The sequence below is a fragment of the Ranitomeya imitator genome, chromosome 2 (assembly GCF_032444005.1).
Source record: "Ranitomeya imitator isolate aRanImi1 chromosome 2, aRanImi1.pri, whole genome shotgun sequence".
NCBI lineage: Eukaryota > Metazoa > Chordata > Amphibia > Anura > Dendrobatidae > Ranitomeya > Ranitomeya imitator.
The window spans coordinates 828493941-828782298 of record NC_091283.1 but is presented as its reverse complement, the minus strand read 5'-3'; the positions used below and the strand labels follow the sequence as shown (position 1 = coordinate 828782298).

Below are 288358 nucleotides of genomic sequence, written 5' to 3'. Positions count from 1 at the left end.
TGCATGATGTGGTCGTGTTGGGGTTGCCATGGCTACAAACCCATAATCCAGTATTGGATTGGAATTCCATGTCGGTATCCAGCTGGGGTTGTCAGGGGGTACATGGTGATGTTCCATTTTTGTCGATTTCGTCATCCACCCCTTCTGAGGTCCCAGAGTTCTTGTCTGATTATCAGGATGTATTTGAAGAGCCCAAGTCAGATGCTCTACCTCCGCATAGGGATTGTGATTGTGCTATCAATTTGATTCCTGGTAGTAAATTCCCTAAAGGTCGATTATTTAATTTATCCGTGCCCGAACACGCCGCTATGCGCAGTTATGTGAAGGAATCCCTGGAGAAGGGACATATTCGCCCATCGTCATCACCACTGGGAGCAGGGTTCTTCTTTGTAGCCAAGAAGGATGGTTCGCTGAGACCGTGTATTGATTACCGCCTTCTTAATAAGATCACTGTTAAATTTCAGTATCCCTTGCCATTGTTATCTGACTTGTTTGCTCGGATTAAGGGGGCTAGTTGGTTCACTAAGATAGATCTTCGTGGTGCATATAATCTGGTGAGAATCAGGCAAGGAGATGAATGGAAAACTGCATTCAATACGCCCGAGGGTCATTTTGAGTATCTAGTGACGCCGTTCGGACTTGCCAATGCTCCATCTGTGTTTCAGTCTTTAATGCATGACATCTTCCGTGAGTATCTGGATAAATTCCTGATTGTTTACTTGGATGACATTTTGATCTTCTCAGATGATTGGGAGTCTCATGTGAAGCAGGTCAGAATGGTTTTTCAGGTCCTGCGTGCTAACTCTTTGTTTGTGAAGGGATCAAAGTGTCTCTTCGGTGTGCAGAAAGTTTCATTTTTGGGGTTCATCTTTACCCCTTCTACTATCGAGATGGATCCAGTTAAGGTCCAAGCCATCCAGGATTGGATTCAGCCGACATCTCTGAAAAGTCTGCAAAAGTTCCTGGGCTTTGCTAATTTTTATCGTCGCTTCATCTGTAATTTTTCTAGCATTGCCAAACCATTGACCGATTTGACCAAGAAGGGTGCTGATTTGGTTAATTGGTCTTCTGCTGCTGTGGAAGCTTTTCAGGAGTTGAAGCGTCGTTTTTGTTCTGCCCCTGTGTTGTGTCAGCCAGATGTTTCTCTTCCGTTCCAGGTCGAGGTTGATGCTTCTGAGATTGGAGCAGGGGCGGTTTTGTCACAGAGAGGTTCTGATTGCTCAGTGATGAAACCATGTGCTTTCTTTTCCAGGAAGTTTTCGCCCGCTGAGCGTAATTATGATGTGGGCAATCGAGAGTTGCTGGCCATGAAGTGGGCATTCGAGGAGTGGCGTCATTGGCTTGAAGGAGCTAAGCATCGCGTGGTGGTATTGACTGATCATAAGAACTTGACTTATCTCGAGTCTGCCAAGCGCTTGAATCCTAGACAGGCCCGTTGGTCGTTATTTTTTGCCCGCTTCGACTTTGTGATTTCGTACCTTCCGGGCTCTAAAAATGTGAAGGCGGATGCTCTGTCTAGGAGTTTTGTGCCCGACTCTCCGGGTTTATCTGAGCCAGCGGGTATCCTCAAGGAAGGAGTCATTGTGTCTGCCATCTCCCCTGATTTGCGGCGGGTGCTGCAAAAATTTCAGGCGAATAAACCTGATCGTTGTCCAGCAGAGAAACTGTTCGTCCCTGATAGGTGGACTAATAAACTTATCTCTGAACTTCATTGTTCGGTGTTGGCTGGTCATCCTGGAATCTTTGGTACCAGAGAGTTAGTGGCTAGATCCTTCTGGTGGCCATCTCTGTCACGGGATGTACGTACTTTTGTGCAGTCCTGTGGGATTTGTGCTAGGGCTAAGCCCTGCTGTTCTCGTGCCAGTGGGTTGCTTTTGCCCTTGCCGGTCCCAAAGAGGCCTTGGACACATATTTCGATGGATTTCATTTCTGACCTTCCCGTTTCTCAAAAGATGTCAGTCATTTGGGTGGTCTGTGATCGCTTTTCTAAAATGGTCCATCTGGTGCCCTTGGCTAAATTGCCTTCCTCCTCTGATTTGGTACCTTTGTTCTTTCAGCATGTGGTTCGGTTGCATGGCATTCCTGAGAATATTGTTTCTGACAGAGGTTCCCAGTTTGTTTCAAGGTTTTGGCGAGCCTTTTGTGGTAGGATGGGCATTGACCTATCCTTTTCCTCGGCTTTCCATCCTCAGACTAATGGCCAGACCGAACGAACCAATCAGACCTTGGAAACATATCTGAGATGTTTTGTTTCTGCAGACCAGGATGATTGGGTGTCCTTTTTGCCGTTGGCTGAGTTCGCCCTTAATAATTGGGCCAGCTCGGCTACCTTGGTTTCTCCATTTTTTTGCAATTCTGGGTTCCATCCTCGTTTCTCTTCAGGACAGGTTGAGTCTTCGGACTGTCCTGGTGTGGATTCTGTGGTGGATAGGTTGCAGCAGATCTGGACTCAGGTAGTGGACAATTTGATCTTGTCCCAGGAGAAAGCTCAACTTTTCGCTAATCGCAGACGCCGTGTGGGTCCCCGACTTCGTGTTGGGGATCTGGTTTGGTTATCTTCTCGTCATATTCCTATGAAGGTTTCCTCTCCTAAATTTAAACCTCGTTTTATTGGTCCGTATAGGATTTCTGAGGTTCTCAATCCTGTGTCTTTTCGTTTGACCCTCCCAGACTCCTTTTCCATACATAATGTATTCCATAGGTCGTTGTTGCGGAGATACGTGGCACCTATGGTTCCATCTGTTGAGCCTCCTGCCCCGGTTTTGGTGGAGGGGGAATTGGAGTATATTGTGGAGAAGATTTTGGATTCTCGTGTTTCTAGACGGAAACTCCAGTATCTGGTTAAATGGAAGGGTTATGCTCAGGAAGATAATTCCTGGGTTTTTGCCTCTGATGTTCATGCTTCCGATCTTGTTCGTGCCTTTCATGCGGCTCATCCTGGTCGGCCTGTGGGCTCTGGTGAGGGTTCGGTGACCCCTCCTCAAGGGGGGGGGTACTGTTGTGAATTCTGTGGCTGAATTCACTCCTGTGGTCACAAGTGGTACTGCAGCTTCTGAGCTTCCTCCCTCAGGTGTTCTGGTGAGCTCGTTAACTGCTTCATTACTTAACTCCGCCTGATGCTGCTATCCTTGCTCCTTGTCAATGTTTCAGTGTTGGATCTGAGCTTCTCCTGATTGTTCCTGTGACCTGCTGCTCTGTATAGCTAAGTGCTTTTGCTTTTTTGTTGCTTTTTTTCTGTCCAGCTTGTCTTTTGTTTTGCTGGAAGCTCTGAGACGCAAAGGGTGTACCGCCGTGCCGTTAGTTCGGCACGGTGGGTTTTTTTTGCCCCCTTTGCGTGGTTTTGCTTTAGGGTTTTTTGTAGACTGCAAAGTTCGCTTTACTGTCCTCGCTCTGTCCTAGAATATCGGGCCCCACTTTGCTGAATCTATTTCATCCCTACGTTTTGTCTTTTCATCTTACTCACAGTCATTATATGTGGGGGGCTGCCTTTTCCTTTGGGGAATTTCTCTGGGGCAAGTCAGGCCTATATTTCTATCTTCAGGCTAGCTAGTTTCTTAGGCTGTGGAGAGTTGCCTAGGTAGTTGTTAGGCGCAATCCACAGCCGCTTTTAGTTGTGTTTAGGATAGGATCAGGTTTGCAGTCTACAGAGTTTGCACGTCTCAGAGCTCGTTCTTGTATTTTTGGGTATTTGTCAGATCACTGTGTGCGCTCTGATCGCTAAGCACACTGTGTTTCTGGATTGCCTTCATAACACCTGTCATTAGCAAACATAACAGCCTCCCCTCCACTCCCTATCGGCCTAGGTGTCTTCTGAAGTGGAACAGGTAGCAGTGGTCCTGGAAACCGCACACAGACAGGAGACCGGGAACAGGAAGTAGAGGTAAAGGAGACTGCAGGTGGACAGAAGATCAGGAACAGGTAGCAAGAGATCTGGAGACTGCAGGTGGACAGAAGACTGGGAACAAATAGCAGAAGTCCTGGAAACCGCAAGCAGACAGGAGACTGAGAATAGGAAGTAGAGGTCCTGGAGACCGCAGGTGGACAGGAGACTGGGAACAGGTAGAAGAGGTCCTAGAAACCGCAGGCGGACAGGAGACTGGGAACAGGTAACAGAGGTCCTGGAGACTGCAGGCGGACAGAAGGCTGAGAAGAGGTAGCAGAGGGGAGACTGCAGGCGGACAGGTGACTGGGAACAGGTAGCAGAGGTCCTGGAGACTGCAGGCGGACAGGAAACTGAGAAGAGGTAGCAGAGGGGAGACTGTAGGCGGGCAGGAGACTGGGAACAGGTAGCAGAGGTCCTGGAGACTGCAGGCGGACAGGAGACTGAGAAGAGGTAGCAGAGGGGAGACTGCAGGCGGACAAGAGACTGGGAACAGGCAGCAGAGGTCCTAGAAACCGCAGGCGGACAGTAGACTGGGAACAGGTAGCAGAGGGAGACTGCAGGCGGACAGGAGACTGGGAACTTGTAGCAGAGGTCCTGGAAACCGCAGGTGGACAGGAAACTGAGAAGAGGTAGCAGAGGGGAGACTGTAGGCGGGCAGGAGACTGAGAACAGGTAGCAGAGGTCCTGGAGACTGCAGGCAGACAGGAGACTGAGAACAGGTAGCAGAGGTCCTATAGACTGCAGGCAGACAGGACAGAAGACCTGGAAAAGGTAGGAGAAGTCCTGGAGACTGCAGGCAGACAGGAGACCAGGAACAGGTAGCAGAGGTCTTAGCCCAGACAAACAGGACTGCAGTACACTAACAGTCTTAATACCAATATACAGGTGGATACCTTGGCAGGCCTTATTTATATAAGCCTGGGAAGATGATCAAATGGGAGCATGCTTGACGATCTGCAAAGTCTGACATGGAGGATGCCAGAGTTCAGTGGACCAGGGTGAGGAGAGCAAAGCCAGGAAAGGTGCTTATTAGATTGTTAATTGATCTTTGATGAACAGGACCTTTTTGTCTCTGCTGATCAGTCCAAGGCCGTTCCCTGCGCAACCAGTGTCTGATTCATGTTGCCTGTGGTTTGGGCAGCATACATTTTATGACAGGTTATCCTTAAAGAAAACATTTGGAATCCAGTCACAACTTTACTCATAAAGTCTCATTTTCTTATCAGGAGCCATTCTTACATGGATTTTAAAAGTACACCAGTCTCATCAGGTCTAAGAAATGTCATCAATAATGCATGCACTTTGTATTGTGGCATTTTTTTTTTTACAGATCCCCCTGTCTTGTAGCTGGGAAGAGTTGGTGAAAAACTGGCTAATGGAGTTATTGGTTGGTAGATAAATACTCTTTGGCACCCCAACAATTAAGCCTATGAGATATATGTAGGTGTGTGGGGTCCCAGGTGTAGCTTTTGCGCAGGGGCATGGGAGCTTAGGATTGGCTCTACAATACATAGTATTACAAGAAATATTACAGGATACCCGTCTATGTTAATAGAAGTATGCTCGGGAGAAATGTCAAAAGTTGTCCAATCAGCTGAGGTTGAGAGTGAGGTTCGGCATTTGCAGAATAATTTTAATTTGCACGTTCACATAATCTCATCCAGATAGATGGAGGATTGCTTGTCCCTGCGGAAATCCCACCTCCGACGCTTGCCCTGTATTAAGGAGATAGCCCTAGCATCTTCTTCCTCCCCTCTCTATATTGCGCCTCTAGCAAGTAAAATTAACAGCTGCGTTTTTTGTGATTTGTCAGATGAAATCTGACCCCGGGTTCCTCACCACCTCCAAATTGTGGTATAGTTAGAGCAAATCTGTGTCACATGTGAATGTGACGTGATGGTAGAAGGCAGCATGATTAGCTTTCTTTACGTCCTCCTATGGCGACATCCCCCAGCTCTAATGAAATATTAGATTTGATTAACACCTAAATATTCAACTTATTTTATTGTTGTTTTTTTTTTTGTTTTATACAGTGGGGCAAAAAAGTATTTAGTCAGTCAGCAATAGTGCAAGTTCCACCACTTAAAAAGATGAGAGGCGTCTGTAATTTACATCATAGGTAGACCTCAACTATGGGAGACAAACTGAGAAAAAAAAATCCAGAAAATCACATTGTCTGTTTTTTTAACATTTTATTTGCATATTATGGTGGAAAATAAGTATTTGGTCAGAAACAAAATTTCATCTCAATACTTTGTAATATATCCTTTGTTGGCAATGACAGAGGTCAAACGTTTTCTGTAAGTCTTCACAAGGTTGCCACACACTATTGTTGGTATGTTGGCCCATTCCTCCATGCAGATCTCCTCTAGAGCAGTGATGTTTTTGGCTTTTCGCTTGGCAACACGGACTTTCAACTCCCTCCAAAGGTTTTCTATAGGGTTGAGATCTGGAGACTGGCTAGGCTACTCCAGGATCTTGAAATGCTTCTTACGAAGCCACTCCTTCGTTGCCCTGGCGGTGTGCTTTGGATCATTGTCATGTTGAAAGACCCAGCCACGTTTCATCTTCATTGCCCTTGCTGATGGAAGGAGGTTTGCACTCAAAATCTCACGATACATGGCCCCATTCATTCTTTCATGTACCCGGATCAGTCGTCCTGACCCCTTTGCAGAGAAACAGCCCCAAAGCATGATGTTTCCACCACCATGCTTTACAGTAGGTATGGTGTTTGATGGATGCAACTCAGTATTCTTTTTCCTCCAAACACGACAAGATGTGTTTCTACCAAACAATTCCAGTTTGGTTTCATCAGACCATAGGACATTCTCCCAAAACTCCTCTGGATCATCCAAATGCTCTCTAGCAAACTTCAGATGGGCCCGGACATGTACTGGCTTAAGCAGTGGGACACGTCTGGCACTGCAGGATCTGAGTCCATGGTGGCGTAGTGTGTTACTTATGGTAGGCCTTGTTAAATTGGTCCCAGCTCTCTGCAGTTCATTCACTAGGTCCCCCCGCGTGTTTCTGGGATTTTTGCTCACCGTTCTTGTGATCATTCTGACCCCACGGGGTGGGATTTTGCGTGGAGCCCCAGATCGAGGGAGATTATCAGTGGTCTTGTATGTCTTCCATTTTCTAATTATTGCTCCCACTGTTGATTTCTTCACTCCAAGCTGGTTGGCTATTGCAGATTCAGTCTTCCCAGCCTGGTGCAGGGCTACAATTTTGTTTCTGGTGTCCTTTGACAGCTCTTTGGTCTTCACCATAGTGGAGTTTGGAGTCAGACTGTTTGAGGGTGTGCACAGGTGTCTTTTTGTACTGATAACAAGTTTAAACAGGTGCCATTACTACAGGTAATGAGTGGAGGAAAGAGGAGACTCTTAAAGAAGTTACAGGTCTGTGAGAGCCAGAAATCTTGATTGTTTGTTTCTGACCAAATACTTATTTTCCACCATAATATGCAAATAAAATGTTAAAAAAACAGACAATGTGATTTTCTGGATTTTTTTTTCTCAGTTTGTCTCCCATAGTTGAGGTCTACCTATGATGTAAATTACAGACGCCTCTCATCTTTTTAAGTGGTGGAACTTGCACTATTGCTGACTGACTAAATACTTTTTTGCCCCACTGTATCTATACGTTCGGTTATCTTTTTTTCAGCCTGCTGTATAATAGATAGAGATATTCTTATCAGGTCCCCTTAAGAAAAAGAAGAAAAATGCTTGACAGCTTAAATGATGGCTGCAAATTGTCCAGTCCATTACATATATTACAACTATTAGCGTTCCCTGCGAGCCCAGAAAGGTATATATTAGCCATACTTTCTTGTTAACAGTTTACAGCTCTGTGACAAAGCCATTACAAATCGACATGAAATCGGCATCTAAGGGAAGATACAACAAAACTATTCCAGGCAAAAAGAAAGGCAGAGAAAGGGAGAAGAGAGAAGGGAGCAGGAGAAGGGAAAAGAGAAAGGGAGCAGGGGAAGGGAAGAGAGAAAGGGAGCAGGGAAAGGGAAGAGAGAAAGGGAGCAGGGAAAGGGAAGAGAGAAAGGGAGCAGGGAAAGGGAAGAGAGAAAGGGAGCAGAGAAAGGGAGCAGGGAAAGGGAAGAGAGAGAAAGGGAGCAGAGAAAGGGAACAAGGAAAGGGAAGAGAGAGAAAGGGAGCAGGGAAAGGGAAGAGAGAAAGGGAACAAGGAAAGGGAAGAGAGAAAGGGAGCAGGGAAAGGGAAGAGAGAAAGGGAGCAGGGGAAGGGAAGTGTTATGACCTGGTGGTTAAGAGCACACGGAATGACCTGATAGTTACTGATAATAAAGGACGAGCTCTGGGACGTGGGAACTTTGCTGACCGCAATCCCTAATCCTATCAGACACACTAGAAATAGCCGTGGATTGCTCCTAACGCTCCCTATGCAACTCAGCACAGCCTAAGGAACTAGCTAGCCCTGAAGATAGAAAAATAAAGCCTACCTTGCCTCAGAGAAATTCCCCAAAGAAAAAGGCAGCCCCCCACATATAATGACTGTGAGTAAAGATGAAAATACAAACACAGAGATGAAATAGATTTAGCAAAGTGAGGCCCGACTTACTGAACAGACTGAGGATAGGAAAGGTTGCTTTGCGGTCAGCACAAAAACCTACAAAAAGTCCACGCAGAGGGCGCAAAAAGACCCTCCGCACGACTCACGGTGCGGAGGCGCTCCCTCTGCGTCCCAGAGCTTCCAGCAAGCAAGACAACAATAAAAATAGCAAGCTGGACAGAAAAATAGCAAACCAAAGAAAATACAAGCAGGAACTTAGCTTCTGCTGGGAGGACAGGTCACAAGAACGATCCAGGAGTGAACAAGACCAATACTGGAACATTGACAGGTGGCATGGAGCAAAGATCTAAGTGGAGTTAAATAGAGCAGCCAGCTAACGAATTAACCTCGTCACCTGTGGAAGGAAATTCAGAAACACCCACCAGAGGAAGTCCATGGACAGAACCAGCCGAAGTACCATTCATGACCACAGGAGGGAGCCCGACAACAGAATTCACAACAGGGAAGAGAGAAAGGGAACAGGGAAATGGAGCAGAGAAAGGGAGCAGAGAAAGGGCGCAAGGAAAGGGAAGAGAGAAAGGAAGCAGGGAAAGGGAAGAGAGAACGGGAGCAGGGAAAGGGAAGAGAGAACGGGAGCAGGGAAAGGGAAGAGAGAAAGGGAGCAGGGGAAGGGAAGAGAGAAAGGGAACAGGAAAATGGAGCAGAGAAAGGGCGCAAGGAAAGGGAAGAGAGAAAGGAAGCAGGGAAAGGGAAGAGAGAAAGGGAACAGGGAAAGGGAAGAGAGAAAGGGAGCAGGGAAAGGGAAGAGAGAAAGGGAGCAGGGGAAGGGAAGAGAGAAAGGGAACAGGAAAATGGAGCAGAGAAAGGGTGCAAGGAAAGGGAAGAGAGAAAGGGAGCAGAGAAAGGGAGCAAGGAAAGGGAAGAGAGAAAGGGAACAGGGAAAAGGAAGAGAGAAAGGGAGCAGGGAAAGGGAAGAGAGAAAGGGAGCAGGGGAAGGGAAGAGAGAAAGGGAACAGGAAAATGGAGCAGAGAAAGGGAGCAGAGAAAGGGCGCAAGGAAAGGGAAGAGAGAAAGGGAGCAGGGAAAGGGAAGAGAGAACGGGAGCAGGGAAAGGGAGCAGAGAAAGGGAGCAAGGAAAGGGAAGAGAGAAAGGGAACAGGGAAAGGGAAGAGAGAAAGGGAGCAGGGAAAGGGAGCAGGGGAAGGGAAGAGAGAAAGGGAACAGGAAAATGGAGCAGAGAAAGGGAGCAGAGAAAGGGCGCAAGGAAAGGGAACAGAGAAAGGGAAGAGAGAAAGGGAGCATGGAAAGGGAGCAGGGAAAGGGAAGAGAGAAAGGGAGCAGGGGAAGGGAAGAGAGAAAGGGAGCAGGGGAAGGAAAGAGAAAAAGGGAGCAGGGAAAGGGAGCAGAGGAAGGAAGCAAGGAAAAGGAAGAGAGAAAGGGAGCAGAGAAAGGGAGCAGGGGAAGGGAAGAAAGAAAGGGAGCAGGGGAAGGGAAGAGAGAAAGGGAGCAGGGAAAGGGAGCAATGAAATGAAAGAGAGAAAGGGAGCAGAGAAAGGGAAGAGAGAAAGGGCGCAGAGAAATGGAGCAGGGAAAGGGAGCAGAGAAAGGGAAGAGAGAAAGGGAGCAGAGTAAGGGAGCAGAGAAAGGGAGCAGAGAAAGGGAGCAGAGAAAGAGAGCAAGGAAAGGGAAGAGAGAAGGAGCAGAGTAAGGGAGCAGGGAAAGGGAAGAGAGAAAGGGAGCAGAGTAAGGGGGCAGGGAAAGGGAGCAGGGAAAGGGAGCAGAGAAAGGGAGCAAGGAAAGGGAAGAGAGAAAGGGAGCAGAGTAAGGGAGCAGGGAAAGGGAGCAGAGAAAGGGAGCAGAGAAAGAGAGCAAGGATAGGGAAGAGAGAAAGGGAGCAGAGAAAGGGAGCAGGGAAAGGGAAGAGAGTAAGGGAACAGGGAAAGGGAGCAGAGAAAGGGAGCAGGGAAAGGGAGCAGGGAAAGGGAGCAGGGAATTGGGGCAAAGAAAGGGAGCAGGGAAAGGGAGCAGAGAAAGGGAAGAGAGAAGGGGAGCAGAGAAAGAGAGCAGAGAAATGGGGCAGAGAAAGGAAGCAGGGAAAGGGAGCAGGGAAAGGGAAGAGAGAAAGAGCAGAGAAATGGGGCAGAGAAAGGAAGCAGGGAAAGGGAGCAGAGAACGAGGGCAGAGAAAGGGGGAAGAGAAAGGGAGAAGAAAAAGGGGGCAGAGAAAGGGAGAGGAGAAGGGGCAAAGAAAGGGAGTTGAGAAAGGGAGCAGGTAAAGGGGCAGAGAAAGGGGAAAAGAAAGGGAGCAGGGAAAGGGAAGAGAGAAAGGGAGCAGGGAAAGGGAGCAGGAAAAGGGAGGAGAGAAAGGGAGCAGAGAAAAAGAGCAGAGAAATGGGCCAGAGAAAAGAAGCAGGGAAAGGGAGCAGAGAAAGGGAACAGAGAAAGAGGGCAGAGAAAAGAGCAGAGAAATGGGGCAGAGAAAGGGAGCAAAGAAAGGAGGATTGCTAACACAAAGTGCTCCCTTTGTGAATGAGGCCCTAGTGTCTATACCATAGAAGTGAATGGAGCGTGGTCACCATGTGCATCTCCATTCTATTCTCCCAATGGACCCCTGTTTTCGGGAGACAAAACTATCAGACCCCCCCAGTGATCATACATATATTATATATACTATCGAATAGATAGATCATAAATGTACTAAGTGACAGAACGCCTATAAAATGCAAATCCAGTCCAGGATAGTAGAAGTCTGCTGTAAAGTGATTGTTCAGGATTAGAAAAATGGTATCCTTCTTATTCCTGTGCTTTAATATTTCAGCGAGTGATCGGGGCTGAAATGATATACCAGATGCACCCTCCAGATACAAGTGGTGCCGTCTATAGGGAAATAAGCAGATCCTTTCTTTTTCTCCTGTTGCAAATCTGCGCCACATATTTAAACATTGTGCTACAAGAATTCAGGCATATTTCCATCCAAACTACTGTTCCGATTAGTTTTAGGAACACATGAGGTTTTTGTATGTTGCACCCAAGTTTCCCATAGTTACTGTTTATTTCAGGCAGGCAATGCATGCTTTTATAACGCTCATGCGACCTCTCCATGGTGACTCGGGGCAACAATCTTAAAAATTTTGTGTGGGAAATTCTTAAAATTTTTGTTCTTTCTTTGTGAAACTGAAGTCATGTGATGGCTGTTAGGTTTCTACAAGATCTTGTAACTGTCACAATTGTTGTTTCTTTTGTCTGTTACCTTTGATTTCTTTGTGTCGTTCTCTGCAGCTCTGTGTTTTTTGCTGTACTCCAAAGCATTGAAATAAATTATCATAAACGGCATTTTTGTGGCATTTTTGTTTTTACATTTTTTTAACACAATATCCTCTGGGGTTATCTCACTCCAAAATTGCTTTGGAAAACAGTATGAAATTCATGGCTTAAAATGCACATAGTGAAGGCTTAAACGGGATGTCCTGCTTGAAAAAAATATTTGCAAAATGCCAGTTTATTCATTATTTATTTGTCATATATGCCTGTAATAAAGGTTTTTATTACTTTTAGTCTTATTTATGTCTCCAAAATATCTGCAGTGTTTTGCTCTTTCCCTTGTGTCAAGACATTAAATTAGGTGACTAAAAGGATGATGAGACATAAGCCACTGCATCAGTAGAGGATTCCTCAGGTGAGGTGTATTCTCTAAGCCGTAGGTCAGGGTGAGCAACACGGACTGAAGGTGATGGCACACCCGAGAGGCACATGGATCAGCGAGGACGCGGACTGCAAGGCATGTAGGACAGCAGGCAGACAAGCAGAGGATATACTAGAAGACACTAAGCCAAGATTGTGAATATACTTGTACACAGGGACTGTAGATCTATAGTCAGCCCATATCTTGCAGCAATCAAATAGTTAATAGCAAGGTTGTATGCTATCACCAGACTAATGTTCAATGTCAGATGCACATGCAATCAGCCAACAAATGGCTAACTGCAGGTAGTAGTGATGAATAGGCAAACTGGATGTTTGTTTTCATAAACGTCTACACACTGTTGCAGCAGTATAAGGCTGCCGTCACACGATCAGTATTTGGTCAGTATTTTACATCAGTATTTGTAGCCAAAACCAGGAGTGGGTGATAAATGCAGAAGTGGTGCATATGTTTCTATTATACTTTTCCTCTAATTGTTCCACTCCTGGTTTTGGCTACAAATACTGATGTAAAATACTGAACAAATACGGCTAGTGTGACGGCAGCCTAATAGTGTGAACAGCACCAATATTATTAGAGAAGAGTCTGTTATGCTAACAGCAGGCAAATGGTTAACCACATACTGTATCTGAGCCAAGAGGTAAATAAAGATCGATAATAAGCAAGAAAGAGAGAAATGGATGGCGAAGAAAACCTCCTGAAGATGCAAAGCTATTGAAAGCTCATATAGTACATAGCTGGCTGAGTCAGCTTCCCCAAACTGGTGTCTACCGATTGGGACCCGGTCCTTTTGTCTTCCCTTATTCACACACGGAGATCAACTCTGACACATGGTAAGGTTTTTAATATTAGACCGCTTACGACGCCCCGATCAGGGCACATTGACGATGGCGGGATGGCTTTTATGCTATTTTTGATCAAAAACAGTATTACAAAGAACCCTAAGTTATTTAAATGCACTTGCCTTTTACTTATTTAGTTACAGCAGGGTTTTTTGCTCATTTTGTTTCTTGTAGGTTTTGTGCACTTTATGGCCAATGTGAACATGCGTTTATGTGCTGCATGTATACCAACTTAATCCAAGCTCAATTTTTGTGTTTTACATTGTTGCAGCAGTGTAATAGTGTGAACAGCACCAATATTATTAGAGAAGAGTGTGTTATTCCAACAGCAGGCAAATGGTTAACCACAGATCTGAGCCAAGAGGTAAATAAAGATCGATAATAAACAAGAAGGAGAGAAATGGATGGTGAAGAAAACCTCCTAAAGATGCAAAGCTATTGAAAGCTCATATAGTACATAGCTGGCTGAGTCAGCCTTCAATGGTCTAAGATGATTTAGGTCAAAGGAGTTTGCCGGGTCACATGAAAAACCCTGTAAGGACTACAGTGAAGAGAGGAGGCCATAGGAAATGGAGCAGGGTCCAGCGCTGGTGCCACCACAGCTGATCTACCAAAACCTCAACACAAGACTGAGATAAAGCGGGTTTCTCCATTTCAAGTAGTATGGAACTTCTGGGACACAAAGTGGAGGCCTAAAAATGATGAAAACATTAGAAATTTGTAATAAAGGTATATAATACAAATGTAAATATCGGTAGGATAATTTTTTTCAAGCTTATGATTTTTTTCTTAGTATGAGTGTGTTGACCTATCCTTAGTATAAGTCATCAATGTCAGATCGGTGGGGGTCCAACACTTGACACGTTCATTGCTCAACTGTTCTGAGCCATGATGTAAATAGTAATGGAGTCAGAACAACACAGATCAACTCCCATTCATGTGAATGTGATCTGAGCTGTAGCAAATGAGAACAACCACTACATGGTACATGAGGCAGCCTGTGCACCTGATAACAGCTGGTCGATGGAGTGCCAGATGTTGTACCCCCGCCCATCTTACTTTGAAGACCAACGATGAGCGTAGTTCACTTGAATTTGGGAAAGTAATTCAATTCATCAACTTTAATCAATTATACCCTGGGATTAAAAAAAAAAAATTAAAAAAAATTGAATACTCACTGTCTCGTCACCGCAGCTCCTCGCTTGGTCCTCTCACTCCAGCTCTATTCTCTTCTGCTCTTACGTCTGTGTAATGGCACTGTCTGCAGTGAGCAGGCTATAACATCAGGATGTCATAGCGTTCCCCGAAGCGCTGGCTAGTCCTGGGGCAACACAAGTTGTGATGTCCTACAGTTATGACGTCACACCATGCACTGCCCGAGGCGTCCCTAGCAAAAAGTAAAGGGTGATGAAAAGAAGATGTCATCTAACATGAAAGCCAGAGTTAACCAACAGAAGAACTGATGGAGAGATGCAGCTGCAGAACAGGTGAGTATATTATTTCTTTAACCCACTTCCTAGCCCTCTTAAGGGTAACATTTCTCCTTCTGGAGAGTGACAAGCCAAGCCTGGTATGTCAGAATGAGGAGACTTATAAGCCATGCAATGGTCTCTTAAAACAGTCAAAATGGCGACTGGCAGATTTGCACAAAGTAAGTAACAAAAAATGTATATTTGGGCCAAATTTGTGTAACACAAGGCAAATTCAATTTGTTTCTAACATTTCACTCGTTTTTCTTGATGTCCTGTATTGAGGATAAATCATCAGTACCTTAGTCTCTGTAGTGACTGTAACATTGCAGCATTTCCTCAGCCCTAATGCACGCTATACTGCTCACCTCGCTCCCAAAATGTGAATAACATTTTTTGGAACCGGACTGAACTAGACCACAATAATCCCATATACTGTTCCCCTTCCCCCGCATTGCTCGGCTTCTTTCAATCAACAGAAACTTGCTGGTTCCAAACTTTAGAAATTACTTCAGAGGTCAAATGCCTTTCCAAGTCTAGGAGATGAAAACTTTTGCTAAAATGCTGAAGTCTGAGTCTTGAAGAGCACGAAGATTGGAAAGCACTCAAGTTATGCACGGACCAGCAGTAAAATCCTTAATTGCACCAGGAATAAACAAATGCCCAGTAAAATCCAGTTTACCCCAAGTGCAAGGTGGTTACTATTAAAGAGCTACAACGTATTGGGGAAATATCAACCAGTAGCAAGTTGTTAGCATACCATAGATATATTTTATGAGTAAGATATATGCGTGAAGTCAGCTCCTCACTTATCTGTTTAATACCGAACTTAACTGACTTTAGCATTTCCTATGAAATACCAATTTTTCATCACTCTGCATTTTGTCATTCCTCAGTATCTCATTCTGGAAATTTTCAAAGGAGTTTGTCCCTCCACATCATGGACAGAGTCATGTTTGTTTGGACAGTGGAAAACTGTGTAGAGAAACATCCCCAATTGGTAAAACACAGTTGTAAAACTTTTTGAGAGGTAGCAGCAGGGGAAAAAAGTATTGAACACATCATCAATTTTCTAAGTAAATATATTTCTAAATGTGCTGTAGGAATTTAGATTGTGGGTAGTTGGCATTGTTCACACAGGCACGCAGCTTCTTGTCCAAACAGGAAAGTTTATTGACTCCATAAACTTCCAGCGGAAAGTAATAGCATAACAAAGCGTCCATACAGAAGTATGAGAAACAGAGCGGTTCAGCTGCTCAGTATTAACAGTTCAATATTCTGCCTCTTGGAAGAGTCTAAGCAACTTAGGCCAGTCTCACACGTCCAGAAAAATCGGTACCGGAATTATCCGTGTCCGTGTGCTTACCGTGAACATCAGTGTGGCACACGTGCGGCAGCCGTGTGCCGCCCGTGTGCCAACTGGGTACCACATGGACCGTGCAGGAGACAGCGCTACAAGTAAGCGCTGTCCCCTGCATCTGGTGCTGAAGCTGCCATTCATATCTTCTCTCCAGCAGCGTTCGCTAGAGAGAAGATATGAAAAATCCTTTTTTTTTTTTTTCCTTGTTTAAAATAAAGATCCCTGTCCCCTCCCCCCTCCCACCCCCTGTGTGCCCGGCCGCTGTTACTAAAATACTCACCCGGCTCCCTCGAAGCGTCCTCTCCGCGCCGCACCTTCTCCTGTATGAGCGGTCACGTGGTGCCGCCCATTACAGTCATGAATATGTGGCTCCACCCCTATGGGAGGTGGAGCCGCAAATTCATGACTGTAATCGGCGGCACCACGTGACCGCTCATACAGGAGAAGCTGCGGGAGGACAGGACGCTGCGAGGGAGCTGGGTGAGTATTTTAGTAACAGCGGCCGGGTGCACAGGGGGCGGGAGAGGGGTGGGGACAGGGATCTTTATTTTAAACAAGAAAAAAAAAAAAAGGATTTTTCATATCTTCTCTCTAGCGAACGCTGCTGGAGAGAAGATATAAATGGCGGCTTCAGCACCATGCTGGGGGGACAGTGCTTACTGTAGCGCTGTCTCCTGCACGGCACACGGACTGCACCCGGACATTGACTTTAATGGGTCCGTGTAATCCGTGCACTCCCACGAACACTGACATGTCTCCGTGTTTTGCACACGGACACACGGTCCGTGAAAACACGCTGACATGTGCAGAGACACATTGATTTCAATGTGTCTACGTGTATTGTTGGGGGGACTATCATACTACATAGGAGACTGTTTGGAGCACCATCATACTATATGGAGACTGTGAGATGGATCATAAAACTATATAGGGTGCTGTGGGGTGGACCATCATACTGTATAGGGGGCTATGAGGTGAAACATCATACTATATGGGGGGTCGTTGGGGGTACCATCATACTATGTAGGGGCTGTGAGGTGTTCCATAATACTATAAGGGGGTATTGGGGGACCATCATAATATATAGGGGGCTGTTGGAGGGACCATCATACTATATGGGGGGCTGTGATGTGGACCATCATACATGTGAGGGGCCCGCCATACAGTTTTGGGGCTATGGGAGATCTTCGTAGTATGAGGGATCTATCATACTGTGTGCGGTGTCTATGGGGGGACAATCTTACTGTGTAGGGAGGTTGTGGTGGCACATCATAGTATGTGAGTGGCTTTGGTGGACATTATACTGTCTGGAGCTCTATGGGGTACATAATACTTTGTTGGGACTGTGGTGACTATCACACTGTATGGCATGGTTATTGGGGACATCACACTTTATATAGGGGCCTGTATGCACGCTCACCATTCAAGACTCCATTGCTGAAAAAAAAGCATGTTCAAGCATCTTTAAAGTTTGTTCAACAACATTTAGACAAGTCTGTGAAATACTGGGAGAATATTATCTGGTCAGATGACACCAAAATTGAACTCTTTGGATGCCATAGTAAACACCGTGTTTGGAGGCCAAAACACAGTGCATATCACCCCCAAAACACAACATTATCAGTGAAGTTTGCAGTTCATATAATTGAAGGAAGGATGAATGGACAAATGTATTGAGACATTTTTTCAAGAATCTGCTGCCATCTACCAGGATGATGAGGGTGGACATTTCGGCAAGACAATAATCCCAAACACACAACCAACGAAACTCTCTATTAGTTTCAGAGAAAGAAAATAAAACTGCTTAAATGGCCGAGCCAATCACCGGTCCTGACTCCAATAGAAAACGTATGGAAGGAAATAAAGCTCAGAATTCATAGAAGAAGCCAACAGAAGCTTCAGAATGTGAAGCTTGTCTGTGGGGTAGAATGAGCCAAAATCACACCCGAGCAATGCCTGTGACTAGTTTCTCCATACCGGAGGCGTCCTGAAGCTTCATCACCAACAAAGGCTTTTGTACAAAGTATTAATAATAATTAAATTTCAATAAGCATGTTCAACACTTTCTCCCTGTGTGATTTCTCGTTATTACACATAACTTAATTAAATGGACATCTTTGGTGATTTATTTATCTGTGTGGATTGGATGGGTTGTTACTGACATCTGGTGAGAATTTCATGTCAATAGCACCTTCAGAAATATATTTACTTAGAAAATTGGTGACTTGTTCAATACTTATTTCACTTGCTGTAACAGAATAAATTGTAAGAAAACATACTCTAAAATTATTTCATGAAGAATACAAGTATGTAATCACAAGAGTGAACAGATATTCTTTAAAGGGAACCTGTCACCTGAATTTGGCGGGACCAGTTTTGGGTCATATGGGCGGAGTTTTCAGGTGTTTGATTCACCCTTTCCTTACCCGCTGGCTGCATGCTGGCCGCAATATTGGATTGAAGTTCATTCTCTGTCCTCCGTAGTACACGCCTGTGCAAGGTAATCTTGCTTTGCGCAGGCGTGTACTACGGAGGACAGAGAATGAACTTCAATCCAATATTCCGGCCAGCATGCAGCCAGCGGGTAAGGAAAGGGTGAATCAAACACCTGAAAACTCCGCCCATATGACCCAAAACTGGTCCCGCCAAATTCAGGTGACAGGTTCCCTTTAAAGTCTGTGGGTCCCATTCATTAATCAGTTTTAAGCAGAATTCACTGTTTGAAATGTCTCAAACATTTTTTTTTTGCACAACTCGAAGATGCACAAGAATTTTGCAACTAGGATTTTTACATCAAACCGGCATGTTAATGAATTTGAGATATCTTATTCCAGCACTCCTTTCATTAAGGCTGGCATAGAAAACACCAATCTCAAAGAAATGGGGCAAGAGTCCACCTTTGTAACCGTTTATTCGGCTCGATTAGGTCTAAAATGAAAAAACAACTTTGCAAACAGACTTCTTAAAAATGTCCTAGTGTGTTGTGGGTACAGCTTCTATGCATCTCCTTGGTAAGAGAGAACAAGGAAAACCAATGTAATGTGATCCTGCAGTCATACATACTACTGTGGGGTCGTTATAGAATAAAATCTCCATATACCTTTATATTAGATTGGACCTATAGGAAGGTACTGTACGTAGAAGTCTATGACTGCACAATTAGGAGCCCCGTTAAACTTACTGAACGCACACATTTGTCCATGAATTCAAGTTCTGAATAAAAGTCCATGGATAACTCTATCTGCAAAAAAAAAAAATCTCTGACAAGGCAAAGAATTTCAACTCTACCCTAATCTTCAATGTCCAAAGGCAACAGTTTATCAATATCGTCTCAATTCGCTGATATGTGGGCTGACAACGTTATGGAGGCAACGTATTCCTATTGCTTTCCCTGCAATGTAGTCAAATCTAAAACATCCAGATTTTATGCAGCTTTTACTGCACGCTTGTGAGCTTTTGTGCATTTAGTCAGCAGCTTTTTGTTCTTTGTTACGGAAACAGAATAAAGTATATCTCAGCGCTGAAATCTCATCTCTCGAGATCTTGGTCCCTGCGCATGCGCCGCCCCCTGGCGGCGGCCATATTCCCGGAGTCCACCGCACACGCACAGGGAACAGTGGAATTACCGGGGCTCTGGCCTGTCGCAAAATGTCGGCAGTGCCCCTGGCAGCACCGGACACCGACGCAGCACCGCTGGGCACTGGAGACACCTGCAGCACCAGCCAGCAACCGCCGGGCACCCGGAGACACCCGGCAGCAGCACCGGACATGCACCAGCACTGGACCCCCGCACCAGCACGCCACACATCCTAGCCTGCGGCCTGTAGCATCACCCCACTCCTGCCTCCTCCAGCAGCGACCCTGGGACCCCGCTTCACCGCACCCACCACCCCCGGTAAGCAATAAGATGCATGGATTATAAGAAGCACCACCATTTTATTAAACAATATTTCTTTCTTATTTTTTTCCTCAAAATTTGGGGTGCGTCTTATAATCCGGAGCGACTTAAAATACGAAAAATACGGTACGTCTCGTGATGCAAAAAAAGTCAAGAAAATGCAAAGAAAGCAGCAAATAAATGGCGCTGCACAACACAAAGTGTGATATTACTTTTCCATGACCCTATTTGATAACTTTTTATTTCTTTATAATAAAATCATTTGCTTGCGATCCAACCCCAGTGTACACTGGTGACGACACGTGCCTGGGCCGCAACATTGCGACTCCTCAGAGCGGCTAATAGAGACCTGGCCTGTGCGGAGTGACGGGAAGGTTTTGGTTGGGTCTGGTACTTGCCAACACTTTCCTGATGTGCTGCTGCAAGGATTTGGGGGAAATGTGGTTTGGAGTTCAGACTGGCAGCTCCTTGGAGACTAAATGCAGCGCAGTGCACATGTGATGGGTGATGACCACCCTAGGTGGCACAAGATCCCCCATGCTGGGAACCTCAGTGATCTCACTCTATTTTCAGAATGGGGACAACTTGCTGCTCCTGGAATACACCTTTCATTTGATGTTTACTTTGGAGACAGTAGGCGCACCCTTTTATTTCCACATAGACTCTGCCTTAGGCCGGTTTCACACGTCAGTGGCTCCGGTACGTGAGGTGACAGTTTCCTCACGTACCAGAGACGCTGACTCACGTAGACACATTGAAATCAATGTGTCTCTGCACATATCAGCGTGTTTTCACGGACCGTGTGTCCTTGTGCAAAACACGGAGACATGTCAGTGTTCGTGGGAGTGCACAGATTACACGGACCCATTAAAGTCAATGGGTTCATGTAAAACACGTACCGCACACGGACGCTGTCCGTGTGCAGTCCGTGTGCCGTGCAGGAGACAGCGCTACAGTAAGCGCTGTCCCCCCAGCGTGGTGCTGAAGCCGCCATTCATATCTTCTTTCCAGCAGCGTTGGCTGGAGAGAAGATATGAAAAATCCTTTTTTTTTTTTTCGTGTTTAACCCCTTCATGACCTTGGGATTTTTCGTTTTTCCGTGTTCGTTTTTCACTCCCCTCCTTCCCAGAGCCATAACTTTTTTATTTTTCCGTCAATTTGGCCATGTGAGGGCTTATTTTTTGCGGGACGAGTTGTACTTTTGAACGACATCATTGGTTTTAGCATGTCGTGTACTAGAAAACGGGAAAAAAATTCCAAGTGCGGTGAAATTGCAAAAAAAGTGCAATCCCACACTTGTTTTTTGTTTGGCTTTTTGCTAGGTTCACTAAATGCTAAAACTGACCTGCCATAATGATTCTCCAGGTCATTACGAGTTCATAGACACCTAACATGACTAGGTTATTTTTTATCTAAGTGGTGAAAAAAAATTCCAAACTTTGCTAAAAAAAAAATAAATAAAAAATTGCGCCATTTTCCGATACCCGTAGCGTCTCCATTTTTCATGATCTGGGGTTGGTTGAGGGCTTATTTTTTGCGTGCCGAGATGACATTTTTAATGATAGCATTATGGTGCTGATACGTTCTTTTGATCGCCCGTTATTGCATTTTAATGCAATGTCGCGGCGACCAAAAAAACGTAATTCTGGCATTTCGCATTTTTTTCTCGCTACGCCGTTTAGTGATCAGGTTAATGCTTTTTTTTAATTGATAGATCGGGCGATTCTGAGCGCGGCGATACCAAATATGTGTAGATTTGATTTTTTTTTATTCATTTATTTTGATTGGGGCGAAAGGGGGGTGATTTAAACTTTTATATTTTTTTTATTTTTTTCACATTTTTTTTAACTTTTTTTTTTTACTTTTGCCATGCTTCAATAGCCTCCATGGGAGGATAGAAGCAGGCACAACGCGATCGGCTCTGCTACATTGCAGAATTGCAGGTGTGCTGTGAGCGCCGACCACAAGGTGGCGCTCACAGCTGCCGAGGATCAGTAACCATAGAGGTCTCAAGGACCTCTATGGTTACCATTCTGAAGCATCGCCGACTCCCGATCATGTGACGGGGGTCGGCGATGACGTCATTTCCGGCCGCCCGGCCGGAAATGGTAGTTAAATGCCGCTGTCTGCGATTGACAGCGGCATTTAACTAGTTAATAGGTGCGGGCAGATCGCGATTCTGCCCGCGCCTATTACGGGCACATGTCAGCTGTTCAAAACAGCTGACATGTCCCGGCTTTGATGCGGGCTCACCGCGGAGCCCTGCATCAAAGCAGGGGATCTGACCTCAGACGTACTATCCCGTCCGAGGTCAGAAAGGGGTTAAAATAAAGATCCCTGTCCCCTCCCACTCCATGTGCGCCCGCCCGCTGTTAATAAAATACTCACCCGGCTTCCTCGCAGCGTCCTCTCAGCGCCAGCTTCTCCTGTATGAGCGGTCACGTGGGGCCGCCGATTACAGTCATGAATATGTGGCTCCACCTCCCATAGGGGTGGAGCCGCATATTCATGACTGTAATGGGCGGCACCACGTGACCGCTCATACAGGAGAAGGTGCGGCGCGGAGAGGACGCTTCGAGGGAGCCGGGTGAGTATTTTAGTAACAGCGGGCGGGCGCACAGGGAGTGGGAGGGGGGAGGGGACAGGGATCTTTATTTAAACACGAAAAAAAAAAAAGGATTTTTCATATCTTCTCTCTAGCGAACGCTGCTGGAGAGAAGATATGAATGGCGGCTTCAGCACCAGATGCAGGGGACAGCGCTTACTTGTAGCGCTGTCTCCTGCACTGTCCGTGTGGTACCCAGTTGGCACACGGGCGGCACACGGCTGCCGCAAGTGTGCCACACTGATGTTCACGGTAAGCACACGGACACGGATAATTCCGGTACCGATTTTTCTGGTATCGGAATTATCTGGACGTGTGAGACTGGCCTAAGTATGATAAGAAGAGGTGCCTTGCGAAATTACCCAGGGACAACCAAGGTACCACCATGACAGTAATAGCAGGAGGATATCTCGAGAGATGCTGGTGGAAATATACAAAAATACTACTATTTCTAAGGTCTGGTGGACAAAGGCAAGAAAAAAGAAACAGTCAGTGGAGGCAGAATTTTCCCTTTTTTCACGACTTCCCTCAATGTGACTACTGCAATAGGCAAGCCATGGAAGGAGATGGAGCATCACACAGCAGTTTTGTTGCTCTAGACCAGGGGTGGGGAATCTTTTTTCTGCCAAGGGCCATTTGGATATTTATACCATCCTTCGGGGGGCCGAACAAACTCGGCCCACAAATTACATCCTGACTTTGGCACTGGTTTCAGGACGTAATCTTTCATTGCATGCCCTTCAGTGACCAGTAGTGAACGCTGTATGTGTGTGCTAGCAGAGCAAGAAGAAATTAAGGAGCTGGTGGCAAATCAAAATACACCTCCCTGCCCAAGAATGCGGTCCCTGAGAATCTGCTTGGGGGGGGGACCTGATAAAAGGTCATCAAGGGCCGTAAATGGCCCTGGAGCCTGAGGTTTTTTTTCATTGCAGGTCATCTGACTTGTCATGTAATTACATATAAATTGCAAAATATAACTCTTAAAAATGCATCAAAAACACAAGTCTTATTAACACGTCTTTTTTTTCTTTATCCCGTAAGGAAAAAAAAAATCAATGGAGATCTAGAAGTCTATGGGGGGAAAAAATGTCCCAAATTCGCATAAACACCACTGTACAAACTGGAAAAACAGTGACAATTAAAATAAAAACAAAACACTTAAACCTCCCCCCCCCAAAAAAAAAAAAATAGGAATAGCGGCAGAAATGTTAGAATAAATCGTGTGTTTTGTGACCTCACATGTATCCAGAACCCCTCTATTATTTTACAATCCTCTCTTTCGTGTTTCTACATTTCCTTTGCATGAAATATTATTTCCCATATACAGCGAAATCTTGATGAGGACGCGATGTTCAGCCTCTGCCGGTATAATGCGGAGCTGAGAAATATAAGAAAGTAGCAAAAAATGTTAACACGTGAAATGTGATGGAATTATTAAAAGTAACTGTAGCTGTTACATCTCTAAACTCAAAATGTTATTTTGACACCATTCGCCATTTTCTTACACGTGTACTGCTGACACAACACGGATCCTAGCACAAAGAAACAAATGTTTCTTCACAGGAACCCCTCCCCCCATCGCAATCTGCTAAAATTTGCAAATGCAGCCGCACTCATCCCACCTCCTTCCAAAGGTCTACGGAAATAACCTCGTTTTAAAATTTAATAAGATTTGACTTTTAACTCGCAGGCGGCAGGGAGGGGGTGGTGGCGGCAGGCGGGGTAGGAGAGCTGTTAATAAGTAATTAGGCACATTCAGTAAAATAAAGTAAATGAAGCCGATAAGAAGAACAGCAATTGTAGAAAAGTTATCTATAATGTTTGACAAAAACATATTTATGCCTGTCATATGTTCCAAAGTCTACATTTAGCAGCAAAGTACGGAATTTTGGTTCAGAGATTCACCTTAACCTCTTACTGGCTGCCTGCAATTGCGTGTTTGGTTTTGTTTTTTTACCTTTTTTGTTTACCTTTATTTTTTTGCTTTTAGGTTCTTTCTCTTTTTCTGTTTTGCCATTAGGTTTGTTTTCTTTTTGTTCATTTTTCTTGTTTGTTTGTTTTTTTACTTTTCATTGTTTTGCTTTTAAGTTTGATTGTTTTCTTTTTGTTTCAATTTTCTTGTTTTGTTTTTTTTAACCTTTTTTGTTTTGCTTTTAAGTTTGATTTTCTTTTTGTTTCAATTTTCTTGTTTTGTTTCTTTTTACCTTTTTTGTTTTGCTTTTTAAATGTGATTGTTTCATTTTTATTTGTATTTGTTATACCTTTTTTTGCTTTACTTGTAAGTTTCAGGCTATGTTCACACTTTGCGGATTTTGCTGCGGATCCGCAGCTGATTTGACCGCTGCGGATCCGCAGCAGTTTCCCATGAGTTTACAGTACAATGTAAACCTATGGGAAACAAAAAACGCTGTGCACATGCTGCGGAAAAAAACGTGCGGAAACGCTGCGGATTACATTCCGCAGCATGTCACTTCTTTTCTGCGGATTTTCACCTGCTCCAATAGGAAACTGCAGATGAAAATCTGCAGAAGAAACCGCAGTAAAAACCGCGATAAATCCGCAGTAAAAACCGCAACGGGTTTTCACTGCGGATTTTGGAATTCTGCTGCGGAAAAATCCGCAGTGGAATCCGCAAAGTGTGAACATAGCCTCATTGTTTTCTTTTCATTTAGTTTTTTAGTTTGCCTGTTTCTCTACCATTATTAAGGCAGGGGCAAATGGCCATATATTCGCTCATCTGACAGAATCAGGTCAATTCTGAAAATTACACTGATCAGAGTGTGATCAGAGTGTGATCAGATGTCATTCGAGTGCAGGCCGATGTTTTCCACAAACTCATTGAATTGCATGGCTGAATGCAGAATGAATTTCCGAATAGCTGTGATTTTTTTTTTTTATCTCTGGACAGAACCAGTCCGAGGGAAAAATCGGATATGTGCACAGCCGCATTAGTCCAAGTGCGATCTGATGTTTTGTTGGATCACACTTGGACACAAAATATGGCCGTCTGCATGAGCCCTGAGGTACGAATAATTCTTGCCTGTCGGAATTTAATTTCTTACCATTCCACATTTTTACTGTAAAATAAAAGTACCTATTACCTTCTGGTTGGCAAAGAATAATTCATCACGTCTTCATGACCAGAACTGGAAACCCATCTGGATTATCATTAACGGGAAGGGGGGGGGGACGTTGTCCGTGTGCAGTCCATGTGCTGTGCAGGAGACAGCGCTACATTAAGCGCTGTCCCCCCCACTGGTGCTGAAGCCGCGATTCATATCTTCCCTGCAGCAGCGTTTGCTGTAGAGAGGATATGAATATTAGTGTGTAAAATCAATATCCAGGTCGCCACCCCCATCCCACCCCCTGTGCGCCCCTCCCCCCCCCCGCTGTAATTAAAATACTCACCTAGGTTCCGGATCCCTCGCAGCATCCTGTTCTGGCCGCACCTTGTACTGTATGAGCGGTCATGTGGGGCCGCCGATTACAATCATGAATATGCGGCTCCACCTCCCATAGGGGTGGAGCCGCATATTCATTACTGTAAATGAGCAGCCCCACCGTGACGTCATGGCAGGTCCTTCTCCCATACCATCTTTGCCACCGGAACCTGCAACGGAAGATGGCGGCCGGCGCGAGCGACTACGGAGGGTGAGTATAGCAGGTTTTTTTTAAATTATTTTTAACATTACATTTTTTACTATTGATGTCGCATAGGCAGCGTCAATAGTAAAAAGTTGGGGACACACAGGGTTAATAGCGGCGGTAACGGAGTGCGTTTCCTGCGGCATAACGCGGTCCGTTACCGCCGGCATTAACCCTGTGTTAGCGGTGACCGGAGGGGAGTATGCGGGCGACAGGCACTGACTGCGGGGAGTAAGGAGCGGCCATTTTCTTCTGGACTGTGCCCATCGCTGATTGGTCGCGGCAGCCATGACAGGCAGCTGGCGAGACCAATCAGCGGATGAATAACCGTGACAGACAGACAGACGGAAGTGACCCTTAGACAATTATATAGTAGATAACGAACAAACTAACAAGGACAGTCAGATTCAGAGCGGAGAGGGCCCTGCCCTTGTGAGCTTACAGTTCACTGGATAATGGTGAAGGAGACAGTAGGTTGGGGGTCTGCAGCAGCTCCGATGGTGGTGAGGTGGCAGCAGGGTTATTGCAGGCTGTAACTTTCCTGTAGTGATGGGTTTTCAGGTTCCATCTGAAAGTTCCGAATGTGGTGGATAATCGGATGTGTTAAAGCACAAAATTCCAGAGGATGGGGAACACTCTGGAAGTGATTGGGTGAGGATCTTAGAAGTGTGGAGGAGATAAGGGGTCTTGCGAGGATCGGACATTATGTGTGGGAAGATATTGGGAGATTAGTTCTTAAGGTACCGTCACACTCAGCGACGCTGCAGCGATATAGACAACGAGCCGATCGCTGGAGCATCGCTGTTTAGGTCGCTGTAGAGACGTCAAACACAGCAACTCCAGAACGATGCAGGAGCGATCCAGTGACGTAACGGCGACTCACTTCTCGTTCTCGCTGGTTGTTAGCTCCATGTAAAACATTGCAGGCATCGTTGCTTTTGATGTCAAACATGACGATACACGCCGACCTGACGATGAAATAAAGTTCTGGACTTCTAGCTCCGACCAGCGATGTCACAGCGGGATCCAGATCGCTGCTGCGTGTCAAACACAACGAGATCGCTATCCAGGACGCTGCAACGTCACGGATTGTTGTCGTTCTCGCTGTAAAGTTGCTGAGTCTGAAGGTACCTTTAGATGCATGAAGGAGACAGATTATGGATGGCTTTGAAGGTCAGTGATAGTAGTTTAAACAGTATCCATTGGGAAATTATGATTCAAAGAAGAGATTTGTAGAGCAGAGAAGCAGAGGCGAAGCGAAGAGATAGCTGGATTAGTTGGGTAGCAGGATTAAGGACGGATTGGAGAGGTGCGAGAGTGGTAGCAGGGAGGCCACACAGGAGGATATTGCATTAGTCTAGGCGGGAGATGATGAGGGCATGCACAAGCATTTCAGCAGATTCAAAGTAGAGAAAGGGAAAGATTTTGGAAATATTTAAGTAGGAGACGGCAGGAGGTGCCTTGGATGTGCGGTTTGAAGGACAGGACAGAGTCTAGGGTAACTGCGAGGCAGTGGACCTCCGGTACTGCGGAAAGCATGATATCATTAATTGTAATAGATAGATAATAGATAAATAATAGATAGATGATAAATAATGGATAATAGATAGATGATAGATAGATGATAGATAATAGATGATAGATAATAGATATAGATGATAGATATTAATAGATAGATGATAGATAGATAAATAATAGACAGATAATAGATAGATAATAGATGATAGGTAGATAATAGATGATAGATAGATAGATAGATAGATAGATAGATAGATAGATAGATAGATAGATAGATAGATAGATCGGGTAGAGAGAGTTAATTGAGATGGAGGAAAGATGATGAGTTCAGATTTGTCCACATTGAGCTTTCTGAAGTGAGAGGAGAAGAAGGAGGGTATGATTGATGGACACTCAGGGATCCTGGACAGCAGAGAGGTGATGTCTGAGCCAAAGAGGTAGATCTGGGTATCACCAGTGTATGGCTGGTAGTGGAAGCCATGGGACTTTATGAGCTGTCCCAGGCTACAGGTATAGATTGAGAAGAGTAGGGGTCCCATGACAGAGCCTTGAGGGTCACCTATTTCCCCAGTCTCCATGCATGAAATACAATAACAGAGGGCAGGCTCAGATGACACCGAAAGAGGGTTTAAATTAGTTACATTGCAGTCAGAGACCTACTGAAGTCTTTTGTGTCTGCCATACTGGTACTCCCCTGACACCCAGCTTGTAGGTGGCTTCTTTGACAATTGGTAATTTCACCATATATATTGTGATGTCGGGTCCACATATCCTAAGTTTAGCCGTAATAGTGCTGACCTGCAGAATTATGTTGCCAGGGTTTTATTTCACGGAATTGTGTTTTGTTTTTTTTACTTTTCACCATTTGACTGCACTTGGAATATTTTTCACATATTCCAGTACATTATCTGGTAAAAATGCATAGTGTCATTTAAACTTGTCCAGCAGAAAAGAAAAACCCTCACATGGCCATGTCGATGGAAAAATAGTTTTGGCTCTTGGGGAAAAAAAAAGGAGAAAAAAAATGTCTCTGACGAGAAAGGGGGTTAAAGGGAACCTGTCAGTTTCAGAAACGCTATGTACCTGCAGATAAAGTGGTAAAGAGCGTTTAAACCATGCCTGGATAATTTTCTCGGGCAGCGGCTACAGGAAAGAAATTAACTTATTTCCTCCCTGCAGCCGCTCACTTCCAGTCATAGTGGTGGTGCAGGGAGAGGTTACAGTCACGACACACTAAACAGTGAGGGTCGGCTTTATTTACTCCCTGACACACTGATTGACAGCTGTCAATCAAAGTGCTGGGGGAGTGATCATGGTGCTTTCACAGTATAGTGATCGGTGTCTGGTTGCAAGCGAGATTAAAACAGATTTAATGGCGAATAGTCTGCATGTGGACATACCCTAAGGCTATGTTCAGGCTAATGTTGCAATTCCCACCTGTCACATTTACAAAGTGCAGATAAAATACGTCCATGTGCAGATCCGTGCACTTAGTGGCACCGAGGACGGGCGCATAAGCTACGTGCCGTGCTGTACACCTGAAACTCGTACTGTCTGACCAAAATGGACAACATTTGCGCACATTACGTCTTTTTTTCCCGCATGTACCATCACAGTGGTCTGTTGTGCACCCTGACCGAGATCATGTTCTTCTGAACATAGCCTGAAGATGATAGAAAACAAATGTCAAAATGCAACCGAAGCGGAGATCCACAATAAAGTCCCTAATATTCTGCGCTCTTTGTGCTCACTCAACATAAAGCTCAATATCATGTGTTGGACGGCTCTATCATTAAGCCTTCCATCCAGAATACGCTCCCCTCCCCCTACCTGCACATACATAAAATTCCTGCTTGCTTTTATGGCATCTACTCACCAATAGCAGCCGGAGCTCTAAGAAACATATCTTTAATCACTGCTCTGAGAACCTGCACAAGTAAATTATTTATTTTATGTCCCGTCACGCCTTTCTGTATATATTTGTACAGATCATTATGTTATTTTTTCTGTTTATGGTTAATACGCCTTAAACGAGACAATGTTCAGCTTTATGTGAAACACGATATTTCTCCCCAAAAACGCGGCGATAAAACCCCAGCGAGTGCACAGAATGTGATGAGGATGTTACCGGCAGTACAAAGGCGCTCAGGTTTGACATGAACAAGAAGCCATTTAGCATGGTATATAATATAACACGCTGCGGCCCCCCGTCTAATGCAGTCATTTCATAGCACTTTTGTGACAGTTATCATATACTCACAGCTGTGATCAATCATGTTAAGGTAATGGAGCATACGCAGACGCTGCCGTTCATGTAACCTATAGAGCAGGGCTACGCAAGTGGCTTCACCAGGTAGTGGCGGCACTAGATTAGGTTAGATTATAGAGTCTCCCCTATCAAAAATGTAATCTGAACATTAAAGAAAAACGGAAAATATGCAACGTAATGAATCTCATAGAAAGCAACGTATTGAACCTCAAGGAAAGCAACGCAATGAACCTCAAGGAAAGCAACGTAATAAACCTCAAGGAAAGCAACGCAATAAACCTCAAGGAAAGCAACGTTATCAATCTCACAGAAAGCAACGAAATGAATCTCACAGAAAGCAACGAAATGAATCTCACAGAAAGCAATGTAATAAACCTCAAGGAAAGCAACGTAATAAACCTCAAGGAAAGCAACGCAATGAACCTCAAGGAAAGCAACGCAATGGTCCTCAAGGAAAGCAACGTAATAAACCTCAAGGAAAGCAACGTAATGAATCTCACAGAAAGCAACGAAATGAATCTCACAGAAAGCAACGTATTGAACCTCACAGAAAGCAATGTAATAAACCTCAAGGAAAGCAATGCAATGGACCTCAGGAAATGCAATGTAGTGAACCTCAAGGAAAGCAATGTAGTGAACCTCAAGGAAAGAAGCGTAGTGAACCTCAAGGAAAGCAATGTAATGAACCTCAAGGAAAGCAACATAATGAACCTCAAGGAAAGCAACGTAACGAACCCCATGGAAAGCACCGTAATGGACCTCAAGGAAAGCAACGTAGTGAACCTCAAGGAAAGCAGCATTGTGAACCTCAAGGAAAGCAACACAATGAACCTCAAGGAAAGCAATGTAATGAACCTCAAGGAAAGCAACGTAATGAACCCCATGGAAAGCACCGTAATGGACCTCAAGGAAAAGAAACGTAGTGAACCTCAAGGAAAGCAATGTAATGGACCTCAAGGAAATCAATGTAATGGATCTCAAGGAAAGCAACATAGTAAACCTCCAGAAAAGCAACGTAATGAACCCCAAGGAAAGCAATGTAGTGAACCTCAAGGAAAGCAAAGTAATGAAACTCAAGGAAAGCAAAGTAATGAAACTCAAGGAAAGCAACGTAGTGAACCTCAAGGAAAGCAATGTAATGGACCTCAAGGAAAGCAACGTAATGAACCTCAAGGAAAACAACATAATAAACCTCAAGGAAAGCAAAGTAATGAACCTCAAGGAAAGCAACGTAGAGAACCTCACGGAAAGAAATGTAATGGACCTCAAGGAAACCGGTTTTTACGTACCGGTAATAGGATTTTACGGAGCCACGACAGCACCCCTACGAGAGAGGGGATCCGCCCACCTTCCGGACAGGAACCTACAGGATTTAAAGGGGCGGTCCCCCTCACCACTCCAGTTTGTGTTTCAGAGTATAAGGGACACCGCCATTGAGTTAGTACATAAACATATATACTTAAACATTACTAAATACCATCACCTTCTAAAGAGTGATTTTTAACAAGCACACTTTCCCCAAAGGGTGCAGAAACCAGTGAATAACTACGGGGGGGAATGTGCGGGTGCTGTCGTGGCTCCGTAAAATCCTATTACCGGTACGTAAAAAACGGTTTTCCTATCGCCGCGACAGCACCCCTACGAGAGATTTTCAAAGATCAATCACCTGGGAGGGATTACAGCACTAAGTACTGTACGGCCAAAAACTAAATTGGCCTCTGAAGATAAATCAAGACGATAATGTCTATAAAAGGTGGAAGGAGATGACCAAGTTGCCGCCTTACATATTACGTCTATGGAGACGTCCGCTCTTTCCGCCCAGGATGAGGCCATGGCTCGAGTGGAGTGGGCCCTGATGCCATCTGGTGGTGTCTGGCCTTTAGCAGTATAAGCAAGATATATGGCATCTCTTATCCATCTGGCGATAGACGCTTTAGTTACACTCGCCCCTTTCCTTGGATTCTGAAAGGAAATAAACAGAGCCCTACTCTGCCTCCATGGTTCTGTTTTGTGTAGGTACTCTAATAGAGTTCTTCTGACATCTAACATGTGATATTTCTGCTCGTCAGCTGAATTCGGATTGTTACAGAAAGATGGTAAAATTATTTCTTGACTTCTATGAAATTTGGAAGCTACTTTTGGTAGGTATGCTGGATCAGGTTTTAACACTACCCTATCCTGAAAGACCATTAAATAAGGAGGGTCTATCGACAAAGCTTGTAAGTCACTCACTCTCCTAGCAGAGGTCAGGGCTACTAGGAAGGCTGTTTTTTAAGGTTAAATTTTTTATGGAGACAGAATCTAATGGCTCAAAGGGGGGTTCTGTTAAGGCGTCTAAGACCAAATTTAGATCCCATGGTGGTAATCTAGGAATATATACTGGGTTACTACGTTCAGTGGCCCTGATAAATCGGGAAACCCATCTATTTCCCGCCACATCACTGTTATATAACGCTCCAAAAGCTGATACTTGGACTCTAAGGGTATTTACCGCCAAGCCCAATTCTCGGCCCCTCTGTAAAAACTCCAGAATAGCCGGAATTGGGACCTTGCCAGAAAATGGATTTTGGTAGAAGGCAAGGAACTTTTTCCAAGTTTTAGCATAGATTTTAGTGGTAACTTCTTTCCGGCTATTTAAAAGGGTAGATATGAGAGCTTCTGAAAACCCTCTTCTCCTCAATAACTCCCTCTCAAATTCCACGCCGTCAGATGCAGGGATTCCACATTGGGGTAAAGGAATGGACCCTGAGAAAGAAGCTCCGGGCTGGTCGGCAGTACCCAGGGGTCGGACACAGACATTGCCCTGAGTAACGAGAACCATGCCCTCCTGGGCCAAAAGGGGGCAATCAGGATCACTCTCGCCCTGTCCTCCCTGATCTTCCTGAGGACTAACGGGATCAGACACATTGGAGGGAACGCGTAAGCTAGAGGAAAATTCCAGTGTATTTGAAGGGAGTCTATTATACAGGGCCTGTCCGCCACCCGAAGAGAAGCGAACTTCCTGGTCTGCCTGTTCTCTCTCGTTGCGAATAGATCGATAACGGGCAATCCCCACAGGTCCACTATCTGTCTGAACACCCGTCGATCTAGAACCCATTCTCCCTGACGTAGAGAATGACGGCTGAGGTAATCTGCCTCTGTGTTGAGCTCTCCCCGAATATGCACAGCTGATAGAGAGCGAAAGTGGGCTTCGGCTATTTCGAGTATGTCTGTGGCGGTGTTCATTAGGGATCTTGACCTTGTACCCCCTTGATGGTTGAGATACGCCACTACTGTTGTGTTGTCTGTCTGGACTCTTACATGTGAATCCTGCAGAGATGGAAGCAACCTGAGTAAGGCCTTCTTTACTGCTGTGAGCTCTTTCCAATTTGAGGACTCTTGAGCCTCTAAGAGAGACCATTGCCCTTGAGTCCAAACATCTCCTATGTGAGCTCCCTAACCTATTGGACTGGCATCGGTTGTGACCGTGTTGTCTGGTACTACACTCCAGCGTACTCCTTTCCCTAAATGTCTTCTGTTTAACCACCATCTCAGACTGTGTAGAGTGGCGTTGGACAGCCTGAGTCTTCCGCCTAATTGCCCTTGAAGACTTCTCTCTGTATCCAAGACTTGGGCCTGTAACACGCGAGTGTGGAATTGAGCCCACTGGACGGCTGGTATGCAGGACGTTAGAGATCCCAGAAGGGACATAGCGTCTCTTAAAGTCAGATCTGGCTTCCTTGTTACCGTACTGACTTTGTGCACAACCCTCTGCTTTTTCTCCTCCGGAAGGAAACATTGTTGCACTTCCGAATCCAGCAGAATACCTAGGAAAGTCTGAGTTGTTGATGGGTCGAGTCTTGACTTCTCCATATTGACTATCCAACCCAAGTCCTGTAAGGAAGATATGACATGATTTAGGCGAGTACTACACTGGCCAAAGGAATTTCCTACTACCAGGAAGTCATCCAAGTAGGGTATAATTAACGTATCCTGTTCTCTGACATAGGCCATTACTTCTGCCATGACTTTAGTAAACACCCTCGGTGCCATAGATAGACCAAAGGGCATTGCAGCAAACTGAAAGTGTCTGACCTGGTCGTTTAAGCGCACCGCCATTCTGAGGAATTGTTGATGATCCTGGTGAATGGGCAGATGGTAATACGCATCTTTTAAATCCAGGACTGTCATATAACATCTGGGAAAGAGAAGATTAGTTGCCGTTTTAATAGATTCCATCTTAAAGGCATGATACTCTAGATGTTTGTTTAATCTCCGTAAGTTTATGATGGTTCTAAAGGATCCATCTGGCTTGGAGATTAAAAATAAAGGGGAATAGAACCCTTTCCCCTGCTGATGTTTTGGAACCTCCACTATTACTTTCTTCCGTCTTAGCATTTGGACCTCTTTTTCAAGGGCCTTTTGTTGGTCTAAGGAATCAGGGGCAGTTAAGATATAAAATTCAGAAGGTCTTTCCCAGAACTCTAATTTTAACCCTGAATTGATTATACCTAGAACCCAATTGCTCGAAGTTATTTTGGCCCATTGAGCATGGAAGTATTTTAACCTGCCCCCTACTGGAAGATCTCGATTAACGATAGTTTCTTCTTCTTCTTGAGGAAGATGACGAAGCGTTAAAGTCCGAACCTTTCTATTTGTGTCTGATGGTTCCCAGTCTCGGTTGTGGTAAGGTCTTCGGTATTGGAAGCGTCTCCTGAAGGTATTCCTAAAGGTAGGATTGAAAGCTTTAGGAAAACCTTTCTTCCTATCCTCAGCCTTAGCTAGGATATCATCCAATACCGGGCCAAACAGGTACTCACCCCTACACGGTATTGTACACAGTTTAGCTTTCGCCTGGGCATCCCCTTTCCAGGTCTTAAGCCATAGGGCTCGGCGAGCAGCATTTGAGAGACCTGCTGATCTTGCCGCCAATTTTAAAGAATCCACTGACGCGTCCGCTAAATACGCCACCCCTTCACGTATTTGCGAAAGTGAGTTCAACATCTTGTCTCTGGGCACCTTGGACTTCAGCTGTTCTTCCAGTTGGGATATCCACACCATGACGGATCTAGCCGTACACATGCTAGAGATAGCAGGTTTGAACGCCCCTGCCGTTGATTTCCATACTTTCCTCAAAAACATGTCCGCCTTCCTATCTGATGGGTCTTTCAGAAGGCCCACGTCCTCCAGTGGCAAGGTACCGGCTTTAGATGTAGAAGCCACCGCTGCATCCACTTTCGGGACTTTCATCCACTCTGCCAGCTCATTATCTTCAAAGGGATACCTTCTTTTAGCTGATGATGGAAGGAAACCCTTATCCTGCTTATCCCATTCTCTTTTTATAAGAGTCTTAACCGTATCCACCACCGGGAACGCCTTACGACTCCTCTGGCACAAGCCCGCAAACATTATGTCCTGTGCGGACCTTGGTTCATTGCTCTCTGCAACACCCATGGTAGCTCGGACTCCTTTAACTAACATGTCCATGTTGTCCACCGAGAAACAAGGCCTTCCCTCTTCATCTGAGGAGGATGGAGATGAGGAGCGGGAACATTCCCCTTCTTGCAAGGACAGGCTAGATCCTGGCGATATGTCCCTGCCCGACCTTTCCTGGCGGCTGCCTCTAAGGGAATAGCTAATTTCTTCCCTGATGACCGCTCTAAGGTCTGATGACCGAAGGGGAGCATCGTCTTCTAAGGTCTGAGATATGCAAGCTTGACACAGCCTTTTGGTATAACTGTCAGGCATTGGTGTCATGCATAGAGCACATTGCTTGTGCTTAGATTTTGTGGTCTTTTTTCCCTAAAACAAAGCACAAATAACAGACCATATCAGCACCAGGTGTTTGATTTAACACTCACCATAAGGCTGATCCTGTGAATACCGGTTCTGGAGGAGTAGGATCCAAATGTGACGCTGGGGCGCTCGGACGCTGCTGCCCCCGTACCACGCTGCTGCTGCTTCTCCTTGACCGGCCGCTACCGCTCTTACTGTGCTGTTCCGTTCCCTCTCCATGAGGGTGCTCGGCGTCCCCTACTGAGGACATGGTTGCGCGCCTCCTATCCTAGGCGTCGCTCTTTTACAGCGCTGCAGCGCTCCTCCCCCGGCTTACCCCGGAAGCATACCAACTACTTCCGGGTTCACCAGCGCCGGTGTGGACGCTGCACACCGCGCTCAACCGCGGACCAGGACGGCACTGCCCGACTCCTGGGACGCGCTCCTCATGGCCAGACGAGGGGGGGTCTGCACGCAGGACACCCCCGACGCTGCTTCCGAGCCCCCGATTCCGCCGTTCCTAAAAGACACCGCGCGGAGGCATGGAGGCCCGGGTAAGAATGCTGATCCTGCAGGCTCCCGCCGTCCGGACAGGAACCCAAACTGGAGTGGTGAGTGGGACCGCCCCTTTAAATCCTGTAGGTTCCTGTCCGGAAGGTGGGCGGATCCCCTCTCTCGTAGGGGTGCTGTCGTGGCGATAGGAAAAGCAACGTAATGAACCTTAAGGAAAGCAACATAATAAACCTCAATGAAAGCAACGTAATGAACCTCAAGGAAAGCAACATAATAAACCTTAATGAAAGCAACGTAATAAACCTCAATGAAAGCAACGTAATGAACCTCACGGAAAGCAACATAACAAGCCTCAAGGAAGCAACATAATAAACCTCAAGGAAAGCAACGTAAAGGACCCCAAGGAAAGCAACGTAATGAACCTCAAGGAAAGCAACGTAATAAACATCACAGAGAGCCAATTGCGAGTACAAGAAGGGATTTTGAAAAGAGAACAGCGACATTCATCAGGCATTCAATAATCCAGAAAATCTAATAATCCATTCCATGACTGAAGTGGTATACAGAGAGGGAGGCCCCACAGCAAAGATAAAAAAAGGTCACCATTTATGGTGTTGGTGTCTAGGACAGAAGGGCATTCGACTAGCTTGACTGTTGGGCCCACTAAATGCCCTCTTGTTTGCAAAGGCTGGGTTTTCATATGGTACTTGCGGGGTAGTAGTGTCCTTTAAAATATAGGCTGATCGGTCCGATATCGGACTGCTAATGCACAGACTGGCTGCTGGTCTCCCTACCAGAGCATTTATTTCTATGAGGCTGTCCTGCCCAAGTCAGGAAAGCGACGACCAGAGGCTAAAAGAAATGACCGGTCCATTCTTCAGGCGGCTTCTGCTTACAAACCACCTCTATCTTATATATGGAATTAAAAAAAATGCAGGTGACAAAGCCCCGCAAAAAGCATCCAAAGAGCTGTAAGAAAAGACTCTTGAGGGAAAATGATGCAAATACGCCGGCGTCTAAAAGAAGCCATGTGCACATACCCGAAAAACTGATTTTCTATGACTTCACAGTGAGACATAAATTACCTGGAACTGCTGCAAAACGGCAACAAATCATTCTTCGTCTTGCTGCGTGGTTCTCAGACGCAATGCACACTACCGCAGATGGCTTGTCAGCACCCGGATTAATAATGCAGTTGTTCAACTTTTAATAATAGGGCTCCTTCTCACTTGCGAGAAATACGTCCGGGTCTCGCAGGTTAAAACCCTGCTCTGGTGCCGGCACTCCGGAGCGGAGCATGCGGCCGCACAGCAATACATGGAGCTGCACGCTCCGCTCCGGAGTGCCGGCGCCAGAGCTGGGTTTTAACCTGCGAGACTCGGACGTATTTCTCGCAAGTGAGAAGGAGCCCTAATGTGAAATTACAGAAGGGTGGAAGCAGAAGACTTGTATGAACTCATCCTCACAACTACAGATGAATGAAACTGGAAAATCTTCTTTGGCACTGTTTCAGTGATAGAAGTGATACAGGTCTGACCTGGCACAGCCGGCTGGCAGCGTTTGAGGGCAGATAATGACACATGTGCCTTAAAGCTTTCACAAGAAAATGTTGATAGTGCAAAACTCTCTGCAGTACAATTATTTGTCTAAATCACTTTTTTTTTAGCAGTTTCTGCCAATAACCCTCAGTACGGACCACCCGAAGTCTGTGCTGTGTGGCTACATGGAAATGTGCAGGGTCCTGCCTTTCACTCTTACCTACCGCGCTTTTATGCTCACCTAAAAAGATGGACGCCGCCGGATCACAGGTCCTATGGTGCCCACAGTGCCTCCATCTGCCTCATTATAGGGAATCTTCCGCTGGAGTTTCAATCTGAATCACGTATTTTAAAGATTTACTCTGAAACTTCGGAGTAAGAGCTCAACGCAGTGCGTAGGATAAATGCGCACTGAGCCTTATTACGATCTTTGGGAGACAGAATGAACAAATCAACAGCAGTTGAAGAATTGGTTTCATTTATCTATTACTCCGTTCCTCGTGCGGTATAAGTGATTAGACGACTTCATCCTTTGGGTCGTAAATTGGTGAAACTTTTGTCACATTTTGACACAACTTTTTGTAGCTAGTTTTAAACTTATTTATAAATAGTAAAAAAAAAAAAAAAAAAAAACTAACTCAGAAAGGTATGTGGCTTCTCAAGATGCACCCTCAAAAATAAATCTGTCCCATAATATTCCTTCTCACTGCTCTTTTCCGCCTTTTGGCGCATGCCGTCTTCTATTCCCTGTCACCTGAACGACCGGTGTGCTCACATATCGAAAAGTTGTACAATTACAGTAGAACCTTATGTGACCGCTTTATATCCAAGTAACTAAATGTATTCAAACGGAGGTCACCGGCACGGAAAGTAAAATGGTTGCTAGGCAACATGTAGTACCATAACCGACAGTTTAGAAAGAGCAGAAGCTGGAAGAGCAGAATTAGATAAATATGACAAAGAGATAAAAACTGACAAACTGTGTTTAAAGTGTACATTCGACATGTGTAAAGTCCATTCAACAGTCATAAAAAGTTTTTTTTATTTTTTTACAACTTTGATACTTTACCAGAATGGGTAAGTGTTTTACATATTGGTCAGATATCGTCAAGCCTCCATTAGATCCACTGTCCAAGGGAAAAAAAAAGGAAGAAAAGAGAAAAGGAGAAACATAATAGGAAAAATATAATAACAATAAAATATAATTTTTCTATTTGCTTCTGTTATATTGGAGCTATTCTTGCTCTAACATTGTGCTGCAGGCTTAGGGCTCAGTGGGTTTTCCCTGGAAGGCTACTTTCACACTAGCGTTTTTTTCAATACGTCGCAATGCGTCGTTTATGGGAAAAAATGCATCCTGCAAAGTTATCTGCAGAATGCGTTTTTGCCCCATAGACTAACATTAGCGACGCATTGCGACGCATTGACACACGACGCATTGCGACGCATTGACACACGTCGAAACCGTCGTGCGACGGTTGCACCGTGTTGTGGCCGATCGCCGGGAGCAAAAAACGTTACATGTAACTTTTTTGCTGCCGACGGTCCGCCATTTCCGACCGCGCATGCGCGGCCGGAACTCCGCCCCCACCTCCCCGCACCTCACAATGGGGCAGCGGATGCGCTGGAAAAATGCATCCGCTGCCCCCGTTGTGCGGCGCATTCACTGCTAGCGTCGGTACGTTGGCCCGACGCACTGCGACGGGCCGAGTCCGACGCCAGTGTGAAAGTAGCCTAACGCTGCTCAAACTTCTCCACCTGTTTTCTGTACATACTATAGATCAGCGATCACCAGTCATTAGATTAGAAACACAATATGACTCTTAAAGGGGTTGTCCACTTTTTATAGACAATTTTCTTTTTTTTACCTAACTGCATGTAATCGTGCCTAAAAAAAATATTTTTGCAATTGGATTTCATAAAAAAAATTTGCACTGTTCGCCTTGTATAGCTCGCGTTCATATGAGGACAACCAGCAGAGGGCGCCTCACCGCGAATGAAGGTAACTACAGGTCATTGACCTAGTTTCCATTCATTCGCTGGGGTTTTACAGTCAGGAGCATAGCTGCATTATAGTAGAGCTCCTGGCTGTAAAAAAAATTAACCCCTTCAGATAGATTTACATCGTGGGACGTCACAGATCCTCGGAAGGTATGGATATTGTTGGTTTATTATTTTTTCTTTGTCACAGAGCGAGGGTCTTCAGGTGGATTACCAGAATAATAAAATATTCAAACAACCTGTGTTTTTATTCCATTAAAAGACTTTTTAATAATGTGTTTGTGTTTTTTTTAACCATTTCAGACAATTGGATTAATAATGGATAGGTGTCATAATTGACGCCTCTCCGTTATTAATCTGGCTTAATGTCACCTTACAATAGCAAGGTGACATTAACCCTTCATTACCCCATATCCCACCACTACACGGGAATGGGAAGAGAGTGGCCAAGTGCCAGAATAGACGCATCTTCCAGATGTGCCTTTTCTGGGCTTGCTGGGGGCAGGTGTTTTTAGCCAGGGGGGGCCCCCCCAATAACCATGGACCCTCTCTAGGCTATTAATATCTGCCCTCAGTCACTGGCTTTACTACTCTGGCGGAGAAAATTGCACGGGAGCCCACGCCAATTTTTTCCGCCATTTAACCCTTTAATTTAATAGCTAGAATGCCCAAATTTTTCACATACACACTACTAACATTAGTAGTGTGGAATATGCAAAAAAATGGGAATATGAGATGGTTTACTGTATGTAAACTAGGTCTCATATGTCGGGTTTAGGAAGGAGATAGCAAAAGCCGGTAATTGAATTACCGGCTTTTAAGCTATCTCGCGCTGGATGAAATATTAATTAATCTATAATATAACGCTGGGAGCGTCACTCTGTCCGAAGCCTCTATAGACTGCGCAAGCGCAAGCGCCGGCGCAGTCTGGGCCTCACAGAGCGACGCTCCCGGGAGATCGCGGTATGCGTAAGCACTGAACGCATACCGCGATCTCCACCGGAGAGTCAGGGACCGCCAGGAGGGAGGGTAAGTATACTCACCTTTCCCGGTTCCAGCGCTGCTTGCGGCTCCGTCTCCCGGCTCCTCTGCTCCCGGCTCCGGAGGGCGCGGACTGCGCAGGCGCCGATTCCTGCTGCCGGAATCGGCGCCTGCGCAGTCCGCGCTTTCCGGCGCCATTTTCTTGAAGACACACTCCGGCTCCACTGCAGGTGTGTCTTCAAGAAAATGGCGCCGGAAAGCGCGGACTGCGCAGGCGCCGATTCCTGCTGCCGGAATCGGCGCCTGCGCAGTCCCCGCTTTTTGGCGCCATTTTCTTGAAGACATACCTGCAGTGGAGCCGGACGATAGGTGAGTATGGTATTTTTTTTTTTTTATATGGCAGCAGCATTCGGGGGCATACACACTGGAGCGGGGGGCATATAATACAATGGTGGCGCAGGATGGGAGCAGCACATGACAGAACGGGCGCAGGATGGCAGCAGCACATGACAGAACGGGCGCAGGATGGCCGCAGCACATGACAGAACGGGCGCAGGATGGCCGCAGCACATGACAGAACGGGCGCAGGATGGCAGCAGCACATGACAGAACGGGCGCAGGATGGCCGCAGCACATGACAGAACGGGCGCAGGATGGCAGCAGCACATGTCAGAACGGGCGCAGGATGGCAGCAGCACATGACAGAACGGGCGCAGGATGGGAGCAGCACATGACAGAACGGGCGCAGGATGGGAGCAGCACATGTCAGAACGGGCGCAGGATGGGAGCAGCACATGACAGAACGGGCGCAGGATGGGAGCAGCACATGACAGAACGGGCTCAGGATGGCCGCAGCACATGACAGAACGGGCGCAGGATGGCAGCAGCACATGACAGAACGGGCTCAGGATGGCCGCAGCACATGACAGAACGGCCGCAGGATGGCCGCAGCACATGACAGAACGGGCGCAGGATGGCCGCAGCACATGACAGAACGAGCGCAGGATGGCCGCAGCACAAGACAGAACGGGCGCAGGATGGCCGCAGCACATGACAGAACGGGCGCAGGATGGCAGCAGCACATGACAGAACGGGCGCAGGATGGCAGCAGCACATGACAGAACGGGCGCAGGATGGCCGCAGCACATGACAGAACGGGCGCAGGATGGCAGCAGCACATGACAGAACGGGCGCAGGATGGCAGCAGCACATGTCAGTACGGGCGCAGGATGGCCGCAGCACATGACAGAACGGGCGCAGGATGGCAGCAGCACATGACAGAACGGGCGCAGGATGGCAGCAGCACATGTCAGAACGGGCGCAGGATGGCCGCAGCACATGACAGAACGGGCGCAGGATGGCCGCAACACATGACAGAACGGGCACAGGATGGCCGCAACACATGACAGAACGGGCGCAGGATGGCAGCAGCACATGTCAGAACGGGCGCAGGATGGCCGCAGCACATGACAGAACGGGCGCAGGATGGCAGCAGCACATGACAGAACGGGCGCAGGATGGCCGCAGCACATGACAGAACGGGCGCAGGATGGCAGCAGCACATGACAGAACGGGCGAAGGATGGCAGCAGCACATGACAGAACGGGCGAAGGATGGCAGCAGCACATGACAGAACGGGCGCAGGATGGCAGCAGCACATGACAGAACGGGCGCAGGATGGCAGCAGCACATGACAGAACGGGCGCAGGATGGGAGCAGCACATGACAGAACGGGCGCAGGATGGCAGCAGCACATGACAGAACGGGCGCAGGATGGCAGCAGCACATGACAGAACGGGCGCAGGATGGCAGCAGCACATGACAGAACGGGCGCAGGATGGCAGCAGCACATGACAGAACGGGCGCAGGATGGCAGCAGCACATGACAGAAAGGGCGCAGGATGGCAGCAGCACATGACAGAACGGGCGCAGGATGGCAGCAGCACATGACAGAACGGGCGCAGGATGGCAGCAGCACATGACAGAACGGGCGCAGGATGGCAGCAGCAAATGACAGAACGGGGACGCAGGATGGGAGCAGCAAATGACAGAACGGGCGCAGGATGGGAGCAGCAAATGACAGGATGGGAGCAGCAAATGACAGAATGGAGGCGCAGGATGGGAGCAGCACATGACAGAACGGGGGCGCAGGATGGGAGCAGCAAATGACAGGATGGCAGCAGCACATGACAGAACGGGCGCAGGATGGGAGCAGCACATGACAGAACGGGGGCGCAGGATGGGAGCAGCAAATGACAGGATGGCAGCAGCACATGACAGAACGGGCGCAGGATGGGAGCAGCACATGACAGAACGGGCGCAGGATGGCAGCAGCACATGACAGAACGGGCGCAGGATGGCAGCAGCACATGACAGAACGGGCGCAGGATGGCAGCAGCACATGACAGAACGGGCGCAGGATGGCAGCAGCACATGACAGAACAGGCGCAGGATGGCAGCAGCACATGACAGAACGGGCGCAGGATGGCAGCAGCAAATGACAGAACGGGGACGCAGGATGGGAGCAGCAAATGACAGAACGGGCGCAGGATGGGAGCAGCAAATGACAGGATGGGAGCAGCAAATGACAGAATGGAGGCGCAGGATGGGAGCAGCACATGACAGAATGGGGGCGCAGGATGGGAGCAGCACATGACAGGATGGGGGCGCAGGATGGAGCAGCACATACCAGGATGGAGACCATATACCAATATAAATGCTCGCCACCCGGGCGTAGAACGGGTTCAATAGCTAGTATATATATATATATATATATATATATATATATATATATATATATATATATATATGTGTGTCTCACTAACATATATATATATATATATATATATATATATATATATATATACAGAACATATGTTTTTATTATTTTTTGAGCACATGGATCCCTTGTATATCCGTATGTCGGTTTTGCAAGCCTACGAGAAAATCTCGCAGTACGGCTGCCATACGGATTACATACGGAGGATGCCATGCGCAAAATACGCTGACACACCCTGCCTACGGAGGAGATACGGACCACTATTTTGGGGACTTTTTAGCGTATTACGGACGTAAATTACGGACCGTATTTTTATACGCTGAGTGTGACGCCGGCCTAACTGTCGGCTCTTCTGACCTGAGTGTGACAGCTGCATAGAAATACATCACGCTATCACGATCAGGAGAGGTGCCGGCCAGTCCGTGCAGTGCGATGCGATCCGTCTGTCTGCACCTTTATACTGTACATTGCTGGCTGCAGAATGAGTTAACTGAGAATCAATCAGTGAGCTTGTTCTGACAGCCTAACAATAAAACTTGTGTCTCTTTTATCCGTCTTTTTCTGACCTGCACTCAGCTGATTTATGATCACAGACCACATCAAAGTTAAATGTGCAAGGAAACAAAGAGCCTGTTAAAGCCAAACGGTGCAATATTTTTACTGAAACCAAACTGCAAAAATTATTTTTAGCCTAAAATACATGTATTTAAATAAATGATAAAGTTCCCAGAAGTGGACAACTCCTTTATGCTCAGAGCATGTGGATTCCCAGGCATTAATTACTGCATATTCTAGCAAACACCGGACATTACACGCTGCTAGCAATAAGGTAGATATAGCATGTAGGGTTGAGCGATTTTTTTCTTTTTTAGGGTCGAGTTGGGTTTCGCGAAACCCGACTATCTCAAAAGTCGAGTTGAGTGAAATCGGCCGATTATCGCAAAAAGTCGGGATCGACCGAAACATGAAACCCAATGCAAAGTCAATGGGGAAAATCTCTCTCTCACGCGCCAAACGCGTCATACGAAACGCGACTTTGGCGCGAAGATCGCCAACCGCATGGCTGATCCCACACTAGGATCGGGTCGGGTTTTATGAAACCCGACTTTGCCAAAAGTCGGCGACTTTTGAATTTGTCCAATCCGTTTCGCTCAAGCCTAGACTCGACTTTTGAGATAGTCGGGTTTCGCGAAACCCGACTCGACCCTAAAAAACTAAAAGTCGCTCAACCCTAGTTACCACGGAACAGACAGACCAACTGTTGAGGGGGATTTATTAACAGGAGTAAAGGTACCATCACATTTAGCGACGCTGCAGCGATATAGACAACGATGCTGATCGCTGCAGCATCGCTGTTTAGGTCGCTAGGAGACGTCAAACACAGGAACTTCAGAACAATGCAGGAGTGATCCAGTGACGTACTTATTGTTCTCGCTGGTTGTTCACTCCATGAAGAAACATTGCAGGCATCCTTGCTGATTTGATTAAGGACTGTTGGGAGGATGACCCCAGAACTACTGGAGTCTCGGTGGTTGAATATGTACTGCGGGTCAGAGAGAGAATGCAAAAACTGAGCAACCTGGCCCATGAGAATGTGACCCAGGCCCAAACCAACCAGAAGGTCTGGTACGACCGTAATGCCAGACTGAGGGCCTACGAGGAAGGGCAGAAGGTTTGGGTGTTGGTCCCTATGTTACAGAATAAATTGCAGGTCGCATGGGAGGGACCATATACTGAACATAAGAGGCTAAATGATGTAAATTATGTGGTGACACTAGATGAGCATGCAAAGCGTCAGAAAGTATTTCATGTGAATATGTTGAAGGCACATCATGCCAGGGAGGCCTGTGTCTTACCTGTCTGCAGCCTGCCTGAAGAGGGGGAGGCTGATCTGTTACTAGATGTGGGGGCCGGGTCTCAGTACATGGAGTCCCTGGAGTCAGCAGAGTTTAACCCTGAGCTATCCCACAGTCAGCGGTCTGAGCTGATGGGGGCGCTCAGCGAGTTCACCGAAGTCTTCACAGGGGAGCCTGGGAGGACACAATTAGCAGCTCACCATGTGGACACTGGTACTAATCCCCCAGTATGGCAGTCTGCATACCGTGTGTCAGCAGAGGTGAAGGCACACATGAGGGAACAGGTAGAGGAGATGCTGATCTTCAAGGTGATACAAAAATCCCAGAGTGCCTGGGCCTCGCCTGTGGTTCTTGTCCTAAAAAAGGACCGTACTACCCGGTTCTGTGTAGACTACAGGAAATTAAATGTATTGACTACATGTGAGGTCTACCCCATGCCGAGGATAGATGAGTTGTTAGAGCAGCTATCTAAAGCATCGTACTTCACCATCATGGACCTAAGTAGGGGATATTGGCAGGTACCCCTGACCAGAGAAGTGGCTCATGCCACCATTGAAAAGGAATGTTTGGCAATTGTGTGGGCTCTGCAGAAGCTGCAACCATACCTCTATGGGCGCAACTTCACCGTGATCACAGATCATAACCCATTGAGCTGGCTCAACAGAGTAGTTGGGGACAACGGGAAATTGCTTAGATGGAGTCTGATATTACAGCAATATGATTTCACAATTCAGCATAAGAAGGGAGTCAATCATGGCAATGCTGATGGCCTATCTCGCCAAGGTGGGGCAGAAACAGATACGTGCTCGGGAGCTGACCTATAAGTCAACCCTTATGCACGTTCATAAGGAGGGTGGTGTGGTGAAATATGTGTGTATATATATATATATATATATATATATATATATATGTGGTGTGCAGTGACCTATGTATAGGTATTGTGTGACTAGTAACATCTGTCCTGAAGGCTGCAAGTCTCACCCAGGTGTTAATATGTATTTTCCTGAGACAAGCAGACTTCTGCCTCCAAATCTCTCCAGGGGGTCTAGCTAGGACCAAGAAGAAAGGGAACATTTGACACCTCCGGGCTCTTGGAAGAGAGATGTCATTTGCTGCCTGATAGTATCTCTGTGAGAACTTTTACACAAAGGATCTCAAGAGAAAATAATATATTCATTGGTAGCGTGGCCGTGGTCCAATCAAAAACAAGCAATTATGATATTAACCTGAAGGGCTAGTCTAGAAATCTGACTTCCAGATCAAAGCTAGACCTTTATACCTAGAATCGTGTTCACATGTGAGGGCAGCCTGAGAAGCTGATGTGTTCCATCAACTCCATATTCACCCCCCTCAGGGAGCAGAAAGCAGACTACCAAGTTATATGATTTCTGTAAGTTTTCTCCTGTTTATTTTTATACTGTTTTGCATAAGTAGTATGTCTTTTTATTATCATATTTTTATACCTTTTTCTTACTGTAAGCACTGAACCTTTTTGTATTTAAGTATGAAACTTTAACAAGTTGAACCTTGAATGTTCTAATAAATCCATAGCCAAAGGTGTGTGAGCCTTATGAGTGGTAGACAATATTATTATTAATATTGCAAGGACTCATCGCCCATGTGTTCGATGAATGGTGGCAGCGTGTATGAGCGGGTGTGTGTGTAAGGAGGTTGCTTTCCCTGCTCCTTGCCTGGAACTACTTAGTCAGACAGCTGGGTTGTTGGGGGGAAGACTTTCTGCCCTGGACAGGGCGGACCAGGTGACTGCTGGGAAAAGAGAGGGGTGTGGTCAGAAAAAGTGTGGGAGAGCAGAGAGAGGGCAGCGCGCCAAAGAGAGGGCAGGCTGCAGCGCCCTGCTCCCCTAAAAGTAGTGCTCCCCGTGAGGGCACTGAGGCTGAGATACCCACCAGAGTGAAGGCTGGATGTGAGGGTGTAGACTCGGAAGCCTCCTGAATCAGAGAAGACTCTTCCCCTGACAGCGCAGAGACAGTGACTTTGGTGCAGCCCTGGTGACCACAGTGACAAGCAAAGATCCCTGAGTGTGATAAGTAACTGCCCAGTGTGTGTGTGATATCGTTACTACAGAGAAATTGCCAGGCTTACATACAGAGACTTCTGCAGCAGTGACCGAGACTGTGCTACTTCCTGATTTCAGTTTCACTTTGAAGAGAAAAGACTGCACAGGTTTAACCCCAGAGTTTCCAGTTCTCAGAAGACAGGAAAGACTTCAGACTCTTCAAGCGCTGCTGGTGACTGTACCCACATTGGAATAAGGACCCTCCAGTCAGGATCTCTGTGGACTGATGAGTTACAAGAACACTCGTTTTTTCCATTTCTATTCTGCTTACCTGTTTCATAGCTTCAGTTAACTTGTTGTGTACTGTTATACTGCTTGCTTTATCTCCATTAACCCCCTGTTTAATCCCTGCGAGGAGAATCTTACTCCTGTTAATAAATTCCCCTCAACAGTTGGTCTGTCTGTTCCGTGGTGACATACTAAACCCTGCATTCTATTACATGTGGCCTGGGTCGGTGTGTGATTCACGCCCCCAGAAGAAGCCAGGGCGAAACGTGCGTTGGGGTGAGGAGGGTCTCCGTGGCAGTCCTGGGTTGTCCCGCAGACATCGGCACATTATCACAGCGCTCCTGACAGGTAATTGAACCTTGAACTTATGTGATTGGATTGACACTGAGGACATTGTTAGTTTTCAGCACATCGGTCTATGTTTTCGGGCCCTTTGTGTGGATAGGAATTATCCCTTGATCTAGTTAAGTGTCATTCATTGACTGGGAGTGCAGTGCTGTGTTGTGCTTTGTGCCTGCGTTCTTACCCCCTTCCTTAAGGCTCTAGGTTCCTGCTTGTTAATTTTTATTCCTGAGAATGTCTCATATGCACATATTATAGCTAAGGGAGTACTATAGCATATGATTTTTGGAGCTATATATTTACTATCTATAATATAAGGTTTGGTTTACTGTCCGGAGCCCCTCCTGTTGAATATCTTGGATTATGTTTTTTGTCTGTCATTTTTATATACTTAATGTGTCTTCAATAAATATGGTTATTTTTTTTTTATTTGGTTCGCTTCATTTTGACTACTTTATTGTAGGTCTCTTTTGTGGTTATATACTCTATTACATGTGGCCTGGGTCGGTGTGTGATTTATGCTCCCATTACAGCATAGGACAGAGGTTGAATGCTGGACTGAGAGTGGGGAGATAGATTAACCCTTGCAGGCACAACCTCAAGTCACGTGCTGAGAGTGGATACGTGACAAATTAGTGGCAGCACGGAGAGGGATCCGTGACAAAACCAATAGGGTGTGGATGTGCAGTACCCGGCAGTGGGCACTATAGAGTAGATGGTGCTGTGCAGCTTTGCAACTGAGGAGTTCCAGCAGCCCCTGACATCGAGAACAGCTGATCGGCAGGGGTGCAGGATGTCGGACCACCACCGATCAGAGATTGATTACCTATCCTATGTTAAAGTAGTAGACAACCTCTTTAAACTCTCAACTACAACTTTAAGACTGAATGCAAACTATAATTTCAGTGTGCCCAAGGAGCTTGCAAATATTTGGTAATTCATGCATGAAAAGGAGTTCTTTCATCCTCCTACAGTATATAGGTAAAATTGTATATTTGCAGTCTACCTCTTATTAAAAATCCTCTCTGATCTCGAGAATGGTGGAATTGTCATCCCTGCAGTCTCTCGAAGACAGCCAGTCTAATAGGCAATGAGCTCAGCGCTTACAAGCTTTTTTCTATTGAGCTTGCAAGCGCTGCTCCGAAGTTGGCTGGATCAGCCAATTTTAGGGCTACAAAGGAGAGCACAATTCCCCGAGACCTGTGCAGGAGGCTGGGAGGCAGGGGAGCGCTGCGCTTCTGAAGAAGATGCTACAACCCCTTTGATTTATATTTATTTTTACAGTTTTAGTATAGTTTTTGTTGTCAGTATATTAATGAACCAATTAGCTTTAGTAAAACCAGAAAGTGGGAGGTAAAATGTAATAAAAAAATAATAATGATAAAAAATAGAGATTGCTTATTAATTGAGTCCTTTGCTGGTGAGAAAGCAGCAGAATACCAATACTGAACGATAGATTCAAAACGGAAGACAAATTGAGACATTGGTTTTTTCCCCCCAAAACAGAAACAAGAGAAAGCAGCTCGTTGGGCTCGTAGCCGGAGGAATAACATCTAGGTATTGCAATCTGCAATCTCAAGAAGCCTGATTATCATGTGGATGCAGCAATAATGCCATACAAAACAATTACCCACTCAGGATGAGGTGCTTAAAGTGTATTATTCATTGCTCTATCCCCGGAGATCGGTCTCCGAGAGTCATCCTAAACCAAATGTGATCTCAGGCAGGTCCCTGGTTAATTGGTTAGGAGGAGCGAGCAGCTTCCTTTTTCTTTGTCAACATGAACTAAAAAGAAACTATTAGAGGTTCCTCTGATATTCCATCAAAGTGCCCGCTCGCTTGTGAAGTATAACTGTGAGCCATGTAGAGGAACGTCTGATAACACGGTGTTATGGATTCATTCACCACAGGGCCCTCGGAAATAGAACCAGAAGGATACACAAAGCATGGGAGCCCGAGACATAAGTAGAGGAATGCACAAAGAATGGGAATGAGGAGTAGGAAGGGTGGTGTTAGTTTCTTTTTTTTCTAGAAAGGTACTTTACTACATCTCCAGGAGATGGAAATAACATCTCCCCGCTGACTCGAAAGCACATGCACGTTGCAAGAGAATATAAAATATGTCTAAACATATTGATTAGAGTTTTATGCTGTGGATTCGTGCAGCGGTTTTAGACAGCAGATACAGCCGGAGGGAGGGAGGAAAGGGGGCAAAGAATTCCTAAAGCAGTGCTGTTTTGTCAAGGAAAGGTTATTTATGCATCGCTTTTTAGAGAACATTCATGCGGCACATTATTAGCATCAAATGTAGAAAACAGAGATACTAAAAGCTAAAATGTCTTTTATGTTTGTTTGTATATATTACATCATATAAAAAGCCAAAATGTAGGGCAAACATCCATTGTATGTAGGTGTATTGGCGAATGGAAGAAGAATTGGACATTTTATTTAACATTTGTTCTTAATTTTCAAATTAAAAGGTTGTGTTTTTAATGTGAGCGGAAATTGCAGCAGTGCATACGTATCAAGGATGAGCAAGTAATAATGAAATGTGTGCATGTAATATTGGATATGGATGTATAACACCAGCAGTGACACGTCTGTGAATAATGGAGGTTATCCCTTTCTACAGACACAGTCTCTCATAGATTGTTTATGCAGGATGTCTAATTTTTTTCCTGTTTATTATATTCCCGCACTCTTTAAAGGGAATTTGTCACCCCAAAATTCGCCTATAAGCTTCGGCCACCGGCATCAGGGGCTTATCCACAGCATTCTGTAATGCATTCTGTAATGCTGTAGATAAGCCCCCGATGTATCCTGAAAGATAAGAAAAACAAGTTAGATTATACTCACCCGGGGGCGGTCCCGATGCGGTCCGGTCCGATGGGCGTTGCAGTCTAGGTCCAGCGCCTCTTCTTTTCTTCCTGCTGCGGCTCCGGCACAGGCGTACTTTACTGCAAAGTACTGCAGTGCGCAGGCACTGGGCCTCTCTGACCTTTCCCGGCGTCTGCGCACTGCAGTACTTTGCTCTGCCCTCAACAGGACAAAGTACGCCTGCGCTGGAGTCGCGGCAGGAAGAAAAGAAGAGGACGTCATCGTAAGAAGATGGGAGGCCCCGGACCGGACCGCGACGCCCATCGGATCAGACCGCACCGGACCGCCCCTGGGTGAGTATAATCTAACCTCTTTTTCTCATCTTTCAGGTTACATCGGGGGGCTTATCTACAGCATTACAGAATGATGTAGATAAGCCTCTGATGCCGGTGGCCGCAGCTTATATGCGAATTTTGGGGTGACAGATTCCCTTTAAAATAAGGTTCTTCAGAAGCTGTGATATGTATCATATAGCACTAAGTCGTAGCTGCTGCAGAACTTCATAAAGCACAATTTAGCTGTTGCAAAACATCCTAATATACTCCGCACCTGCTGCAGAACCTCATAAAACACAATTTAGCTGCTGCAGAACATTTACAATTCTCACCTCAGCTGCTGCAAAACCTCATACTATAAACCTCAGCTGTGGCAAAAGCTCATAACATACATCTCAGCTGCTGCAGAACATCCCAATACGCACATCAGCTGCTGCAGAACCTCATAATACACCTCAGTTGCTGCAGAACATCATAATTCACACTTTACAAACAATACATCAACTGTTGCAGAATCTCATACGACACATCTCAGCTGCTGTAGAACCTCATAATACACACCTCAACTACTGCAGAACCTTATATGATACACACCTCTGCTGCTGCAGAACCTCATAATACATCTCAGATTCTGCCTGCTGCAGAACCTAATAATACACACCTCAGCTGCTGCAGAATCTCTTAATACAGCTCAGCTTCTGCAGAACCTCATAATACACACCTCAGCTGCTGCAGAACCTCATAAAACACAACTTAGCTGCTGCAGAATATTTACAATTCTCACCTCAGCTGCTGCAGAATATCATACTATAAACCTCAGCTGCTGCAGAACCTCATAAAACACACCTTATCTGCTGCAGAACATGTATAATTCACACCTCAGCTGCTGCAGCACCTCACACTATAAACCTAAGCTGTTGCAGAATCTCCTAAGATACATCTCAGCTCCTGCAGAACATCCCAATACACACCTCAGGTGAGAACCTCATAATACACACCCCAGCTGCTGCAGAACATCATAATAAACACTTTGCAAACAATAGATCAACTGCTGCAGAACCTCATACTATAAGCCCTAGCTATTGCAGAACATCCTAATGCACACTTCAGCTGCTGTAGAACATCCTGATACACACCTCTGCTGCAGAACCTAATAATACACACCTCAGCTTCTGCAGAACCGCATAATACATCTCAGCTACTGCAAAACCTCATAATACACCTCAGTTGCTTCAGAACCTCACAATATACACCTCAGCTGCTGCTGAACCTCATAATACACATCTCAGCTTCTGCAGAACCTCATAATACATCTCAGCTTCTGCAAACATTCACCAGAACTTGTTTCGCCCCATGAAGTCCTTCTTGATACTTTGTTGCACAGCTTTTGTCCTTAGTTTGCACTTATGTTATTGTCGCCCCATTGATTGCATTCCTATATAGCTGCAGTAGCAAATGCTGCATTACAAAAAGCGTGAGTGTAACCGCAGCCTCACAGAGCGAGCGGCGATAAAGCTGCACATTCTGCATTACCTGCACATATCTGATCAAAAGTAAATTGTGCCTGGAAATAGGGAAAACTCATCAAATGTCCTTTAAGTATTTGACGGTTCTATATTCACAGCTGAGAGGAGAGATACCGAGTGCAGGAATTTCTGCCGTCTCAGTCACTGTCTTTGTGCATCATTTGAAGGGGTTGTCCAGAGGATACAAAATATTTTCAAATATGGTCAGACTCATTTAAAAAGTAAGAAATAATAGTCAGTCACCTGCACTAATTCCCTACAGCTCCCGTTACGACTACTTTGCTTCGACGCGTCTCTACTTCCTGGTCCTGTTTTGATCACTCAGACATTGGAACAGATGCTTCGAGGGATCAATGAAGGTGATTACAATTTCTTTCATTTTTTTCACGTAAGTTGTAACCCTTAAAAAAAATACCTACGGAACAACTCTTTAAAGCATTTGTGACAAGTATGACCAACTTTGTACTATTGATGCTGCCTATGCAGCATCAATAGTAAAAAATAGAATTAATTAAAAAAATTAAAAATATGGTTATTCTCACCTTCCGACGGCCCCTGATCTCCTCAGCGGCGCTCCCGCTACGTTCCGTTCCCAGAGATGCTTTGCGCAAAGGACCTTTGTGATGTCATGGTCGCGTAACCGCGACGTCATCTAAGGTGATTAGCGCAATGCATCCCTGAGTACGGAAGCCGCCGCGTGCACCACTGAAAGGCGGGAGGACTCCGGGGGCCATCAGAAGGTAAATATAGCCCTATTGTTTATTTTCTTTTTTTTAGATGAATATTGTACCCAGGGCCTGAAGGAAAGTCTCCTCTCCTCCAGATCCTGGGCACCATCCGCACATGAAGCGCTCACTTTACGCTTGGTGGGCATAGCTACATGCGTAAAGTGAGCGTTTTAATGCAATCCTATGGCTGCGGAATCACCGTGATTCCGCAGAAATAATGAACATGCTGCGGGTTTTACCGCTATGCGATTCCGCTGCGGGTAAAAAAACACAGCTTGGACACAGCACTGCGGAATCCCATAGGATTGCATGGGAATGCGTTTTTTAAGCGTTTTTATGCATTTCCATTGCGACAAAAAATGCGGCAGAAACGCATAAAAAAACGCAACGTGGGCATACAGCCTTAATGTAGATAAATGTAAAGTAATGCACCTAGGACGGAGTAATCCTATTGCTGCATATACATTATATGTGAGTGTACACAGGCCTACAGAACAGGAGAAGGACGGGGGATTCTGGTTACAAGTAAGCTGAGCAGCAGCACTCAATGTCAAGCAGCAGCCGCAAAAGCAAACAAGACTTTAGGATGTATAAAAACAGAGATAAAATCACACAATCCCAAAGTATTACCCCTTTATAAATCATTGATGAGGCCAGATCTTAAATATGGGATCCAGTTTTGGGCTCCACATTTTAAAAAAGATATTCAGAAGTTAGAGTCAGTTCACAGGCGGGAAACTAGATTAATACAAGGGATGGAGGCCTCTAACATGAGGAAAGGTTGGAAAAGTTGGGCTCGTTTAGCGTATAAAAATGACGTCTCAGAGGAGATCTCATTTACATGTATAAATATATGTGTGGCCAGTACAAGGGACGGAACAGGACTTATTCCTTCCAAAGACTATACTGAGGACCAGGGGGCATTCATTATGGGTGGAAGAAAGACGATTCCGGCAACTAAATAGGAAAGGGTTCTTTACTGTTACAGCAGTCAGGCTGTGCAATGCCGACCACAAGAGGTAGTAATGGCCGACACTATAACAGCTTTTAAAAAAAAGGGCTGGATGATTTCCTTGATACACATAACATTGCAGGTTACAGTTATATTAGTGATGAAATGTACAATTGGTGCAGAAGGTTGAACTTGATGGACCAAGGTCTTTTTTCAACCTACGTAACAATGTAATTAATAAAGAAACCCCCTGGGATTAGAAAGTTATCTTGCAAACCCTTTAAAGAGAACCCGTCAGCATGATTTTTTTAAATGTAAAGACATGGCTGTAATACTGATTATATTGATACTCGCAAGAAATCCGCTTTGTGGTTGTTTTGTAATCAGCATTTGAAGTTTTCTGTTATTTAGATTTTGGTGCACAAGGTCTCCCCACTATCTGTAATTCCCCAACGCCTCTGCTGCTTCCTGAGGTCTGTGATTCCCCAGCCCCTCTTCTGCTTCCGGTATGTGATTCCCCAACCCCTCTGCTACCTCCGGTCTGTGATTCCCCAACCCCTCTGCTACCTCCAGTCTGTGATTCCCCAACCCCTCTGCTGCCTCCACTCTGTGATTCCCCAGCCCCTCTGCTGCCTCCGCTCTGTGATTCCCCAACCTCTCTGCTGCCTCCGCTCTGTGATTCCCCAACCCCTCTGCTGCCTCCGGTCTGTGATTCCCCAACCCCTCTGCTACCTCTGCTGTGTGATTCCCCAGCCCCTCTGCTGCCTCCGCTCTGTGATTCCCCAGCCCCTCTGCTACCTCTGCTCTGTGATTCCCCAGCCCCTCTGCTGCCTCCGCTCTGTGATTCCCCAGCCCCTCTGCTACCTCTGCTCTGTGATTCCCCAGCCCCTCTGCTGCCTCCGCTCTGTGATTCCCCAGCCCCTCTGCTACCTCCGCTCTGTAATTCCCCAGCCCCTCTTCTGCCTCCGGTATGTGATTCCCCAGCCCCTCTGCTTCTTGTGGTCTGTGATTCCCCGACCCCTCTGCTTCCTGTGGTCTGTGATTCCCCGACCCCTCTGCTACCTCCGGTCTGTGATTCCCCGACCCCTCTGCTTCCTGTGGTCTGTGATTCCCCGACCCCTCTGCTTCCTGTGGTCTGTGATTCCCCGACCCCTCTGCTTCCTGTGGTCTGTGATTCCCCGACCCCTCTGCTTCCTGTGGTCTGTGATTCCCCGACCCCTCTGCTTCCTGTGGTCTGTGATTCCCCGACCCCTCTGCTTCCTGTGGTCTGTGATCCCCCGACCCCTCTGCTTCCTGTGGTCTGTGATTCCCCGACCCCTCTGCTTCCTGTGGTCTGTGATTCCCCAACCCCTCTGCTTCCTGTGTTCTGTGATTCCCCGACACCTCTGCTTCTTGTGGTCTGTGATTCCCCGGCCCCTCTGCTTCCTGTGATTCCCCAACCCCTCTGCTGCCTCCGCTCTGTGATTCCCCTGCCCCTCTGCTGCCTCCGCTCTGTGATTCCCCAACCTCTCTGCTGCCTCCGCTCTGTGATTCCCCAACCCCTCTGCTGCCTCCGGTCTGTGATTCCCCAACCCCTCTGCTACCTCTGCTCTGTGATTCCCCAGCCCCTCTGCTGCCTCCGCTCTGTGATTCCCCAGCCCCTCTGCTACCTCTGCTCTGTGATTCCCCAGCCCCTCTGCTGCCTCCGCTCTGTGATTCCCCAGCCCCTCTGCTACCTCTGCTCTGTGATTCCCCAGCCCCTCTGCTGCCTCCGCTCTGTGATTCCCCAGCCCCTCTGCTACCTCCGCTCTGTAATTCCCCAGCCCCTCTTCTGCCTCCGGTATGTGATTCCCCAGCCCCTCTGCTTCTTGTGGTCTGTGATTCCCCGACCCCTCTGCTTCCTGTGGTCTGTGATTCCCCGACCCCTCTGCTACCTCTGGTCTGTGATTCCCCGACCCCTCTGCTTCCTGTGGTCTGTGATTCCCCGACCCCTCTGCTTCCTGTGGTCTGTGATTCCCCGACCCCTCTGCTTCCTGTGGTCTGTGATTCCCCGACCCCTCTGCTTCCTGTGGTCTGTGATTCCCCGACCCTCTGCTTCCTGTGGTCTGTGATTCCCCGACCCCTCTGCTTCCTGTGGTCTGTGATCCCCCGACCCCTCTGCTTCCTGTGGTCTGTGATTCCCCGACCCCTCTGCTTCTTGTGGTCTGTGATTCCCCGACCCCTCTGCTTCCTGTGGTCTGTGATTCCCCGACCCCTCTGCTTCCTGTGGTCTGTGATTCCCCGACCCCTCTGCTTCTTGTGGTCTGTGATTCCCCGACCCCTCTGCTTCCTGTGGTCTGTGATTCCCTGACACCTCTGCTTCTTGTGGTCTGTGATTCCTCGGCCCCTCTGCTTCCTGTGATTTCCCAGCCCCTCTGCTACCTCCAGTCTGTGATTCTCTGGCCCTCTGCTTCTTGTGGTCTGTGATTCCCCGACCCCTCTGCTTCCTGTGGTCTGTGATTCCCTGGCCCCTCTGCTACCTCCGGTCTGTGAATCCCCAGCCCCTCTGTTTTCTGTGGTCTGTGATTTCCCAGCCCCTCTGCTACCTCCGGTCTGTGATTCCTTGACCCCTCTGCTGCCTCAGGTTCGTAATTCTGCGGCCCCTATGCTGCCTGCAATCTGTAATTTCTTGGCCCCTCCGCCTACCTCAGGTCTGTGATTTCACAACCCCTCTGCTGCCTGCGGTCTGTGATTGCCCAGCTCCTCTACTGCGTGTTGTCCGTGATTCCCTGGACCCTCTGCTGCCTCTGGCCTCTGATGCCTTGCTCTTCTGCTGCCTCCAGTCTGTGATTCCCCAGTTTCTCTGCTGCTTCTGGTCTGTGATTCCCCAACCTCTCTGCTGCCTCCGCTCTGTGATTCCCCAACCCCTCTGCTGCCTCCGGTCTGTGATTCCCCAACCCCTCTGCTACCTCTGCTCTGTGATTCCCCAGCCCCTCTGCTGCCTCCGCTCTGTGATTCCCCAGCCCCTCTGCTACCTCTGCTCTGTGATTCCCCAGCCCCTCTGCTGCCTCCGCTCTGTGATTCCCCAGCCCCTCTGCTACCTCTGCTCTGTGATTCCCCAGCCCCTCTGCTGCCTCCGCTCTGTGATTCCCCAGCCCCTCTGCTACCTCCGCTCTGTAATTCCCCAGCCCCTCTTCTGCCTCCGGTATGTGATTCCCCAGCCCCTCTGCTTCTTGTGGTCTGTGATTCCCCGACCCCTCTGCTTCCTGTGGTCTGTGATTCCCCGACCCCTCTGCTACCTCCGGTCTGTGATTCCCCGACCCCTCTGCTTCCTGTGGTCTGTGATTCCCCGACCCCTCTGCTTCCTGTGGTCTGTGATCCCCCGACCCCTCTGCTTCCTGTGGTCTGTGATTCCCCAACCCCTCTGCTTCCTGTGGTCTGTGATTCCCCGACCCCTCTGCTTCCTGTGGTCTGTGATTCCCCGACCCCTCTGCTTCCTGTGGTCTGTGATTCCCCAACCCCTCTGCTTCCTGTGGTCTGTGATCCCCCGACCCCTCTGCTTCCTGTGGTCTGTGATTCCCCGACCCCTCTGCTTCCTGTGGTCTGTGATCCCCCGACCCCTCTGCTTCCTGTGGTCTGTGATCCCCCGACCCCTCTGCTTCTTGTGGTCTGTGATTCCCCGACCCCTCTGCTTCCTGTGGTCTGTGATCCCCCGACCCCTCTGCTTCCTGTGGTCTGTGATTCCCCGACCCCTCTGCTTCTTGTGGTCTGTGATTCCCCGACCCCTCTGCTTCCTGTGGTCTGTGATTCCCCGACCCCTCTGCTTCCTGTGGTCTGTGATTCCCCGACCCCTCTGCTTCTTGTGGTCTGTGATTCCCCGACCCCTCTGCTTCCTGTGGTCTGTGATTCCCTGACACCTCTGCTTCTTGTGGTCTGTGATTCCTCGGCCCCTCTGCTTCCTGTGATTTCCCAGCCCCTCTGCTACCTCCAGTCTGTGATTCTCTGGCCCTCTGCTTCTTGTGGTCTGTGATTCCCCGACCCCTCTGCTTCCTGTGGTCTGTGATTCCCTGGCCCCTCTGCTACCTCCGGTCTGTGAATCCCCAGCCCCTCTGTTTTCTGTGGTCTGTGATTTCCCAGCCCCTCTGCTACCTCCGGTCTGTGATTCCTTGACCCCTCTGCTGCCTCAGGTTCGTAATTCTGCGGCCCCTATGCTGCCTGCAATCTGTAATTTCTTGGCCCCTCCGCCTACCTCAGGTCTGTGATTTCACAACCCCTCTGCTGCCTGCGGTCTGTGATTGCCCAGCTCCTCTACTGCGTGTTGTCCGTGATTCCCTGGACCCTCTGCTGCCTCTGGCCTCTGATGCCTTGCTCTTCTGCTGCCTCCAGTCTGTGATTCCCCAGTTTCTCTGCTGCTTCTGGTCTGTGATTCCCCAACCTCTCTGCTGCCTCCGCTCTGTGATTCCCCAACCCCTCTGCTGCCTCCGGTCTGTGATTCCCCAACCCCTCTGCTACCTCTGCTCTGTGATTCCCCAGCCCCTCTGCTGCCTCCGCTCTGTGATTCCCCAGCCCCTCTGCTACCTCTGCTCTGTGATTCCCCAGCCCCTCTGCTGCCTCCGCTCTGTGATTCCCCAGCCCCTCTGCTACCTCCGCTCTGTAATTCCCCAGCCCCTCTTCTGCCTCCGGTATGTGATTCCCCAGCCCCTCTGCTTCTTGTGGTCTGTGATTCCCCGACCCCTCTGCTTCCTGTGGTCTGTGATTCCCCGACCCCTCTGCTACCTCCGGTCTGTGATTCCCCGACCCCTCTGCTTCCTGTGGTCTGTGATTCCCCGACCCCTCTGCTTCCTGTGGTCTGTGATTCCCCGACCCCTCTGCTTCCTGTGGTCTGTGATTCCCCGACCCTCTGCTTCCTGTGGTCTGTGATCCCCCGACCCCTCTGCTTCCTGTGGTCTGTGATTCCCCGACCCTCTGCTTCCTGTGGTCTGTGATCCCCCGACCCTCTGCTTCCTGTGGTCTGTGATTCCCCGACCCTCTGCTTCCTGTGGTCTGTGATTCCCCGACCCCTCTGCTTCCTGTGGTCTGTGATTCCCCGACCCCTCTGCTTCCTGTGGTCTGTGATCCCCCGACCCCTCTGCTTCCTGTGGTCTGTGATCCCCCGACCCCTCTGCTTCCTGTGGTCTGTGATTCCCCAACCCCTCTGCTTCCTGTGGTCTGTGATTCCCCGACCCCTCTGCTTCCTGTGGTCTGTGATTCCCCGACCCCTCTGCTTCCTGTGGTCTGTGATTCCCCAACCCCTCTGCTTCCTGTGGTCTGTGATCCCCCGACCCCTCTGCTTCCTGTGGTCTGTGATTCCCCGACCCCTCTGCTTCCTGTGGTCTGTGATCCCCCGACCCCTCTGCTTCCTGTGGTCTGTGATCCCCCGACCCCTCTGCTTCTTGTGGTCTGTGATTCCCCGACCCCTCTGCTTCCTGTGGTCTGTGATCCCCCGACCCCTCTGCTTCTTGTGGTCTGTGATTCCCCGACCCCTCTGCTTCCTGTGGTCTGTGATTCCCCGACCCCTCTGCTTCCTGTGGTCTGTGATTCCCCGACCCCTCTGCTTCTTGTGGTCTGTGATTCCCCGACCCCTCTGCTTCCTGTGGTCTGTGATTCCCCAACCCCTCTGCTTCCTGTGTTCTGTGATTCCCCGACACCTCTGCTTCTTGTGGTCTGTGATTCCTCGGCCCCTCTGCTTCCTGTGATTTCCCAGCCCCTCTGCTACCTCCAGTCTGTGATTCTCTGGCCCTCTGCTTCTTGTGGTCTGTGATTCCCCGACCCCTCTGCTTCCTGTGGTCTGTGATTCCCTGGCCCCTCTGCTACCTCCGGTCTGTGAATCCCCAGCCCCTCTGTTTTCTGTGGTCTGTGATTTCCCAGCCCCTCTGCTACCTCCGGTCTGTGATTCCTTGACCCCTCTGCTGCCTCAGGTTCGTAATTCTGCGGCCCCTATGCTGCCTGCAATCTGTAATTTCTTGGCCCCTCCGCCTACCTCAGGTCTGTGATTTCACAACCCCTCTGCTGCCTGCGGTCTGTGATTGCCCAGCTCCTCTACTGCGTGTTGTCCGTGATTCCCTGGACCCTCTGCTGCCTCTGGCCTCTGATGCCTTGCTCTTCTGCTGCCTCCAGTCTGTGATTCCCCAGTTTCTCTGCTGCTTCTGGTCTGTGATTCCCCAGCCCCTCTGCTGCCTCCGATCTGTGATTCTCCGGCCCCTCTGCTGCCTCCTATTTGTGACTCTTTGTGCCCTCTGCTGCCTCCGATCTGTGATTCCCCGGCCCCTCTGCTGCCTCCGATCTGTGATTCCCCGGCCCCTCTGCTGCCTCCGATCTGTGATTCCCAGCCCATGTCACCTTCTGTAATTAAAGTGTGGAAGAATGGAGACAGGTGAGAGACCTGGGCAGTGCTAGATTCTGGCTCCTTCTAGCCACTACTAGAGTGAGTATTACTATGTCATAATGCTACAAGAAGTTAAAGGGGTTGTCCAGGCTTAGGGCTCAAGTCTGCAGTCACTCATAGCACATAGTGCAGTTATTTGCATACTTCCGGTCACATTCCGACTAAACCTGTCAATTCACTTGCATTGTGCATGTGCACATCTAGTTGGCATGTGACTAATTGTATACAATATCATACTTGTGGTCATGCACCCACTCCCACTATCCTCCTGCTAGTGCGCTGTGAGGATCGCTGATAGATGTTACTGCGCTGGTGCGGCTGGCAGCATTTTGAGAGAAATTTTTTTTTCTGAATATATGTATATCACCAAACAAAATAATTACATGGACATTATATATGCGATCATGTTACAGCGCTGAATGAGAATTTTATTTTTCAAAACATATTATATTCAGTATGTAAAATAGGGGTCAGGTCAGTGAGGGATCAGTAAAATGTCATAAGCCATCAGTATGAAAATCAAAGCAGAGCACCACATAAATCCCCATCCACCGCCCCGCCCACAACAACATTTTTTCTGATATAAAGCTCAGAGAAAAGTAAAATAAAGAATAATATATTATTCGAGTGACATTCACTTTTACAGTAAGATATATATATGTGGCAGTAGGGAGTGGTCGCCCCCGGGCTTTCCCTGCTCTGCCACTCGGCCTCTATAGGGCCACCTGAGCAGGGAGGGGGGCTCTAGTGCCAGCAGTGCCCCCCCGCCCGTCATCGCATGTTCAACTGTATCGGCTGGATGCCAATACAGCTGACCGCATTGATGAGAGAGGGAGCGCTACACTCCTTCTCCCATCATCCCCCTGTCAGCATCTGACGTCACTGCCACAGACACTGACAGGGGTCACGATGATGTCACTACTCAGCGCTCACTGTCTGGAAATGTGCGGGTGCTCGGGGCTGCGGTGGAATGAGATGAGTATTGGATTTATTTTTCTCTAGGAGTGCATTATACTAAAGAGTCTGCCTATGGAGGGTGCATTATACTATAGAGTCTGATATGGGGGGCATTATACAATATAGAGTCTGCCTATGAGGGGTCCATTATACTATATAGAGTCTGCCTATGGGGAGGTGAATTATACTATAGAGTCTGTCTATAGGGATGCATTATACTATAGAGTCTGCTATGGGGGATTATACAATATAGTGTCTGCCTATGAGGGGTCCATTATACTATATAGAGTCTGCCTATGGGGGTGCATTATACTATATAGAGTCTGCATTATACTATAGAGTCTGCCTATGGGGAATGCATTGTACTATATAGAGTCTGCTTATGGGCGGTGCATTATACAATATAGAGTCTGCATTATACTATAGAGTCTGTCTATGGGGAGTGCATTGTACTATAGGGTCTGCCCATGGGGGTTGCATTATACTATAGAATCTGCATATGGGGGGGGGGTGCATTAGATCATATAGAGTCTGCCTATGGGGGTACATTACACAATATAGAGTCTGTCTATTTGCGGCGCATTATACAATATAGAGTCTGCTTATGGGGGTGTATTATATGGAGCCTGCCTATGGGAAGTGCATTATACTATATGGAGCCTATGGAGAGTGCATTATACTATATTGAGTGTCACGGCACCTCTACGCACCGCCGCATCTGCCGCCGCTCCTGCTGCAGCGCCTGCCACTCACCTTTCTGTTCACCGACATATTAACCCGACCCGGCGCGCTCCTGCGGTGTGCGCGCGCCTTCCGGTCTCTACTCCTCCAGTCTCGCCTCCAGTCCCTGACTCCCATCTGGTGCGCATGCGCACTCCTCTCTCCAACTCCTTCTGCGCACGCGCACTTCTTTCCTCTGCTCTGCAGACGCTCCGTTCCTCCTCTCTATGACTCTGGAGGATCTCGACCCAGAAGTTCTGCAGCACTCGGTCTATTTAAGGTATCTCTTTCCTCTGCTCCTTGCCTGATTGTCATTTGTCCTCACTTGACCCAGGTCCCTCTGTGCTTTGTTCTCTCCAGTGCGATACTCTGTCCGTCTTGTGTCTACGCCTTATCCTGTAAGTCCTGGTCATCTGCCATATCCTGCTTGATCATTGTCTCCGCCATATCCAGTCTGTCCGCCATACCCTGTCCGTCCTGTGTCTTAGCCATATCTTGTATGTCCTGGGCGTTCGCCATATCCTGCTTGTCCAGTGTCTCCACCATATCCTGCTTGTCTTGTGTTTCCGCCATATCCAGTCTGTTTGCCATATCCTGCCCATCCTGTGTCTCCGCCATACTCTGTCTGTCCTGTGTCTTCGCCATATCTTGTATGTCCTGGGCGTCCGCCATATCCAATCCACTCTATGTTTCAGTCACTGTCACTCTGTCCTGTGTCTTTGCCTTAGCCACTTCCGCATCTTTCCTCTCCTACTTCCTGTTCCCGGTATCAGCTTCTGCGGCAATAGTCTCCCTTGGGCCTGCCCCTGACGCTCCCTGTATTGGGGGTGGTCCACCAGGCTAGGTCACCCTTGGGAGGTTCGTTGTTGTGGTTCTGCGGGTTCACTTTTAGGAGATCCTAAAGATCTGACATTGAGGACTATGGGGAGTGCATTATACTATATTGAGGACTATGAGGAGTGCATTATACTATATTGAGGACTATCTGGTGCAATATACTATATGGAGGTTATATAGGGAGCCATCATACAGTGTGGAGATTACCGTGAGGGGGCTACTAAGGGGTCATTATTCTGTTTGTGGGGTACTATACAGTGTGGGGGCAGTATACTGTGTATAAGAGAGCATCATACTGTGTATAGAGGAGCTGTACGGGGGAGACTCAAGACATTATTAAATGTAAAGTGGGAACTTATTGTTATAGGGGAACTCAGGTTACTGTGACTATTAAAGGGGCACACAGGGCATTATTACTTTCTAGGGGGCAAAATGTGGGCACTGTTATCTTGGGCACTTGCACGCGGCATTACTGTATTATAGAGGGGTGCTTTAGAATTTAGAGGGTACAGAGAACCACACAGCACGTGCAGTAATAGCGGCACATACGGCAGCAGCGGCTCAGTATTGGGATATCAGGTGCAGTAATAGGGACACATACGGCAGCAGCGGCTCAGTATTGGGGTATCAGGTGCAGTAATAGGGACACATACGGCAGCAGAGGCTCAGTATTGGGGTATCAGGTGCAGTAATAGGGACACATACGGCAGCAGCGGCTCAGTATTGGGATATCAGGTGCAGTAATAGGGACACATACGGCAGCAGCGGGTCAGTATTGGGATATCAGGTGCAGTAATAGGGACACATACGGCAGCAGCGGCTCAGTATTGGGATATCAGGTGCAGTAATAGGGACACATACGGCAGCAGCGGCTCAGTATTGGGATATCAGGTGCAGTAATAGGGACACATACGGCAGCAGCGGCTCAGTATTGGGATATCAGGTGCAGTAATAGGGACACATACGGCAGCAGCGGCTCAGTATTGGGATATCAGGGCAGTAATAGGGATACATACGGCAGCAGCGGCTCAGTATTGGGGTATCAGGTGCAGTAATAGGGACACATACGGCAGCAGCGGCTCAGTATTGGGGTATCAGGTGCAGTAATAGGGACACATACGGCAGCAGCGGCTCAGTATTGGGGTATCAGGTGCAGTAATAGGGACACATACGGCAGCAGTGGCTCAGTATTGGGGTATCAGGTGCAGTAATAGGGACACATACGGCAGCAGCGGCTCAGTATTGGGATATCAGGTGCAGTAATAGGGGCACATACGGCAGCAGCGGCTCAGTATTGGGGTATCAGGTGCAGTAATAAGGACACATACGGCAGCAGCGGCTCAGTATTGGGGTATCAGGTGTAGTAATAGGGTCACATACGGCAACAGCGGCTCAGTATTGGGGTATCACAGGCTGTAATAGGGACACATACAGCAGCAGAGGCTCAGTATTGGGGTATCAGGTGCAGTAATAGGGTCACATACGGCAGCAGCGGCTCTGTATTGGGGTATCACAGGCTGTAATAGGGACACATACAGCAGCAGAGGCTCAGTATTGGGGTATCAGGTGCAGTAATAGGGTCACATACGGCAGCAGCGGCTCAGTATTGGGGTATCAGGTGTAGTAATAGGGACACATACGGCAGCAGCGGCTCAGTATTGGGGTATCAGGGGCAGTAATAGGGACATATACGGCAGCAGCGGCTCAGTATTGGGATATCAGGTGCAGTAATAGGGTCACATACGGCAGCAGCGGCTCTGTATTTGGGTATCACAGGCTGTAATAGGGACACATACGGCAGCAGCGGCTCAGTATTGGGGTATCAGGGGCAGTAATAGGGACACATACGGCAGCAGCGGCTCAGTATTGGGATATCAGGTGCAGTAATAGGGTCACATACGGCAGCTGCGGCTCAGTATTGGGGTATCAGGTGGAGTAATAGGGACACATACGGCTGCAGCGGCTCAGTATTGGGGTATCAGGGCAGTAATATGGACACATACGGCAGCAGAGGCTCAGTATTGGGGTATCAGGTGCAGTAATAGGGACACATACGGCAGCAGCGGCTCAGTATTGGGATATCAGGTGCAGTAATAGGGGCACATACGGCAGCAGCGGCTCAGTATTGGGATATCAGGTGCAGTAATAGGGACACATACGGCAGCAGCGGCTCAGTATTGGGATATCAGGTGCAGTAATAGGGGCACATACAGCAGCAGCGGCTCAGTATTGGGGTATCAGGGCAGTAATAGGGACACATACGGCAGCAGCGGCTCAGTACTGGGGTATCAGGTGCAGTAATAGGGTTACATACGGCAGCAGCAGCTCAGTATTGGGGTATCAGGTGCAGTAATAGGGTTACATACGGCAGCAGCGGCTCAGTACTGGGGTATCAGGTGCAGTAATAGGGACACATACGGCAGCAGCGGCTCAGTATTGGGGTATCAGGTGCAGTAATAGGGACACATACGGCAGCAGCGGCTCAGTATTGGGATATCAGCTGCAGTAATAGGGACACATACGGCAGCAACGGCTCAGTATTGGGATATCAGGTGCAGTAATAGGGGCACATACGGCAGCAGCGGCTCAGTATTGGGGTATCAGGTGCAGTAATAAGGACACATACGGCAGCAGCGGCTCAGTATTGGGGTATCAGGTGTAGTAATAGGGTCACATACGACAGCAGAGGCTCGGTATTGGGGTATCAGGTGCAGTAATAAGGACACATACGGCAGCAGCGGCTCAGTATTGGGGTATCAGGTGTAGTAATAGGGACACATACGGCAGCAGCGGCTCTGTATTGGGGTATCACAGGCTGTAATAGGGACACATACAGCAGCAGAGGCTCAGTATTGGGGTATCAGGGGCAGTAATAGGGACATATACGGCAGCAGCGGCTCAGTATTGGGGTATCAGGGGCAGTAATAGGGACACATACGGCAGCAGCGGTTCAGTATTGGGGTATCAGGGCAGTAATAGGGTCACTACGGCAGCAGCGGCTCAGTATTGGGATATCAGGTGCAGTAATAGGGACACATACGGCAGCAGCGGCTCAGTATTGGGATATCAGGTGCAGTAATAGGGTCACATACGGCAGCAGCGGCTCAGTATTGGGGTATCAGGGCAGTAATATGGACACATACGGCAGCAGCGGCTCAGAATTGGGATATCAGGTGCAGTAATAGGGGCACATACGGCAGCAGCGGCTCAGTATTGGGGTATCAGGTGCAGTAATAGGGACACATACGGCAGCAGCGGCTCAGTATTGGGGTATCAGGGCAGTAATATGGACACATACGGCAGCAGCGGCTCAGTATTGGGATATCAGGTGCAGTAATAGGGTCAAATACGGCAGCAGCGGCTCAGTATTGGGGTATCAGGGCAGTAATATGGACACATACGGCAGCAGCGGCTCAGTATTGGGGTATCAGGTGCAGTAATATGGACACATACGGCAGCAGCGGCTCAGTATTGGGATATCAGGTGCAGTAATAGGGACACATACGGCAGCAGCGGCTCAGTATTGGGGTATCAGGTGCAGTAATAGGGACACATACGACAGCAGCGGCTCAGTATTGGGGTATCAGGTGCAGTAATAGGGACACATATGGCAGCAGCGGCTCAGTATTGGGGTATCAGGTGCAGTAATAGGGACACATACGACAGCAGCGGCTCAGTATTGGGGTATCAGGTGCAGTAATAGGGACACATACGGCAGCAGTGGCTCAGTATTGGGGTATCAGGGGCAGTAATAGGGACACATACGGCAGCAGCGGCTCAGTATTGGGGTATCAGGTGCAGTAATAGGGACACATACGGCAGCAGAGGCTCAGTATTGGGGTATCAGGGGCAGTAATAGGGACACATACGGCAGCAGCGGCTCAGTATTGGGGTATCAGGTGCAGTAATAGGGACACATACGACAGCAGCGGCTCAGTATTGGGGTATCAGGTGCAGTAATAGGGACACATATGGCAGCAGCGGCTCAGTATTGGGGTATCAGGTGCAGTAATAGGGACACATACGACAGCAGCGGCTCAGTATTGGGGTATCAGGTGCAGTAATAGGGACACATACGGCAGCAGTGGCTCAGTATTGGGGTATCAGGGGCAGTAATAGGGACACATACGGCAGCAGCGGCTCAGTATTGGGGTATCAGGTGCAGTAATAGGGACACATACGGCAGCAGAGGCTCAGTATTGGGGTATCAGGGGCAGTAATAGGGACACATACGGCAGCAGCGGCTCAGTATTGGGGTATCAGGTGCAGTAATAGGGACACATACGACAGCAGCGGCTCAGTATTGGGGTATCAGGTGCAGTAATAGGGACACATACGGCAGCAGCGGCTCAGTATTGGGGTATCAGGTGCAGTAATAGGGACACATACGACAGCAGCAGCTCAGTATTGGGGTATCAGGTGCAGTAATAGGGACACATACGGCAGCAGTGGCTCAGTATTGGGGTATCAGGGGCAGTAATAGGGACACATACGGCAGCAGCGGCTCAGTATTGGGATATCAGGTGCAGTAATAGGGATACATACGGCAGCAGAGGCTCAGTATTGGGGTATCAGGGGCAGTAATAGGGACACATACGGCAGCAGCGGCTCAGTATTGGGGTATCAGGTGCAGTAATAGGGACACATATGGCAGCAGCGGCTCAGTATTGGGGTATCAGTTGCAGTAATAGGGACACATACGGCAGCAGAGGCTCAGTATTGGGGTATCAGGTGCAGTAATAGGGACACATACGGCAGCAGCGGCTCAGTATTGGGGTATCAGGGGCAGTAATAGGGACACATACGGCAGCAGCGGCTCAGTATCGGGGTATCAGGTGCAGTAATAGGGACACATACGGCAGCAGCGGCTCAGTATTGGGGTATCAGGTGCAGTAATAGGGTCACATACGGCAGCAGAGGCTCAGTATTGGGGTATCAGGTGCAGTAATAGGGACACATAAGGCAGCAGCGTCTCAGTATTGGGGTATCAGGGGCAGTAATAGGGACACATACGGCAGCAGCGGCTCAGTATTGGGGTATCAGGTGCAGTAATAGGGTCACATACGGCAGCAGAGGCTCAGTATTGGGGTATCAGGGGCAGTAATAGGGACACATAAGGCAGCAGCGTCTCAGTATTGGGGTATCAGGGGCAGTAATAGGGACACATACGGCAGCAGCGGCTCAGTATTGGGGTATCAGGTGTAGTAATAGGGACACATAAGGCAGCAGCGTCTCAGTATTGGGGTATCAGGGGCAGTAATAGGGACACATACGGCAGCAGCGGCTCAATATTGGGGTATCAGGTGTAGTAATAGGGACACATACGGCAGCAGCGGCTCAATATTGGGGTATCAGCAGGATGAGGGGTTTGTGTAGGTTGGGAATAGATGGTGATGGGGCTGGAATATGAGAAGTGAAATGTGTCCTAGTTGTATTCTCTGCAGCCGAGTCCTGGCTGGAAGAAGTTTATGTCAGTCTGGGCCAGATGGAAAAGACAGGAAAAGTGAACGATTCCATCAGAAAGAACTTCAGCGATAAGTCATTGTCTGTAACTGTGCTGTGATCTCTTATATGTTCTGCAGGACTGGTATCTACCACTGACCATATGGTGGTAATATCCATATTGGTCTTTGCATAGAGATTATTTTCAGTAACAGCGCAGTCATCTGCTGAGGTTCTCCTCCATGAACTATTAGGGCGCGTCACCAGGTTGTAAGCAAGGTTAGCTGATTAGGGGCCACTCAGAAGATTCACCTTCCACCCCCCCCCCCCCCCGAACTAAAACCTCTAGCTACGCCTCTGATATGTGGGGATGTTTCACCCACTTCATCAGACTTATGGACATCCAATAACAGTTTATAAATATGGCGCCTGAAACAAATGTCATTCGTTTAATCTAATTATATCAGAAAAGTCACTTCCTACCTATCAACACGCCACTTCATCCCCACACTAATTCTCTGCTGCTAATTTATCTTCTCGTTGCCAACATCTGGACCGAGTTAATGAGTTAATTAATGAATTCATTCAATCCTTTTATTTATTTATTTATTTTTTTTTTTTTTTACAGATTTCCACATTTCAGCCACAGGTGCCGCCGCCATTGAGAGGACACACGTAAAGAGCTCGCATCAATTTCGGAAAAGGTCATATTTAGATTGCATTGCATTGTTTGGAAGGTGGCTGTGTAATTTCTAGATTAATATCGGATTAAAATTTCCTTTAAAAAAAAAAAAAAAAAAAAATGGCTGCAAAAATCACAGCTTGGAGAAACAAATGGAATGTGTTCAGCCAGGATTGTGTGAATATAATTGCAATGGGAAACATTAGCGTGATATCTGGAAAGCCTGCTGCACTTTAAAAAATCTGGAGGAAGAGAGATTGGTAGCGTGGACTGAATGCCCATCCCCCAGCCTCAAGTGACATTATCATAAGCTAAAAGCAGCTGGCCAAACAGCATAAAATATATCTTTTATCTATCTAAACACACATATATGTGTACAGTGTATAAACTACGTGATACATAATGTGCGTGAGCATAAAGAACGGCAGCTTCCTGAGCCATCGCAGCATTATTTGTAAGGATCCCCTATGTATTCCCCATACATTGTAACACCGTCAAAGCTTCTAAAATTTGATTTTGGAAGCATGGATCTGGTGTTTCTGCATTAATGCCTGCATTAGCTCCCTGCTGCTGTTGATTTCATGCTCTATAAATTGCTGGTTTTAAGGTCCCTGATTTTTATTCCTCTGCATCCCAGGATTTTTAATGGTTTCATTCGGTGATAAAGTCGTTTTAGATTTTTTTTTATAGATATTGATTTGGATTCTGGGTTGTGAAGCGAAGGGCAGTCGCCGACACAAGGGCAGTATTTTTTTTTTTTCCATTTTTTTTTTTTTCTTTCCGCCTGCTCTTTGCGGCTATATAACGCGAGCACCTATTTTATGCTATGTAATCATTCTCAGGTGTTAATGGGACAATAATTGGTGGACGGTTTGGAGGGGGGGGGGATGGGGACCAATTTATAGAATTGAAATCTTTTCATTCTCTTCTTCAGTTTTCAGTCTCTAAAGACACGCCGGCGGTGATTGGCTGTCACTATGGAGATTTAGGCTGCTACATTTCCTGTCGTTTCAAGAGATGTGCCTTAGCAGTCGTGTGCGTTCCGTCTCTTTCATATACATTAAAAAGCACCAAAAATAAGCCGCCTCTTTACACTGTAAGGCTCGGAAGTAACTAAGGCTGGCATGACTTTATTAGTTTCTATGGTGCTGGATTAGCCTTGATCTGCACCAACAACTGCCCGTTATTTAAAGGGTAAGTCGATACTGAAATTAAGAAATTTATTAGATGATACATAATGCATATTAGGAGAATACAGCATAACACAGCACAATATATAATAGATCATAGGGCTGAATTGACGTACGGCTGAAAAAAAAAAAAAAAAGGAACACAATTTGCTTTGTGTATAACAGTGCCCTAAAATGGTCTTAAAGGAATAAAACATCAGAAAATGAGATGTAAATAAAATATAAACTGAGGTTTACAGCTGGGGACGAGTAATTCGATAACAGGTTTTTTTTTTCTCCTCTTTTGAGTGTGCGTTTTTGTCATGATAATCATCGCTGTTATCATCCTTAGCGCTCAGTATCATTATATACCTACAATATACAAACTGTAATAACAATAAAATATCAAAATTTAAGATGTTTGTTTTTTTATTTAGGGAAGTAGGAAAGTTGAAAATAATCACTATATATGTTCGTTCTTAAACTTGCCATTATTTGTTGTTGTTTTTTATTTTTTAAATCTTGCAGTATTCATTGACTTCTTTTGCAGCAATTTCTTAAAAAATGGTTTCACGAATTTTGAGCAAAGTTGCATGTTCTGATAAAATGTTGCAACATTTGCAAAGATGAGCAAAAAGGAAAGATCCGGCGCGAAGTATACTATCTCAGATTAATTTATAAATAAAACGTAACATTTAATGATTCTTTTTTAAAAAAAAAACTGCAGAAGCAATAATCGGCAAGTAAAAATGTACGGTAGGTGTCAGGTCAGACCTACGGGTTTCAGCTGGTAGCCTCACCTTGGCACTTTTACTTGCTATTTTTCCGATCATTGCTTCTGGAGTTGTTTTTTCTTTAAAAAACAACAAAACAATCATTAAATGTTAAGTTTTATTTATATACTCATCTGGGACGGTGTACTTCATGCTGGGTCTTTCCTGCTGGCTTATATTTGCGAATGTTGCAATATTTGATCAGAATGTGTAACTTTTAGTTCTAAAAGGGAGCAAAAGGGGTAAAAGACAAAAATAAAGAGCATTTTTTTTTATTTTGCACAAAATTAATGAAACCATTTTTTTGAAGTTGCTGTTGCTCTAACACGATTCATGCGACACTTTCCAATACTCCAAAGCTTGAACACCCAGTTTGGAAACCTGACAAATTCTTTATATCCATTTGCAAAGATATTCCAGACTTGCAGGTGCTTCTTATAAAGCTAGAATATCATCAAAAAGTTAATTTATTTCAGTTCTTCAATACAAAAACTGAAACTCATATATTATATAGTCATTACACACAGAGTGATCTATTTCACGTGTTTATTTCTGATAATGTTCATGATTATGGCTTACAGCCAATGAAAACCCAAAAGTCATTATCTCAGTAAATTAGAATACTTTATAACACCTGCTTGAAAAATGATTTCAAAATCTGAAATGTTGGCCTACTGAAATGTATGTTCAGTAAATGCACTCAATACTTGGTCGTGGCTCCTTTTGCATCAATTACTGCATCAATGCGGCGTGGCATGGAGGTGATCAGCCTGTGGTGCTGCTGAGGGGTTATGGAAGCCCAGGTTGCTTTGATAGCAGCCTTCAGCTCGTCTGCATTGTGGGGTCTGGTGTCTCTCCTCTTCCTCTTGACAATACTCCATAGATTCTCTATGGGGTTAAGGTCAGGTGAGTTTGCTGCTAATCAAGCACAGTGATAATGTTGTTTGTAAACCGGGTATTGGTATATTGACAGTGTGGACAAGTGCCAAGTCCTGCTGGAGAATGACATTTCCATCTCCAAAAAGGTTTTTGGCAGAAGGAAGCATGAAGAGCTGTAAAATTTCCTGGTAGATGGCTGCACTAACTTTGGTCTTGATAAAACACAGTGGAGCTACACCAGCAGATGACATGGCTCCCCAATAATCAATCGGGCCTTTGGGGTTTTGGTTTCTCACTCTTTTCAAACTAAGGCCATATTCACACAATCAGTATTTGGTCAGCATTTTACATCAGTATTTGAAAGCCAAAACCAAGAGAAGAACAAATACAGGAATAGTATAATAGAAACACGTCACCACTTCTGCATTTATCACCCACTGCTGGTTTTGGCTTACAAATACTGATGTAAAATACTGACCAAATACTGAAGGTGTGAACGTGGCGTTAAATGTTTGCAGTCAATGGAATGAGAACAATCTTGTTTTGTCCAGTGACTGGAAACCTGTACAGCAGGGGTGTCAAACTGCATTCCTCGAGGGCTGCAAACAGGTCATGTTTTCAGGATTTCCTTGTACTGCACAGGTGATAATTTAATCACCAACTCATTATTTGTGTAGATGATTAAATTATCACCTGTGCAGTACAAGGAAATCCTGAAAACATGACCTGTTTGCAGCCCTCGAGGAATGCAGTTTGACACCCCTGCTGTACATAGCTAGCCCTGGTCCCAGCTGGGAATTTGATACAACTGTATCTAGTTTAGGCTACGTTCACACTAGCGTTTGGCTAGTGTGCGTCGCGCTAGCGTCGGGCGACGCAGCGGCGACGCACGCGTCATGCGCCCCTATGTTTAACATGGGGGACGCATGTGTTTTTGTTTGTTGCGTTTTCCGACACGTGCGTCTTTTTTGACGCTAGCGTCGGACCAAGAAAACGCAACAAGTTGCATTTTTCTTGCGTCCGATTTTCGTCAAAAAACGACACACGCGTCGAAAAACGCAGCGTTTTTGCGTGCGTTTGCACGCGTTTTTCGGTGCGTTGTGCGTCGCGTCGCCGACGCAGCGGCGCACAACGCTAGTGTGAACGTAGCCTTAGTGAAACTTTGAGTTAGATACATCATCAGCAGATGCACAAATCTTTCTGGAAGTTTGCTACGATGTATCAGTCTGGAATTCAGAGCATTGTATACACTGAATACAATTGTATCCACTTCTCATCTGAGACCAGGATGGAATCGAGTGTTCTCATTCACTGAGAAAAAAACAAATAATACGGTAAATAACTAAGCACAAAGTCAATTAGACATTTGAAGAGGTTTTTAATAAAACAGAGATTAGGCTTTCAACATAAATCTGGAAAATCTCATTCGAATGTCTGCTTTTTGAGGACGAACGCTGTCCGTGATTTTCACAGAGAGCACTCGTATCTACGATAGTCTATGGAGCCATTCACATGTCTGATTTTTTTACTGGGACCGGGATGTCCATGGAAAATATCAGAGACATGTCCGATTTTGATTCTAGGGTCAGATAAATTTGGCAATCTAAGTCAAGGGGTCCATGACAAAAAAAAAAATCGGACCGCAGTTGGATTGCCAGACCAAGTGTGATCTGGTTTTCATGGGCTGTCAGAATGGAGAAGGTGGAGAAATCAGACTCTGATAAAATTCTGGTGAGAATAATCGGTCCAATTTTCTCGAAAAAAATCATAAGTCTGAATGAGCTCTAAATAGACGAAAAAAAGTCTGGGATCAAGTATATTATGTATTTAATGTATATAATTTCCAATTTCATAACTCAAAAGTGATCCTACAACTACATTTTCATTATATAACAAGTGCCATATATGCTGTCCAAAAAATGACTGAAGTTATGAAACAACATTAATTAAAAATGCTTTGTAGCTGGTACATACCCTGTACACAAAAAATCCTATATTTTTTCGATTTTCTGGGCGCACACACAGATATTTAGTAGTGCCTGAGACGTAAAAATAACAATGTCCTTGTGTGATTGCACATATTTCTTTGCCAATGGCCAAAGTCTTTCCTCATGAAAGTTGTATGCACTAACAGCACAATGAATTACTAATTGGCTTGGGTCACACGATCAAGTATTCTATCATCCAAGAGAATTGGGTGGATTATGCAAATCATATGGTGGTGAAATTCTGATCAGGGTATTATCACAGTCTGATCTGTTTCTCTCGGATAAGGAGAAGATGGAGAAAAAAATGTTTCCATCTTCTCCATTCTGTGAGGAAGCGGAAAACCGACTGCACTCCGAAGTCATCCGAGTGCAGTCTGATGTTTTCCACAGACTCATTGATTTGCATGTTAGAGTGCAATCCAAATATCAGATTACATTTATGCATGCATGTTTTCTTTTTCCCCAGAGCGGCTCTGTCCGAAGAAAAAATCAGATATATGCAACGACCCATAGACTAACATTGGTCCGAGTGCGATCCGATGTTTTGTTGGCTCACACTAGGAATGAAAATAGAGCCCTAAGTTTGAGTTATAAGGCCGGCGTCACACACAGCGTAAAACAATACGGTCCGTATATTACGGCCGTAATACGCTGAAAAGTCCCGAAAATAGTGGTCCGTAGCTCCTCCGTAGGCAGGGTGTGTCAGCATTTTTTGCGCATGGCATCCTCCGTATGTAATCCGTATGGCATCCGTACTGCGTGGTTTTCTCGCAGGCTTGCAAAACCAACATACCGCTATAGAAGTGATCCATGTGTCCCAAAAAGAAAAAAATATATATATATATACTGTATATATATATATATATGTCAGTAGACACATATATGTATATATATTAATATTTATTCCAGCGCTATACAGCTTGAAAGCCGGTAATTCAATTACCGGCTTTTTCTTTCTCCTTCCTAAAACCCGACATGATTTGAGACATGGTTTACATACAGTAAACCATGTCTTCTCTCCCTTTTTTTTGCAGATTCCACACTACTAATGTCAGTAGTGTGTATCTGCAAAATGTGGGTGTTCTATCTACTAAATTAAAGGGTTAAATGGCGGAAAAAATTGGTGTGGGCTCGCGCGCAATTTTCTCCGCCAGAGTAGTAAAGCCAGTGACTGAGGGCAGATATTAATAGCCTGGAGAGGGTCCATGGTTATTGGCCCCTCCCTGGCTAAAAACATCTGCCCCCAGCCACCCCAGAAAAGGCACATCTGGAAGATGCGCCTATTCTGGCACTTGGTCACTCTCTTCCCATTCCCGTGTAGCGGTGGGATATGGGGTAATGAAGGGTTAATGCCACCTTGCTATTGTAAGGTGACATTAAGCCAAATTAATAATGGAGAGGCGTCAATTATGACACCTATCCATTATTAATCCAATTGAATGAAAGGGTTAAAAAAACACACACACATTATTAAAAATTATTTTAATGAAATAAAAACAAAGGTTGTTGTAATATTTTATTTAACGCCCAATCCAATCACTGAAGACCCTCGATCTGTAAAAAAAAAAAACATAATAAACCAACAATATACATACCTTCTGCAAATCTGTAAAGTCCAACGATGTAGATCCATCTGAAGGGGTTAAAATAATTTGCAGCCAGGAGTTCTGCTAATGCAATGCTACTCCTCGCTGCAAAACCCCAGGGAATGAAGGTAAAGTAGGTCAATGACCTATATTTAGCTTCATTTGCGGTGAGGCGCCCTCTGCTGGCTGTTCATAGATCGTGGGAACTTACCTAGAAAGCCTGGGAGCTTTCAAGGAAAGTTCCCATTCCCACGATCTAGGAACAGCTTTTTTTTTTTTTACAGATCGAGGGTCTTCAGTGATTGGATTGGGCGTTAAATAAAATATTACAACAACCTTTGTTTTTATTTCATTAAAATAATTTTTAATAATGTGTGTGTGTGTTTTTTTAACCCTTTCATTCAATTGGATTAATAATGGATAGGTGTCATAATTGACGCCTCTCCATTATTAATTTGGCTTAATGTCACCTTACAATAGCAAGGTGGCATTAACCCTTCATTACCCCATATCCCACCGCTACACGGGAATGGGAAGAGAGTGGCCAAGTGCCAGAATAGGCGCATCTTCCAGATGTGCCTTTTCTGGGGTGGCTGGGGGCAGGTGTTTTTAGCCAGGGGGGGGGGGGGGGGCAATAACCATGGACCCTCTCCAGGCTATTAATATCTGCCCTCAGTCACTGGCTTTACTACTCTGGCGGAGAAAATTGCGCGGGAGCCCATGCCAATTTTTCCGCCATTTAACCCTTTAATTTAGTAGATAGAACGCCCAAATTTTGCAGATACACACTACTGACATTAGTAGTGTGGAATCTGCAAAAAAATGGAGAGAAGACATGGTTTACTGTATGTAAACCATGTCTCAAATCATGTCGGGTTTAGGAAGGAGAAAGAAAAAGCCGGTAATTGAATTACCGGCTTTCAAGCTGTATAGCGCTGGAATAAATATTAATATATATACATATATGTGTGTACTGACATATATATATATATATATATATATATATATATATATATATATATATATATATACCTATTCTATGTGTACACATTTATTCTACCTATTCTACTGTAAGCTGTCAGTGTGATTTTACTGTACACCGCACTGAATTGCCGGCTTTTCTCTCTAACAGCGCTGCGTATTTCTCGCAAGTCACACTGCTGGTCCGTGTGTAATCTGTATTTCTCACGCTTCCATAGACTTTCATTGGCGTATTTCTTGCGCAGTACGGTGACAAACGCAGCATGCTGCGATTTTCTACGGCCGTAGAAAGCCGTATAATACGGATCAGTTTAATACGGCAGATAGGAGCAGAGGCATAGAGAATAATTGTGCCGTATTTTTTGCGAGTTTTACGGACGTAGTTTCTGCGCTCTTACGTCCGTAAAACTCGCAAGTGTGACGCCGGCCTTAAAGGTGTTGTTTTCCCTGCTATTTGTTTTCTTCTGTTGGCTGCTTTTTTATTCTGTTATGGAAGGACTATGATCATTGACTTACATTGAGAGTCTAAAATCTGTCCCTTACTGCCCCCTTCACATTGCAGCTTGTCTTTTTCTGGTTGTTTGCTGAATATAACCACAAGATTATTTATAAAGGATCAAAAGAATACCAATAAATAATAAAAAGAAAGAAATGAGATGTTGGGTATCTCCTTCTGCTACTTACACTAGCATTATGGAAGCAATCAAGAGGAGTCAGTGACTTCATGTGATCAAGAGTAACTGAGACATATAAACAAAAATGATAACTATGGAGACCTCAAAAGCTCAGGGAGCAATGGTCAAAACCACCTTCTGTGTGATTCTGGGTTGGATAATTGGGCATCTGGCTGTGCCAGAAAGATCGGCAGATTCAGCATAAGGTGTTGTGATGCCGCAGACACATGAATTGCAAAAATATATCTTGGAGCTAACACTGCTCTATGTCTCTGAGAAAAGAATAAGTTTGATATAATGCGGTTTTCTAAATATTCCACTCATTCCTATCTCACGTCTGTGAGTGTGAAACAAATGGATTGTTTGACAGTAAGATTCTTTATTATATGAGGATTCAATTTCCCTAATTAATGTTTGAAATGTAACACTTAAAAATTCCATCATGAACGAGATATGGCTTCTATATGACACTCCAGTAATGTGTTTAGCTCCACCTGATACTATTGAATAACTTAGATCAGAGGTCCCCAACCTTTTTTGCACCAGGGACCTGCTTTAAGCAAGACCAGTTTTCCATGGCCCGGTGGGGTGGGGGTGGGGCAGGGGCGGGGCTCTGGTCATATGGGGGTGGAGTTATGGAGGGGTGGAGCTTAGTGCATACTTATCATATAATTATGACATTTATAATGAGAATGTGATTCTCACACACACACATTCTCACACACACAATCACACACACACATTCACACACACATTCTCACACACACATTCACACACCCCTCTCACCTCTCCTCGCACTCTCCCACAGCATCTCATTGCCTTCCTCTGACACAGCCGGCCGCTGAATGATGACGTCATCCAGCGGCGCGTCTGTGTGAGAGGAAGCAGGAAGACAGATCGCTGGGCAGTGGAGCTGCAGGGATTTCTCCCTTCCCGTCATAGCCACTCTGCAGGGGCTCCCCTCCACCTCTGCACTTGTTGGGAGCCGGCGCTCTGCAGCTTCTCTGTGCCGGCTGTCAGCTTGACAGTCGGCACAGAGAACAGCTGACTCCCTGACCGGGGGCGGCAGAATGCAGCCGCCGGGGGAGACACTGCGGACCGCCGAATGAGGCGGCCCGACTGCGCCCCCCTGCCGGCTGCGCCCCCCTAGATATGCCACTGGGCGTGTCAGTGAGGAGAGCCTGCCGCCCCACCCCGTCAGGAACACACCATGCTGCGCAGGAGGGCTGTGTCACTAAGACCCGCCTGACGCCCCGCCCCGTCCTGCATAATGTTCTCTGCCGGGAGCTGCGAGCTGTCACAGAGCGTGCTCTGACCAGGCGCAGGGCCACGAAGCTAGCTGTCAGCGGCGCCGCGGACCGGCTGAAAAACCCCAACGGCCCGGTCCTGGTCCGCGGACCGGCGGTTGGGGACCTCTGACTTAGATTATCCCTGTGGTTCAATCCTGCATTCGGTTCCTTCTGACACGCGTTCCCCATATTCCGCATCGCCCCTTTGTTTTCTTCTCGTTCCTCTTTCTTTTATGTATCTCTATTTCTCTACAAAATGGAATGTATCATCAGAATGAGCTACGGCGGAATGAGAACCTAACAAATCCCCTGACTGCACCCAACCCCACTTTAGGGAAACACAGGATGGGTAAAGGCTATTTCACATATCCGTATATTTGCGTCGTGATTTAGCCACGTTCACATCATGCTTACACTGAACTCACTGCACTGCAAGGCCAGATTGGTGCAGTGTACGACTGATTGTTGTCCTATGGACAGACTGTCCCACCTCAGCTGTAGATCTCTGCAGTTCATCCAGAGTGTTCCTCGGCCTCTTGGCTGCATCTCTGATCAGTCTTCTCCTTGTTTGAGATGAAAGTTTAGAGGGACGGCCGGGTCTTGGTAGATTTGCAGTGGTATGATACTCCTTCCATTTCAATATGATCGCTTGCACAGTGCTTCTTGGGATGTTTAAAGTTTTGGGAATCATTTTGTATCCAAATCCAGCTTTAAACTTCTCCACAACAGTATCACGGACCTGCCTGTTGTGTTCCTTGGTCTTCATGATGCTCTCTGTGCTTCAAACAGAACCCTGAGACTATCACAGAGCAGGTGCATTTATACGGAGACTTGATTACACACAGGTGGATTATATTTATCATCATTAGGCATTTAGGACGACATTGGATCATTCAGAGATCCACAATGAACTTCTGGAGTGAGTTTGCTGCACTGAAAGTAAAGGGGACGAATAACATTGCACGCCCCACTTTTCAGTTTTTGAATTTCCACAAAAATTTAAAATAACCAATAAATTTCGTTCAACTTCACAATTGTGTTCCACTTGTTGTTGATTCTTCACCAAAAATTTACATTTGGTATCTTTATGTTTGAAGCATGATATGTGGGAAAAGGTTGAAAAGTTCCAGGGATCCTAATAATTTCGCAAGGCACTGTATATATATATATATATATATATATATATATATATATATATATATATATATATATATATAACATTGTACAGAAAATACAGTAAACAAACTAACGCTGGCAGATAGATATGGAGGGGGAGAGGACCCTGCTCTCATGGGGTTACAATCTACAGACATGAAAGGTAGCACCTCTACATAACACAGGATCCACTATTCACAATAGGTGATGTCACAGTTCACCTCCTCCTCCTGTACAATGACTGATCACACCTCTATATACAGTGGATAACACAGGATCCACCATTCACAATAGGTGATGTCACAGCTCACCTCCTCCTCCTGTACAATGACTGATATCACCTCTATATACAGTAGATAACACAGGATCCACCATTCACAATAGGTGATGTCACAGCTCACCTCCTCCTCCTGTACAATGACTGATAACACCTCTATATACAGTGGATAACACAGGATCCACCATTCACAATATGTGATATCACTGCTCACCTCCTCCTCCTGTACAATGACTGATAACACCTCTATATACAGTAGATAACACAGGATGCACCATTCACAATAGGTGATGTCACAGCTCACCTCCTCCTCCTGTACAATGACTGATAACACCTCTATATACAGTAGATAACACAGGATCCACCATTCACAATAGGTGATGTCACAGCTCACCTCCTCCTCCTGTACAATGACTGATAACACCTCTATATACAGTAGATAACACAGGATCCACCATTCACAATAGGTGATGTCACAGCTCACCTCCTCCTCCTGTACAATGACTGATAACACCTCTATATACAGTAGATAACACAGGATCCACCATTCACAATAGGTGATGTCACAGCTCACCTCCTCCTCCTGTACAATGACTGATAACACCTCTATATACAGTAGATAACACAGGATCCACCATTCACAATAGGTGATGTCACAGCTCACCTCCTCCCCCTGTACAATGACTGATAACACCTCTATATACAGTAGATAACACAGGATCCACCATTCACAATAGATGATCTCACAACTCACCTCCTCTACTTCCCTTTACAATAATTGTTGCCCATATTAAAGTATAGGCATAACATCCTTCAATACAGTCAAGTAGGGACTGAGTCAGTCCAAGAAAACCAAATACAAATCATTTAAAGGGGTTTAGCAGGACTCCATATAATAATAATAATTTTATTTATATAGCGCCAACATATTCCGCAGCTCTTAAAGTTATTATAAGTTAATAATGTGAGATTTATATCACTGAAGTACAAAGCAGGGCATGGTGCAATCAGAAAACACACTGCCTTATAATGAGATAACCCTGCTGTTCTTAACTCGAGTATATATATATATATATATATATATATATATATATATATATATATATATACATATATATATATATTTATATTGTAAGAGTATATGAAAAAAATATTCAATACACACTTATACAGCAGCATGTAAAAAGTTTGGGCACCCCTGGGCAAAATTACTGTTATTGCGAACTTTCCTTTGTATTTTAGGGACAAAAATTTTATATATATATATATATATATATATATATATATATATATATATATATATATATATATATATCATCTTTTAATTTGAAAATTACAAAAAGGAAAATGGGCCAATGCAAATGTGTGGGAACTCTGCATGGTGAGTACCTAGTTGCACCCCCTTTTGAAAGTATCACAGCTTGTAAATGCCTTTGTAGCCAAGAGTCTTTCGATTCTTGTTTGAGGGATTTTCATCCATTCTTCATCAGGAAATTCTCCCAGTTCTGTGAGATTCCTGGGGCGTCTTGCATCCTCTGCTATTTTGAGGTCTTGCCACAGATTTTCAATGATGTTCAGACCAGGGGACTGTGAGTGTGTAAAACCTTCATCTTGCGCCTTTTGAGGTCTATTGTGGATTTTGACGTGTGTTTACTATCATTATCCATTTGTAGAAGACATTCTCTTTTCACCTTCAGCTTTTTTACAGATGGTGTTATGTTTGCATCAAGAATTTGTCAAAATTTCATTGAATCCATTCTTCCCTCTACCTGTAAAATGTTCCCTGTGCTATTGGCTGCAACACAACCCCAAAGCATGATTGATCCACCCCCATGCTTACTGGTTGGTGACATGTTCTTTTCCTGAAATTCTGTGCCCTTTTTTCCTTCACACATACCTTTTATCATTGTGGCCAAAGAGTTCTATTTTAACATCATCGGTCCACAAGACTTGTTTCTAAAATGAATCAGACTTGTTTAGATGTTGTTTTGCATACTTCTGATGATGAATTTTATGGTGAGGACACAGAAGAGGTTTTCTTCTGATGATTCTTCCATGAAGGCCATATTTGTGTAGATGTCTCTGAACAGTAGAACAACGTACCACAACTCCAGAGGCAAGCAGTCAAGTGGGGGTTCTGATTTGCCTCTAGGAATCCTACAAGCAGCTCTCACTGAAATCTTGCTTGGTCTTCCAGACCTTATCTTGACCTCCAGTGTTCCTGGTAACTGCCATTTCTTAATAACATTTCAAACTGATGAAAGGGAACCTGAAAACGCTTTGCTATCTTCTTATAGCCTTGTCCTGCTTGTGGACCTCCACCATTTTCATTTTCAGAGTGCTAGGCAGCTGCTTACAAGAACCCATGGCTGCTGCTTTCTGGCACAAGGTTAGAGGAGACTGAGTTTTTATACATCTGGGAAATCTGCATCACCTGGCCTTTCCTAAATATGACAGAGAACAAGCCATAACCCTAACAGGCTAATTAAGGTCTGAAACTTTGGTTAAAGTTGTCTGAGCACACAAATCTCCAAGGGCGCCCAAATTTTTGCATTGGCCCATTTCCCTTTTTGTAATTTTTAACATGTAAAAAATTACAGTATATATTTTACAATACAGTATAAATGTGCCATCTTTAACTTTAGGTCTCTCTTAGAGATCATTTCATCTTCAACTTAACTGTTCACAACAACTGTCATTTTTTTTACCAGGGATGAAAACTGTATAAAGATAAATACCGATTTTAATGAATTTTTGAACTGTTGCAATTTGGGAACAACAGTTTCATTCACTTTCCTAACTAAATAACATTGCAAATAGTTTTATATTTTATATTTTAGATAGACTATAGAAGCAATAATCACACACAAGTTTATTTGAGACAATATTCCAATTCTCATTTTATAGTGGAGTAAATTATGGCAAAATTCAATGCATCCTGTATGATGACATAAGGGACACGTATATCACAATGAACACAATGTGTTCGTCCAGGGGTGAAGCATTTCTTGCGAAACGCGCGTCGGGTGTGGTGGGTCCTCAGTGCGCTCCCCTAACTGGTAACTATACCTTGGTCCTTATGTATCTAATAGCATAGTAATTGTTTACAGTGTTACATGCCTTTTCAATTTGTGCACATTGTGATATACGTGTCCCTTATGTGGCTAAGCATGTACTTAATTTGTCAGTATATGCCTAATTGCACTTTATTATCCTGTGTGGTACATTTTGGAGTATTAGGTAATTACTAATTAATTTTTTCTTTACATATAATGTGCTTAACCATTATGACATTGGGAAGTAGGATCTAGGGGTTGATGCTTTGAGGCACTCCACCTCTCTTTTCCTGCATTGTGGGTTTATGCTGTGCTTTTTTTTATACATTTAGTGTGCAAATAAAGATATATTTATTTTTTCTACTACGTTGCCTTGTGTGAAGTGTCTTTTTCGGTTATTTTACATTTGGCTAGATGAAGTCCCAATTCCTTAATATTTCCTTAATAATGTCATCCACCCCTTCTTAGAATAAAGCTACCTTGTCAATCATTTGTCAGGTTCTCTAACCCCTGGCAATCGCCTCCACTTCATGGTAAATGTATTACATGGCAGCAGGTTGTGTTGAGCCCACCAGAGCAGTATTTGCTCATTACATCGACTCTACAATCTGGCCGATAAGCAAATCCTTAGTAAATTACTGTATAACTATAAAATGAGTCATGGAACCTGGTTATCCTTATAGTTGAAACTGGATTAGAGGGTTTGTTTCATTTTCTTATTTTAGGAGCCATCTGATTTACTGATTACTGAGGGGCAGGAACTGTTGCTTGATTGACAGGACCAGCGGCATTATTGCTTCGGTGACCCAATCTGTGCGCTCCGGAGGCACATCACATTTGAAGTGACTTTGAGGGGCCTATATGACAGAAAATACCCCCAAAAATGACAACATTCTAACAACTGCACCCCTCAAGGTGTTTAAAACCAGCTTAAACATAAAATAAAAGTTTATTAACCCTTCAGGTGCTTCACAGGAATGGAATGAGGAAGGAAAAAAAATGAACATTCAACTTTTTTTTCACAAAAATGTTAGTTTAGGCCAATTTTTTTTTTTTTTTTCGCAAGGGTAACATGAGAAAATGAATCCCAAAATTTGTTGTGCAATTTCTCCTGAGTACGTCGATACCCCATATGTGGGGGAAAACTACTGTTTCGGCACACGGCAGAGCTCGGAAGGGAAGGAGCGCCGTTTGACTTTTTGAATGGAAAATTTGCTGGAATAATTAGCAGATGCTATGTAGTGTTTGGAGAGCCCCTGTTGGATCTAAACAGTGGAAATCACTTACAAGTTTACAACATTTTGGAAAGTAGATCCCTCCCCTCAGGGAACCTATTTAGATGTGTGGTGAGAACCTTGAACCCCCAGCTATTTCACAGAAGTTTATAACATTGAGCCATGAAAATAAAAAAAATCACATTTTTCACACTAAAATGTTTTTTAGCACCCTCAATGAATTTAACTAAATTAGTGGCGAGCATCTTAAACCCCCAGGTGCTTCACATAAGATAATAACGTTGAACCATGAAAATAAAAAAATCACTTTTTTCCCTACAAGAATGTTCTTTTAGCCCCAATTTTTTTATTTTCCCAAGGCTAACATGGGAAAATGGACCCCAAAATGTGTTTTGCAATTTCTCCTGAGTACACCAATATCCCATATGTGGCAGAAAACTACTTTTGAAGCACAATGCAAAGCTCAGGAGGGAAGACTTTTGGACTTTAGATTTTGCTGGACTAGTGACTGCATTTTGCAAACTACACCTCCCATTGAATTAAACTACGAGTGCATTGATTATATTGACACCACAGGTGTGTCACAGAATTTTAGACCTTTGGACAGTGAAGAAAAATTATTAAACGTTTTAGCCCGCGAGATTTTACAATTTTACACTTGGAAATGGGTAAAAATGGCACCAAAATTTGTACCACAATTACTGTTGAATGTGGAAATACCCCATATGTGGCTGTACAGTATTGCTTAGTCATACGGCGAGTCTCAGGAGGAACAGAGCACGATTTTCCTACTGGAGCGCAGATTTTGCTAGAACGGTTTGCAGACTCCATATACAGTGCTAGAAGAGCAGAATCCTCCCCTTCAAGTGACCCTATTTTGGAAATTATAACCCTTTGGGAATTTATTTACTGTGTAATGACGATTGTGACTCCATTTGTTGTTTTCCAGATACAAGCAGCAGTGGATGTTGCTCAGTAAAAATTGCAAACTGCCATTGTGATGCCCAGTACGTTGTAGTCCCCAGTACGTTGTAGTCCCCAGTAGGTGGTAGTCACCAGTATGTGGCAGTGCCCAGCTTATGCTTCTGGAGACCTGCACCTGTAAATTAGGCCGGCTGTCATCGCGAAAGACATGCCAAACATGTGGACCCCAAATGTGGTTTAGGTACACTGTGGTGCTCAGAATGGAGGGGCCTTTGGATTTGGGAGTGCAAAATGTGCTTAATTTCTTTTGGGGGTGAAGAGCTATAGCGCTTTACTAGAGCCTTTGTACTATCAGTAACATGGGAGCTCCCCATATTTCCGTTAACAGATGACGGAGCTGAGCGAGGATTTTCTTTTCTTGTCTATTGATTTGAAGCTTTTTATATAAAATTTGTGATCACATTTATCCTGAGCTCTACGCTGAGCACTTACATCGGGACTTACATCTAAATCTCTGAGTGACGTGATTCAGATGAGACCCCCGAGGAATCCATTCGCTATAATGCAGCAGCAGAGTTACTCTGGACTTCGTCTGGCCTCTGTTCAGAGATGTCCTTTTCAGAGGTACACAAAATTGAGGTCGACCGCGCTTTTATGCATGCCTAAAAAAGACAGAAACCACCGCATCATAGGAAGCCACATGGCAATCTCAGTGCCTTTATCTGCCTCATTATAGGGAATTTTCTCGAGAAATTCCATCTGACTCACGTATTTCATGTATTTACACAGAAACGCTGGTGTAAGTGCTCAGCGTAGAGCGCAGAATAAATCTGAGCCAAGACTTACTGCGATGTTTGTGAGACAGAGCCAAAAAAAAACAACAGAGGGTGAAGAGTTAGTTTTATTTATTTTTATGCCATTCCTGGTGTGGCATAAGTGATTAGATGACTTTGTTCTTTGGGTCAGTGCGATTACAGCGATACCAGATGTATACCATAGCTTTTTTTATGTTTGGCTGCTGTCCTACACTAATAGATACATTTTATTGCAAAAACTAGTGCATTGCCATATTTTGATAGCTATAATTTTTCCATATTTTAGCTGACAGTCATCTGAGGGCTTGTTTTTTTGTGGAATGAGTTGACATTTTTATTGCTACCATTTTTGGGCACATAACTTTTTTTATTGCTTTCTATAACGATTTTTGGGAGGCAGAATTAACAAAAATCAGCAATTGAGGAACTGTTTTTTTAATGCTGTTCCGCATGTGGAAAAATGAATAAGGCAGATTTATTCTTCAGGTCAGTACAATTACAGTGATACCTCATTTATATCTTTTTTATGTTTTGGTGCTTTTTTACAATAAAAACTATTTTATAAAAAAAATGATTTTTTTGCTTTGAGAGCTATAACTTTTTTACTTCTCTGCTGATGGAGCTGTATGGCAGCTTGTTTTTTTTGTGGGAATTTTTTTTTTTTAGAGATACCATCTTTATTTAGATTGGTCTGTTTGATTGCGTTTTATTCTACTTTTTGTTCGGCAGTATGATGATAAAGTATAGATTTGTGCCTCTTTTTTATTCATTGTTTTAACTCGTGGGCTAATTTTATAGATCCATGTTGTTCCGAACTCGGCGATACCAAATATGAACTTTTATTTTTTACATAAATAAATGTATTTATTGGATTCATAGTTTAAATATTTTTTGTTCTTTATTTTATGTTTTGTTTTTTTAATATTTTTATAATTTTTATTAACTTTTGTACTTTATCTTAGGATGGGACATCAACTTCAAGCTGACAGATCGCTGATCTAATACTCCGCAATGCTTCAGCATCTGACATGCAGAGAGGCGGCGTGTCAGCTCGTGCTCTCAGCATGAGCTAACAGACCACTGTCCCTGCGCGACTCCACAGACATTTTTGGGCCTAGGTTCACCATGAGGCTATCGACACAACACAATTGCATCATGTTGTGCCGATGGGGGCACAGAGGGAGCTCGCTCAGTCTGCAGTGCCCCGCGATGTCGCTGTAACTATTGACAGCGACATCACAAGGGTTAAGCGCTCATGGGCGCTGCTGCAGGGTACCAGCGTTCACATAGAGCTGACACCCACACTCAATTGCAGCGGCGCTCAGCGTAATCCTGCGTGATCATGGCGCCCTATGCATACAGTGGTTTACGGGAACGCAGATCCCGTTACGCCGTATATAAGCGCCGCATGTCGACAAGGGGTTTAAAAATCTGAATAACTCTTTAACGTATCCTAATCAAATGAGTGCGTATTGGTGTCTCTTGATGACCCTCCTCTGGAGGATCAGCCATTTAGAATTGACAGTGCCTTGAAAAAGTATTCATACCCCGTGAACTTTTCCACATTTACTCACTTTAAACCCACAAAGTAATGTATAATATTGGGATTTTATGCCATATATCAACACAAAGTAACAAGTATTTTTGAAGTGTAAAGGAAATTATGTAAGAAGGAACATAAACCAGCTCACCCGTGATTCAGCAACCAAACCTCGGGAGCACGGACCCGCTGTGTTCAGGCGTGCAAGATCCAAAAAAAGAAAGAAATGTCCAGCTTCACCGAGTCCGTAAAAAAGCGTTTTCTTTATTAACAAACTTTAAACATGGAGGATACAGACTTCAGTACAACCATATGGGTAAGAATCTCAACGCGTTTCTGGAGACTAGGCTCCCTTAATCATGACAAAGGAAATTATACAAGGTTTTCTAATTAATTTAAAAATATTTCTTCCACATTCTAGCTGTGTCCCCTTACATGGCATGTGGAAGAAAGTGTTCTGGTTAGATGATAACATTTCACTGGTACGAGTACTTTTTCCCAGGCACTGTAAAGCTGAGAGTCGGCACTTTAAGCCCATATTGATTATATACAGTGGGGCAAAAAAGTATTTAGTCAGTCAGCAATAGTGCAAGTTCCACCACTTAAAAAGATGAGAGGCGTCTGTAATTTACATCATAGGTAGACCTCAACTATGGGAGACAAACTGAGAAAAAAAAATCCAGAAAATCACATTGTCTGTTTTTTTAACAATTTATTTGCATATTATGGTGGAAAATAAGTATTTGGTCAGAAACAAAATTTCATCTCAATACTTTGTAATATATCCTTTGTTGGCAATGACAGAGGTCAAACGTTTTCTGTAAGTCTTCACAAGGTTGCCACACACTGTTGTTGGTATGTTGGCCCATTCCTCCATGCAGATCTCCTCTAGAGCAGTGATGTTTTTGGCTTTTCGCTTGGCAACACGGACTTTCAACTCCCTCCAAAGGTTTTCTATAGGGTTGAGATCTGGAGACTGGCTAGGCCACTCCAGGACCTTGAAATGCTTCTTACGAAGCCACTCCTTCGTTGCCCTGGCGGTGTGCTTTGGATCATTGTTATGTTGAAAGACCCAGCCACGTTTCATCTTCAATGCCCTTGCTGATGGAAGGAGGTTTGCACTCAAAATCTCACGATACATGGCCCCATTCATTCTTTCATGTACCCGGATCAGTCGTCCTGGCCCCTTTGCAGAGAAACAGCCCCAAAGCATGATGTTTCCACCACCATGCTTTACAGTAGGTATGGTGTTTGATGGATGCAACTCAGTATTCTTTTTCCTCCAAACACGACAAGTTGTGTTTCTACCAAACAGTTCCAGTTTGGTTTCATCAGACCATAGGACATTCTCCCAAAACTCCTCTGGATCATCCAAATGCTCTCTAGCAAACTTCAGACGGGCCCGGGCATGTACTGGCTTAAGCAGTGGGACACGTCTGGCACTGCAGGATCTGAGTCCATGGTGGCGTAGTGTGTTACTTATGGTAGGCCTTGTTATATTGGTCCCAGCTCTCTGCAGTTCATTCACTAGGTCCCCTCGCGTGGTTCTGGGATTTTTGCTCACCGTTCTTGTGATCATTCTGACCCCACGGGGTGGGATTTTGCGTGGAGCCCCAGATTGAGGGAGATTATCAGTGGTCTTGTATGTCTTCCATTTTCTAATTATTGCTCCCACTGTTGATTTCTTCACTCCAAGCTGGTTGGCTATTGCAGATTCAGTCTTCCCAGCCTGGTGCAGGGCTACAATTTTGTTTCTGGTGTCCTTTGACAGCTCTTTGGTCTTCACCATAGTGGAGTTTGGAGTCAGACTGTTTGAGGGTGTGCACAGGTGTCTTTTTATACTGATAACAAGTTTAAACAGGGGCCATTACTACAGGTAATGAGTGGAGGAAAGAGGAGACTCTTAAAGAAGAAGTTACAGGTCTGTGAGAGCCAGAAATATTGATTGTTTGTTTCTGACCAAATACTTATTTTCCACCATAATATGCAAAAAAAATGATAAAAAAACAGACAATGTGATTTTCTGGATTTTTTTTTCTCAGTTTGTCTCCCATAGTTGAGGTCTACCTATGATGTAAATTACAGACGCCTCTCATCTTTTTAAGTGGTGGAACTTGCACTATTGCTGACTGACTAAATACTTTTTTGCCCCACTGTACCTACATCTTGAATATGTTTTGGTCAAAAGCAAAAATGCCAAAACTTGTGTTACTGTCCAAATATTTCTAGATTTAACAGTAGGTAATTCCACCAATAGCTACCTGACGTGTATAGACGCTTTAAGAAATCAGTTACTCATGTGAATGGTTTCGGCTGTTGGAGAACACAAAATAAATGCCATAGTAATTGAAAAAAAATGTGGCTCATATTTGCTCAGGTTTCCTTTGTCGAGTATTGAATTTTGTTTCAACATCAGAAACCAATTACCATGACAAATACACAATGCCATGGGAAGGGCCACATACTTTTTTTTCACACCCTCACAGTCCAACAACTAAGAGCTATATCAAAATCTGTAAAAAAAAAATAAAAAAATAAAAAACAACTAGATTTTCCTTGACGGAGAAACCAGAATTTAGTTTTCCCTTTAAATGTGATAGTAATGTATGATTTATTTTGCTGTTACTAACCATGGATTAGAGCTTTGTTAAATGGCTTAATTATTTACCCGTCCTCGGGACTTGACCGTGCAAAGTAAGACTGCGACATTGAGTGCTCGGACTTGTTCGGAAGGCTTGGCTCTGTTGCCTTGGTGTTTACATTAATTTAATATTCTTTCCTTGCTTAGTGTTTCAATGTTCTTTTATTTCGCCGTACATATTTAAGCTGTTTCTGTGATTTGGCGTGACCGTTTAACTCTGCACACTCCAATCACTTGTTCGCCCTCTGACTGCATTGCAGTTCCTATGGAAACAAGCCATGACACCGCGAGAGGTCATTTAGGTCCTCCTGACCACCATACTTTTACAGGCTGATAAAGGCAATTGGCTCCTGCTTTACTTTGTTTCTATGGGTACATACATTTAAAGAACTGCATTAAGCGCAGGCGAATAATTGGAGGTAGAGTTGAAATGTTGATTTTCTTTCTATATGTTCAAATATTCGTTTGGTTTGCAAACTTGATCTGCAAAACTGCACCGTTACATTGTCACATGCATAGAACAAAGGAAGAAAAAATTGACTTTTTTAATTCCAAAAGTTGCTATTTTACGTTGTGTTACAAAATGTGGGTCATGAGAATGAGTGTTTCAGAATTTTTATCATTATAGTTTAATGTACTGTTTGCTTAAAGTTGGTCCTTGAGCCAAGATCTCAGGGGTTGTGCTATACAAGGGTGTGTGCACATATTTTGTTTGCACATATATGTCCATATGCTATATGCTTTGTAGTCTAAGTACAATGTGCAGCCATAGATACAAGGTAGTCAGGTGTATCGTTTGCAAATAAGTGCATAAAATGTTGTATAGACAGTTCAATGAGATCTTTTGGAGACCACATTGAGAAAATCACTTTTGCAAATGGCTGGCACTGCACTGTAATGTAATAGATGCTTTCTCTTTAAAATATGTTATATTTGGTTAGGAAGCACATAAGTTGGAAGAAAGATTTTGTGCACACCTATTGCTGTGTGTCTGTGGGAGGTTATCTACTACCTCAAACTACATACCCAACCTAGGAGTTGCCTGCAGGTCTGCAACAGCCACTTGTCTTTGATGGCCCAGTACCTCTTGCGACTGATAACCCTTTATGGACTCTACTTTCTGACCACTTTTGGTTACTAATCACTTCCTCAATCTGATCACCCTTGGCTCCATATGTACAAACATGTAAACCATCCAACAATTTGTGCTACCAGACTATAATCTTGTGGAGACATGGAGGTCAGCGAGTACTCTAGTCTGCTAGCCAAAACCCAAGATGGTGCACATTAGAGTCTCACCCTTCCACTGACTCGCTGTGATAAGAGCAGCTGTGACTTCAGAGCTTGCAGGGCCAACTACCCCCACCTGTGGCACACACAGAGAGGAGGTAACAAACAGCTTAGGAAGCTGACAGTCCATTGAGTTACAAGGCCAGGTGACTAGAGGGTCAGAACCTGGCTTCTCTGAACATCTCCATGGAGCCAGGTGACCGGTGGGTCCCAATCCTGGCTTTTCAAAACATATCCATGGGGCTCAGATGACCGGTAGGTCCAAATCATGACTACCGCAAACGTATCCATGAGTTCAGTATTGGTCAATGGAGAAGATCTGTATTCTTTCATCTGGAGCCATCATCCCCTAAGCTGGCATCTAAAATTTCAAATCTGTGTCCCTCGTCATAGAGATATGATCTGGCAGCTATCCTGAAGAGTGTTCCTGGCTGTAGTTTTATAAAGAGTCTCTGGTTCTCTGGATGTCTAGATGTATATTATTACATTCCATATCCCCTTTTTATAGTTCACAACTGTTCTTTAAGCCATTATTCACAGGTCAAGGGGAAGGAGTGATGATATTAACTCATATGGTTTGATTACAGTAGTTTATCCTACAATGTTTGCAAGTCAACACACTGCATGGCCTGGTAAAATGTGTAATCAACATATCAGCAAACATCATTGTTCCATGACCCTGCATCCCTGTTTTACAAAGATAACAGTACAATAAACTGACTGTAGGAGCTGATATAAGAGGTAAATAACAACCATTCACCAATTTACAAATATCAATTTAACCTATAAGAAGAGTCAACATTTCAGACTCTTCCCCAACTAAAGAAAGAAACAGATAAATTCAAAAATCAACATATAGATAACAGTTTATGCCTCCTTGCTTACTGAAAATAGACATCTGGGTAAATAAGATAAAATGCTGTGTCATCTCAACTCGACAATCACCAAATAATACAGTTTCAGTTGAAGGGGCAAAATCATCAAAAAGTGGCATTTTGTAAGCCAGTCTTGATCCAGAGTTTGGTGGAGAAAGATGTGCCAAAATAATTAAGAGGTGTACACATCTTAAAGAATTTTGCTAATGTTTTGGCTTCTTGTGCACCAGTGAAATGGGATCACCAACTAAGGTGGATTTTCTAAGCTATAAGTTAGGGTGAGCATCATGGACCAAAGGCGATGGCACACCAAGCAGGACTTCCTGGATAGAAGTTTTTGAGGGCATCATAAGAGATGATCTGCAGAGATACATTGCAGACAATAATGTAATAATTGACAACCAGCATGGAATCATGAAGGATAAGTCGTGTCTAACCAACATGTTGGGTTTCTATAAGGAGGTAATGCAAGTCTGGATGTTGGTAATGCAGCTGATGTGATTTATCTGGACTTTGCAAAAGCATTTGATACTGTATGACATAACAGCCTTATACTGAAGCTATAGAGGCAAAGACTGAGAGAAACTATATGCAGATGAGTAAGGAATTGGCTAAATGACCGGAAACAAAAAGTTGTCATAAATGGTATGTTCTCTAAATAGGATATAGTCAGCAGTGGAGACCACAGGGATCTGCACTGGGAGCAGTAGGAACCACAAGGATCAGTATTGGGAGCAGTGGGGTACTGTAGGGATCTGCACTGGGAGCAGTGGGGACCGCAGGGATCTGTGCTAGAACCGATTCTATTTAACCTCTTTATTAATGACCTTGTGGATGGGATTGAGAATAAAGTGTCAGTCTTTGCTGAAGAAGACATCAAATTATACAGGATATTAAAATCTGACCTTGACATTACAATATTGTAAAATGATCTGAATAAGATGACTGAATGGGCAAACACTTGGCAAATGAGGTTTACTGTAGATAAATGAAAACTAATGCTTCAAGGAAGGCGTAATCCTATTGCTGAATATACATTAAATGGGAATATACTCAGAACTACAGAACAGGAGAAGGACGGGGGATTCTGGTTACAAATGAGCTGAGCAGCAGTACTCAGTGTCAAGCTGCAGCCGCAAAAGGGAACAAGATTTTAGGATGTATAAAAAGAGAGATAAAATCATGTGATTCTAATGTATTGTTGCCCTTTTATAAATCACTGGTGAGGCCACATCTAGAATATGGGATCCAGTTTTGGGCTCCACCTTTTAAAAAGGATTTTCAGAAGTTAGATGCAGTTTAAAGGCTGTAACTAGATTATTACAAGGGATGGAGGCCTCTCATATGATGAGAGATTGGAAAAGTTGGACTTGTTAAGTTTAGAAGACGCCTCAGAGGACATCTCGTTTACATGTATAAATATATGTGTGGCCAGTACAAAGGACGGAACAGGACTTATTCCTTCCAAGGACTGTACTGACGACCAGGGGGCACTCATTACGGGTGGAAGAAAGGCAATTCTGGCAGCTAAAGTGGAAAGGGTTCTTTACTGTTAGAGCAGTCAGACTGTGGAATGCCGACCACAAGAGGTAGTAATGGCCGACACTATAACAGCTTTTAAAAAAAAGACTGGATGATTTCCTTGATATGCATAACATTGCAGGTTCCAGTTATATTAGTGACAAATGTACAATTGGTGGAGAAAGATTGAACTTAATGGACTGAGGTCTTGTCTCAACCTATGTAACTATGGATCAGGACAGTGGTATATGCACTATTGCAGGCAGATAAGCAGAGTAGAACACATAAGAAGAAATAGAGCCAGGAGTGTGAGCACACACAGGAACTGAAGAAGTGTAGTCAGTCCAGAACTTGCAGCAAACAAATGGTTAATGGCAGCGTTGCATGCTATCATTAATCGCTAATTTATATGTTTGTGTCATAAATTATAGTGAATCTGTTAGTCTGTACAAGACTACACCTCCTTGTGCTAAGCTTTGTTCTTGGTGCAGTTGGCATAAAGTCACTAAAAGTAAAAACACTTATATTGTGCAACACATGTAAAATACTTAATGAATTGGCCCCCAGCTTTAGTTATTGAAACTCTGCCTATTAAGAATATTGCTCCACAATATTATCCACATGTACGCTATGGAACACAAATCGTAATTGCACTTTGCATACTTTGTTTTGAACACAGCAGGGGTTTTTTTTAAGGCAAAGAAATAGAATATTCTGCAATGACTGAGTCAATCACCAGAACTCAACCCTATCAAGCATACATTTCCCATGGTTAAAACAAATCTTAAAGGGAACCTGTCACTTGAATTTGGCGGGATTGCCTTGCGCAGGCGTGTACTACGGACGACATAGAATGAACTTCAATCCAATATTGCAGCCAGCATGCAGCCAGCGGGTAAGGAAAGGGTGAATCAAACACCCGAAAACCGGTCCCGCCAAATTCAGGTGACAGGTTCCCTTTAAAGAATCTCTCCCATCAAAGTTTGTATCCTCTTAATATATTGCAATCATCATATTATGTAGTGCTGTGAACTTACAATTGCTCATTTTGCCTTTCTACCTGGCTAATTCTTATTTTTTCCCTGTTCTATGTAGAAACAGGAAGTCTCTTGTCCCTGCATTTATCATTCCCCTCTTCAACTCCTGACCCAGCTGCTCCGCTTTTTTCCTTGTCAGGGACTTTTGCAGTGACTCATGACTGATAAAGGGAAAACTGACCTCCTGTCTCTACATAGAGCTTAGAAGGATTCGGTTAATCAGTTATTAATCATGTGATGTCATAGACCTAATGGAAAAGAGTATAATTAAAAGGGTAGAAAGGCAAAACGAGCAATTGTAAGTGCACAGTGCTATATAATATGATCACTGCAATATATTAAGAGGATAAGAACTTTAGGAGTGCTTAACGCAGAAAGACCCACAAACAAGCAACAACTGTAGTCAGCTGCAGTAAAGATCTGGCAAATCATCACAAGGGAGGAAACACAGCGCTTGGTGACGTCCATAACTTCCAGATTTCAATCAGTCATTGCCTGCAAAGGATTTTCTACAAAGTAATAAAAATGAAAATTTTACAATTGATAAAGTTAATTTGCCCAATTAGCTTAATTAATTTACTTTTGAGCCCCTGAAATGAGGATTTATAGAAAAATGGCTGTAATTCCTAAATATTTTTGTTCAACTCCTTTAATTAAACCTGAAAGTCTACACATCAATTGGTTTTAATCCAAACTAGTGGCCTGCAGAGCTGAAATCACAAAGATTCGGCCACTGACCAAATATATATATACCGTATATATATATATATTTCTGGACCTAGCTGTAGTATATAGTTGAAGCCTTTCCTATGCGGTATATTTGCAATATTAGCTGTCAAGCATTATGCCATAATCCAGGACAATTTATAGAACTTTAGCTTTTTGCAGTTGTGATCTGAATTAGTAGACACCAGACCTACAAACTGCAGACGGTAATTTTTGCAAACAAAATGGTGACCAGGTTTTTTTTTTTTTAAACTAAAAAGCAGTGGGTGACATGGGAGAAAACAGAAGGAAATTGTCATAATGAGGTCAACCATGCAGGAACAGATGACATCACATGGGCATAATGTAGGAAGAGCCCAGCTAATTAGTTCCTGCAGAATTGATACATTTTATTCTTATAAACATTGGCTTTGGAAATATACGTAGTGTTAAAATAGAACATGGAAAGAGTGTAAAAATCTCTCTGCCAAATATGCAGTGATGTTATGTTTCATCGATGAATCCTGAATTTTCTGCTGATATTGATTTTTCAGCCATAAAACCTTTCACAGCTACGGTTAACACAAAACATTGCAGTGCTATGAACCCCCCGTGGATCAGAAGAGAGATAAAGGTCTATATTTATTAGAGGGAGATCAGCTTTATAACATTATTGGTGATGCAAATATAGTGTTACCAAAAGAGTGTTACCATATTATATACTCCGGAACCGCAACTGGCCCATTAACTTGCATTAGAATCATTAATAGGGGGTCAACAATATAGGGTCCTAAGACCTCATTATGAGTATTCTTGTTAGATGAGTCATGGACTCTGGCTCTTGAGGACCAAAGATTGTTGTCTGTATTGTCAGATAACTTGATTTCATTTAATAAGTAAAGCGATAAATAGACAATTTGCAAATCACAATAATTAAAATATTTTGTCACACTTTGAAGTATCCCCTTCTGTGTGACTTGCACTGCCTGTTGTCAAGTATAATCTGCTTCTAGCAGCTGAGATGCCAAGAGAGATTACAAGAATTGGGGTAGGGGCTTTGTCTCTCTATAAGAAAAAGACATTGAAAAATTAGAGCAAGTTTAGAGAAGAGCTGCGAGGATGGTGAGCAGACTGCAAAGTATGTCCTACAAGGAACGGTTAAAGGATCTGGGAATGTTTAGATGGCAAAAAAGAAGGCCGAGAGGAGACTTAATAGCTGTCTACAAATATCTGAAGGGCTGTCACATTGTAGAGGGATCATCATTATTCTCATTTGGACAGGGAAAAGCAAGAAGCAATGGAATGAAACTGAAAGGGAGAAGATAGAGATTAGATATTAGAAAAAACTTTTGACAATGAGGGTGATTAATAAGTGGAACAGGCTGCCACGAGAGGTGGTGACTTGAGTTCTCCTTCAATGGAAGTCTTCAAACAGAGGCTGGACATACATCTGTCTGAGATGGTTTAGTGAATTCTGCACTGAGCAGGGGGTTGGACATGAAGACCCTGGATGTCCCCTCCAACTTTAACATTCTATGATTCTATGAAGGGAATGCAAATCTTTGTCTCTCTTTAGGAAGTGTTAGAGGGTCTTTGTCTCTCTATGAGAAGTGTGCGTTTTATTTGTCTCTACAAGTAAGTATGGGTGGTCTTTGTCTCTCTCTTCACAAAATGGGGGAAGATCTTTGTCTCCTTATAGAAAGTGGAGGAGGATCTTTCACTATAAGATGTAAGGGTAGTTTTTGTTTTTCTACAGTAAGTGAAGGTGGTCTTTGTCTCTGAACAAGAAGTGGGTGCAGATCTGTGTCTCTCTACAAGTGGGAGAAGATATTTGTATCTCTAATAAAAGTGAAGGTGGTCATTGTCTTTCCATAGTAAGCGATGGTGCTCTATGTCTTTCTTCAGGAAGTGGGAGAGGGTCTTTGTATCTTTATAAGAAGTAAAGGTGGTCTTTGTCTTTCTACATTAAAGGGAACCTGTCACCCCCAAAATCGACGATGAGCTAAGCCCACTGGCATCAGGGGCTTATCTACAGCAGGATGTATCCTGAAAGATGAGAAAAAGAGGTTAGATTATACTCACCCAGGGGCAGTCCCGCTGCTGTCCGGTCCGATGGGCGTTGCGGTCCGGGGCCTCTCATCATCTTACGATGTCGTCCTCTTCTTGTATTCACGCTGTGGCTGCGGCTCCAGCGCAGGCGTACTTTGTCTGCCCTGTTGAGGGCAGAGCAAAGTACTGCAGTGCGCAGGCACCAGGAAAGGTCAGAGAGGCCCAGCGCCTGCGCACTGCAGTACTTTGCTCTGCCCTCAACAGGGCCGACAAAGTACGCCTGCGCCAGAGCCACAGCGTGAAGACAAGAAGAGGACGTCATCCTATGAAGATGGGAGGCACCGGACTGGACCGCGACGCCCATCGGATCGGACCGCCCCCCAGGTGAGTATAATCTAACCTCTTTTTCTCATCTTTCAGGATACATCGGGGGCTTATCTATAGCATTACAGAATGCTGTAGATAAGCCCCTGATGCTGGTGGGCTTAGCTCATCTTGGGGGTGACAGGTTCCCTCTAAGTGAGGGGTGGTCTTTGTCTCTTTGCTCCTGCTCTCCTGTCTGTGAAAATGCACACAGATATAAAAGAGTGATGGACTTTCAGACAAGTCATTATACTACAATAGGAGCAGTGCAAGCTAGAAAGTGAGGGAAATGCTGAAAATATGCTGACCCCCACTGAAAGAGCGAATTGCAATTTAAAGAGCAGGAGAATCAGGACAGTACCTGGACATATTAGACAGAAATGTGCACCAGGAGCAGTTTTAATTAGCTGTGGCAGATGAGGTACACTTTAAGGACAGAGCTGGTTATGCTCATTTCTATTTTGGCAGTTGCATCCTTATTTGCAAAGGTGCAGACACAGCTGAATCTAGTATGTGCCATTACTTGAGACAAGGACAGATTCAGAAGGACAAATTTATGTTTGTGATGCAATGAGACTGCTGATTTGATCTAATTTCTTGGAAACATTTCCTTGTATCTGTGTACAGAGGGCAGAAAAAAGGGTGTAATAATGGAATCTGCCAGGTGTGTCTCTCAACATTTATGGTTGCTTTAAATGAGATTCAATGAGGTCTGGTTCACAATTTGCAGATCTGGTGCATACATTTTTGGACTTTTTTTTTAGGTAGAACACAGGAAAAGAGTCCGATGAAATATTGGACTTAGCAGTGACCATACCGGGGATATATATATATATATATATATATATATATATATATATATATATATATATATATATATATATATATATATATATATATAGATATATATAGATATATATAGACTTACGTATCCTCATTATTTTTGTTTTGTTAGTTTTATTTCCCCCTCAAAAAGATTTGTTTCTTTCTCAATTGATTTGTACAGATTATGGACAATATTAAAGTTGGAAAAAGGATTTTTTTTTTTACACGTAAAAGAAAACCTTGGTTTTTCAACAAGTGGTGTGTTGATGTTTTATATCCACTGTATGAGCAACAGTCAAAGATGGAAGGAAAATCTTAAATATCAGAAAGACATGACCTTACCGGTTATCCTTGCTTACGGTATTCTCCAAACAGATCTAGAGATGTTAGCGTAGGCACTCGAGGAGAGCTTCTCACTTGTCAGTAGAGATTTCAACTTTGCAGCATTAAAGATTGATGCTTTCAAATCAAAACACTGTCTTTATTAAGCTATTTAAAGAGGCCCAGTCGATAGGTGGGTGCAGTCATCAATAATGGCTGCGGGGTTCAGTATCGCTGAGGAATGGAACCTAGTAAATATTGACCTCTCTTTAGTGTCTTTAGGATAAGAGACGGGGAACTTCTTTCAACCAGATGTTGAAATGGTCCATGTATTTTTTATCTCTCCAATATCCAGTCCAGTCTCTTGGGTACGAGTAAGCTAAAGAGAAGTATGTCTTCGTTCTGCGCTCACCACGCCTGTTTTGGAATTTTGCTTGCAGTCATAACTTTTGCCTTCGTATCCCGATAAAGTTATTTTGGTTAACCTTTCAGATAGGGTTTAGTTTATCATTATGTTTTTCTCCTCTGCGTGTTGAATATTTTTGAACTATAATCAGAGCGGTTTCTTATCTTTATCTCACCTTGCGTGATTTCTCGTAAACATCAGCGGTTTTAAAAGACCAAGAAACCTGCATACCAAACTGTTCTCAGAGAATACAAAACACACATGGGAGCAGATTGGGTGTTTGTTCACATGGATGCCTCCCGTGTTTGCCAAATCAGTCAGAACTGAAATAAGCTAAAGTAATTCTTGAATTTATACTCGCAGAAAGCCAGAAATACTGGTTCTACCTGTGCAAATTTGGTCAACAAACTTACTTCGTACAAATGCTTAATTCCAAACTATTAATGCCTGTCTGGAAATGATTCAGCAGAGGGAGACTTGTGAGAATAATAAAGATCCAAAATTATACATTTATAACTTTGTACCTCACAAAACCACATATGGTAAAGTAGAATCTTAGAAAAACACAAATAGACCTAAAGAAACAAGGATGCCTAAAATATAACTTTTAATTGAATAAAGTAAAAAAATTCTATTTTCATTAAGACAGTATCAAATGAAGGGACAAATTGTGTGCCTATTAGACCATGAAAGGTAACTATACTAAACCCTACCTGGCAGTGGAGGTAGGCACCCTAAATTACTGCGGTAGGCGCCCCCACTCCTCGACGGCTCACCCTAAAGGCCTCTGAGAATATTCTACAATAACAAAAACCTGGTGAGCCCTAGGTAAAGTCCCTATACACAGACCTGCCTTGCAGTGGAGGTAGACACCCTAATTTTCAGCGGTAGGCGCCCCCACTCCTCGATGGCTAGCCCTAAGGTCCCTGCAATAGAGACAGAAAAAGAAGCAAAAAAGAAGGGTCCCAATACACCCTAGTAGCCGTGGAAAATCAAATCCGAAAAAAAGAATATTATAAAAAAATGAATTTTTTTGAAAAAAATGCCAAATATAAATAAATCAGAAATTATAGTTGCAATAAACTAATACGGCAATAGAAGCAAAACAAAAAAATCATAAGTGGGTAGATCGGATGCAAAATATAATATATCATTGTCCAAGCAGTGATGTTTATATGGGGTTCCCCAGACAGTGAAATTTATTTAGTAGGAGGCATCACAGCATAGAATTGCATAAAAAAGGACACAATCATCCTTTTAAACATAGAGTGGTTAGTGCAACATATCCATACCAATCTGTTTGCTGTGGTGTCCCACCATATAGTTCAGACAAACCCAAGCAATGATGACCATATAGCGTTCCTCAGACAAAAAAAGGGGGTATCTAATAAATAGCACCACGGCAGGAAAGTGCATAATGTCCTAGAAGTGTAAAGATTATGTAGAATTAAAACCAGAATTGAACCAGAAGGGAACTGAAGGTAACTGGCCAGTCACTGTATGCAATGTTTCTGTTTGTTTTCACTTTCACCCCTATAATCCTTCACTTTCTGCTAACTCCCCTGATCCCTACACCAAGTAAGGAACTGTTCATCTCTTCTTCAATCCTCCCCATCCATCTCACCTCCTCCTCAAAACTGTTCCTTAACATACAATCCTCTGTCTCCAAGCACAGACAGCCCCCTCACGCCCTCTCCTGCTCCCACTTGCTCACACTTTCTCTGCTCCTTCTCACTGCTGGTGATATCTCTCCAAATCCTGGTCCTCCTCACCACATTCCCACAGTCATTTCTACCTCCCATCCACACTCTATCACAACCTTCCATAACCTCTCTAACCTTATACCCATTCACCCAGCCCCCGCTTCCCCAGTCCCACTTACAGGAGCTCTGTGGAACGCTTGCTCTGTCTGCAACAAACTTTCCTACATCTTCCTTGAGTAAGGCAGATTCATGTTTAAGCATATCAGTAAAACGAAAGCAAGGTCTATAAAAATAGCTTGTTTAGTTATTTTAGGAGAATGTGATTGGCATGTATAAGCTCTTCTGCACCCCAAATACATAAGAAGGCTGTCAGACAAATGACTGTTCGGCCAACAGCTATCTCTCCAGACTCCCCCGTACATGCGAGCACTCGGCTCAGCCCCCATGCACAATAGACCCTCATCCGATCCCGCCAATATCAGCAAGTTGTCCAATATTAGTCTAATAATTATGGGGATATTTAACCAATTAGCTTGGATGAACCCCCAAGCAAGTGATGTGGATAGACCATTAAAGGGTTGTCCCCTTTTAAGTAACTCTTTCCTATAAGCTTAGTTATCTACAAAAAACAATGGCTGTCTTTGCAGCTGCTCAGGTCTCTGTTGTTTGGCTGCAGCAGTGATGTCACGCTGACAGCGCTGCAGCCAGTCAATGAGTTCAGCAGCTTGTGACATCCTTACTCATCTTTCCAAATCGATAACTTTTTCATTTTTCCTTCGGTAGAGCCATATGAGTGCATTATTATTATTTTTTTTGCATGAGTTGTAGTTAGGCATCACATTATTATTATTATTCTACCAAATAATGTAGTGAAAAACAGGAAAAAAAATCCAAGAAAAGGGAAATTGCAAAACCCGCTAGTATGACACTGTGTTTTGGGCTTCGTTTTTACAGCGATCTATGTGCGGTAAAAATTACCTGTCAAAATGATTCTCCAGATCTGCACAATTACTGTGATACCAAATTGTATAGATTTATTATTATTATTATACATTTTTTATAGCGCCATTTATTCCATGGCGTTTACATGTGAAAAGGGGGACAAATATAGACAAATACAATAAACATGAGCAAAAACAAGGCACTAACAGGTACAGAAGGAGAGAGGACCCTGCCCATATTTTAGTTGCTGAAAAAATTCTGAAACTTGTAAACATAAATTTGATTTTGTAACTTTTATTTTTAGATTTCTGTCTATAGAGCTGCGTGAGGGCTTGTTTTTGGTACGGCATGCTGCGCTGTAGGATTTGACCACTTCCAGACCACCCATCTATCTATATAATTGTCTAAGGGTCACTTCCGTCTGTTTGTCACGGAAATCCCGCGTCCTGGATTGGTCGCGGCTGGCCGCGACCAATCACCAACAGGCACAGTCCGGCCGCAAATTCGCCCTTCCCTACTTCCCTCCAGTCAGTACCCCTATAGCATTTTATCAGTCCGTTAAATGGACTGTGTTACACCACGGCATAACGTGGTGTAACGAAGTCTGTTAACGCTGCAATTAACCCTGTGTGACTAACTTTTTACTATTGATGCAGCATCAATAGTAAAAAGATCTAATGTTAAAAATAATAAAAATAAAATCATTATATTCTTACCTTCCGGTGCCTTTCCCGCTCCTTGCGACGCTCCGGTCCCAAGAATGCATAGCGGCAATGACCGGAGATGATGTAGCGGTCTCGAGAGACCGCTACATCATCACATGTTATTGCCGCAATGCACTCTTGGGACCGAAGCGTCGCGAGGAGCATCGCTAAACGCCTGGGCTGGATCCAGGGGCCGCAAGAAGGTGAGTATATAACTATTTTTTATTTTAATTCTTATGGGATATGGTGCCCACATTGCTATATACTACGTGGGCTGTTATATACTATGTGGGCTGTGTTATATACTGCATCGGCTGTGTTACATACTACATGGCTGAGTGGTATACTACTTGGCTGTGCAATATACTACGTGGCTGTGCTATATACTACGTCTCTGTGCTATATACTACGTGGGCTGTGTTACATACGTGTCTGTGTGGTATACTACATGGCTGTGCAATATACTACATGGCTGTGCTATATGCTATGTGGCTGTGTTATATACTACGTGGCTGTGCAATATAGTACGTGGCTGTGTTATATACTACGTGGGCTGTGTTATTTACTGCGTGGGCTGTGTTATGTACTGCGTGGGCTGTGTTATATACTGCGTGGCCTGGGTTATATACTGCGTGGCTGTGCAATATACTATGTCGCTGTGCTATAAACTACGTGGCTGTGTTATATACTAGGTGGGCTGTGTTATACACTACGTGGGCTGTGTTATATACTGCGTGGACTGTACTATATACTACTATACATATTCTAGAATACCCGATGCGTTAGAATTGGGCCACCATCTAGTAGATAATAAACATCTAGGAGTTCTATGTTCAGCCCTGGAGTGACATTCTTAAATGTCACTGGTAGGGATAAGTGGACCTGTGGATCTTCGGGTTCGACCAAACTGTAGCCCAAAGTTTGGTTCGGGCATCAAAACTCGACCCCGAACCAAATAGAAGTGAAGACCCAAACCATGGTGCTGAAAAATGGTCGTAGTAAGGATAGGGGGGCTGAGAAAGCAAAATAGGGGTAAGAGCAGGACAATTGCCCTGCAAACAAATGTAAATAGGAAAATGACTTAAAATAACATGGAATAAAAAAAGCTAAAATATAATAATCTTGAACCAGGATGCGGTGCTCCAAGGGGAAGAGGTGGACTTGGCTGTGGGTGGAAGAGGCAGGGGAGGAGGTAGCTAACATTCTTTTTGTGGGGCTTTTTATGGAAAGGACTTAAAAGCACATAGAATATAAAATTTACAATCTAGAACCATGAGGCGGAGGTCCAACTGTACGTGGACGTACAGGTTGAAGAGGCACAGGTAAACATAGCCAACGCTGTTTTTGTGCTTTTTTGGGGACATTTTTTTAAATAACATAAAATAAAAAATAGGAATGAGGAGGCGAAGGTCCAAGTGGAGGTATCAGTGTAGGTGGAAAAAGCAGGGCAGGAGGTAGCAAACACTATTTTTGCATTTTAATAGAATAAACAAATAGAATGAACAATCTGCGTGGAGTATAACAATGGCTGGGTACGATTGGTATACTTCTCTAGTCAGCCAAAGGTACAGACAAGTCCTGTGAGATAGATCCACGCCTTGTTTATTTTTATAAATGTGCCCTTGCCCATGTTGGCTGTGGACAGGCGGATGCGCCTATCTGTGATCACACCCCCTTCCATGCTATCCACACATTCCAACAGTACACTTGTCGCAGGGCAGAACAGCACCTCCAAGGGATAAAGGGCAAGCTCAGGCCATGAGTCCAAATTGGAGACCAACAAGTTGAATGAGGCAGACCCATCACTCAGTATGTGGAGACGCATGAACACGTACTCTTCCACCATGTTGTTGAAATGCTGCCTTCTGCTAATACGGACCGTATCAGATGGTGGTGCCGGATGTTGTGGCGTGCTGAGGAAGGTTTTCAACTTTTCGGCCATGCTAACTCTCCCTTCCGAGGTGGTGCTGGTGCCCCAGCTGCGTTAGGGACTTCCTCCTCCACCTGTTTCCTGCTTCCACTGAGCCACTGCTGTCAGTAGTGTGTTTACCAGCAGACGCTTGTATTCCAGTATTTTCTGATCCCACTCTAGTGACGGAAGTAAGGATAGTATGTTGTCCTTGTAGTGGGGACCAGGCAGCGAGGCCACCTAGTAATTAGCAGTCGTAACAATCCAGGGCAACTCAGTGGTTGTTGTGCAGGCACAGTAGCATGTATTGCCTCATGCGTGCCAGGCTGTGCAGAGGCAATGACAAGCTGTCCTCGGTGGGAGGTGTATTGTCTGCGTTCTCTGTATCCTCCCAGCCATGCTCCAGGGATGCCCATAAGCTGCTTTGAGGGCCTCTCTGCTATAAACACGGTTCCCCCTCCACGTGTACATGTGCAAAGGATGCACAAGCTTTTTGGCAGATTACTCACACAGAGATGTGTGTAGAGTACATAAGTATGCTTTTTGGCACCGTACTCCCACAGAGACAGGTGCAGAGTATGCACAGGCTTTTTGGCAGAGTGCTCCCACAGAGACGGGTACAGAGTACACACAGAGGCTTTTTGGCAGTGTACACTCACAGAGATGGGTGAAGAGTACACACACAGGCTTTTTGGCACAGTACTCCCACAGAGATGGGTCCAGAGTACAAACAGAGGCTCTTTGGAAGAGTACTCATACAGAAATGCATGCAGAGTACACACACAGGCTTTTTGGCAGAGTACTTAGACAGAGAACTGTGCATAGTATATACACAGGCTTTTTGGCAGAGTATACCCACAGAGACTGGTGAAGAGTACAAACAGAGTACTCATACAGAGACGGGTTCAGCATAAACACAGAGGCTTTTTGGCAGAGTACTCCTACAGAGATACATACAGAGTACACACACAATACTTAGCATGGCTGTGATGGTTCCGGAAGTGTCCACAGCCTAAAAGCTTGTTGATTGGCTTCGTCACAACATTTCAACTAACTTTACTCGGCACCGAATACAAAAAGAAAAACGGTATTCTGGATAAACGTCTATGTTTGGAGTTCGGTACCGGTCACCAGTTTGGGATCACTCATCCCTGCTCACTGCATAGTAGAGAAGATGCACGAAATCGTGCTGCTGTGCGAGAGGAGAGCCAGCTGCCAGCTCCCCATAAAAAAGGCAGAGACAATTTATTACAGTCTCTGCCTGCCCCATCACTGTATACACTGTAGCACTAACAGCGCTTTCTCCTCCAGACCCACAGTCATGTGTTTGCTGGGTGTAGGGATAGTGCTGCTGGATCCTAGGAGACCAAGTCCACTCTGCTATGAAGCCACGGGGCTGAACTTAGACAATAACTGAGGCTATTTTACCAGCCCCAGTTATAAGGAAAATCAGGTTAAAAATTAAGTGTTGAAATGCCCCTTAAAAGTCTTTTATGACCTTATGGGGGACACAGAATATTAAATAAATAAAAAATACATAAATAAATAAAAAGCAGGGAAAAAAGTAAATATATAAAAGCTGCTGGCAGTCCAAATATCTGTTACTGGCCCTTCCCCATTGAAAAACAAATCTGTCTAATATATAAAAAGTATATGGTACAGAAAGGGGAACACTTAATTAAATGTATTTCAGTGATCTTTTTTGGTTATAATATTTTTTACATTTCCTTTCCTTTGTTTCACTGACATTGCCTGATATTGGCATAAAAAATAACATGAAAACAACACGATAATTATACCCCATGTATGTTCAGAAAAAGATGCAAACATTGATTGAATATTCGAAAGAAAACACATTTTACATCTCTTTAAACCACATGATTGAAAAAAAAAATGCTGGTCAGAACTGGGGTAAATGGCCTGGTTTTGAACTGGTTAATGGTACCATCTTGAGGCATGTTTTGATGGCTTTTTATTGCATTTTTGGAAAATGAGTAGATCAAAACATAGCAATTTTAGAGCTTTTTTTTCTAAACATTGTTAACCTTATGGGTTAAATAATGTTACATTTTAATAGATCTGACTTTTACTGTCACAATGATAAAGAATATGCTTTTTTTAAATTTCTTTATTTGTAACTGCAGGGGCTATACAACTTTTTTGTAATATTTAAACAAATGTTTTTTTGTTTTTCATCTTTTCACTTTATTTGAGCTTGGACTTGAACCTGCAATCATTTGATCCCTTATGCTCTGCAAAATGTCAGCTTGTGGCTCAGTTTCACAGGAACACCAAGATGGAACCAACTTCATCAAGTCCTCAGCTGTCACAGCAACCCATTGTCACCCCGCAGTTGGATCGCAGGGGGCCGCCTCATCAGGATCGATCCACTTATATGCCAGTGTTAGAGACTGACAGCGGCATTCAGGTGTGATAGTTGCTATTAGATCATTGCTACCCTAATAGTGGGGGGGTAAAGTATTAAGAACTCACAATCCCCCATTACACTTCCTGATTAGGCTCAAGCCAAATCAATTGGAGATTTATTAGGTCGGTGTCTCCACTCGGCCATCGTTACAAAGTAGGTGAAAGAAACCATTGCTGACATTAGTTGATTCACTAAAGCATGTCCCATATGCAATCTTTAAGAGGCCGATGGACCCACTGAGGTCTTCCTATGTGAAGCTGCTTCAGAAAAAAGTGGACTGTCGTTTTCCTCAAGTGACTTTGCTGGTGGTTTTTCATCTTTTCTTTTATAATTGAAACAATAACTAGCAAGATTGAACATGTTAATTCTTTTAACCCCTTAACCAAGGGGCGATTTTCTGTTTTTTTTTTTTTTCCACCCTGTGTCTTCCAAGAGCCATATATTTTTTATTTTTTCCGTTCCCATAGCTGTATGAGGCCTTGTTTATTGCAGGACGAGTTGTACTTTTGAATGGCACCATTCAATTTATCATGTGATGCACTGGAAAGCGGGAAGAAAAAAATTCAAGTGCGTTGAAATTGCAAGAAAAGTGCAATTTCACAATTCTTTTTCTGCCACCTATTGGAAGTAGCAATCCTAAAAGTCAATATCGACCCTTTAATGAGACTCGTCACATGACTTGGATAAAAGCCAAACCAGAATCTCAACTGTGTTTCGGGGTACTGCCACTCATCAGTGCATTCAGTGTCTGCAAATTCTGATTCTGGTTTGGCTTTTATCCTAAGTCATGTGGCAAGGCTCGTTAAAGGGTTGATATTGACTTTTAGGATTGCTACTTCAAATAGGTGCCAATAGAGTTCTAGTCCTCTTGCTCTCTGAAGAGACTATTTGCATATTTAATTTCCCAGAGGAGCATTTCATGGCTTAAAAGTCTCCTCACCTTGGCATGTTAGGCTTGACATGTCACTCTCTGCAAGGAGAAATGTTACCTTTTGAATCTCATACTTTGCACTGATAAGGGGCAGGACCCCAAAACACAGTGTCTGCAAACTGAGATTCTGGTTTGGCTTTTATTCTAAGTCATGTGCCAAGCCTCATTAACCCCTTTCTGCCATTAGACATACTATTCCGTCCATGTGGGGTGGGCTTTACTTCCCAAGGACGGAATAGTACGTCATAGGCGATCGGCCGCGCTCACGGGGGGAGCGCGGCCGATCGCGGCCGGGTGTCAGCTGCTTATCGCAGCTGACATCCGGCACTATGTGCCAGGAGTGGTCACGGACCGCCCCCGGCACATTATCCCCCGGCACACCGCGATCAAACATGATCGCGATGTGCAGGGAAGCATCGCGCAGGGGGGGGCTTCCTGCGGGCTTCCCTGAGACCCCCGCAGCAACGCGATGTGATCGCGTTGCTCCGGGGGTCTCCTACCTTCCTCCCTGCAGAAAGTCCCGGATCCAAGATGGCCGCGGATCCGGCTCCTGCAGGGAGGGAGGTGGCTTACCAAGTGCCTGCTCAGAGCAGGCACTTGGTAACGCTGCACTGCTCTCAGACAGATCGGTGATCTGTCAGAGTGCTGTGCAAACTGGCAGATCACCGATCTGTATTGTCCCCCCCTGGGACAAAGTAAAAAAGTTAAAAAAAAAATTTACAAGTGTGTAAAAAAAAAAAAAAAAAAAAATAAAAAAAAAAATCATAAATAATGAAAAAAAAAATAAAAAATAATTCCCATAAATACATTTCTTTATCTAAATAAAAAAAACAAACAATAAAAGTACACATATTTAGTATCGCCGCGTCCGTAACGACCCGACCTATAAAACTGGCCCACTAGTTAACCCCTTCAGTAAACACCGTAAGAAAAAAAAAAAAACGAGACAAAAAAACAACGCTTTATTATCATACCGCCGAACAAAAAGATGAATAACACGCGATCAAAAAGACAGATATAAATAACCATGGTACCGCTGAAAGCGTCATCTTGTCCCGCAAAAAACGAGCCGCCATACAGCAACATCAGCAAAAAAATAAAAAAGTTATAGTCCTTAGAATAAAGCGATGCAAAAATAATTATTTTTTCTATAAAATAGTTTTTATCGTATAAAAGCGCCAAAACATAAAAAAATGATATAAATGAGGTGTCGCTGTAATCGTACTGACCCGAAGAATAAAACTGCTTTATCAATTTTACCAAACGCGGAACGGTATAAACGCCTCCCCCAAAAGAAATTCATGAATAGCTGGTTTTTGCTAATTCTTCCTCACAAAAATCGGAATAAAAAGCAATCAAAAAATGTCACGTGCCCGAAAATGTTACCAATAAAAACGTCAACTCGTCCCGCAAAAAACAAGACCTCACATGATTCTGTGGACTCAAATATGGAAAAATTATAGCTCTCAAAATGTGGTAACGCAAAAAATATTTTTTGCAATAAAAAGCGTCTTTCAGTGTGTGACGGCTGCCAATCATAAAAATCCGCTAAAAACCCCGCTATAAAAGTAAATCAAACCCCCCTTCATCACCCCCTTAGTTAGGGAAAAATAAAAAAAATTAAAAAAATGTATTTATTTCCATTTTCCCATTAGGGTTAGGGCTAGGGATAGGGCTAGGGTTAGGGATAGGGCTAGGGTTAGGGCTAGGGTTAGGGTTAGGGCTAGGGTTAGGGCTAGGGTTAGGGCTAGGGTTAAGGCTACAGTTAGGGTTGGGGCTAAAGTTAGGGTTAGGGTTTGGATTACATTTGCGGTTGGGAATAGGGTTGGGATTAGGGTTAGGGGTGTGTCTGGGTTAGAGGTGTGGTTAGGGTTACTGTTGGGATTAGGGTTAGGGGTGTGTTTGGATTAGGGTTTCAGTTATAATTGGGGGTTTCCACTGTTTAGGCACATCAGGGGCTCTCCAAATGCGACATGGCGTCCGATTTCAATTCCAGCCAATTCTGCGTTGAAAAAGTAAAACAGTGCTCCTTCCCTTCCAAGCTCTCCCGTGTGTCCAAACAGGAGTTTACCCCAACATATGGGGTATCGGCGTACTCAGGACAAATTGGAAAACAACTTTTGGGGTCCAATTTCTCCTGTTACCCTTGGGAAAATACAAAACTGGGGGCTAAAAAATAAATTTTGTGGGAAAAAAAAAGAATTTTTATTTTCACGGCTCTGCGTTATAAACTGTAATGAAACACTTGGGGGCTCAAAGTTCTCACAACACATCTAGATAAGTTCGTGGGGGGGTCTAGTTTCCAATATGGGGTCACTTGTGGGGGGTTTCTACTGTTTAGGTACATTAGGGGCTCTGCAAACGCAATGTGACGCCTGCAGACCATTCCATCTAAGTCTGCATTCCAAATGGCACTCCTTCCCTTCCGAGCCCTCCCATGCGCCCAAACGGTGGATCCCCCCACATATGGGGCATCAGCGCACTCAGGACAAATTGGACAACAACTTTTGGGGTCCAATTTCTCTTGTTACCCTCGAGAAAATACAAAACTGGGGGCTAAAAAATAATTTTGGGGGGAATTTTTTTTTTATTTTCACGGCTCTGCGTTTGAAACTGTAGTGAAACACTTGGGGGCTCAAAGTTCTCACAACACATCTAGATAAGTTCCTTGGGGGGTCTAGTTTCCAATATGGGGTCACTTGTGGGGGGTTTCTACTGTTTAGGTACATTAGGGGCTCTGCAAACGCAATGTGATGCCTGCAGACCATTCCATCTAAGTCTGTATTCCAAATGGCGCTCCTTCCCTTCCGAGCCCTCCCATGCGCCCAAACGGTGGTTCCCCCCCACATATGGGGTATCAGCGCAGTCAGGACAAATTGCACAACTTTTGGGGTCCAATTTTTCCTGTTACCCTCGGGAAAATACAAAACTGGGGACTAAAAAATAATTTTTGTGGGAAAAAATTTTTGTTTTATTTTTACGGTTCTGCATTATAAACTTCTGTGAAGCTCTTGGTGGGTCAAAGTGCTCACCACACCTCTAGATAAGTTCCTTAGGGGGTCTACTTTCCAAAATGGTGTCACTTGTGGGGGGTTTCAATGTTTAGGCACATCAGTGGCTCTTCAAACGCAACATGGCGTCCCATCTCAATTCCTGTCAATTTTGCATTGAAAGGTCAAACGGCGCTCCTTCCCTTCCGAGCTCTCCCATGCGCCCAAACAGTGGTTTACCCCCACATATGGGGTATCAGAGTACTCAGGACAAATTGTGCAACAACTTTTTGGTTCCAATTTCTTCTCTTACCATTGGGAAAATAAAAAATTGGGGGCGAAAAGATAATTTTGTGAAAAAAAAATGATTTTTTATTTTTACGGTTCTGCATTATAAACTTCTGTGAAGCACTTGGTGGGTCAAAGTGCTCACCACACCTCTAGATAAGTTCCTTAGGGGGTCTACTTTCCAAAATGGTGTCACTTGTGGGGGGTTTCAATGCTTAGGCACATCAGTGGCTCTCCAAACGCAACATGGCGTCCCATCTCAATTCCAGTCAATTTTGCATTAAAAAGTCAAATGGCGCTCCTTCGCTTCCAAGCTCTGTCCTGCGCCCAAACAGTGGTTTACCTCCACTTATGGGCTATTGGCGTACTCAGGACAAATTGTACAACAAGGTTTGGGGTCCATTTTCTCCTGTAACCCTTGGTAAAATAAAACAAATTGGAGCTGAAGTAAATTTTTTGTGAAAAAAAGTTAAATGTTAATTTTTATTTAAACATTCCAAAAATTCCTGTGAAACACCTGAAGGGTTAATAAACTTCCTGAATGTGGTTTTGAGAACCTTGAGGGGTGCAGTTTTTAGAATGGTGTCACACTTGGGTATTTTCTATCATATAGACCCCGCAAAATGACTACAAATGAGATGTGGTCCCTAAAAAAAAATGGTGTTGTAAAAATGAGAAATTGCTGGTCAACTTTTAACCCTTATAACTCCCTAACAAAAAAAAATTTTGGTTCCAAAATTGTGCTGATGTAAAGTAGACATGTGGGAAATGTTACTTATTAAGTATTTTGTGTGACATATCTCTGTGATTTAATTGCATAAAAATTCAAAGTTGGAAAATTGCGAAATTTTCAAAATTTTCGCCATATTTCCGTTTTTTTTTCACAAATAAACGCAGGTAATATCAAGGAAATTTTACCACTATCATGAAGTACAATATGTCACAAGAAAACAGTGTCAGAATCACCGGGATCCGTTGAAGTGTTCCAGAGCTATAACCTCATAAAGGGACAGTGGTCAGAATTGTAAAAATTGGCCCGGTCCATAACATGCAAACCACCCTTGGGGGTAAAGGGGTTAAAGGGTCTATATTGACTTTTAGGATCGCTACTCCGAATAGGTGCCACTAGAATTCTAGTTCTCTTCCTCTCTGAAGACACAAGTTGCATACAAAAAAAAAAATGTTGCTTGGCTCGTCATTTTCTGAGACCCATAATGTTTTCATTTTTTGGCATCTGAGGCTGTGTAAGGGCGTATTTTTTGTGCCCTGAATGGACATTTTAACTGATACACTTTTGGCATAGGTACGATGTTTTGATCGCCTCTTATTGCATTTTATTGCATTGTTGCAGCGGCCAAAAAATGTAATTCTGGCATTTAGATTTTTTTTTCCTTCTTACGCTGTTTACCGCTCAAATTAATTTATTTTAGATTTGGATTGATCGGACTTTTACGAACGCAGTGATACCAAATATGTGATTTTTTTTTTTTAAATTGTTTTATTTTTAATGGGGTAAAAGGCGGGTGATTTAAACTTGAATTTTTTTTTTAACAATTTTGTATTACTTTTTACTGTATCTAATAGTCCCCATAGGGGACTTGAAGCTGTGATCATCTGATCGCTTGAGCTTCACATAGAAGGGAATCAGCCCTGCTATGTATAGAGAAAATCACAATCTCCTATGAAAGCCGGGCAGGGGCTGACTTTCACCGAAGGATCGTAATGACACACGCGGGTCTTCAACAGACCTCCGGCTGTCAAGGCAACGCATTGGAACCCCATGATCACAACACTGATGCGCCCGATGGGGGCATGGAATGACGCGCCACCCTGCCGCACGTGTTAAATGTGGCTGTCAGAGATTGATGGCAGCATTTAAGTAGGTTAATGGCAGCGGGCGGAGCGTCGCTCCAACCATGGCTGTTAGAGGCACTTGATGGCTGATTAAATTGTTGTGAAGGGGTTAACTGCTTTTGAGTTTCCAAACCGTGAAGCAGTTAAAAGAAGTAATGAAAGACTGAACATGTGCACTGTAATGTCATTTTTACATTGCACATTATATTAATTTTCTGCAGTGGTTTTGCTGTGTTTTTTTTTAGCAGATTTCTACTCAAATCTCTCTGAAAAAGATGCCAGGTGCACACAAACTATTATGGACAACCTTATGGAATGACTGGCCTACTTCCATCATAGTAAAAAGATGTTGTTTTCTCAGTCAAAATGGTTCTTATCAAAAAAAGTTGCTAAAAAGAATGTGATCCACAAGCTGCAACTTTTCTACACTTTTATAAATTCCCCCCCAATTGTCTACTGCAGTCTGATCAAACATGAAGTTTTCCTGAACTTGATAAAATGATTTATAAACCTTGGGAGCCGTACAGCTAATACTCCCACAGACAAGTTTATAAGTTTTCTTTTTTTTTTATTACCTTACAGCATGTCATACAATACCATTTAATTTAGACATAAATGAAAACGGTAAATGAAGCTTGGTGTTGAGTAGAGAATAATCTTTTTTTTTTGTAAGTACTGATAAATCCTTTTGACCTTCAATTTATATGCATCTTGCAGAAACTACATAAGGAAGGGCAAAACAAAACAAAAGTGAATGGTATTTCTTTTTGCAGGTATTCAGAGCACATTAATTTACATTGCAACACAAAGACTCGCATAAGTGGCTTCCATTTTCTGGGGAGCTGTATTAATTATCTAGCATCTAAACATTCTATAATAAGACATACATTTTTTTTTTCTTTTTTCAGCTTTGACACCCAACAATGTAAGTGCACATGCTTGAGATCTAGAAAGTACATCTGCAGTTATGTATTTCAATGTCTACGTAAATAATTTGCTGAAGGGGAACCAGAGAGCAACTTTGAATTATGCTTATCATTCTGCACGATTCCTTTGTGACTATAATATGCGGATAATATTAGCACTCTAGTATGTTTAAAGTCATCTATTAAAAAGTTTGACAGATCTCAAGGCATTTCTTACACATACACACACACACACACACACACACACACATATATATATATATATATATACGAGGGGCAATCCAAAAGTAATGATAATCAATACTAAACACAATGCATATAGTCAAAAAATAAATTTATTTTTGTACATAGTCTCCTAACAAGCCTATACATTTAGTCCATCTCTTTTCTAAACTTAGAATTCCCTTTGAAAAAAATTCTTGATCTTGACCCTCTCTTCGATTTGCCAATACAACTTCTTCAACTTTTTTCACGTTTTCTTCATTGAGGGACGTGGATGGGCGTCCTTCACGATGTTCATCTTCCGTCGATGTTCTTCCCAGCTTAAATTCCTTGGCCCAGCATGCAACTGTGGAATATGGAGGAGAAGAGTCCCCCAATGTTTCCACCAAGTCGCTGTGTATGTCTTTGGTAGTCATTTTTTTTCAAGCAGAGGTATTTGATGACAGCTCTGAGCTCGTTTTTTTCCATTTTGATGTTCACTCCTCGGCAGTTCATATTCAAATGAATGTAGCTCCCGGGAATCGTGGTCTATTTATATATATATATATATATATATATATATATACACACACACACACACACACACACAGTGAGGAAAAAAAGTATTTAGTCAGCCACCAATTGTGCAAGTTCTCTCACTTAAAGGATGAGAGGCCTGTGATTGACTTCATATGTAGACCACAACTATGGGAGTCAAAATGAGAAAACAAATCCGGAAAATCACCTTGTCTGATTTGGCAAGATTTATTTTGTACCTAAACGTTGTCCCTCTGTCTGTGTGCAGCCAGTCTCTGACATAGTATCCTAGACAGGTGTGTCTGAACATAGGTTCACTGACACGGATTAGAACTAACACCCTGGGCAATCCTGGGATCTGCCTAGGAATGGTACCTGGCAGCTACCTGCAGGTCAGGAGCTCCAGTGAACACCAGGTAGCCACTTGGCTATGCTCCTTCCTAGGCAGATCCGGTCCTGTGTCACAGTGAGTCCACAAATCCATTTTCGTCACCGTTGGGTGTAACATACATAAACCATCACAAGGCATTTGCTTGTCTTTGGGCTACAAGTCACAGGTGTCCACTGATTTCACACCACCACTCTCAAAGGTCATCATGGTGAACAGAAAGACAGCAATAGCGGTTGGAATTTGGGTCTTTCCTCTTTAGTGATGAGTCAGACTTTTGTCTTGAGTGCAAAGATAGCCAGCGATTAGCTGGAGACCACATAGGCTACGCCATGAAGTGGATTTCAAGACGGAGTGTCACACCTGAATACTCTGGATTACAGTGTGGTGTGGCATAATGTACGGTAGCTAGACCCCTCTAGTCTTCATTACAGGTACACTAATAGCTCAGCATTACATTGATACATTGATTTTTTCATAGAAATAGCAGTACAACCATGTCTCCAAAGTGTCCCAAGAACTATTTTTCAACACAAAAACATCAAGCCGCATCCGCTCGTGCTACTGTCACCAGATTGCATGGCGATATTGGGCGGATCTACCAACATTAGTCTAATGTGTATGGTCGGCCATTAAGGACAGCAGTGCTGATCAAAGACCCCATATACTTTTGAAGAACTATCAAACAAATAAATATTCAGCCGGTCATTTAGCAGGCAACTATTTTGCCCGATTCTCCACTACACAGGAGTGTTTGCTCTGCCGAGAGCCACCGCTAGGCATCTCGGGCAGCAGCTTATCTATTCAAGAAGAAAGGATCAGAAGTCCAAAATCTGACAAGATGGATCTTTATTTCCCCAAACATTATCTATTGGGGAAGAGTGGAAGCCCCCATACACATTTGACTGTCAGCTGAACTCGTTATTATCGGCGGGTTCAGTCATAGATGGTCTAATGTTTATTAGAGCCTTTAGTGCTGCATCCCCATCACTGCTTTCTCCTACACATCAGAAACTTCAAAAAAGCCCTATTTAAATGTGGGAATGTTTGTTTGGCCCTCATGATGTCTTTTTTCCTTTCCAAAACACAGAATACTCTAAATGTGATAATATAAGGGAACACTGCAGCACAAACTATACCTGTGACTTGTGCTGGTGGTTTTTTTTTTCAACAATTTGTGAAGGTGGACTAGTGTAATATCACATTTATGACAAAACCAAAGAAATGAGCAGAAACGTAAGCTGGTATACGTGCAATGCGTAAGAGAACCTTAACACTGTGGCCATTTCACAGACCAAACCCAAGAAATAGAAAATTGACCATATACCTTATAGCAGGGGTGTCAAACTGCATTCCTCGAGGGCTGCAAACAGGTCATGTTTTCAGGATTTCCTTCTACTGCACAGGCGATAATTTAATCACCTACACAAATAATGAGTTGGTGATCAAATTATCACCTGTGCAGTACAAGGAAATCCTGAAAACATGACCTGTTTGCAGACCTCGAGGAATGCAGTTTGACACCCCTGCCTTATAGTAAGTAAATAAGTAAGCATTAATAGTACAGGTGAATAACATAGGGCACTTAATTATCACTGTCAATAAAAAACAAAACATAAAAGCCATCCCACCGTAACAAGGTGTACCTAAATCGAGATGGTCCTACCCTAGTATTAAAACCTAACCTTGTATCAGCAGACCTCAATGTGAATAAGGGCAGAGCAAGACAGGTCCTGACTGTAAGAATGGCCCTATTCAAGTGCAGGAATGCATTTTTTGGCCATCATGATGTTTTGGTTTTTTTTCAAAACACAAAATACTTTAAATGTGATAATATCAGCGAAAAAGCACCAAAAACTATACCTGTGACTTTTGCTGCAGTTATTCTTTGGTGTTTTATTTCAATGACTTCTGAAGGTGGTCTATATACTATCGCATTTATGATGTTCCTGGTATCTCAGGCAGCTCCGTCCCTATAAAATCAATCATGTCTTCTCTTGTTGTGTAAATTCACGTTAATGGTTGATAAATAGGAGTTGAATTGTATTAAGAGAAGGTCTGACCGCTAAATTAAAAAAAAAAAAAATAGTACATGAAGTGTATCATTTGCATTTCTCAAAACCGCGCATTAAAGAATTAAAAAAAAGAAATTGACAACACATTCAAAATCGAGGACAATGCATTTCCTTTATCAGTACTTAAGTGATTTTTAAAAAAAAGCCCATTCAATTAGCAGCGTTAAATGTTGCATTATCTTGATACAAGACTAATAATTTCAATGAAAAAAGAATGTTCCAAGGTGAAACAGTAAAAGCTTTTAAAACACAAAACTCAACCAAGGTGATAACCGTCTGCTTATCTTATCTTCTATACAATGTTGTCGAGTGAAAGCATTTCTAAATACAAGACAGATAAATTATGATATGTGCAAATGTACATCTAATGTCAATGCAAGGTAAAAGCATTATTCAGACTAAACGCCACAAATGGATACGCTAATGTATTAATTTATAAATAAGAATATAACGTTGCAGAATGAAAGAGAACACACCGATTGGAAGGCAAAGGTGATGTGGTGTAGGGGGGTCTCACCCCATCATACACAAAGAACTACAATGGCTGCATTGTGACATTCATCATTGACTAACATAGCGTCAGGGTCACATATTTGGACAATGATTCAAGTTATTAAATTTATCATACTCTCTGTGTTGGACATGCTTGCAAACTATAATCACATCTGCAGGTTTTGGAGCATGTTATCTATTTTCTAGTATTAATAAATCAATGTAACTTAAATGTTTGCTACTTTCTAAGTAGATCTGGTTCTGCAATATCCAGCCCTGTCCTCACTTACTTAAGCCCAATAGATAGCTGTCAGCAAATGATAGTTCCGCTCTCTCTTCCATCTCCGGCATAGACAGGAATGCTCTTCTGGCGATTTCTTTTTCGGGGATAAGCTAAGAATTGGCAATCGGAAATGCCGTATTCTTCTCTCCGCCAACATCATCTGTAAGGGAAGAGTTGGGAGACCCATCTCATACACATTAGACTGTTGGCTAATACCGCCAATATCATCGTGGGTCAGCTGATATATTAGGGGGTCTTCAGTTAAAAAAGAGGACCAGTATTGATTGAAAAAAATTGCTCAGATTTCACTACATGTAAATGCACCATAAATACAGACCCTGGCCATTTGATATTGATGGCTTATCCATTGGCTAGGTCACCAAAATAGAATCAACGGAGGCCCAAAACCGGGCACTCCCACCAAACAACTGTTTATGGCAGAATTTGTGTCTAAATAATGAATGGATCCTGTAACGAAGCAGCTGATAAAGTCCTAGATGAGAGGTATGTGTCACCGAGGTGGCTAGCCTCGGTGATGCAAGTCCCGAATACGAAGGTCCCAGCAATAAAAGGTTGCCACGGTGTTCTTTTAATGGGACTGAATTTTTAAGTTCAGGTTTTAGAAGCGAAAAGAAAATCTTGTGTGGGACTGCCGCTTCCATATTTCCAATCTTTGATAGGTACTATTTAAGGCAGCTGGGCAGCCTCATTGCTGTCTGTAGTCTGGAGAGGGAAAGATCATCAATGGTCTGTGTCTGAGTTAATGCCCCTACTACTCAGTGAGTGGAAACTTTCTGCATGTGCTGAGGTACTACGCTTGCCCTACAGGAAAAATTACATTTTTGTTTTTGCTTTACATTTTGGCTCAAGAAAAGCGGTTTTGTTTGTTTTGCAAATTTATGAGCAAAATAAACTTTACTCTGGTTTTGGCACCACAAATCGGTGCCTGTGTGGACTTCAGCTGCTACCAAAGCGTGTGCACCCCTGCAAGCTGCACAGCACATCTCTGCTGAATGTGTATCAGCTGCTGTCAGGATCCAATAACTATCAGGGAGACCCCCATCCACAGTAAATGGTTTGCAGGTGCTGTCAAAGTTGGTGGATTTTGAAGACTTTAACATATATGGGGGCTTAGAGACTGAAGACAAAATTAGTGATATTGAAACTAAATGAAAACCGTTCCAAAATTTTAATTGTAGCACAAAGATGTAGAAATCTTTCCTTATTATTTGCAAAGTGGTTTCACCAAGAAATATATTTAATAAAATGAAGTGCACACCACTGAACATGAACTCTACTCTCAATTGTCTGATTTTGATCCTTGTTTCTTTTCTTCTCCCTTCTCCCCGAGAAAAATGCATATGTCCATTTTTTCCTCGGATCGACTAAAAGAATAAATAACATCATGCACTAATTGCCTCCAAAAATCAAATGACACTCGCCCATTCATGTTAATGGGTCCAAGGAAAAAAAAAAATCAAACCACACACGGATGACATCCGATTTTCACGGACTGAGATAATGGAGGAGGTGGAGAAAATTTTATTTTTTTTCTACCTCTAAGAAAATTGGATCTCACTCTGATCAAGCTTTGATTAAACGGAGATCAGAGTGGGATTAGCATAAATCATACAGATTTTCTCGGATGAAGAAAAAAACGTTCGTTTGTACCTGCCGTAAGGGCTCATGCAGACGATCTTATAACATGGACGAGTGCCATCCGTCGTTTTGACAGTGCAGCATGCATAATTTGCCTCCGATATTGGATGGCACTCGTCTATTCATGTCTATGGGTCCATGGAAACCTTCAGACTGCACTCAGATGACCATGGAAAGACTGAATGGAGAAAGAGGAGAAACTTTTTTTCCTCTTTTTTTAAATTCTCCACATCAGAAAAATTTAGATCACACTCTGTTCAATCTCTGATCAGATTGTGATTAGCATAATCAACCCGATTTTGTCGTATATGGAGAAAATGGCCGTTTCGCACATGCCGCAACACTAAGAGAAGGGAGATAGTACAATGAGACGTCAGGAGCAAGAGCAGTGCATTCACCTAGATGAACGAGTAACAGACACTGTGGCTGCAAAATGATAGATTTTTTTTTAGAAAAATATTTAGAATTGAGAGTCCTCAGTGGTTGATACCTTTTAATGGCTAACTGAAAAGATGGTAACAAATTGCATTTTTTTATGAAGTCTTTTTAGAAAGTTGTTTAACTTTTTATTTAAGAAGCAAATGAACAATAAAAAAAAAGTCTGAGGCTGTACATAGCCTTTAAGTGCAACAATATACTTTCCTATTTACTGCCACAGGACAAACACTAGTAAGGTATTATGTTACACCTGATCTGTTTTTATACTCGTTTTTGTGAGAGAGCGACACACCTTTGCAATGTTTGTTTTACAGATGGTTCTCTTGAGATTTTAGCTTTATTGGAAACATGCAGTTATTCCAATGACCTCATTATGATAAACTTTGATTCTTTCAGAGACACCAGGAACAAATATGCAGAACTGTAATGAATAACAAAAGAAAAATCCATTCAATTTCCAAAATATGTGTTTCTCATTTATAAGGGAAGTTCCTGTTTTTTTAGAGGCACCTAATGAAAAGATTTCAGGAAGCCTAAATCATTGGCAATGTTAAAAAGGAAATGATTTAACTTTTTTTTAGCCTTTGAAGATTTGTAGGGCAGATAAGACTGGATAATACTGCAGAAGTAAAGTAAATTCCCCAGATTAGTCATGGACTTTCTTTTCCTTATTATGAATTTTTACAAGAAAATGCACAGAAAATATTTTGCCTACAGGGGGAAAGAATGGTTTTACACACATTACTGTAAAATACACTTTGGGAGAAAACCAAAGAAACAAATCGAGACAATTTCTCCAAATAGAAAAATATTTACAGAGGAATCTCATTATAAAAAAACTAAAAAAAAAACTAATTGTGATCTCTTTTTTATGTATCTAACTTATATAGTGATTAATAAAGTTCGGACAATACACAGAAATAACATAATTGTGCAACGGGCGGATTCCTTGTGACCATTACTAATTGCCAACACAAGATGCCCTTTAATCACCTTCAAGCAAATGTTGATGCACTGAGAACAGGCTTCAAATGTTATTTTTTTTAGTTTTTGCCCTTTTTGCATTTCTTTTTTTTGTTTTTCAGGTGGATTTGTCACCCGATTTCATGATACAAAAAACTGCATACATTAACAGATTGCTTGTATTGCCGTATTTAAGTGTAAAATCCATGTCAGAATGGGTTTCTTTGCCCAACTAGCCTGATTGACAGCTCCTCAGTGTCCCTCCTCCCTGCCGCTGAATTTCTGCACACCTAGCCTGCATGACATCTTTCCAGTCTATCTTCTCCCTGCTGTGAAATCTCCACCCTCCTAACCTGATCCACAGTTCCTCAGTGTCCCTCCTCCCTGCCGCTGAATTTCTGCACACCTAGCCTGCATGGCATCTTTCCAGTCTATCTTCTCCCTGCTGTGAAATCTCCACCCTCCTAACCTGATCCACAGTTCCTCAGTGTCCCTCCTCCCTGCCGCTGAATTTCTGCACACCTAGCCTGCATGGCATCTTTCCAGTCTATCTTCTCCCTGCTGTGAAATCTCCACCTTCCTAACCTGATCCACAGCTCCTCAGTGTCCCTCCTCCCTGCCGCTGAATTTCTGCACACCTAGCCTGCATGGCATCTTTCCAGTCCATCTTCTCCCTGCTGTGAAATCTCCACCCTCCTAACCTGATCTACAGTTCCTCAGTGTCCCTCCTCCCTGCCGCTGAATTTCTGCACACCTAGCCTGCATGGCATCTTTCCAGTCCATCTTCTCCCTGCTGTGAAATCTCCACCCTCCTAACCTGATCTACAGTTCCTCAGTGTCCCTCCTCCCTGCCGCTGAATTTCTGCACACCTAGCCTTCATGACATCTTTCCAGTCCATCTTCTCCCTGCTGTGAAATCTCCACCCTCCTAACCTGATCCACAGTTCCTCAGTGTCCCTCCTCCCTGCGGCTAAATCTCCGCTCATCTCGCTTCATTGACAACTCCATAAAGTCCCTCCTCTCTGCTTCTAAATTTCCACCCATTTAGCCTGAATGACATCCTCTCCGTGTAAATAGCTAAATTAATAAATTACAACTTTAACACATCAAAGATCTTTTGAACAGAATTTTTTGTCACACTTCCAATATCGGTGCATTTATTTATGTTGCTATCAATCCTGCAGACACCAGTAGTTCTACCAGTGGTTACCATAAAAATACTGTGAAGTTTCCCTTAAAGAACAAACATCAGCAATGCAGGACAGTTAGCTTCCAATTACCTTGCTCTGATCTCACGGGTGTTCATGGAAAGAGTGTATGGTTAAAGGCAACCTGACACGTGACCTATGCTGCCCAAACCGGGCAGCATGCATCAGCCACTAGCTATACGATCACAGCCATGCAAGTTTGACTCTGAAACACTGCGGCATTTCAGAGAAAAACATACTTTTAATAGCTGCCATGGACCAAATAGTTGTACGGGCGGGTCCCCGGTGGCTTCTTCCCGCCCACTGACAGTGACGGACAGGTCTCTGCCTAAATGCGTGTATTGGTGTTATCCATTTTTTGTCAGCTATAGCTTCTATCCTGCACTTATTTCCTCTTCATGTACGTTTCTCCCTTTCTATAGATTTTTTTTTTCTGATATTCCTAAAACTGTAGATGATTTATCATTGCAACCCGCTCGCTGCTGTTACTTCTAACACTGAGAAAAGGGAGGGGAAGCAGAGGACTGTCAGACCCTGGCGCAGAAGCTTTGACAGGTTTTTAACATTTTTTTTTCTAAAAGCAGGCAGCTATATAACAGACTTACAAACACTCTGCAAGAGCAAAATGGTAGAAAATTATTAATCAACACTATTTAGAAACTTGTTCAAATTTGCAATTAGGAAGCAAATGAGTGCTAAAAAAAAAACCTGTGCTAAGATGTGTATATTCTTAGATGCAGCGGTTCTGACCTTTTTAAAGAAAAGTAATGCATGTGTACTGTACTTGCAGTCATCTCGAGTAAAAGTACAAGTCTGAGCAGCGCTTGGCAGAGTTAGAAGATTTATTGTGATGATTAGTATTGGCTAGTTGAGAGGGTGACTGATTGGAATGCCCTCTGTCCCAACCTAAGGGGGAAATAGCTGATTGTTGCTGGATAAAAAAGAAAATGTTGCACTTGTAAAAGTGATAAGAGAACCCCTGACAAATGCCCAATACCAGAAAGTTGCTATGGGGGCAGGTAAAGTATCGTACAATTGTTTTTGGACATTACTTTCTTGGTAAGATATGTTGATTGTTGCCAGGCATCTTTAAGGAAGTTCAAATTAAGTTGTCATCTCGCTGTAAGGACTTCTGGAGAACCTCTAACCAGCATCTTGGAGCCACAGGAACCATGGTTTGGAAACATTGACGTAAAGTATACCTGTCTTAATCCTGGACATATTGTTCCAGGCCCAGAGTTTTCGGTACTGCAATGTCAGGGCTAATGGTGACAGGATAAAAGGAGCTTATAAGTTTAGACGGCAAGGACCTGAGTTCGCGCAGAAGTCAAGCCGCCAATCACTTGGGTTAGACCCTGTTACATATATTGTGGAATGGCGATGATATGTCATTGGTGGGGATATCAACTTAAATGTGCACCGTAAATTTCTACCACCAATAAATACATGCAGTTCTATGGTATGAATATAAAAAGGGTGACTGTTGCTCAAACTACAGATTGGAATGTCAAAATTGCATATAGGCAAACTTAAAGCAAAATGCACAGACAAAGAAATAATACGACACTGTGCACACGACTGCCCGTGAACCTTATTGTATGGGATTCTTAGCTTATCGTAAATTTGTAGAAAATGTCTTCACAACATGGCAGATCTTCACCAAGCGAATGCCCTAAGCAGACCATATTTCTAGTAGCCTGTTTAGACAGGAAGATGACATTTACAATGCACACTGAACGATCAGTAATAGACTGTTCTGGGTGGACAGACTGTCATTGTTCTCTCCAGTTTAGAGAGGCCAATGTGCTGCCGAGAATGAATATTTTTAAGCAAACTTAAATACAATTTCACTCGAATAAACATTTTGCTCGTTTCTCGTTTGTCAAGTGATCAACCGGGCTGTATTCAGGAAATATACACAATAATCAGCCAGTGTAAATGCATCTTTACTTATAACTGGAATACCTAAGTCCTTCTCCACATCTTTTATCCCCATATTTCTTCCATTCAATGTATATGAAGAAATACGTTTACTGCATTACTTTACATTTATCAGCATTAAAATTCATCTGCCATGTTCTTGAGTTAATGAGAGCTTTATATGTTTTAAAGGTCAGATGAATTGTAAAGATTCCCATTTTTCTCTCTCTCCAGGGTAGTACAGGATATAACTTTTACAACCATTCTTATCCACAAAGGATGAAAATAGATAAGCAAAATGTGCCTGGGTTGAGCTACAAACCAAAAGGTCCAATATATCTTCACATATTTTAAGTTATTGTTCCACAAAATGTAATCAACAGATGTTTCACACTTTTTCCTTTTGTGGCAGGCATACAGTACACTCTGACAACTTGCCATTTGTTTTTGGTTACAAGACACCTAAGGGTACCATCACACATAACGATTTCTTTAACGATATCGTTGCTTTTTGTGACGTAGCAACGATATCGTTAACGAAATCGTTATGTGTGACAGCGACCAACGATCAGGCCCCTGCTGGGAGATCGTTGGTCGCTGGGAATGATCAGGACCATTTTTTGGTCGCTGGATCACCCGCTGTCATCGCTGGATCATCGCGGTGCTCTGCTTTACGGCCAGCCGGCGCTGACAGTCAGTGCGGGAAGCTGACGCCGGGGGACGTGACAGACACCGGAATGTGAGTATGTAGTGTTTTTTTTTTTTTTTACATTTACAATGGTAACCAGGGTAAACATCGGGTTACTAAGCGCGGCCCTGCGCTTAGTAACCCGATGTTTACCCTGGTTACCCGGGGACTTCGGCATCGTTGGTCGCTGGAGAGCTGTCTGTGTGACAGCTCTGCAGTGACCACACAACGACTTACCAACGATCACGGCCAGGTCGTATCGCTGGTCGTGATCGTTGGTAAATCGTTAAGTGTAACGGTACCTTAAGAAGTAGTAGTCAATGTCAAGCAGCAGTGTCAAAAGCCAAAAATATTTTAGGGTGCGTAAAATGAAAGATAAAAACCAGTGATCCTGATGGTTTTATAATCACTAAAAGATTCATGGATCCACATTGTGAAGAGAATGTAGGAAAGTTGGGGATGGTCTAAAGAGAGACAACTAGATAATTTCATACGATGGGAGGTCTCTCCTGTATCGAAAGGCTAGAAAAATCAGGTTTGTTCAGCTTTGAAAAAAAAAATGTCTTGAAGGTGATCTAATTATTATTATTTAATATCATAGCGCCATTTATTCCATGGCGCTTTACATGTGAATTTACACATACAAATACTGTACATATGAGCAATACCAAGGATCGTAAAACGCAGTAAAGAATAGTAATAACAGTCCTAGGAGCGCTGGAAATGAGACCAAAACAAGGATTTTAGTGTTGAACCACAACGCGTTTCAACGGTTAAACCGTCTTCATCAAACTTCCACCTGATGAAGACGGTTTAACCGTTGAAACACGTTGTGGTTAACACTAAAATCTTTGTTTTGGTCTCATTTCCAGCGCTCCTAGGACCGTTATTACTATTCTTTACTGCATTTTGTATCCTCCTAGAAAGTTAACGGCTGGAGCTGCGGTGGACCTTTTGCTTTCAATTTTAACTGTGACCCTCACAGCGCTCCCTGGTGACCGCTTTCTTTTCCCTTGAATTTCAAGGATCGTAAAATGGCGCAGTGGATAGCACAGCAGCCTTGCAGCGCTGGAGTCCTGGGTTCAAGCCCCACTAAGGACAACATCTGCAAAGAGTTTGTATGTTCTCTCCGTGTTTGCGTGGGTTTCCTCCGGGTACTCCGGTTTCCTCCCACATTCCAAAGACATACTGATAGGGAATTTAGAGTTTAGATTGTGAGCCCCAACGGGGACAGCGATAATAATGTGTGCAACCTGTAAACCGCTGCAGAATATGTTAGCGCTATATAAAAATAAAGATTATTATTATTTATTATCGGAAAATGGTTTACTCTTTCCAAGCAATTAATACCACGGGCCTTTCCGAAATGTACTTGCATCATTGCAATCCAGCGTGTGTGAGTAACATACGTGGTGGCCCAGTCCATCTTTGCACATGACCAATTAGCCAGACTGAACACCCAACTGATCAATTAAGGGGTCACATAATTGGCACAATTGCAGTGCTAATATAAATGCACTATATAAATCTCTCAGATGAATGTATTTGTACTTGGTGCTTTTCTGGGACAGTTTTTGTTTCTTGGATCCTGACCACATTTCTCAGAAATTATGACTGTATATTCCTTGTTGACTTCAGGATTGGGACTTGTACTACCGCTGGAAATTGATTGTGACTTGCTTTCTATCTCAAGCCCTTTTTTGTCATGCCTTACTTCTGTGTTTTACCAGCCTCCATCTTTGACCATGACCTGCCCATCAGTTGTAAACTGCTATTCTGCAGCTACTCCAGGATTTATAATCATAGGACTCTTTGCAGCTAAGTCCAGATTCACGTATGTGGTTAGAGGGCAAAAAACATGGATTTCAAACATGGACTTCTTGGATCTACTTTAACCACGTTCAAGCTGATTGCAGTTTTCCTTGTCTTGCTGGTAAGTGTAACTCTAACATATTGATTAGATATGGAGAATAGGTTATTTTGACATTAATATTTAAAAGGAATTTTTACAGTTAGATTAGTAAAACTAGTGAACACACTACCAGAGTAATTACGGATAATTAGACGTGAGTTGAACTCAATTCCATCTCAGGATGGAAATTTGATTTGCACTTAAAAAATATAATGAAAATAAAAAAAAAGCCCAAGGTGTTAATAAAAATGTTACATTCACTGCTCCTTGACCCTCCCCTATACCTGTCCTACCACCATTGGTTCTCTGTTTGGTTCTTATACTTCTTCTATCATCGTTTTGGTTGGTTCCTCCATTAAATAAGAACTATGTCCTGAAATGTCCAGAAAAGTCCTGAAATGGTCATGGTGCATGTCATTGAAGTGCATCCCACTGCGTATGTCAAGAGGTTTGCAACTTACATCGTGACAGCATGGGCATAAGTGAAAGGAAGACCCGGATTGAAGGAAGATAGAAGATATAAGATATAAGAGCTGATCGAAGAACTAGTGGCAGTGGGACTGGTACTAGGAGAGCCGAGTCGTGGTAGCTGCCATTTTCCTGAACCTGTTGGAAGCAAATTGCAAAAAAAAAATTGCATTCTGTAGAACCTAATTTTTTTTTTTGCAAACTTTGAGGCTCAATTTCAGCAATATCCCATCATTTAAAAAGGGCTAAATGTGTATTAAATAAGTAATGGCACTGAGAGCAATAATTATTATTATTATTTATATAGCGCCATTAATTCCATGGTGCTGTACATGAGAAAAGGTGGTTACATATAACGTTTACAGTAAACAAATTTACAATGACAGACTGATGCAGAGGAGAGGACCCTGTCCTTATGGACTTACATTTTATGGGATAATGGGGAGGAGACAGAAGGTCGGGGGAGCGGCAGCTCCGGCGGTTGGTGACGCAGCAGCTCCAGCAGTTGGTGACGTGGCAGCTCCGGCAGTTGGTGGCACGGCAGCTCCGGCGGTTGGTGACGCGGCCGCACTGGCAGTTGGTGACGCGGGCAGCTCCGGTGGTTGGTGATGCAGCAGCTCTGGCGGTTGGTGGCGCGGCAGCTCCGGTGGTTGGTGGCGCGGCAGAATGGTTATTGCAGGCTGTAGGCTTTCCTGAAGAGATGGGTTTCAGGTTCCGCCTGAAGGATCCGAAGGTGGTGGATAATCGGATGTGTTGAGGCGTGGAGTTCCAGAGGATGGGGGATATTCGGGAGAAATCTTGGAGGCGGTTGTGTGAGGAACAAATAAGTGTGGAGGAGAGTAGGAGGTCTTGGGAGGATCGAAGATTACATGAGGGAAGATATTTGGACATTAGTTCAGAGATATAGGGAGGGGACAGGTTGTGGATGGCTTTGTAGATCAGTGTTAGTAGTTTGAACTGGATTCCTTGGGGAATTGGGATCTACTAAACTATGGTGACTGAAAAAAGCTGAACTTGATGAACCTGTGTTCTTCTTTTTTTTCAATCTCTGTAACTATTGATCTTAACATTGATTGTTTCATAAACAGACTGATGGAGAAAAAAGGTGATACAAGATAAAAGGGAATATGAGCACTGAAATACGAGGTACACATAGTGTATTGTCTGTATCGGAAATGGAAGCCACCCTATGTAAATTTGGATTAAAAACCGTGAAGTCAGTACAATAGATATTTGTCCAAGATACTGCAGATCAACTCATTCCGCTCAATGACTAGTGAGTTGCTGTAGTGACTGAGCTACCAGTTGCATGAGAGGTCCCCAGAGGTGAGGAGGCCCTTATCAATTCCCCAAAGGTGACAGAGCAATCACAATGGTTGCATCATGGCTTCAGCAGTCTCACAAAGTGCAAACTCCACAGGATCATTTTGGACTAGATAAGACATATAAATGCTGGATCTTTGGATAGGAATATTTTGGTGTCAGCGTTCTTTTTTTTTCTTGTACATTTTTTATACTTTCACTTTATAACCTACACAAACCAAACATTCCAGTGCAGCCTAACGAAATGTAACTTTACTGTTCTTAAAATACTGTATTAATAAAAGAAAAACCTTGTAAAGTTTTTCAAGTTTGGGCCTCATTTACACAAACAATACATATGTCAGCTCTTTTATTGCCTTGTGTGTGTTACTTGTACTAAGAACAAGATTGTATCCCAGCAGCAGGAAATACTTTTCCTTTGGGGAAAAATATACAAGTTACGGTATATGGAATAAACTTTAGCATTTCCCTATAAGATTTCCAAATGTTTAATTTTCTCACTGGCTCTTTTTCAACATTTAAGTGTTATATGATATCTGGTAAATTCATTTAAGTCTGAATACACCATTGCTCTATGACTCACCTTAGCTTAACGCTACACCTGTATATTAACACAAGGGTCTGCTACGAAAGCCATTGTTTGCAGCTTTAGAAACACTTTATTAGGATTTTAGATGACTATAGGATAATTGTATATAGAATAGGTATTATATTACATTTTGAGCAGCTGGGACAAAAATACCATTCAGAGATTGATGCAAAAGTGTCCAGAGTGTTAGGCAGAGCTGAGTGCACAATGCCTACGCGAGGAGTCTCTATGTCTTCGTTCTGTAGGCACATTATGATAACAACATTATCCCCTTAAGGGGATTGACCAGTGAGAACAAGTGTTCACCTATCCACAGGATCCACTGAAATACGCACCGATCAGCAGAACGGGGTACTTTTATCGATTGAATGGAATGAAATGGGAGTTCACATGATTGACTGTTGCTCCAGTCATTCCGAATAGCACTGCCAATAGTGGTCCTTGGATTTTTCCAGCAGCCCCAAAGAGAATGAATGGAGTGGAGGTCCGATCTACTCTTCCATTTTATAATGGAGGTAAAAGTTCCCTGTCAGGAATAAAATTTCCCTGTCCTGCCAATTGATGCAGCTACCAGTCGAGGAAAACCCACCGATCGGCAAGTTTTCACTCATGCTTTGTATAGATAAGTTGTTTTCACTGGACAACCCCTTTCTGACATCGGACGTACTATCCCGTCGAGGTGGGGTGGGCCCCTATGACCACGGACAGGATAGTACGTCCAGCGCGATCGGCGGCGCTCACGGGGGGAGCACGGCCGATCGCGGCCGGGTGTCAGCTGCCTATCGCAGCTGACATCCGGCACTATGTGTCAGGAGCGGTCACGGACCGCCCCTGGCACACCGCGATCAAAGATGATCGCGATGTGCCGGCGGTGCAGGGAAGCATCGCGCAGGGAGGGGGCTCTCTGCGGGCTTCCCTGAGCCCCCCGCAGCAACGAGATGTGATCGCGTTGCTGCGAGGGTCTTACCTCCCTCCCTGCCTGCTCCAGACCCGGATCCAAGATGGCCGCGGATCCGGGTCCTGCAGGGAGGGAGGTGGCTTCACAGAGCCTGCTCAGAGCAGGCACTGTGAAGCCTGCAGCGCTGCTAGTCAGATCAGTGATCTGACAGAGTGCTGTGCAAACTGTCAGATCACCGATCTGTGATGTCCCCCCCCCGGGACAAAGTAAAAAAGTAAAAAAAAATTTTTTCCAAATGTGTAAAAAAAAAATAAAAAGAAATATTCCTAAATAATGAAAAAAAAAAATATTATTCCCATAAATACATTTATTTATCTAAATAAATAAAAAAAAACAATAAAAGTACATATATTTAGTATCGCCGCGTCCGTAACGGCCCGACCTATAAAACTGGCCCACTAGTTAACCACTTCAGTAAACACTGTAAGAAAAAAAAAAAAAAGAGGCAAAAAACGCTTTATTATCATACCGCCGAACAAAAAGTGGAATAACACGCGATCAAAAAGACAGATATAAATAACCATGGTACCGCTGAAAGCGTCATCTTGTCCCGCAAAAAACGAGCCGCCATACAGTATCATCAGCAAAAAAATAAAAAAATTATAGTCCTGAGAATAAAGCGATGCAAAAATAATTATTTTTTCTATAAAATAGTTTTTATCGTATAAAAGCGCCAAAACATAAAAAATGATATAAATGAGGTGTCGCTGTAATCGTACTGACCCGAAGAATAAAACTGCTTTATCAATTTTACCAAACCCGGAACGGTATAAACGCCTCCCCCAAAAGAAATTCATGAATAGCTGGTTTTTGGTCATTCTGCCTCACAAAAATCGGAATAAAAAGCGATCAAAAAATGTCACGTGCCCGAAAATGTTACCAATAAAAACGTCAACTCGTCCCGCAAAAAACAAGACCTCACATGACTCTGTGGACCAAAATATGGAAAAATTATAGCTCTCAAAATGTGGTAATGCAAAAAATATTTTTTGCAATAAAAAGCGTCTTTCAGTGTGTGACGGCTGCCAATCATAAAAATCCGCTAAAAAACCCACTATAAAAGTAAATCAAACCCCCCTTCATCACCGCCTTAGTTAGGGAAAAATAAAAAAAATGTATTTATTTCCATTTTCCCATTAGGGCTAGGGTTAGGGTTTGGGCTAGGGCTAGGGTTAGGGCTAGGGTTAGGGCTAGGGTTAGGATTAGGGTTAGGGCTAGGGTTAGGGCTACAGTTTGGGTTGGGGCTAAAGTTACAGTTAGGGTTTAGATTACATTTACAGTTGGGAATAGGGTTGGGATTAGGGTTAGGGGTGTGTCAGGGTTAGAGGTGTGGTTAGGGTTACTGTTGGGATTAGGGTTAGGGATGTGTTTGGATTAGGGTTTCAGTTATAATTGGGGGGTTTCCACTGTTTAGGCACATCAGGGGCTCTCCAAACGCGACATGGCGTCCGATCTCAATTCCAGCCAATTCTGCGTTGAAAAAGTAAAACAGTGCTTCTTCCCTTCTGAGCTCTCCCGTGTGCCCAAACAGGGGTTTACCCCAACATATGGGGTACCAGCGTACTCAGGACAAATAGGACAACTGTTGGGGTCCAATTTCTCCTGTTACCCTTGGGAAAATACAAAACTGGGGGCTAAAAAATAATTTTTGTGGGAAAAAAAAGATTTTTTATTTTTACGGCTCTGCGTTATAAACTGTAGTGAAACACTTGGGGGTTCAAAGTTCTCACAACACATCTAGATAAGTTCCCTGGGGGGTCTAGTTTCCAATATGGGGTCACTTGTGGGGGGTTTCTACTGTTTAGGTACATTAGGGGTTCTGCAAACGCAATGTGACGCCTGCAGACCATTCCATCTAAGTCTGCATTCCAAATGGCACTCCTTCCCTTCCGAGCCCTCCCATGCGCCCAAACGGTGGTTTCCCCCAACATATGGGGTATCAGCGTACTCAGGACAAATTGGACAACAACTTTTGGGGTCGAATTTCTCCTCTTACCCTCGGGAAAATACAAAACTGGGGGCTAAAAAATAATTTTTGGGGAAAGATTTTTTTTTTTAATTTTCACGGCTCTGCGTTACAAACTGTAGTGAAACACTTGGGGGTTCAAAGCTCTCACAACACATCTAGATGAGTTCCTTAGGGGGTCTAGTTTCCAAAATGGTGTCACTTGTGGGGGGTTTCTACTGTTTAGGTACATTAGGGGCCAGTGGCGTATCCAGGGGGGGGGCAGCCGGGGCATGTGCCCCGGGCGCAGCTGACAGGGGGGCACCAGCGGGCCGCCTGATGTGATGCGGCATTACAGCTGTCATAAGCCAGGCTCCTCGTCGGCGGCCTTCTGCCGGCCCCACAGACCAGTGAGATAATAGTCCCGTGCTGCTGCGCTAGTACCCGGCGGTTGCGGTTCGCTTTCTTGTTTTGTGAGACAAGAGGAGTCCCTTCCTTCTCTGTTTAAAGCCTGCTGCCTGCGCCCTGGGCTGGACCCTGACAACCGCTGAGAGGCGCTCTGACCGCCGCTGGCACTTCCGTTCAGGGAAGCGCCAGCAGCGGCTGACGTCATGGAGAGTGTGACAGGCTGCTGCTGCATCGTTCGTCGTTGCGCCGCAGCACCGTTGACTAGGTTCGCGGCCGCGGGTGTCCTGTGTGTTTAGTCAGTAGTCACAGTGTGTAGGTGCTGTTGTTGCGAGGTTGGACGGTGACGTCGTTGGTGGTAGGTCAGGTCAGGGTCAGGACAGGTGCGTCGTGCTCCACTACTCCAGACTGCGGCCGCGGGGACCACCGGGTGACTCCAAGTTCCCTGATTGTCATAGGCAGCTACAGCCCACATCCCAAGAGACACTGTAATATACACTGCACAGCAGAACTGTGTTGGTGTGTTTGATTTTTCACAGGCAGCCGAGCTGAGATTGTGTGAGGCAGCAGAGCCAAGATTGATGCAGCAGGGCTTAGATGGTGTGATGCAGCAGAGCTGTTATGTTTTGATGAAGCAGAGCTGATATGGTATGATGCAGCAGAGCTGAGATGGTCTGATGCAGCAGAGCTGAGATGGTCTGATGCAGACCATCACAGCTCTGCTACATCAGACCATCACAGCTCTTCTTCATCAGACCATCACAGTTCTGCTGCATCAGACCATCTCCGCTTTGCTGCATCAGACCATCTCAGCTCTGCTGCATCAGACCATCTCAGCTCTGCTGCATCACACCATCGCCGCTCTGCTTCATCAGACCATCTCAGCTCTGCTGCATCAGAGCTGAGATGGTCTGATGAAGCAGAGCTGAGATGGTCTGATGAAGCAGAGCTGAGATGGTCTGATGAAGCAGAGCTGAGATGGTCTGATGAAGCAGAGCTGAGATGGTCTGATGAAGCAGAGCTGAGATGGTCTGATGAAGCAGAGCTGAGATGGTCTGATGAAGCAGAGCTGAGATGGTCTGATGAAGCAGAGCTGAGATGGTCTGATGAAGCAGAGCTGAGATGGTCTGATGAAGCAGAGCTGAGATGGTCTGATGAAGCAGAGCTGAGATGGTCTGATGAAGCAGAGCTGAGATGGTCTGATGCAGCAGAGCTGTGATGGTCTGATGTAGCAGAGCTGTGATGGTCTGATGAAGCAGAGCTGTGATGGTCTGATGAAGCAGAGCTGAGATGGTCTGATGAAGCAGAGCTGTGATGGTCTGATGTAGCAGAGCTGTGATGGTCTGATGAAGCAGAACTGAGATGGTCTGATGCAGCAGAGCTGTGATGGTCTGATGAAGCAGAGCTGAGATGGTCTGATGAAGCAGAGCTGTGATGGTCTGATACAGCAGAGCTGTGATGGTCTGATGTAGCAGAGCTGTGATGGTCTGATGAAGCAGAGCTGTGATGGTCTGATGAAGCAGAGCTGAGATGGTCTGATGAAGCAGAGCTGTGATGGTCTGATGTAGCAGAGCTGTGATGGTCTGATGAAGCAGAACTGAGATGGTCTGATGCAGCAGAGCTGTGATGGTCTGATGAAGCAGAGCTGAGATGGTCTGATGAAGCAGAGCTGTGATGGTCTGATGCAGCAGAGCTGTGATGGTCTGATGCAGCAGAGCTGTGATGGTCTGATGAAGCAGAGCTGTGATGGTCTGATGTAGCAGAGCTGAGATGGTCTGATGAAGCAGAGCTGTGATGGTCTGATGTAGCAGAGCTGTGATGGTCTGATGAAGCAGAGCTGTGATAGTCTGATGTAGCAGAGCTGAGATGGTCTGATGAAGCAGAGCTGTGATGGTCTGATGTAGCAGAGCTGTGATGGTCTGATGAAGCAGAGCTGAGATGGTCTGATGCAGCAGAGCTGAGATGGTCTGATGCAGCAGAGCTGAGTTGGTCTGATGAAGCAGAACTGTGATGGTCTGATGAAGCAGAGCTGAGATGGTCTGATGAAGCAGAGCTGAGATGGTCTGATGCAGCAGAGCTGTGATGGTCTGATGTAGCAGAGCTGTGATGGTCTGATGAAGCAGAGCTGTGATAGTCTGATGTAGCAGAGCTGAGATGGTCTGATGAAGCAGAGCTGTGATGGTCTGATGTAGCAGAGCTGTGATGGTCTGATGAAGCAGAGCTGAGATGGTCTGATGCAGCAGAGCTGAGATGGTCTGATGCAGCAGAGCTGAGTTGGTCTGATGCAGCAGAGCTGAGATGGTCTGATGCAACAGAGATGTGATGATCTGATGTAGCAGAGCTGAGATTGTCTGATATTGTAGAGCTGAGTTTGTTAAGTGCCACCTATCTAAATTTGTGAAATGTAGCAAACCTGAACCTGTTATTCACATGTAGCAGCTCTTGTAGTCCTGATATGTCAGATGTAGCAGAGCTACAGTTAATGTTCAAATGGGGGAGGTGGGGGGAGAGGTTGGAGGGGGGAGAGGTTGGAGGGGGGGCGCCGAACTGATCCTTTGCCCCGGGTGCAGTAAAGGCTAGATACACCTCTGTTAGGGGCTCTGCAAATGCAATGTGACACCTGCAGACCATTCCATCTAAGTCTGCATTCCAAATGGAGCTCCTTCCCTTCCGAGCCCTCCCATGCGCCCAAACAGTGGTTCCCCCCACATATGGGGTATCAGCGTACTCAGGACAAATTGTACAACAACTTTTGGGGTCCAATTTCTTCTCTTACCCTTGGAAAATAAAAAATTGGGGGCGAAAAGATAATTTTTGTGAAAAAATATGATTTTTTATTTTTACAGTTCTACATTATAAACTTCTGTGAAGCACTTGGTGGGTCAAAGTGCTCACCACACCTCTAGATAAGTTCCTTAGGGGGTCTACTTTCCAAAATGGTGTCACTTGTGGGGGGTTTCAATGTTTAGGCACATCAGGAGCTCTCCAAACGAAACATGGCGTCCCATCTCAATTCCAGTCAATTTTGCATTGAAAAGTTAAATGGCGCTCCTTTGCTTCCGAGCTGTGCCATGCGCCCAAACAGTGGTTTACCCCCACATGTGGGGTATTGGCATACTCAGGACAAATTGTACAACAATGTTTGGGGTCCATTTTCTCCTGTTACCCTTGGTAAAATAAAACAAATTGGAGCTGAATTACATTTTTTGTGAAAAAAGTTAAATGTTCAATTTTATTTAAACATTAAAAAAATTCCTGCGAAGCACCAGAAGGGTTAATAAACTTCTTGAATGTGGTTTTGAGCACCTTGAGGGGTGTAGTTTTTAGAATGGTGTCACACTTGGGTATTTTCTATCATATAGACCCCTCAAAATGACTCCAAATGAGATGTGGTCCCTAAAAAAAAATGGTGTTGTAGAAATGAGAAATTGCTGGTCAACTTTTCACCCTTATAACTCCCTAACAAAAAAAAATGTTGGTTCCAAAATTGTGCTGATGTAAAGTAGACATGTGGGAAATGTTACTTATTAAGTATTTTATGTGACATATCTCTGTGATTTAATTGCATAAAAATTAAAAGTTGGAAAATTGCGAAATTTTCTTAATTTTCGCCAAATTTCCGTTTTTTTCACAAATAAACGCAGGTACTCTCAAAGAATTTTTACTATTGTCATGAAGTACAATATGTCACGAGAAAACAATGTCAGGTTCACTGGGATCCGTTGAAGCGTTCCAGAGTTATAACCTCATAAAGGGACAGTGGACAGAATTGTACAAATTGGCCCGGTCATTAACGTGCAAACCACCCTTGGGGGTAAAGGGGTTAAACAGGACCAGTCATGCGACGTGCTTTTGTATTCTTGTTGCTATAAAAGGGAAAGGAGCCCAGACATATTTCTTGCACGTGACCCAAGCTGTCAGCGTCGTCCCCTGGATGCTTAGGTAAAGCGGGGCTTTCTCGGTGAATGTGCATTGACGTCTGGAAGAGGTGTGGATGGGTCATCAAACTGCAAGAGAGCTTGGCTGGATGGACTGAGAAGCTAGCACCTGGGCATTCTGGATATTGTAGTTTTGGCAAGGTGGACACTGGTATAGCCAGAATTGCCTCTTGAAAGCAAAATGGCAGATGGTGCAAAAGGGTTAGGAGGGACACTGGAGTGTTTTTTTTTCTCTCAATAAAAAAAATGCCGCTGGTTCTGGAAAATGCTTTCAATAAAATCATTTTGATTTTTGTACTAAGATTTCTGAAAGATAAGTATCTAAACTTCTTGGCTGAAGAAAACAATGCTTTTAATAATATGTAACATGCTTTACAATAGAATACACACAAGGAAATAGTTCCATGTTCTGCTTCTTAAGTGAATTCCTTAGCTCTTATAATAATAATTCAAGTATATCGGGAGAAGCTAACTGTAACATTCTTCATTAAGGATGGAATTAAGGAAGTCAAAATAAATATCTGCCGAGAACCCTTTGAAATAGAACATACTGTATGTGTAATTGTTATGACCAACACTAACTAATTTTCATAGCATTAGCTTTTTACTTTAGGTATTTTTTTTAACTGTATTTGGCTTGATCTCGAGCCATGGTGACTGGATGAATGATCAGTAGGAAGATTGATCTTGTGCAAGCCTAGATAGGTCCACCAGGGTCTTTTGCTTCGTCTTGTTCCTTACTGTAGTGCTATGGCCTGTGCCCCTGCATGGTGTCCCTCCTTGCAGGGACGCCGGCTTACTCACTACCCTGGCCCTCGGAGTGCTCTTGCTTCCTGCTGTTGTGCGTGCACCACTGCTCCTGGCAGCATGCCTAGTGTGTGCGCACACTCCTCTGCTCTTCAAGGGGTAACAGGTGCATGTAGTAAATGCCCTCAGCTTGTAGCTGAGAGGCATATAGTATAATGTGTTCACCTGAAAGATGGCTCCTAGCCATTTCCTGGAAGCCATCTTGTAAAAAAGACAAATCCTTAAGGGAGTTGCCAAACAAGTTTAGTTATTAGGTAGTTGGATTTCTACAAGTACTAATGGCGGTCCCCTGGTCTTGCTGCGGCCAGTGTCCTGAACCCGAATCCATGGTCCCGGTACAGCCAAATGTCCTGAACCTGAATGCCTGGTCCCAGTATGGCCAGTGTCCTGAACCCGAATCCCTGGTCCAAATGCGGCCAGGTCCTGAACCCAAATCCATGGTCCCGATGTAGCCAGTATCCTGAACGGAATCCCTAGTCCTGGTGCTCCCATTATCCTGAATCCCGGATCCTGGTGCGGCCAGTGCCTGAACTTTGTCCACCGGTCCTGGGGTGTCAGTCCTGTATTCAAAGTCCCCTGTCCCGATGCAGCCAGTGCCTGAACGTTGTCCCCTGGTCCTTGTGCATCCTGTCCTGTATCCGAAGTCTCCTGGTCCCAGATTGGCCAGTACTGTTCCCAAAGTCCCCTGGTCCCAGTGTGGCCAGTGCCTGAACATTGTCCCCCAGTCCATGTGCGGCCAGTCCCTGATCCAGTATCTTAGACCAGTGTGTCTGAACATAGTCCTAATCAGGGTCAGCAAACCTGCAGCTGCATTACTGGGATCTTCCTAGGAGTGGTAACTCATGGCTACCTGCAGCTCAGCGTGTCTCTACCACCAGGAGCTCCATTGATTACCTGGTAGCCGCTTAGCTACGCCTCTTCCTGGGTAGGCTCGATCCTGTGGCACAGTGGGTCCACAAATCCACTTGGGCCACCATTGGGAGCAACACTTGTATTCTTATAACCATGATGTCCTTTTCCAGTGATTGCTCTCTTGGTATGATATGTCCAAAATAGGCAAGTCATACCTTGCATACCTTGGTGATCCTTGCTTCTAGAGATATGTTTAGCTTGATTTAATCCACAGCTGATTTGTTTGTTCTTCTTGCCATCCATGGCATTGCTAACAGTCTTCTCCAGCATCACAATTCAAAGGTATCTATTCTTCTTCTGTATTGTTTCCTTATCGTCCTGGTCTCACATCCATATTTAACCACAGAAAAAACAAACTATGTGTCTTCATCGCCAGTGAAATGTTACTTGATTTGAAGACCTTGTTGAGTGAATTTATTATTGATTCACCTATAGTCATTTTCCTATTGTCTTCCAGTTTCACCACTGGATCTTGAGTGATCATCAAGATGAATAGGTTAAAGTCCAGTACAACTTCCAGTTCGTCGCCGTCCATCTCAAATGTGTCCTGGTCTTGGCAGTAGTCAATATCTTTGTCTTCTTTATGTTGAGTAGCAGTCCCATGTTCGAGATTTCCATCTTGACACTCCATAAGTCCTTCAGTCCATCTACACTTATGGCTATCAATGCTGTACTGTGTGCTTATTTAAGATTGTTGATGATTCGTCCATTTTGGTTCCTTCTATTTTGCAACTCCAGCCTTCCTGAAAATTGTTTCTTCTCATAAATTGAAGAATAATTGTGAAAGAATGCAGCCTTCTCTGACGCCAAACTTTACATTGAACACACAGTGTTGCAGTGTTCCGTTCAGACTGTTGGTTCTTGGTCAATGTAAAGGTTCCTAATGAGGCTGGTTAAAAACAGCTGACATGTCGCGTCTTTGAGGTGGGCTCACAGCTGGAGCTCACCTCACAGTGGGGTATACTGCCAGCTGACGTACTATTCCGTCAGCTGGCAGCAAGGGGTTAATCCATGAAGGTGTGTGTTTGAGACTGCGGTACCAGCTCTCTTCGGGTCATTGATCAGGTCCTCCTGCGAAGTTTTGGCGTGATTCCTAACCTCTCTCAGAATAATCCTTACCACATGAAGTAAGATCTTGCATGGAGCACCAGACCAAGGAAGATTGACAGTCATCTTGTGTTTCTTCCATTTTCTAATAATTGTGCCAACAGTTGTTGTCTTCTCACCAAGCTGCTTTCCTATTGTTCTGTAGCCCATCCCAGCCTTGTACAGGTCTACAATTTCATCCATGGTGTCCTTAGACAGCGCTTTGGTCTTGGCTATGGTGGAGAAGTTGGAGTGTGATTGATTGTGTGGACAGGTGTCTTTTATACAGGCAATAAGCTCAAATAATATTAATGAGTGCAGAGTTAAAGGGCTTCTTAAAGAAAAACTAAGAGGTCTGTGAGAGCCAGAATTTTTGCTGGTTGGTAGGTGATCAAATACTTATTTCATTAAATAAAATGTAACTTAATTATTTATTTACAATGTGATTTTCTGTTTTAGATTCTGTTTCTCACAGTTGAAGTGTACCTATGATAAAAATTACAGACCTCTCCATTTTTGTAGGTGATAAAACTTGCAAAATTGTCAGTATATCAAATACTTATTTACCCCACTGTACATATCAACTCTTCAACCTCCATAGTGTCCTTTCTGCATAAGTAAATGCTGCCCTACTGCAATCATTAAAAGGTGTTATCCACTGGAGCAGTCATGTATCCTCAAGATGGGTGATAATTTAAACATTGTTTTGACTGCGAGAATCCACAGCCAGTGGCAGAATAAGTAGAGAATAAATGTAGTGTTAATCGGACATGCTCAAAACTGCTCCATTCTAGCATAGCAGGGATAAAAGTGCTCTAATTCTGATGATTTGTGTGGGTCTTAGCAGTTTGATCCCAACTGATCTACAACTTGTCACCTATCTTGTGGATAGGGGATAACTGATCTTCTCTTGAGAACCCCTTTAAACAACAGCAAGCCAATCCATGTTCATCTACAGTAATAGTCTCTTTAGACAGGCCAATCAATTTTCATGCTCACAGAACTATTGTTAACCCCTTCATGACTGTGGGATTTTTCATTTTTCCGTGTTCGGTTTTCACTCCCCTCCTTCCCAGAGCCATAACTTTTTTATTTTTCGGTCAATTTGGCCATGTGAGGGCTTATTTTTTTGCGGGACGAGTTGTACTTTTGAACAACATCATTGGTTTTACCATGTCGTGTACTAGAAAACGGGAAAAAAATTCCAAGTGCGGTGAAATTGCAAAAAAAGTGCAATCCCACACTTGTTTTTTGCTTGGCTTTTTTGCTAGGTTCACTAAATGCTAAAACTGACCTGCCATTATGATTCTCCAGGTCATTACGAGTTCATAGACACCAAACATGACTAGGTTATTTTTTACCTAAGTGGTGAAAAAAAATTCCAAACTTTGCTAAAAAAAAAAATAAAAAAAATAAAAAAAAAATTGCACCATTTTCCGATACTCGTAGCGTCTCCATTTTTCATGATCTGGGGTCGGTTGAGGGCTTATTTTTTGCGTGCCGAGCTGGCGTTTTTATTTATTCCAATTCGGTGCAGATACGTGCTTTTGATCGCCCGTTATTGCAATGTCGCGGCGACCAAAAAACGTAATTCTGGTGTTTCGATTTTTTTTCTTATTACGCCGTTTAGCGATCAGGTTAATGCTTTTTTTTTATTGATAGATCGGGCGATTCTGAACGTGGCGATACCAAATATGTGTAGATTTGATTTTTTTTTATTGATTTATTTTGATTGGGGCGAAAGGGGGGTGATTTAAACTTTTATATTTTTTTTATTTTTTTCACATTTTTTTTTACTTTTTTTTTTTTTAACTTTTGCCATGCTTCAATAGCCTCCATGGGAGGCTAGAAGCAGGCACAGCACGATCGCCTCTGCTACATAGCAGCGATCTGCTGATCGCTGCTATGTAGCAGAAATGAAGGTGTGCTGTGAGCGCCGACCACAGGGTGGCGCTCACAGCCACCGGTGATCAGTAACCATAGAGGTCTCTAGGACCTCTATGGTTACCATCCTGACGCATCGCCGACCCCCGATCATGTGACGGGGGTCGGCGATGACGTCATTTCCGGCCGCCCGGCCGGATGCGGTAGTTAAATGCCGCTGTCTGCGTTTGACAGCGGCATTTAACTAGTTAATAGCAGCGGGTGAATCGCGATTTCACCCGCCGCTATTGCGGGCACATGTCAGCTGTTCAAAACAGCTGACATGTCCCGGCTTTGATGCGGGCTCACCGCGGAGCCCTGCATCAAAGCAGGGGATCTGACCTCGGACGTACTATCCCGTCCGATGTCAGTAAGGGGTTAAAGACCAAAAAAGGCTGACCCGTAGAAGCGCAAGCACAGCGCGAAATGGCCGTCGTTTGCTCCTGCTCGCAAGAGCTCCTTTTCTCACTCCCCAGGCCATGAAGCTTTTTTATGAAGATTGAATAAAGATTGCCAATTTTTAGACTGGTGAGTGCCTTCCTTTTTCTTGCATATACCAGCAAAACTATTGTTAATTTGATAGTTCTGTGAGCGTGTAATATCTTGATCTCAGCAGCACACATTATTATGCCCAGAGAAACCCAGTAAGATTGGCACCAAACTAGCAAAGGTGTAGCCACAGATGCATTTGGCACAAGCTGCCCCAGCTAAACAAGCCTTAAAGAGCTGAGATACTTTTCAACTAGCTCCCAGTAAAAGGGAGGGGGACTTTAGCACAGCCCTTTCCAGGCCTGCTGTCACCGGGCAACTGGCATCTGGTGAGAGCCAGAGCCTAGTCGAGACCAGGTAGATACCTCTGCGAGAAACCCTAGGAGTGTAGCACGAAGACCAAGGGAAATGAACCCTATGGCCAACCCTGAAATAGAGCAACCAATACTGCAAGCACCACTTGCCACCATAACATATAGAAACTGCAGTAAACAGCAAAGACCTGAGCTGTGAGCAGGGTTAAATAGCTGCCAGATGCTGAAGGAAATTATCAGGTGTTGAATACCTCCCAATCACCCCCAGACAACCACTCCCTGCTAACTTGCAAAGCAGAATAGGCACGATCCCACCACTGCCTAGTAACAGACTCCGCCTCCAATGTCAAGACAATGACGGCACTTGCGACAGGAGTAGCGTAGCACTGGACTCGATCCATTCCAAGCTGGGAGCACAGAAGCACAAATTCCTAACACATTCCCTGTTTACACAGGACAATGCGGCTGAGGACAATGATTAAGGCTGGTGGATCGCCCCCACGTAAGGGCAATGGGGTAATCGGTACCGGGTCCTTCGGTTCTTCAGCAGGGATGTCACGGTGGCCCGACCCGGCCCGTGGCCCTATGAGGGGCGCCCAATAAAAGGCAGAGTTTGGATGGATTGATAGTGTTCGTGACGCCACCTGTGGTATTTGGTCAGAGTGACCGATGCGGCTTAGGGGTCCGCTGGGGTGATGTGATGGCAGCTAGATGGTATACCTTCCCACAGGTGAAGTGTATCCCCAGGGCTTCCCAGAAGTGTAGATGGTGATGGTGGATGATGTAAGGCGCGGTGAATAACGAGGACACAAAGGGTGCAGTCTCTTTACCTTTACTGAAGGCTTCAGCATCCACAGTCCAGAGTACCCGATCACAGGGTACGCAGAGTCCGGCCGGTCTGAAGGCAAGTCCAGAGTTCCCTTATCCAGGTGGAATTCAATAGCCTTCCTATAGCGCTCGTGCGTTGTAGCACCTCCCTGCTGAGCAACTCGGTAAGGTCCTCACAACTGTTGTAGATGTTATGTCTTCCTCTCTGTCCCCCAGATGGTGTGAATAGGACAAACCCGTATGACTGATGGCCTGAGGCTTGTTTATAGGGACCCTAGAGACGCCCCGACCCCCACAATTGCCACCGTGTCTTCTTAGGTATTAAGGTCGGACAGCCAACTTGGAATTGACTGTCCTGCCAGTCTCTGAAGTAAAGCGTAGAGTCTATTACTCCCTCGGTGTTCTGGCTACCGGTCCGCGCTCCAGAAGAAGGCAGCCTCTCACAGGACAGGACAGGACTCCTTCTGGTTTTCTTCTCCTTGTGCTATGTCTGTGTTTCTCACTCCCTACAATACAATTCTCTTCGTGTCCTTTCTTAGGATGCTGCCGCACGTGGGGCAGGCGCAGATCCGTGTCTTTCTGTCTTGCTAGGCTTCTGTCAGGATCCCATCCCTGATAGGGACCTCTGTCTGCAGCTCCGATGTTCCTCCTTTTCCCTCTGTCTGCCTGAGATGTGTTGCCTGCGCAAAGCCCAGTCAGCTTCTCACTCGCTTTCTATCCAATCCACCAGTTTTACCCTAATGTGAGGAGTGCCCTAGTAGATAGGAGCAAGGCTCCCCCTGGTGGACTGGAGTGTGAAGTGTGTTGTGTGTTTTGTGATACCTGGTAAGGTGAACTCCTTTGGTGCCATCAGACGTAACTATCACTCCCCCTGGTGGAAGAATAACATCACTGCAACGACCATGACTCTGGGGCGCTGCACTGGTTTCACATTTGCGGTTGTGTGTGCATCGTCTTGTCCGCAACCGCATGCAAAAACGCATGCAAACGCATGCTAAAGCAGCGTTTTTACCCACATCAGCTTACACATGACGGAAAAAAACCACTGTGTTTGCATGAGTTTTTTTGCATGCGTTTGCGCTTTTTATGAGCATTCGTTCGATATTTCCAGGAGGGCGTGTCTCAATGGGCGTGTTTAAATCAGATCCTGGACATGTGCAGTCCGAAGTACGCAAAGACATGCGTACGCATGCGTTCCCATAGACAGTAATGCGTTTTTTTATGCACTCATCTGCATGCCTGCGCATATTTGACGGAAATTTGCTGACTCAAAAATTGCAACATGGGGCATTAACCGCACCCAGCCGTACATCGTGAAAAGACGCATGCGTAAGCAAACGCAGGCGACAGCATGCAAACGCATGCACCTGCGTCTACAATGTTAAAGCTATGAAATCAAGACGCATGCGGATGTATGCGTCAGAAACGCTGCTGACACAACCGCAAAAGTGAAACCGGCCTTAGTAAGCTTAAAACTCATTTTTCCAGCTGATCAAACGTTTGGCTCATTCATCAGTCTGTTTAGATGAAATGATAATTGGAACACTATATATATTTGCGCCAGCTATATTGAAAAGTGCAGATGATATAACTATATGCAACATAGTTCAGCATATACACTTTTTTATTGGTGTTAATGGCAGGAATATTCAAGAGAAAGTAAATAAACGTAATAACCAAGATTATGTGAATCAACCATGAGAACCTTGACTACTCTGAGCTCATTCAGACAACAGTGATTATTCATGTAGACAAATAACGGACCCAATTTCATTACGGTTTAGGACCATATTTTCACCAATGTTTGGTCACTCTTGTCAGCTTTTTTTGCACATGAAAAGTTCTCAAGCTACTTCTATCAAACATGAAAATTGAACTGCACAAAGATGGCATCTGAATGTGGTTTGATATTTGTCACGGATAGAAAGACTTGAAGAAACTTGAATCACAATTGAACCACTTAGGGTACACTCACACTAGCGGATAACAAAACTGAGTGCTATGCGGTTTTATTGGATAGCTTTTGGCCGAATCGTAGCATGCTCGGATCACGCGCACCCATGCAAGTCAATGAGTGCGTATGAAACAGTGAATAACCTCGGATGTCATCAGTGTGCAGTCAGACATCCGTAGACTCATAGAATGGAGAAGTAGAAAGTAAGTTCTACTTCTTAATGATAAACTTACCTGGAGCAGCCAGTGCCAGGCAGCAGCTGCCAAGGCAAACAGGATCATGGGGTGCATTAAAAGAGGTCTGGATACACATGATGAGAGCATTATACTGCCTCTGTACAAATCCCTAGTTAGACCGCACATGGAGTACTGTGTCCAGTTTTGGGCACCGGTGCTCAGGAAGGATATAATGGAACTAGAGAGAGTACAAAGGAGGGCAACAAAATTAATAAAGGGGATGGGAGAACTACAATACCCAGATAGATTAGCGAAATTAGGATTATTTAGTCTAGAAAAAAGACGACTGAGGGGCGATCTAATAACCATGTATAAGTATATAAGGGGACAATACAAATATCTCGCTGAGGATCTGTTTATACCAAGGAAGGTGACGGGCACAAGGGGGCATTCTTTGCGTCTGGAGGAGAGAAGGTTTTTCCACCAACATAGAAGAGGATTCTTTACTGTTAGGGCAGTGAGAATCTGGAATTGCTTGCCTGAGGAGGTGGTGATGGCGAACTCAGTCGAGGGGTTCAAGAGAGGCCTGGATGTCTTCCTGGAGCAGAACAATATTGTATCATACAATTATTAGGTTCTGTAGAAGGACGTAGATCTGGGTATTTATTATGATGGAATATAGGCTGAACTGGATGGACAAATGTCTTTTTTCGGCCTTACTAACTATGTTACTATGTTACTATGTTACTATGTTCTCCATCTACTCCACAACTGTGCTCTGAATCCGTTATGCGAGAGTCAGATCACACTCAGATGACGCTCGGCTCAAACTCTGAAAACATGCTCTTTCATCTGAGGGTATAAAAAGTTGTCAGACCTCAAGTCCAGTGAAACAAAGGTTAAATAAAATCTTTTAGATCCTTATTTTACCCTGTGGAAAATATTACAGGAATTTTAGGATGAGCCTGATATTCTCGAACAATTATCTAAAGATCATGGCCAGCACATACCTGAGTATAAACCTATGCGTTCAAGCACTTGAAATGTACTCAGATGTTATTCTTTTTTTTTTGTCAGACCATAGTTTAGTATAGTTTAGGACAAGAAAAAAAAATTGTAGCAAATCTCAAGCATCTAGAGAATTCCCCCCTCCCTCTAGATTAGATAAACAGAACTCTTCTATAGAGATTCTGCTCCCTTCAGCTTTTCTAACCAAAGGCAACAAAGGTTTTCACAGTAGACTGACATCTCAAGGTCGCAGTAGCATTTAGAAATGGCTCTACATGCTGACATAGAGGATTGAGAACCAAAAATGCAAGTTATTCAATATGAAAGCGCTGCCAAAAAACATGTTAAATATTTAGTATCACTTTAAAAAATACTTTTAAAGCATATTCAAGCACACTTCAAATATGGACCAAACAACACGGAATGTGTTTATGGTTTCATTATTGGAAATCATGACTAGACGAACAGGTACATTATTAATAATGTTTCTATGTCGCAAATACAAATATAGATAAAATGTAGACATACTGTTACAAGAAAAATTACGTTAACCCTTTGCAATTACCCTTATTTCTCCTTTAATTACAAAAAAGTGGTTGAAATGTTATGGAAATCACAAATATTGATAATATTTGTTTGTGGGAGAACCCCTATAACTTTGTTTACATATGAAAAGTTTCATCTTATTTGATAAGGAAAACTTCCTCAGTTGTAGACATCTTTTAATCGATATCATGGTTGGCCAGCGACTTTGTCCAAGCGTTTACTTTTGGCCCGGTGTGTATCAGAATTTGACATCCCAATCCTAGACCACTTCCCTAATAAAGTGATTTTTTAAGTTTCATAACTGGTAGACAACATGGAAACAAAATTAAAGTTTCGATACTAAAGAAAGATTTCTCCTATTAATTTTTATTGTGAAACTACTTTGCTGTTCATATGTTTATTGCTTCGAGAGTTTTTTTTTTCTGCTTCAGGTTTCTTATGCCTGGTAGTAAAAAGAAAGTACACATCACTTCTTTGCAGTGGCCCATGATGGAATTCGTTATAAACTAGGCACTGTCCTGATTGTCAGGCTGCAATAAAGACGTTTCAGGAAAAACCCTTCCAAAATTCTTCAAAATTGCTGCAGGAATGAAAAATTCCTCAAAGACATTTCCTGACCACCTTAAAACACTCCATCTGAACAGCCTTAGGCCGGGTTCACATTGCGTTAGAGGCGTCCGTTAGACTGACTACGTTACACCGCGGCATAACGCAGTCCATCAACGCCGCCATTAAGTCCTATGTCAGACACACAGCTCTAGCACATGCCCACAATGGGCGAGCGCTAGCGATGTGCCGTCATTGAGTGATGGACCCTAGGACACGGGCTGCAGCATTTCCGGGTCCGTCACTGCTAGGGCAGATAGAGCATCTGCTAGCTCTATCTGCGCTAGCGCGACGACATATCGGCACTTGCGTTAACAGCAGCCCGTTAACGTATGTGTTGAATGGGCTGCTGTCAACGCAATGTGAACCTAGCCTTATACTTGCTATAAAGCCCATACATTGAAGACACAAAAGAGAACAGTGAGGTCAAAAATACTCTGTTGTAAAAAAAACAAAACACAGTAATAAGCAAGTGCTAGTCAAAAGATGGAAAAAACAGGGTATTTAGTTGATACTTTTTTTGCAAAAAAAATGTATGCTAAGCTTCTCCACCAATCGTCAAGGTATACCCTTATAGAGCAGTCCTATCTAGTGTATATAATCCCTATCTGATGTATTTAAAAACCTGATCATCTGTATAGTACCTGTATAATGTGTGCAAACTGTAAAGCGCTGCGGAATATGTTAGCGCTATATAAAAATAAAGATTATTATTATTATTATAAGCAGGGTTCAGAGAGGGAATTTTCTTGTGGACATGCTAGATGGAACAGCTTAAATGCAAATGACCCATAAGGAGCGGTGGACTCCCCAATCTTGTAGAAACAAGAGAACAATTATAGAACCAGAAACACATGGGCTACTTGCACATTGAACAAGTCTGTAGGAACCTGTTCACACCACCAAAAAACTTGAAGACACAAAAGAGAACAGTGCCCATACATTGCTCTGTCCATATGCTAATGCAAGAGTTGAGCACCTGAGAGCTATCTTTTAATTGATCATTGAGGGACTCAGGATCTGCACAATGTTAAGAGGGAATAACATTAAAAAAATTAAGATCATAGTTACTATTTAATAACCTGTAGATTTCAATTTAACAGCAATCTCCCAATCAAATATTTCCTATAGTTACAAATAAAATCTGCATAATATTTTTTTGGCTACATGCTGCTACTGACCACGGGGTCGAGATGAACACACTCGCAGATGGCCGATGGGTGTGCATCATGAAACTGGTTTTGATCAATTGCATTCAGCCACCACTTGTGTTCTCATATTGAACATTAATTTTTTGTCCAATCCTTGCAGTATTTCAGATCGTATTTTTTTTTTCGTTGGGAGCCTTGAGTGCCAGCCCTTTTCAAGTAATGTTAGTATATTAAAAGTTTTGAATAGTCTGAAACACAAATCTTATTTTCAACCATTCATAAGTTGATTTACTTGTGCATTTTGGGTGACTGTCTTGTTGCATCACATATTTCTTCTTGAAATCATGGACTGCTGCCCTAACATTTTTCAGATACCGTACTTTCTTATACCAAGGCTGATGAAGAGACCCAAATAGTCTTGAGAGCTTGCTTTGTAACATACGGTAATTTATTTTTGTTAGCTATTAAAAAGGTATCATAGCTACAAGATTATCATTTTGTCTCTCTTACTGAGAGCAATCAATCTTTTCTCAACTGGCTGACACTGTACCAAAACGTTTTTTTTTATTTTTTACTTTTTTTTTTTTTTTTTACATGTTTTGATACACCTTTGTTTCCTCAATGACCACAAGATGTCAAGGCCCTGAAGCAACTAAACAGCCCTAAACAATTATGCTCCTTTTACCATGCTTCACAGATGGAATAACAAATTGGTGTGCGGTGTTCTTTTTCTTTTGAACATAGCCTTGCGTATGTGATAAAAAGTTCCACTTTCGTCTCATCGGCCTCGGATTCATTTTAAACAAGTCGGTCACAAGACAAAAATTGTCTCTATTTCTAGACAATACTGTATGTCTTACCGAGCAACGCTTTTGAATCTTCTAATTCAAAATTCACAATACCCAATTTTTCTTGAGAAGACTTTTCTCAGTATCCAAACGTTGTGTCATTTTAAAAGAGTTTCCCCCAATTTTAAAGTGTTATGATCAATTGTTGAGAGGGTGGTGTAATACTTATAAAAATTCTGTACTTTCCTCCCAGGCCAGTGTTGCTCCTCCACTCTTGCTGCTGTGTCCCTTGCCAGACTTGGACATCAACATAGGGAGGAGGCGTCATGTGGCTGCTGAAGCCCTTTAACTGCTATCCGAGCGGAAGAAGCCAACTCAGACAGAGTGCGAAGGCTGCAGCCAATCACCAATCTGTTTCTTCTTCTACTGAGGAACACTCATCCCCTTAGCCCCCGTCGTTGATACCAGACTTTCAGAATACATAGTGCTTACTACAAACAAGTGAGGCCAGTCATGGAGTCGATCAATCGTTTTTTTTTATTTCTCTCACCTCCCTGCATCCAATAATAATGGACAACTCCTTAATATCAGATTATCCTGCCATTATGACTTTGCCATACACATCAATGCTTGGTTCTGTGTTGTCAACGGGAAGAAAGCCATTGCCAGGCACTGCGATTCAAATCAATCGTTATCTCCCCCAACATCATTTGTCACAGAAGTGTTGGGAGGCACCTATACACGTTAGATGGTTGACCAGTTCCAGAAAAATTGGCGTGTTCAATCAATTTTGAGCTAAAGTCCGCTATATATATATATATATATATATATATATATATATATATATATATATATATATATATACACACAGTTATATGAAAAACTTTGGGCACCCCTATTAATCTTAAGCTTAATGTTTTATAAAAAATTGTTTTTTTTGCAACAGCTATTTGTTTCATATATCTAATAACTGTTGGACAGTAATGTTTCTGCCTTGAAATGAGGTTTATTGTACTAACAGAAAATGTGCAATCTGCCTTCAAACACAATTTGACAGGTGCATAAGTATGGGCACCCTTATTTTCTTGTTTTAAATACTCCTACCTACTTTTTACTAACTTACTAAAGCACTTTTTTTGGTTTTCTAACCTCATTGAGCTTTGAACTTCATAGCCAGGTGTATGCAATCATGAGAAAAGCTACTTAAAGTGGCCACTTGCAAGTTGTTCTGTTTGAATCTCCTCTGAAGAGTGGCATCATGGGCTCAAAACAATGTAGGGACATCGGCTACAGCTGGAGGAAGGAAGGTTTCTACACCAAAGGAATTTTTTCCCTTTGCTATGGAAAGTGGTCCAAGTAAATTCACAAAGAGTACTAAAGGGGCTTGGATTCCTTTCTAAAGTGTAACAATATTGCAATCTATAGATATTAGATTTTTGGGAGAGGTCGCTGATCTAGGGATTTATGCTGATTACCGTATTTGGAGTCAAATTTTTTTCTCTAAGATGATGTTTATTTGCTTCATGGAGGTTCATTCCTTTCTCTGAATCAATGCCATAGGATAAAAAACTGAGTCGGATGGACTTATGTAATTTTTTGTATTATAAGCTATTCTACTATGTACAGGTGCTTCTCAGAAAATTAGAATATCATCAAAAAGTTAATTTATTTCAGCTCTTTAATACAGAAAGTGAAACCCATATTATATAGAGTCGTTACAAACAGAGTGATCTATTTCACGTGTTTATTTTTGTTAATGTTGATGCTTAAGGCTTACAGCCAATGAAAGCCCAAAAGTTGTTATCGCTTATTAGAATAATTAACAAAAAACACCTGCAAAGTCTTCCTAAGCATTTAAAAGGTCCCTGAGTCTGTTTCAGTAGGCTCCACAATCATGGGGAAGACTGCTGACTTGACAGATGTCCAGAAGGCAGTCATTGATACACTTCACAAGGAGGGTAAATTTTACATTTAATTTAGAAATCAATGTCCCAGAGTCTGGAGGAAGAGTGGAGAGGCCACAATCCAAGCTGCTTGAGGTCTACTGTGAATTTTCCACAATAAATGATGGTTTGGGGAGCCGTGTCATCTGCAGGTGTTTTATCAAGACCAAAGTCAGTGCAGCCATCTACCAGGAAATTTTAGACCACTTCATGCTATCCTCTGCCGAAAAGCTATTTGGAGATGGAAATGTAATTCTCCAGCAGGACTTGGCACCTATCCACACTGCTAAAAGTACCAATACCTGGTTTACAAACAACAGTATCACTGTGCTTGATTGGAAGCAAACTCGTCTGACCTTAACCCCAAAGACAAGAAGATGAGAGACACCAGACCCAACAATGCAGACGAGCTGAAGGCTGCTATCAAAGCAACCTGGGCTTCCATAACCCCTCAGCAGCGCCACAAGCTGATCACCTCCATGCCACGCCGCATTGATGCAGTAATTGATGCAAAAGGAACCCTGACCAAGTATTGAGTTCATTTACTGAACATACGTTTCAGTAGGACAACATTTCAGATTTTAAAATCATTTTCAAGCTGGTGTTATAAAGTATTCTAATTTACTGAGATAATGACCTTTGGGTTTTCATTGGCTGTAAGTCATTATCATCAACATTAACAGAAATAGACATTGAAATAGATCACTCTGTGTGTAATGACTAATATACGAGATTCACTTTTTGTATTGAAGAACTTAAATAAATTAACTTTTTGATATTCTAATTTCGCGAGAAGGACCTGAATATAAATTGACAAACATGTATTTTTTTATTTACTTGCTTATTTAGCACCATTAATTACATGGTGTTTTACAGACATCATCACTGTCCCCATCCGGCTCACAATCTAAATACCCTATGTGTTTGGAGTGTAATGAAGGAAAGAGTCGAATCAAGAAAACCATTCTCTTCCTTGGCTAAAAGTCAATAACATCCCTATGCCATAAAACACAGACTGCTGGTAGACAACACTTTTAAGGGTGTATTTAAAGTATTTCTGCCGTCCACAATGGAAGTATTTGTCATGAGGATTTTCCTAATTTTTTTGGATACAAAGAGCATTACTTACCCTTGGATGAACTGGAATATAAGTCGGTGAGCATGCAGCGTGTAGTGCATGTTCACACTGGCCACTAAACAGACAAAATCTAAGATAAAAACAAAATAAGCAAGAACCCTGCAGTAAATAAATAAATAAACAGCAATAGTGAATGAAAATAATATAGGGTACTTAGCATAATTTTGATAAAAAAAAAGGGAAAAGCTATTTCACCACGTCAACGTGACCTTATTCGGGACGGTCCTAACCTCTAGTATTAAAACCTTTTTACTCTTGACAACAGTATATGACCATATTCACATTGCATTTCTGCATTGTATTTGGGGGTTCCATCTAAATCTCTTGCAATTATGATTGAGATGAAAACCCTGCCAGAGCCGTAGTGTGCTGTTACACAACATAAAATGAACTGTTTTTTTTTTTTCTCAAAGTCTGTTTTTTTTAAATAGGCACAAAGCATAGATGACTGTTTTCGTGCCCACCTGAAAATGCAGACATAGTGCATACACCCTATCTGAGCATAGTTTAATTAAGGTCAAGTTCACACATGACACTATTATGCATAAAAAATCCACAGTGGAAAACTGTAACAAATCCATACGTTGTGGAGAGTTTGAAATGGAAATGAACCTGCAATGCAGATTTAGAAACCTGCAGATTTGGAAATCAAAAACACGTTGAGGACATGAAGTTGATAAAGCAGAAACCCACAATCATGTACTAAAGCCCAATTCATTATTGCATCTTGTGTATTTTCACTACCTTTTTGCCATTTTTCAATGACTCCTTATTTCTTTTTTAATGTGTAAATTTTTAAGGTTTATTGTGGGCAAGATTTTAAGATGTTATTGGCTGATTAATTGCGACTTTTTAAAAAGTCACATTTGGGGGTAAATGTTCTTGTCTCCCAATAGGGATTTTATGTAAGCCTATTTTTTTTTTTTTTTAGCAAACTTTTGCACTAAAAGGTCACAAAAATAAAGAGCATTTTTTTTTAACTTTGCACGAAATTCATGAACCCACATTTGACGCAAATAAATTCAACAAATAGCACAAGGTAAAGAAAAAAGGAAAGGAGACTTAAAAAAAAGTGCATATGATGAATTGGGGGCCTAATCTTGATAATGTTGCAGCATTGCAAAATCTCAAGTGCAGATATTGGTGTAAAACTTAAAAAAGAAACAAAATTTGCAGTTAATCCACGTGAAGTCAGCAGATCAGAACAAAATCTCACGGACCTAGCTGCAGAAATTCCTGCAGAATATCAGCGTTTAGGGAAAAAAGGAGATACCTCTGCAGGTGATTCTTTGGTCCCATTGCATACCGGCCACCTGTATAAGGGTTCTGTCCCATGTGACTTCTGCAGTCTCCGACTGGTTCTAGCCATCACATGGGACGAAACAACTGCACAAGAGGTTGGGCTGAGCAAGGACAGGCATACAAGTTTAGAAGGGAAAAGACATATCACCAGTGGAGGGAAGTGTGAAGATCTGAGGTTGTGCATTCTAATAATCACCTAGGCAGGTTAAAAATGCAATTATTTTTTGTTCCTTACATCCATGGTCATACAGCTATTGCAGGTAGATGGTCGCAATGCAATGTCTCCAGTCCACAAGAGCCTATCCTGGGGCCGATAGTTCCACTGCCCCCATACCATGCGATACCCACTGTCTCACAACTTTTGGTTGACCCACAGCTTTTGTATCTCACACCAGTATAGCTACAGTGCCGGCAAAAAAAATCATTACAAGTTCAATGAAACCACAAAATCTTAATATTCAAGTGGATTCAAGTGTTTTATTGTGGATATTTTATTACAATTAGTATTTTGACATGTCACTTGTTATGATCAGGTGACCTTGGAGAAGCATGAAAACTTTCTCTGGAGTAGGTGGTAACTATACTGACCGCAAACCCTGATCTTATCACCGCAACTAGAAGTAGCCGTGGGGTGTGCCTAACAAAACCTAGACACCTTGACACAGCCGGAGGACTAAATACCCCTATAGATGGAAATAGGAATTTCTACCTTGCCTCAGAGCAGAACCCCAAAGGATAGGCAGCCCCCCACAAATATTGACTGTGAGTAGTAGAGGAAAAGACACACGTAGGCAGGAAACAGGATTTAGCAAATGAGGCACACACTAGCTAAATAGGAAAGGATAGGACAGGATACTAAGCGGTCAGTATTAAAAATCCTTCCAAAAATATCCACAGCAGAAAATACAAAAACTCCACCATCTAACTAAAGATGTGGAGCGTATATCTGCATCTCCAGAGAATCCAACAAGACCGAGAAAACACTGACACAGTCTAAGCTGGACAAGAGAAAAACAAATGAATAGCACAGAATATAAGCACACTGCATGTGTGCCACAGAAACAAAAACCAGACACTTATCTTTGCTGAATTGACAGCTGAGCAGGAGAAGCCAGAAAGTGATCCAACACTTCAGAAGAAACATTGACAACTGGAAAGGACTAATGAATCCTGCACACCTAAATATCCCAGTCAGAAATGCAATCAGCAGATACACCTGGCCAGGACTGTGACTCAGAGACAACTGCATTCCCATCTACAACCACTGGAGGGAACCCAAGAGCAGAATTCACAACAGTCACCCTTGCATTTTATCACCGTCTGCAGTCGTTTAGGCATGGATTTAGCACCCCACACCATCACACTGTCAGGGTGTTTAACAGTCTTAACTGTATATTTTGGGTCATACTGTGACACGGTACTCGGATGACGCACAACCCTTGAGCCTCCCCTGACCAGATTGAAAGTGCTCTCATCACTAAACATCACTTTCTTCCACACTTCAGATGTCCAATCTTGATATTTTTTACAAAAGGCAAGCCTTTTTATCTTAATTGCTGCTGTGAGCGGGGGCTTCTTTGCGGCACGGCAACTTGATAGACCCAGGTCCTTCTGCAGGCGGTGACGAATTGTCCTAGTTGCGATGTTCTGGAGGAGCATAGGGTACTTGTTTTTTAGTTCAACGGCAGTTATAGAAGGATGTGACATCACTTCACGCTTCAGAAGCTTATCAGTCCTTGGTGAAGTCTTCTTAGGTGCGCCAGAGCCTGACTTCCTCTGCAGTACCATCCCAGGAGGCAATGATGCCGCCGGACCGCTTCAGTTGATAAATTGCTTCTCTTGACACTCCCAGATCTCTTGCTACCGCAATCACCGAACCCCCCCTTCTCGAGCAGAGGCAAGGCACGGGATTTCTCTTTCATTTTAAGCTTCTTTCGACCCATTGTGGGAGATAATAAAAAACTGAGGGAGATAATAAAAGACTGCCTAATAGCAAAACTGGCTGGGCTGCACATAACAACCAATCAGAGTGCAGCTTTTGCTTTACCAGAGAAGTAAAAACTGAGCGTTGGTTGATATTTGCAACAAAGCCAGCTATAATATTAGACAGTTTTTTATTATCTCCCCCATTGTGTACACTTTTAACCCCTTCCCGACCTTTGACGCATACGCTGCGTCATGAAAGTCGGTGCCATTCCGACCCATGACGCAGCATATGCATCATGGAAAGATCGCGTCCCTGCAGATCGGGTGAAAGGGTTAACTCCCATTTCACCCGATCTGCAGGGACAGGGGGAGTGGTAGTTTAGCCCAGGGGGGGTGGCTTCACCCCCTCGTGGCTACGATCGCTCTGATTGGCAGTTTCACTTTCAAAAGCCAATCAGAGCGATTTGTAATATTTCACCTAAAAAAATGGTGAAATATTACAATCCAGCCATGGCCGATGCTGCAATATCATCGGCCATGGCTGGACACACTAATGTGCCCCCACTCCACCCCTCCGATCGCCCCCCCAGCCCCCCGATCTGTGCTCCGCTCCCCTCGGTCCTGTGCTCCGCTCCCCCGTCCTCCTGCCCGCTCCCCCGTGCTCCAATCACACCCCCCGTGCTCCAATCAAACCCCCCCGCACTCCGATCCCACCCCCCGCACAGCGATTTGCCCCCCCATGCTCCGATCCACCCGCCCGCACAGCGATCCCCCACTCCGTGCTCTAATCCACCCCCCGTGTTCCGATCCACCCCTGTGCTCCGACGCCCCCCCCGTGCCCTGATCTCCCCCCCCTTATAATTACCTGGCCTCCCGGGGACCGTCCGTCTTCTTTCCTGGGCGCCGCCATCTTCCAAAATGGCGGGCGCATGTGCAGTGCGCCCGCCGAATCTGCCGGGCGGCAGATTCGTTCCAGAGTGAGTTTTGATCACTGAGATAGGTTATATCTCAGTGATCAAAATAAAAAAAAAAGTAAATGACCCCCCCCCTTGTCACCCCCATAGGTAGGGACAATAAAAAAAATAATTTTTTTTCCACTAAGGTTGGGGTAAGAACTAGGGTTAGGGGTAGGGTTTCGGTATGTGCACACGTATTCTGGTCCTCTGCGGATTTTTCCACTGCGGATTTGATAAATCCGCAGTGCTAAACCGCTGCGGATTTATGGCGGATTTACCGCGTTTTTTCTGCGCATTTCAATGCGGTTTTACAACAGCGATTTTCTATTTGAGCAGTTGTAAAACCGCTGCGGAATCCGCAGAAAGAAGTGACATGCTGCGGAATGTAAACCGCTGTGTTTCCGTGCAGTTTTTCTGCAGCATGTGTACAGCGATTTTTGTTTCCCATAGGTTTGCATTGAACTGTAAACTCATGGGAAACTGCTGCGGATCCGCAGCGTTTTCCGCAGCGTGTGCACATACCTTTAGAATTAGGCTATGTGCACACGGTGCGGATTGGCCGCTGCGGATCCGCAGCAGAGTTCCATCAGGTTTACAGTACCATGTAAACATATGGAAAGCCAAATCCGCTGTGCCCATGGTGCGGAAAATACCGCGCGGGAATACTGCGTTGTATTTTCCGCAGCATGTCAATTCTTTGTGCGGATTCCGCAGCGTTTTACACCTGTTCCTCAATAGGAATCCGCAGGTGAAATCCGGACAAAAAACACTGGAAATCCGCTGTAAATCCGCAGGTAAAACGCAGTGCCTTTTACCCGTGGATTTTTCAAAAATGGTGCTGAAAAATCTCATACGAATCCGCAACGTGGGCACATAGCCTTAGGGCTAGGGTTGGGTTGGAATTAGGGTTGTGGTTAGGGTTAGGGGTGTGTTGTGGTTAGGGGTGTGTTGGGGTTAGGGTTGTGATTAGGGTTATGGCTACAGTTGGGATTAGAGTTAGGGGTGTGTTGGGGTTAATGTTGGAGTTAGAATTGAGGGGTTTCCACTGTTTAGGCACATCAGGGGGTCTCCAAACGCAACATGGCGCCACCATTGAGTCCAGCCAATCTTGTATTCAAAAAGTCAAATGGTGCTCCCTCACTTCCGAGCCCCGACGTGTGCCCAAACAGTGGTTTACCCCCACATATGGGGTACCAGCATACTCAGGACAAACTGCGCAACAATTACTGGGGTCCAATTTCTCCTGTTACCCTTGAGAAAATAAAAAATTGCTTGCTAAAACATCATTTTTGAGAAAAGAAAAATTATTTTTTATTTTCACGGCTCTGCGTTGTAAACACTTGGGGGTTCAAAGTGCTCACCACATATCTAGATAAGTTCCTTGGGGAGTCTAGTTTCCAAAATGGGGTCACTTGTGTGGGGTTTCTACTGTTTAGGCACACCAGGGGCTCTGCAAACGCAACGTGACGCCCGCAGACCATTCCATCAAAGTCTGCATTTCAAAAGTCACTACTTCCCTTCTGAGCCCCAACAGTGGTTTACCCCCATACATGGGGTATCAGCGTACTCAGGAGAAACTGGACAACAACTTTTGGGGTCCAATTTCTCCTGTAACCCTTGGGAAAATAAAAAATTCTGGGCTAAAAAATTATTTTTGAGGAAAGAAAACGTATTTATTATTTTCACTGCTCTGTGTTATGAACTTCTGTGAAGCACTTGGGGGTCAAAGTGCTCACCTCACATCTAGATAAGTTCCTTTCGGGGTCTAGTTTCCAAAATGGGGTCACTTGTGGAGGGTTTCTACTGTTTAGCCACATCAGGGGCTCTGCAAACGCAACGTGACGCCCGCAGAGCATTCCAGCAAAGTCTGCATTTCAAAACGTCACTACTTCACTTCCGAGCCCCAGCATGTGCCTAAACAGTGGTTTACCCCCACATATTGGGTATCAGCGTACTCAGGAGAAACTGGACAACAACTTTTGGGGTCAAATTTCTCCTGTTACCCTTGGGAAAATAAAAAATTGCGGGCTAAAAAATCATTTTTGAGAAAAGAATTTTTTTTTTTTATTTTCATGGCTCTGCGTTATAAACTTCTGTGAAGCACTTGAGGGTTCAAAGTGCTCACCACACATCTAGATTAGTTCCTTTGGGGGTCTAGTTTCCAAAATGGGGTCATTTGTGGGGGATCTCTAATGTTTAGGCACACAGGGGCTCTCCAAACGCGACATGGTGTCCGCTAATGATTGGAGCTAATTTTCCATTTAAAAAGCCAAATGGCGTGCCTTCCCTTCTGAGCCCTGCCGTGTGCCCAAACAGTGGTTTACCCCCACATATGGGGTATCTACGTACTCAGGACAAACTGGACAACATTTGTGGTCCAATTTCTCCTATTACCATTGGCAAAATAGGAAATTCCAGGCTAAAAAAATCATTTTTGAGAAAAGAAAAATTATTTTTTATTTTCATGGCCCTGCATTATAAACTTCTGTGAAGCACCTGGGGGTTTAAAGTGCTCAGTATGCATCTAGATAAGTTCCTTGGGGGGTCTAGTTTCCAAAATGGGGTCACTTGTGGGGGAGCTCCATTGCATAGGCACACAGGGGCTCTCCAAATGCGACATTGTGTCCGCTAACAAATGGAGCTAATTTTCCATTCAAAAAGTCAAAAGGCGCGCCTTCCCTTCTGAGCCCTGCCGTGTGCCCAAACAGTGGTTTACCCCCACATATGAGGTATCGGCGTACTCGGGAGAAATTGCTCAACAAATTTTAGGATCCATTTTATCCTATTGCCCATGTGAAAATGAAAAAATTGAGGCGAAAAGAAATTTTTTGTGAAAAAAAAGTACTTTTTCATTTTTACGGATCAATTTGTGAAGCACCTGAGGGTTTAAAGTGCTCACTAGGCATCTAGATAAGTTCCTTGGGGGGTCCAGTTTCCAAAATGGGGTCACTTGTGGGGGAGCTCCAATGTTTAAGCACACAGGGTCTCTCCAAACGCGACATGGTGTCCGCTAACGATGGAGATAATTTTTCATTCAAAAAGTCAAATGGCGCTCCTTCCCTTCCGAGCCTTACCATGTGCCCAAACAGTGGTTTACCCCCACATGTGAGGTATCGGTGTGCTCAGGAGAAATTGCCAAACAAATTTTAGGATCCATTTTATCCTGTTGTCCATGTGAAAATGAAAAAATTGAGGCTAAAAGAATTTTTTTTGTGACAAAATAGTACTTTTTCATTTTTACGGATCAATTTGTGAAGCACCTGAGGGTTTAAAGTGCTCACTAGGCATCTAGATAAGTTCCTTGGGGCGTCTAGTTTCCAAAATGGGGTCACTTGTGGGGGAGCTCCAATTTTTAGGCACACGGGGGCTCTCCAAACTTGACATGGTGTCCGCTAAAGAGTGCAGCCAATTTTTCATTCAAAAAGTCAAATGGCGCTCCTTCCCTTCCAAGCCCTGCCGTGCGCCCAAACAGTGGTTTACCCCCACATATGAGGTATCAGCGTACTCAGGACAAATTGGACAACTTTCATGGTTCAGTTTCTCCTTTTACCATTGGGAAAATACAAAAATTGTTGCTGAAAAATCATTTTTGTGACTAAAAAGCTAAATGTTCATTTTTTCCTTCCATGTTGCTTCTGCTGCTGTGAAGCACCTGAAGGGTTAATAAACTTCTGGAATGTGGTTTTGTGCACCTTGAGGAGTGCAGTTTTTAGAATGGTGTCACTTTTGGGTATTTTCAGCCATATAGACCCCTCAAACTGACTTCAAATGTGAGGTGGTCCCTAAAAAAAATGGTTTTGTAAATTTCGTTGTAAAAATGAGAAATCGCTGGTCAAATTTTAACCCTTATAACTTCCTAGCAAAAAAAAATTTTGTTTCCAAAATTGTGCTGATGTAAAGTAGACGTGTGGGAAATGTTATTTATTAACTATTTTGTGTCACATAACTCTCTGGTTTAACAGAATAAAAATTCAAAATGTGAAAATTGCGAAATTTTCAAAATTTTCGCCAAATTTCCGTTTTTATCACAAATAAACACAGAATTTATTGACCTAAATTTACCACTAACATGAAGCCCAATATGTCACGAAAAAACAATCTCAGAACTGCTAGGATCCATTGAAGCGTTCCTGAGTTATTACCTCATAAAGGGACACTGGTCAGAATTGCAAAAAACGGCAAGGTCTTTAAGGTCAAAATAGGCTGGGTCATGAAGGGGTTAAAAAATGAAATTATGACGTGGATTTTACATGTAAAGTTTTTTTTTGCTGCGCAAGTGTGAAGATTTTTTTTGCCGGCACTGTATGGTCATAGTACATGCTCCATACCATGACCATAGCACGCCTCCCGCTCCAGCTGGCAACAACAGTCCTTCAGATAGTTCCTCACATGCAGACGAAGTCCCAGTTTAGGTTCGTCATCTGTTATTGGAAATATAGGGGCTTCCACATTATATTTAATACAAAGGCTCTGGAAAAGCGAAATGGCTCCTCTTCCCCCCCAAAAAATTCAGCAAATTCTGTGCTTTCAGTGTGCCTAAACCGTATGTTTGGCATTTTTAGAGTGATGAGAGCCCACCTAATTTACAGGTGCATGTCTCCAGAAGTACGAGTTGGGCACTACAACGTGCTGGGCACTACAACGTACTGGTCACTGCAACAGCAGTTTGCAATTTTCACTCAGCAACATCCACTGCTGCTAGTTTCTGGAAAACACCCATAAAGCCAAAATCTTCACTACATCTGTAGCTAAATTCCCACAGAAGTATAGTTTCCAAAATGGGGCCACTTGATGGGGGATTCGGCTCTTCTAGCATTTAGGGGCTTCATATATGGAGTCCAAATACTATTCTAGAAAAATTTGCGCTCCTGGAGGAAAATAGCGCTCCGTCCCACCCAAGTCTTGCTGTATGGCTAAACCATACTGTACAGCCACATATGGGGTATTTCTACATTCAGCAGAAACTGTGGGACAAATTTTGGTGCCATTTTTGTCGATTTCCCAGAGTGAGAATGTAAATTCTGGGGCTAAAACAAAATTTTGGTGGTAAAAACGTAATTATTTTTTTATTCACTGCCCGATAGTATAAAACTTTATGACCCACCTGTGGTGTCAATATGATCACTGCACCCCTAGATGAATTAATTTAGAGGTGAAGTTTGTAAAATGGGGTCTCTTGTGGGGGGATTCTGCTGTTCTGGCACCTCAGGGGTTCTGCCAATGTGACATAGCACCGTCAAACTAGTGCAGTAAAATCTAAACTCCAATATGGTACATCTTCCCTTCTGAGCTTTGCACTGTGAAGCTAAAACAAATAGTTTTTCAACAAAAATTATTTTTTTCATTTCCACAGATTAACATTACAAAATTCTGGGAAGCACCTGTGGGTTCAAGGTGCTCACCACATATCTAGATAAATTCCTTGAAGGGGTCTTGTTTTCAAAATGGGGTCACTTGTGGGAGTTTTCCACTGTTTAGGTACATCAGGGGCTCTCCAAATGCGACATGACACCCGCAAACCATTCCATTAAAGTCTGCATTCCAAAACATCACTACTTCCTTTCTGAATCCTGCCATGCGCCCACACAAGTTTTCCCCACATATGGGGTATCTGCATACTCGGGGGAAATTTTGAGGTTCATTTTCTTTTGTTACTCTTGTAAAAAGAAAAATTTTGGGGCTGAAATCATTTTTGTGCGGAAAATGTGTTATTTTCACGGCTCTGTTATAAACACCTGAGGGTTCACAGTGCTCATCACACATCTTGATAAGTTCCCTAAAGGGTCCAGTTACCAAAATACTGGCGCTTGTAGGCGGTTTCTATTATTTAGGCACATCAGGGGCTCTTCAAACGTGACATGACATCTTCTAATTATTCCAGTAAATTTTACATTCAAAAAGTGAAATTGTGCTCTTTTCCTTTCAAACCCTGCTGTCCGCCCAAACAGTAGTTTTTGTTCACATATTGGGGATCAGCGTACTCAGGAGCAATTGCGCAGATTGTTTGGTACAATTTCTCCTGTTCTTGTGTCCACTATCGATTCCAGCGAATTTTACATTAGAAAAATTAAATGGCACTCATTCCCTTCCTAGCCCAGTTGTGCACCCAAATAGTAATTTTCCCCCACATATGGGGCATCGGCTTCCTCAGGAGAAATTGTACTACAAATTTTGGGGTCCATTTTCTCCTGTTACCATTGTGAAAATAAAAAAAATGTGGGTCTAAAGTAAAATGATTGTGAAAAAAAATTAAATGTTCATTGTTTCCTTCCACATTCCATTAATTCCTGTGAATCACCTGAAAGGTCAATAAACTTTTTGAAAGTGATTTTAAACATCTTGAAGGGTGCGGTTTTTAGTATGGCGTCACTTTTGGGTATTTTCTGTCATATAGGTCCCCCAAAATAACTTCAAATGTAATGTGGTCCCTAACGAAAATAGTTTTGAAAACCTTGTTGGAAAAAATTAGAAATCGCTTGTTATCTTTTAACCCTTATAACTCCCTAACAAAAAAATATCTTTCAAAAATTGTGCTGATGTAAAGTAGACATGTGGGAAATGTTATTTATTAACTATGTTGTGTCGACATAACTCTCTGATTTAAGGGCATAAAATTTAAGTTTGAAAATTGCAAAAATTTTGCCAAATTTGTTTTTATCCACAAACAAGTCATATCGAACAAATTTTACCTCTACCATGTAGTACAATATGTCATGAAAAACTCAGAATCAGTGGGATCCGTGGAAGCGTTTCAGAGTTATTACAGCATAAAGTGGTACTGGTTAGAATTGTAATATTTGGCCTGGTCATGAAGGTGAAACGGTAAAAGCATTACTCGAGTGTTTTGTTTTTTATTGCACGGTTTTATTGGTTCCTTAAATGTAATTGCCCAGCCCCGTCTCAGACTCACCTGGTGCTTGAATTTGTCCTGAACAACTTTGCTTATCCAAATGTTTTTATACAGAATAATGACATGAGATTTTGCCAAAATTGTTGTAACTTTTGGGGCGTCTCATTACCAGTCTCAGCTTGGTGTCGGGGACATTTTTAAACATTGTGACACAAAAAAACCACAAATCCAGTTCAAGACAAAAGTAAAGCAGATTTTTTTTTGTTTTTGCTACGATATCATCAACAGTGTGGGCCGTTTTATTGAATTTTGGTACAAACAAAACGTCATCATATTCTTCAAGACAAAAAAAAAGAGAAATTACTTAATAAAAAATTGGAAAAAAATAATTTGGCTCATAGTATGGCAGAGATAAGAATAATCTAAACCACTTTGCTAGCATTTTATTCCTTTGCGTATTTTACTACTGAAAATCCAGACGAGAAACTCTGCAAAACAAACACTTATGTCTGAGCATTCCCTTTTCCGACTTTACCAATCCTCTGCCAGGCCTGTGGCGATGTGTGTCTGTGTCTCTAACCGGTCAGCTGAAAGAGGCAAAAGACTGGTATATAACAGATAGAAAATATAGGATACAATTAAAACAGAGGACGATTAATAAATACGGTAGGTCAATGTAGATAGAAGATATGAAAGATAAACAGTAGATAAATAGAAGAAACAAGAGAAAGCTTGAGAGACTCACAGTTTGAAGAGCGGAAATATCGCACATCCGTGGGTGACTAAAGGCCACAGTTTTTTTTACAATCTCATGTCTGGAGTGTGGCCATTTTTTTAGATCGATAGTCATGTCTGAAAGTGTTGGCCCCCTTGAAATTGTTCTAGAAAATGAAGTATTTCTCTCAAAAAATTATTACAATCACGCATGTTTTGTTATACACACATTTAGTTCCATTGTGTGTAATGTAACAAAACAATAAAACATAGAAGAAAAAAAGGCAAATTGGACATAACAATTTCACACAAATCCCCTTTCAAAAATTCTGGGTAAACAACTTTGTTTCAAGCATGTGATGCTCGTTCAAACTCACCTGTGGCAAGTAACAGGTGTGGGTAATGTGAAAGCCACATCTAAAACCAGATAAAAAGGGGAGAAGTTGTCTCAGTCTTTGGATTGTGTGCCGCACTAAGCAGGGAAAACAGAAAAAGGAGAAGTTGTCTGAGGACTTCGAACCAAAATTGTTGTGGAAAATATTAACAATCTCGAGGTTAAATTAGGCACCCTCGACTTAATATTTGGTTGCACAGACTTTGGAATAAATACCTGCAATCAATAACATCCTATAACCATCAAAAAGCTTCTTACACCTCTCAACTAAAATTTTGGACAAATCTTCTTTTGCAAACTGCTCCAGGTCTCTCATATTTGAAGGCGCCTTCTCCCAACAGCACTTTTAAGATCTCTCCACATGTGTTCTATGGGATTTAGATCTGGACTCATTGCTGCCACTTCAGAACTCGCCAGCGCTGTTTACATCCATTTCTGGGGGTTTCTTGAAGTATGTTTGGGGTCACTGTCCTGCTGGAAGACCTATGACGCAAACTGAGCTGACAATGGGCACTATATTGCAACCCAAAGTCCTTTGGTGATCTTCAGATTTAAAATGCTTTGCAGTCAAGGCACCCAATGCCAGAGGCAACAAAAACACAAAACATCTTTGAACCTCCATATTTGACTGTAGGTACTGTGTTCTTTTCTTTGTAGGCCTCATTCCCTTTTTGGTATACAGTAGAATGATGTACTTAACCAAACAGCTTGATCTTGTTATCATCTGCCCAAAAGACACTTTCACAGAAGGATTTTGGCACATTCATGTACATTTTGCCAAACTGCAGTGCTTTTTTATGTCTCTGTGTCAGCAACGGCGTCCTCTTGGGTTTCCTGCCATAGCGTTTGTTATGCTAATGTAGTTACTCACTTGGGATAATAGGTAAATCTAAATACTGCAACTGACTCTGCCGGTTCCTTTATAGACTGGAGATCCTGATCCCACAGTCCCTCGTGGTTGCTGTGTGAGAAGAGATTGCCTAACCACAGATTAGATGGCAACTATGACCTATGCTGCCTAAAAGACCATCGAGGGCATCACGTTCCTTCTAAAAACCAGAGGGCAGAGCAGAGTGCAAGTTACCTACAGAAGGGAAAGTGTGCTGAAAAAAGGAAAAGATCCCAGAGTGAGTAAAATAAACCACGAAATACAAAATAAAGTGTAAAGTATGAACTGCTAGAAAATATGTTGCCTATTTCCTAAAAAGAAACAGAAGGCAGGAGCAGAATAAGACATACATGGATTGTCTAACAAACAGGCAATTTCTGCATGTATTGTGGCTGTCGAACAACGGCGAGACATGTAGTCAGGGATACGCGAACATATTTTTTGTCATTTTTTTTTGTCCTAATCGAAATTATTCGAACTTTAAGTTTGGGTCGGGTACCAGAATCTGAACTTCCATGGGTCCGCTCATCCCTATTCTTGTATAAAAATTACCAAAAACGGGGGAACACATTAAAAAGTCAGATGCCCTCAAAAAAAGGCTGTGATATTTTGAAACATCAGTAGGGGGATAATTAAAAATCCGTTTCTTCACTGACTTTGGGATGCTGCCCCCCATTTTTATATTGGCATCCGTTTCTTCACTGACTTTGGGGTGCTGCCCCCATTTTTATATTGACATCCGTTTCTTCACTGACTTTGGGGTGCTGCCCCCCATTTTTATATTATGTGCACATTATGTGTGTAATTGTTACCATCCACCTCTCGTGTCTCCCCTTTTCCTCATAGTTTGTAAGCTTGCGAGCAGGGCCCTCCCTCCTCTTGGTATCTATTTTGAACTGTGATTTCTGTTACAGTCATGGCCAAAAGTATTGACACCCCTGCAATTCTGTCAGATAATACTCATTTTCTTCCTCAAAATGATTGCAATCACAAATTCTTTGGTATTATTATCTTCATTTAATTTGTCATAAACGAAAAAACACAAAAGAGAATGCAGCAAAACATTGATCATTTCACACAAAACTCCAAAAAATGGGTCAGACAAAAGTATTGGCACCCTCAGCCTAATACTTGGTTGCACAACCTTTAGCCAAAATAACTGCGACTAACCGCTTCCGGTAACCAATGAGTTTCTTACAATGCTCTGCTGGAATTTTAGACCATTCTTCTTTGGCAAACTGCTCCAGGTCCCTGATATTTGAAGGCTGCCTTCTCCAAACTGCCATTTTTAGATCTCTCCACAGGTGATCTATGGGATTCAGGTCTGGACTCATTGCTGGCCACCTTAGAAGTCTCCAGTGCTTTCTCTCAAACCATTTTCTAGTGCTTTTTGAAGTGTGTTTTGGGTCATTGTCCTGCTGGAAGACCCATGACCTCTGAGGGAGACCCAGCTTTCTCACACTGGGCCCTACATTATGCTGCAAAATTTGTTGGTAGTCTTCAGACTTCATAAAGCCATGCACACGGTCAAGCAGTCCAGTGCCAGAGGCAGCAAAGCAACCCCAAAACATCAGGGAACCTCCGCCATGTTTGACTGTAGGGACCGTGTTCTTTTCTTTGAATGCCTCTTTTTATCTCCTGTAAACTATGTTGATGCCTTTGCCCAAAAAGCTCTACTTTTGTCTCATCTGACCAGAGAACATTCTTCCAAAACATTTTAGGCTTTTTCAGGTAAGTTTTGGCAAACTCCAGCCTGGCTTTTTTATGTCTCGGGGTAAGAATTGGGGTCTTCCTGGGTCTCCTACCATACAGTCCCTTTTCATTCAGATCCGGAGAGATAATACGGGTTGACACTGTTGTACCCTCGGACTGCAGGGCAGCTTGAACTTGTTTGGATGTTTGTCGAGGTTCTTTATCCAACATCCGCACAATCTTGTGTTGAAATCTCTTGTCAATTTTTGTTTTCCGGCCACATCTAGGGAGGCTAGCCACAGTGCCATGGGCTTTAAATTTTTTGATGACACAGCGCACGTTAGACACAGGAACATTCAGGTCTTTGGAGATGGACTTGTAGCCTTGAGATTGCTCATGCTTCCTCACAATTTGGTTTCTCAAGTCCTCAGACAGTTCTTTGGTCTTCTTTCTTTTCTCCATGCTCAATGTGGTACACACAAGGACACAGGACAGAGGCTGAGTCAACTTTAATCCATGTCAACTGGCTGCAAGTGTGATTTAGTTATTGCCAACACCTGTTAGATGCCACATGTAAGTTACAGGTGCTGTTAATTACACTAATTAGAGAAGCATCACATGATTTTTCGAACAGTGCCAATACTTTTGTCCACCCCTTTTTTATGTTTTGTGTGGAATTATATCCAATTTGGCTTTAGGACAATTCTTTTTGTGTTTTTTTTCATTTAAGACAAATTAAATGAAGATAATAATAACAAATAATTTGTTATTGCAATCATTATCAGGAAGAAGCTGAGTATTATCTGACAGAATTGCAGGGGTGTCAATACTTTTGGCCATGACTGTTATGCTGTAATGTCTATTGTCTGTACAAGTCCCCTCTATAATTTGTAAAGCGCTGCGAAATATGTTGGCGCTATATAAAATTATTATATATATATATATTTTATTATTATTTTTTTAATTTCGGCATATCCACCCACAAAATTTGCACCCTTCAGAGTGAATTTACTGCTGCAGATTTAGTCCTTATTTTGCCCCCTCCAAAAAAAAACAAAAATAAAGAAAAGCAAAAATAAAAAAACCCAAAACCCCCGACTGCGGCACAATACTGTTCTCCTTTGTTGTTATTCACACTGTTGTTTTTTTTCTTAGCACTTCCTCCATGGACGGTTTTATGCAAACAAACATTAACCCCATGAACACCTAACAGAGTGCACTTTCTTTTTTTGTTAGGTTGGAGGTACTTTCTTATGTAGCATGCAGGCCGTGTAGCTACAGTCAGGAGGTGCTGGCACCTGCAGTTCCTCAGGCTCGGATACACCACCCTCCTGCACTCAGGAGACGCTCGGTCCGTACTGGGACTTGTAGTCCCCACGCTGAGATGACAGGAGGGGGCGCTGCTGCTGCCGCCCTGGGGGGGTCTCTCTCCGCCGCTTTCTTCTGTCAGTATAGCATCGCCATGGAGACCGGCCGCCCTGGGCGGGGCCTTCACCTCACACTCTGAGAACTCTACGTGCTGACGTCACCGAGGACGACGTAAGCGAGAGAGAGGGGAGAGCGAGGAGGAGGAGGAAGAACATGGGAGGGAGGACGGAGAGAAGGGGGAGGCTCCGTGCGGGGCCAGCAGAAAATGGCGAGTCTGTGTAAGAGCCAGCAATGCTCTATCGAGAGGCGCGGTTTTCGACAGGAACTTGACTCTTGGCGGCACAAGCTCATTCACTGTGTAGGTAAGCTCTAATTCTTTACACACACCCCACCGTCCAAAAAAAAATCACAGCCGACGGGTCACCTCACAACTTACCGCCCGGTATAACTGAGGGAAGGGGGAGGAGGAGGGAAGAGGCGACGGCTGAACCCGGAACCGGTGTGGTGTGCGGTCTCCGGGCGGAGAGCGGCGGCGGTGACTGCGCTCTGAGGTAAAAAGAAAACGGCGGGAAAGGGGCGTGCGCGAGGGGAGAGCGGTGCGCGAGGGGAGAGCGGTGCGCGAGGGGAGAGCGGTGCGCGAGGGGAGAGCGGTGCGCGAGGGGAGAGCGGTGCGCGAGGGGAGAGCGGTGCGCGAGGGGAGAGCGGCGCGCGGGCAACGGCTCCGACGGGGTCATGTGACTGCGCCCCTCCAAAAAAAAAAAAAATGCCCGACCGTCCCCTCTCCTGCTCCGGGCGGGGAGTTATCATGGCTCCGGGGTTGGGGAGAGGCCAATCACACGGCCCCGGTGCTCCGGCTGTTGCTGGGAGTTTGGTCAGGGGAGGAGGAGGAGGGCGAAGAGAGAGAGAAGAGGGGAACTCGCGCCGCTCTGGCCGCCTTTCGAATCATGCCGGGCGCGTGCACGACGCATGCGCGTCCCCGAAAGCCACCCTCCTGTGCGCGCCCCCGGCACTACTAATTACCCAAAATTCTGTTTTTTTTTCTTCTTTATTTTTTTATTTTATTTTTTAACACCCCCATGCAAAAGTGTAGCAGGGGCCTTGTCTTATTTCCATGTTCACATTTTGCAGTTCCTCCCATAACACATCAGCTTTCTAGGTAATTTATTATTCCTTATTTATAACTGCCCGGATTAGACTTTTTTTTTAATGGGCGTGTTTTTTTTTTTTATTATAAATCTGTTTGCTTAATTAAAGAAACTCGATGCTTTGCTCTTCTCCCCCCTCCCTTCTTTCTGCAAACACTTTTTTTGTGTGTGTGTGTTCCTTGAATGGTGGGCAGGGATGGGGGTGAGGCTCAGGAGGAGAGGGGGGTGTGAGAGGGGCCTGAGGCCTAGCTCGCTGGCTGCCGAGTGCTGCTGCCCTTTCCCGGAGGATCCCGTCCTCGCCCCATGATTCGGGATCACCCCACTCCCCCAAGGGATCCCCCTCTTCTTCTCCATATGAGGAACATGAGAGGCGATCTGATTTCGGTGGCCGCAGAACGCTGGGGGATGGGCAAGGGATGAATGAAAACTCCCCTATTACAGTAGGTCGCTTTTTTTTTTTTTTTCTCTTTCTCTCCAATTTAAGGTCCTGTCGACGGGAATAAAAGCCTTAAATTACAGGCGGTAATCGGTCGCCATTTAATATCTCGCCCCCACCGTAAAAAGTTGGAAGGCTTTTGTGTTTTCTAATTGAAGATTTTCATCTCCTCCTCACTTGTTTTCATGGGATTGTTTAGTTCAATTTCACCCTCAATTGCCTTTTTTTAAAAAAAAATTTTGGGTAGGGGTGAGTATTTGGCATGTAAGATCCCAGCCAAGGGGGTGGGTGCTGTTGTCCCTGGTGGAAAGTTGATTTCATTTATCTTAAGCGTTTTGCTTTTGAAATAAAATTTTTTTTTGCAAAGCCCATTATGCAAATTGTGCTTTGGTTGAGATGTAATTTCATGCTGCGATAGCGTTTCTTTGTCCCTTTCCTGAAACAGTAACTGAGCACGTATTACATGAGGAGGAGGAGGAGGGCGGCGAGGGCTAAAAAAAATTCTGTAGGTTTACAGTTTGCACATGATTGATAGGAGTTGACGAAACGCTTTTAACCCTGACACATTTTCGGAGGCTCCGTGCAATTTTGTGATAGGATGGAAGAAGCACGGTGAGCAGTCTTCAAGGAATAAGGCTTATGCGTTTCCAAAAAGGATATGCCCAGGGGATGGATTTTGTGTTTCTTAGCATTAATGTAAATTTTAAGGTTTGTTAACCCTAGGCTTGCCATGTTTTACGGTGTTCAGTTCATGATGAACAATACGTTCCATACATGATTACTGCTGTGCAAAATTTAATGCTAAGAAGTAGTAATTATTAGGCTCTGAAATTGCGCACAAGCAGTTAATTGACCCTAAAACTGTGTTTGCATATAATATTTTTACTGAGACTTTCATTTAGGCTGCAGAAGAGGTTTTCTAGGAAGTCAATGGTTTCCTGTCAGTAGTCAGAATTCCTTGGCAGTATGTGTCAGCGGCATGCTTGGAGATGTAGTTTTCCAACACCTGGATGAGCCACAGGTTTGGGTAGACTGTTTTGGCCCTAGAACAAAAGGTGAACTGTGGGCCTGTGCACACACTGCAAACTTGTCGCTTTTTTGTTTCTGCTCAGACTTGTCGCAAAACCTAAAGGATTTCATGATGGCGAGCAAAGTGAATGAAAATCCTGACGTCTCATGCACACACTGCTTATTTTTGATTTGCAGATTTAAATTTGCAAGGTGTCAATTCTTTCAGCGTTCTTTGATGCAGATTTCGCTCATACTAATGAGTGTGGAAAAATATGCAACAAAAACTTATGGAAAAAGTGCGACATACACGCCTATTTTGCAAAGCGGTTTTCCTGCCTAGAGATACAGAAATTTCTGCACCAAATACTTAGCCTGTGTGCACACGATGCAGATTTAGTGCAGATCTGCAGCGTTTTGTTCCGCGCAGAAACGCTGCAGATCTGCACTGTAATTTACAGTACAATGTAAGTCAATGTGAAAAAAAAAAAAAGCTGTGCACATGGTGCAGAAAAATCCGCACAGAAACGCTGCGGATTTCAAAGAAGTGCATGTCACTTATTTTGTGCAGTTCTGCAGCGTTTCTGCACCCCTCCATTAATAGAAATCCGCAGTGGTAAAAACTGCAGAAAATCCGCATCAATTCCACACAAAAAAACGCACTAAGGGTATGTGCACATGTTGCGGATTCTCTGCGGATCCGCAGCGTTTTTTTGCAGTGCAGAAACGCTGCAGATCCGCAATTGATTTACAGTACAATGTAAATCAATGAGAAAAAAAAAATGCTGTGCACACTTTAAGGAAAATCCGCTGCGGAAACGCTTCGGTTTAAAAGAAGTAGCATATCACTTCTTTTTTGTGAATCTGCAGCGTTTTTGTACCCATTCCATTATAGAAAACCGCAGGGGTAAAAAACGCAAGAAAACCGCAGCAAAAACGCACAAGCGCTGCGGAGCCGCACAAAAAATGCGACAAATCCGCAGGTGCGTTTTCTGCCAGGAGAGGCAGAATCCACACCAGAAATTCCTAAGGCTAATTCGCAACGTGTGCACATAGCCTTACACCGCATAAAACCGTGGCAAATCCGCAGCTGCGGATTTTGTGCAGAAAATTCTGCACCTCTTTTCTTACGTGTGCACATAGCCTTAAACTGTGCATTTACCCTAATAGTTTATATTTATTAGGTGTGGGCTAGACAAAAAAAAAAAAAAAAAAAATATATATATATATATATATATATATATATATATATATATATACACACACACACAATCTTATAAGTTACTTTAACCCCTCAGTGAATTAATGGGGCTATTTAGAGAGAATTTGAATATTTAGAGCTCATTGTTCCAACCCTAAGGTCAGGTAACTTTTATGACTTTGTTTCGCAGGCAAGTTAAAGTACAATTTTTTTTTTTTTTTTTAACAAAGAGTCCAAAGTTTAGAATCACCAACTATTTTATCTTTACAACAATGACACAAACCTGAAATTGATTACTTTTATGGTATGGCAGTGCGTGTTGAACTTGGGTTTGTCTAGCTTATATGTATTTAGGGAAGTTTTTTTTTTTTTCTTTTTTGTTTCTGTTAAATTTTAACGTTTTATGACTTGGATAACCTTTTTTCTTCCTATGAAACTGCTATGCTTTTTTTTTTTTTATGGCGATAAGTTTTATTCTAAAATACTTAGTATTGAGCTGGAAACATTGTTATAGATTTAGCTGGGTCCTCAGATGCTTGCAAGAGTAGGTACATGATCAGTAGGTATTGTACACCTGTTATGTCTTTTAGAATAGGACCCAGTAGGTTGTGTGCTTGTGGTGCCGGACAAACTTCAAGGAATTCATTTAAAATTTCTTAGCCAGGCAGTAAAAATTGACATATACGTTAAGGCTACTTTTTTTTTTTAAATACGCCGCAATGCGTCGTTTAGGGGAAAAAACGCATCCTGCAAAGTTGTTTGCAGGATGTGTTTTTGCCCCATAGAGTAACATTACCGACGCATTGCGACGTATTGACACATGTCGGAACCGTCGTGTAACGTTTTTTGCTGCCGACGGACTGCTTTTTCCGACCGCACATGCGCGGCCGGAACTCCGCCCCCACCTCCCTGCACCTCACAATGGGGCAGCGGATGTGCCGGAGAAATGCATCCGCTGCACCCGTTGTGCGGCGCATCAAACGCTAGCGTCGGAATCTCGGCCCGACGCAATGCGACGGGCCGAATCCGACGCTAGTGTGAAAGTAGCCGAAGGGCCTCTTTGTAACTTGCTTGAGGCATGTATCGAAAAACTTCCAAGGTATCACAAAGCATATTCCAAGAGTGTGTTTTTTGAGCCCAGTACTTTGTATGCCCTCTGTTTGTAGTTTGGCTCGTTCAGACGTCCATGCAGTACGGACTGTCCTCAGGTCTCCCAACTGGAGAGTAACGGCTTCATAGAAATATGAGACTCACAGTTGGGTTGGGAGACCCTCAGCCAGTTCGTTCATTGTGATCCATGCTCGGACCATGTTGCACGGACGACTGAATGAGCACTTAGGCCGAGCTCACATCACATTTTATCCACTCGTAAGCCCCAATGGAGTGACTTACTTCTGAAGCCCCAAAACAAAAACTGGATTTGGGGGTTTGCGCTGATGGGGCCATTTACTTTAACGATGAAGATGGAGTGATATTGTTCTGTTGGATATAATTTCAGTATCCACTTCTTTGACGTGAGCACCATATTGCAGTCGTTGGTGCTAGCGTCAAATATGTGACTGCTGTCTTAAATTATGTTCGAAAGAGCACATAGTGACCTCATCTGCATCATTAACCCCTTCATGACAGGAAGTATTTTTGTTTTTTTTCTACCTTTTTTTTTCCCAGAGCCATAACTTTTTTTATTTTTAGGTTAAAATGGCCACTTGAGGGCTTGTTTTTTTGCGGGACAAGTTGTACTTTTGAACAACACCATTGGGTTGAACATATCGTGTACTGGAAAACGGGAAAGATTCCAAGTGTGGTGAAATTGCAAAAAAAAAGTGCGTTTCCACAGTTGTTTTTTTGGTTTGTTTTTTTACCATGTTCACTAAATGTTAAAACTGACTTGCCTTTATGATTCTCCAGGTCATTACGAGTTCGTAGACATCAAACATGTATAGGTTCTCTTTTATTTAAAGGGAACCTGTCACCCCCAAAATGGAAGTTGAGCTAAGCCCACCGCCATCAGGGGCTTATCTACAGCATTCTGGAATGCTGTAGATAAGCCCCCGATGTAACCTGAAAGATGAGAAAAAGAGTTTAGATTATACTCACCTGGGCTGGCGGTCCGATCTGATGGTTGTCGCAGTCCGGGGCCTCCCATCTTCTTACGATGACGTCCTCTTCTTGTCTTCATGCTCCGGCGCAGGCGTACTTTGTCTGTCCTGTTGAGGGCAGAGCAAAGTACTGCAGTGCCCAGGTGTTGGGAAACGTCAGAGAGGCCCAGCGCCTGCACACTGCAGTACTTTGCTCTGTCCTCAACAGGGCAGACAAAGTACGCCTGCGCTGGAGCCTCAGTGTAAAGACAAGAAGAGGACGTCATCCTATTAAGATGGGAGGCCCCAGACCACAACGCCTATCGGACCGGACCGGGACCGCCCCTGGGTGAGTATAATCTAACCTCTCTTTCTCATCTTTCAGGATACATCGGGTGCTTATTTACAGCATTCCAGAATGCTGTAGATAAGCCCCTGATGCCGGTGGGCTTAGCTCACCTTCCATTTTGGGGGTGACAGATTCCCTTTTAGTGTTGAAAAAAAAAAAAAGTCCAAGCTTTGGTTGTAAAAAATAAAAAAGCGCTATTTTGCAAGACCTTTAGCGTCTGCCATTTTTTGTGATCTTGGGCTGGGTGAGGGTTTATTTTTTGTGCACTGTACTAACACTTTTATTGAAACCATTTTGGTGTATATACGATCTTTTAATTGTCTGTTATTGCAATGTAGTGGTGACCAAAGAAACGTAATTCTATCGTTTTTTTAAAAAAAATTTATCGTTATGCCGCTTAGCGATCGGGTTAACTAATATATAAATATAAATATCTATTTATTTTGAATGGGGGGATTTGAACTTTTTTTTTTTTTACTACTACTTTTTGCATGCCCAATAGTCTCCATGGGAGACTGGAAGCTGTATTTGACTGATCAGCTTTGCTACACATGGGCGATGATCAAATCGCCTGTATGTAGCAGACATGCTCACTTGCTATGAGCGCTGATCACTGGGCTGGAGACCTCTGGTTGTCATGCCAACCTATCGATGACTCGCAATCACGATACGGGGTCACTGATGAGCGGGATTTCTGGCATGCTTACCTGAAGAGCGAGTTAAATGCCGCTGTCAAAGATTTAACAGGTTAACAGCCGCAGGTGGATCATTATTCCAACCATGGCTGTTAAAGGCACATTTCGGTTGTTTTGAGCAGCTGACATGTGCCAGGAAAGATGCGGGGTCAGTGCTGGAGCCCACATTAAAGAGAGGGATTCCGACGTGAGCGTACTACTACTCCCAACGTCGGAAAGGTGTTAAAGTAAATAAGCCCCATTAGTACAAACGTCCAAATCACGTTTTTCTGGGCTTCAAATTTAAGCCCCGATAGCCACTGACAAGTTGATAAAATGTAATCCGAACATACCTTTAGGGTATGTGCACACTTTGCGGATTTGGCTGCAGATCCGCAGCGGTTTGGACGCTGTGGATTCGCAGCTGTTTTCCATGAGTTTTACAGTACCATGTAAACCTATGGAAAACAAAATCCGCAGTGCACATGCTGCGGAAAAAATGTGCGGAAACGTAGCGTTGTTTGTTCTGCAGCATGTCAATTTTTTGTGCGGATTCCGCAGCGGTTTACACCTGCTCCATAACAGGAATCTGCAGGCGTAAATCAGCATGTGAAATCCGCAAAAAAAAAAGGTGGTAATCCGCAGTGCGGTTTACCTGAAGATTTACCAAAATCAGTCTGGAAAAATCTGCAGGACTTTTCCGCAACGTGTGCAAGTAGCCTTAGGGTATGTGCATACGTAGAATGGTCCTCTGCGGATTTTTCTGCAGCGAATTTGATAAATCCGCAGGGCAAAAACTGCACATTTTTCTCGCGGATTTACCGCGGTTTTTGTGTGGATTCCACTGCGGTTTTACACCTGCGGTTTTACACCTGCGGTTTTCTATTATGGAGCAGGAGTAAAATCGCTGCGGATTCCGCACAAAGAATTGACATGCTGCGGAACGTAAACCGCTGCGGATTGCGTTTCCCATAGGTTTACATTGTACTGTAAATGCATGGGAAACCGCTGCGGATCTGCAGCGTGTGCCCATAGCCTTAAAGTTCAGGAGACTCTCCTTACTTAAACCACAGATCAAATGATCTTCGTATGATATGAACAGGGCTAAGGGTACCGTCACACAGTGGCACTTTGATCGCTAGGACGGCACGATCCGTGACGTTCCAGCGATATCCTTACGATCTCGCTGTGTCTGACACGCTACTGCGATCAGGGACCCCGCTGAGAATCGTACATCGTAGCAGATCGTTTGAAACATTATTTCGTCGCTGGATCTCCCACTGACATCGCTGAATCGGCGTGTGTGACGCCGATTCAGCTATGTCTTCACTGGTAACCAGGGTATACATCGGGTTACTAAGCGCAGGGCCGCGCTTAGTAACCCGATATTTACCCTGGTTACCAGTGTAAATGTAAAAAAAAAAAAAAACTACATACTTACCTTCCCGGTGTCTGGTCATGTCCCTCGCCTTCAGCTTCCCGCACTGACTGGTGAGCGCCGGCCAGCCGTAAAGTACAGCGGTGATGTCACCGTTGTGCTTTCCGGCTGTCCAGCGCTCACTGTCAGTGCGGAGAAGCACAGCGCCGGGGGACGCGGCAGGAATGTAAGTATGTAGTGTTTTTTTTTTTTTACGTTTACACTGGTAACCAGGGTAAACATCGGGTTACTAAGCGCGGCCCTGCGCTTAGTAACCCGATGTTTACCCTGGTTACCAGGGGACTTCGGGATCGTTGGTCGCTGGAGAGCTGTCTGTGTGACAGCTTTCCAGCGACCAAACAGCGACGCTGCAGCGTCGTTTTAGTGTGACGGTACCCTAAAGACAAAACTACTGAATACGTTGGGCATAAGAAGCATATCTGATGCATTGGCAATGGGTTTACTTGGAACCTGGCAGCCATCTAATGGTATATTTGTATGTGTCCGTTTTTTTTACAATATTGACTATGACTGTTTCACACCTCCATGACACAGACTGTTCTCTGATTGCAATACCCGGCCCATCTGCCGCGTCTCATGTCCTGACTTATTTGCTTTATAGACCTGGATGAGGCAGTTGGCGCAGGTCAGGAGACGAGGTAACTGGGCCGGGTATTGCGATCCAAGCCCGATCAGTGTGTTGGCTGCCAAACAATCCTTCCTATTCAGGTGAACTATTTTGCAGTCGTATAAATTTTCAACAAACTTGCCATTTGTGAAAACGGTATTCCCTGATAGGTTTTTGTGCAAATAATTTTATATGTGCATGTTTGTTTATCCAAACCACTGGTCAGTAAACAGCTCTAATTTAGGCCTTGTAGTGTTTTTCAAATATTTTATTTCTCTTCCAGCAAATCCTGCAGTCGGGCTGTTCATTTCTTCTCTTAATACACTTGCTTTTGCATGATTTGGTAACAAGTTAATTAGTCATGGAGTTTGAATCACATTTTTTTTTTTTTATTTGGATTCCTTGATAGAGGGCACATGCAAATACATTTTGATAAATTGCAAGCGCAGTAATGAAGATTACTTTTATTGTAATGCTGCCAGGCTGGTCATATTGGGATGCACAGCAGCCAGTGATGCTAAAACATTCAATCACTTATAACTTTAGGGAGAACTGCGCTGGTGTGATTCCCTAAGTGTTCCTGAATGAATATCATGAATTATATATTCTTACCCTTCCAAGTTTTGTATAGCTATTAAAAGCTCCACCATGTATTTGGAGTTGACAAGCATGAAACATAGTGTATAAATGCTTGTGGCTGAGTGCTTCCTCAATCTGCTTTCGTGTAATTTCGAAAATATATTTGATCTAATTGTCACATTTTTTTTTCTTTCTTGTGGTAATTATTTTGTTGTACTAAAATTCCTTTTTAAGAGCACATGCAGACATCTGTTTTTCATGGATAGCGCGCATACCCATTAACCCCTTAGTGACGGGACAAATGTTTGAAATCTGACCAGTGTTACTTTGTGGTAATAACTCTGGAACGCTTCAATGTAACCCAGTGATTTTGAGATTTTTTTTTTTTCGTGGCACACTATAGTGTATGATAATGATAAATTTAGGTCGATATGTTTTGTGTTTATTTATTTAAAAAAAAAAATCATCCAAAATTTGATAAATGGAAAAAAAAAATTGCAGTTTTCAAACATACACCAACCCCGCCTTAGGGCACGAGAATCTTATTAAAACCAAACTGAATAAAGATTAAGAAACAACCACAAGACGGATTTAATCAACCAAGGTATCATTTTTATCCAGTATAACAGTGCCGACCTGACAGTGTGTGTAGGTTACTATTCACAGTCCTGCTGACAGGTTCCCTTTAACCTTCGTCCGGCTGAGTAGGTACAATTGTAACTATTCCGTTTTAAAATTGCAATAACTTTTTCTTTTTTCGAAAAGCCGTAGAGGGCTGAAATTACGTGACATCTCTGCAGTTTTGGTCCAGAATATATTGGCCAAATTTCAAAAAAATATATATGAAGGTACAATTGTACCTCTGCAGCCTGTTAACGTTGTAAAATTATGCAGCCTGACAAAGGTTAAGTGATGAAATGCGTTCAAAAAGTTTGGCTGATTGAGGCCTCGGGCTGGGTTCAAATGGTGCGTTTCATTCAGCGTGTTTTTGTTGATTACTTCTTTGTGAAAAAGTAGTCAGATGTTACAAGTCAAGTAGTTAATGGAAGCATGCTTTTAAGATGTTTTGGGAGATTTTGCTTTAATAAAAACCCAGTGTGCCAGAAATGTTTTTTTTTTTTCCACATGGGCTTGTCTAGATCAGGGGTGTCAAACTGCATTCCTTGAGGGCCTCAAACCATGCGTGTTTTCAAGATTTCCTTAGCATTGCACAAGGTGCTGGAATCATTCTGTGTAGGTGATTAAATTATCACCTGTGCAACACAAGGAAATCCAGAAAACATGACCTGTTTGCAGCCCTCGAGGAATGCAGTTTGACACCTCTGGTCTAGATGACATAAAATGACAGGGAAAAAAAAATGAATGCTCTAAATGTTACAAAAAATGCTTGTAACGAATGCATTGAAAACCACTTTTCTTTGCTATTTTTTCTTTTTTCCAAGTATCGGATTTAAAAAAAAAAATGCTGAATAACAAACTGGTGTTTGGGCTTAGAAATAAGTTTTATCTATTGGAATATTAATGCGCTCTTATAATGTATATGATTCCCCTCCTCCCTCCCTGTGTTTTGCTGACAACAAGAAATCTTGTTTCTAAGTGGGAGAACCTTACTAACAAATTCTGTGAATTTCAGGCTGCAGGGATGAGGGAGTGATCTTACTGCTGATCTCTTCCCTTTCTCTGCAATTTTCCAAACATTACAGCAGAGCCATGGTAGAAATACAACATGTTGATTCACCCTAATGGTAAGTTCAGATGACTTCTGAACTCTGTGTACAAATGACATCTGCAAATTGTGGACATGACTGGATCCGCACGCTTGTCCGCGTAGCAGATGGTTGCAGGAGATGCATAGCAGTGATGAACGAACATGATTGGATAAGGTGTTATCGGAGTACGCTCGCGTGCCAACCGAGTGTCTTCGGCGTGCTCGAATAATATGTTGGAGTCCCTGCTATTTCACGTCTCGTAGTCAGCCGCAACACATGCAGGGATTGCATGACAAACAGGCAGTAAATGCATCTGTTGCAACTAGCTTATTTTTCGAGCACGCCAAAGACACTCGGTTAGTACCCGGGCATGCTCGCTCATCACTACTATGCATAATAAAGAAACATTCAGTATTTGGTCACTATTTTTACATCAGTATTTGTTAGTCAAAATCACGAGTAGGAAAATCCAGAGGAAAAGTATAATAAAAACACGTCACCACTTCTACATTAATCACCCACTCCTGGTTTTAGCTTAAATACTGATGTAAAATACTGAACTTGTGAACATGGCCTTACATGCATCTTTTTGGCCAGTAAATTTGGATAACAGTAGCTCATTCTGCAATTTTTATTTTCTTAAGTATGGCCAAGTATGGCCACATAGACTAACATTAGTACATGCAGGACTGTGGAGTCAGTAAGCCAAACCTCCGACTCCTCAATTTCCATGACTCCGACTCCACAGCTCTGAGTACTTGTGCAGTCCATTGTGCTCTCACGCCGCACACATACCGAAAGTACGCTTGTGTCATCTTGACCTTAGGCACTATTATGTTCACAATAGACTTTTCTGTGACTGGCATTTGATGTGTGCGGACTTTTCTCAAAGATAGTTGCATGTCTCCAAATGGTTAGGCTATGCTCACGTGTCTAGTAGTGATAAATTAGAATGGATCCTGCAGCAATCTGTTGGCAAAAAAGTTGTGTAGACACAACTTTTTACTCCTTTTTTAAATAACTGATTGCTGCTGGATCCATATATTTTTTTTTTTAAACATTGAATCCATTACAAATGAAAGAAATATGGACGACTTATTACTGGATCCATTTTTCCATAGACTTCAATGTTAAAATGGATCCAGCAGAGACCAGTTATTTAACCCCTTCATGACCTTGGGATTTTTCGTTTTTCCGTGTTCGTTTTTCACTTCTCTCCTTCCCAGAGCCATAACTTTTTTATTTTTCCGTCAATTTGGCCATGTGAGGGCTTATTTTTTGCGGGACGAGTTGTACTTTTGAACGACATCATTGGTTTTAGCATGTCGTGTACTAGAAAACGGGAAAAAAATTCCAAGTGCAGTGAAATTGCAAAAAAAGTGCAATCCCACACTTGTTTTTTGTTTGGCTTTTTTGCTAGGTTCACTAAATGCTAAAACTGACCTGCCATTATGATTCTCCACGTCAGTACAAGTTCATAGACGCCTAACATGACTAGGTTATTTTTTACCTAAGTGGTGAAAAAAAATTCCAAACTTTGCTAAAAAAAATAATAAAAAATTGCGCCATCTTCCGATACCCGTAGCGTCTCCATTTTTCATGATCTGGGGTCGGTTGAGGGCTTATTTTTTGCGTGCCGAGATGACGTTTTTAATGATAGCATTTTGGTGCTGATACGTTCTTTTGATCGCCCGTTATTACATTTTAATGCAATGTCGCGGCGACCAAAAAAACGTAATTCTGGCGTTTTGCATTTTTTTTTCTCGCTACGCCGTTTAGTGTTCAGGGTAATGCTTTTTTTTAATTGATAGATCCGGTGATTCTGAGCGCGGTGATATCAAATATGCGTAGATTTGATTTTTTTTTTTTTATTCATTTATTTTGATTGGGGCGAAAGGGGGGTGTTTTAAACTTATATTTTTTTTAATTTTTTTCACATTTTTTAAAATTTTTTTTTTTTTTTTTTACTTTTGCCATGCTTCAATAGCCTCCATGGGAGGCTAGAAGCAGGCATAGCACGATCGGCTCTGCTACATAGCAGCGATCATCAGATCGCTGCTATGTAGCAGAATTGCAGGTGTGCTGTGAGCGCCGACCACAAGGTGGCGCTCACAGCTGCCGAGGATCAGTAACCATAGAGATCTCAAGGACCTCTATGGTTACTATTCTGAAGCATCGCCGACCCCCGATCATGTGACGGGGGTCGGCGATGACGTCATTTCCGGCCACCCGGCCGGAAATGGTAGTTAAATGCCGCTGTCTGCGATTTACAGCGGCATTTAACTAGTTAATAGGTGCTGGCAGATCGCGATTCTGCCCGCGCCTATTACGGGCACATGTCAGCTGTTCAAAACAGCTGACATGTCCCGGCTTTGATGCGGGCTCACCGTGGAGCCCTGCATCAAAGCAGGGGATCTGACCTTGGACGTACTATCCCGTCCGAGGTCAGAAAGGGGTTAAAAATGGACTAAAGTTCTGCCTGTGCAACTTTTTTGCCAATAGATTTCTGTTGGATCCGTTCTAACTGATCACTACTGGATGGTGAACAAAACATAGCCTTACTGGAGTCTTCTTGTTTGGGGCATTAGTGAATGGCTTTTCTTGCTTAATTGCCATAAGGAGTTTTCTCATATCTTCTAGTATAGCTTTTTTGTTCATTGCTTGGGGTGCTCTTTTGTCCACTTCAATTACACTTTGAGAGAGTAGTACTGCAATAGTATCCCTAACGCATTGTGCAGATGCCCTTCAATCTGCGTTAATTTGTATGTGTACTGAATACCAAACACTTGCCTGGCTGCTTTTTATTGGATGCTTTGTCATGTACTTTGGGGATTGACTTATGATGTCTTTGTTCCCTGTTTTTTAGCAAGTAGGATCAAATAACCTCAGAGGGCAGAAGGGTGGGGGTGTTTTTTCATTGATTTTTGAGAGCTTTTCATGCAGATCAAAGATGGAACTCACAATGTCTTACATCTGAAAATCTGTCAAAATATTTTTCTTCCAAAAAATAAGCTATTAAGTCCTTACAATAGGGAACTGTATGAATATAATTTTTCTAAAATACACGTAGGCATGTGACTTAGAGTACACAAGCTTCCATAAACAGGTCTTTTATTCTACTGACAGCGCTCCATGTGGAGTTGGAGTTTCTATAATAAAGCACTGTTTTTTTATCTTGCATATTGTTGAGTGATTATACATAGGTATGGGTGAGTAAAGTAGCATTATCTAATAATAATGTATTGGCTTTTATAACTTTTGCTTCTTAAACTGTTTTACACTTGTAGACTAAAGGTACCGTCACACTCAGCAACTTTACAAAGAGAACGACAACAATCCGAGACGTTGCAGCGTCCTGGATAGCGATCTTGTTGTGTTTGACACGCAGCAGCGATCTGGATCCTGCTGTGCCATCGCTGGTCGGAGCTAGAAGTCCCGAACTTTATTTCATCATCAAGTCGGCGTGTATCGTCGTGTTTGACAGCAAAAGCAACGATGCCAGCAACGTTTTACATGGAGCTAACAACCAGCGAGAACGAGAAGTGAGTCGCCGTTACGTCACTGGATCGCTCCTGCATCGTTCTGGAGCTGCTGTGTTTGATGTCTCTACAGCGACCTAAACAGCGACGCTCCAGCGATCGGCTCGTTGTCTATATCGCTGCAGCGTCGCTGAGTGTGACGGTACCTTGAGGCTATGTGCGCACGTTGCGGATTTACTTGTGGAAATTTCTGTGCGGTTTCTGCATCTCTTGGTAGAAAACGCAATGGAAATTCCACACAGATTTGATGCGTATTTGTAAACTACACTGTGTGCAGAATTATTCGGCAAGTTGTATTTTGATCACATGATACTTTTTACACATGTTGTCCTACTCCAAGCTGTTCAGGCTTGTGAGCCAACTACCAATTAAGTAAATCAGGTGATGTGCATCTCTGTAGTGAGGAGGGGTGTTGTCTAATGACATCAAAACCCTATATAAGGTGCGCTTAATTATTAGGCAACTTCCTTTCCATTGGCAAAATGGGTCAGAAGAGAGATTTGACGGGCACTGAAAAGTCCAAAATTGTGAAATGTCTTGCAGAGGGATGCAGCAGTCTTGAAATTGCCAAACTTTTGAAGTGTGATCACCGAACAATCAAGCATTTCCTGGCAAATAGCCAACAGGGTCGCAAAATGTGTGGGTTAAAAAAAGGCGCAAAATAACTGCCCATGAATTGAGGAAAATCAAGCGTGAAGCTGGCAAGATGCCATTTGCCACCAGTTTTGCCATATTTCAGAGCTGCAACGTTACTAGAGTAACAAAAAGCACAAGGTATGCGATACTCAGGAACATGGCCAAGGTAAGGAAGGCTGAAAAACAACCACCTTTGAACAAGAAACATAAGATAAAACGTCAAGACTGGGACAAGAAATGTCTTAAGACTGACTTTTCAAAGGTTTTATGGACTGATGAAATGAGTGACTCTTGATGGGCCAGATGGATGGGCCGGAGGCTGGATCGGTAAAGGGCAGAGAGCTCCACTCCGACTCAGACGCCAGCAAGGTGGAGGTGGGGTACTGGTATAGGCTGGTATCATCAAAGATGAACTTGTGGGACCTTTTTGGGTTGAGGATGGAGTGGAGCTAAATTCCCAGACCTACTGCCAGTTTCTGGAAGACAACTTCTTCAAGCAGTGGTACAGGAAGAAGTCGGTATCGTTCAAGAAAAACATGATTTTCATGCAGGACAATGCTCCATCACATGCCTCCAACTACTCCACAGTGTGGCTGGCCAGTAAAGGTCTCAAAGAAGAAAAAATAATGACATGGCCCCCTTGTTCACCTGATCTGAACCAAATAGAGAACCTGTGGTGCCTCATAAGGTGTGAGATCTACAGGGAAGGAAAACAGTCCACCTCTCGGAACAGTGTCTAGGAGGCTGTGGTGGCTGCTGCACACAATGTTGGTCGTAAACAGATCAAGCAACTGACAGAATCTATGGATGGAAGGCGGCCGAGTGTCATCATAAAGAAAGGGGGCTACATTGGTCACTAAGCTTTTGGGGTTTTGTTTTTGCATGTCAGAAATGTTTATTTCTAAATCTTGTGCAGTGATATTGGTTTACCTGGTGAAAATAAACAAGTGAGATGGGAATATATTTGGTTTTTATTAAGTTGCCTAATAATTCTGCACAGTAAGGCCGGCCTCACACTAGCGTGTTTTACGGACATAAGAGAAGTGCTGAAAATACGGATTGCATACGGTACAATGCTTCTCTTTGCCCCAGCTCCTATCAGCCGTATTTTACTGATCCGTATTATACGGTCTTCTACGGCCGTAGAAAATCGCAGCATGCTGCGTTTGTCACCGTATTGCGCAAAAAATACGCCAATGAAAGTCTATGGGGGCCAGAAAAATACGGATTACACACGGACCAGCAGTGTGACTTGCGAGAAATACGCAGCGGTGTTCTATAGAAAAGCCGGCAATTCAGTGCGGTGTACGGTAAAATCACACTGACAGGTTACAATAGAATATCTCTATATATAATTGCCTAAGGGTTTTTCCGTCTGTCTCTGTCCTGGAAATCCCGCGTCTGATTGGTCGAGGCCGCAAGGCCCCTTTTTTTTTTTTTTTTTTTTTTGCATATTCCACACTACTAATGTTAGTAGTGTGTATGTGCAAAATTTGGGCGCTCTAGCTATTAATTTAAAGGGTTAAATCGCGGAAAAAATTGTCGTGGGCTCCCGCGCAATTTTCTCTGCCAGAATGGTAAAGCCAGTGACTGAGGGCAGATATTAATAGCCTGGAGAGGGTCCATGGTTATTGCCTCCCCGCTCCCCCCCCCTAAAAACATCTGCCCCCAGCCACCCCAGAAAAGGCATATCTGGAAGATGCACCTATTCTGGCACTTAGCCACTCTCTTCCCATTCCCGTGTAGTGGTGGGATATGGGGTAATGAAGGGTTAATGCCACCTTGCTATTGTGAGGTGACATTAAGCCAGATTAATAATGGAGAGGCGTCAATTATGACACCTATCCATTATTAATCCAATAGTATGAAATGGTGAAAAAACACATGCACATTATTACAAAGTCTTTTAATGAAATAAATACACAGGTTTTTGGAATAGTTTATTATACTGGTAATCCACCTGAAGACCCTCGCTCTGTAAAAAAAAAAAAAGTGAAATAAAAAAAACAACAATATCCCATACCTTCCGATGATCAGTCTCGTCCCACGCTGTAAATCCATCTGAAGGGGTTAAGTTAATTTTACAAGCAGCTCTGCTAATGCAGCTGTGCTCATGCCAGTAAAACCCCAGCGAATGAATGGAATGTAGGTCAATGACCTGTAGTTGCCTTCAGTTGCGGTGAGGCGCCCTCTGCTGGATGTCCTCATATAAACTTGAGCCTGGGAACTTTTCAGAATATTTTCCCACGCTCGTTGCAGGATACATCGGGGGCTTATCTACAGCATTACAGAATGCTTGATTTCTTGAAATCCCATCCACTATGCTGTAACAACTGGATGCTGCGGGTTGGTTGCTGTGGATATACGTAGTGTCCAACCCACAGCTTTTACTGACTGTGGGAACATACCCTCAGAAACCAGCTTGAAATGCAATCTGTTTATTTAAAAAAAAAAAAAAAAAGAATAAAATTGCTTGGGCTCCCATCTAATATTCTTGGAAGGAGCCAATAGCTATAAAGGTTCCCAGGTTATTAATATCAGCGCACAGCTGTTTGATTAGCCTTTACTGGCTAGTTTACAGGGGAACCCTAGAAAAAAATTGACATGGGGTCCCCCTATAAAATCGACCCAGCAAAGGCTAGGCAGACAGCTGCGGACTGATATTAATAGCCTGGGAAGGGGCCATGGATATTGGCACCCCCAGCCTAAAAACATCAGCTCTCAGCCGCCCCAGAAATGGTGCGCCAATCCCTGGCACTTAGCCTCGCTCTTCCCACTTGCCCTGTAGCGGTGGCAAGTGGGGTTAATGTCACCCTTGTTTTGTCAGGTGACATCAAGCCCATGGCTTAGTAATGGAGAAGCGTCTATAAGACACCTATCCATTACTAATCCTATAGTTATATGGTAAATAAACACACAGCCAGAATAAAGTCCTTTATTTGAAATAATCACACAGACTCCTCTATTAAATCTTAATTTACCATACTTACTGAACGCCTAATCCTCGACACCCTTGTTCTTCTGCAGCAAAAATAAAATAATAAACCAACATATAATACTCCCTGTCCGCCGTAGTCCATTTAATAACGAATGTCCCACGATGATCTCACGTGTAGAACAGTCACATCGGGAGATGTAACCGCTTTACCTGGCCTCCGGCGATAAACTGACAGAAGGTAATCCCTCCCGTAGTGTATCACTGCACTGCCGTGAGAGTTCACCAGAGTTCATCAGCTCCAATGCTTTCACTTAGTGCCATAAGTGACAGTACCGGAGCTGATCAGCTGATACACTGCGGGAGATATTACCTCCTGTCAGTGTATCGCCGGCTAAAGCGGTGACATCTCCCCATGTTACTGTTCTACATGTGAGATCGCTGTGGGACACTCGGTTTACCTAAATTATGGCAGACAGGGAGTGTATGTTGGTTTACTATTTACATTATTTCTAGGAGACGAGTGCGTTGGGGATTTGGTGTGAGGGGAGTATAATGGGTTTTTATTTTATGTAAACATGTATGTAATTTTACTCCTTTTTTTTTTTTTTTTTTTTGTTTGTTTTACTATGAGCACAGGCACCGGCAGATGACACTGCTCTACGACAGCAGACATAGCCGGTTGGGAGCAGTAGTTTCATCGGCCCACGTCTGCTTTTTTTTTACCACAGGTCACTGCTGCGGGTCACAGTCAGCTGTGGAATCACGCTGACATCTGCCAGCATGATCCTGCAGCGCTGTGACTGACAGTACCGGCGGCAGCGTTAGCGCGCGCACACACACACACACACACACACACACACACACACACACACACACACACACACACACACACACACACACACACACACACACACTCTCACTCCGCCCACACACCCTTCTTCCTTCTGACATAATTTCCTTAACTGCAGCCTTTTTATGCCAGCAAATACGCAAACCTTTTTGCACCTGCAGATTTGACTGACTCAATGGATGCAGAAACGCTGAGAATAAGGACAGTACTTTCCGCAGCATGTGCACAACAATTCAGGAATGCTCTTGATTAACATTGCTTTAATAATCCAGTGCGGTTTTATAGCATTTCCGCATGGAAAAAACGCTGCGGAAACGCAACAAATCCACATCGTGTGCACATAGCCTAACACATGACAAAATCTCTGCTTGTGTGTGTATATACTGTGTGTAATATATTATAATGTTTTTTCCCCTTGTTTTGGCAATTAACTTAATAAATTAACACGAGTTGTGGAGTCGGTAAGCCAAACTTTCGACTCCTCAATTTCCCTGACTTCCGACTCCATAGCACTGGTCACTACTGAGCATGTACATAAAGTGCAGCAGAGACTCATCTCGACTAAAATCCAAGATCCTTAGATTAGGAATAGAACAGACATTTATTGGACATTTCATAACTTTCCTAAATTCTTCTGAAAAAATTTACGACACACACTGCAATGAACTACTGTATCCAGTTTATTATATATTTCAAGAGTCTGTCCATTTTATTCCAATTTCACTAAAATATTCACTGACTCAGACTCCACAGCCCTGGTTAACTTATTTGCTCTATATGGTAAAGTGTCAGTTAAATTTGCTGTTTGTTATATTACCAAAGCTACCCCATGCATACTTGTAAGCAAGGCTGTGGAGTTGGTATAAAGAGGACCGACTTCTAAAATTTATAAATTGGGTTCAGTGCGGGATGTGCTGTAAATGTTTTCATAATTTGGGAAAGTTATAAAATGTCCTATAAATGTCTGTTCTATTCCCAATCTAAGAATCTAGGACATTATTTTAGAGGAATCTGTGCTGCACTTTATGTACATGCTCAGTATTGAAGTAGTGCTGTGAAGTCTTAAGTCCGGAAGTTAGGGAAATTGAGGAGTCTGAGTCGGTGGTTTGGCTTGCCGACTCCACATCCCTGCTTGGAAGTGGTGAAAACATACAAAGTTAGACATTTTAACGCAGTAATGTTTTTTTTTTTTTCTTATTTATCTTTGGCTCTATTTCGGTAAGAGAATGGAAATGATACAATATTCTGCTGTTTGTTGCAAAGGGGGTACCACAGTACTAAAATTTTCATCAGAGGTAATCTTTCCTTATGAAGTCCCCACTGCCAAAATTGAAACATAATATCCATCCAGTGGTCCACATCGATCCTGAGAACAAGACTCTTAATGCAGCACCTCCACTTTATTTTCTCTTGGACTTCCAGAGGCCAAGTACAGCCCTCTGCTCTTTCTGACAGTCTTATAAACAATGAATGTGCTCAGCCTTCGCTCCATTCAGAACTAACTCTGCAGTGTGCCATACAGATTAGATGACTGCCGGTCCAACGATACTTCCGCAGATCATTTTAGCTGAAGGCAAGCTCAGTTCACTCTTCTATACTCAGGTGCTCTCCTTTGTCAAAGGCCACCTGTGTTCACCTTCCAACTCCACAGCACAGCCTCACTACTGAGCATGTACATAAAATGCAGCACCGATTCATCTCTTCTAAAAGCAGAGATCTTTAGTAGTGATGAGCGAGTATACTCGTTGCTCGGGTTTTCCCGAATACGCTCGGGTGATCTCCGAGTATTTGTTAGTGCTCGCAGATTGTTTTCCTTGCCTCAGCTGCATGATTTACGGCTGCTGGACAGCCTGAATACATGTGGGAATTCCCTAACAAACACATTCCTCACATGTATTCAGCCTGTCTAGTAGCCGTAAATCATACAGCTGAGGGCCGAGAACAAAGTCTCCGAGCACTAACAAATACTCGGAGACCACCTGGAAACCCGAGCAACGAGTATACTCGCTCATTCCTAATCCTTAGATCAGGAATAGAACAGACATTTATAGGACATTTTATAACTTTCACAAATTATGAAAACCTTTTAGAGCACATCCTGCATTGTACTACTGAACCCAGTTTATTAAATATTTTAGGAGTCGGTCCATTTTATACCGACTCCACCAAAATGGACTCAGACTCCACAGTCCTGCTCGTAACGACATTATTTTCTCCATACTGTTATTTTGCAGTATATAGAGCAAGGGATAAAACTGTTTACATTTTTTTTTTATAAAGTCCTCTTAAGGGGATTCAAATAGCTAAAATTGTAAAATATTTATATAAAGTGGTACCAATAAAAAAAACAAACACTATCTCTTGCCATGCAAAAGGCAAGCCATCCTACAGTTCCATCGACAGAAAAATAGTTACTGGTCTCCGAAAATGGTGACACTAACCAAATTATAATTTAAAATTAAAATGTTTAAGTTTAGTGTTGCCATAATTGTATTGACTTGGAAAATTGTGTTGCCAGGTTATTTTACTCGCACAGTAACACCCTAAAAAACAAAGCTCAAACAATAAGGCTGTGTGCACACTTTCTGGATTTTTTGCATTTTTTTCGCTATAAAAACCGCGAAAAAAACGCAAACTCTCACATTAAGCATCCTATTAAAATCCACGTTTTGTATGCACATGCTGCGTTTTTTTCCTGAGCGGAAACGCATTCTGGAAAAAAACGCAGCATGTTCTTTAATTTGCGGAATCGCAGGGATTCCGCACACAGGAATGCATTGATCCGCTTACTGCCTGCATGGGGCTATGCCCACCATGCGGGAAGTAAGCGGATCATGTGCGGATTGTACCTAGGGTGGAAGAGAGGTGACTCTACTCCACGGACTGGGAACCATATAATTGTTAAAAAATAAAAGAATTAAAATATTGATATACTTACCTTCCGATGGCCCCCCGGAGTCCTTCCGCTTCTCAGCGGTGCACATGGCGGCCTCCGTTCCCAGGGATGCTGTGTGCGAAGGACTTTGGATGACATTGCGGTCACATGACCATGACGTCATCCCAGGTCCTTCGCACACAGCATTCCTGGGAACGGAACGGAAGCCGCCGCGTGCACCGCTGAGGAGATCCGGGACGTCGGAAGGTGAGAATAACCATTTTTTTAAAACATTTTCTTGTTATTTTTAACATTAGATCATTTTACTATTGATGCTGCATAGGTAGCATCAATAGTAAAAAGTTGGTCACACTTGTCAAACACTATGTTTGACAAGTGTGACCAACCTGTCAATCAGTTTTCCAAGCGATGCTACAGATCGCTTGGAAAACGCTAGCATTCTGCAAGCTAATTATGCTTGCAACACGCTATTGTTTAGCGGGAATACACATGCCAATTCCGCATGCAGGAGTTGCGGAATTGCCGCAGAATTTTCAAATCTACAACTCGTCCTGCAAAAAGCAAGTCCTCATACAGCTGTTGACAAGAAAATAAAGTTATGACCATTAGGAGAGGGGGGAAAACAAAAGTTCAAGAAATTGGCAGCAATGTGGGAATGTATGGCAGTTCCTTAACTTTCCGAGAAGTCAGCCACCACTATCCTCTTCAAAATTGTAGTCTTTTTTTTTTTTTCTCTTCTTTTGGGCACACAAACAAAATCTTATTCCATACAGAGCCATCGTATAGCATGCAATTTTTACGGATTCATTGCAATTCTTTAACATAGGCAAGTGTATTAATTCTTGTAAACTTTTACAACTGCTGCTGTATGAAGACTGATTTTACACAGATGACAAATGAGAAGAAACAAAATCTAACTGCATTCCATTTAGACATGTGATGTTTTTGCTCATTGCATACCTCCAAAATATCCTGAATTGAGTGTGATTTAGTAATCATTTCTCCTTCTGATGACCCATTATATGTATATAATGCATAATCAGAAACCCAATCCTGGATTTTCCCACTTCAATTTATGCCTACATTTTGACTACATATATATATTTTGCTCAAAATCTTACTACTCTTATGGTACAGTCATGGTCAAAAGTACACCCCTGCAATTCTGTCAGATAATACTCATTTTCTTCCTGAAAATGATTGCAAACACAAATTCTTTGGTATTATCTTCATTTAATTTGTCTTAAATGAAAAAACACAAAAGAGAGAGAATGAAGCAAAAAGCAAAACATTGATCATTTCACACACAACTCCAAAAATGGGCCAGACAAAAGTATTGGCACCCTCAGCCTAATACTTGATTGCACAACCTTTAGCCAAAATAACTGCGACCAACCACTTCCGGTAACCATCAATGAGTTTCTTACAATGCTCTGCTGGAATTTTAGACCGTTCTTCTTTGGCAAACTGCTCCAGGTGCCTGATATTTGAAGGGTGCCTTCTCCAAACTGCCATTTTTAGATCTCTCCACAGGTGTTCTATGGGATTCAGGTCTGGACTCATTGCTGGCCACCTTAGAAGTCTCCAGTGCTGTCTCTCAAACCATTTTCCAGTGCTTTTTGAAGTGTGTTTTGGGTCATTGTCCTGCTGGAAGACCCCTCTGAGGGAGACCCAGCTTTCTCACACTGGGCCCTACATTATGCTGCAAAATTTGTTGGTAGTCTTCAGACTTCATAATGCCATGCACACGGTGAAGCAGTCCATTGCCAGAGGCAGCAAAGCAACCCCAAAACATCAGGGAACCTCCACCATGTTTGACTGTAGGGACCTTGTTCTTTTCTTTAAATGCCTCTTTTTTTTTCTCCTGTAAACTCTGATGCCTTTGCCCAAAAAGCTCTACTTTTGTCTCATCTGACCAGAAAACATTCTTCCGAAACGTTTTAGGCTTTTTCAGGTACGTTTTGGCAAGCTCCAGCCTGGCTTTTTTATGTCCCGTGGTAAGAAGTGGGGTCTTCCTGGGTCTCCTACCATACAGTCCCTTTTCATTCAGACGCCGACGGATAGGACGGGTTGACACTGTTGTACCCTCGGACTGCAGGGCAGCTTGAACTTGTTTGGATGTTAATCGAGGTTCTTTATCCAACATCCGCACAATCTTGCGTTGAAATCTCTTGTCAATTTTTCTTTTCCATCCACATCTAGGGAGGTTAGCCACAGTGCCATGGGCTTTAAACTTCTTGATGACACTGCGCAGGGTAGACACAGGAACATTCAGGTCTTTGGTGATGAACTTGTAGCCTTGAGATTGCTCATGCTTCCTCACAATTTGGTTTCTCAAGTCCTCAGACAGTTCTTTGGTCTTCTTTCTTTTCTCCATGCTCAATGTGGTACACACAAGGACACAGGACAGAGGCTGAGTCAACTTTAATCCATGTCAACTGGCTGCAAGTGTGATTTAGTTATTGCCAACACCTGTTAGGTGCCACAGGTAAGTTACAGGTGCTGTTAATTACACTAATTAGAGAAGCATCACATGATTTTTTTTCGAACAGTGCCAATACTTTTGTCCACCCCCTTTTTTATGTTTGGAGTGGAATTATATCCAATTTGGCTTTAGGACAATTCTTTTTGTGTTTTTTCGTTTAAGACAAATTAAATGAAGATAATAATAACAAATAATTTGTGTTTGCAGTCATTTTCAGGAAGAAAATCAGTATAAGGCTAGGGTCACATTGCGTTAGTGCAATCCGTTTAGCGCTAGTGCTAGCAGATTGCGCTAACGCAATGTTTTTACCGGGGCCGCGTTCCGGGGTCGCGGTAACGTCTCCACTCTCGCAGATCCCCGATCTGCGAGAGCGGGGAACGGACCGCGGGCGCGCCTCGGACGCAGCAAGCAGCGTCCGCGGCGCGCCACAAAACGCCGGTGCGTTGCTAGCGCGTGCCGAACATGGCACACGCTAGTGCTGCGCATTCCCATTGCCGTGAATGGGCGCGCTAACGGACGCGTTGCACGGCGTTAATTTCGCCGTGCAACGCTGTCCGTTAGCGCGTTCCCATTAACGCAATGGGAACCAAGTCTTATCTGACAGAATTGCAGGGGTGTCAATACTTTTGGCCATGACACTAGCAACATCCTATTCCAAACTGCAAATGTTGTTTATTTTGAAGAAATGCTACTTAAATTGTGATACAAATGTTTTAAATTACTGTATATAAAGTTTGTCCTACTTAGGACGTAGATTATACAATTTGCTGAAGTAACGTTGCACCGTCATTATGGCCACTGTTGTGATAAAGCTACACTGCGAGAATAATAGATCTCTATGCATTTACAGACAGCATTTTACACTGTATGGTAGTTCTTGGCTGCGGTAATCAAAATCTTGTTTTTTTGCAATCCCTTGTAGTGTAGAATACATGATAGTTGGAGATTTCTTGGAACCAATTTGCTATTGCACCTACGTTTTTTTTTTCTTTGTCTTTCTACTGTTTTTTCATTTGCGCCTTATTTTCTCTTAATTTGAACCCTTTTTAACCCCTTAGTGACGGAGCCAAATTTTTGAAATCTGACCAGTGTCACTTTATGTTGTAATAACTCTGCAACGCTTCAACAAATCCCAGTGATTTTGAGATTGTTTTTTCGTGACACATTATACTTTCTGATAATGGTAAATTTAGGGCAATATGTTTTGTGTTTATTTATAAAAAATATCAAAAATTTGAGAAAAATTTTAAAAAATTAGCAATTTTCAAACTTTGAATGATTATCCCTTTAATCCAGATGGCCATACCACAGCAATCCATTAATAAATAATATTTCCCACATGTCGGCTTTACATCAGCACCATTTGTAAAATGTTGTTTTATTTTGTTAGCATTTTAGGAGGATTAAAAATGTAGCTGCAATTTTTCATTTTTTTCAAGGAAATTTACTAAATTTATTTTTTTAGGGACTTATCCATGTTTGAAGTGACTTTAGGGGTCTCATATATTGGGAAACCCCCAAATGTGATACCATTTTAAAAACCGCACCCCCAGACATATTGAAAACTGCAGTCAGGTAGTTTATTAACTCTTCAGGTGCTTTACAGGAATTAATGCAAAGTGGCATGATAGAAACATTTAGGTGGTAAAAATGCACATTTTCATTCCTAACTTCTGAACAGGTTACTACAGCCATCAGACTCTAAGGCCGCTATTTGGTCATGAATTGCCATGGCAAACATCAGGACCACAAAATCCAGATCTGAGGGCACCAATTTGATTAAATAGGAAGCCCCCACACTCTGTTAACCATTTATAATGATGTAGTCACTATTGACAGCAGCATCTAAGGGGTTAAACAGAGTTGGACGGTGCAAACACTGATCGTGGCTGATGCAGCAAGTTGTCAGCTATAGTGTACAGTGGACAGCTGCTGGATTGTCACCTGTATGGGGAGGCTATTCTGTTATATCTCAGGTCAGTTAAAAGACGTATTGGCTGTCATTAAGGGGTTAATGTCTACTTTGTTTGCTTTTTTTTTTTTAAACCCCTTAATGACCGTCAATACGTCTTTTAACTGACCTGAGATAAGAGAATAGCCTCCCCATACAGATGACAATCCAGCATCTGTCGGTTGTACACTATAGCTGACAACTTGCTGTACCAGCCACGATCAGTATTTGCACCATCTAAATCTGTTTAACCCTTAGATGCTGCTGTCAATAGTGACTACATCATTATAAATGGTTAACAGAGTGTGGGGGCTTCTTCTTTGTCACAATTGGTGCCCTCAGATCATGATTTTGTTGTCCTGATGTTTGCCATGGCAATTCATGACCAAATAGCGGCCTTAGAGTCTGACGGCTGTAGTAATCTGTTTAGAAGTTAGCAACATTTAGGTGGTAAAAATACACATTTTCATTTCTGTCATACCACTTTGCATTAATTCCTGTAAAGCACCTGAAGCGTTAATAAACTACCTGACAGCAGTTTTCAATATGTCAGGGGGTGCGGTTTCTAAAATGGTATCACGTTTGTGGGTTTCCCAATATATGGGACCCCTAAAGTCACTTCAAACATGGATAAGTCCCTAAAAAAATAAATGTGGTAAATTTCTTTGAAAAAATGAAAAATTGCTGCTACATTTTTTAAGCCTCCTAAAATGCTAACAAAATGAAATAACATTTTACAAATGGTGCTGATGTAAAGCAGACATGTGGGAAATGTTATTTATTAATGGTTTGCTGTTGTATGAGTATCTGGATTAAAGGGATAGTCATTAAAATTTAGAAAATTGCTAATTTTTTAACATTTTTCTCAAATTTTTGATATTTTTTATAAATAAACACAAAAAATGTTGAACAAAATTTACCATTATCATAAAGTATAATGTGTCACGAAAAAACAATCTCAAGATCACTGGGATTTGTTGAAGCGTTGCAGAGTTATTACCACATAAAGTGACACTGGTCAGATTTAAAAAATTTGGCTCGGTCACTAAGGGGTTAAAGGAGCCCTCCCACTATGACTAAAATAAGTGTATGTGTATTATTTTTTTCCTGTGATAGTGGACGTGATTTGATGTTTCAAGATATTTTTAATTGTAAAAATTTCTCCCACATGTACTCCAGTCCCCCTTGGAATTATTTTATGTAGGCATAGAATAGTCAAATTTTGCTACTTTTTAAGTAGAACATGCTACTGTATGTGCTAAAAGTGTGTGTACAGTCATGGCCAAAATTTTTGAGAATGACACCAAAATTGTATTTTCACATGATCTGCTGCCCCTCTGGTTTTTATTAAGTGTTTGTCTGATGTTTATATCACATACAGAAATATAATTGCAATCATATTATGAGTACCAATAGGTTATATTGACGGTTAGAATGAGTTAATGCAAACAATCAGCAGATTTGGGTTCCAGTACCATCTCTATGCTGACGACACCCAATTATACACTTCTTCCCCCGACATCCACCCCTACCCTAATTCAAAATACCAAGGATTGTCTGTCTGCTGTTTCTAACATCATGTCCTCCCTCTATCTGAAACTAAATCTCTCCAAAACTGAACTACTTGTGTTTCTCCCTTCTACTAACCTCACTCTACCCAACATCGAAATTACCCTGGAGGGTTCAACTATAACTCCCAAGTAAATAATCTGCATACATTAAGCATCCTATCATTTTTAATGAAATCCGCAATTTCAGTGCACATGATGTGCGTTTTTCCGCATGAAAAACGCATTGCGGAAAAATAATGAACCTGCTCATTAATTTTGCGTTTTTTTTCGCGGTTTTCCCACTGTCTAATGCATTGGGAAGTGTCTGTGAAAAACCGTGCAAAAAACGCGGAAAAAAACGCATGCGGATTTCATGCGGAAATCTGGCAAATGTCCGGATTTCCACAGGAATTTTCTGCATGAATTACTGAACGTGTGCACATAGCCTTAAAAACATCTCCAGAATCCGACCTTTTCTCACCTTTGAAACTGCTAAGACTCTTACTGTCGCTCTTATTCATTCTCGTCTGGACTACTGCAACTCTCTTCTGATCGGTCTCCCTCTTTCCAAACTTTCTCCTCTCCAATCCATCTTAAATGCGGCAGCCAGGGTCATATTTCTGTCCAGCCGCTTCACTGATGCCTCCATCTTGTGCCAGTCATTACACTGGCTACCCATTCGCTACAGGGTCCAGTATAAACTCCTCTCTCGCCCACAAAGCTCTCCACAGTTCTGCACCGCCTTATATCTCCTCTCTTATCTCCGTCTATCGCCCTACACGTGCCCTCCGTTCTACAAATGACCTAAGACTAACATCCCCCGTAATCCGAACCTCGCACCTCCGTCTCCAAGACTTCTCTCGTGCTGCGCCAGCTCTCTGGAATGCACTTCCCCAGACGATCAGACTGATAGCTAGCCCCGACCTATTCAAGCGCGCTTTAAAAACCCATCTCTTCAAACAAGCCTACCACATCAACTACTCAGCAAACTAACTTTGTCCTGTTCCCTCCTTCCAAATATTATCTGCATGTGAATCTGCACCCTACTATTCATCTGTCTCCACACCCTCCATGCACATAACTGCACTTGATACTTGACTATTGCACTTAAACACACGGGCTGATGACCGGATCATGCAGCTTTATATGAAAATCCCTATTTATTATAATTGCCAGACCTGAAATAACAAGCACTTTTCACCTATTGTGTCCCCCCATTTCCTTGTAGATTGTAAGCTTGCGAGCAGGGACCTCACCCCTAATGTCACTGTTTAAATTGTCTTAACTTGTACTGAATTTATTGTCTGTACATGTCCCCGCTTATTGTAAAGTGCTGCGGAATTTGTTGGCGCTATATAAATAAAAATTATTATTATTATTATTAGTTAATGCAGCAAGTCAATATTTGCAGTGTTGACCCTTCTTCTTCAAGACCTCTGCAATTCTCCCTGGCATGCTCTCAATCAACTTCTGGACCAAATCCTGACTAATAGCAGTCCATTCTTGCATAATCAATGCTTGCATTTTGCCAGAATGTGTTGGTTTTTGTTTGTCCACCCGTCTCTTGATGATTGACCACAAGTTCTCAATGGGATTAAGATCTGGGGAGTTTCCAGGCCATGGACCCAAAATCTCTATGTTTTGTTCCATGAGCCATTTAGTTATCACCTTTGCTTTATGGCAAGGTGCTCCATCATGCTGGAAAAGGCATTGTTGGGCGCCAAACTGCTCTTGGACGGTTGGGAGAAGTTGCTCTTGGAGGACATTCTGGTACCATTCTTTATTCATGGCTGTGTTTTTAGGCAAGACTGTGAGTGAGCCGATTCCCTTGGCTGAGAAGCAACCTCACACATGAATGGCTTCAGGATGCTTTACAGCTGGCATGAGACCAGACTGGTGGTAGCGCTCACCTCTTCTTAAGCTGTTTTCCAGATGTCCCAAACAATCGAAAAGGGGATTCATCAGAGAAAATGACTTTGCCCCAGTCCTCAGCAGTCCACTCCCTGTACCTTTTGCAGAATATCAGTCGGTCCCTGATGTTTTTTCTGGAGAGAAGTGGCTCCTTTGCTGCCCTCCTTGAAACCAGGCCTTGCTCAAAGAGTCTCCGCCTCACAGTGCGTGCAGAAGCACTCACACCAGCCTGCTGCCATTCCTGAGCAAGCTCGGCACTGCTGGTAGTCCGATCCCACAGCTGAAACAGTTTTAAGATACGGTCCTGGCGCTTGCTGGTCTTTCTTGGGCGCCCTGGAGCCTTTTTGACAACAATGGAAGCTCTCTCCTTGAAGTTCTTGATGATGCGATAGATTGTTGACTGAGGTGCAATCTTTGTAGCTGCGATACTCTTCCCTGTTAGGCCATTTTTGTGCAGTGCAATGATGGCTGCACGTGTTTCTTTAGAGATAACCATGGTTAACTGAAGAGAAACAATGATACCAAGCACCAGCCTCCTTTTAAAGTGTCCAGTGGTGTAATTCTTACTTAATCATGACTGATTGATCGCCAGCCCTGTCCTCATCAACACCCACACCTGTGTTAATGGATCAATCACTAAAACGATGTTAGCTGCTCCTTTTAAGGCAGGACTGCAATGATGTTGAAATGTGTTTTGGGGGTTAAAGTTCATTTTCTGGGCAAATATTGACTTTGCAATTACAGTAATTGCTGTTAAGCTGATCACTCTGACATTCAGGAGTATATGCAAATTGCCATTAGAAAAAGTGAAGCAGTAGACTTTGGAAAAATTAATATTTGTCTTATTCTCAAAATTTTTGGCCATGACTGTGTATGTGTGCATCTATATCTATCTCTCTCTCTATATATATCTATATATATATCTATATATATATATATATATATATCTATCTATCTATCTATCTATCTATCTATCTATCTATCTATCTATATATATATATATATATTCATATAATCATATATTAAAAAAAGGTATTTTGGACTATCCAAAATAAATTCACCACATGGGAAAAATTTGATACAAAAATTCAACGGCTACCACAAGATTAAAAAAGTGATTGAACCCGTTGACGACATGCGCCATATAGTACGGCGCAAGTCGGAAGTGGGTGAATGGAGCGGTATCACGCAGCAAGCCTGCCCCGTACCTGGGAGTATTACTGCCAGGACAAGCCGCTAACAATCGTAGGTGTAGTGGAGCTCCGCCGGTGAATGTTAGTTAACTTGTTAAACGCTGTCAATCTTACCTTTACTGGGACTTCTCCTAATACCGTTGTCCGTCTATATTTAGTTTTTCTTGGAAAAATTTTCTTTTGGGGGAGGATTTTTAATTGTATAACGATAAAGGTTATGTGTTTTATTAGGTTATTTTTCTGGTACTTGCGTTCTGTATTCTGTCAATTAGTTACCTGTTGGCACGCACAATCTACCTTCCCTGTCACTGTTTTGGAGTGTATCAGGAAATCCACACAGGGAGAACATACAAACTCCTTGTAGATCTTGTCTTTGGGATTTGAACCAAGGACCCCAGTGCTGCAAAGAGACAGTGCTAGCCACTGAGCCACCGTGCTATTTTAGAGCAGATTCTCTCCGCTACTTCAAAGAAAGGAAATAAAAATGCGCAAAACGCAGAACGTATAAACAGCAAAGTGGTGTTACAGTGGAAATAAATAGGAAATGTCTTTTTCATGTGTGTGAATTTAGATAGAAGTATGGACAGTTTGTCAGCCCCAGATTTTAAAATTTCTATTTACAGCATTTGCAGATGAGAAAAGACTTTAAAGTGGTGAACTGAAACACAGTATATTGGGAATGTTAGTTATTATTAAGGTTGAAGGAAGACTATAAGTCCATCTAGTTCAACCCATAGCCTAACCTAACATGCCCTAACATGTTGATCCAGAGGAAGGCAAAAAAAAAACCATGTGGCAAAGAGTAAGCACCACATTGGGGAAAAAAATTCCTTTCCAACTCCACATACGGCAATCAGACTAGTTCCCTGGATCAACGCCCTATCAAGGAATCTAGTGTATATACCCTGTAAAATTATACTTTTCCAGAAAGGTATCCAGTCCCCTCTTAAATTTAAGTAATGAATCACTCATTACAACATCATACGGCAGAGAGTTCCATAGTCTCACTGCTCTTACAGTAAATAATCCACGTCTGTTATTATGCCTAAACCTTCTTTCCTCCAGACGTAGAGGATGCCCCCTTGTCCCTGTTTCAGGTCTATGATTAAAAAGATCATCAGAAAGGTCTTTGTACTGTCCCCTCGTATATTTATACATTAACATAAGATCACCCCTTAGTCTTTGTTTTTCCAAACTAAATAGCCCCAAGTGTAATAACCTATCTTGGTATTGCAGACCCCCCAGTCCTCTAATAACCTTGGTCGCTCTTCTCTGCACCTGCTCTAGTTCAGCTATGTCTTTCTTATACACCGGAGACCAGAACTGTGCACAGTATTCTAAGTGTGGTCGAACTAGTGACTTGTATAGAGGTAAAATTATGTTCTCCTCATGAGCATCTATGCCTCTTTTAATGCATCCCATTATTTTATTTGCCTTTGTAGCAGCTGCCTGACACTGGCCACTGAATATGAGTTTGTCATCCACCCATACACCCAGGTCTTTTTCATTGACTGTTTTGCCCAGACTTTTAGAAACAAGCACATAGTTATATATCTTATTACTTCTACCCAAGTGCATGACCTTACATTTATCCCCATTAAAGCTCATTTGCCATTTATCAGCCCAAGCTTCTAGTTAAGGCTAGGGTCACATTGCGTTAGTGCAATCCGTTTAGCGCTAGCGGATTGCGCTAACGCAATGTTTTTTATGGGGCTGCGGTCGGGGTCGCGGTAACGTCCCCGCTCTCGCAGATCCCCGGAATCACCGGCGCGTCGCTAGCGCGTGCCGAACATGGCACGCGCTAGTGAAGCGCGTTCCCATTAGCGTGAATGGGCGCGTTAACGGCCGCGTTGCACGGCGTTAATTTCGCCGTGCAACGCTGTCCGTTTAACGCTGTCCCATAACGCAATGGGAACCCAGCCTTACATAAATCATCCTGTAATATAAAATTGTCCTCCTCTGTATTGATTACCCTGCAGAGTTTAGTGTCATCTGCAAATATTGAAATTTTACTCTGAATGCCCCCTACAAGGTCATTAACCCCTTCATGACCTTGGGATTTTTCGTTTTCCCGTGTTCGTTTTTCACTCCCCTCCTTCCCAGAGCCATAACTTTTTTATTTTTCCGTCAATTTGGCCATGTGAGGGCTTATTTTTTGCGGGACGAGTTGTACTTTTGAACGACATCATTGGTTTTAGCATGTCGTGTACTAGAAAATGGGAAAAAAATTCCAAGTGTGGTGAAATTGCAAAAAAAGTGCAATCCCACACTTGTTTTTTGTTTGGCTTTTTTGCTAGGTTCACTAAATGCTAAAACTGACCTGCCATTATGATTCTCCAGGTCAGTACGAGTTCATAGACACCTAACATGACTAGGTTATTTTTTATCTAAGTGGTGAAAAAAATTTCCAAACTTTGCTAAAAAAAAAAAAAAATTGCGCCATTTTCCGATACCCGTAGCGTCTCCATTTTTCGTGATCTGGGGTCGGCTGAGGGCTTATCTTTTGCGTGCTGAGATGACGTTTTTAATGACAGCATTTCTGTGCAGATACGTTCTTTTGAACGCCCGTTATTGCATTTTAATGCAATGTCGCAGCGACCAAAAAAAACGTAATTCTGGCGTTTTGAATTTTTTTCCCGCTACGCCGTTTAGCGATCAGGTTAATGCTTTTTTTTAGTTGATAGATCGGGCGATTCTGAGCGCGGCGATACCAAATATGTGTAGATTTTATATTTTTTTTATTGATTTATTTTGATTGGGGCGAAAGGGGGGTGATTTAAACTTTTTTTTATATTTTTTTTATTTTTTTAACATTTTTTTTCAACTTTTTTTTTTTACTTTTGCCATGCTTCAATAGCCTCTGTGGGAGGCTAGAAGCAGGCACAGCACGATCGGCGCTGCTACATAGCAGCGATCTGCTGATCGCTGCTATGTAGCAGAAATGCAGGTGTGCTGTGAGCGCCGATCACAGGGGGGCGCTCACAGCCACCGGCGTTCAGTAACCATAGAGGTCCCAAGGACCTCTATGGTTACAATGGAGACGCATCGCCGACCCCCGATCATGTGACGGGGTCGGCGATGACGTCATTTCCGGCAGCCCGGCCGGATGCGGTAGTTAAATGCCGCTGTCTGCGTTTGACAGCGGCATTTAACTAGTTAATAGGTGCGGGCAGATCGCGATTCTGCCCGCGCCTATTACGGGCACATGTCAGCTGTTCAAAACAGCTGACATGCCCCGGCTTTGATGCGGGCTCACCGCGGAGCCCTGCATCAAAGCAGGGGATCTGACCTTGGACGTACTATCCCGTCCAAGGTCAGATAGGGGTTAATAAATATGTTAAAAAGAAGAGGGCCCAATACTGACCCCTGTGGTACCCCACTGCTAACCGCTACCCAGTCCGAGTGTGCTCCATTAATAACCACCCTTTGTTTCCTATCCCTGAGCCAGCTCTCAACCCACTTACACATATTTTCTCCTATCCCCTTTATTCTCATTTTATGTATCAACCTTTTGTGTGGCACCGTATCAAAAGCTTTTGAAAAGTCCATATACACTACATCCACTGGGTTCCCTTGGTCCAATCCGGAACTTACCTCTTCATAGAAACTGATCAAATTAGTCTGACATGAACGGTCCCTAGTAAACCCGTGCTGATACTGGGTCATGAGGTTATTCCTCTTCAGATACTCCAGTATGGCATCCCTTAGAATGCCCTCCAGGATTTTACCCACAGTAGAGGTTAAGCTTACTGGCCTATAATTTCCGAGTTCAGTTTTTGTCCCCTTTTTGAATATTGGCACTACATTTGCTATACATCAGTCCTGTGGTACATACCCTGTTATTATGGAGTCTTTAAAGATTAAAAATAATGGTCTATCAGGTAACCAACACTCTGCACTCCCTTCTATCCATGTGCTTTATTCCTATCCTCCTGTGTTCCCTTGCAATCCACTTTCACCGACCAATCCCCCCTCCATCACGTCTCATATACATCAACTCCTTTCTCCTTCCCTCTCCCATGTACAGCACCCATGCACTTCTCACCTTCCTGAAAAACCTCAGTCCATCTTGCCCAAACACTCTGCTCAAAAAAAACTTCATACAATTCCAAAAACTACTTGCTTTTTATCTTCCTACTCCTACTGATTTCAGGGGACATCTCCCCCAACCCCGGTCCATCATCCACCAACCTCAACCCATACCCTACCTCACATAGAAACCTTAATAATCTTACTAATATTACTTGCACTCCTTCATCTCCTTCTTTTAATTGTGACCTTTGGAATCCACGGTCTGTATGCAACAAGCTTCCTTTCCCACACAATTACTTTCTGAAAAACTCTCTGAATCTGCTGGCCCTCACGGAAACCTGGATTCAGGATTCTGACACGGTCTCTCCTGCTGCCATTTCCCATGGTGGTTTACAATTCTCACATTCCCTGAGACCCACAAACAGACATGGTGGTGGAGTCGACATACTCCTGTTCCCACAATGCACCTTCCAGTTCATCCTCCCAGCTCCATCACTCTCATTCCCTTTTGAGGTCCACACCATCAGGCTCTTTCGTCCCCTCTCCCTCAGAGTAGCGGTCATTTACCGGCCCCCAGGCTCACCCACCCACTTCCTGGACCATTTCTATGCCTGGCTGCCGCACTTCATGTCCTCAGAACTACCAACCCTTATCCTGGGAGACTTCAACATCCCCATAAACAGCCCTACTTCCACATCGGCATCCCAGCTTCTATCACTAACCACTTCTCTAGGCCTCGCACAGCTCTCAACTTCTGAGACACACAAGGACGGTAACACCCTTGACCTGGTCTTCGCCCCGCTCTGCTCAATCTACTACCTAGATAACTCAGAGCTTCCCCTCTCTGACCACAACACTCTCTCTTTCACACTCTCAAATCCTCGCCCACCCAGCACACTCCTACCTACCGCACATTCAGAAATCTACATGCCATTAACCCTCATACACTTTCAGACTCCCTACACTCATCATTGTCCCCAATCTCTTCTTTTTCCTGTCCTGATCTGGCTGTACATCACTTCAATTACACTCTTAGAAGCACCCTTGACTAAGTAGCGCCCCTCACCCTCAACCTCCAAACACAGAGTGAAACAGCCCTGGCTCACATCGCAAACCCGATTTCTCCAGCGATGCTCTAGGTGTGCTGAACGCTTATGGAGGAAAACACGCACACCAGAAGACTTCATACACTTCAAATTTATGTTAACGACCTAAAACTCTGCCCTTCACCTCGCCAAACAGACCTACTACACCACCCTGATCTCCTCACTAGCCAACAAGCCCAATACATTTTTTGACACCTTTCACTCCCTCCTCAGGCCAAAAGCACAAGCCCCTATCACAGACATCTGTGCTGATGACCTGGCCTCCCACTTTATAGAGAAAATAGACAATATCCGCCAGGAAATCCGCTCCCAATCACCAAGTTCAGTGACTCCCATCCCTCTCTGCATTTCCCCTGGCTCACTCTCCACATTCGATCCCATCACAGAAGAAGTAGTCTCCAGGCTCCTCTCCTCTTCTCGTCCGACTACATGCACCACCGACCCCATTCCCTCACACCTCCTCCAGTCTCTCTCTCCAGTCATCACAACTCACCTACCTACAATCTTTAATCTCTCCCTCTCCTCTGGCATTTTCCCCTCCTCCTTCAAACACTCTATCATTACTCCATTACAAAAGAAACCCGCTCTCGATCCATCCTGCCCAAATAACTACAGACCGGTCTCCAATCTGCCCTTCATCTCTAAATTCTTGGAGCGCCTGCTATACTCCCGCCTTACCCGTTACATCTCCACTCACTCCCTCTTAGACCTTTCACAGTCCGGTTTCCGCCCCCTACATTCGACTGAAACTGCACTCATCAAAGTGACCAATGACCTTCTGACAGCAAAACGTAACGGTGACCACTCTCTGCTCATTCTTCTCGACCTTTCTGCAGCTTTCAACACTGTTGACCACCCTCTCCTACTCTCTTTTCTCCAGTCACTAGGCATTAAGGACACTGCTCTCTCCTGGTTCTCCTCCTACCTTTCTGACCACTCCAGTGTTCTGTTCTCTGGCTCCACTTCCTCTCCTCTTCCTCTCACTGTCGGGTACCTCAGGGCTCAGTCCTTGGCCCCCTTCTCTTCTCCTTCTACACAGCCCCAATTGGACAGACCATCAGCAGATTTGGCTTTCAGTACCATCTTTATGCTGATGACACACAACTATACACGTCCCTGACCTTACCCCCGCTGTACTACAGAACGCCACTGACTGTCTGTCTGCAGTCTCCAACATCATATCCGCTCTCTATCTGAAACTCAACCTCTCCAAAACTGAACTTCTGCTCCCGCCATCTACTAACCTCCCTAAATCTGACATTCCCCTCTCTGTGGGTGGCACCATAATAACACCCCGGCAGCAGGCGCGCTGTCTGGGTGTTATGTTTGACTCCGATCTCTCCTTCACATCCCATATACAATCTCTTGCCCGCTCGTGCCGCTTACACCTAAAGAACATCTCTAGAATCCGCTCTTTTCTCACCATGGAAACAACAAAACCCTCACTGTCGCCCTGATCCACTCCCGCCTGAACTACTGCAATGAATAACTAAAGCAATTGTTACCATCCACCTCTCGTGTCTCCCCTTTTCCCCATAGTTTGTAAGCTTGCGAGCAGGGCCCTCACTCCTCCTGGTATCTGTTTTGAACTGTATTTCTGTTATGCTGTAATGTCTATTGTCTGTACAAGTCCCCTCTATAATTTGTAAAGCGCTGCGGAATATGTTGGCGCTATATAAATAAAAATTATTATTATTATTATAATGCTCTATTAATTGGCCTCCCCCTCACGCGACTTTCCTCTCTCCAGTCCATCCTTAATGCAGCAGCCAGGGTCGTCCATCTGGTTAATCGTTACTCGGACGCGTCCGCTCTTCACCAGTCATTACACTGGCTGCCCATTCATTACAGGATACAATTCAAAGTACTTGTTCTCACCCACAAAGCTCTCCACAATGCGGCACCCCCTTACATCTCCTCCCTCATTTCTGTCTGTCGGCCTAGCCGACCGCTGCGCTCTGCAAATGACTTTCAACTAACCTCTGCACTAATCCGTACCTCCCACTCCCGACTCCAAGACTTCTCCCGTGCTGCGCCAATCCTCTGGAATGCTCTACCCCAAGATATTAGGACCATCCACAATTTGCATAGTTTTAGGCGCTCGCTCAAAACACATTTGTTCAGAGCGGCCTATCATTTTCACTAATCAAACTCATTTTATGTTTGTGTGTGTGTGTGTGTGTGTGTGTGTGTAGCCCATTCACTATCCCCATCTATCCCCCACCCCCTGAAGATGGCTGGACCATCATTGTAAATACACACCTGTACTTTGTATCTCCCCCACCTCATTGTAGATTGTAAGCTCTCACGAGCAGGGGCGTTTTAGTTCGCTTTAATTATTGTATTGTTAACGTTGTTACTTATGACTGTTGTGTTTGAAACTGTTAAACTGCAAAGCGCTGCGGAATATGTAGGCGCTATATAAATAAAGATTAATATTATTATTTTGGCTTGCAAATATTGATGTAAAATACTGACCAAATACTGCTAGTGTGACGGCAGCCTTAGGGTATGTTCACACGTTCAGGATTTCCATCCTTTTTTTTTCAGGACATTTTTTTTAAAAAACTGCAGCTTTTGGCAGAAAACGCAGGTCCTTTTTTTGGTCCTTTTTTTTGTCCTTTTTTTGTCCTTTTTTGATGCGTTTTTTGATGCGTTTTTTTTATCTTTTTTTTATGCAGTTTTCTATGCAGAGACTGTGTGTTTCCTAGGAAGCTTTTTAGGGCTAAAATGGCTGAAAATACCCTACCCCTAACCCTACACCTAACCCTACCCCTACCCCTATTCTAACCTTAGTGAAAAAAAAAAAAAAAAAAATTCTTAATTTTTTTTATTGTCCCTACCAATGGGGGTGACAAAGTGGGGGGGGGGGTGTCATTTACTATTTTTTTATTTTGATCACTGAGATAGATTATATCAAAATGCACTTTGGAGCGAATCTGCCGGCCGGCAGATTCGGCGGGCGCACTGCGCATGCGCCCGCCATTTTGCAAGATGGCGGCGCCCAGGGAGAAGACGGCTGGACGGACGCCGGGTAAGTATAAGGGGGGGAGATTAGGGCACGGGGGGGCGGGGGGGGGCATCGGAGCACGGGGGGGGGGGGGCATCGGAGCACGGGGGGGCGGGATGGGAGCACAGGGGGGCAGCCACACTCCGCCCACGCACTTCCGCCCGCTCCCCCGCACTTCCTGCTGCAGCGGTTCTGCACATCAGATCGCAGTAAAACCCGCAGATATATTTTTGATCTGCGGGTTTTACTGCGATTTTGACCTCACAATGGAGGTCTATGGGTGCAGAACCGCTGCGGTTCAGGAAAAAGAAGTGACATGCTCCTTCTTTTTTGCCGCAGCTATTCTGCGCGGCTTTTTAAACGAAATTCCGGATCATGTGCACAGCAGTGACTGTTTTCCATAGGGTTACATTGTTATGTACCCTGCATGGAAAACAGCTGCGGAACCGCAGTAAAAAACGCACTGTGTGAACATGGCCTTATACTTTCCAGACAATCATACTGTGCCTCTCCCCTTTTATTGGAGTTTTTTTCTTTTTGCCCTGTCTTTTTAACTATCTTATTATAGTTTTTTATTAGAAATAAATAGTTTTAAATATAATCTCTAGTTGGACTCACTTCTTGTCTAATCGCTATTAACCGTAATAGACCAGGTTGAGGTACCTATTCACACTAGTTTGGATGTGCCAGTCAGTTTTTTTGTCATCAACACTACAGGATTGTCATTGAATTAGCTTGCATAAAGGATTCCATAGCATTTTTGGTCCATTTCCGCATGGAAACATGCCACGAAAACGCATCAAAAATGCACTGTGGGCACATAGCCTCAGAGTAGATTCTGTTCACTTTGTGTTTTGTTGGAATTTCTGTGCACAGGTCACCCAACACCACATACGCTGCTTTTTATACTCCCATATAATGTTAGTGGTGGTTGTTAATCAGCAAGTGAAATGCCCGTTCATTCATACTGACAAAGCAGAAGATGAAATACAAGTTTACAGCTATTGTTTGTATTGCAAATTGTGGTAACTAAAAAAAGGGAAGAAAAGTTAACACTGCAGTGGCTTATTTTTTTTATAGGGTTATTCAGGACTACGATATTTTAGGTACTTTGCCACAGCTCCAATTCTTTTTAGAAGCTGAGCCCGCAGCACTGGAGTGGCCTCCATAGTGTTTAGCACTGTGGGGTTTCAGTTCTGTACATGGTACTGAATGAGGATCGTATAGGTCAGCAGTGTTGTACTTCTTGACAACTCTTATAAACACTAAAGGTACCGTCACACTAGACGATATCGCTAGCGATCCGTGACGTTGCAGCGTCCTCGCTAGCGATATCGTCCAGTGTGACAGGCAGCAGCGATCAGGCCCCTGCTGTGATATCGCTGGTCGGGGAAGAAAGTCCAGAACTTTATTTGGTCGCTGGACTCCCCGCAGACATCGCTGAATCGGCGTGTGTGACACCGATTCAGCGATGTCTTCGCTGGTAACCAGGGTAAACATCGGGTAACTAAGCGCAGGGCCGCGCTTAGTAACCCGATGTTTACCCTGGTTACCATCCTAAAAGTAAAAAAAACAAACACTACATACTTACCTACAGCCGTCTGTCCTCCAGCGCTGTGCTCTGCACTCCTCCTGTACTGGCTGTGAGCGTCGGTCAGCCGGAAAGCAGAGCGGTGACGTCACCGCTCTGCTTTCCGGCCGCTGTGCTCACACAGACAGTACAGGAGGAGTGCAGAGCACAGCGCTGGAGGACAGACGGCTGTAGGTAAGTATGTAGTGTTTGTTTTTTTTACTTTTAGGATGGTAACCAGGGTAAACATCGGGTTACTAAGCGCGGCCCTGCGCTTAGTTACCCGATGTTTACCCTGGTTACCGGCATCGTTGGTCGCTGGAGAGCGGTCTGTGTGACAGCTCAACAGCGACCAAACAGCGACGCTGCAGCGATCCGAATCGTTGTCGGTATCGCTGCAGCGTCGCTAAGTGTGACGGTACCTTTAGTTGTGGGACTGTCTGATGTTTTACTGGTTTAAAGAAACTTTAAGTGTAAGTTCACACTAGTGTTTTTTCAGTGTTGTTTTTTTTTCTGCAGCAAAACCTGACCTCTTGGCAGGCAAGAAGCTGCAGAAAAAAACATGTTTTCCTTGCTTTTCATGTGTGTTTTTTTTTTTTTTTTGCTGCGGTTTTGGCATGCTAAATTTGTCTCTTGCACATTCTGGTAAAGTTTAGTGTTTAAAAAAGTCCTATTGCTGTAAAACGCAGCTGAAAATTAGCATAAAAAACAGCAAAAAAAAAAAAGTCTGAACTTAACCTTACTCATTTGTTTTGTATAAAAAACATGCACTCTTCCAGTGTGTTTAGTTTCAATTCATTACCATTTAAATATTTTTTAATAAAGGGCATTCTTGTATGGTCAAATTTCACATCTGCTTTGGAGGCTTTGTCGCTTATTTCGACACTGTTGGGCTGGATGTGACAAGATTTACATTTTTATTTCTTTGCTCGGTGAAATGACACGCAATTTCTTAAACCAGAAAAACCCAATTAGTCTGTAGGGTTTGTCTGCCAGGAATTAGTGTCTATCATGTGTTTGGATTTTCTCCATCCAGAGATACAAAGCTGCACAAACATAACTTTATCTTTTTACAGTTTTCTACAATAATATTCATTCTTGATATATATAATAATATGTTTGTTCCTCCGTTATGGGAACAGGACTGTGGCCTTCCATCTCCAACATGCTGAATGTGAAATGTTCGTCTAGCTGCTGTTCACCTTCATTATTCTCATTCATCAGTTTAATTGTACTTCTCATGTTTGAAGCTTTATCAGTTACAATAGCAAGAACCTGTTCTTTTTGGAGTTCATAATCTTGCAGAACTTTTTCCTCTAAGGTCTGGAGAAACTGGCTGCTGTGATGAGCTTTAGTATCTTTTACTGCCAGTGTCTCAGTAACAATTTTTTTTGTTGTGACAAACTTATCGAATGTTGATAGCAAAATAGTAAACTCTGTGACGTGTGCAGGCATTCATTTTAAGAAATACAAAGCCAGGTTTGCGAGCCACTTCTCCATTAAGAGCTGTAAAAGCTGGTCGTGCAAATAATGATAATGGTACATAATCCTTCACAACAAGCTCGATGAGCTTACAAAATCTCTTGTAACTGACGTTTGAGACACTCTTTCCTCCTCCTTTGCCTGGTGGGAAGTGCTGGTTTCTTGGTGCTGCTGTGATCTTTTTCAGTCACCGCTTTGTAAACTTCTGGGTGGCAGCGTTGTAAATGTCTTTTTAGATTGGAAGTTCTTGAAGGAGCATTTTTACCACTGCCTGAGTATGCACTGATTTTTGGCATCACAGCATTTGTTTTCATCTGGGTCACTTATACACTGACACACAAAATGTTTACCTTAAGTCACTGTGAAATGCTCATACAGCTGACTTCATAAGATGCTTCTTAGACATTTTGTAATTATGTAAATTCACTCTTAAAATAATTCTTGTAAAAAAGAAATGTATATTGTAATTCTTGCAAGAATAGGGAATCATGCACTGTATAATTTGGGATAGAAGAAAAACAATCTTTGCATAACTCAATAGGACAGATAAGTATAAAGTTTGTAAAATGTGGTGTTAAATAGCTTAAATGTACCGTCACACATAACGATTTCTTTAACGATATTGTTGCTTTTTGTGATGTAGCAACGATATCGTTAACGAAATCGTTATGCGTGTGACAGCGACCAACGATCAGGCCCCTGCTGGGTGATCGTTGGTCGCTGCGAATGATCAGGACCTTTATTTGGTCGCTGATCACCCGCTGTCATCGCTCGATCGGCGTGTGTGACGCCAATCCAGCGATGTGTTCACTGGTAACCAGGGTAAACATCGGGTTACTAAGCTCAGGGCCGAGCTTAGTAACCCGATGTTTATCCTGGTTACCATTGTAAATGTAAAAAAAACACTACATACTTACATTCCGGTGTCTGTCGCGTCCCCCGGCGTCAGCTTCCCTGCACTGTGTCAGCGTCGGCCGGACGTAAAGCAGAGCACAGCGCTGACGTCACCGCTCTGCTTTACGGCCGGCGCTTACACAGTGCACGGAAGCTGACGCCGGGGGACGTGACAGACACCGGAATGTAAGTATGTAGTGTTTTTTTTTTTTTCTTCTTCTTTTTTTTACATTTACAATGGCAACCAGGGTAAACATCGGGTTACTAAGTGCGGCCCTGCGCTTAGTAATCCGATGGTTACCCGGGGACTTTGGCATTGTTGGTCGCTGGAGAATTGTCTGTGTGACAACTCTCCAGCGACCACACAACGACTTAAGGTACTGTCACACTAGACGATATCGCTAGCGATCCGTGACGTTGCAGCGTCCTCGCTAGCGATATCGTCCAGTGTGACAGGCAGCAGCGATCAGGCCCCTGCTGGGAGATCGCTGGTTGGGTGAAGAAAGTCCAGAACTTTATTTCGTCGCTGCACTCCCCGTAGACATCGCTGAATCGGCGTGTGACACCGATTCAGCGATGTCTTCGCTGGTAACCAGGGTAAACATCGGGTAACTAAGCGCAGGGCCGCGCTTAGTAACCCGATGTTTACCCTGGTTACCATCCTAAAGGTAAAAAAACAAACAGTACATACTTGCCTACAGCCGTCTGTCCTCCAGCGCTGTGCTCTGCTCTCCTCCTGCTCTGGCTGTGAGCGTCGGTCAGCCGGAAAGCAGAGCGGTGACGTCACCGCTCTGCTTTCTGGCTGCCCGGCGCTCACAGCCAGACCAGAGAAGCAGAGCGCCGAGGACAGACGGCTGTAGGTAAGTATGTAGCGTTTGTTTTTTTACTTTTAGGATGGTAACCAGGGTAAACATCGGGTTACTAAGCGCGGCCCTGCGCTTAGTTACCCGATGTTTACCCTGGTTACCGGGGACCTCTGGATCGTTGGTCGCTGGAGGGCTGTCTGTGTGACAGCTCTCCAGCGACCAAACAGCGACGCTGCAGCGATCCGGATTGTTGTCGGTATCGCTGCAGCGTCGCTATGTGTGACGGTACCCTTACCAACGATCACGGCCAGGTCGTATCGCTGGTCGTGATCGTTGGTAAATCGTTCAGTGTAACTGTACCTTTAAGGTACCGTCACACTTGGCGACGCTGCAGCGATACCGACAACGATCCGGATCGCTGCAGCGTCGCTGTTTGGTCGCTGGAGAGCTGTCACACAGACCGCTCTCCAGCGACCAACGATCCCGAGGTCCCCGGTAACCAGGGTAAACATCGGGTAACTAAGCGCAGGGCCGCGCTTAGTAACCCGATGTTTACCCTGGTTACCAGCGTAAAAAAACAAACAGTACATACTTACATTCAGCTGTCTGTCCCTTGCCGTCTGGTTCCTGCACTGACTGCTGGCCGTAAAGTGAAAGCACAGCACAGCCACAGCGGTGAGTCACCGCTGTGTGACTCACCGCTGTGCTGTGCTTTCACTTTCACTTTACAGCCAGACAGCTGAATGTAAGTATGTAGTGTTTGTTTTTTTACGCTGGTAACCAGGGTAAACATCGGGTTACTAAGCACGGCCCTGCGCTTAGTTACCCGATGTTCACCCTGGTTACCAGTGAAGACATCGCTGAATCGGTGTCACACACGCCGATTCAGCGATGTCTACGGGGAGTCCAGCGACGAAATAAAGTTCTGGACTTTCTTCCCCGACCAGCGATCTCCCAGCAGGGGCCTGATCGCTGCTGCCTGTCACACTGGACGATATCGCTAGCGAGGACGCTGCAACGTCACGGATCGCTAGCGATATCGTCTAGTGTGACAGTACCTTTACTCTGAACTTTCACTGTCAAGGCTGGTCTCTCGATCCTGTTGCTGTATTTCCAAATTTGAGATGTTGGAAAACATTTTTCTCCCCTTATATTCTATGTATAGTGTCTATAAGAGCAGCTGATTTCTCCAAACATGAGCTAAGAGGATTAACAAACTAAAACATCAAGCATACAGAGACAATATATACTGGACTATTGATTTATGCACAGTTTATTGAAGGTTTAGATATGCTTTAAGAAGTACTTACCTTCTTTAATCCTGCTTTCCTGTTCACTCAAGAAATTCTGAGATGAATGTAGGCTTTCCTTCCCTGTGTGTTTATTTTTCCCCCTTATCTTTAGAGGGGGAGCTTCACTACTTATGAACAAAAACTGCATCACAGATTCATCTCCGCTAAAAGCCTAGACCTTAGATCCGGAATAGGACAGACATTTATAGGACATTTCATAACTTTCCCAAATTCTTATGAAAAAAATATTCCCCCCAAACTGCGTTGAACTACTGTACCCAACTTATTATTTTTAGGAGTCTTGAGTCGGCCCATTTCATTTCGACTACACCAAAATGGACTCAGACTCCACGGCTCCGAATCAACAACCCTGGTTGTAACTGTAGAAACGAATATACTTGTTGCTTTGCTTTTTGGGGAACACCATGTGGCCACGATATTGGTGGGGTACGGTATGGCCCCCCTGATTCTGTCAGGGTAGTAGAGAAGGATAGCCAATGACTGATCCTTTTTATATAGTGACTACCTAAGTTGCTTCCAAAGGAGTCAGTGGCTTTTAGAAGATACAGCAACATGTTGCATTCCTGTGCGGTCGGCGGGCACGTCAAAACGACGCATGCGGGCGCATCTGCATAAAACGCATGTCCCTGCGTACCCAATGTTAAAGATAGGTACGCAGGACGCATGCGGAAGTAGGCGGAGCTTAAGGGAAGTAGTGCGGAAGGAGGCGGGGCTTAAGGTAGGAAGCACGCAGCTCTACACACTCTACCCAACCAGCCTTAATAAACTATTGAACCACTGTCGATTGGCAAACATGTTGCTGATCAGTGGTCATTGATTGACGCCAGTCATCTGGTGGAAACCCAGTTTAGGGCTGAATGCTGCCTTTTGTACAGATGTTTATGAATTTACAGTAGCCTTGATAAATTGTCTAATAAGCTGTATGACATTAGTAAAAAAAAAACTGATTTTCTACACTCCGTGCCATTAGTCTGTGTAAACTGAAGTATTCAATAGAGGTGACCTGATAATACCAGATCCAGTCCTTTGACTGCAAATCTAGAACCGTATGGTTCGTAGAGGAAACGCAACTTTTCTGATCTTATCCAACCATTTTTAACAATGGTGTTTAATATGAAAGTGGAATGATTGCCCAGAAATCCTCCATAGTCAGTGATTTCAATGGTACATATTTTTTTGCATCTCATTTTACAAGATAAATGGCAACTTGTGACTAGTATATAAAATAGTATGCATGTTAAACTTTGTTTATCGTAGGATTAGCTTTCATGTCATGTTAATTCGTCAACTGAACAGACATGTTGGTTAATAACAAACCAGCACAATAATGTTTTTTGTTTCCTTTCCAGTCGCTTTTATGTAAGAAAGTATTATTCTGTAAGACTAAGACTGAGCACTCCTTTTCTTTTTAGGTTTTGAGACTATTTTAGAAGGGCTGTTTGGACCTGCATTGCTTGATGATCTCAGCTTATTTAAAGGTATTTTAATGTATTATTACTTTAAACATCCCTGTGAGTTCCTTGCATACCCTTCGGTTCACACAAACTATATAAAATATGCTATGGAAATACCATAAAAATTTGTGGGTTTACTGCTTTGGCAAAAATCTGCAACAGATTTAAAGGGAAACTTTCTTCTGATTGCTGACCAAAGCCATGGGCAACATGAATCATCCTGGCCATATGATTTAAGCCAGGTATGTTCTTCTGTGAAACACTGGATTATTTTCTTTAAATATTCATAGCCGGAGACCAGACTAAATTGACTCTGCCCCTGGTAGGCTCTTCCCAGTGCTGCTCTAGGTGATCACTAGGTGTCTCATTTATGTGCGCATAGGTAGAGATTGATCAATCACTTACAGCAGCACTTGGTAATCGCTGGTCGGAAGCAGCGCCAAACTACGGTCCGTGGACGGATCTTAAAAGGATAGTTTCTTTGACATGCTTTGGCGTTTCTGGTAATATCTAACTGCAGTCGAGCAGCCAGGATCTCATTCATGGTGTCCATGGTTTTACATGTACTTTATTGTGGAATTTATCTGCAACCAAAGCCAAATGTGCTGTATAATAACCCAGCCAAACATTGGATTGTAGCTAGACGCCTTTTCTTCATCATGCTGCTCTCAGATGGAGTAGCAAAAACCTTGACAGTTTCCCTATAAAGGGATTAAGTTGGTTTTGTCTTTTGTTGCAACCAAAAACTGGAAGTAAGTTTTAATAAAATAAAACAACCATAACTCCACTATTTAATACCCCATTGCTAAAGCACCACAGGTGCCAGTGGTCCTCCAGCAACTATGCCCAATCAAGTGTTTCAAGTGACCGCTGCAGGCAGTCCTTGGACTTAGTGGTGATTTTTGTATGTTTGGCACATGACGACTGACAGCAGCATCCATGTATATGAGACATGATGTAATTGCTGTGTGAGAATCTGTGTTTAGTTGGCAGGATTGAATAGATTATTTTTTTTATGTTAATACATTTGCAGCACTTAGCTATTTAAAAATCCTGGAAAAACCACTTTAAAAACTAAATGCAAAGTTTCTTGCAGTATTTTTTACCAAACTATTGATGTTGCCGTCCTTTATTCTGTGTGTGGTCTTTCCTACAATTTTGTGTATTTGTCAAGCATTTTGTAACAACAAATACAAATAGGTCATGCATACTGTAAGGCTATGTGCACACGTCAGGATTTCTTGCAGAAATTTCCTGACAAACGGACATTTCTGCCAGAAATCCGCATGCGTTTTTTTTCATGGTTTTTGCGCGTTTTTTTCCTCCCGCGGTTTTCCCCAATGCATTAAATAGTGGGAAAACGCAAAAAATCCGCAAAATTAATGACCATGCTGTTTTGTTTTTGTTTTTTTTACCTGTTTTTTTTTTCGCTGAAAAAAACGCATCATGTGCACAAAAAATTTGGCATGCATTCTACATGATAGGATGCATATGTATGAGTTTTTTATGCATTTGTATTGCGTTTTTATCGCGAAAAAAACGCGGGGGAAAAAACACGAAAATTCTTGAATGTGTGCACATACCCTTAGATTTTTTTTTCTTACATGCTGTGTATTTACAATTTACTGGTGTTCAGGCTATGTGCACACGTTGCAGATTTTTCCGCATTTTTTTCCGCTATACAAACGTGAAAAAAAGCATACATTATGCATCCCATCATTTAGAATGCATTCCGCAATTTTTGTGCACATGATGTGTTTTTTTTTTCCGCTAAAAAAATGCATCGCGGTAAAAAACGCAGCATGTTCATTAATTTTGCGGATTTCCCACAATATTATTGCATTGGGAACCTCTGGAAAAATCCTCAAAAAAACCGCACCAAAAACGCGAGAAAAACGCATGTGGATTTCTTGCAGAAAATGTCCTGTTTTTGCTCATGAATTTTTTGCAGGAAATCCTGAACGTGTGCACACAGCCTTAATATGTTGCAGAAAGTATGGTAGTTTCATTTAGAAAGGACTTTAAAAAAATAAAGTAATAAAAATTTATATGTGAAATGCTGAACTCTGGAGCTCCTAATTATGAGAAAAGTATGGGCATGTGTTCAGGATATTATCGCTGCTTAGTGTATCATGTAGTGCAGGTGTGGGCAATTAATTTTCCCGAGAGGCCACATGAGGCTGTGTGCCCACGTTGCGTTTTTTTATGCGTTTCTGCCGCGTTTTTTGCCGCAGTGGAAATGTTTAAAAACGCTGAAACGATTCCCATGCAATCCAATGGGATTTTGCAGTTGCTGTGCCCATGCTGCAGATTTTCCCGCTGAGGAATCGCAGCATGTTCATTATTTCCGTGGAATCTCGGTGATTCTGCAGCCATAGGATTGCATTGAAACGCTCACTTTACGCATGTAGCTATGCCCACCAAGCGTAAAGTGAGCGTTTCATGTGCAGATGGTCCCCAGGGTTTGGAGGAGAGGAGACTCCTTCAGGCCCTGGGATCCATATTCATGTAAAAAAAAAAAAGAATTAAAATAAAAAAATAGGGTTATACTTACCTTCTGATGGCCTCCGGAGTCCTCCCGCCTCTCAGCGGTGCACGCGGCGGCTTCCGTTCCCAGGGATGCAATGCGCGAATCACTTGAGATGACGTCGCGGTTGCGCGACCTTGACGTCACAAAGGTCCTTCGTGCAAAGCAGCCCTGGGAACGGAACGTAGCGGGAGCGCTGCTGAGGAGATCGGGCGCCGTCGGAAGGTGAGAATACCTTTTTTTTTTTTATTTTTAACATTCTATCTTTTACTATTGATGCTACATAGTAACATAGTTAGTAAGGCCGAAAAAAGACATTTGTCCATCCAGTTCAGCCTATATTCCATCATACATACATAGGCAGCATCAATAGTAAAAAGTTGGCCACACTTGGTCTGGGGGAAAATGTGTGTAAATGGGTTAGTAACTGGCTTAGTGATAGAAAGCAGAGGGTGGTTATAAATGGTATAGTCTCTAACTGGGTCGCTGTGACCAGTGGGGTACCGCAGGGGTCAGTATTGGGACCTGTTCTCTTCAACACATTCATTAATGATCTGGTAGAAGGTTTACACACTAAAATATCGATATTTGCAGATGATACAAAACTATGTAAAGCAGTTAATACAAGAGAAGATAGTATTCTGCTACAGATGGATCTGGATAAGTTGAAAACTTGGGCTGAAAGGTGGCAGATGAGGTTTAACAATGATAAATGTAAGGTTATACACATGGGAAGAACGGGAAACCACTGGGTAAATCTGACAGGGAGAAGGACTTGGGGATCCTAGTTAATGATAAACTTACCTGGAGCAGCCAGTGCCAGGCAGCAGCTGCCAAGGCAAACAGGATCATGGGGTGCATTAAAAGAGGTCTGGATACATGATGAGAGCATTATACTGCCTCTGTACAAATCCCTAGTTAGACCGCACATGGAGTACTGTGTCCAGTTTTGGGCACCGGTGCTCAGGAAGGATATAATGGAACTAGAGAGAGTACAAAGGAGGGCAACAAAATTAATAAAGGGGATGGGAGAACTACAATACCCAGATTAGCGAAATTAGGATTATTTAGTCTAGAAAAAAGACGACTGAGGGGCGATCTAATAACCATGTATAAGTATATAAGGGGACAATACAAATATCTCGCTGAGGATCTGTTTATACCAAGGAAGGTGACGGGCACAAGGGGGCATTCTTTGCGTCTGGAGGAGAGAAGGTTTTTCCACCAACATAGAAGAGGATTCTTTACTGTTAGGGCAGTGAGAATCTGGAATTGCTTGCCTTAGGAGGTGGTGATGGCGAACTCAGTCGAGGGGTTCAAGAGAGGCCTGGATGTCTTCCTGGAGCAGAACAATATTGTATCATACAATTATTAGGTTCTGTAGAAGGATGTAGATCTGTGGATTTATTATGATGGAATATAGGCTGAACTGGATGGACAAATGTCTTTTTTCGGCCTTACTAACTATGTTACTATGTTACTTGTCAAGCACTATGCTTGACAAGTGTGACCAACCTGTCAATCACTTTTCCAAGCGATGCTTCAAATCGCTTGGAGAACGCAAGCATTCTGCAAGCTAAAAGCGCTTGTGCTTTGTGGAAATCGCATGCAAATTCAGGGAGTTGCGGAAATGCTGCGGACATTTCCGCAGAATTTCTGCAACGTGGGCACATAGACTGTGACTGTTGTGGAGGGCCGAACCATTGGGCAAAAATTAAAGGGTACCAGTTCTGTAATGCTGTAGATAAGCCGCCAATGTTACCTGAAAGAGGAGAAAAAGAGGTTAGATTATACTCACCCAGGGGCGGTCTCGCTGCGGTCTGGTCAAATGGGTGTCTCAGGTCCGCTCCGGCGCCTCCCATCTTCATTCCATGACGTCCTCTTCTGGTCTTCACGCCACGGCTCCGGCGCAGGTGTACTTTATCTGCCCTGTTGAGGGCAGAGGAAAGTACTGCAGTGCGCAGGCACCGGAAAGGTCAGAGAGGCCCAGCGCCTGCGCACTGCAGTACTTTGCTCTGCCCTCAACAGGGCAGATAAAGTACGCCTGTGCCGGAGCCGCGGCGTGAAGACCAAAAGAGAACGTCATGGAATGAAGATGGGAGGCACCGGAGCGGACCTGAGACACCCATCGGAGCAGGACCGCCCCTGGGTGAGTATAATCTAACATCTTTTTCTCCTCTTTCAGTTAACATTGGCGGCTTATCTACAGCATTACAGAATGCTGTAGATAAGCCCCTGATGACGGTGGGCTTACATCACCATCGATTTTGGGGGTGACCGGTTCCCTTTAATTTTGCTCAATATTAATATCGATCTATTATATTATTGATAATTTTATTAATATTAATTCAATCACTTAATATTGAGCAGAATTAAGTATACTGACATCCCCCTATATATCGGTTGAACCAGAGTGCAGCCTCTTCTGTATATCGTATGAGCCCCACACCGCCTCCCCCCCATATGCGGCATGAGCCCCACACAGCCTCCCCCATATACGGCATGAGCCCCACACAGCCTCCCTATACACACTGCATGAGCCCCACACAGCCATCCCATACACACTGCATGAGCCCCACACAGCCATCCCACACACACTGCATGAGCCCCACACGGCCATCCCATACACACTGCATGAGCCCCACACGGCCATCCCACACACACTGCATGAGCCCCACACGGCCATCCCACACACACTGCATGAGCCCCACACAGCCATCCCACACACACTGCATGAGCCCCACACGGCCATCCCACACACACTGCATGAGCCCCACACAGCCATCCCATACACACTGCATGAGCCCCACACAGCCATCCCATACACACTGCATGAGCCCCACACAGCCATCCCATACACACTGCATGAGCCCCACACAGCCATCCCATACACACTGCATGAGCCCCACACAGCCATCCCATACACACTGCATGAGCCCCACACAGCCATCCCACACACACTGCATGAGCCCCACACAGCCATCCCACACACACTGCATGAGCCCCACACAGCCATCCCATACACACTGCATGAGCCCCACACAGCCATCCCATACACACTGCATGAGCCCCACACAGCCATCCCATACACACTGCATGAGCCCCACACAGCCATCCCATACACACTGAAATAAAAAGACCACCACATACTCGCCTCAGTCCCGTTCCCCGGCGCTCTGCTTCTGTGCCTCCGGTCCGCGGACTCTCTGGAGTGCACAGCTGATGCGATGAAAGCTGTTTTGCGCGCTGATTGGTGCAGGAAATGGCCAGAGGCCTCCCCTCCACCAAAGGAGTCAGCAGCGCAGATGGAGACAGCGAGCAGGCACCATGCGGCTCTCTGGTTTCCAGCCCCAAGGCTGTCTCGGTCCACGGGCCGCCCTTGTAAATCAATCCAAGCATGGACTCGCCATGGCTCTCCTGACCCGAGCTTCACAGCTTCATAGACTTATGTGAAACTGTAACACTTGCATTCAGGAGACCTGTGATACAAACTGAATGGCTTGGGGAGGGCACTATACTATAAAATAATATATTCCACTACTACAATAATCAAACACTCCAATCTTAAAACTCCAGTACTGTTGTAGTTGTTTTACTGACTGTAAATGTCAGATGACTATTTAGAGGTGTTGTCTCAAATTGGGTTATTGGGCTTGCCCGTGGGTAAGGGATGTTCATATTAACTATTTGGACCATCAGTAAGGGCGCTCCTCTGGTCCAAACTGTAGACTTTCCCATGCTGCAAACAGAGGCTGCTTTACCTTTGCTCCATTAAGTGTACATTCGCTCTGAATCTAGCCAGATCCCGCTATCCGGCCATCTGCTGAGTTTACAAGCTCTATAAAGAAGAGCTTCTAAGCATTCTACGCCTTGCCTATGAGACCACCCACCACTGATAGTCTACCGGTCACTACTGCAGCCTACACAATTAAAAATGTTGTTTGCTTTTCTTTTTGCTTTCCCCTCTCTTCATAACAGCACTTTAACCCCTTAAGCCCCAAGGGTGGTTTGCACGTTAATGACCGGGCCAATTTTTACAATTCTGACCACTGTCCCTTTATGAGGTTATAACTCTGGAACGCTTCAACGTATCCCGGTGATTCTGACACTGTTTTCTCGTGACATATTGGGCTTCATGATAGTGGTAACATTTCTTTGATATTACCTGCGTTTATTTGTGAAAAAACTGAAATTTGGCAAAAATTTTGAAAATTTCGCAATTTCTAACTTTAGATTTTTATGCCCTTAAATCAAAGAGATATGTCACATAAAATTCTTAATAAGTAACATTTCCCACATGTCTACTTTACATCAGCACAATTTTGGGAAAAAATTTTTTTTGTTTTTGTTAGGGAGTTATAAGGGTTAAAAGTTGACTAGCAATTTCTCATTTTTACAACACCATTTTTTTTTAGGGATCACATCTCATTTGAAGTCATTTTGAGGGGTCTATATGATAGAAAATAACCAAGTGTGACACCATTCTAAAAACTGCACCCCTCAAGGTGCTCAAAACCGCATTCAAGAAGTTTATTAACCCTTCAGATGTTTCACAGGAATTTTTGGAATGTTTAAAAAGAAATGAACATTTAACTTTTTTTTCATGAAAAATTTACTTCAGCTCCAATTTGTTTTATTTTACCAAGGGTAACTGGAGAAAATGGGCCCCAAAAGTTGTTGTACAATTTGTCCTGAGTACCCAGATACCCCATATGTGGGGGTAAACCACTGTTTAGGCGCATGGCAGAGCTCGGAAGGGAAGGAGCGCCGTTTGACTTTTCATTGCAAAATTGGCTGGAATTGAAATGGGACGCCATGTTGCGTTTGCAGAGCCCCTGATGTGCCTAAACATTGAAACCCCCCACAAGTGTCACCATTTTGGAAAGTAGACCCCCTAAGCATCTTATCTAGATGTGTTGTGAGAGCATTGAACCCCCAAGTGTTTCACTACAGTTTATAACGCAGAGCCGTGAAAATAAAAATTATTTTTTAGCCCCCAGTTTTTTCCCCAAGGGTAACAGGAGAAATTGGACCCCAAAAGCTGTTGTGCAATTTGTCCTGAGTATGCTGATACCCCATATGTGGGGGGTAACCACTGTTTAGGCTCAGAAGAGAAGGAGCACCATTTGGAATGCAGACTTAGATGGATTGGTCTGCAGGCGTCATGTTGCATTTGCCAGAGCCCCTGATGTACCTAAACAGTAGAAACCCCCCACAAGTGACCCCATATTGGAAACTAGACCTCCCAAGGAACTTATCTAGATGTGTTGTGAGAACTTTGAATCCCCAAGTATTTCACTACAGTTTATAATGCAGAGCCGTGAAAATAAAAAATCTTTTTTTCCCCACAAAAATGTTTTTTTTTAGCCCCCCCAAATTTTTATTTTCCCAAGGGTAACAAGAGAAATTGGACCCTAGAAGTTGTTGTTCAATTTGTACGCTGATACCCCATATGTTGGGGTAAACCCCTGTTTGGGCACACAGGAGAGCTCGGAAGGGAAGGAGCACTGTTTTACTTTTTCAACGCAGAATTGGCTGGAATTGAGATCGGACGCCATGTCGCGTTTGGAGAGCCCTGATGTGCTGTGATTGGAAATCCCCAATTCTAACTGAAACCCTAACCCAAACACACCCCTAATCTCATCCGCACCCCCAACCCTAACCACACCACTAACTCCAACACACCTCTAATCCCAACCATAACCCTAACCACACCCCTAACCCAGACACACCCCTTAAAGGGAGTCTGTCACCTGAATTTGGAGGGAACAATCTTCAGCCATAGGGGCGGGGTTTTCGGGTGTTTGATTCACCCTTTCCTTACCCGCTGGCTGCATGCTGGCTCCAATATTGGATTGAAGTTCATTCTCTGTCCTCCATAGTACACACCTGCGCAAGGCAAGATTGCCTTGTTCAGGCATGTACTACGGAGGACAGAGAATGAACTTCAGTCCAATATTGCAGCCAGCGCGTAAGGAAAGGGTGAATAAAACACCCGATAACCCCGCCCCTATGGCTGAAGATTGTTCCCTCCAAATTCAGGTGACAGAGTCCCTTTAACCCTAATCCCAACCGTAAATGTAATCCAAACCCTAGCCCTAACCCTAATGGGAAAATGGAAATAAATACATTTTTTTAATTTTTTATTTTTCCCTAACTAAGGGGGTGATGAAGGGGGGTTTGATTTACTTTTATAGCGGGTTTTTATGATTGGCAGCTGTCACACACTAAAAGACGCTTTTTTTTGTGTTACCACATTTTGAGAGCTATAATTTTTTTCCAAACTTTGGTCCACAGAGGCATGTGAGGTCTTGTGTTTTGCGAGACGAGTTGTCGTTTTCGGGCGCGTGACATTTTTTGATCACTTTTTATTTTGATTTTTGTGAAGCAGTATGACCAAAAACCAGCTATTCATGAATTTATTTTGAGGGGTGGGCGTTTATACCGTCCCGCATTTGGTAAAATGGATAAAGCAGTATTATTCTTCAGGTCAGCACGATTACAGTGATAACTCATTTATTTTTTTTATGTTTTGGCGCTTTTATGCGATGATAAACTATTTTATAGAAAATAGATTTATTTTTGCATCGCTTTATTCTGAGGACTATAACTTTTTTATATTTTTAGTCAATCAAGAAACAGCTGACCACACCACCAAGACGCTGAACTCATGAACCCACAGGCTGTCAGCATGAGCCGGCCACTAGATCTCGGGTGCTGAACCGAGAAAACATCACAATGCAGCTGCGAGTAAGGAAGGAGACGGCAGCACTCACCGATCTTCAGTGCAGGTAAAACTTTATTCCAGTAAAATCTTCACGGCTCGGGGGAGCATATACAGCAGAGTGTACAGGTCAAACGACGGCCGTTTCACAAACCTGTTGAAGCGCTTGAGCAGCGCGAAACGGCCGTCGTTTGACCTGTACACTCTGCTGTATATGCTCCCCCGAGCCGTGAAGATTTTACTGCAATAAAGTATTACTTGCACTGAAGATCGGTGAGTGCTGCAGTCTCCTTCCTTACTCGCAGCTTTTTTATATTTTTGCTGATGACGCTGTATGGCAGCTCGTTTTTTGCGGGACAAGATGACATTTTCAGCGGTACCATGGTTATTTATATCTGTGTTTTTGATTGCGTGCTATTCCACTTTGTTCGGCGATATGATAATAAAGCGATGGTTTTTGCCTTGGGTGTTTTTTTTTCTTTTCTTTTTCTTCTATGGTGTTCACTGAAGGGGTTAACTAGTGGGACAGTTTTATAGGTCGAGCTGTTAAAGATGCGGCGATACTAAATGTGTACTTTAATTGTGTTGTTTTTTTTTTATTTAGATAAAGGAATGTATTTATGGGAACGATTTTTTTTTTCTTCTTTATTTAGGTTTTCTTTTTTTTTTTTTTTTTAAACTCATCTAAATATTTTTTTTTTTTTACTTTATAACATTGCCCCTGGGGGCATCATGTTATAAGGTCAGATCACTGATCTGACACTTTGCAGAGCACTGTGACAGATCAGCGATCTGATGTGCACTGCTCCTGGCTTACCAGCGCCTGCTCTGAGCTGGCGCTTGGTAAACCACCTCCCTGCAGGACCCGGATGCAGCCCCGTGGCCATTTTGGATCCGGGGCCTGCAGGGAGGAGACGCTCGGTACATAGTGAGCACATCTCCTTGTACCGAGGGTCTCAGGGAAGCACACAGGGAGTCCCCTCCCTGCACGATGCTTCCCTATGCCCCTGGAACGCTGCGATCATGTTTGATCGCAGTGTGCCGGGGGTTAATGTGCCAGGGGCGGTCCGTGACCGCTCCTGGCACATAGTGCTGGATGTCAGCTGCGATAGTCAGCTGAAACCCGGCCACGCTCCCCCGTGAGCGTGGCTGATCGCTATGAAGTACCATCCCTTCCCTGGGAATTAAGTCCCAGGTCACCTTGACGGGATAGTACGTCAAAAGGGATTAAGGGTGTGTGCACACATTGTGGATTTGGTTGCGGATCTGCATCTGTTTTACAGTAGCATTTAAAGCTATGGAAAACCAAATCCGCTGTGCACATGCCTCGGACAATTCCGCGCAGATTTGCTGCGGTTTATTTTCTGCAGCATGTCAATATTTTTTTTGTGCAGATTCCACAACGTTTTTTGCACCTATTCCTTAATAGGGGTTTGCAGGTGTAAAAACACATGTAAAATCTGCAAAAAAACCCGCAGGTAAAAGGCAGGGCGTTCTTACCTGCGGATTTTTCTGAATCTGCGCGGTAGAAGCCGCACACAAATCCGCAACGTGTGCACATAGCCTAATACCTAAAACAACTTTGGACAATGCCATGACTATAAACAAGAATGTAAGAATCCCCATTGATCATCTATAACCTGCTGCGGTGACCGGTCATATGTGGTCAGTTTTCCTGCAGTACCACCAGACTTGATAGATTCTTCCTGTAGCCACCATGGACAAAAGATAAGGAATCTGAACCTGGCACAAATCTTTACGAACTCAGAATTCTCCAATAGGATATAAAATAAAGAATTGGACAACATCTTTTATTCATATTGTGCTTTTATACCGAGCACATTATTCTTATCACAGAAAAATATATCAATCTAACTATCAGACATAAAGAATGAAAGGGATTACGATGGAATTATTTGAAACAAAATGTATTTCACAAACAATATTGTTGGCATATAGCATTTTATGCAAGACACTGGTACAGTTACATGGTACACACCTATAGAAAATGGTTAAATGGGGGGCGGGGAGAAGGTTAGCAATCATCTCTTTGTTGATTGAATTTAGTTGATGGAAGCATTATCCTAACATCTACTCCATGATGACCATGTCGGTGTAACATGCCTAGAGGTTTCAGTAGCCAAATATGAGCCATTACTGTTATTTTAGCATGTGCTTTGCCTGGTATGTTCAGCCATAATTCTGCTCTCCGTTTTGGAGATATGTGAGCAATCAAATATTTGGCACCTAATAAGTTAAATTTAGTTAAGCGCAAGTGGGTGTTATAGTTTTCCCTGGGGGCGTGTTACGTATGTCTTCCTGTAGGGCGCAAACCAATCATTAGCACAGAGAAACAGAAGTGCAAAAGAACCTGTGATGGTCATTAGGGTCACATGACTAGAGTCCACAGGTCCTGCCCACTGGAGTGTACAGGCTACATCAGAAGTGAAGATATATTTCACAGCTCAGAAGTGTGGAAATTTTCGCTAAGGTTATGTGCTGTTCTAATAACACCCACTTGGACTTTACTAAAGTTAACCCATTAGATGCCAAATATTTGATTGCTAATATCTCTGCATTTGAGAGGTGAAATGAGAAAAGAAAACATGTTTACTCTGGGGGAGTGACAGCTGTCAATCATACTCATATGCTCCCGGTGCCCCTCTGCATGTTCCTGCTTCTCCGGTGCCCCTCTGCATGTCCCTGCTTCTCCGGTGCCTGCAGCTTTTCCTGTACTCAGCGGTCACGTGGTACTGCTCATTAAAGTAATATGGAAGCGACTCCACTCCCATAGGGGTGGAGCTGCATATGCATTACTTTAATGAGCGGTACGATGTGACCGCTGAACACCGGAACAAGCTGCCGGAGACCATCTGTCAGTGAGAAGCTCCCAGGGACCGCGCCGGGAGGGTGAGCAATCTGATATAAACCTGTTCCCGTTCCACCACTGCGCTCCGTCTTCCGTGTCCTCTGGCTGTGACTGTTCAGGTCAGAGGGAGCGATGACGTGTTTAGTGTGCGTGTCGCCCTCTGCTTGAACAGTCACTGCAGAGGACGCAGAAGACAGAGCGGCGGGCAGCAGTGTCCTCGCCTGCTCAGGACAAGAGGTGAGTGTTTTTTTGTTTTTTTTTGTATCGCAGAATATGGGGCAAATGCTTCTATGGGCCATAATCAACCTTTGTGCAGCATTATATAGGGCACATTTTCTATGGAACATCTTATGGGGCCATAATCCACCTTTGGGCAGCATTATATGGGGTGTATTTTGTGTGGAGCATCTTATGGGGCCCATCATGAACTTTATGGAGCATTATATGGGGGGTATTTTGTATGGAGCATCTTATGGGGCCCATTATGAACTCTATGGAGCATTATATGGGGGCTCCTGATTCAATATGGATATTCAAAAACACTTAACCTACTGATGTCTCAATTAGTTTTATTGGTATCTATTTTTATTTTTGAAATTTACCAATAGCTGCTGCATTTCCCACCCTAGGCTTAAACTCGAGTCATTACATTTTCCCTGTTTTGTTTTGTTTTTGTGGCAAAATAGGGGGTCTCTGCTTGTACTCGGGCATGTACTGTGTGTGTGTGTGTGTATATATATATATATATATATATATATATATATATATATATATATATATATATATATATATATATATAATCTCTCACAGACCAAAATTTTGGACACACCTTCTCATTTAAAGATTCTTCTGTATTTTCATGACTGTGAAAATTGTAAAAATTGTACATTCACACTGAAGGAATCAAAACTATGCATTAACACATGTGGAATTATATACTTAACAAAAAAGTGTGAAACAACTGAAAATATGTCTTATATTCTAGGTTCTTCAAAGTAGCCACCTTTTGCTGTGATGACTGCTTTGCACACTCTTGGCATTCTCTTGATGAGCTTCTAGATTTAGTCACCGGGAATGGTTTTCACTTCACAGGTGTGCCCTGTCAGGTTTAATAAGTGGGATTTCTTGCCTTATAAATGGGGTTGGGATCATCAGTTGTGTTGAGCAGAAGTCTGGTGGATACACAGCTGATAGTCCTACTGAATAGACTGTTAGAATTGGTATTATGGCAAGAAGAAAGTAGCTAAGTAAAGAAAAACAAGTGGCCATCATTACTTTATGAAATGAAGACCAGTCAGTCTGAAAAATTGGGCAAACTTTTAAAGTGTCCCCAAGTGCAGTGGCAAAAACCATCAAGCGCTACAAAGAAACTGGCTCACATGAGGACCGCCCCAGGAAAGGAAGACCAAGAGTCACCTCTGCTTCTGAGGATAAGTTTATCCGAGTCACCAGCCTCAGAAATCGCAGGTTAACAGCAGCTCAGATTAGAGACCAGGTCAATGCCACATAGAGTTCCAGCAGCAGACACATCTCTACAACAACTGTTAAGAGGAGACTTTGTGCAGCAGGCCTTCATGGTAAAATAGCTGCTAGGAAACCACTGCTAAGGACAGTCAACAAGCAGAAGAGACTTGTTTGGGCAGAAAAAGTGAACGGATGGACTCGACATGCCAGGTTCCCACCGTGAAGCATGGAGGAGGAGGTGTGATGGTGTGGGGGTGCTTTGCTGGTGACACTGTTGGGGATTTATTAAAAGGCATACTGAACCAGCATGGCTACCACAGCATCTTGCAGCAGCATGCTATTCCATCCAGTTTGCGTTTAGTTGGACCATCATTTGTTTTTCAACAGGACAATGACCCCAAGCACACCTCCAGGCTGTGTAAGGGCTATTTGACCAAGAAGGAGAGTGATGGGGTGCTACGCCAGATGACCTGGCCTCCACAGTCACCAGACCTGAACCCAATCGAGATGATTTGGGGTGAGCTGGACCGCAGAGTGAAGGCAAAAGAGCCAACAAGTGCTAAGCATCTCTGGGAACTCCTTCAAGATTGTTGGAAGACCCTTTCCTGTGACTACCTCTTGAAGCTCATCAAGAGAATGCCAAGAGTGTGCAAAGCAGTCATTAAAGCAAAAGGTGGCTACTTTGAAGAACCTAGTATATAAGACATATTATATATTCGTAATTCTACAAGCGGATTTGTGCAAGTAATCCCTACAACCCATTGTTGGTACATTGCACTGCTTTTGTAGTGCAGAGCATTATCAAGCCTGTCACTGTTACACAGACATGCAGCCTTAAGACAGTGACTAGAGTTTGATATATGGCCCAGAGGCCATTACTAGTACTTTGATCAACATAACAGCCATGGTTGCTGCAGGGAATGGATGGAGTGACAGAGGAAGCAATCTCACTTTTGTCACACTCCTTTCATACAGCTATTACCATTGACAAAGGGATGCAAGGAGTTTATGCAGCCATTGCAAACACTGACCTCATTCAATTCCTTTTGTTATATTAAAGCTAGCATCTGGAGTTGAATGCTGGTAGGTAGCAGTAGACCCAGGATCATGATTAAGGGATGATGATTCGCTGACTTTTCATGTTGTAGTTAAGAGGCACATTTATTAGGATGTGAAGTCAGTGAGTTGATGGCATGTATATAAATCATATTTGCTGCTCTATCCCACTCATCATAAATTAAATTTAAATGATTACAAATGTTAAAGCTTAATATAATAAACTTTAGAATGATGCCAAGACCAGGAAATTTCATTTAATTTTACCACAACTTCCTCCTTCAATAACTTTACAACTAGTAACATGTTGCTTGGTTTAGGTTTGTGTGAGGATTCAATGTTTAACATTTGGCTTTTTCTTTCCACCCCTTCCTTCTTATTCTAGACTGTGAACCTTCAGGAGTATGTGATTGGTCCTTTGATGAGAATTGCCTTTTCTGCTGCTTAAGAAGAGAAAAAGTTAAGGTACTGAGTCCTATCTTCACATTTTTTACTTGATTTTTATTTTTTTTATTCCATATAATTATTATATCAGTTACATAGTTAATACAGTTGAAAAGGTCATGTTCAATTGAGATGTGGGATGCAGGGCAGTGGAGTCAGAGTTGGTATCCATTTATCCATCTTGGTGGAGTCGGTATAAAATGGTCTGACTCGTGATAGATAGAGAGAGATATATATATATATATATATATATATATATATATATATATATATATATATATATATATACATACACACACACACACACACACACACACACACACACACACACACACACACACACACACACACGTACGTGGTGTGTATGTATATATCTACTATATAATTGTCTAAGGGTCACTTCCGTCTTTCTGTCCGTCTGTCTGTCACGGATATTCATTGGTCGTGGCCTCTGTCTGTCAAGGAAATCCAAGTCGCTGATTGGTCGCGGAAAAAAAGCCACAACCAATCAGTGACGGGCACAGTCCGAAAGAAAATGGCCGCTCCTTACTCCCCGCTGTCACTGCCCGGCGCCCGCATACTCCCCTCCAGCCACCGCTAACACAGGGTTAATGCCGGCGGTAATGGACTGCGTTATGCCGCGGGTAACGGACTCCGTTACCACCGCTATTAACCCTGTGTGTCCTCAATTTTTACTATTGATGCTGCCTATGCGGCATCAATAGTAAAAAATCTAATGTTAAAAATAATAAATACCTGCTATAATCACTCTCCGTTGTCCGCCGAGCCACTCGCGCCGGCCGCCATCTTCCGTTCCCGGCGATGCATTGCGGAATTACCCAGAAGACTTAGCGGCCTCGCGAGACCACTAAGTCATCTGGGTAACTTTGCAATGCATCCTGGGAACGGAAGATGGCAGCAGCCGCGCGCTCATCGCCTGCGTCAGATTCGAAGGTGAGTATGTTACAACTACAAGGGGCCCTCGGATCCGAAGGTGAGTATGTTTATTTTTTTAACCTGTGACATACGTGGCTGGCCAATATACTACGTGGCTGGCCAATATACTACGTGGCTGGCCAATATACTACGTGGCTGGCCAATATACTACGTGACTGGCCAATATACTACGTGGCTGTACAATATACTACGTGGCTGTGCAATATACTACGTGGCTCTGTGCTGTATACTACGTAGCTGGGCAATATACTACATCACTGGGCAATATACTACGTGGCTCTGTGCTGTATACTACTTCACTGTGCAATATACTACGTGGCTCTGTGCTGTATACTACGTCACTGTGCAATATGCTACGTGGCTCTGTGCTGTATACTACGTCGCTGGGCAATATACTACGACGCTGGGCAATATACTACGTCGCTTGGCAATATACTACGTCGCTTGGCAATATACTACGTCGCTGGGCAATATACTACGTCGCTGGCCAATATACTACGTCGCTGGCCAATATACTACGTCGCTGGCCAATATACTACGTCGCTGGCCAATATACTACGTCGCTGGCCAATATACTACGTCGCTGGCCAATATACTACGTCGCTGGCCAATATACTACGTCGCTGGCCAATATTCAACATCACTGGGCAATTTACTATGTGGCTGGCCAATATACTACGTCACTGGGCAATATACTATGTGGCTGCGCAATTTACTATGTGGCTGCGCAATTTACTATGTGGCTGGCCAATATACTACGTCACTGGGCAATATACTATGTGGCTGGCCAATATACTACGTCACTGGGCAATATACTATGTGGCTGCGCAATTTACTATGTGGCTGCGCAATTTACTATGTGGCTGCGCAATTTACTATGTGGCTGCGCAATTTACTATGTGGCTGCGCAATTTACTATGTGGCTGCGCAATTTACTATGTGGCTGCGCAATTTACTATGTGGCTGCGCTATTTACTATGTGGCTGCGCAATTTACTATGTGGCTGCGCAATTTACTATGTGGCTGGGCAATTTACTATGTGGCTGCGCAATTTACTATGTGGCTGCGCAATTTACTACGTGGCTGGGCAATATACTACGTGGACATGCATATTCTAGAATACCCGATGCGTTAGAATCGGGCCACCATCTAGTGTGTGATGTATATATGTGTATGTATGTGTAGATATGTGTGTATGTATATATGTGTGTATGTATGTATGTGTGTATATATATATATATATATATATATATATATATACATATATACATACACACACACACTATATATATATATATATATATATATATATATATATATAATGTGTGTGTGTATGTATATATATATATATATATATATATATATATACCGTATTTTTCGCTTTGTAAGACGCTCCGGATTATAAGACGCACCCCAAATTTTGAGGAGAAAAATAGGAAAAAACTATTTTTTAATAAATTGGTGGGGCGTCTTATAATCCATGCGTCTTATTACTTACCAGGGGTTGTGGTTGTGGTGGATCAGGGTCCCAGGCTCGTTGCCGGAGGCAGGAGTGGAGCATTGCTGCAGGCTGGGATGAGGGGGTCTGCAGGGGGCTCCTGTGCTGCAGGGGGGCTCCTGTGCTGCAGCCTGGGATGAGGGGTCTGCAGGGGGCTCCTTTGCTGCAGGCTGGGATGAGGGGTCTGCAGGGGGCTCCTTTGCTGCAGGCTGGGATGAGGGGTCTGCAGGGGGCTCCTGTGCTGTAGGGCTGTCTCCGGTGCTGCGGGGGGCTCTGGCGACATTTTGTGAAAGACCAGAGCCCCCCGGCAGTTCTTCCATGCGTTCCAGTATGACTAATTCCGGGAAAATGGCCGCCGGAATCTCGAGAGATGAGATCTCAGCGCTGAAATCTCATCTCCCGAGATTCCGGCGGCCATTTTCCCGGAGTCAGTCATACTGGAACTAACTCCGGGAAAATGGCCGCCGGAATCTCGAGAGATGAGATCTCAGCGCTGAAATCTCATCTCCCGAGATTCCGGCGGCCATTTTCCCGGAATTAGTCATACTGGAACGCATGGAAGAACTGCCGGGGGGCTCTGGTCTTTCACAATATGTCGCCAGAGCCCCCCGCAGCACCGGAGCCTTCAGCATCACCCGGGGCAGCAGCGGACAACCCCGGCAGTGGCGGCGGACGACAGCGGCGGCAGGCGGTAGCGGCGGCGGACACCCCCTCCTCCCAGCCTGTAATGGTAAGCGGTATATCCGCTTTGTTAGACGCACCCACATTTCCCCCCCAAATTTGGGGGAAATAAAGTGCGTCTTACAAAGCGGAAAATACGGTATATATATATATATATATATATATATATATATATATATATATATATATATATATATATATATATATATATATATATATATATATATATATATATATATATATATATATATGTGTGTGTATATAGGAGGCAGGAGTGGGGTAATGCTGCATGCCACAGGCTGGGATGAGGGGGTTTTCCTATGTGCAAGCGCGCCTGTGGGGGTGTCCGGCGGTGCTACTGTGGGTGTCTCCTGTGCTGTGGGTTCCCAGCGGTGCTACGGGGGTGTCCGGCGGTGCTGCTGCCGGTTTCTCCGGTCAGGCGCTGCTGCGGAGGGCTCTGCCAGCATTTTGTGAAAGGCCAGAGCCCCCGCAGTGTCATGGTTTCCTGTGCGGTTGACTCCAGGAAAATTGCCGCTGGGGGTGGCCATTTTCCCGGAGTCCACCGCACAGGAAACCATGGCACTTGCGGGGGCTCTGGCCTTTCACGAAATGTTGGCAGAGCCCTCCATACTAGCACCGCCGGGCACTTGCGCACCACCAGACACCCCCCTTATCCCAGCCTGCGGCATGCAGCAACAGTACTGGTAAGGTATATAAGCATTATAAGACACACCCCCATTTTCACCCCAAATTTGGGGGGAAGAGTGCATCTTATAATCTGAAAAATACGGTGTATGTTACAAACGTTTTTTATTTGTCATTATCTGTACTATTGATTTATGCAAAGCTTGTTTTATTTCTATCCAAAATTATACATGATTCCCTACTCTTGCAGGAATTACAATATACCTTATTTTTTTATAGAGCAAAAATGGTTTGAGACCGAATTTATATAATTGCAAAATGCCTAAGAAGCTACCTATGAAGTCATAGATGGACTTAAAGTCTTCCTTCAACCTTAAAGGGACTCTGTCACCTGAATTTGGCGGGACTGGTTTTGGTTTTGGGCCTGCGCAAAGCAATCTTGCCTTGCGCAGGCATGTACTATGGAGGACAGAGAATGAACTTCAATCCAATATTGCAGCCAGTGGGTAAGGAAAGGGTGAATCAAACACCCGAAAACTCCGCCCATATGACCCAAAACCAGTCCCGCCAAATTCAGGTGACAGGTTCCCTTTAATAACTATGTCATTTGTATATGAGCATTTGACATTAACTCAAGATAAAAAAAATATTTTGTCAGTGTATCACAGATGAAAACAAATGCTGTGATCTTAAAATCCGTAGATACTCAGGCAGTGATAGAAATGCTCCTACAAGACCTTCCAATCTAAAAAGACCTTTCCAATGCTTATACCCAGAAGTTTTCAAAGCTGTTACTGAGAAAGATAACAGCGACAGCAAGAAACACGCGCCCAGCACTTATCGCCATGTAAAGGAGGAAAGAGCTTCTCAAACCTCACTTGCATGATATTTTGTAAGTGACAGTTACTATAACAATGACAGCAGATATGGTTAAAAGACAGCTCTTAGAGCTTGTTGTGAAAGATGGTGTCCCATTATTATCTGCATGACCAGCTTTTACAGCTCTTAATGGAGAAATGGCCCGCAAACTTGGTGTTTCTCTGGAAAGAAAAAGTATTAGAAAATTAGTGATTGAAGAAGCCCTTAACCAAAAGGAATATCTTAAAAAGACTCAAGACTCTTTATATTTCTTAAAATGGATGCCTGTACACATCTGTGAACTATTTATGATCAACATTTGATTTGTTTGTGACAAGAAAATTGTTACCAAGACACTGGCAGTAAAAGATGCTAAAGTTTATCACACCAGCCAGTTTCTCCAGGCCTTAATGGAAAAAGTTCTGCAGGTTAATGAACTAAAAAAAGAACAGACTCTTGCTATTGTAACTCACAATGCTTCAAACCTAAGTAAACATAAACTGGTAAATGAGACTAATGAAGGTGAACAACAGCTAGAAAGAAACTTCAGATTCAGTATGTTTCTGATGGAAGGCCACAGTCTTGTAACGGGGGAACAATAGATATTACTACAGAAGAACAGCAAAATGCTACTTTACAATTAGATGATCTTGTTGAAGCTGCTTCAAAGCTTTCTCATACTCCTCACATGCGCTGTGTTGCGCAAATGTTGCAGCTGGCAATAAGGTAGTCTGCAAGAGAGTCATGCTCGAACTCTGGCAAAGTGAGGAAATTGGTTATTTGTTATGGCTGGCAATCAGGCAACACAGCGTGCAGTAATCAGCGCACATACAGAGATCTGGCAATAACCCAAAACAATAGGATGAGCTCTGAGACGTGGAATCTCTGTAGACTGCAGTACCTGATCTATCCTCACACAACTGGAAGCAGCAGTGGATTGCGCCTATCAACTACCTATGCAACTCGGCACTGCCTGAGGAGCTGACTAGCCTGAAGATAGAAATACAAGCCTGACTTACCTCAGAGAAATACCCCAAAGGAATAGGCAGCCCCCACATATAATGACTGTTAGCAAGATGAAAAGACAAACGTAGGAATGAAATAGATTCAGCAAAGTGAGGCCCGATATTCTAGACAGAGCGAGGATAGCAAAGAGAACTATGCAGTCTACAAAAAACCCTAAAACGAAAACCACGCAAAGGGGCAAAAAAGACCCACCGTGCCGAACTAACAGCACGGCGGTGCACCCCTTTGCTTCTCAGAGCTTCCAGCAAAAGTTAATAGCAAGCTGGACAGAAAAAACAGAAAACAAACTAGAAGCACTTATCTAGCAGAGCAGCAGGCCCAAGGAAAGATGCAGTAGCTCAGATCCAACACTGGAACATTGACAAGGAGCAAGGAAGACAGACTCAGGTGGAGCTAAATAGCAAGGCAGCCAACGAGCTCACCAAAACACCTGAGGGAGGAAGCCCAGAGACTGCAATACCACTTGTGACCACAGAAGTGAACTCAGCCACAGAATTCACAACAGTACCCCCCCCTTGAGGAGGGGTCACCGAACCCTCACCAGAACCCCCAGGCCGACCAGGATGAGCCACATGAAAGGCACGAACAAGATCTGGGGCATGGACATCAGAGGCAAAAACCCAGGAATTATCTTCCTGAGCATAACCCTTCCATTTGACCAGATACTGGAGTTTCCGTCTAGAGACACGAGAATCCAAAATCTTCTCCACAATATACTCCAATTCCCCCTCCACCAAAACAGGGGCAGGAGGCTCCACAGATGGAACCATAGGTGCCACGTATCTCCTCAACAACGACCTATGGAATACATTATGTATGGAAAAGGAGTCTGGGAGGGTCAGACGAAAAGACACCGGATTGAGAATCTCAGAAATCCTATACGGACCAATAAAACGAGGTTTAAATTTAGGAGAGGAAACCTTCATAGGTATATGACGAGAAGATAACCAAACCAGATCCCCAACACGAAGTCGGGGTCCCACACGGCGTCTGCGATTAGCGAAAAGCTGAGCCTTCTCCTGGGACAAGGTCAAATTGTCCACTACCTGAGTCCAGATCTGCTGCAACCTGTCCACCACAGAATCCACACCAGGACAGTCCGAAGACTCAACCTGTCCTGAAGAGAAACGAGGATGGAACCCAGAATTGCAGAAAAATGGAGAGACCAAGGTAGCCGAGCTGGCCCGATTATTAAGGGCGAACTCAGCCAACGGCAAAAATGACACCCAATCATCCTGGTCAGCGGAAACAAAACATCTCAGATATGTTTCCAAGGTCTGATTGGTTCGTTCGGTCTGGCCATTAGTCTGAGGATGGAAGGCCGAGGAAAAAGATAGGTCAATGCCCATCCTACCACAAAAGGCTCGCCAGAACCTCGAGACAAACTGGGAACCTCTCAGAAACAATATTCTCAGGAATGCCATGTAAACGAACCACATGCTGGAAGAACAAAGGCACCAAATCAGAGGAGGAAGGCAATTTAACCAAGGGCACCAGATGGACCATTTTAGAAAAGCGATCACAGACCACCCAAATGACAGACATCTTTTGAGAAACGGGAAGGTCAGAAATGAAATCCATCGAAATATGTGTCCAAGGCCTCTTCGGGACCGGCAAGGGCAAAAGCAACCCACTGGCACGTGAACAGCAGGGCTTAGCCCTAGCACAAATTCCACAGGACTGCACAAAAGCACGCACATCCCGTGACAGAGATGGCCACCAGAAGGATCTAGCAACCAACTCCCTGGTACCAAAGATTCCTGGATGACCGGCCAGCACCGAACAATGAAGTTCAGAGATAACTTTACTAGTCCACCTATCAGGGACGAACAGTTTCTCGGCCGGACAACGATCAGGTTTATTAGCCTGAAATTTCTGCAACACTCTCCGCAAATCAGGGGAGATGGCAGACACAATGACTCCTTCCTTGAGGATACTCGCCGGCTCAGATAACCCCGGAGAGTCGGGCACAAAACTCCTAGACAGAGCATCCGCCTTCACATTTTTAGAGCCCGGAAGGTATGAAATCACAAAATCAAAACGAGCAAAAAATAACGACCAACGGGCCTGTCTAGGATTCAAGCGCTTGGCAGACTCAAGATAAGTAAGGTTCTTATGATCAGTCAAAACCACCACGCGATGCTTAGCACCCTCAAGCCAATGACGCCACTCCTCGAATGCCCACTTCATGGCCAGCAACTCTCGGTTGCCCACATCATAATTACGCTCAGCAGCAGAAAATTTCCTGGAAAAGAAAGCACATGGTTTGAACACTGAGCAACCAGAACCTCTCTGTGACAAAACCGCCCCTGCACCAATCTCAGAAGCATCAACCTCGACCTGGAACGGAAGAGAAACATCAGGTTGACACAACACAGGGGCACAGCAAAAACGACGCTTCAACTCCTGAAAAGCTTCCACGGCAGCAGAAGACCAATTAACCAAATCAGCACCCTTCTTGGTCAAATCGGTCAATGGTCTGGCAATGCTAGAAAAATTACAGATGAAGCGACGATAAAAATTAGCAAAGCCCAGGAATTTCTGCAAACTTTTTAGAGATGTCGGCTGAGTCCAATCCTGGATGGCCTGAACCTTAACCGGATCCATCTCGATAGTAGAAGGGGAAAAGATGAACCCCAAAAATGAAACTTTCTGCACACCGAAGAGACACTTTGATCCCTTCACGAACAAGGAATTAGCACGCAGTACCTGGAAAACCATTCTGACTTGCTTCACATGAGACTCCCAATCATCTGAGAAGATCAAAATGTCATCCAAGTAAACAATCAAGAATTTATCCAGATACTCACGGAAAATGTCATGCATAAAAGACTGAAAAACAGATGGAGCATTGGCAAGTCCGAACGGCATCACCAGATACTCAAAATGACCCTCGGGCGTATTAAATGCCGTTTTCCATTCATCTCCCTGCCTGATTCTCACCAGATTATACGCACCACGAAGATCAATCTTAGTAAACCAACTAGCCCCCTTAATCCGAGCAAACAAGTCAGAAATCAATGGCAAGGGATACTGAAACTTAACAGTGATCTTATTAAGAAGGCGGTAATCAATACACGGTCTTAGCGAACCATCCTTCTTGGCTACAAAAAAGAACCCTGCTCCCAATGGTGACGACGATGGGCGAATATGTCCCTTCTCCAGGGACTCCTTCACATAACTGCGCATAGCGGTGTGTTCAGGTACGGACAAATTAAATAAACGACCCTTAGGGAATTTACTACCAGGAATCAAATCGATAGCACAATCACAATTCCTATGCGGAGGAAGGGCATCAGACTTGGACTCTTCAAATACATCCTGAAAGTCCGACAAGAACTCTGGGATGTCAGAAGGAATGGATGACGAAATAGACAAAAATGGAACATCACCATGTACTCCCTGACAACCCCAGCTGGTTACCGACATAGAGTTCCAATCCAATACTGGATTATGGGTTTGTAGCCATGGCAACCCCAACACGACCACATCATGCAAATTATGCAGTACCAGAAAGCGAATAACTTCCTGATGTGCAGGAGCCATGCACATGGTCAGCTGGGCCCAGTACTGAGGCTTATTCTTGGCCAGAGGTGTAGCATCAATTCCTCTCAACGGAATAGGACACCGCAAAGGCTCCAAGAAAAATCCACAACGTTTAGCATAATCCAAATCCATCAGATTCAGGGCAGCGCCTGAATCCACAAACGTCATGACAGAATATGATGACAAAGAGCACATTAAGGTAATGGACAAAAGGAATTTGGACTGTACAGTACCAATAACGGCAGAGCTATCGAACCGCCTAGTGCGTTTAGGACAATTAGAAATAGCATGAGTAGAATCACCACAATAGAAACACAGTCTGTTCAGACGTCTGTGTTCGTGCCGTTCTACTTTAGTCATAGTCCTGTCGCACTGCATAGGCTCAGGCTTACTCTCAGACAATACCGCCAGATGGTGCACAGATTTACGCTCGCGCAAGCGACGACCGATCTGAATGGCCAAGGACATAGACTCATTCAAACCAGCAGGCATAGGAAATCCCACCATTACATCCTTAAGAGCTTCAGAGAGACCCTTTCTGAACAAAGCCGCTAGTGCAGATTCATTCCACAGAGTGAGTACTGACCATTTTCTAAATTTCTGACAATATACTTCTACATCATCCTGACCCTGGCATAAAGCCAGCAGATTTTTCTCAGCCTGATCCACTGAATTAGGCTCATCGTAAAGCAATCCCAGCGCCTGGAAAAATGCATCAACATTACTCAATGCAGAATCTCCTGGTGCAAGAGAAAACGCCCAGTCCTGTGGGTCGCCGCGCAAAAAAGAAATAATAATCAAAACCTGTTGAATAGGATTACCAGAAGAATGAGGTTTCAAGGCCAAAAATAGCTTACAATTATTTCTGAAGCTCAGGAACTTAGTTCTGTCACCAAAAAACAAATCAGGAATCGGAATTCTTGGTTCTAGCATCGATTTCTGATCAATAGTATCTTGAATCTTTTGTACATTTACAACGAGATTATCCATTGAGGAGCACAGAGCCTGAATATCCATGTCCACAGCTGTGTCCTGAAGCACTCTAATGTCTAGGGGAAAAAAAAGACTGAAGACAGAGCTAAGAAAAAAAAATGATGTCAGGATTTCTTTTTTCCCTCTATTGGAAATCATTGAATGGCTCCTTGTACTGTTATGGCTGGCAATCAGGCAACACAGCGTGCAGTAATCAGCGCACATACAGAGATCTGGCAATAACCCAAAACAATAGGATGAGCTCTGAGACGTGGAATCTCTGTAGACTGCAGTACCTGATCTATCCTCACACAACTGGAAGCAGCAGTGGATTGCGCCTATCAACTACCTATGCAACTCGGCACTGCCTGAGGAGCTGACTAGCCTGAAGATAGAAATACAAGCCTGACTTACCTCAGAGAAATACCCCAAAGGAATAGGCAGCCCCCACATATAATGACTGTTAGCAAGATGAAAAGACAAACGTAGGAATGAAATAGATTCAGCAAAGTGAGGCCCGATATTCTAGACAGAGCGAGGATAGCAAAGAGAACTATGCAGTCTACAAAAAACCCTAAAACGAAAACCACGCAAAGGGGCAAAAAAGACCCACCGTGCCGAACTAACAGCACGGCGGTGCACCCCTTTGCTTCTCAGAGCTTCCAGCAAAAGTTAATAGCAAGCTGGACAGAAAAAACAGAAAACAAACTAGAAGCACTTATCTAGCAGAGCAGCAGGCCCAAGGAAAGATGCAGTAGCTCAGATCCAACACTGGAACATTGACAAGGAGCAAGGAAGACAGACTCAGGTGGAGCTAAATAGCAAGGCAGCCAACGAGCTCACCAAAACACCTGAGGGAGGAAGCCCAGAGACTGCAATACCACTTGTGACCACAGAAGTGAACTCAGCCACAGAATTCACAACAGTTATTGCCGCCAGAAACCCTAAAATTGATTCCATCTTGAAGAAACATGCTGGAAAAGGGCAATTGTGGATCAAGCCACTCAGTAGGACAGCACCTATTTAATGATTGAGTGATTGCTTGAGCTGAAATCCTTTCTTGTAGATATATCCAACCCTCTGGTAACACTAAACGAAGGTCAATGGACAAAGATGGCTGAGTTGAAGGAATTGATTCATCACCCATTTACTATGACTAAAATATTATAAGCTGAGGTTTTAACTCCTGGCATTTTCATAAAGGAGTGGAAGAGCTTACTGTTTTGCTTGTCCCAAAGAGGAGATGGCATTTCTGCTTCAAAGAAATGGAGAGAGACACTGCTATTAGAAAATGTAAAATTCTTCTAGCAGCTCTTTGTGGACCCGAGTTATCATATATTGCTGGATGATTAACAGCTTACTAAATAAAGGAAAAGCAGCTTGAACTGATGTAGCAGTTGGGATGAGTGGGCTACAGGACTGCCAACAGCAAGGGGACTTGGCTCTTGCCAGTGCTTCTACCATATCTTCAGCTTCATCAGTTGGAGTTTAATTTTGAAAAGTATTTGGACGACATGGAGCAGGCAAAGCATTGCTGCCTTGAAAAAGATTCCTCTCCCATAGCAAACCTTTACCATAATTCAGCAAAATTTCACTTGCTTTCAGTGAAGTAAAAAAGTTTAACTGTTCATCAAAATAAAACTGTGCACGAGGCAAATCCTTTTATATCCTGAAATTGTTAGAGATGTTGCCCATGTGGTTACCGCTTTACCACCAACCCAAGTTGGTGTGGAGAGGTTGTTCTCTAGCCCTAAAATATTTAGATCCGATTTCAGGTCCTCTATGAAGGATGATGTGATGCAGGCGAGATTATTTCTCAGAGCAAATTCATAGACTGCACAAATGTTGTTCAGTTTGTTTTTGTTGAAAACTGTTTTTTCCGCACTTGCTTCATAATGTAATGTACATTTACAACTGATTAGTTTTTTTGTTCTAAAGTTGTATTCCATTAAATTTATTTAACGTTCTATCTGAATAGCTTGATTATTGTCATAATGATCAAAACCTGATGTTACCATTTTACTACAGTAAATGTGTCCCTTAAACATGAGCCATGTATGAGGGAGTCGGAGTCAGAGAAATAAAAGAATCAGAGGTTGGGCTTACCGACTCCACGGCCCTGCTGAAATCATAAAGGGATGCGGTATCTGTACTAATATAATGCATGTTCCTTTGTGATGAGCAAATATGATCGTTAACTCGAGATTTCTCGAGCATGCTCGGGGGTCCTTCGAGTATTTTTTTTAGTGCTCGGAGATTTAGTTTTTCCTGCCACAGCTGAATGATTTACATCTGTTAGCCAGCATAAGTACATGTGGGGATTCCCTAGCAACCAGGCAACCCCCACATTAGTGATCGGTGAAAGATCTCAGGATTGTAAACCCTATGAATCAGAACTTCAGATATGTTGTTGTAACATATCCACAAAATCTTGAGTTGTCCTTTTAAATTTGAAGTCCTCTAATTTTTAGCTATATGACCATTTCTATTCTTGACCCATCTCCCTGTAAAAAAAAAAAAAAAAGCGCTAACAATATGAAAATGTAATATATCATACTATGTGTGTGAATATTTATTCACAAATCTATTAACACTTTTAACTTGCTTATGCTTTTTACAGTGGACTCTTCCGCTGTCATGTGCTGAAGGTCATAAGGGGTAACTGGACAAACTACAGCCCTGATAGCTACAGTGACCACAGCTTTTGGCAAATCACTCCTTGCGAAGTGTGTCAAGGTCTAGCCTTATACAAAACTATTAATTTTAAGTTTTCTTTGAGGTAACCCTTTTAATGCCAAGGACATGGTTAATACATCACGACTCAAAGGCTGACAAGACTTTGTCCAGGGGTCACATAACCTCAATGCCATCCCATATGGAACTACCAAGCACCGCATTTTTTTTTTTTTCCTCCCCGCAGATCAAAGCTCTAGTTGCCATATTTGGGACACTGCTATTATCAAACAGGACTGAAAGTTTTAGCTTTGTCATGACAATAATTTTTTAATGTATACATACTCTCCTAACAGGGTGCCATCTTATGTGTTTATCTAGGAGCATTTAGCTGGCTTTCATAAACCAATTAATGAATCTGGCCACGAAAACTTTCTGAAACAAGAGCAAGCAAAGATAATACGACTAGAAAGGCAAGCAGAAGAATTCATCAATGCAGTCTTCTACAAGAAAGGTTTGCAGTGTTTATGGATAAATCTTCTGAGGCTAGTTTCACATTTGCGTTAAAAAACGCAGCGTTTTTAACGCAAACGCATGTGGTGCAAAAAACGCATGTAAACGCGTTAAAACGCTGCGTTTTTTAGACGCATGCATATTTGCATGTGGTAAAAAAATGCGGTGTTTACATGCGTTTTTTCCTGCGTTTGCGTTTTTGAAACTCATGATAAGTGTGTGACAGATGCCAATCGTCAAAATCAACTAGAAAACCCACTATAAACAGAAATAGCTAGGGTTAGGATCCCTAGTAACCATAGGGATCCTATCCTTAGGGATCCTATCCCTAAATCTATCCTAGGGTTATCCCTAGGGTTAGGGTCCCTAGTAACCCTAGGGATCCTTACCCTAGGGATCCTAACCCTTAGGGTTAGGATCCCTAGGGTTAGGATCCCTAGGGTTACTAGGGATCCTAACCTTAGGGTTAGGATCCCTAGGGTTGGGGGGGTGGCTTATCAGTGTGTATTCTTGTGTTTTTCTATTGAAACGCATGCGTTGAAACGCATGTGCTTAAAAACGCATGCGTTTACATAGACAGCAATGCGTTTTTTTGCGGCAAAATTACTACAGGTTGCATTTCCGCAACAAAACGCAAGCATAGAAACGACGCATGCTTCGGCAAAACGCATGCAAAAAAGCATGCGTTTTTAATGTCAAGTATAGAAAAAAACGCATGCTTTTTTGCGCAAAAACGCAAATGTGAAGCCAGCCTTACTTGACTATAAATTTGATTTGTTAGTTTCTGTTCTGACTACAATCGTACTACTATTTTATACAAGGGATGGGGCCAATTTAAGCTGAATAGTTGAGTCATTTCAGGCTGACTCTTAGTTTTAGGCTATGTGCACACAGTGCGTTTTTGATGCATTTTCGTGGCGCGTTTTCTGCTTGGAAATGGGCCAAACATGCTATGGAATCCTTATGCAAGCTTGTTCAATGACAAACCTGAAGTATTGTGCAAGGAATCAGTAAATTTCCGTGTGTATGTGCAGTCTGTTTTTTTTTTTTTTTCTGGCAGCATGTCAAGTCTTTTTGCTTTTCGGCACCCACTGACTTCAATTGAGTCAGTCAAATACACCGCAAAAACGCAGGTATAAAAAATGTTTCCGGATTTGCTGAGTTTTTGTTTTGTGTTTTACTGTCTTCCTATGGTGTTTCCCACGCTGTCATCTGTTTGACAGTGTGGGAAACATTGGCACGGTAGTCCTTAACGGCGGTAATGCTACCGCCGGTAAGACAGAGTGCTGCGGGATCATGCTGGCAGATGTCAGCGTGATCCCGCAGATGTGACTCACCCGCAGTAACGTTACTGTCGGTCAGCACTTCGGGATCATGCTGGCAAATGTCAGCGTGACCCCGCAGCTGTGACTGCGACCTGCAGGTGTGGGCCGATGAGACTACTGCTCCCATCGGGCTACGTCTGCTGTCACTGATAATAGTTACAACAGGTGCTGCTGATGGAAGACTTAGTGATATCTGCCGGTGCCTGTGCTCATAGTTTAAAAAAAAAAAAAAAGATAAATTACATATTCAAATAAAAAAAACATTATACTCATCTTAACGCCCGATGCCCATGTCTCCTAGAAATAATGTAAAATAATAAACAAACATATACTCACCTGTCTGCCGTAGTCCACGCAATCCTGAGTGTCCCACAGCGATCTCAGGTGTAGAACAGTCACATCTGGAGATGTAGAAGAAGGCTAGCACTCGACTTCTTCTGTGGAGCTGACGGTGCTAGTGAACGGAGCCAGTAGTCCCATCGATAATAAAATATATAATCCGTGTACTTGTACAGGATAAGGTTTGCTTCAGGTGAATAATTTATTGGTGAAAAGTGAGGTTCCCTTTTCACCAATAAATTATTCACTTGAAGCAAACTTTATCCTGTACAAGTACAGTGATTATATATTTTAACATCGGGAGATGTGACTGGTCTACCCAGCGATCGCCTCCTGTCAGTGTATCACGGAGCTGCTGTGAGAGTTCATCAGCTCCGATGCTCTCGCTTACGGCACTGCTGCATGAGAACTTTCCCACGCAGCAGTGGTGCCATAAGGGGGATCAGCAGAGCTAATCACATGGTGAACTCTCTCACGGCAGCTCAGTGATACACTGTGGGAGCTATTACCTCCTGTCAGTGTATCGCCCGCTGTCTTTGAGAGCAGTAACATTACTGACTCCCCGTCTTATAAACACCTCTCCATTACTAACCTGTGAACTTGATGTCACCTGGCAATACAAAGGTAACATCAACCCCACAAATATTAACCTCACTTGCCACCGCTACAGAGCAAGTGGGAAGAGCGAGGCTAAGTGCCAGATTTGGCGCATCTTATAGATGCGCCTTTTCTGGGGTGGCTGAGAGCTGATGTTTTCAGTCTGGGAGGGGCCAATATCCATGGCTCCTTCCTAGGCTATTAATATCAGCCCACAGCTGTCTGCCTAGCCTTTGCTGGTTAGATTTTATAGGGGGTCGCTATGTCAGTTTTTTTTTTCTGGGGTCCCCTTGTAAACTAGCCAGTGTAAAGTCTAAGCAAACAGCTGTGAGCTGATACTAATAGCCTGGGAGCCTTTATGGCGATTGGCTCCTTATCAGAATATTAAGATCAGCCATCGGCTTTTCCTCTGCTGTTTATTAAAATTGCGCAGGAGCCCACACAATGATTTGTTGTTTTTTTTCTTTAAAATTAACAGTTGCTGTCTGGTTACAGGCTATGTCTGTTCCTTCTGCTAACGCTCCTACATAGGCTGGTGACAATGTGTGTTTGTGTTTTACTTATCGGCTTAGTAATGAGGGTGTTGGGCTGACACCTTTTCATTACTAAGCCTAGGGCAAGGTGTCAATGACAGCTGCTGACACCAAGCCCTATTACTGCTTCAGCATGAGAAAGGTGGTGTTGAACCAAGATATTATCACACAACTTTTTTTTAAAAAAAATCTTTATTTAGCTCAAAAAAGCATTCATTGCTGTACAAAAAAAATACAAAAAGCATGCATTTTTTCTTGCCAAGAGATGCAGAAACCTTGCAGAAATTTCTGCAAGCAAATGCTCAACGTGCGCACACAGCCTTAGGCTGGGTTCACACTTGCGGTTTTTACCGCGGAACCGCCGCGATTTTGATGCTGCGGGTCCGCAGCAGTTTCCATAGCATTTCCATTTACATGTAAACCCTATGGAAACCGCAAACCGCTGTGCACATGCTGCGGGAAAAACCGCGCAGAAACGCAGCGGTTTAAAACCCGCAGCATGTCACTTCTTTGTGCAGAATCGCTGCGATTCTGCACCCATAGGAATGCATTGAACCGCTTACTTCCCGCATGGGGCTGTGCCCACGTTGCGGGAAGTAAGCGGCTAATGTGTGGTTCCTACCCGGGGTGGAGGAGAGGAGACTCTCCTCCAGGCACTGGGAACCATATTTGGGGTAAAAAAAGGAATAATAAAAAAAAATCATGTTATACTCACCCTTTGAAGTCTCAGCGCTGCACGCGGCCGTCCGGTGAGAGTTGCTGTGCGACCAGGACCTGCGGTGACGTCGCGGTCACATGACCGTGACGTCACGAAGGGTCCTTCTCGCATAGCATCTTTGGAACCGGACCGCCGGGTGCAGCGTCCAGGAGATCGTCAGAGGGTGAGTATAACCAATTTTTATTATTTTTAACATTACTATTGATGCTGCATATTGCTGCATATGCAGCATCAATAGTATAGGCGGAAACCCGCAGGGGAAACCGCGGAACAAACCACGATAAATCTGCAGGGAGAACCGCAGCGGTTTTGCCCGGCAGATTTATCAAATCCGCTGCGGGAGAACCCGCAGAGGGACGCCGCAAAGTGTGAACATGGCCTAAATCTTCAGTACTACCAGCTTGAGCTTTTTCAGCTTTAAGTAGTGCATCCATAGTATCCACTCTACCTTGTACTGTTTAGGATTTCAGTTCATGGCTGAATCTCCACTAGGAAGTTAAGCGAGATCATGCTTAAGAGAATTAATATTAAAATATAATCTTGGGTCTTGAACATTAGATTAAAAAGTAGCAAAAATGGGGTTATATATAACTGTTAGAATTACATGATGAAACGTATTTTCATAAATGTTTAATGTGAGAAACTATTTTTAAAAAGTCTCATTTATTGTTTTGTTTGTTTTTTATTCCCCTGATAAATCTAGACAGTCCTAGGATCTCTGATCCTAATATTCCCTTAGTTGCTCGTGAGATCATGCAGCGAATGATTCGACAGTTTGCTGCTGAATATACCTCAAAGAATAGCTCTACTCAGGATTCCAGCCCGCCCAACAGCACAAAGAACCAAAGCTTGCCGAAGTCCCCCTCCGGACAAAGTTCACCTCCCCCAGCCACTACCCAGAATCCTGTGCTTAGCAAGCTTCTGATGGCTGACCAAGATTCTCCCTTAGACCTCACAGTCAAGAAGCCCCGTTTGGAAGAACCCTGTGAGCAAGGTATCGTAAGTTTACATAGATTTGTTTCAATCACTCTGGTTTCATGTCTCGATTGTATGGTTTTAATGCGCTTTAGCTGCAGCAAAGCTTTTCTTCCCTAACCAAAATTATGCACTTTAAGCCCAGTAAAGCACTATATGTGTATTGCATCGGAGGTCCCGTAACAGGTAGACTCACTCTGGGCAGGTTTGAAATTTGCATACATATAAATGGGATTTGCAAACTTCAGGCGTGTGGAATTTTTGCAAGAAGTAGGAAGGTGCAGAAATTGGAAGCTGTTGTGTTGCCTAACCTTATGAAAACTACTTCTGAGCTGCCTGCAAATTGTGGCCCTCTGTTAGGATTCTAAGTCTTACCTGCTTTTTGTTTTGTATAAAACCTAATGTGTCCGACTTTTTAATACAATTAGTATTGTCATGTAATAACTTTAATGCTAAATATTGTCAGCGGTATAAGACGGAGTTGGTGAAGGGTTAAGTGGGTTTCACATCTACTGGGGAATTCTATATAACTGGTTCAGGAACAAGCAGAATTGACATCCATATCAGATTTTTTAAATGACTGATACAAACGGTAGCCAAATGGCCATATTTACTACTGTATGGTGCATCTGGAGTCCACTGTCCGTTGTTAAAAACAGAAAAAATAAGTTCTGCTGGCTGAACTTTTCTCCTTCACCTCATTGGGCGACAGACCGTGGGTGTATGCTGCTGTCACTAGGAGGCTGACACTAAGTGATACAAAGAAAGTTCTCTCCTCCCCTGCAGTATACACCCTCCTGCTGGCTCTCAGCTCCTCCCCTGCAGTATACACCCTCCTGCTGGCTCTCAGCTCCTCCCCTGCAGTATACACCCTCCTGCTGGCTCTCGGCTCCTCCCCTCCAGTATATACCCTCCTGCTGGCTCTCGGCTCCTCCCCTGCAGTTTACATCCTCCTGCTGGCTCTCAGCTCCTCCCCTGCAGTATACACCCTCCTGCTGGCTCTCAGCTCCTCCCCTGCAGTATATACCCTCCTGCTGGCTCTCAGCTAACCAGTTCTTGCTTAGTGTCTGTAGGAGGCACATGGGTCTGTTTCAGACCCCAACGTTTTTATTTTATTGTTTAATTTTCTGTAAATTTTTATTTTTTTAATTAACGGAGTGAAGGGGGCGACGGTTCCGATCTCCCTCGAACCATCAACAGGCGAGCACGGCGAGTATGCCTCCTCGTACCCTCTCCTGCGACGTGGGAAGCCATGCCTGAGCTCACTTCAGGGGCGACTGTTCCTTCGAATCCCGATCTCCCCACACCAGCAGCAGGCGACCACATGGAGTGTCGCCTCCATGTATCCTTTCCTGGAGCCAGGCCTAATGCCGGACAACTGGCCCTGTCCACCCGGACTGAACTCCGTGGATGTACAGAGGCCCCTTTCTATGGCGTCCGAGCAGCCCCTACTGTCCCACCACTGTTAAAGCGGATGGCACAAGGAGGCGGACGGTTCCTCTCCACCTCCCTAACAAAGGGATGATGGATTGAGGCTTATCCCTGCACCGTTCACGCTGCACAGAACAGCGCTGAAACCCACATCCGCGGCGGCTCCATGCTGGGACCCGCATCAATGGTGAGTGGATCCATCTTCAGTGGGATATTCACATGCTGACAGGCAGCCTCAGCCACTTCCCTGTGGCCCACCTCTCTGAGGTAACGCTCTGGATGGCTGCAAAAATTTAGCCCCTGGCTTCGGCCGATTTGTAGGCCGCATCCTGGAAATCTTGCCTGGAACGACCCACTGGTGACGTCCGCCGGCTACGGAATTTTAGGCCCCGGCTTGGGCCTATTCAACATAGTGTCTGTGGCTCCGCCCCCCCAAATTGGCGCTTCTTGCTCTCTGCGAGATTTTATCAACTCTGCAGCTCCCGGTGGCCATCTTCGTCCACCCAGCCAGCTCACACTGGGGTGACAGTTTTTTTGCATTAAAGGGGCACATTGACTCTACATCAGTACCCGGGTAAGGAAGTACCTGGTCTTAAAGGCACACGATTAGTAGTCCCTGGTCTTAAAGGCACATGACCAGTATTTCCTGGTCTTAAAGGTGCATGACCAGTATTCTCTGGTCTTAAAGGCGCATGACCAGTATTCCCTGTTCTTAAAGGTGCATGACCAGTATTCTCTGTTCTTAAAGGCGTATGACCAGTATTCCCTGACCAAGAGATTGAATCCCTCTGTGTACCCTCTGTGTTTGGAGTGCTCGCAGGACCAATATACATGGTCCCTATCCTACATGGGAGCCGTCGGCTAGCAGGGGCCGCAAGTATTCTAGAAACGTGTAGGTGTCTAGAAACATACAGGCATCTAGAAAACGGAAGTTTTTTGTTTCCTGCTCCCTCACCAATGATTTGATGACAACAAGGCTCTGAATATGGATTGGATATTGCCTGAACTTGCCAGAGCTTCAGAGACTAAACTCCCTCGAGAGCATTTGCCATTCAATTCGGATAAGCAATTCACTGGACAGAAGCCTCTACGTTGGATGTCATGCCTGGCCTGTTTTTTTAAGGGCGACGTCCTTTAAAGGGCACCGATCTCACACCATCAACAGACGAGCACACGGAGTGTCGCCTCCATGTTTCCTCTTCTGCATCCAGGCCTAACGTCAGACAACCTGTCCTGTCCACCCGGAGACCTGAACTCTGTGGACATACAGAGGCACCCTTTTTGGCGTACGAGCACCCCCCTCTGCATCACCACTATTTAGCGGAAGATGCAAGAAGGCGGACAATTCCTCTCCACTTCCCTGTTAAGAGGTTGATGGATCGAGGGTTCCTAATTTTTATCTCTGCACCGTGAAAAGAGAGCGGCGATGGCAAGAGACTATGACCTGCTGGATGCAGCCGCACATTCTGCCATGGGGCAGATTATCCGGGTAGAATCTCCTGTGGTATACCTACCAGTATCCCTACCCGATGGGTCATCAATTAAAAATACCACGGACTGTCAGATAGCAAATCTGGTTCGTTCCGTCTTCGGGTTCGGCGCTCTATCCTACCTAGCGGCCGCATGGATTGCTAGAGCAATGGTCTCCTGGCTGGAGACCTTAACTACCTTGATTCACACCAGTAACAACTGGCCAATCAAATCCTTTGAGCGGGAGACTGACAAAGGATTGTATAAGGATTGTCCAGCACAGTCTAGATCTAAGGGATCTTGGTTCCAAACAGGGGAACGAAAAGTAAGATCGACCCTGGACCTCAAACTTCTAACAACCTTTGACATGGTCCTCCTTCTTTGGATGGAGTCCCTCCGCTCAGCTATTACTTCAATAGAAAGAGGTGCAGTTTCCGGCATCCATCGATATTCGGGGTGCTTACCCTCTGCAAAAATTCCTTCGCCTTTCCATTCGTCAACAGCATTTTCGGAAGCAGAAAGGGGCCCCAGTGATCCTCAGAGATCCGCACTGACCACGTCCGTTTTTTGTTTGCGGAGCTAGTATCTTCTCGCCTTATCGCAGCAAAACTGCAAGTAGGGACTTTCTCAAAGGGAGTTTTCACACGTAGTCCTTCTCTATCGCATACCGTTAGCTCATTGGGACCTTATTATTCCTAGGAGCCTTACAGTAGGCTCCTTTTCATCCGGGCAGACTTTACTATCAGGAAAAGTCGCCCATTTTTCCTCAGCAATATTCTCACTCTGACGAGTCTTCGGAGCTAGCTGCTCTGCTCTTTCAGACTTTTTTTCCCTTATTACCTTCGAGGCAAGGTTGTCCTCAGGCCATCCCCATCCCTTGTTACCAAGTTGGTACTGTATTACCACTGTTATGAGGGCATAGTTCTTCCCTCATCTCTTTTGGCACCAGTCCACAAAATGGAATGAGTTCCCCCATATTCTGGACGAAGTGAGTGCTCTGAGTAGGTACGTCTTGAGGACGGCGTCCTTCCGAAGGTTGGACGCTTTATTTGGGCTTCCTGACTGTAGAGGAAGGCTTCCTGACATTTTCAGGAAGGGTTTAGCCGTTTCATCGACCATGATAACATGGTGAATTCGTTCCACCATCCAGGAGTCCTTCCGTGCTAGATGTCAGCCTATCTCCCTGTCTATCAAGGGTTCTAGGCACCAGGCGTCGGCAAGGCACGCCTGCAAGCTTGCGGATTCGTCCAGTCCGCATGCATTCTTGAAGCACTATAATTCCAACACTTCCACAGATGTGAGTCTGGGCAGGCGGACTCTGCAGGCCGCGGTGGCGCACTTGTAAGTAGCGGTTACACAGGGCCTGATCTATTGTTGTCCCCACCAGGGACTGCTTTGGGACGTCCCACGGTCTGTGTCCCCCAATGAGGCGAAGGAGAAATAGGGATTTTTGTGTACTCACCGTAAAATCCTTTTCTCCGAGCCATTCATTGGGGGACACAGCTCCCACCCTGTTATTAGCTTATGATTGTTTTTTATAATCTGACATGCTATACGCTCATATATAATATGGCATGCTATACGCTCATATGTTGTTATTGATCTCCTCCTGCTTTTGCACCGAACTGGTTAGCTGAGAGCCAGCAGGAGGGTGTATACTGCAGGGGAGGAGCTAACTTTCTTTGTATCACTTAGTGTCAGCCTCCTAGTGGCAGCAGCATACACCCACGGTCGTGTCCCCCAATGAATGGCTCGGAGAAAAGGATTTTACAGTGAGTACACAAAAATCCCTATTTTGTTCCATTCGAAGAGTGGACACTTCACAACGATATGAACCCCCCGTGGAAATCAATTGAGCGCTTTTTCCTCTGCATCAGTTATTAAACTTGATACTGTGTCCCTAATGCAGTTGTGAATCCTGCTTTACTGAAATGTTGTATAAACCTAAATGTGTAAAAGTATTCAATAGTAAAACAAGACTGTGTCCAATAAATTAGTGAAACTTTCCCATATGTCACTTGATTGTCTACAGTGGGTGGCGAGTGTGGCTAATTCACATTAAATTAGATAGGTTAATTGCTAGGTGTTCCCTCTTATTGCTTGTTCTCTAGCAATGACTCAGTTTATTTCCTTTAGTAATGATGACAATTACCTATAGTAATAAAAGTAAATGTTGATTTTGTTTTGTTCTATTTCAGCAGATGGAGTGCTTGACTTGTCCACTAAAAAAAGTCCTTGTTCTGGTAGCCCAAACTCCTCTATTTCTCCAAGTACCTCAAACAATATAGGGAATGGGTAAGCATCATCAACTCATCACATACACTATGTTCTTTTAATTGCTCTAAACTAAATCATATCAGATTTCTAAACTAAAGTGATTATACTTTCCATCTTTTTAAAGCAATGAAATTCACTCTTTAAATTAATTTAGTGTCGTGTTCATGAAATCATATACTTTGTTCCCATTCATTGTATGACCAATTTCATATAAATCTGCAGGATTAAAAGCTTGCAATGATCATAAGGATTGTCTGGGCACTTATAAAAAGGAGAAAACCTGGGTTTGATATAGATTTAATAATTAGGAATTTACATATTGCCTTAACACTTTAATGAGCATTTCCAATTTTTTTTTAATTATTTTGTAAAAAGGATTTTTTATCTTTTGTTTTGTTTGTTTTTTTAACTATTTTACCTAATATTTGTGGCTTCATAGCTTTTAAATCCAGAAATCCATATCTGCATTTTCATTATATTTTGTGTGGCTTTTTTTCATAACCCTTTATCAAGTTTGTACAGATTTTATAGTTCTAGCTGTATTAAATAAAATTTCATTTTTACATTTATTTTTTTTAAACTATAGAGCTGTCGTAATTCAGCCAAGTGTTTGGGATTCATAAAGTTGGGAAAGCATGTGACGTGGCTGTAGAAAGCATCCATATGCTCTATTATTTATATATTTGTTTTCTATCCAAATATGTATCTTGCATTTCAATGTATTAAATCACGTCTTAAAATCTATAATCAATCACCATCTAAATCACGCCTATTGTCACCTATCGAATCTGTTCTGTCAAGAGGAAAAATGGTCTGACTGATGCTGTAATCTTAACTTAGACTTACTGATTTGTTGGGGTTTTGGTGAGTTTTGTTTGCTTTTTTCCAAATTATAGATCTGCCCAGTGGATAATATTTGACTTAAAAATAGCACATGTTAAAGTGCAGACCTCAAATTGTAAGGCCATTTTTTCTCTTATTTTATTCTAAAGAATAAAATCATTTTAAAATAGTTGAAGCCCCATTCTTTACAGATGGGCTGTTCTTAATGTGTTTTTTTGTTTTGTTTTTGTTTTCTGTATGATGTGAGCAGCAGGCACTGTCTTAGTTTTATTTTAGAAGATTGCATTATGTACCAAGTGGCTTACTCTTTTATTACTGTACTTGTTTAGTGGTAACGTCACATAAATCACTTGTGTATACACCTTAAAGGGATTGACCACTACCTTATTGATAAGTAAAGTGCTACTCACAGACCGTTGCGCAAAATCTTTTTGATTTATTTTTTCCTTTTTCCTACAACAATTTGTGAACCCAACCAAAGATCAAGTGATTTTTTTTTGTTTGTTTTTTGTTGCCCACAAAATTTCATTTATTTTCTGTGAATCTAGTTTTATTTTTGTTAAACACACACTGATGCTGAGATAATGTTAGAATACAAAAAAGTGATGTTACCCAAGCAAGGCCTTCTAATAAAGGAGTGGCCCCATTCACCCATCCCTCCCTACCTGTGCAAGTTCTGCTCACATCAGTTTCCTTCCATCCAATTAGGCGACCTGGGAGACCCAGCCTGCACCGTCCAGATGGACTTCTGCGCAGTGGTGATGGGGTGCCTCCAAGAAGTTTGCTGGATGCAACCAGGGAAACTTATGGCCACTCCACACCTCTAAAAGTGCCATTGGCTCGCTCCTTGCAGATTAGTGAGGAATTGCATAGCAGAAAATTTTCAGCAGCTGCCAGCCATGGTTCGTCTGGACTGCAGAATCAAGGACAACATTTGATTTTATCCAGGGAAGCTTCTTGGGCAAAACCGCACTACGAATTAAATTTTGGCCGTGTGAAGTATAGGGGTAATGGCGCACTCAGCAACATCAGTGACCTGCCTATTCTCACAGAAAATGCAAATGCTTTTCACAAAAATGTTCCCAACAAGCATGAAATTAAAAAGGAATTGGGCCTTTCTTCACCAGTTGATTTAAAAATTCCACAGGTCCGAGGCATGGATTTGTCTTGGGAGTCCCGCAGTGGGGATCTTTACAATTACAACTCTTTGGTTATGGGTTCACAAACTGAGAGTGCACTTAGCAAAAAATTAAGGACTATCCTTCCAAAGCAAAATCGAAGGAATTTATTGGATACTACCACTGATTCCTGGAGCTCAGATGTTGAGCAGTCTACCTCTGGACAGCCATATTCCACCTCAGATCAGGAAGGAGACCCTGGCTCTAAACAACCAAGAAAAAAACGAGGGAGATACAGACAGTATAACAGTGAGATACTGGAGGAAGCTATTGCCGTGGTCATGAACGGCAAAATGAGTGTCTCCAAAGCTCAAAGCATTTATGGGATTCCTCATAGCACACTGGAGTACAAAGTTAAAGAGCGGTTAGGCACATTAAAAAACCCTCCAAAGAAAAAGCTGAAACTAATGAGGTTGGAAGAACAAGATATTGTAGTAAAAAGTGAACTGGAACCTCAGGAAGAGGTGGAGGCATCGCCAAGTGCAAATGAATCTAAAGATGAATAGGCATGTTGTAAAGTCCTAAGTTTAGGAAATGAGTTGTAACCAAACTGGGCCTGCACTTCTGTCTTCTGATGCACAGCACACTTTACACCTGTTTAACTTATTGTGTGAAACTTTTAAGGCAGTTTCCTAACAGACCTCTACAGGTGCAAATTCTGTGCTCAAAATCAGGCAGATTTGTCAATTCCTCATGCCCGGTACAACCCTTGAATACTTTATTTGGCCTTTACGCATGCTCTTTATTTTCAATAGCGAATTGTTACCTCAGCAAGAGAACCTATACATGTGAATATGGACTCGTTGCTATGGAGCCTGCATGTATTGTGTTCTTGATGTCTATTTAAAAAAAAAAAAAGTTTTTTTTAACACAAGTCCACTTTAAAAATTTCAGGAGTTACTTAAATATATACTACCAATGTCTAGGGGTAAAAAAAAAATCTAAAGATATTTAAACAATTCATTTCCTAGAAGTCTGATTTTAAGTGTTTTATGCCAAAATGATTATTTCTGAAAAATTGAATGTACCTCGCGTAACTTTTGGAGGTTGTTACTTTTTTCGGAGAATGCAAAAGGAAAGGCTTTAGTTCAAAGTGGCAGTGTGCAGAGAGCACAACATGTGGGTATGGGTAGGCCTCGCGGCAGTACGTTTCTAACCTACAAATGAGAGTATTACTAGAGCTTTACATTTCTTACGTTTTAAAGATTCTCCTTGAACAGGGCAATGTTCGTCCTGTTCAACCAGGAAGTATGGAGGCATCTGAACAGGTGTGCGTGTGGTTATTTTTGTTTGCTTTGTTTTTTAAAAACAAATTATTTTTTTTTTCCTTGTGAAATGAAATTTTATGTATGTGTCAGTACACATATATCCTCATAACACTCCAGCAACGACTATTGAAAAATTGAAAACATTTCATTGCAACTGAAGATGGACTTCTGTATGTTTAGATAGATTACATGGTTAATTTTACACTACACTGCTTTCCCCCTACCCCCAATCTTGGCTTACCTGCCATATTACTTACAGGGAGGATCTTTCACACACTACCTTCAAAACTATACCAGTTGCCAGATCAACACTAAATCTGAGTGGCAAAGTGATGATAGTGTTTTTCTGTAGTAGCCTTATCACAAAGACTAGCTCTTTCTGGAGATGTTGGTTTACACACAGTCCTCATTTTAGAACCTATCTGGATTTGTACACGCTACCTGATTTATAGTTACTAAACTGTGTGGTTTCTACATTTATAGGTTTCAGGGGTCTCATACACACTTTTAACTACTGTGATATTTATCTGGTGCATATCGTTTCATAACAGTACAACCTCATAATTATTCCTCAGATTTCAGGAATGATGGGCACTCCTTGAGTCTAGCAAGTTTGCTAGGATTGATTTTTACTGTATAATATTCATTGTGTAAGCTGAATCAATCATTGTCCGGTGTAGATTATCTCGAGCTGCAGCATTTACAGCCTCTTCAGGTAACTGTTCTTTATAAGCACTCCTCCATGAACCACACAGTTTTGTACTATATATATATATATATATTTTTTTTTTTTTTTTTTTTTTTTTTTTTTTCTCCTCTCTGCTCTCCATACGTTTTAAACACTCCACTCTGAGCTTGTTTTGCACCAAACCTGCTCTATAAAGATTTGCACCATTTGTAAAAGCTGATATTTACTCTCTATTTTTTTTTCTTTACTTCAGTTGCTATGCTTTATACTTGTATACAGTGGTAAATGTAAAATAGGTTTATAATTCAGATTTTTTTTAAAAAAAAGGCAGTTTAGGTTGACACATAATGACTGCACTGCAATGTTAACATGGGTCCTTGTACATTATACATTAAAGGGTAGGCTCACATTTTTTGCATAATAGCAATGCTATAAATTTAAAAGCGGGTCTTTTCTAACAAGACCTCCATTATTTACAGTGATCTGTCTAGACTCGCTTAATTTGGTCTCGACAGACTTGTATAGGAAATAGAGTACTTAATCTGGATTAGGATGGGGATTTGAGGTCTGATTTGGTGAGAACCCCTGCCTGATACTTTGCACTGTTAATGATCCAGTCTGTATAGTGAATAATTTTTAACTTGGGGGGCTTGTAAGGATTGTCAATCCTTCTTGTAGAAGCTTCAAACAAAAAGTACATCCTTAACTGTACGCATTTTGATGTTACCCCTCCCTCCCCATCTGTATGTTGTCTTTTTTATAAAACGGATAACACACTGAGCTATAAAGTGTAATGGAACCATTCACACATCCTTTTTATTATTTTCTTTGTTATTTTGTGTTTATTGGCAGACGGTTACACGGTCCGTATTTGGTCAGTATTGTACACTAACATTTGTAAGCCAAAACCAGGAGTGGAACATTCAGAGCAATACTCTAATAGAAACACGTGCACAAATTTTGCATGTTTGTCCCAGCTTGGTTTTGGTTTACAAATACTGATGTTTAATACTGACCAAATACTGATAGTGTGACCATAGCCTTTGGCCAAATCTGATGAGAATCGGACGATCTGAGGATCCGTCAAAATTGGATAAGCTCCATTTACATCAGTTTTCTATCAGTTTTTCATCTGTTTTTAGCTGATCTGTTGTGAAGGGTCATTGGTGGAAAATTGGTTTGGTCAGTTTACTGCCCTTTTTTTTTTTTTTTTTTCCTCTCTCCAAGCGGATGACATATGGGAGGAAAACAGACTGGTTTTGTGACTGATATAAAAACTGGAAACACTGACTGTAGTCTAATGTGAATCCAAAAGGAATTAAAAAATGTCAAAGGACTTACCCTTTTTTTCTTGGATAATTTTTGGCTTGAACTGCTTCAAAACAGAAGTGATGATTAAAAAAAAAAAACCTCACAAACTCCTCTAGGAAGTAAAGTTCCATCTTCAATCGTGATGGTACATTTGTATGTGCCTCTCCTGCCAGCACCCAGCGGTACAATGAAGGGTTCTGGCATTGTGGTCCCTTTATTCTCAGGTTTGAATTCCCAAGTCAGACTCACAGCAGTAGCATATTGCTAGGATCTCACTTTATCATAAATTTACATTATTCAGATGTTATAGAAGAAACTTAAAATCTTGCCACTTGAGCTTCTACTTGCTTAATCATTTCATCAACTTTATCTTTCCTATGGAACTGCAGAAAAAAAATCTCCCAAATCTTGTGATTTCTTAAATGTTCATTGGAGCTTCAGGACAATAGTTTAACCTCAGGAAGTCTTAACTTTACTTACATTACTGCCAACCACATACTTAGCTCTGACAATCGAGCCCTGGCGAAACTGTGTGCCTACCTTTCAATGTCAAAATGATACATGTGTAGTAATTGGAGTTTAGATTATAGATACATATATATCTCATTTGGGTCTGTTTTTTTTTTTTCTTCTTCTTCTTCCTAAAATGTATACCAAACACGTAAAACCTTTTTAATACCACTTAACTATCCTTTGACCTGAAGATTGTATTGCATTTTGTCAGATTATAAGCATTCCACTAGGATATTAAACTAGACTTTCAGGTAAACTTGTTTTGAGAATCTTAAGAGATTATTTACAGGGCACTTCTGATTTTTGCAGACTCGTATATAAACCTTATTTTTAAGCACTAATTTAATTTGCGAAGCAAAGTTAAAGGGTGTTTCCAGGGCTCAAAAAAACCCTGCAAATTAAAAGAAATTCTATATATTTCCTGCTTGAATTGAACCCTTTTGTCAAACTTGTTAAAACATAGTATTTGACTGTATGCAGCAATGGCAGTCTCTGGGAACGTCCTTGTACCACACGGTTATCCAATAAGCGTGCAACTGGCGTCACATGGAGGACCAGTTATACTGGGCGTTTTGCTTGCCATACTGCTGTTTCTTTTCATTGTCCTAAACCTAAAGGTAGTGTACGAGTTATTTTTTAATTTTTTATTTTATGCAGATGCTTTATGAAAATTCAACTCCCTTCTCTGTAACATGAGTTTTAATGGTCCCTTTAATATTTCATAACCCTTTTTAAAAGAAAAAGCTGCTGATTTTATTTCAAAAGATTTCTATTTTATCTTGTAGATTTTGTAAAGTTTCAGTCTTAATGTTCAGGTGCACCTTGTTTATGACACTAATATAAGTTTAGACATTCCTGCTTCAATGTACATGCAGCCCCCCATCCCTTTGCCCCTATAACGCTCCAATGTTAGGAATCGTGTACACAAATCTTTCTCTGAACATAGTTACCTTTTCAATTTCAGGTTCTGTTAACTTGTTATGTGTTTTTTTTTTTTTTTGCATTACAGCGTAGTACTTCTCTAGAAGTAGCTCCCACCCCCTAAAAAAATAATCTTTTTAGTTTTAACACTGATTTAAATCAGTGTGACTGAAATATGCAATGTAACTGCAACAGTGGAAAAGGTTTTTAAATTATTCTGAGCCATATAATAGACCCAATTCTAATTATATAGTGTTTTTTTTTTTCCACTTCAACAATATCTACCTTTTTGACCTTTTTAAGTGATTCATAAGTGATGCACGAGTCTGGCTTACTCTATAACAACCACCATATTGGAACACCAAATACCTCTTGAGTACATAGTTGTTCATACTGTGCTTTTGATAATGTCTGTCTGCATTGTCCCACTCTGTATGACTAATTCCACATCAGGTTTGCCATCTTATCTGTGAATTGTGAGTATATGCTTTTTCAATGCCTACTATGCCTTTTTGTAGGATTTTTTTGGGTTTTTGTTTTTTTTTGTGTTCTTCCCCCATTGATGGTTGCGGTCGATAGATCATTTTACCGGTTAACGTGCTGTAAATATTTTAGTTCTGTACTATCACTTCTTTTTTTTGTTTTCTTTTAAGATCGCTAAATTGAATTATTTTTATGTACAGATAAATTCCATACCTCAAAGTTACCTTTATTTTTAAAACTCGTAGCTTAGGTTTAGTTCGAGTGAACAAGTTAATGGAGTTGTTTTAAAAAAAAAAAATAATAATAATAATTAAAAAAAAATTAAATCTCTTGCTAAGGGAGAGCAGTGCAATTTCAATAAAGCCGTTTTTACGACAGAGCCATATGCAGGCGAGGGAATGTATTGCTGTGTCACTGAATTGTCTAGCATGTAAGTATTAACGCATCAGCTCATCCTCCTAATTATGGACTATTGGTTATTTAGTTGGTAAGATATTTTTTTTTTTCTTCAGATTCTGTCAGTGGACCAATGCTAGATGTGCTTACAGGTGTATTTGCCAAAAAAAAGTCTATATACTACTAGATTGCAGCTTGTTGCGCTATGCTTATGTAAAGTGTTTTAGAATCTTAATATTCGTACTCCTTTTTAAAAAGCGGGTGAGGGGTAAGGCAGTTCAGCAGTTTTATGAATATATATCATGTGCACAGGAAGAAAATAACACTGCAATCTTGTATGGCATTTTACGAACACAAGTTTGGTAAATGTTGAATTTTCTTTTCTTTTTGTGTACAGAATTTTTAGACTATTTTTTAGAAAGCACTGGACAGTTCCCGTTGAGCTGTGAGGAGCTTTTAGAAGCACTTTTTCTAATATATATTCCTCACTGGAGTTATCACTGAGATTATCACTGTTCTATTTAATTGTCTAGATACTTTCTTTCTTTTTTTTAATTTTTTAATGACTATTTGATTAATGTTAGAATTACTTTCTAATCATTTTACCAATACCCACAAGTAAAAATTTTCAGGTTTGTTTTTATGATGCTGTACCTTTTTAAATACTTAATTTGTTTAAATTCCTTAAAAATGAACCCCAAAATGGCATAGTTTTGTCGATACATGGGTGTAATTAAATGTCGTAAACAATCCTTTCACAAAATGGAGTAATAATATGGTGCGAGCCTGAAACGTAATTATCTAGAAGTTCACAGAATACTTTGGCGTACTTACTTTCATAAATATGCCGCAAACTTTTGTCGTGCAATTGAATAGTACAGCATACTACCCAATTTTCTTTTTTTTTCTCCTCAATTTCCCCATTTGTCTCAAATTTATGGGTTTGACTAGGTTTTGCAATCGATGCTTTGTATCAGGGCTGTGGAGTCTGTAAGCTAAACCTCTGACTCCCCAATTTCCCTGACTCAGACTCCCTCATACATGGTTCACTACTGAGCATGTACATAAAGTGTAGAACAGATTTATCAATTAAAAGCCAAAACCTTTAGATCGGGAATAGGACATTTTCCTAACTTTCCCAAATTTTTATGAAAAAATATTCAGCACATACTGCGCTGAACTACTGTACCCAATTCATTACATATTTTAGGAGTCGTTCCATTTTATACCATCTCCTCCAAAATGTACACGGACTCCGACTCCACAACCCTGCTTTGTATGACCGATTTTACAAGTTTTCCTACCACTCTTTTGTGCATTGATGAAATTTTAGGCAAATTGTTTGTTGTTTAATAAACAAATTTAGAAAAAACAAAGAAAGGAAAACATACAACCAAATCAGCATATACTCACTCACAAATTGTGTTTTTAAACGTTAACATTAACTTTTTCCTCCAATGAGGTTTTTAATAGCTAGTCAGAGGAGAAAAAACCTCAAACTGTATTTGAACAGCTATGTGAAGTACCCATTAAAATTAATAGTAAGAATATTCGAAGATGGTGTAGGATCCACTTCATTTTCCGGGTAAAAAAAAAAAAAATTGGCTATACAATATGTGAACTTGACCTAAGGAAGTTGGCTTTGGTGCCTATTGTGTTTGAATTTAGCCTACGGTCCTGACATAATGTGATGCTGTAACTTGCCCATATGACCCCATTCACTAGCTAAAGGCCAAAAGGGTGTTCTTTCAGCCTCGGTCTGGCTGGTATGCCCAGCAAACTGTACAGGAAGAGTGCGTCAGACTGCACTTTTTTTCTTTTTGATTATACAGAGAGCTATTGCAAAGAAATGCAGTATGTGTGACAATATGGCTCTGCCTCCATCCTGATTGCTCACTTTATAACCCCTGGCAAAAATTATGGAATCACCGGCCTTGGAGGATGTTCATTCATTTGTTTAATTTTGTAGAAAAAAAGCAGAGCAGACATGGCACAAAACTAAAGTAATTTTAAATGGCAACTTTCTCGCTTTAAGAAACGCTAAAAGAAATCAAGAACAAAAAATGTGGTAGTCAGTAATGGTAACATTTTTTTAACCAAGCATAGGGGGGAAATTAGGAATCACTCAATTGTGAGGAAAAAATTATGGAATCAAGGAAAAAAAAAAAAACCCTCCAACACATCCCTAGTATTTTGTTGCACCACCTCTGGCTTTTATAACAGCTTGCAGTCTCTGAGGCATGGACTTAATGAGGGTCACCCAGTACTCTTCATCAATCTGGCTCCAACTTTCTCTGATTGCTGTTGCCAGATCAGCGTTGCAGGTTGGAGCCTTGTAATGGACCATTTTCTTCAACTTCCACCAAAGATTTTCAATTGGCTTGACATGATATTGACCTTATGTGTCCTTTTTCAAGGAATGTTTTCAGTTTTTGCTCTATGGCAGGATGCATTATCTTGAAAAATTTAATCTTCCCCAAACATCCTTTCAAATGATGGGATAAGAAAAGTGTCCAAAATGTCAACATAGACTTCTGCATTTATTGAAGATGTAATGACAGCCATCTCCCCAGTGCCTTTGCCTGACTTGCAGCCCCATATCATCAATGCCTGTGGAAATGTGCATATTTTCTTCAGGCAGTCATCTTGATAAATCTCATTGGAACGAAACCAAGCAAAAGTTCCAGCATCATCCCCTTGCCCAATGCAGATTCGCGATTCATCACTGAAACTTTCATCCAGTCATCCACAGTCCACGATTGCTTTTTCTTAGCCAATTGTAATCTTGTTTTCTTCTGATTAGGTGTTAATGATGGCTTTCGTTTAGCTTTTCTGTACCTAAATCCCATTTCCTTTAGGCAGTTTCTTAAAGTTCGGTAACAGACGTTGACTCCAGTTTCCTCCCATTCGTTCCTCATTTGTTTTGTTGTGCATTTCCTGTTTTAGAGACATATTGCTTTAAGTTTCCGGTCTTGACGCTTTGATGTCTTCCTTGGTCTACCAGTATGTTTGCCTTTAACAACCTTCCCATGTTTGTATTTGGTCCACATTTTAGAAACAGCTGACTGAACAACCAACATCTTTTGCAACATTGCATGATGATTTACCCTCTTTTAAGAGTTTGATAATCCTCTCCTTTGTTTCAATTGACATCTCTCGTGTTGGAGCCATGATTCATGTTGGTCCACTTGGTGCAACAGCTCTCCAAGGTGTGATCACTCCTTTTTAGATGCAGACTAACGAGCAGACTTCATTTGATGCAGGTGTTGTTTTTGAGTATGAAAATTTACAGGGTGATTCCATAAATTTTTCCTCAGAAATTGAGTGATTCCATAATTTTTCCCGTATGCTTGGTTAAAAAAAAGTAACCATTATGGTCTACAACATTTTTTGTTCTTCATTTCTTTTAGTGTTTCTTAAAGCCAGAAAGTTGGCAATTGAAATGACTTTAGTTTTGTGCCATGTCTGTGATCTGCTTTTTTTTCTACAAAATTAAGCAACTGAATGAACATCCTCCAAGGCCGGTGAGTCCATAATTTTTTTTGCCAGGGGTTATATCGGCGCATACCTTCTGAGCATATGCACCCAACGATGGCCACATGTGGACTTAGCCCGTACGTCGTAACACTTCCATATGTTAGATGCATACGTTAACGGGGTGTTTCCATTTCCAAGATCCTATCCCAATATGTAGTGATGTATTAATAATATGCACAAATACTTCCAATTAGAAATGTAGTATAGTTCTTCTGATTTAGCTATGTTGCTTACACCATGTGCAGGGCATTGCAGTCGCTTAGGTATCCATAGTTACTACCCCTCACATAGTGAAAGTTAGTTGTTAGTGGTCATAACCATGGATACCTTAGTTACTGCATTGCCCTGCACATGGGGTAAGCGATATAGCTAAATCACAAGGAACTGTACTACAGTAGTAATTGGAGGCAAATGCTAATATATTATTATTATTCCTACTACATATTGGGATAGGATCTTGGAGCTGTGAATACCCCTTAAAGCTTTATATGTAATTAAATAGGATAAAAGTATCTAGCGTAATATATTGATTCTGTCCTTAGTGGCACAGCCCTTTTTTATGCCATATTACAGTGAATATCTCTTGATAAATCCAGTACTTTATACGCATTAACATGCGGTTAAAATTCTTAATTTCCACTTTCAATTTTTATTTTCTTGTTTTGGTTTTATTTTTTTGTGGAACAAAAAAATGATATTTAATGCACATGAAATGTTGAAATTCCCGCACTTTGTTTTTTTGTTTTGCCTTTTTTTTCCCTTTTTTATAATGACTAGACTAGTGTAATTAATTATTCTACCAGCATACAGAAATGCCGTTGCAGAACTATTTCTAGCCCATGAATGCATTTGATTGTAAACTGATAATTTTTCAGGAAATAAATGTTTATATAATTTCTAAAGTAAATGTTTTATCTGACTCCCAGGTGTTGAGATTACAGGTGGGAAGTATTTGTACTGCAGTTGACTGCTGAAAGGAAGTAAAAAAAAAAATGAAAAAAAAAAGAAAAAAAAAAATCTTGTACAAAATAAACATAATGGTTTTTTGCATAAATTGTAGCCTCAGCTTGATGGGATTACTGGGATTGCTTTTTTTTCTGCTGTTGCTTTCAGGCTAAAATGTTAAACTTAGGAATTCAACATATGTACACACTGCTTAAAACCCTCAGGGACACTCTACTCACTACTCACTTGATTCAGGTACTTGTACTCTCTACTTAAATTTTAGCAGTGATTTGTATTTTATTTTTGTTTCTTTCTTTTGACGTGCTTGTAGCACATCCTTGATGAATGTCAAGTTAAAAAAAAAAAAAAACTCACTTCAGGTATCCAGGTATAACTCAGCCAAACGGTTTATAAAAGCTGCATATTAACTCCTCAGCACACAGTGCCTCAGACACGTATAGTGGCATTCTGTATATTCAGTGACTACTGAACAGATAGCACGGGGGTTCCTGTTTTTTAAATAAAAATAAAAAAAGACAGTATGTCTGAAGATGTTGTAAGCATAAGTCAACAAGGAGCTTAAATCTTTGTCTAGTTTCTTTTGGATAGTGCAAATGAGAAGCCATTTAAATTGAGTTAACCTATTCTGACCATTTACTCATTTGCCAAGGAAACACTTTAAGGCTTGACGAATGTTTATTCCTCAAGTTTCCCTTTAAAAGCAAAGCCTGATACTCTACATCTGTTAAGAAACTCGAATATCTTTTCCACGTGATGACTACTTTTTTCTTGTAATTGTTTTTATATATTTGATTTACGGTAATTGGATAACCTGTGTTTAAACAGGAACCCCCTCCTACACACTTATTGACCTCATTTCAATATGCTGTTTACAGTTTGACAGAATTGTATAATTTAATATTTCTCTTGTACTGTAGTTTATATTTATTTACAGATTTTTTTTTTGTACTGTGACTTTAACTTTTTTTTTCGTTCTTGCTATGATCAATGTCTTATGTAGTAGAGCACTTATGATCACGATTACTTTTTTTTTGTTTGATTGCACTACATAATTATTTTATTATTTTTTTTTTTAAAATGCAGTTCTAATTTTGACTGGACTAAATAAGATGTCTTTAATGTATGTGATAAGTACTTTTAAGAAAAAGAAAAATCCATGTGGTTCATTTATTAATTTTTATTTCGGCATTGTATGTTGAAAACGCTGATTCTGTCGTTGTGCATGTGTAAAATTTAATGGTTCCATTGTATTATTTGACCATGTCATTTTAAAAACTACAAAAAAAAAAAAGAAATACATTCCCAGCTGTAATGTTGTGTATGGTAGTTCTCACTGGATGCTAGACTTTTCAAAACCACTATTCTTCTAATAAATTTGTTGTGAAAAAAGTCCTCTGTTCTTTATGTATTTTTAACACGCTTTGAGTTAGTGTTTATTTCAGGTAACTGGTTTATTTAACGGTTTCAGAGTCCATATTAACATTTCTTAAGGTGCAGTCTGACTGCCGTATAAATCAGACCGAGATGGGAATGCAGTGCACAGACTGGTCGGCAATTTACTGCGCTTGAAAGCTGGATGGAAATACATTAAAGCTTTAAAACTCTGATCAGGAGAGCCGCCGGCCAGTCCTCGTATTGCTTTCCAATCCATGTCATATTTCTATGGCTGTATGACTGCGCCCTTAAGGTTTTTTTCTTTTTTGGGGGATCAACACATTCGTTCATAAGAGGTGAGAAGTGTCTGATCCCTCTGGACCCAGAACTGGCTCTTCTATAATCATGGTGCCCCATTTTCCCAACTTTAAATAATGGCGGTTAAGCATGCTTGCTGCCACTATATTCAGTCTACAGGACTGACAGGTGGCTAGCTAAGCACTGTGTTTGTCAGTCACATAGACTTGGAATGCGTCGTTACAAATATGCTGAACGTCCCTTCATTCCGAGTATAAGTGAGGGTCTCATCACCTCCGATAATAAATCTCCTATCTTTTATCCTGCGAGTAGGTGGTTTGTTCCAGCGAAAGATACTTTAAATGGTTTTCAATAGTTTGACAATATATAATGTATCCGAAAATTGTCAAGAGCCTTTATCTAAAAGCAATGGTCCTTAAGTTGACCTTTTTATAGAGATATTCCAGCCAAAAATAAGTACCGGTAAATAATCTAACTAGCTAGTAGATAATGGTCTGATCACTAGGAGTCTGATCACTAGGAAGACAAAAATCTAAGATGCAAAATATTTTGGAGCTCTTCTTTTGCATGCGAGTTGCTATTCAAAACAAACTGTATAAGGCCAAGAGTGGGTGAAAAATACTTGTGGTGCACATGTATTATCGTTTGCCTCTGATTGTTTCACTCATGATTTTGGCTTATACATACTAATGTAAAATACTGAACATGTGAACATGGCCTTAGAGCAGGGGTCGGGAACCTATGGCTCGCGAGTCAGATATGGCTCTTTTGATGGCCGTATCTGGCTCGCAGACAGGGGGCCCGGGGCCGGCAAGTCAGACGCCCCTGGTCACCGCACTATGTCCGCCTCCTGCTCCCGCACACTTCCGTCACTTACTTCCAGGGGCGGATTATCAGAGGGTCAATATGTGCGGTAGCCCAGGGCCCAGTGGTCTGGGGGGGCCCTGGGCTACCGCAGATTAACCCTCTGATAATCATTTGTGAATGCCGGCCCGTGCCGGCCGCCGCCGCCGGCGTTTATGTGCCCCCCGGACCCGGTGGGCGGAGAGAGGGGGCCGCATCGGGCCCCTTCTCATCTGCTCACCGGGCCCCTTGCAGCGCTGCGGCGGTTTCCTATTGATGTGCGGGCGCGCGCCCGCACATCAATAGTTAACAACAACAGCCGCCAGCCAATTGGAGGCTGGCGGCTGATGTCGGCCGCAGCGCACACGTCGCCGGCGTCTGACGTCATTGTCAGTCGCCGGCGAGTGTGCGCTGCTGCAGGGAGCTCGCCGCCTGGAGCGCGGACAGGTGAGGAGACTGCTTGTTTTTTTTTTTGTTTTTTTTTTTTTGGATCAGTTATCGGTGGACACACTGGGGGAGTGGGGGGCAATGCTGGAGGACACACTGGGGGGCAATGCTGGAGACACTGGGGCAGATTGGAGGACACCCTGGGGGCAATGCTGGAGACACTGGGGCAGATTGGAGGACACACTAAGCGGGCAAAGCTGGAGACAGTAGGGCAGATTGGAGGACACACTGGGGGCAATGCTGGAGACAGTGAGGCAGATTGGAGGACACACTGGGGGCAATGCTGGAGACAGTGGGGCAGATTGGAGGACACACTGGGGGCAGATTGCTGGAGGACACACTGGGGGCAGATTGCTGGAGACACTGGGGGCAGATTGCTGGAGACACTGGGGGCAGATTGCTGGAGACACTGGGGCAGATTGCTGGAGACACTGGGGCAGATGATTGCTGGACACACTGGGGCAATGCTGGATACACTGGGGCAATGCTGGAGACACTGGGCCAGATTGCTGGACACACTGGTGGTAATATGCTGGACACACTGGGGCAGATTGCTGGACACACTGGGGGTAATATGCTGGACACACTGGGGGTAATATGCTGGACACACTGGGGGCAGGACTGGAGGCATGGGCAGAATGTAGACACGGGGCATGATTGGAGACATGGGGCAGGATGGATACAATAATAAAATAGACAATTGACATAACTGACAATGCGTTGTGTGACATGTCCAACATTCCAGCTTCTTTCTTCTGTGAATGCCTCAAAGCTGGCATTCTCTCAACATCAGGTGGGAAGAATGCCAGCTTCCAGTCATGCGCAGGAAAAAGAAGAAGCCAGACTGCTGGACTGATGTCATGCATCGCAAGCTCACAATGTAAGTTATTTATTTAATTTTTTACTGCTAATTACCATTGTTTCAGTCCAGTTGTGGCTTTATACAGCAGGGAGGAGCATTCCTTGCTGTACTAAGTGAACATTGGAGCGATTGATCTGTCAATGGCCCTTTAAACATATTGTACGGCTCTCGCGGAATTATATTTCAAAATATGTGGCGTTTACGGCTCTCTTAGCCAAAAAGGTTCCTGACCCCTGCCTTAGAGTATAAGTACCAATAAATTTCTGCTCCCAACAGTCAGACCCTCGTCAATGCAATGGAATATCAGTCAGGAGAAAAAAAAATAGTCATCTGAACACTGAGGTATATTTTGAGATTTAATGGATATTCTCATCGCCAACTCTTAACCCCTTAAGCCCCGAGGGTGGTTTGCACGTTAATGACCGGGCCAATTTTTACAATTCTGACCACTGTCCCTTTATGAGGTTATAACTCTGGAACGCTTCAACGGATCTTGGCGATTCTGACATTGTTTTCTCGTGACATATTGTACTTCATTTTAGTAGTAACATTTATTCGATATAACTTGCGTTTATTTGTGAAAAAAACGGAAATTTGGCGAAAATTTAGAAAGTTTCGCAATTTTCCAACTTTAAATTTTTATGCCCTTAAATCACAGAGATATCTCACGCAAAATACTTAATAAGTAACATTTCCCACATGTCTACTTTACATCAGCACAATTTTGGAACCAAAATTTTTTTTTGTTAGGGAGTTATAAGGGTTAAAAGTTGACCAGCAATTTCTCATTTTTACAACACCATTTTTTTTTAGGGACCACATCTCATTTGATGTCATTTTGAGGGGTCTATATGATAGAAAATACCCAAGTGTGAGACCATTCTAAAAACTGCACCCCTCAAGGTGCTCAAAACCACATTCAAGAAGTTTATTAACCCTTCAGGGGTTTCACAGGAATTTTTGGAATGTTTAAATAAGAATGAATATTTGACTTTTTTTCACACAAAATTTATTTCAGCTCCAATTTGTTTTATTTTACCAAGGGTAACAGGATAAAATGGATGCCAAACATTGTTGTACAATCTGTACTGAGTACGCTGATAGCCCATATGTGGGAGTAAACCACTGTTTGGGCGCATGGCAGAGCTCGGAAGGGAAGGAGCGCCATTTGACTTTTAAATGCAAAATTGACAGGAATTGAGATGGGACACCATGTTGCGTTTGGAGAGCCACTGATGTGCCTAAACATTGAAACCCCCCCACAAGTGACACCATTTTGGAAAGTAGACACCCTAAGGAACTTATCTAGATGTGTGGTGACCACTTTGACCCACCAATTGCTTCACAGAAGTTTATAATGCAGAGCCGTAAAAATAAAAAATCATATTTTTTCACAAAAATGATCTTTTCGCCCCCAATTTTTTATTTTCCCAAGAGTAAGAGAAGAAATTGGACCTCAAAAATTGTTGGCCAATTTGTCCTGAGTACGCTGATACCCCATATATGGGTGTAAACCATTGTTTGGGCGTATGGCAGAGCTCGGAAGGGAAGGAGCGCCATTTGACTTTTCAATGCAAAATTGACTGGAATTGAGATGGGACGCCATGTTGCGTTTGGAGAGCCCCTGATGTGCCTAAACATTGGAACCCCTCACAAGTGACACCATTTTGAAAAGTAGACCCCTTAAGGAACTTATCTAGATGTGTGGTGAGCACTTTGACCCAACAAGTGCTTCACAGAAGTTTATAATGCAGAGCCGTAAAAATAAAAAATCTTATTTTTTCACAAAAATGATCTTTTCGCCCCCAATTTTTTATTTTCCCAAGGGTAAGAGAAGAAATTAGACCACAAAAGTTGTTGTGCAATTTGTCCTGAGTGCGACGATACCCCATATGTGGGGGTAAACCACTTTTTGGGTGCATAGCAGAGCTCGGAAGGGAAGGAGCGCCATTTGACTTTTCAATGCAAAATTGACTGGAATTAAGTTGGGACGCCATGTTGGTTTGGAGAGCCCCTGATGTGCCTAAACATTAAAACCCCCCACAAGTGACACCATTTTGGAAACTAGACCCCATAAGGAACTTATCTAGATGTGTTTTGAGAGCTTTGAACCCCCAAATGTTTCACTACAGTTTATAACGCAGAGCCGTTAAAATAATTTTTTTTTTTTTTCGCAAAAATTATTTTTTAGCCCCCAGTTTTGTATTTTCACAAGGGTAACATAATAAATTGGACCCCAAAAGTTGTTGTCCAATTTGTCCTGAGTACGCTGATACCCCATATGTGGGGGGGAACCACTGTTTGGGCGCATGGCAGAGCTCGGAAGGGAAGGAGCGCCATTTGGAATGCAGACTTAGATGGATTGGTCTGCAGGAGTCACGTTGCATTTGCAGAGCCCCTGATGTACCCAAACAGTACAAACCCCCCACAAGTGACCCCATATTAGAAACTAGACCTCCCAAGGAACTTATCTAGATGTGTTGTGAGAACTTTGAACCCCTAAGTGTTTCACTACAGTTTATAACGCAGAGCCGTGAAAATAAAAATTCTTTTTTTTTTTCACAAAAATGATTTTTTAGCCCCCAGCTTTGTATTTTTACAAGGGTAACAGAATAAATTGGACCCCAAAAGTTGTTGTTCAATTTGTCCTGAGTACGCTGATACCCCGTATGTGGGGGGGAACCACTGTTTGGGCGCATGGCAGAGCTCGGAAGGGAAGGAGCGCCATTTGGAATGCAGACTTAGATGGATTGGTCTGCAGGCGTCACGTTGCATTTGCAGAGCCCCTGATGTACCCAAACAGTAGAAACCACCCACAAGTGACCCCATATTGAAACTAGACCTCCCATGGAACTTATCTAGATGTGTTGTGAAAACTTTGAACCCCCAAGTGTTTCACTACAGTTTACAACGCAGAGCCGTGAAAATAAAAAATCCTTTTTTTTCCCACAAAAATGATTTTTAGCCCCCCAAATTTTTATTTTCCCAAGGATAACAAGAGAACTTGGACCCAAAAAGTTGTTGTCCAATTTGTCTCGAGTACGATGATACCCCATATGTTGGGGTAAACCCCTGTTTGGGCGCACGGGAGAGCTCGGAAGTGAAGGAGCACTGTTTTACTTTTTCAATGCAGAATTGGCTGGAATTGAGATCGGACGCCATGTCGCGTTTGGAGAGCCCCTGATGTGCCTAAACAGTGGAAACCCCCAATTATAACTGAAACCCTAATCCAAACGCACCCCTAACCCTAATCCCAACTGTAACCCTAACCACACACCTAACCCTGACACACCCCTAATTCTAATCCCAACCCTAATCCCAACCGTAAATGTAATACAAACCCTAACCCTAGCCCTAACCCTAGCCCTAACCCTAACCCTAATGGGAAAATGGAAATAAATACATTTTTTTTAATTTTATTATTTTTCCCTAAGGCTAGGTTCACATTGCATTAGGGAAATCCGTTTAGCACTAGCGGATTGCGCTAACGCAATGTCTTTTTAGGTGTCGTGTTTAGTGGTCGCGTTAACGTCCCCGCTCTGGAAGATCGGGGATCGGACCTCGGGCGCGCCGCGGACGCTGCAAGCAGCGTCTGAGGCGCGCCACAAAAGAACGGCACCTTGCTAGCGCGAGCCGAAAATGGCACGCTCTAGCGATGCGCTACACCCGAAAATCACATTGCTGTCAATGGTTGTGCTAACGGACCCGTTGCACGGCGTTAATTGTGACATTTTCGCCGTGCAACGCTGTCCGTTAGCGTTAACCCATTAACGCAATGTGAACCTAGCCTAACTAAGGGGGTGATGAAGGGGGGTTTGATTTACTTTTATAGCGAGTTTTTTATATCGGATTTTTATGATTGGCAGCCGTCACACACTAAAAGACGCTTTTTATAGCAAAAAAGTTTTTGCGTCTCCACATTTTGAGACCTATAATTTTTCCATATTTTGGTCCACAGAGTCATGTGAGGTCTTGTTTTTTGCGGGACGAGTTGACGTTTTTATCGGTTACATTTTCGGACATGTGACAGTTTTTGATCGCTTTTTATTCCGATTTTTTGTGAGGCAGAATGACCAAAAACCAGCTATTCATGAATTTCTTTTGGGGGAGGCGTTTATACCGTTCCGCGTTTGGTAAAATTGATGAAGCAGTTTTATTCTTCGGGTCAGTACGATTACAGCGATACCTCATTTATATCATTTTTTTTATGTTTTGGCGCTTTTATACGATAAAAGCTATTTTATAGAAAAAATAATTATTTTGGCATCGCTTTATTCTCAGGACTATAACTTTTTTATTTTTTTGGTTATGATGCTATATGGCGGCTCGTTTTTTGCGGGACAAGATGACGTTTTCAGAGGTACCATGGTTATTTATATCCGTCTTTTTGATCGCGTGTTATTCCACTTTTTGTTCAGCGTTATGATAATAAAGCGTTGTTTTTTGGCTCGTTTTTTTTTTTTTTTTCTTACGGTGTTCACTGAAGGGGTTAACTAGTGGGCCAGTTTTATAGGTCGGGTCGTTACGGACGCGGCGATACTAAATATGTGTACTTTTATTGTTTTTTTTGTTTTTTTTTTATGTAAAGAAATGTATTTATGGGAATAATATTTTTTTTTTTCTGCTTTATTTAGGAATTTTTTTTTTATTTTTTTTTACAAGTGTGGAAATTTTTTTTTTTACTTTTTCACTTTGTCCCAGGGGGGGACATCACAGATCACCGATCTGACAGTGTGCACAGCACTCTGTTAGATCGGTGATCTGACATACAGCCGGGCAGGATTAGAGCTGCAGCTGCAGCCTGATCCTGACCCGGAAGTGCTCCCTGCAGGACCCGGATGCAGCCCGGCGGCCATTTTGGATCCGGGGACTGCAGGGAGAAGACGCTCGGTACACGGTGAGCACATCACCGTGTACCGATCGTCTCAGGGAAGCCCGCAGGGAGCCCTCTCCCTGCGCGATGCTTCCCTGCACCGCCGGCACACCGCGATCATCTTTGATCGCGGTGTGCCGGGGGTTAATGTGCCGGGAGCGGTCCGTGACCGCTCCTGGCACATAGTGCCGGATGTCAGCTGCGATAGGCAGCTGACACCCGGCCGCGATCGGCCGCGCTCCCCCCGTGAGCGCGGCCGATCGCATATGACGTACTATCCCGTCCATGGGAATTAAGTCCCAGGTCACCTGGACGGGATAGTACGTCATATGGGATTAAGGGGTTAAGGAATCACCACAGTATGTGAATTAAATGTATATACTATAGGATGATGGCATTGGTTGGACCCACATCCAAATAGTGGGGCCTCCTCGTATGCTGCTTGGAGTTGGTTGGAATTCTCATACAAATGAATGGGGATTCTGAGCACCTCTTAGTTGGCGTCAGAGGGGTTCCGCATCTGCTTTACATTCACACATATACCATAAATGTATGAGAGGTCATTACAAGGGATATTCCTGACAAATTAGTTCTGCTTTACAGAAATGGGTAGTTGACTTGGCGTGTTGGTACAGAAGGACTTTTCAAAATACTCTTATCGTTTGGTGCAAGCAGTTGTGAACGTAAGATGGCTAATCGTACACCTCCGAATGCCAAAAAACAACGGCTGCCCACTGTCGGGTCTCCTTTGGCACCACATCTCTGGTCTCTTTACCATAGGCCAGTACTTCTGGCTGCATCCAGGTCTCAGAGGTCACTACATGTCACAAGATTGTGACGTTAAGACGTGCAGCAACTTTATAACGTGCAGCAACTTTATAACGCACAGTAACTTCCGACGCCTGGGCACAGTAAGAAATCCCGGCCCACAGTGAAGACAAGGCTGTGGGAAGTGGGGCAGCTTCAGAGGTCAGTATTTGTGTGAACGTTTTTTTTTTTTTTTTTTTTGCAATCCCTGTTCTAACTTGCATACAAATTTGGTTTAAGAACAAACTTGTAACCCCAGGACTGCCTATATATGTTTATATGGGAGATTGTCATGTGTGCCAAATGTTAAGAAATTCAACTTATGAACCCAAAATCTCGCAGTAGTTTATATTCTACTCTACTCACCAACTGTTACACCGATGCCTCTACCCTGTGCCAGTCATTACACTGGCTACCCATCCACTCCAGAATCCAGTACAAAACTACTACCCTCATCCACAAAGCACTCCATGGCTCAGCACCACCCTACATCTCCTCCCTGGTATCAGTCTACCACCCTACCCATGCCCTCCGCTCCGCTAATGACCTCAGGTTAGCATCCTCAATAATCAGAACCTCCCACTCCCGTCTCCAAGACTTTACACGTGCTGCGCCGATTCTTTGGAATGCACTACCTAGGTTAATACGATTAATCCCCAATCCCCACAGTTTTAAGCGTGCCCTAAAAACTCATTTGTTCAGACTGGCCTACCGCCTCAATGCATTAACCTAACGATCCCTGTGTGGCCTATTTATAATAAAAAAAAAAAGGTTCCTCGCATCATGTTCTCATACACTTTATGCAGTATTAGCCCTCTGTGTCTGTACTGCTACATACTTAGGCAGTTAACTGGTTCATGCAGCTTTACATGAACACCTGAGCCTTACACTATAGCTGGTCCGAATAACTAAAGCAATTGTTACCATCCACCTCTCGTGTCTCCCCTTTTCCCCATAGTTTGTAAGCTTGCGAGCAGGGCCCTCACTCCTCCTGGTATGTATTGTGAACTGTATTTCTGTTATGCTGTAATGTCTATTGTATGTACAAGTCCCCTCTATAATTTGTAAAGCGCTGCGGAATATGTTGGCGCTATATAAATAAAAATTATTCTTATTATTATTCTTAAAGTGGGGCTGGTGAAGGTTCACAGGAGATATCCTTGCTGTAAAAGTATGTGCAACATCCAGGCAAAATTATTTAATGTAAAGCTGAATATAGAATAGATCATCTGCATTTTGTCCCAGGATAAGTTGGGTGCAGGAACCACCATGTATTAAATGAATAGACAAAGGATACCTGGCTCTGCTGGGTACGTCAGGCAGGTAGTGTATGCTCATAAAAATATATTTTAGACTAAATACAATGCTATAAAAGTACCATTTTTGGTCAGGTGATATAATCCTCCTTCCTTAACAGAATGTTCATTGCAGAACATATCCACAATGTGAACATATCTGTAGATTGAGCAGAATAACAATGTGTTTACCTAATGGGCAGATCTGACTATATATCATTCTTTCCTTTTATATACTGTTCCTTGTCATGACCCGACCATATATTTATAACTATAGAAGATACAACATTGAACAAACATCAGAGAGCTATTGATTGTAAAGGTGCAAAGCTTTTAAAACCATGCAGTAGGAGGGTCAAGCGCATGCTAGAAGCCGTCGAAGCTTTTACTTTTGAAAGGAAGGAAAAAGTAACACTATAAATTCCACTGCTTTTTCCAACATAAAAAATAACCATGGTATATTTGGAGTGAATTCACCCAGTGAATCGGGCTGCCTTAGATGTACTCTACAGGTTGTTGGCTAATAAAGCAATCTTGCTTGCAATCACTTTGCTCTCTTTCAGCATGATTTTAGTTAATTTCAGTACTTGCATATTTGTCTGCCAGAGATCAGTGGTTACAGTGAATGTTACAAACTGGCAAAACCAGAATTATCAGATCTTGACATTTTAAATATCTCTTCACCCCCACAATCAAGTATGTGATAAAGGGTTATTCGCATATGGTGGGAGCTCTGGAGCTGAACTTTCTCCACTTTGCGGCAAATACCCGCTATATTACATAGCCAACATCTGTTGCATCTGACCGCAGCTTTTAACAATATAAGTGCCGCTTTCAATCTTAGACAGTGGCGTTTAAAAGAAACGCATGCCACTTGCTCATGCGTACCAGCTTCCATCGGTACCCTCTGACAAAACGTGGGGCACCGATGGGCTACCATGACAGCCGGATGGGGTCTGCTGTAGGCCCCTGTCGAACCAATATTGGTCAATGTTATTCTCTGAAGCGCAGCTACGTGCTGAGCTTCAAAGTAGGCAGCGATCTTTCACTATACACTGCAGTGCCGTGGTATTGCAGTCTAATATGTGTGACAAGTCTGACATGTTCAAATTCCCCATGGGGACTAAAAAAATGAGTAAAAGAAAAAAGTTTAAAAGAAATAAACTCTATATATCTATCTCTATCTATCTATATATATATATATAATATATATATATATATCTCTAGCTATCTATCTATATCTAGCTATATCTCTATCTATATCTCTATCTATCTATATCTCTATCTTTTATATATATATATATATTGACAAAAATTTATATAACATTCCCAATCTCCCCCTCCCCCACACTTTTCCCACATTAAAAACAAAGAAAAAAAATTACACATTTTGGGTATGACTGCGTTTGTAAATGTGTATTCTTTCTAAATATGTAACATTACCATGAGCAGTAAACTCCATAACTAGATTAAAAATAAATGGCAATATTGCATTTTTTTGTCAGCCTTTCCTCCTCCCTAAAATAAATGCAGTAAAAACATATTTAAAATTCACACCCCAAATTGATATCAATAAGTCAGCTCGTGCAAAAAAAAACAAGCCATCAAACAGCTACCTCGACAGAAAAATAAAAATCTGTTGACTCTTGTAATATGACAACACAGAGCAGAAGTTTTTATTTTATTTTTTTGTTCACCCACCTCCACCTCATTGGAAAAAACTGACGTTTGGTATCGCTGTAACTATTTAACCTGTAGAATTATTATTCTGAGTCATTATTTACTGAAGAATCTACATTTATAAAGGCAAGACAAAAAAACATAGCGGAATTGCATTTTTTTTCTCTATCTTGCAATGTCACCACATTTGGAATGTTTATTTCCCGTTTTTCAGTAGATTATATGTTAAAATGCCAGGGGTTGTACATTTCGCACGCTGAACAATGTCTAAAAAGAATTCACAAGATTGTGGTAACTGGGAACCTCAATTTTTAAAGTGTTTGGGGTCATCACTACCTGTAAAGAAATTCATAACTTTTTCACATACCTGAGGAGCTCCTCCATTCTTCTTGGCATTATATTGGATTTTTAAGTTTTCTTTGCAAAAGTCCTTCTTGGAAAGAACCACATGTCAAATAAAACAATAGGTATCCTTTGTCTCTGTTAAGGGTCTGTGTAAAGATGAGCTTGTGATGCTTCACATTCTAATAGAGACTTAACAAAGATTTACTGCTACGTCCTATGCGTTAACCTTTTTTGTTTGTTTTTTTTTTAAATTTTTTTGAAAAGCACTCCCTAACATTTTTAATGTTGTTAATGTGTGTATGTGGATGCAATGTAGTGTTAACGTCCTCCCCTACCGCCGCTCTTTTGGTGTCCAGCGCCATTCTTCTGCTATTCTGAATTGTTACCTCTCTGCAGACTCCTCCAGGTCACGCAGAACCCCAGGTGATCCGAAAGGGACTTTGACAGTGTAAGCCTATGGAGCGTCAGAATGAAGCTCCATAGAATTTAATTATCACAGTGACTTCTGTGACTGTGTGAGTCGGCAGGTCTCATTTGCGATGATGTCACTGAGACGAGTAGAAGAACGGTGCTAGACAGCGGTAAGAGTGTAGTAACACACATTACAATACTGGCACATGCACACATAATTAAAGAAAATGTTACTGGGAGTTCTTTAAATTTGGATACCAGCATATATAGTTTTCACTGACGAACCAAATTTTGTCCTGGAATTACATAATGTATTATTGTGGATTTGCTGTCTTTCTTCAACTGTACCATTTTCTAATACCATATGCAAAAGAAAGGGCAGCCATGATGATTTAGGACAAACACTCAAAACTGTTTTGTCTTTGTTTAATAATTTTAAAACTTTTTAAAGGCATCTTAACACAGTATTACTCTTCCGTCATTGAAGCCCATAGTGCAGTTTGTTTCAAATGTGTTACTTAATAAAATTGACAAGTTGGGGTAACAGCCTAGCTGAATTCTGAAGTTGTTTTGTCTTTATTATAATATTGTACGGTGTTTGCTGTAAATGTGTAATTATTTTCTGGATGCAAGATGACTCATGGCATGTATTTAGTGTCGGTGTCTTTTATAGTCCTCAATCGAATTTGATGAATCCTATGCGTTCTCGGAAGACTATCTGCTAACTAGTCTTGGAAAAGTCAGTGTGAGTCAGGATACCAAAGTGGTGGGTGGCTTAATTGCCAGACTATCAAGAACATTGTATTTGTACACAGCAATTTGTGTATTTTTCACTTTACATTTTAAACACTATTTTGGCAATAGAAAAGTAATTCATGAGTATTGGAATGTTGAGCCTATCGTAAGCAAGGGCTAGAAACTGGTAAAATCGCATTTGTACTTGTTTTCTTTTCTATATAGTTCCTATCTGTATGTAATTGTAAAATGGTGCTTGCTAATACTATACAAATGTGTGCCATGTGTTTGTCTTCCATGAATCAAAATTCTGAAAATGTATGTAAAAAAAAAAATCCAATGGAAGAAAAATCTGTAAACGAACCCATCTGTTAAAGAACGGCATTGCTTTGTATCTACTAAATGGATCCAATTATTTTTCTGAATCCTACAACAATAATCCCTGTAGCTGACTTCTAAGTCTTCAAGTATACATTATGCTTTTTGATATTTGCCTAGTCTATTCGTTCTTTTTGGAAATGCCTTGTATATTTATGTATGATGTGCAGGCATGTGTACTGTAAAATTTTATTTTAAGGAATCTTACTACTGATCCTGGAATGTTGAAGGATATTTTGCTAAATGTACTTGAAATTTTGCAGGTTAGATCCTTGTATGGTGTTTTTATAAACATTTACAAAGCATTAACGCAATGCAGTTTGGCCAGTAGGAAAAATTTGCTAGGATTGTGTTGGCTTTAATATGTAATCGCCTCACTAAATGTTGTTTCTTTTTTTATTTTTCCAGCACTCAGGATACAGAGAAAAAAGCAATAGACCTTAACAATTCAAGTTTATCACTGGAAATGTTCATGGCCAAGCTGTGTTTACATCACCAAAAGCAGTTTATTCTTGTGTTGAACAATTTATGCACTGAAGAATCCATAATGAAATCTCAAAGTCGAAATGCCTCGGTTTCTAAGATTGAAAGTCATGATAATATAGACAACTACCATCATACCTGTTCTGATAGAAAAGCAGACCTTTCCCTCGTTGCGATAAACAAATCTTACTCAGAATCTTGTTTAAATTGCCAAGTTTCTATAAATACTCCAGCAAATCCACATGAGGACAACTATCACAGTGGAAAGTCGCATTGTTCTGGTTATCTTTCAAAGATGCCCATTTCCTCAGATTACGAAGAGGATCATGCTAATACATCTCATGCTACGGGCCAAACAATTATATATAGCCCTTCAGGTATTTCAACCGCAGAAGAAAAAAGGGAAACCGCTTTTGCAAAAATATCTGACGTCGGTCAGACTGTTTTCTCAGAACACTGCGTTCGCTCAAATAGTAACTCTGCATTAAACATGCTCAATGATTCCCCAGGGTCTGAACTTCCTACAAACCTCAAACAAATTGCAAATAAAGAAAACACACAATACATTACTCCTAAGCAAACACATTCTGACTGCTATGACTTTAAATTAAAGCAGGATAATTCTGCAAATACGGGAACAACAAAAAAGCTTGGAAACCATTACGAAAGCCTTTTTCAGGATTTTGCTGGCCATTCTGCTTCATCTATTAAAAAAATCAAGTTGCATGAAAATAAACTCTTAAATGGCATTAACTGTAAGAATAATGGAGTCTTGATGACAAATGATTGTGACAAACAATGTGATGTCGTTTACGTTAGTGAGCCTGTTACGACTGAATGCCACTTTGAAAATCACAAGTCTGTAGCGTGTCCTCGGAAAACTGCAAGAAAAAGTACCCGAGGATATTTGTTCAGTGGCGACTGCTGTGAATTGTCCACTGTTCGCACATTAGTGAGAAGCTCAAAAGGTGAGGACCGAGAAGACTCTGCATTACATACATCTGAAGCTTTAATTATTCATAATGGCTTGATTGAGACACTACCTTCCACGAATATTTTATCACTGATAAATGCTGAAGAGAAAATAATAGAAATAGAGACTTTTGAGCATAAACCACAGAATGATGAAATGTCTGAGACTACACTTAATTCTTCTAGCAGTGAAATAGAAAATTGTAATCAAAGTCTGAAAATGGCTAAAGAGCCAGTAGAGCATGTCCCTGATTCTTTGGTAGATGTGTTTTCACCTAAACAAAAGGAGCCTGAAAAAATACATGTTTTTAGTAACCACACTGAAATGGCGTTTAATGAACATGCTGATGAAATTCCAAAGATGAAACTGAATTCTGTAATAAATACAGATGCCAATTCTTTATCTGTGGATGATCTTGAAAAAAGTGTAGTTAAGTTGGCTACAGATCCAGATTTTGAGGTTTCCCATTCCATAAATTCTTGTAATCAAGAAGACATGGAAGTAATAGTTTCATTAAAAAATAATCATGTGCTTTCTGACAACACACCTCCTGAGTGTTCTCCACATAATACATTAATGGAAGAAGCTTCTTCTACATTACATTATAGTCATGCTAGTCTTTCCACCACACATCCATCTTCATTCCCAAATAGAACAGACAATAATCTCTCAAACGTCGGTTCTTCCAGTGATAATGATGCCAAGATTTTGCCTGAAGACTCTACAGAAGTTATTACTGATCCTGCTTTTTCTTCTGACCAACAGTTAGAGATGTCTTCAGATTATGTACCAAAAGAAAATTTTGAAAGTCAAATTTCTAAAACTTTACAAGATGATCTTGGTTCTGATATTATAATCAACCTGAATGGCCACGCTACCCAAGGTGTAGACAAAAAAAATGTAGAATTCATAAATGTAAAAAAATCAGAAAACATTAGAGATGGTCAAAGTGTTCATCTGAACGATTCTGTGACAATGAAGATAACTGAAATAGTGCCAGAGAATATAGTTAGTGGACAGCCTTTACTTGATGAATTGGAGTGCCCTACAAACGATGAGTTACGGCCTAATGAACATGTTCATAATTCTTTAAATAGATGTGCAACAATTGATGGAAATATTACTGTGAAACTAGAAGCAAATGGTTCAAAGGAAGATCTTAATCACTGTGATACTGTATCTTCAACTGAATTTAACAAAAATTATACTTTTAAGAAGCCCTTGAAAATCGAAGTCATTAATCAGGAAAGCAAGCTGGAGGATGATAGTCAGGGCAAAATTGACAATTCTTTAGTATACAGCAAAAAAACAAATCGGCATCTCACATCAACAAAGAGGCACAAAAAAACACCTGCCCCAACTGACAGATGTCTTAGGAGTCATGAAGCGTCTGTTGACCAAACTTTTCATAAAATTTCTTCCCTTCAAGTTGTAATATCCTATACTAAAGAGACAAACTCTGCACAGAGATCTGTGGAATTAAGAGCAGAAGATACATCACATGCCACTACCAATCTTTCCATTGTTGATGAGACCATTAATGATGAAAATTTTGCAATGTCTATAAATAGCCATTGTCAAGAGGGAAAACCATTACTTTATGAAAAGATCTTAAAAAATTGTTTGTCCCCCTTTAAGATATCTGAAAACTTCGAGATATGTTTTAAAACCGGTTCTGGTAAGCGGATGGTGTATTTTGCCAGAGAAAAAAATCACAATTGTCTGAAAATTGTGAAGACAGAATGCAAGTCCAATGCAACAAGCTTGAGACCTACTTGTCAGTTGAAATTTAAGAATTGTAAAAAAGAAATGATGGAAAACTCAAATTCCAGCTCTAAACCCAAGAGTAGCAGTAAGCATGCTACTGTAAAAGATAAAATCATGTACTGCAAATCTGGTGAACTAAAGGACTTGTCCACAGACAATAAAAAAATAGATGACAGTAATAACCAAATAAATAGACCCAAATTTTTAGACTGGTGTTCCGAAGAAGAAAATCAGGAGCGTATTTCTAGTTTTAACGAGAAGTACACAACTGTCCACAAAAACTGGATACCACTGGAAAGAGAAATGGCGAATGTGGTAAAGTCCAAAAATAAATCTGACAAATTAAAAGAGATTTGGAAAACAAAGAAAAGGGTTCGTAGACCCAAGAGTATTCAAGATGCACAGAAATGTTCTCCAATGCAAAGGTTGTTTATGAATTCTTTTCAATTATCAGATATTTGTGGGTGGTTTATGGAAACCACAGAAACCAAGTCTTTAGTGATTGTGAAGAAATTAAACACTCGTCTTCCTGAGGAACATCAGCTGCCAATGATTCCATCACCGAAGTATCCAACCCAAAGTTTGTATCCTCACATTTTGCAAGCTCAACGCTTAAAAAAACATCTGAAGAAATTTGCTACAGTTTGTCCAGCACGTAATGACCCTAAAACTAAGAATTCATTGAATAAATTGATTGCGGACAGCAGTATACCACTTGATCAGGTTTCTAAAGATACTGTAAAAGGACCTAATGGTCAAAAGCAAGAACATGATGAAGCTAAAAAGACAGGTCCTGTTGATCTTATACCAAAATGCAACAAATTGAAGGAAAATTTAAAAAATAAGTCTTGTACAATGAATAAAAGCAATTTGTGTGTGATAAATACAAAAAAGGTGGGTAATGCGGAAAACAGAAAAGAGAGATCCACTTCAGAATCGAGCCTGCAAAATGTTCCAAGCTCCAAGAAACTGAAAAATCAAAAAAATAGAAGGCATTCCAAAAATGACTCCTTGATCGAATCTATTCCACAGCCGAATAAAAAAAGAAAAATTGAAGCAAAGCAGGGACTTCTTAAAAACAGACTTCATGGCAACAAAAATGTATCTCCAAAAATAAAAGTCAGTAAAATAAGTAAAACTGACATTACTTCCAATTCACGGGCTCCAAAGAAACAAGTGGGAAGGGCTGGTGTCTTTAAGAAAAGTTTAAGGAATGGAAAAGCAAAAACTCCAATGCGAAAACAATCCCTTAAATCACAATTTGTTCAAAGGCGTATGACAAGATCAGCTAAGCTAAGACAAGTTTCCCCAAATTTTTCAAATTCCACTAAAATCACTAGTTTGTCATCTTCACATAGGATAAAAATACGTAAATTATGCACTGTGTCTGCAAAAAACAAAAGAAGTGTAGCACCCCAGGTGAGGCAGCGCAAACAAAGGTCACAGCTGGAGCCTTCCACTCACAAAAGACGATCACTTGAATTAAAATGACAAACTAGAATTTAACTGTGTACCATTTGTACATTTAATTATTTTTTTTGCATTAATTGGAAACTTTTTATATAAGCTGTAGCAACCCCTTAAAATCTTCCAGATTATGTAGGCATTGTGAGGCTTGGATTGTAAGGAAGTTAGCTTTTAGTTTCTTTCCCTCTGGTGCTCAAGATGTAACTTATTTTTCTATTTTGGGTTTTTATTCTTTTTAACCTTGAATGTTAAAAGTACAGTGCCTTATTTATCTTTATTATTTTAAAAGCCCTTCCACATGATGAGCCTTGCATATTATACTTGACGCACAAGCACTTGTACCGGTTTAAAAAAAAAAAAAAATCAGGCACACAATGTTTGCTTTTTAGTGGTTTTTTTTTCCCGTTTGTACATAAAAAAAAACTGCAATAACTTGATATGTTCGGCTGATTAAAGAGTAAATGTGCATCCATTTTTTTTTCTTCTAAATTACGGTAACCAAAAATCAATGAAAATGGAGACAACTTTTTTTATGGCTTAATCATTGGATAAAGAAACATATTTGGGATAGGAAAGTATAGCAAAGGTATCGGCTCCCTTTACTCAACGTTATTTCACATGTGAAATAATTCTAGTGGCTGTTTGTATGCTTCATTTAGTTGTTTAGTACATTTACGTTTTCCAATAGGTTTTCTTTAAAATACAGATGTCTTTTTTGAAACAGGTTTGTCAGGTCAATAATTCTGATCGTATGTTTTAAGTCGCTAGTATTCTATTTATATTACACTTGACTTGCACTCACTTGAATTTAATTGAATTTGCACATTTATGAACTTATAACTGAAAATCTGTCAGCATTAATTTTGAAAAAAAAAAGGTATAGACCCTTTGAGCACACATTTTAGCATCCAGCAGCTTATCAGGAAACGTGGATTTTATAATACCGTTTTTTTTTAATGACTTTGTAAACATTAAGTACAGTAATGGCTTTTTTATTATGGGTAAAAAAAGGCTGTAGTTGGTAAATCCAACAGACTCTACTGAAATGTTTTTGTAAAGAAAAATTGTTTTCTTATTGTGGATTTACTATGCCTGGCAAATCTTGACTGCAGGTAAGGCACATGCAATACTATAAACTAAAGTGACACTTAGCGCATGGTGAACTGCAGACTGTTTGCACTGGCGTTTTAAAACTTTATTTTTGTTTGGAGAGCCTTACTTTTTTACGCTCCTTAGACAAACAGTGGTCAGGCGTGCCCACGCCCTTTTGATAAAATGAAGCCATAAAGAAAATGTAACATTCAGAAACAGTTGTATTGACTCTTAAAACTATGCTCTGTTCTTCATCCATTCGTAACCTGCTAGTCTTAGGCAGTTCTAACATTTTATATTCTGCCACATTTTTACAAAATGTCTCGAAGTGGCTTAGTTCTGCTTGAGAACATCAGGCAATTTTGCCCGTTTTGAAAACTAGAGGTTTTATGATTTATTTTTTTATAGACTGCAGCTATGTATCTGGTAATGCTTTTGCAGCACTTAAACTGCTAAATGTTTTATCATTTTTTTGTAGGGGAGCAGTTTATAATCATTGCAATACTTTTGGCTCCAGAAAGCGCTGTGTAGCCATTTAATAAAGTGCTGCCAAGTGTCTCTCCTTTTTGTTACTACAGTTCCATTAGCAAAAGAGATGAGAATTGTAAAAGGAACACAACACAAAATGTTGACTCTCTTAGACAATTGCACACTTCAAATCCATTATCTCAATGCAAAATTCTGTGTTAACTTACCTCGGTAGTGTTTTCTAACACATCTTACATTGAATTTCTTTAAGCATTAATTCTTTAGTTTGTCCTTCTGGTCAATATAGGATAAACAGTGTAGATAAACCCGTGCAGTAATTAATTGTATATTACACTGAAATGCTAGCATGTAAAGGGTGAATGAATGGTTTAGGTTAAATGTATTAAAGAAACTTTTATTAGATCTTTTTACTTTACAGAAACTTTGCATTTACACTAACATTTATGTGTAAACATGCTGCCAATCACCCGGAGCATAATAAAATTAATCGTGCTGCCAAGAACTATCACAACCTGTGTGCACTGAATGATCTAGTACAGATGACTACGTGCTGTTACTGTGGTGTTCAAGAGGTTTCCACTACTTTTACATTGATGGTTTATCTTCAAAGTAGGTCATCAGTCTTATTGGCCTGTGTCCAACAACCAGCACCCCTGCCAAACAGCTGTTATTGGTGTTGATGGCCGCCAGCCGGAACTACTCGCTTGCAAAGCTGGCAGTGTACTACACATCCGTCCTCTATTGATTTGAATAGCAGGTGGTTGTGCAGTACCAAGCCTCGGCCGACTGATAACAGCTGATCGGCTGGGGTGTAGGACCCCTGCCAAACATACATTTTTGACCTATCCTAAGGATAGGCCATGAATGTAAAAGTAGTGGACAACCTCTAAGTGACCGCTAATAGGAAAAGATTTACTGTTTAGTGGTCGTTTAGTGCTGCTGGTCGGGCAGTGTTAATGGCCCTTAGATAAAAGACAAGGACACATCCAGTTTACCAGCTATATTCTCACGATTTCCTTGATTTTCTATATATTCGCCGTTGCTTTTCATGATTCACCATAGTACTTGATTCCCACATGATGAGATTGAAGTACTTGAGTGATGTACTACACCATATTACTCAGTCTTTATGCGTGGTTTTTCTGTGTTTGTTTTATCTGACAATAGGGTTTAACGGTTAATGGTATCGCAAGATACACTATTTTGTGCAAATACTCTTCTATGCTCACGTAGAAAACTGTGCTAATTTATTCACAACCAATTCTGTATAGTATGACAATAATGTGTTCTGTATTGATTATGGCAGTACATGCCTTCGATTGCACATCGTCAACTTGTGTGTTTTTATCTGTTATGTTAATGGAAAACATGCTATGTACAGAGCCATCTCTAAGAAAAGGTTCAGGGATATTGAGCTGTTAAAATATTTTTGTATTGCAGTGTCATTTTAGTAGGCGTGGGTTTTAGATGTTTTTTAACACGACTGTACAGATACTGTGAAAATATGTTAAGGTTTTATCGACTTCTGATTCGGGGTATTTAAAATATGTTGTAGTAGAAGTAAATTAAGTCTGGTGTACTCTGTATTTATATATAAATCAATTGATATATTTGTTGAAGCTTTTCCTTGCTTTGATTTACTATAAAGATTTTTTTTCAACACCAAGTTGACTTGACCTCTTTCTGAAAATGCATTGCTAAAGGAATTTTTGTTTGTTAAAATGTTTTTCATTTGCAGATACACATTTTGAGCTTGTAATAAAATCCACATACTATGGTTTTGTTTGCTCTTTGTATAACTCAAAGTACCAATGATTGCTACTCCTAAATATGTGGTTAAATTGGCTTTTGGCTGCTACTAGGAAATCTGCTTTTAGGTTTCCTTTTTTAGGTGAAGAAACCTTTTATGAAGAGGACTCCTTTTAATAGTTGGTAATTGGCACTCTGTTAGCAAAGAATGTTTGACAATACTTGGGCTACTTGAGTAGCGCAGCCATCAGTATCTATGGTCTCAGTGATCTTTTTTCTAAAACTCGCTGATCTATTGTATAAAAAATAAAGACACTTCCATGTTACAAATTGTCCAGACACAGAAGCTATTTTAAAGTTGGATTCAACTTGCTTCACAAAACAGCACAAACTAGCTCTAAGTGCAAGAGAAGATTGGGAGTTGTCATTTTCAAGTTTCATCAGTCCTGACAAAACGGCTGAGCAGCGACTCTGGGATATGTGACTTCAATTCAGTGTTTAAAAGAAGCTCAGGGTATAGAGGAAAAAA

At 43.1% G+C, this 288358-nt stretch overlaps 1 protein-coding gene and 1 long non-coding RNA gene across 5 annotated transcripts; one reads left to right on the top strand and one right to left on the bottom strand.

Moving 5' to 3' along the window:
• Positions 1-163390: 163390 nt before the first annotated feature.
• On the bottom strand, positions 163391-168893 carry LOC138666002 (uncharacterized). Its single transcript, XR_011318550.1, has 3 exons — positions 168816-168893; positions 164414-164508; positions 163391-164203 (listed from the first exon to the last, which is right to left on the bottom strand). It is a non-coding gene; the product is annotated as an uncharacterized lncRNA (long non-coding RNA).
• Positions 168539-287857, top strand: LCOR (ligand dependent nuclear receptor corepressor). Of its 4 annotated transcripts, none has more exons than XM_069754048.1 (7): positions 168539-168741; positions 215178-215243; positions 230245-230324; positions 243541-243673; positions 247888-248178; positions 253259-253355; positions 254889-257375. In XM_069754048.1, exons 1-7 carry the CDS (start codon positions 168645-168647, stop codon positions 255862-255864), a joined length of 1740 nt encoding a protein of 579 aa, XP_069610149.1. In that variant the 5' UTR covers positions 168539-168644; the 3' UTR covers positions 255865-257375. The 4 variants fall into 4 exon arrangements, with proteins under 4 accessions (XP_069610149.1, XP_069610150.1, XP_069610147.1 ...); XM_069754049.1 differs by having other exon boundaries at positions 168559-168741; positions 253262-253355; XM_069754046.1 differs by lacking the exon at positions 254889-257375 and adding an exon at positions 280218-287857 and having other exon boundaries at positions 168575-168741.
• The last annotated feature ends 501 nt before the right edge of the window (positions 287858-288358 follow it).

Bases quoted from the DNA above. Each gene is read 5' to 3' on its own strand.
- LCOR (XM_069754046.1), top strand. From the start codon at position 168,645: ATGGCGAGTCTGTGTAAGAGCCAGCAATGCTCTATCGAGAGGCGCGGT. The intron at 215,244-230,244 runs GTATTTTAATGT...TTCTTATTCTAG, and splicing joins TGATCTCAGCTTATTTAAAG to ACTGTGAACCTTCAGGAGTA. The intron at 243,674-247,887 runs GTTTGCAGTGTT...TGATAAATCTAG, and splicing joins TGCAGTCTTCTACAAGAAAG to ACAGTCCTAGGATCTCTGAT.